Raw genomic sequence first — 237,149 nt, forward strand, 5'->3', positions numbered from 1 at the left:
AGTGGTGCTTGCATGTGTATTCACCCCCTTTGCTATGAAGCTCTTAAATAAGATCTGGTGCAACCAATTACCTTCAGAAGTTACATAAGTTACATAATTTGTTAAATAAAGTGCACCTGTGTGCAATCTAAGTGTCACATGATCTGTCACATGTTCTGAAAGGCCCCAGAGTCTGCAACACCACTAAGCAAGGGGCACCACCAAGAAAGCAGCACCATGAAGACCAAGGAGCTCTCCATACAGGTCAGGGACAAAGTTGTGGAGAAGTACAGATCATGGTTGGGTTATAAAAAAAATATCTTGAACTTTGAACATCCCATGGAGCACCATTAAATCCATTATAAGAAAATAGAAAAGAATATGGCACCACAACAAACCTGCCAGGAGAGGGCTGCCCACCAAAACTCATGGACCAGGCAAGGAGGGCATTAATCAGAGAGGCAACAAAGAGACCAAAGATAATACTGAAGGAGTTGCAAAGCTCCACAGAGGAGATTGGAGTATCTGTCCATAGGACCACTTTAAGCCATACACTCCACAGCGCTGGGCTTTACGGAAGAGTGGCCAGAAAAAAGCCATTGCTTAAAAAATAAAATAAACAAACATGTTTGTTGTTCACTAAAAGGCATGTACGAGACTCCCCGAACTTATGGAAGAAGGTACTCTGGTTAGATGAGACTAAAATGGAGCTTTCTGGCCATCAAGGAAAACACTATGTCTTGCGCAAACTACCTTCACCCAGAGAACACTATCCCCACAGTGAAGCATGGTGGTGGCAGCATCATGCTGTGGGTGTGTTTTTCATTGGCAGGGACTGGGAAACTGGTCTGAATTGAAGGAATGATGGATGGCGCTAAATACAGGGAAATTCTTGAGGGAAACCTGTTTCAGTCTTCAAGCGATTTCAGACTGGGACGGAGCTTCACCTTCCAGCAGGACAATGACCCTAAGCATACTGCTAAAGCAACACTCGAGTGGTTTAAGGGGAAACATTAATGTCTTGGAATGGCCTAGTCAAAGCCCAGACCTCAATCCAATTGAGAATCTGTGGTATGACTTAAAGCTTGCTGTACACCAGCGGAACCCATCCGACTTGAAGGAGCTGGAGCAGTTTAGCCTTGAAGAATGGGCAAAAATCCCAGTGGCTAGATGTGCCAAGCATACACCAAGAGACTTGCAGCTGTAATTTCAGCAAAAGGTGTCTCTACAAAGTATTGACTTTGGTGGGGTGAATAGTTATGCACACTCAAGTTTTCTGTTTTTTTTTTGTCTTGTTTGTTTCACAAGAAAAAATATCTTGCATCTTCAAAGTGGTAGGCATGTTGTGTAAATCAAATGATACAAACCCCCCAAAAATCAATTTTAATTCCAGGTTGTAAGGCAACAAAACAGGAAAAATGCCAAGGGGGTTGAATAGTTTCAAAAGCCACTGCATCCATTGATTAGCTGGAATGGAATGTTCGTATCCTGTATATTTAACATATAAATTCCACACATAATAAATAACCTCATGCTATAGTACTTGGCACCCTATTCCTTATATAGTGCACTAATTTTAACCAGAGCCTAGATCTCATATTACGGTATTGATAAATGTTTTAATATATATATTTTAAATATTAATGTCCCAAATGTATCATTTCTACAGTTCTTTAATAAAAATGTAATTATATGTCACATTTGTAAAACCTTGCAGTACTACTCTTTTCTCTGAGAGGGAGGCGGATACAATGGGGTCTGAAATTATTGAGAGCCTTGATAAAGTAAATAATGAATGTATAAAATAAATAATTCAAGTAATGAACTATATTGTATGCTTCAAAAAAAATTGAAATTATATTTTATACTAACACAATTTCTCAGAGAAAGAGATTTAGTTTAATAAGTAATCCTTTTTTCGTCAAAAAGGTGGGAGTCAAAATGATTGACATCCCTAAAGATTCTTATAAATAAAGTAGTCAAAAGTTGAGTATTTATTCCCATTTAGTATTTGTTCCTATTCCTAGCATGCAATGACAACATCAGGCTTGTTACTACAAACTTGTTGGATGCATTTGCAGTTAGTTTTGGTTGTGTTTTAGATTATTTTGTGCCCAATAGAAATGAATGGTAAATAATGTATTGAGTCATTTTCAAGTCACTTTTATTATAAATAAGAATAGAACATGTTTCTAAACACTTACCATGATTACGGGTAATCCTTAATGAATCGTGATTAATGATGATTGAGAAAGTTACAGAGGGCCTCCCGGGTGGCGCAGTACTGCAGCGCCAGCTGTGCCATCAGAGTCCCTGGGTTCGCGCCCAGGCTCTGTCGTAACCGGCCGCGACCGGGAGGTCCGTGGGGCGACGCACAATTGGCCTAGCGTCGTCCGGGTTAGGGCTTGGTCGGTAGGGATGTCCTTGTCTCATCGCGCACCAGCGACTCCTGTGGCGGGCCGGGCGCAGTGCACAAGAAGCAGTGCGGCTGGTTGGGTTGTGTATCGGAGGATGCATGACATTCAACCTTCGTCTCTCCCGAGCCCGTACGGGAGTTGTAGCGATGAGACAAGATACTACAACAATTGGATACCACGAAATTGGGGAGAAAAAGGGGTAAAAATTTAAAAAATTAAAAAATAAATAAAAAGAGAAGAAGATCAAACCTCCAAGACATGCTAACCTCTCACCATTAGCAATAACAGGGGAGGTTAGCATGTCTCATTGCTCATCTTTATCAAGGGTGTTAATTATTTCGGACCCCAGTGTATATCTCGTTTTGCAACCAAAATGTATTATTTGTCTCTCTGAAATAAAACTATCTAGTGATAGGTTTCAAACAAACACATTTCTGTAATTTAACAACCCCATGTCATGATAAGATGAGGTAGAAACACACAACTTTTTTTTCTTGAAAAGAAAAAAGCTAATTTACAAACATTTCTGAAAATGGATATACAGTGTTTTGGAATGAAACTGTTCAGTTGAATAGTAGGGTTCCAGGGGATGCTATCTGGGAGAGCTGAGGTTAGAATGTAAATGAGCACATAAACCTCAAACATCTGGAACCCAAGAAAGAGTCTTCAAGCCTTACCAGGCAAGGCTTAACAGCAACGTCTCAAACACTGTATCCTACGTTTGTCAGGTTGCTATTCAATCAGAGAGCACTGTGGGATGTTTTGTAGCATTGAAGGCAATTTTTTAAAATGTAGTTTGAGACTCACTGAGGATTACTGAGAGGATTACTTAGAGTAAAACCTCTAAAACAATAGAACTCACCTGCAAGCAAGCATAATGAAGTATACCCAGGTCGAGGCAGTTCGCTGCCACTGCTCAACGGTGCAGTCATCCCGTGTGTTTAATACAGAGTTTATGAACAGATAAACCACTTAACTTACATTCAACATCACTTCTTATTGTCTGTTGTCTAGCTCAAGTCTAGACTAACCTAGAATTATATTTAGTTATTTGTGTTGAAGAAATATGGATGAACGTGTACATAATGTATTTTATTAATATTAATATATATGTACATATCAAGCAGAGACCCTGGGGGAATAGGAACGGTATAGAAATAAGTTAGGTTTTACTCTGAAGGACTTTTGTTTTGTAATACTCAACACCATGAGGATAACTCCTGTTTGACTCCATGACATGAAAAGTTAGCTGCGTTTAAAACCTAGTACTAATTGAATGTACGTCTGAGATAAACTACCATGTTGGAAATGTTACTGTACCTTTTAAAAAGTTCATGTTTTCTACTTGCTTTGCCCTACTCAACAGCTTTAGCGGTCAATTTGGATTTGCAGTGGATTTGCATTTTTTATTGGCAATTAATCTTGTTTGCTAATGCAGCAAAGTTATGTGGGATGGTCAGGGAAGCGGTAGTAAACTGGAGTGAAAACCTGAAGGAAATCTATTTTCATCTGCATTGTAAAATATATCAAGTGGATTTAGTTGATTATTAACCAAATTTAAATATTTAAAGAATATTGTCTGGCTATAACATCAGCTAACACTGCAACATTTTAGGTTAGTGGATAACACATTTTAGGCTGTTGGCAAACTCTCTATTTCTAAATTGTGTGTGTTTGCGTGCGAGCGTGTGTCTGTGCGTATGTGTGTGTGTGTGTGTGTGCTCGTATGTTTGTGTGTGTGCGTGTATGTATCTGCTTGTGTGCATTGTGCCAGTGTAATAACACTTGGTGTTTTGCTTTACAAAATACTTTTTCATTCCTGTATACATCAGCTCATACGTATCATTATTCTTTGCATAGATATGATGTTAATGTACCTGAATTGTATAGTTCTGAACTAGCAGTTTTATAGAACAAAAGTGTTGTGTTATATGCTTGGGACTCTGTATGATTGGCATGTACAACTGTGCACTCTTTCTTTTTATGATATGTTGAAAAGGAAGAAACCATTCTGTCTGTAATCTCATTGTACTACATTGACCATACATCTCTCAAAGAAAGAAGCAGATGAGACGAAGGGTGCAGATGAGACGAAGGGTACAAATTCAACAGATTATATATTCCTCCCTTTGAATATGGGATACTGTCATCCTAAAGGCGGCCCATCAAACAGAATGCTTATTTAGAGCCCCGGGGATGAATAAGCCTCTGAGGGACATTCATCTATGGGGTTTTTCCACTGTGGACAGACCACACACTGGACCAAGTTCAGAGACACTGGGCTTGGGAGAACAACATCCCGATATATGTCATTCAATTGAATAGTGTGCACTGACAATCTTCAGTAGAAGCGTATCTTTTGTACAGAAAGCCATCCACAGGGTGTTCCGGTCTTATTGGACTGAGTTTTCAACATTGGTTCAAATTCTTTTCACTTTCACTATGTGTCTGTCTGTATGAAGTATGTTTTGCTACATTTATAAATAATCAATAAAATGGTGATGACTGATGCTGAATCTGCATTTACTTTCAGTGGGTTTTACATGTTCTACTCAGTGTACTTAAACCAGCCAACTAATGACGGCTTCAAAGATGTTCTTTAGTTTTGATGAAATATCAAACGTAAATGTTGGTGTTGCGAGTTAGTTGAGGGCTTTAGTGCACTGAGTGTTGTCTTGTGTTCAGTGACTGAGATTTGGACAGATACGGTACCTTCCTGCACAACTACAGGACTTCAGATTGAGATTTGGTGTGAAGATGGGAGGTATCCAAAACTTGCTCCTGGTTATTTGGAAGACTTTATATATTAATATTTCATGCCTCCCAGCTGCCTCAGTAAACAGAAAAACATATCCAGTTAAATGAATAGAGGAGACTTTGTCCCAGCACACACCATATTCCTATACCATAGACTGTAAGTACAGAAAGATTATTAATTCATGACGTGACAAATGCTGACATGTACAGAATGCAAACATAGAGCATTGTAGTTCATGCGCAGATCATATTAGAAAAGGAGATGTTATGTTTGACACAGAAAAAATGCAACATCCACACTTCCCTCCCTCAAGGTTCAAATGTATATCAGGCTTCAAATCTGGAACCTCTATCTCTCTGATCTTTTTATTGCAGTTATGGATCAAATTATGCTGTTAAGAAATGTAAGAGATCAACCCTGTAGATCAGTAGTTCTTTACACACCCTGCCCACCCACGGCCAGTGCTCCCCTGCAAAAACCACTGCATGCAGTAATCCTAACACAGACTGACTGATTGTGGACAACCAAGGGTGTTTGATCATAACTCTGGCTCTTGCTACCCTCCTCTCTGTGGCTTTGCTGTTCTGATCTATCAGAAAACCCCACCCGTTGACAAGAGGTTCAATTAAGGTTATGTTTTATGAAGCCACTGGCTGAAGATGAGAGTGATTCCGTTTTCAGCTAGGGGTATTTTGGAAACCTTGGCTTCAGCCCCAGTGAACAACATCAAGTGTGTAACTTGGGATTTGGGCTTTGGGAGCAAGCTGACCTACTGAATAATGAGAGTTTTATTCTCTTTAAGCCTGAAGTTTGAAGTAGAATGGCCAACTCCGTCCACAAAATGAAATTATTGTCATACCCTGATCGGTTTCACCTGTCTTTGTGCTTGTCTCCACCCCTCTCCAGGTGTCGCCCATCTTTCCCATTATCCCCTGAGCATTCATACCTGTGTTCTCTGTTTGTCTGTTGCCAGTTAGTCTTGTCTTGTCAGGTCTTACCAGCGTTCTTTCCCGTTTTCCTGTTTCTCAAGTATTTGTTTCCTAGTTCTCCCGGTTCTGACCATTTATGCCTGCCCTGACCCCGAGCCTGCCTGCCGTCCTGTACCTGCCTGCCGTCCTGTACCTGCCTGACTCTGACCTGATTACGAACTTATGCCTGTCCATAACCTGCTCTTTGCCCCGTGTTATAATAAATTATTGAGAACTGTACTATCTGCCTCCTATGTCTGCATCTGGGTCATATCCTGAGTATTGATAGTACGAACTGGCCATGACTGACCCAGCAGACTCAGACTAGCTCCACAATGCTGTCTCCCAGTAAGGAACCACCATTGGAAGACACGAGGAGTTACTGCAATGCCTTATGGAGGGACTCCATACCCTGGAAGAACGCCACGACCATGCGTTCGATACATTGCTGGAGCAATTCCACGGATTCCCTACAAGGCAGCAAGCCACACCAGTAATTCCCCGGACTCTCAGCAATCCCGCCACCAGTGGCGCTTCTTCCCAGCCTACGCCAGAGTCCCGCTTCTTCCCAGCCTACGCCAGAGAACCCGGCTTACCTCCGGAGAGCTACGCTGGAGATTCTGGAACTTGCCGGACCATTTCTCTCCCAGTGCTCCCTCTGTCACATGAATTGACGCTGGAGAGGCAAAGCAGGTACAGGGAGTCAAACATTTAATAAAGAACGGACATGGAGCGAGACAGGAACAGCGTCAGCACAAGGGTAACAAAGACAAAAAACAATTAATTCATCAGCAAGGAACAGAGCAGGTGAACTGACAAATATAGGGGAGGTAATAAACAGGTGATGAGTGAGTCCAGGTGAGTCCAGTATCGCTGATGCGCAGGACGACGGAAGGCAGGTGTGCATAATGAATGGAATGAGTGCGTGATGCAGGGCAGTCTGGCACCCTCAAGCCCCAGGGGGGGAAGAGCGGGAGCAGACGTGACACCCTCATCTTCGAGCTGCAGCCTTTGTCGTTCCCCTTGGACCACTCGAGGATAGCGTACCTCATAACGCTGAAGTCCGGGAGGGCACTTGCCTTGGCTACGGCGTTGAGGGAGCAACAGTCCGCCGTCTGCCTCAGTCTGGAGGAGTTTGTGGTGGAAGAATGGAAGGTGTTTGATTCTCCATTGTCTGGGTGAGAGGCTACTCGTAAACTGCTCCAGCTACATCAAGACTCCCATAGTGGGGCAGACTATGCTGTGGATTTCCGCACGTTGGTGGCTGAGAGTGCCTGGAACCCTGAAGCGTTGTTCGACATGTTCCTTCATGGATTATCGAAGGTGATCAAAGATGAGCTTGCAGCCCGGGAGCTGCCCATGGACCTCGACTCCATCATAGCCCTGACCATCTGGATCGATGGGCGGCTACGAGAACGTAAGATAGAGAGGAAATCTGTTCCCTGTCGACCTCGCTCTCCCTCGATTCCCACCTCATCTCTGAGGATTCTTGGAAAACCCCAAAGTAATTTCAGAGAGAATCCAATGTCACCCAAGTGCTTACGGGAATCACGAGGGTGGTCGAATCGCCTCCTTTAGAGCACAAGCTACTGGGAAGGGCTTGATTGTCTCCGGATGAACGTTTACGCAGACTGAACACCAGAAACTGTCTGCATTGTGGGACTACAGTACTCTGGTGAGCCGTACAGGGATTTCCCATTCTCCCATTACTCGCACCCCTCTCCATGCCACACTGTTGTGGGGTGAGAAGGCCTAATCACTCCGGGTGCTCATTGATACTACCTTGGTGTCGGAGCTGGGTATCTCCACTCAACTCTTCTCCATTCACATGGACGTCAGAGCACTGGATGGGTGCTCTATTGGCATACAATTCCGATCAACCTACGAGTATCAGGAAATCACACTGAGTGTATGCAGTTCCTGCTCATAGAATCTCCCATGTACCCGTGGTTTTGGGATATTCATGGCTCCAGAAGCACAATCCCCTGATCAACTGGGCTACTGGTTCTATCGTGGGTTGGAGCCCGTTCTGCCATCCTCATTGTCTTAAGTCGGCCCAGCCTGCCCCGGGACATATTCCTGTAGGCTTGAGAGAAGCCTCGGCTCTCTCCGCCATTCCCGCAGAGTACCTGTACCTCTGGGAAGTCTTCAACAAGGCCCACGCTATGTCTCTCCCTCCGCATCGACCCTAAGACTGCACCATTGACCTTCTCCCGGACACTACACGCCCTCAGGGGCTGCTTTACTCCCTGTCGGGTCCGGAGACCAAGACTATGGAGGAGTACATTGAGAACTTGCTCGCTGCAGGGAGTATTCGTTCATTGGCCTCTCTTGCTGGCGCAGGGTTATTCTTTGTGGAGAAGAAGGACAAAACCCTGCACCCGTGTATCGACTACAGGGGCCTTAATGACATCCCGGTTAAAAACCCTTACCCTCTACCACTCATCTCCTCGGCTTTCTAACCTCTTCAGGGACCGACCATCTTCTCTAAGTTGGACCTTCGGAACGCCTACCATCTGGTTCGTATATGGGAGGGAGATGAGTGGAAAACATCCTTTAACGTGGCTAGCGGGAACTATGAGTACTTAGTTATACCATACGGAATGACCAACACTCCCGCGGTGCTCCAGGCCCTGGTCAACGGTGTGCTCCGGGACATGCTGAACCGGTTCGTGTTTGTCTACCCTGACGACATCCTTGTCTTTTCCCGTTCAGCTCAAGAACACGTCCTCCACATCCGAGACCAGTTTTTCGTTAAAGCTGAGAAGTGTGAATTCCATTGCTCCACCAACTCCTTCCTAGGATACGTCATCGCTGCAGGACATATACAGATAGATCCAGACAAGGTGAGAGCAGTTGTGGATTGGCCTGAACCCACATCCAGAGTGCAGCTGCAACGTTTCCTGGGGTTTGCTCATTTCCGGGGTTACAGCATCCTGGCTTCCCCCCCTCAGCACTCACCTCTCCCAAGATTCCCTTCACGTGGTTAATAATAAATTATTGAGAACTGTACTATCCTCCTCCAGTGTCTGCCATCTGGGTCATATCCTGAGTCGTGATAACCATACCATAAAACAAATTATTGGTAATTTCTACTCTTTTACATAATAAGTGGTATTTTACAATTAAAGTGCTTTCAGAAAGTGTTATTTTACATTCTGAATTCAAAATGGATTACAAATATTGTTTTTGCCACCCATTTACACACAATACCCCATAATTACAAAGTGAGTTTTTTGTGCAAATTCATTGAAAATGAAATACAGATATATCTCATTTACATACAGTTGAAGTCAGAAGTTTACATACACTTAGGTTGGAGTCATTAAAACTAGTTTTTCAACCACTCCACAAATTTCTTGTTAACAAACTATAGTTTTGACAAGTCGGTTAGGACATCTACTTTGTGCATGACACAATTAATTTTTAAAACAATTGTTTACAGACAGATTAGTGGGTCACAAGTTTACATACATTAAGTTGACTGTGCCTTTAAACAGCTTGGAAAATTCCAGAAAATTATGTCATGATTTTAGAAGCTTCTGATAGGCTAATTGACATCATTTGTCAATTGTCAATTGGCGGTGTACCTGTGGATGTATTTCAAGACCTACCTTCAAACTTAGTGCCTCTTTGCTTGACATCATGGGAAAATCAAAATAAATCAGCCATGACCTCAGAAAAGAAATTGTAGATCTCCACAAGTCTGGTTCATCCTTGGGAGCAATTTCCAAACGCCTGAAGGTACCTCGTTCATCTGTACAAACAATAGTACGCAAGTATAAACATCATGGGACCACGCAGCCGTCCTACCGCTCAGGAAGGAGACGCGTTCTGTCTCCTAGAGATGAATGTACTTTAGTGTGAAAAGTGCAAATCATCCCAGAACAACAGCTAAGGACCTTGTGAAGATGCTGGAGGAAACGGGTAAAATGAGTCCTATATCGACCAAACCTGAAAGGCCGCTCAGCAAGGAAGAAGCCACTGTTCCAAAACCGCCATAAAAAAGCCAGACTACGGTTTGCAACTGCACATGGGGACAAAGATTGTACTTTTTGGAGAAATGTCCTCTGGTCTGACGAAACAAAAATAGAACTGTTTGGCCGTTATGACCATCGTTATGTTTGGAGGAAAAAGGGGGTAGGCTTGCAAGCCAAAGAACACCATCCCATTCATGAAGCACGAGGTGGCAGAATCATGTTGTGGGGGTGCTTGCTGCAGGAGGGACTGGTGCACTTAACAAAATAGATGGCATACTTCCAAAGTTGTGGCAAAATGGCTTAAGGACAACAAAGTCAAGCTATTGGAGTGGCCATCACAAAGTCCTGCCCTCAATCCTATAGAACATTTGTGGGCAGAACTGAAAAAGCGTGTGCGAACAAGGAGGCCTACAAACCTGACTCAGTTACAGCAGCTCTATCAGGAGGAATGGGCCAAAATTCACCCAACTTAATGTGGGAAGCTTGTGGAAGGCTACCTGAAACCTTTGACCCAAGTTAACCAATTAAAAGGCAATGCTACCAAACACTAATTGAGTGTATGTAAACTTCTGACCCACTGGGAATGTGATGAAAGAAATAAAAGCTGAAATAAATAATTCTCTCTACTATTATTCTGACATTTCACATTCTTACAATAAAGTGGTGATCCAAACTGACCTAAGACAGGGAATTTTTACTAGGTTTAAATGTCAGGAATTGTGAAAAACTGAGTTGAAATGTATTTGGCTAAGGTGTACGTAAACTTGTGACTTCAACTGTAAGTTTTCACACCAAATCAAAACTTTGTGAAAGCACCATTGCCAACAATTACAGCTGTGAGTTTTTGGGGTAAGTTTCTAAGGGCTTTGCACACCTGGAATGTAAAGTATTTGCCAATAATTTGTTAAATTCTCCAAGTTCTGTCAAGTTTATGCTGATCATTGCTAGACAGCCATTTTCAAGTCTTGCCATATATTTTCAAGTGGATTTAAGTCAAACTGTAACTAGGCCACTCAGGAACATTCAATGTCATCTTGGTAAGCAACTCCAGTGTAGATTTAGTCTTGTGTTTTTTGTTCTTATCCTGCTGAAAGGTGAATTTGTCTCTCAGTGTGTCACGCCCTGGCCTTAGTATTCTGTGTTTTCGGTATTATTTTGGTTAGGCCAGGGTGTGACATGGGGATTTATGTGGTTTGTTTTGTCTGGGGTTGTTTGTAGTTATGGGATTGTGGTTAAAGTAGTACTCTAGGTAAGTATATGGTTGCCTAGAGTGGTTCTCAATCAGAGGCAGGTGTTTATCGTTGTCTCTGATTGGGAACCATATTTAGGCAGCCATATTCTTTAGGTCTTTTGTGGGTGATTGTTCCTGTCTCTGTGTTTGTTGTCACCAGATAAGGCTCAGTCATTTGTTTTTTTCTTTTCACTTGTTTTGGAAGAGAAGAGAACGAGCGCCATTCTCCTTGCGGAGATGGTGCTAAATACATCAACACGGTCGGTCCCTGGGATTGGGCTGGCTAACACGATTAGGTTTGCTTGGAAGGAAAAGGAGATGGAGCCTTTAGGACGGGAATCTTTTGGAAGGATAATATTGATGGGGATTCTAAAGCTGACGGTGAAGGACGTGTTTTGTTTCCAAGGCAACTCGTTGGAGGGAGCATACGACGTGGCACTATATACAGAGGCAAAACACGATGATATCCTGAGAAGGGCAAGAGCAGTGGGAGGTGAGAGGCCGATGTGCCACTACGAAATAACAAGCTTGGCGAAGAATAATTTTAGGGTTGTAACTGTCAACATTTACAACCCTTACGTTAAGGACGAAGAGGTGAGGGCTTTTCTGGGGAGATATATGGATAACGTCTCCTCAGCAAGGCACCTCAAAGACTCCCTTGGGTTTTGGAATGGGAGGAGAGGTTTCCAGGCCCTCCTCAGAGAGGACCCAAAGGGACATGGTGGCTACCTCCATCCTCCTGCTATGTTCTCCCTAGGGGCTGACAGGGGGACGTTGTTTTATGCACGTCAGCCCCCATTTTGCAGACGCTGTATGGCCTACGGTCACATATTCGCCTCATGCAGTACAAGAAAATGCAGATTTTGTGCATCTGAGGATCATGAGGCGAGGGATTGTGACAAGCCTAAGACGTGCCATGGGTGTGGCTCGTCAGCACACCTGTGGCGGGGGTGCCCGGCCCGTCAGCGGTCATATGCGTCTGCGGCTGGGGGGGGGAGCAGGGGCGGGGGATGGGGGAAGAAGAGGAGGGGAAGGAAGCACGCCTCATGATCAGAGTACAGGTCCAGAGGGGAAGGCCACAAGGAAGGAGGAGGAGCAAGAAGCGGCGGAAGGAAGAGAGAAGGAAACGGAAGGCACGGGAGTAGGAGAACCAGGAAAAGCGGCGGAAGAAGGCAACCGAGTGGAGGAGCATGAGAGAGAAGAAAGCGATGGAGGAGTGGTAGAGAAGGAGACGGTGGAAGAGCAAGTGGACTGGGGGGAATGTGCCCTGGTGGAAGAGATGAGGGGTATGGTGGAGGAGCTGGCGGGGGGGGGGGTTGGTATCTCTCCACTGCCGTCATCACCAAAGAAGAGAATGAAGAGGAGGGAGCGATTGGCCGACAGTGAGAGGGAGGGGATGGCCAAGAGAGTGATGGGGGTGGGAGAAACCTCTGGGTTGCTGCTGGTTTCCACAGGCTCTCAATATCTGTTGGGTGGGGACACACCTAACAGGACTCAGGACTGGGTACAGGAGGAGGTGGGGAGTTTTTTGTTTGGGGACTCAGCCTCCCCGAATTTTTTCCAATCCAGCTGCAGCACTGGGGAGGGGGAGGATTGTGGGGGTAGACCCAGGGTGCAGGGCACCCCGGAGCCAAACACTATTCCTGCATCCTGGGTTGGTGAGATGGAGGAAGAGGAGGGGATGTTGGGAGTACAGATGGTGTTATCACCGGTAAATATGGAGCAGGGGAGCATCGGGTGAGTCTCCTGTTTTTGTTTTTTTCTGTCTGGGTTTAGAATTTGAGTGTATTACATGTTTTTATTTTATTCTTTCATGGGGTCTGATTTTACTTTTGTTAGTTTAAATGTAAGGGGTTTAAGGGATTGTGTTAAGAGGAGGGCGGTTTTTAGTTATTTGGAGGGTGTGGGGTTTGATTTTTGTTTTTTACAGGAGGTTCACCTGAGGGATGGAGGGGATGTTAATAGGTTTAAGAGGGAGTGGGACAAGGGGGAGTCGGTTTGGGGTGTTGGGGGGGTGCACTCATCGGGGGTAGGGATTTTGTGTGGGCACAGGGAGGTTAAAGTGGAGGATTCTTTTGTGGTAATGCAGGGGAGGGTTATAGGGGTGGATGTCACGATAAGGGATTGTAATTTTAGATTAGTGGTGGTGTATGGACCACAGGTGGTGGCAGACAGGAGGGAGATGGTGGACTGTCTGACGCCCCTGTGTGTCACAAATAGGAAATTAGTGATAGGGGGGGATTTTAATACAGATTTAGGAAGAGGGGGGGATAGCAGTGCAGGCGCCATTGCCAGGCTAATGGCTTGCCATGGTCTGGTAGATGGTGGTCTGCACACTACTCCGAAAATGGACGGTCCTACATGGCGCAACTCCAGGGGGGTTGAGCGGAGGCTCGACTATATTTTTGTACCCAGGTCTTTGGGTAAGTTGTCTGGGCGGCTGTTGCCTGTTTCCTTTTCGGATCACGACGGGGTGCTCCTGCAGGTGGGGTCGCCAGTCTGCCTCTTTGGTAGGGGGTACTGGAAGCTAGATCGGGATGTGCTGGAGGAGCAGGCTTTTGTTGACAGGTTTTATGGTTTCTTTTGGAGGCTTGAGGGTCTCCGGTCCATGTGCGAGGGGGTGTTAGAGTGGTGGGAATTAGTTAAGGTGAGGATTAGGGCTTTTATAATAGGGTATTGCAAGAGGAAAAAAAGGGAGGAGAGGAGGGAGGTGGATCGTATCCAAAGGTTAATTGAACTCGAGTACGAGGCAGGCAACCTCGGCGGGTCATTTGACTGGGAGAGATCCGCAACCCTAAAGGCGCAGCTCAGGGAGTTGCAGGAGCGGAAGGCTCGAGCTTTCCTGGAGCGTGCGCATAGTGGCTTTCTAGAACACAATGAGACATGTTCTGCTATGTTCTTTAAGTCGGTTAGGGCCAGACAGAGTAGGAAGGTAATGCATGGCGTTAGGGAAGAAAATGGTAGTATAGTTAGAGAACCAGAGGATATGGTCAGGGTGACAACTGATCATTTCCAAGGTTTATTTAAGGAAAGGGAAATAGATGTAGAGCAGGGAAATGTGTTTTTAGAACACTTGTCCAGGCGGTTGCCGGAGGACATTAGAGAAGTGATGGAGGCCCAGATCTCACTAGAAGAGGTTGAGAGCGCTCTTAGGAGGATGGGAAAAGGGAAGGTGCCTGGGATAGATGGGCTGCCGGCTGAGTTTTATCTCAAGTTTTGGGGTATACTTGGACCAGTGGTCCTCGAAGTCTTGAAGGCCATCCTTGAGACGGGGGTCCCGGGGGGATCAATGGCTGTTGGTGTGCTGTCACTTTTATATAAGAAGGGGGAAGTAACAGACCTTGGCAACTGGCGGCCGTTGACCATGCTGTGTGTAGATTACAAGCTACTTGCAAAGGTTTTAGCAGACCGGTTGCGCACAGCCCTTCCCTACGTCGTCCATGAGGATCAGACGTGCGGGGTAGAGGGCCGCTCTATTAGATGGAACCTACAGTTAATCAGGGACTCCATCGCTTGGGTTGAAGATAGAGGACTGCCTTTAATGGTAGCAGCGCTAGATCAGGCGAAAGCCTTTGATCGCGTGAATAGATCATTTTTATTCAGAGTGTTAGGTCGATTAGGATTTGGGGAGAAGTTCATAGGATGGATTCGTACATTATATGTCGGAGCGGGGTGCCGAGTTAGTGTAAATAGTCACTTGGGTGACGTTTTTGACCTCTCGTCTGGGGTCAGGCAGGGGTGCCCACTCTCGGCTCTCCTCTTCGTTCTGTACATGGAGCCTCTGGGGGCTGCCATTAGGGCAGACACAGGGGTGGAAGGCTTGTTGATCCCTGGAAGTGGTGGGCTGCGTGTTAAGATGACGCAGTACGCCGACGACACTTCCTTGCTGCTGTGCAAGGACTCGTGCCTGACAAGGTCCCTTGCCATCTTTGGGGATTTCACCCGAGCGTCGGGAGCAGTTCTGAACCATGCAAAGTCTTCCGTCAAGTTTTTCGGAAGATGGCGCGGTAGAACGGATGTGCCCGGGGGGTTATCTCTCTGTGAGGGGGTCCTGAGGATTCTCGGGGTCCATTTTGAGACCTCCGGCTCAGCGGCGCTAAACTGGAACATGCGTATCGCAGTGGTACAGAGGAAGCTAGCAATGTGGAAGGCTAGGTATTTGTCTTTTATGGGCAAAGTCCTGGTTCTAAAGGTGGATGTGTTGCCGTCTCTTTTGTATTTGGCGTACATCTACCCATTGCCGGCTAGTCTGAGGAGGCCTCTAGTGAGGCTTGTGTTTCAGTTCATGTGGAGTGGCAGGTGCGAGTGGGTCGCCAGGGCACGCATGCTTTGTCCCATCGGGGAGGGAGGTAGGGGGGTACCACATTTCCCCCTCAAGCTGGACGCAATTTTTGTTTCTTTCTTGTTAACGGAGCTTGCTCATCCAGTGATACACCCGTCCGGTTACCTCCTGCGGGTGTTCTTCTCGTATCAGGCGAGAAGCGTAATGGTGTGGTCTAACACGGGTCCTCGGGCGGAACAGCTGCCGTGGCACTTTGGTCATGCGGCCAAGTGGCTGCGTGAGCACCCTGAGGTTGAAGTTGCCCGAGTGGGTTTAGATCACAGGCACCTGTACGAGGAGGTCAGAAAGGCAGGGAGTCCGGCGCCTGTAGTGGGCATCTCGGAAGTGGTCTGGGAGGGAGTGCAGGCGCGGGGCGGGGTCTGGACAACAGGCTCAAGGACCTGAATTGGTTGAGCCTCCATAAGTGCTTGCCGGTACGTTCCATCATGTACCGGTATAGTTTGGTGCAATCCCCCACCTGTCCAAGATCTTCTTGTGGCAGGGAGGAGACTGTGCGCCATGTCTTTTGGGACTGTGCCTTTGCCGGAGTAGTATGGGCTAGGGCACGGGTGTTGTTAGGTTTGGTAAGGGGGGATTTTGTATTGACGTGGGCCAGGTTAGAGAGAGGTGTAGGGAGAGCGAGAGGGACGGATAGGGACAGGTTTCTGCTCTGGCTTCTCATGAGTCTCTTTAAACGGGGGCTGTGGGAAGCCAGGCAGAACAGGCAGGTGAAGACAGGGAGAGATTGGGGGGTGGAAGGGATAGTGAGGAGGGTGGAAGGAGATTTGAGGGGGAGGATGAAGAGGGAGGAGAGGAAGTGGGGGCAGCATGCTGCCCGGGAGAGGTGGAAGGGGGGTTTAGGGCTGGGTGTCATTTAGATTTGTAAGGGGATAGATTAGGGACGGGGAGATAGGGAAAGGTAGTTTGTAGGATGACGGGGAGGGAAGATGCTCCCCTGAGGTTTTGTTTGGGGTTTTTGTTTTGTTTAAATTAAAATACCACTATTTGAGTTTGTATGGAAATTATGAGTTGTACAGAATGAATGGTATTGATGATAATAAATTATTTTTATAAAAAAAAAAAAAAAAATAGGACTGTTTCGGTTTTTCACGTTTATTGTTTTGTATTATGTTTGAGTTGTTCTTTATTAAAGAACATGAACACCAACTATGCTGCATTTTGGTCCGATCCTTGCTACACCTCCTCTTCAGAGGAGGAGGAAGAAGAGAACCGTTACAGTGTCTGTTGGAAGGCAGACTGAACCAGGTTTCCTCTAGGATTTTGCCTGTGCTTATAGCTGTATTACATTTATTTTTATTCTCAAAAACTCCCTAGTCCTTGCCGATGTCAAACATACCCATAGCATGATGCAGCCACAACCATGCTTGAAAATGTGAAGACTGGTACTCAGTGATGTGTTGTTGGATTTGCCCCAAAAATAACGCTTTGTATTCTGGACAAAAAGATAATTTCTTTGCCACATTTTTTGCAGTTTTTTTGAGTGGCGCAGCGGTCTGAGGCACTGCATCTTAGTGCTAAAGGCGTCACTACAGACCGTGGTTCGATTCCAGGCTGTATCACAACCGGCCGTGATTGGGAGTCCCATAGGGCGGCGGAACAATTGGCTCAGTTTCGTCCAGTTTAGGGTTTGGCCGGGTTAGGCCATCATTGTAATTAAGAATTTGTTCTTAACTGACTTGCCTAGTTAAATAAAGTAAAAAAACACAAAAAATTAAAAAGTGCCTTGTAAACAGGATGCATGTTTTGGAATATGTTTCATTCTTTACAGGCTTCCTTTTCACTTTGTCATTTAGGTTTGTATTGTGGAGTAACTACAATGTTGATCCATCTTCAGTTTTCTCATATCACAACCATTCCACTCTGTAATTGTTTTAAAATCACAATTGGCCTCATGTTTCCTTCCTTTCCGGCAACTGAGTTTGGAAGGACTACTCTGTATTTGTAGTGACTGGGTGTATTCATTTGTTTTGGGGCTCCCGAGTGGTGCAGTGGTTCTAAGGCACTGCATCTCAGTGTAAGAGGTGTCACTAGAGACACCCTGGTTTGTATCCAGGCTGTATCACAACCGGCCATGATTGGAAGTCCCACGGGGCGGCGCACAACTGGCCCAGCATCGTCCGGGTTTGGTCGGTATAAGCAGTCTGTGTAAAAATAATTTGTTCTTAACTGATTTGCCTAGTTACATAAAGGTTAACAAATAAACATTTGATACATCATCCAAAGTGTAATTTATAACTTCACCTGAAAGGGTGAAGGGATATTCAGCGTCTGCTTTTTACACCAATAGGTGCCCTTCTTTGCGAAGCATTGAAATACCTCCCTGGTCCTTGTGGTTGAATCTGTGCTTGAAATTCAGTGCTCGTTTGTGGGACCTGACAGATAATTGTATGTGTGGGGTACAGAGATGGGGTAGTCATTCATAAATCATGCTAACCACTATTATTGAACAAGGAATGAGTCCATGCAACTTATGAGATTTGATAAGCACATTTTTATTCATTAACTTATTTAGGCTTGCCATAGCAAAGAGGTTGGATACTCATTGACTCAAGACATTTCAACTTGTATTTGTTACTATTTTCAAACATTTTCTACAAACAAAATTCCACTTTGTAACGGTTTTCTGTATGAGAAGGAGAGTCGGACCAAAATGCAGCGTGTAGATTTCGATCCATGTTTTAATAAACAAACGTAAAACACGAATCAATACAAACACTACAAAAATAGAGAAGGTAACGAAAACCTAAACAGCCTATCTGGTGAAAACACACAGACAGGAACAATCACCCACAAACACACAGTGAAACCCAGGCTACCTAAATATGGTTCCCAATCAGAGACAATGACGAACACCTGCCTCTGATTGAGAACCATATCAGGCCGAACATAGAACTAGACAAACTAGACATGTAACATAGAATGCACACCCTGACCAACCACAACATAGAAATATACAAAGTAAACTATGGTCAGGGTGTGACAGTACCCCCCCCCCCCCAAGGTGCGGACTCCGGCCGCAAAACCTGAACCTATAGGGGAGGGTCTGGGTGGGCATCTGTCCGCGGTGGCGGCTCTGGCGCTGGACGTGGACCCCACTCCATAATCGTTTTAGTCCACCTCCTTAGCGTCCCTAGATAGGTTACCCTCCTTAATGACCGCTCGGGACAGAGGGACAGCTCGGGACTGATGGGTAGCTCAGCACTGAGAGGAAGCCCAGGCAGATAGTTGGATCTAGCAGATCCTGGTCGACTGGCAGATCTGGAAGAGTCTGGTCGACTGGCAGATCTGGAAGAGTCTGGTCGACTGGCAGATCTGGAAGAGTCTGGTCGACTGGCAGATCTGGAAGAGTCTGGTCGACTGGCAGATCTGGAAGAGTCTGGTCGACTGGCAGCTCTTGCTGCTCCATGCTGACTGGCTGCCCCATGCTGACTGGCAGCTCTGGCAGCTCCCTGCAGACTGACAGCTCCTTGCAGACTGACAGCTCCTTGCAGACTGACAGCTCCTTGCAGACTGACAGCTCCTTGCAGACTGACAGCTCCTTGCAGACTGACAGCTCCTTGCAGACTGACAGCTCCTTGCAGACTGACAGCTCCTTGCAGACTGACAGCTCCTTGCAGACTGACAGTTCCGAACAGGCGGGAGACTCCGGCAGCGCTGTAGAGGCTGACAGCGCTAAACAGGCGGGAGACTCCAACAGCGCTGAAAAGGAGGAAGGCTCTGGCAGCGCTGGACAGGCGAGACGCACTGTAGGCCTGATGCGTGGTGCTGGCACTGGTGGTACTGGGCCGAGGATACGCACAGGAAGCCTGGTGCGGGGAGCTGCTACCGGAGGGCTGGGGTGTGGAGGTGGTACTGGAAAAACCGGACCGTGCAGGCGCACTGGAGCTCTTGAGCACCGAGCCTGCCCAACCTTACCTGGTTGAATGCTCACGGTCGCCCTGCCAGTGCGGTGAGGTGGAATAGCCTGCACTGGGCTATGCAGGCGAACCGGAGACACCGAGCGCAAGGCTGGTGCCATGTAAGCCGGCCCAAGGAGACGCACTGGGGACCAGCTGCGTAGAGCCGGCTTCATGGCATTAGGCTCGACGCTATATCTAGCCCGGCCGACACGCGGAGCTGGAATATACTGCACCGGGCTATGCACCCGCACTGGAGACACCGTGCGCACCACTGCATAACACGGTGCCTGTCCGGTCTCTCTAGCCCCCCGGTAAGCACAGGGAGTCTGCCCAGGTCTCCTACCTGGCGTAGCCAGACTCCCTGTTAGCTCCCCCCCCAATAATTTTTTGGGGCTGCCTCTCGGGCTTCCATCCGCGTCGCCGTGCTGCCTTCTCATACCAGCGCCTCTCTGCTTTCACCGCCTCCATTCTACGATAACCTTCCTCGCACTGCTCCAGCGAATCCCAGGCGGGCTCCGGCACTCTCCCTGGGTCGGCCGCCCACCTGTCGATCTCCGCCCAAGTAGTATAGTCCATACTCCTGCTGTCCATAACGTCCTCCCATGTCCATTCCTCTTTACGCTGCTGTTGCTGCCTGTTGACACGCTGCTTGGTCCGTTGGTGGTGGGTGATTCTGTAACGGTTTTCTGTATGAGAAGGAGAGTCGGACCAAAATGCAGCGTGTAGATTTCGATCCATGTTTTAATAAACAAACGTAAAACACGAATCACTACAAAAATAAAGAACGTAACGAAAACCTAAACAGCCTATCTGGTGAAAACACATAGACAGGAACAAACACACAGTGAAACCCAGGCTACCTAAATATGGTTCCCAATCAGAGACAATGACGAACACCTGCCTCTGATTGAGAACCATATCAGGCCGAACATAGAACTAGACAAACTAGACATGTAACATAGAATGCCCACTCAGATCACACCCTGACCAACCACAACATAGAAATATACAAAGTAAACTATGGTCAGGGTGTGACACACTTTGACATTATGGGGTATTGTGTGTAGATCAGTGACACAAAATCTCAATTTAATCCATTTTACATTAAGGATGTAACACAACAAAATGTGGAAAAAGTAAAGGGGCTTGAATACTTTCTCTTACTATTTGTCACTTATGTTAAAATTGCATTTGAATCCATAGCAACTGATTAGACCCACCATGTCATTACAAATGTATAATGATTAACTGGAGAAGTAGCAACCCTGACTAAATTAACTAGCTGTGGTGCCACCAATATTACTTTCATGTGGTGAAGGGTATAGCTCAGTATAGCTGTGTCTGCCTGAAATATATCCATTCTATGAAAATGGGATTGAAATAACAGTTGTTAAAGATGTCTTTGTTTTTCAAATCAACTCAGACAGAGTAACACGGACCCACCCAAACAGGAGAGATGTATGTTCTCTCGACAAAGCTCACTTTTGCACACATTGTCAAGGATTTGCTATACAGTAACTGTAGTTTTCACACCATGTAAAGCAGGTATATTGCATTCTCCAAGAGGTAATCCCCCATGATGGATTACTGCTGCTGGAAAATCCCTCTCAATGTTCACTTAATAAATTCAGGAAGACAATAGGTGATTTATCACTCAGGAAATCCTGATATTGCCCCTAACAGCTCCAAAGAAAACAAGCACACACTTGCTTATTAAAACTGTGCCCAAGGGGCTGACTGGAGTTTACTTTCAGCATTTCCCTCATTTCAGCAGTCTATAAGTCTGAGAGCAACACAGAGAGAATTTTGATTAATTTTTCCTTTCCTCTCCCCTTTGTATACAAGGTCTCAAGTCATTGTCTGAAAGGAGAGGGGATAGGAAAGGAGAGATCATGCAGATGGAGATTGAGAAGAGGAATGGAGAATGCAAAGCAGAGAGAGGTTGGGGGGCAGAAAGAGAGAGAACAGAAGGTACACTACATGACCAAAAGTGTGTGGACACCTGCTCATCTAACATTAAGTCCCCCCTTTGCTACTATAACAGCCTCCACTCTTCTGGGAATGCTTTCCACTAGATGTTGGAATATTGCTGAGGGGACTTGCTTCCATTCAACAACAATAGCATTAGTGAAGTTGGGCACTGATGTTAGGCAATTAGGCTTGGCTCGCAGTCGGCGTTCCAATTCATCCTAAAGGTGTTCAATGGGGTTGAGGTCAGGGCTCTGTCATGACTTGTCTTTAACGTTAATCTGAAGACTGTTATTTATCTAATTAGCTACATTAATCATGTAACAATTTGCTCATTAGGATCTGGGGCACCATGAGAGCGGTTCTTTAAAGAGTTACCATCTCCCGAATAAAACTCTAAAAGGTCTATAAGCAGTCAACTTATCAATCATAACCTCGTATCATATCATCATTCTGAACAGTCGTAACCTTGCATCTGCAAAAACCTGAGCCTTACTTTTGAATCAGTACTTCACATATTGGTTTAATTATTTATTTACTAGCTAATTAAATGGAAACACAGGATAAACATACACACTCTGCACTAGTTATTGACTGGAGACTTAATATGTTAAAAACAGTCCCTAGCGAAATGACAACAACATGGTTGCTTGTTACAAAAGAGATGGAGAGGGGGGAGAAAGGGACGGACACACTTAACATTGGTACATTCAGAAACTACTCTTACTTACAGTAACCGTATACTTTGCACACGAACCGCTGCCCGTTTTGAGTAAGAAATCATGAATGTATTTTATGTGAAATGCCTGGGTTCACCGGGGATCTCTCTCGGTGGACAGGGCAAACTAGGAAAGGGAGTTGGGCCTTTTCGCGGCACGCTTATAAGGCTCTGATTGTCCGAAATGGTTCCGACGCGTCTTCTACTGTTGTCTTCTACTGTTGTCCTTCTCTGTAGTTGTCCGGTATCCGGTGACTTGTCGTGTAGTCCTGAACCGAACTACAGAGTTGACTTTCCTTCTATTCACTCTTGAAGATGCTTCTTTGAAGATAGGCTAGCCAGCTGTGCGGATGGTTCCCCAGTGGGGGGATGAGAGTAAAGTAATACAATGGTTTGAGCAGAGTAATAGAATGGTCCTATCTAAATTAGCCTTCGAAGATACTTTACTTTGGAAAGCTAATCAGCAGTACCAGTGATTGTCCGGGAGGTGAGTTTATCGTCTCTACCTCGTGTTGATATTCAAAGTTCAAGCCACTTTAAATGTGCAGCTGCAGCTTCACGTCTTTCTGGCCTGTTAATTTCTTAACCCATCATTTATACCGTTTGTTAGAAAGGGGCGGTTCCGTCAGGCTGACCCACTCTCTGACCTCACTGGGGGGCGTGACTTGTCACTGTGCAAAGCTATGTTCTTTCACACTGATCTCAACAAACCATTTCTGTATGGACCTGGCTTTGTGCACGGGGGCATTGTCATGCTGAAACAGGAAAGGGCCTTCCCCAAACTGTTGCCACAAAGTTGGAGGCACAGAATCGTCTAGAATGTCATTGTATGCTGTAGCGTTAAGATTTCCCTTCACTGGAACTAATAGGCCTAGCCCAACCCATGAAAAACAGCCCCAGACCATAATTTATCCTCCACCAAATGTTACACTTGGCACTATGCATTGGGGCAGGTTGTGTTCTCCCGGCATCCGCCAAACTCATATTCATCCGTCGGACTGCCAGATGGTGAAGCGTGATTCATCACTCCAGAGATTGCGTTTCCACTGCTCCAGAGTCCAATGGCGGTGAGCTTTACCCCACTCTAGCTGACGCTTGGCATTGCGCATGGTGATCTTAAGCTTGTGTGCGGCTGCTCACCCATTTCATGAAGCGCTTGGCAAACTTTGCTTCCTGAGGCAGTTTGGAACTCGGTAGTGAGTGTTGCAACCATAGACAGACGATTTTCATGCACTACGCGCTTCAGCCCTCGGCGGTCCCTTTCTGTGAGCTTGTGTGGGCTAACACTTCATGTCTGAGCTGTTGTTGCTCCTAGACTTTTCCACTTCACAATAACAACACTTACACTTCCTATGACAGTGCCATGTTGAAAGTCACTGAGCTCTTCAGTAAGGCCATTCTACTGCCAAAGTTTGTCTATGGAGATTGCATGGCTGCGTGCTCGATTTTATACACCTGTCAGTAACTGGTGTGGCTGAAATAGCCGAATCCACTCATTTGAATGGGGTGTCCACATAGTTTTGTATATATTGTGTACGTGTCAGGAGGACAGATGGCTAAGTAATAAAAGAGGAGGAGAATGAGATGGGCTGCTCAGTGTGCTGCTCAGTGTGCTGCTCAGTGTGCTGCTCAGTGTGCTGCTCAGTGTGTGGACTGACCTTGAAAAGACAGGAAAAGCATTGCTGATACAAGTGGCATAGCCTTGGAGTATTGAGATGAAATGATTCATATTGTGTGCTCAATAGATGTATTTGAGATGATTACTGGGCCATTGTACAGTACTGCGCACAATGATACATAACACACAAACACTATTCAGTCTTTGTCCTCTCTCCCATATTAGAATGCATCCTGATCCGACACTAAAACACAGGGTTGGATGGGCTGGTAAACAGTCTGGATGCTATGCTTTCACATGTCCCAGTCACCCGTGGTGAATTGACTTAATGAACAAGTCAAGAGATTTTTGTTTTTGTTCTGTCAGTAATTGTGTTGAATATAAATTTGATAGAAAGGGTACTGGTCGAGTGATTGTTTGACCTTTAACTAATTGTTTCAAATCAATCATACTCTCAAAATCTCCAATAATGGTACTAAAGATTTCCAGTCTACAAGAGGCAATCTACACAATTATCTTGTCTGTTTGTACCTGCAAAGGGCAATATGCATCATAAATTCTTGTTTTGTCAGCCACAGAAAACATAATGTAGTTGGTTATTGAGAGTTTTGAACCTGCCCATATCTTTCCCCCAACAAAACACTGACTGCCCTTACATTGAATTGAAGCAGAAGAGTTGTTTGTTACGTTCTCCTTCCCTCTGGTCAGCATGTAGGGTGCCACTCTATTCAAATCAATATTCTCTAACCCTATGGCCCCACTTCCTCCCTAGGGACTTCTTTCTCTGTTGGATCCAGACACACAAAAAACAGGGTTATGTAGGGGCTGGAAGTCCCGTTCATCCCATTTTCTGCTCACCCGCCCCCTGTTTCTGCATGTTATGATATTGTCTCTTTTCAAAATGTCATAAGACCATTGTATGGCATGGTGCACTTGAAACATGACATTTCAACATGAGATTGGTTCCCTGGAGGATCCAGTGACTGGATGAGCAGTTTGACTTTTCTTGTTTTTCCCATCTTACGTTCTCTTCATATATCTTTAATGGAAGTTGAAATAAAAAAAAACACATGACAGTAAAAGAGCATTTGAGTCTTAGTTATTATTTAATGATTCTGAATTGTTCTTGATATCTTAGTATAGATTAGCATGAGTCAATGTATGTAACTTATCCCACTGCATAATGTCCAGAGATTTGTCCATAGGGATTTATAGCAGTGTTTTTAATGATCGCCATAAAACACCAATCACAAGAGCCCATGAGGGGTTACACTGCCTGCCCTATAGGAGGCTATGTGTGTGGGTGCTCGTGCATGCGTGCTTGTGTTTGTGTGTGCGTGTGTGTGTAGCAAGTATAAAGCTGTGATTAATTTCTCTCTGTAATCATATTCTAATTTCCAACTGAGATGGGAATGGTCCCTGAAAGAGTCCCAGTGGAAATCATGCTAGGCAGCAGTGCGCTTGCAATTGCTCTGCACTCGGAGAAACAGTGATTAATAATCGATCGAACAGAGGGAGAGAGGTGTGTGTGGAGGAGGGTGCTGAGGAGGGATGATAGGAATGCACAGAGTCATACACACAATGTCTATGACATGGAAAATCCATTGCCTGTACACACTCATTTCGCTACACCCGCAATAACATCAGCTAAATATGTGTATACGACCAATACAATTTGATTTGATTAGATTTCTTTCTATGTGGCAATTTTTTTCTTCAAATCTGTACCTGACGAATATTGTGTTACTGTTATTGTGTTTGTTTATTTGGCTCACTGTATTATGATCTCTACATAAACAAAATTGGTCAGCTCTTTAGCAACGATTACAAAGTTGTTCATCTGAAAACTTTAATATTGACAATTCTACAGAGAAAATGTCCTTTAACACTCTGTACAGCGTATACACTCAGTGGGACACAAAATTACAGTTAGAGAGCATTATACCATACTTATATCTAGTATACATTTTTAACATGGTCACATAAGTGATAATGCCTGATAAGCTAGTGTTAGGAGGATATATTGTCATGAGTGTTGTTAGGCCTGAGACAAAACCATGCAAATATATCCTCCAAACACCGCCTTCGAAGGCATTATCACTTTTATATAACGGGTTACCAACATATTCAAATGATGATTGATATATTTTACATTTATTCATACTAATTCATCCTTCCACGAGATATACAACGTTGAATGCATGTACTTGGGGAAATTTGGATGATAGATTTTTTATGTTTAACAGTCTGTCTTCAGGGAAATTCGTTCTGCTTTAATAGGTTTAATATTTGTATAAAGAGAACTTCTCAAAAGATAAGGTACTTACAGAGAATGGTTTAGAAAAGGATTGTTCACAATATTACATAGCGGTTCAAGTAGCACTTTGCAAGCTAAGAACAATCTTTAAGTGTTTATGCTGGAATACAAAATGAGCAGTGGGTAGTGGAAAATAAGCTCCTGAAGTGGTAATCAATAAAATGCATAACAGGCATTCAATTTTTAACATTATTTATTGAAATTATGTTCAAACATACTACTGTTTTTTTTGTGTTCTGCCTTGGATCCCTCACAATTGCTGAGAGAGGGAAATGACAGGAATGAACTAAAACATTCACAGAGAATGGTTTCCATTCAATCTCAGTTCTGTGTCATTGATTGTTATGGAAGAGCAATCAGCCAAATAATGTTCCTCTGTTCTTCAGCCTGCTTTGCTAGGGAAGTCCCCAGTGCCATTGGACGGGACAGGAAATGAGATTGTCGAGCAGAAATAAAACCACAGAAACCACAATGAGTTTAGGGGATCTGACAAAAGTCAGTGTACCAAATCTACCAACTCTGATTTATTATGTTTGTAGTGCTGTCCATCTGCCAAGAGACAGATAGATACACCGAGTAAGAATGATCATCATGAGAATAATTCAGCGAGAGAGAAGCAGTCAGTAGAGCTTTTAATAGAGCTGCTTCTCTCTCCATGTTGATAAATAATTCACAGCAGTCAGCAAATTCGGATTTAACAGATGATATTTACCTTTTTGGAGTTTGAAGAGGGAGGATATAGACAGACTTAGACAGGGGAGAATGTGGTGGACATTGCTATGCAGGAGAGAGAACATGAGTGTCAATACTTTTGAAGGGATTGAGCAAATAATCTTTATCAGGGGGACAGAAGAGCACTCAATCATAAATGTTTAACTGTTAACCTCCCATCTATTATGCAGGTCTCTGACCACATCTGCACTGCAGGACCAGGCCAAAAAGACAGCTGTTAACCTGAGGAACAGCAAGGTAAAAACAGGGTAAACTATTGGGCACGTGTGGTCTGGTAAATTTTTCTCTGTAGAGATAATGCCCTTATTAATTTCTAAACAGATGTAAAATGTTCCCTTTTTGAATAATTTAATAGAGTGTGTTTGGTCTGCTCTATATCAAATTAGCATACCCCCTGAGTCTCTTCCCTATTTCACACCTGGTAGGACTTTATTTAACTAATTATGTGACTTCTGAAGGTAATTGGTTGCACCAGACCTTATTAAGGAGCTTCATGGCAAAGGGGGTGAATTCATATGCACGCACCACTTTTCCATTTGTAATTTATTTTCATTTTTTTAAACAAGTTATTTTTAATTTCACTTCACAAATTTGGACTATTTTGTGTATATCCATTACATGAAATCCAAATAAAAATCTATTTAAATTACAGGTTTTAATGCAATGAAATAGGAGGAATGCAAAGGGGGGTGACTACTTTTGCAAGGCACTGTAGGTGCTGCTGTAGGCCCTCCTTGGTTGGGGACAGAAGCACCAGATCATCAGCAAACAGTACACATTGGATTTCAGATTCTTGTAGTGTTGAGGACGGGTGCTGCAGACTGTTCTAGTGCCATCACCAATTTGTTGATATATATGTTGAAGAGGGTGGGGCTCAAGCTGCATCCCTGTCTCACCCCACGGCCCTGTGGAAAGAAATGTGTGTACTTTCTGTTGCCAATGTTAACCGCACACTTGTTTGTGTACATGGATTTTATAATGTCGTATGTTTTCCCCCCAACACCTCTTTCCATCAATTTGTATACCAAAACCTCATGCCAAATTGAGTCAAAAGCTTTTTTGAAATCAACAAAGCATGAAAAGACTTTGCCTTTGTTTTGTTTTGTTTGTTTGTCAGTAAGGGTATTCAGGGTAAATACATGATTTGTCGTCTGTAATTTGGTAAAAAGCCAATTTGACATTTGCTCTGTACATTGTTTTCACTGAGGAAGTGTATGAGTCTGATGTTAATGATAATGCAGAGGATTTTCACATATCCCACTGTAGTTATTGGGGTCAAATTTGTCTCCACTTTTGTGGATTGGGTGGCCAGTCCATGGTTCCAAATGTTTGGGAAGATGCCAGAGCTGAGGATGATGTTAAAGAGTTTAAGTATAGCAAATTGGAATTTGTTATCTGTATATTTTATAATTTCATTTCAGATACCATCGACACCACAGGCCCTTTTGTATTGGAGGGTTTGTATTTTGTCCTGTAGTTCATTCAATGTAATTTAAGAATCCTGTGGGTTAAGGTAGTCTGTAGTAGATTCTAAAATGTGTATTTCATCATGTATATGTTGTTTGCTGTTAATTCTTTGTTAAAGAGCCAAACATATTGGAGAAGTGGTTTATCCATACATATCTGTTTTGGATAGATAACTCTTCGTGTTGTTGTTTGTTTAGTGCGTTCCGATTTTCCCAGAAGTGGTTTGATAATCATTACGCGCACCTGGCTTTCATCATTACGCATACCTGCACTTCATCATCAAGCACACCTGTTCTCCATTACCTCACTCATTACCTCCCCTTTATCTGGCACTCCCTTAGATTCGTTCCCCAGGCAGTATTATTTCTGTTTGTTCATGTCTAGACACTACACTACTCCTGTTGTTATGTTAAACTTACCACATGCTTCTCGACTCCCAGCGTCTACGTTACAGAATACTGCCTCAACAAATGGAAGCAGCAGGAAATCAAGACTTCGCCCAGATGGTTGACAAACAGGGATAACTACTTTGTAAACACCACGACCAGCTGGCTCAACTGGGGACGGCCATGGAAGAGGTTCTTCACAGTCTTCAACGTCTCAAACATGCCCGAGAGTCGTTGCCTTCCACTAGTGGAGGATACTCTTCCACCAGTTGACCCAGCGAGCCAGCACATTAGTCCATTTAGCAGTCCACCCAGGTCAGAGATGCCCGTTTGTCCCTCCCGCATAAATATGATGGATCCGCATCTAAATGCCATGGCTTCCCACTCCAGTGCTCCCTCTATTTTGCACACCAGATGGGAGCTCCCACCACTGATAGGTCCAAGGTTGCCACGGGTATTTCTCTGCTGACTGGACGGGTTGGTGTGGGCTACGGCTGTCTGGGAGAGAGGAGAGAAGTAGCTGGTTTCCTATGAGGGGTTCATAGCTCTGTTCAGAATAATTTCTGATCATCCACCGGAGGGCAGGGTGAGCGCCAACTCCAACTACGGCAGGATGACCAGACCGCTGCCGAGTACTGCTCACCTTCCGGACAGTAGCAGCATCCAGCGGATGAAATAAACCTCTCCAATCTACTTCGGGAGCATCGGTACCTACATCACTTCTCTCCCTAGTATGAACCTATGGAGGTAGGGGTCACACACCTCCCCACGGCGGAGAGATGCAGATGGAGACAGCTGGGGCTCTATTGTGGTCAAGGAGGGCATCAGCTCCAGCAGTGTCCAGTATATCCCAACTGGGTATCCATGAAAGCAGAGGGATGGTCACGTGATCTTCCACCACCTGGGACACGTGTGAGTATCCCATCTTCATCAGTTTCTGCCTTTCAGTGTCAATCACACTAGCTGACTGTCCCTCGTCCTGTTTCTACAGCACTAGTGAATTCAGGTGCTGCGTGGTACTTTATTGACCAGACCCTTGCCGATTCTCTGAACATCCCCTCATACCTGCTCTCCTCTCCGTTTTCTGATGCAAGCCCTTGACAATCGGCCACTAGGATCCGGAACCATCACACACATCACCACACCACTCACCCGCACTGTGGAATCCTGTAATCAGGAAAACATCCCCTTCTTCATCACCAGTTCATAAGATCATCCTCTGCCTCCCATGGTTCCAACGCATAACCCCACCTTCTCATGGTCGAGGATGAGGATCACGGACTTGGTCACCCGAATGCCACCCGAATGCCGGAGGACCTGTTTTCCTGTTCCCTGTCATGTTGTAGCCCCTGTGGTCTGGGATGTAGATGTGGACATTTGCCAGACTCTGAAGAGGGAACACGCTCCCACTACCTGTCCTTCTAAGCGCATTTATGTTCCCATGGTGATAAGGGAGTGCCTGTTGACCTGGGCACACACAGCTGTCGTTGTTGGACATCCTGGGATCATCCGTACAATCACTCTCGGAGAAATATTGGTGCCCCACCTTGGCGCAGGATGTTAGATGTTACTTGCTACGTTAACTCTTGTTCTGTGTGTGCCCAAACTAAGTCTCCCCATACACGCTCCAGCAGGGAAACTCCTTCCCCTTCCCATGCCTCAGTGTCCCTGGTCTCATCTATCCATTGACTTTGTCATTGATATCCCCTCTGACGGTTCACCACCATTTTGGTGGTTGTTGATAGATTTTCTAAATCCATGTCATTTTATTCCTCTCTCTTGTCTCCCTACAGCTTTCCAGGTCGCGATGGCACTATTCCAGCAGGTCTTCTGGCATTATGACCTTACGGAGAACATCGTCTCCGACCGTGTGCCCCAATTCACACCACGGGTATGGAGAGCCTTTATGGAAAAGCTTGGGGTCACGTCAGCCTCACTGCTGGGTATAGGCCTCAGTCCAACGGGCAGGTGGGGAGGGTGAACCAGGAGCTGGAGAGGTTCCTGAGGAGTCACTGCTAGGACTGGCAGGGAGAGTGGGCCCGATTCCTTCCATGGGCAGAGTACGCCCAGAATTCATTATGTCACTCCTCCACCGGGCTGACTCCCTTCCAGTGTGTCCTGGGTTTTCAGCCGGCTCTGGCTCCGTGGTCCCCGGGCCAGACCGATGCTCCTGCGGTTTATGAGTGGTTCAAGCGCGCAGAAGTGTGGAGCGTGGCTCAGGTCAGACTCCAGCGCATTGTCCACCGTCAGAGCAGTGAGACTCCAGTGTTCTATCCTGAGGATTGCATCTGGCTCTCTAATGGGAACCTCTCACTCCGTTTGTGGGGCCGTTTGAGGTTCTCCGGTGGGTCAATGAGGTGACTTATAGGTTACAGCTTCCCAGTGATTACCGTATCTCACCTTCTTTTCATGGCTCCCTTCTCAGGCCGGCGGTTCCTGTTCCCCTGGCTGATGCAGTCCCCCATGACACCCATCTGCCCCCCCCCTTTGACGTAGATGGGACCCCCGCCTATGCCGTCAGAGCCCTACTGGACTCCCGACGTCATGGTGGACCTGGTGGACTGGGAGGGTACGGCCCAGAGGAGTTGTGTTGCGGTGGACAACATTCTGGCTCCCAACATCATCAGTGATTTCCATCTTTGCCGCCCAGACTGACCTACTCCTCGTTCTCGGGGCCGTCCCTCTGGCCAGCGTCGTCTTGCGTACTGTCATGTCTACTCCCGCTCCTCACCTCCAGCGTTCATGTCGCCGGTTTCCTAACCACCGGTCCTGGGAATTGACATTACGCGCACCTGGCATTCATCATTATGCACACCTGCACTTCATCAAGCACATCTGTTCTCCATTACTTCCCCTTTTCCTGGCACTTCCTTAGGTTCCTTCCCCAGGCAGTATTGTTTCTGTTTGTTCATGTCTAGACGCTACTCCTACGTTGTATCATTCCATGTTCGCTGTTATATTAAACTTACCACCTGCTTCTCAACTCCCAGCGTCTACGTTACATGGGTAGGTTTCTCAATTTTCTTTCTTAGGATTTTACATTCTTTAAACCATTTTTCAATGCTGTTAATTTTCTTAGGTTGTTTGCTTGAAATGTTTAGATTTGATAGGGAAGCTGAGAGGTCAAATGCTTTCCTACTGACAAGTTTCACTATTACAAAACCTTCACTATTACAGTGAAATGTTTTGTCCAGGATGTTGTCAAAAGGGGATTGAATTTGTTGCCTAATTGTTTTTTTGGGTAGTTTTCTACACTATTTTCCTTCCATCTATAACATTGCATAATATTATGCATTTCCTTTGGTTTTGATGCCTGATTGAGTATTGCTCCGTTCAAGCAGTCTGTGATCTGGTAGGGGTGTCAGTGGGCTGACTGAACGCTCAGAGAGACTAAAGTAATCTATGGAACTACTGCCAAGGATGAGCTGTAGGTGCACCTACCATAAGAGCCCACTTGAAGCCTACCATTGACTGTGTACAGTGCTGCAGGAGTTGTAACCCACTTTTGTTGGTTGTTTTGTCATAGTTGTGTCTAGGGTGGCATATTTGGGATAGAATGCTGTCACCTCCAGGAGTTTGTCCCCCTGTGTGCTGAGAGTGTCAGGTTCTTGTCCAGTTCTGGCATTTATGTCACCTCAGACAAGTACATGTCCCTGGGCCTGAAAATGGTTGATCCCTCCCTCTAGGAGGGAGAAGCGGTCATCCTTAAAGGATTATATTTGGGGGGATATACAATGCATTTGGAAAGTATTCAGACCCCTTGACTTTTTCACATTTTGTTAAGTTACAGCATTTATTTTTTATCAATTTTAGATTGTTTTTCCCCCCTCACCAAACTACACACAATACCCAATAATGACAAAGCAAAAACAAGTTTTTAGAAATTGTTGCAAAATTATTTCAAATAACAAGTATTACGTTTCCATAAGAATTCAGACCCTTCACTCAGTACTTTGTTGAAGAACCTTTGGCAGCGATTACAGCCTCGAGTCTCCTTAGGTTGACGCTACAAGCTTGGTGCTCCTGTATTCGGGGAGTTTCTCCCATTATTCTCTGCAGATCCTTTCAAGCTCTGTCAGGTTGGATGGGGAGCGTCACTGCACAGCTATTTTCAGGTCGTTCCAGAGATGTTCGATCAGGTTCAAGTCCGGGCTCTTGCTGGGCCACTCAAGGACATTCAGAGACTTGTTCTGAAGCCACTCCTGCATTGTCTTGGCTCTGTGCTTAGGGTCGTTTTCCTGTCGGGTCTGCTCTATATCAAATTAGCATACCCCTGAGTCTCTTCCCTGTTTCACACCTGGTAGTTTGGTGGATGGGACTACCAGCACTCTGTAACCTAGAGGGCAACCAGTGGATCCGTCTCCTCCAAACCATATATTTTGTAGGTTGACAATGTCTGTATTTCCAATTTATTTGATGACGTCTAGGTTCCTGCTCTTTAGTTCAAAGGCAGATGACCTCAGACTTTGTATTTTCCAGGGTGAGATAGGAAAAGATTTGTGTTCCATAGTGTTTTTGCGTGGTTTAGGCTCAGACCATTACAGTAGGTGTGAGCAGAGCATGTTGAGCATCTGATACAGACCTCTTAGGTCGCAGGATGAGACTTGGGTGGGTGTATTAATGGGGGTTGGAGCTGTTGCTCTGCTCATTGCCTGTGTATATGTGCAGCTGTCATGTTGAGGTCCCCGCTGCAGGGGCGGGAGGCATGTTAGTGGCAATCATTTACAACTAATCCAACACAATTCATAACATTCATCGACCCTATTAAAAACCATAGGCTTTTCATTGCCTTGCCCTGTTTGTTGGAATTGTTTATCTGAACATTCTAATTCAAAAGTCACCCATGTAGCCAGCTGAGCACAAGCTCAGCAAGAAGCGTGAAGTATGAAAAATTAGAATTTCCACCCCAAAATGTCATAGGAATACAACAGATAAAGGGGTGGTTACCAAAATCATAAGAAGAAAAACAATCTCTAATGAATACAGTACATCTGGAAAGACTCTGAAAACCATTAATCATACGCAAACATATTCATGAGAACAATAAATTATTCTCTTAAATCTAATCCAGGAGTTACCAAACATTTTAACTCGGAGTTACCAAACATTTTAACTCCAGCATTAGGGAACATCGTGGGTACGCTCTATTTCTATGGGCACAAGCGGTGTTCGTAACACCTACTGTTCACACCCTTCTTGTTTTGCAGGTTTAAAGCTTATTTCCTGGACTTCTACACATTTTACACCACTTTTCAAAAGTATGTTTCAAGCCGGACTGAGTTCCTTCAACAAACAAAAAATGCACGCCCCACAGTTTGGTAACCACTGGTCTAATCTATATCACACGCATATAGCGCCATCCTGTGGATCTGTACGGTAAAATTAAAAAGCAGAGGAACGTTTTTTAGTTTACAATTGCCATTTATATGCCAAATCAAAATTGTAGCTAACCTATGCTGGTTTTATAGAGCAACATTCTGAGGCTTAGGCTTTAGGTCTTTACACCAGATCACATTTCAAGTAGCCTACATTTGATATAAACCTTGCAGCATCAAGAGAAAACAAAATTCTGAAATACATAGAATTACCCACATCAACACTTAATTGATTAGCCTAATAATTAAAAATAATTATGACAGAGTTTGTTAGCAGGACAATAACTTCAGGTAGGTCTGCCCTACACTGTAATTCAAGAGCGATTTCAACGTGTCATGTATTTTCCACTTTTGACAGCTGTTCTTGTAATATTTTAGATGAACAAAATAACAAAACCGTTGGTACGGTACTTTTCTTCTGATCCAGGAAGTGACCTCACGACGTCCTCGATGATTTTCTGGGGTAGAAACAAGCCGACGAGGAGGTCGTTCCAACAAAGAAGTTTGCAGGAAAAAGGTGGTCCCACTCAAGAACACCGTTTTATGAAGCGAACGACCGAGCGCTTCTATCTGTTTTTTTTTGCCACGGTGTTGTTGCTTTACGCGCAAAATGAAGCCATCAACTTGTTGCAATTTACTTGAAACGTTATCAGGGCCATCATCTGGATTCAACTTTGAAAAATCCGAACCAAAAAAAAACTGAGACAACAGCTGAGAGTGGGGTGAGGAGGAGGTTGGCTTTGGCAAGTTGTGGACTTCTGCCTTGTAACTCCCGCTGTCGTATGTTGCTAGCTAACTTGCTAATTAGCTAACTTTGATATAAGGTAAGATTTTACGTTGTTTTGATGCTTCAGAGTATATAATACGATTAAATCTACTCAAACAAGGTATAACGTTTCATATATTTTTACATATACATATATAATTTTTGTAACATTCGATCAAGATAAATGGCTTGGAACTTCACTATCTTTATCTGGCAAATTGTTTCAAATCCCAACCATAAACATTCAAACAACTTTTAGGCCTATACTTTTAGTTCATGATACAGAGGAATGCTAGGCTACTATCGGCATTTAGGTTTGTTACAATCATCATGGCCGACAAAAGGCATTTTGCTGGTTACATCCACCAAATGATACACTGTGCAGTTTATGACAACATTGTATAATTTTGTAATTTGTGGATACATTATATATTTGATACATGGCGGCTGTTGCCAATACCGCTATTTTCCTCGTTTACAAGGTACGATGTATCCAGGCCTAAAGCGTAAATGGATATGGATCTGGGGGGGGGGGGGGTTGGTGGGATGGGTGAACCGTTATTTAGCGGTATGTCAACACATGCCGATTTTTTAAATTTATTTTTATAGATCTTGGTAGGCCCGATTCTAGAACGTTTACCAGACAGCCCAGTGTTGATTCTACTAACATAATTCTTGATTTTATTTTGTGTAGTCAACGGTTGTCAGTTTAGGTAGAACTTGATACATTGCCACAGCAAATAGGCCTAAATGCAATGTTTAGTCAAATCAGTCAATGGCTCTAATCTTTCAGGATGCACATTTATTTTTTTGCTGTTGAACTTGGTATTGGACAATGATTTATTTCAAATGTATAATTGTTTACTCTGTATTCTTTCTTTCAGAATTGCCCCATTTCATCAGTCTACTACAGTGTGGTGAGGTCTGTTTTCTGAGTGGTCTGCCACAGTGATTGGTTCAGTGGGCCACTGCAGCATTTCCTCAAGAACATTGGCTGCTTCCTGTGGCTTGATGCTTTTCAGTGCTTGGATGTTGCGTGGGCGATGAGGATGTCCTGCTGGTCCCAGTGGGACAGGATTGTGATGTGATGGGGTGCAGGACGAGCAAGGTCCTCCCTGAGCCACCTGGAGATGTCCAGCTAGACTTGGTCAAAAAGGTGGATCCCCTCCAGACCGACATCTACAAACATTTTATCCGAGGCGACGGCAGTGGGAGTAAAATGAGAGGGGAGAAAACAGGCTCTCCTCCGCCCCAGGCAGCATTCTCAGCCGCCCAGGCACCCACAAATACAGGCCAACCAGAGGCCTCTGACCCACGCAGAAACAAGGTAGCCAAGTACAGAGCAAAGTTTGACCCACGGGTCACAGCCAAATATGACATTAAGGCGCTGATAGGCCGAGGTAGCTTCAGCCGGGTGGTGCGAGTGGAGCATAAGAGCACGCGGCAGCCCTACGCCATCAAGATGATAGAGACGCGCTACAGAGAGGGACGTGAGGTATGTGAGTCAGAGCTGTGTGTCCTGCGGCGTGTACGCCACACCAACATTATCCAGCTGATGGAGGTGTTTGAGACAGCTGAGCGAGTATACATGGTGATGGAGCTGGCTACAGGGGGAGAGCTTTTTGACCGTATCATCGCCCGTGGCTCTTTCACAGAGCGTGATGCTACACGTGTCCTACAGATGGTACTGGACGGGGTCAAGTATCTACATACACTTGGCATCACCCACCGTGACCTCAAGCCTGAGAACCTGCTCTACTATCACCCCGGTGCAGACTCTAAGATTATGGTCACTGACTTTGGGCTGGCAAGCACTCGTAAGAAGGGTGATGAGTGCTTGATGAAGACCACTTGTGGGACACCAGAGTACATTGCCCCAGAGATCCTGGTACGAAAGCCATACACCAATGCTGTGGATATGTGGGCTCTAGGGGTCATCTCCTACATTCTGCTGAGTGGAACCATGCCTTTTGAGGATGACAACCGCATGCGCCTCTACCGTCAGATCCTCAAGGGGAAGTACAGCTTTTCTGGGGAGGTAAGCACCTATGACGTTACACCCTCTTTGTCCATTTCTTTTCTGTTTATTACTAATTTGTTGTCCTCTCTACTTCTCAATACTTCTACAATCCCCTATCGAGCATTCCTCCTTTGACGTGTTGATAACATTATATGATATACCAGACAGTACATACACTGACACACACCACATATTAGTGAGTGGTGAAGAGGGTACCAATACCAGTCGATGTACTGGTACATACATGGCCATTAGAAGGTATTCACACCCTGGCTGTGATAGGAGAAAATTGAGGATGGATCAACATTGTAGTTACTCCCCAATACATACTTAATTGACTGAGTGAAAAGGAAGCCTGTACAAAAGAAAACATATTTCAAAACATGCATCCTGTTTGCAATAAGGCACTAAAGTGAAACTGCAAAAAATGTGGCAAAGAAATGAACTTTGCCCCCAACATAACGCTTTGTATTCAGGACAAACACAACACATCACTGAGTACCACTCTTCATATTTTCAAGCATGGTGGTGGCTGCATCATGTTATGGGTATGCTTGTCATCTGCAAGGACTAGGGAGTTTTTTGTAGGATAAGAAGAAACAGAATAGAGCTAAGCACAGGCAAAATCCTAGAGGAAAACCTGGTTTAGTCTGCTTTCCAACAGACACTGGGAGACAAATTCACCTTTCAGCAGGACAATAACCTAAAACACAAGGCTGGAGTTGCTTACCAAGACAACATTGATTGTTCCTGGGGGCCTAGTTAAAGTTTTGGCAAAACTATCTATGGCAAAACTTGAAAATGGCTGTCTAGCAATGATCAGCATCCAACTTGACAGAGCTTGAATCATTTTTAAAAAATGGTGCAAATGGAAATGTACAATCCAGGTGTGCAAAGCTCTTAGAGACACATTACTCAAAGACTCACAGCTATAATCACTGTATTGACTCAGGGGTGTGAATACTTACAGTACAAGTCAAAAGTTTGGACACGCCTACTCATTCAAGGGTTTTTCTTTATTTTTTACTATTTTCTGCATTGTAGAATAATAGTGCAGACATCAAAACTATGAAATAACACATTTGGAATCATGTAGTAACCAAAAAAAGTGTTAAACAAATGAAAATATATTTGAAATTCTTCGAAGTAGCCACCCTTTGCCTTGATGATGGCTTTGCACACTCTTGGCATTCTCTCAACCAGTTTCATGAGGATTGCTTTTCCAACAGTCTTGAAGGAGTTCCCACATATGCTGAGCACTTGCTGGCTGCTTTTCCTTCACTGCGGTTCAACTCATCCCAAACCATTTCAATTGTGTTGAGGTCAGGTGATTGTGGAGGCCAGGTCATCTAATGCAGCACTCCATCCCTCTCCTTATTGGTCAAATAGCCCTTACACGCCATCACACCTCCTCCGTGCTTCATGGTGGGAACCACACATACAGAGATCATCCGTTCACCTACTCTGCGTCTCAAAGACACGGCGGTTGGAACCAAAAATCTCAAATTTGAACTCCGGTCTAATGTCAATTGCTCGTGTTTCTTGGCCCAAGCAGGTCTCTTCTTCTTCTTGGTGTCCTTTTAGTAGTGGTTTCTTTGCAGAAATTCGACCATGAAGGCCTGATTCACGCACCCTCCTCTGAACAGTTCATGTTGAGATGTGTTTGTTACTTGAACTCTGTGAAGCATTTATTTGGGCTGCAATCTGAGGTGCAGTTGGGATCGTTCGGGACGCTAGCGTCCCACCTCGCCAACAGCCAGTGAAATTGCAGGGCGCCAAATTCAAAACAACAAATCTCATGATTAAAATTCCTCAACCATACAAGTATTTTACACCATTTTAAAGATACACTTCTCGTTAATCCAACCACAGTGTCTGATTTCAAAAAGGCTTTTCAGCGAAAGCAGAACATATCAGGTCAGCAACTAGTCACAGAAAGCATTCAGCCATTTTCCAACCAAAGAGAGGTACAATTAATCACTAACCTTTGACGATCTTCATCAGATGACACTCCCAGGACTCAATGTTACACAATACATGTATGTTTTGTTCGATCAAGTTCATATTTATATCCAAAAACCTCAGTTTACATTGGTGCCATGTTCAGAAATGCCTCCAAAACATCCAGAGAAATTGCAGAGAGCCACATCAAATAACAGAAATACTCATCATAAACTTTGATGAAAGATACAGGTTTTACATAGAATTAAATATAAACTTGTTCTTAATGCAACCGCTGTGTCAGATTTCAAAAAAGCTTTACGGCAAAAGTACAATATTCAATAATCTGAGGACAGAGTTCAGCCACATATGCAAGCCATACAGTTACCCGCCAAATTGTGGAGTTAACAAAAGTCATAAATAGCATTATAAATCTTCACTTACCTTTGCTGATCTTTGTCGGAATGCACTCCCAGGACTCCCACTTCCACAAGAACTGTTCGTTTTGTTTGATTACATCCATATTTATGACCAAATACCTGTTTTGTTTGTGCGTTTAGTTCACTATTCCAAAGGCACAATGCGCACGCGCAAAATCCAGACAGTCAAAAGAGTTCCATTACAGTTTGTAGAAACATGTCAAACGATGTTTACAATCAATCCTTAGGTCTTTTTATAATAAATCTTCAATAATATTCCAACCGGACAATAGTGTATTCATTACAGAGGAAAAAGAAGGCACGGCGTGCCCGTGTGACCGCGCAGTAAACAACTGATTGGCCTCAGCCTAGTCCACTTGTTGAAACAGCTCTTATTCGACCACCTTCCACAATAGAAGCCTCAAACAACTTTGTAACGACTGTTGACATCTGCTGGAAGCCTTGGGAAGTGCAATCTGGCCCCATAGACACAGCATATTGGATAGGCAATCACTTAAATGAAACTACAAACCTCAGATTTCCCACTTCCTGGTTGGATTTGTCTCAGGTTTTTGCCTGCCATATGAGTTATATTATACTCACAGACATCATTCAAACAGTTTTTAGAAACTTCAGTGTGTTTATATCCAATACCACTAATAATATGCATATATTAGCATCTAGGACAGAGTAGCAGGCAGTTTACTCTGGGCACCTTATTCATCCAAGCTACTCAATACTGCCCCCCTGTCACCAAGAAGTTAACTCTAATGAACTTATCTTCTGCAGCAGAGGTAACTCTGGGTCTTCCTTTCATGTCACGGTCCTCATGAGAGCCAGTTTCATCATAGCCCTTGATGGTTTTTGCGACTGCACTTGAAGAAACTTTAGACGTTCTTGATTTTCCGCATTGTATGACCTTCATGTTTTAAAGTAATGATGGACTGTCGTTTCTGTTTGCTTATTTGAGCTGTTCTTGCCATAATATTAGCCCTATTAGGACTTAGCCCTATTTGCTAAGAACATCTTCTGTATACCACCCCTACCTTGTCACAACACAACTGATTGACTCAAACGCATTAATTTGGGATAGGGGGCAGAATTTTCACCTTTGGATGAATAGAGTGAACTGCCTCTTACTCTGTCCCAGATGCTAATATATGCATATTGTTATTAGTAGTATTTGATAGAAAACACTCTGAAGTTTCTACAACTGTTTGAATGATGTCTGTAAGTATAACATAACTCATGGCAGGCGAAAACCTGAGGAAAATCCAATCAGGAAGTGGAACATCTGAGGTTTGTAGTTTTTCAAAGCTTGGCCTACGCATTGAGATATGGATGAGGTTGCACTTCCTAGGGCTTCCACTAGATGTCAACCGTCTTTTGAAACTTGAATGAGGATTCTACTATAAAGGAGGGGCTCATGAGACCTGTTTGAGTCAGTGGTCTGGCATAGTGTCTCGGTCTCATGACGCGTGCTCCCGACAGAGTTACCTCGTGTTCCAGTGCTTTTTCTGAAGACAAAGGAATTCTCCGGTTGGAACATTATTGATGTTTTATGTTCAACATCCTAACGATTGATTCCATACATCGTTTGACATGTTTCTAAAGGACTGTAACGGAACTTTTCGAGTTTGTCTGGATGAAATGCTCGCGCCTCATGAAGATGGATTACTGGGCTGAACACGCTTACAACAAGTGGCTATTTGGACATAAATGATGGAACTTTAGTCATTTACTGTCGAACTGGGATTCCTGGGAGTGCCTTCTGATGAAGATCGTCAAAGGTAAGTGAATATTTATGGTGTTTCTAACTTTGTTGATTCCAAAATGGCGGCTATCCCTCTGTCTGTTTTGGGTTCTGAGCGGCGTTCTCAGATTATGCTTTTTCTGTGAAGTTTTTTTGAAATCTGACACAGCGGTTGCATTAAGGAGAAGTCTATCTTTAATTCTGTGAATAACACTAGTATCTTTTTATCAATGATTATTATTAGTATTTCTGCAAAATCACCAGATGTTTTGGAATCAAAACATTACTTGCACGTAAGGCGCCAATGTAAACTGAGATTTTTGGATATAAATATGCACATTATCGAACAAAACATACATGATGTCCTATGAGTGTCATCAGATGAAGATCATCAAAGGTTAGTGATTAATTTCATCTATATTTCTGCTTTTTGTGACTCCTATCTTTGGCTGGAAAAATGGCTGTTTTTCGACTTGGCGGTGATCTAACATAATCATGTTGTGCTTTAGCTGTAAAGCATTTTTTAAATCGTACACGATGGGTAGATTAACAAGATGTTTGTCTTTCATTTGCTGTATTGGACTTGTTAATGTGTGATTTCAAAAAAATATTTTTGAATTTCGCGCACTGCCTTTTCAGCGGAATGTTGTCGAGGTGTTCCGCTAGCGGAACCCCTGCGCAAGAAAGGTTAAGAAGGAAAGAAATTCCATAAATGAACTTTTAACAAGGTACACCTTGAAATGCATTCCAGGTGACTGACTACCTTATGAAGCTGGTCGAGAGAATGCCAAGAGTGTGCAAAGCTGTCATCAAGGCAAAGAGTGGCTACTTTGAAGAATCTCAAATATAAAATATATTTTAGTTTAACACTTTTTTGGTTACTAAATGATTCCAAATGTGTTATTTCATAGTTTTGATGTCTTCATTATTCTACAATGTAGAAAATAGTAAAAAATAAAGTAAATCACTGATAATGAGTAGGCGTGTCAACTTTTGGCTGGTACTGTATGTAAATGAGATCTCTATTTAATTTTCAGTAGATTTACAAACATTTCTAAAAACATGTTTTCAATTTGCCATTATGAGTACTGTTTGTAGATTGGCAAGAATAAAATATATTTAAACCATTTGAATTCAGGCTGTAACGCAACAAAATTTGGAATAAGTCAAGGAGTATGAATACTTTCTGAAGGCACTGTAGATTTTAAAACAAATATTTGAGTAGATTGTTTTGGAGTAGGGGACATTATGGTAATTATCAGAAATGCCTTCAGCATCATGTCGGTTTGGGGATGTAACATCTTTGAGCTGTATATGTGTCATGTATATTAAGCTCATATGAGATTTATCTGTGGGTCTAAAAATATGTATATTGGATGTCTGCTGGGTGATTGGAAATGCAGCAGTTTACAGTTCAGGAGGTGTAACATCTAGGGCTGTGGGGGTAATGACATTTTCTTAGCTGGTTGTCATGCAAAAGACTGCCGGTCTTCTGGTAATTAACAAACACGTTTAGCATCTCCAGGCCCCCACGCATACAAGCTGCTGATGTGAGCCTTTAGAACATCTACATTTTAAAAAAGTAGAATAAATCAATTGAATATACACCATCACAATAAATCCATTTATTTTAGTCTGGTCTAAAGAAACATGATATGACAAAAATGTATTTCAGAAGAACATTTGCCCTAATGTATGTTATCTGGCTATGCGCCATGCTGTAGGCTACTTCATTTTGCAGACAATATATGCTTTAAGTCCCACACCATTATAGTAAGAAGTGTATATAACTAAAATGGATGGGATATTTTTTCCAATTCCGGAGCGAGTGCGCTTATGAAGTGACTATGTTGAGCGTAAAAGTGATAATTTGAAACGGGTCCTATATGTTAACTCTAAATCTGTTTGGCAACTTTGGTTGTGAATGGTACAAAACTTACAATGTCTTATAAATCAAAATATATGGGCTGCATGATGCTAGGCTATTGATTTGAGAAAGTAAAAAAAATTACTCTGTTCCTTGCTTCAGGCTGCACACGCTAATCTCATCAAGTGATCGATCATATTTTCACCCATCAGACTATTCTCAATTTAATCTGTCTTTACTAATATGTAAAATTTATTTCAATTTATAGTGGTCCATTATCAAATGGGCAGGGGAAAAAAGATGTCTGTGTGCACTCGAATAGCGAATGGAGGCCACTTACCCACAGGTTAGTTTTTCACTGATGCCGGGGTAGGCTACTGGATTATTTCACTCCACACATTAACCACTATTTGAGGAGCATGCAGCCTCTCACTACGTGAAAGATGACATTCTTCCCAAACTCTCTATACCATGAGCTCTACAACCCTGTTCCTGCAACTACCTGATGCTTCATTTGGGAAACCAAGTGAAGTCTGTTCGGGCACATCAATAGTAACATGTTTTCACAACGAAACATTTAATTAACTGTTGACAGCCCCTCTCACTGCATGCTCGAGAAAGGAATGAAGGAGAGAGGGGAGGAGATGGAAACGTACCGTGGTGAGAGATTCTGTAGCTAAAGGTAATGTCAGCCTATTAATTATAAAAATGTAAAAGCAATCCCTATTACTAGGCTATTCAAAATCAAATACAAATACACTAATTGTAATTATGTACCAAAGACATCTTAAATTCGTTATTTTTTTGTGTTTTTTCTGCAATGTATAATATGCGCTAGGCTATGCATTGTATAGACACAATCATTATTTTAAATTCAGTTTTTTGGGGGGGGTGTGGGCTCATATATAGACATGCGTAAGCTCTAATATGCATATTCATATGCTGTAATATGCATATGGGTGTTTTTTAATTAATCCTCACCTTAAAGTGTTGTGTTGGGCTTTGAAACATCCACAAAGATCATGTTTTCTACTGTTTCAACCAATTGTTGAACTTTCTTGTGTTAAAGAAGCAGCGGCTTGGTTGGTTGTGTATTGGAGGACGCATGACTTTCAACCTTCGTCTCTCCCGAGCCCGTACGGGAGTTGTAGCGATGAGACAAGATAGTAGCTACTACAACAATTGGATACTACGAAATTGGGGAGAAAAAGGGGTAAAATTCAAAAATAATAAAAATAAAATTGATCAGTCACATTTGATGATAAGTGTTTGATGTGATTTTTGATTGAATTTGCATTGACGTCATACTGGTTAGAGGGACAATAGAGTCCCGAGTACCAGGCCATTAGCTTCCTGATGATTGTTACTGAGTTGAGTACTACCAACGCATGTCCAGAGTGCATTACCGTGACTCAACGGTCACTTGGAATATTACTGCGGTCGTGTAGCAGTAATATGGTCACTGCAACAGCCCTATTAACATCTGACTGGGGTAGAAACAAGTGTACAGTAGGGCACTTGAGGGCACTTAGTGACTCTGCTGTAGTAAAGAAAGATTCCTCACAGTTGGAAATTCAAGCAGAGAATCAAAACCAAAGTTACACTTCTTTTAGTTTAAGAAAATATATTAATTTAGTTCTGGATGCTTTGCAGACAGTTGCTTATGTGTTAGGTTTAATTTTAATAAAAAACATGTGTCTGTGTTTCTCGACTGGGCGTAATGCTCATGTCATCTCTGAACTTACAACACGACCCCCCCTACGTGACTTTGTGACGTAGCTTAAGGCTGGAGTTCCTGGAAGCAACCACAGTATGCTTGATGTGTGCGTGCGTTGGGGCCTTTCTTATACTCTGAATCAGACAGGCTCAGCTTCTCAGTGTGGGTAACATACATGGTTGTAGCTATTCTTCCTTTATAAAGGCCTAATGTTTATGCTGTAGTCTGAGGGCAAATCACCCCCTGTCCTTTATCATTGGACAGCACTTTGAACGAGCGAAAGACATGCCTGGCCATGTCTTTTTCCTTGGATCCTAGGGTTCAGAAATTGTACTCAATATCTCGTTGCCGTATGTTACACTACAAAAAAAGAATCGGCCTTTAAGTTCACATTGTGAAGTTACTACTGTGCTATTAACATGTAGCCTGTAGGTTTACAGAGCATTACAGTACAGCAATATTAAACTGTAGCTGCTTTACACTCTGCTGCCCCCTTGTGTGCATTGTTCATTATGGCCATGCCCCCAAATTGCCCTTTTCTTAACCAGTGTGCTAGAGAAATTGACCCCCTCTGCTAATTAATTACTTTGATTCGACCCTCCCCCCCGTGCATAGAAATGTGCAGTTTCTCAACATTTAAACATTTTTCTTTCTCCCTGCTCAGCCATGGCCCAGTGTGTCCAACCTGGCAAAGGACTTCATCGACCGTGTGCTGACTGTTGACCCCAGTGAGAGGTTAACAGCAGGCCAGGCTCTGAAGCACCCCTGGATCGTCAGCATGGCCGCGTCATCCTCCATGAAGAACCTGCAGCGCTCTATCTCCCAAAACCTCCTGAAGAGGGCCTCATCACGCTGTCACAGCACCAAGTCTGCCCAGTCCACACGCTCCAGCCGCTCCACCAAGTCCAACAAGGCTCGTCGTGCTCGGGAGAAAGAGCTGCGTGAGCTCAACCGCCGCTACCAACAACAATACAATGGTTGAGTAATAGTTATGTGGGTTGCAATGTTGAAACTCATAATGTTGTGTGTCTCATTGAGACCACAAGCAGGGACTTACCAGCAGCTGCCTGGAACAGCAATTCAGCTCCTAGGCCATAGTGCCACTGGGGCAGCAAGAAAAACATCCTCATATTTCACCCTTTTTTCCTAGATTCCTATTCCCTAATGTTTCTTTCCTGTCCTTGTGTCTCTCACATTTATTTATTGTTGATTATATTGTTTCTGTGGAAATGGTCACTTGAAGCTGCCCATCCTAAATGGATCTGTTGAACAACATTCTAGGAATTAAGTTTTAGGAAGGGGTGTTAAAATGCTGTTCCTGCACTCGTTCTTGATTATTTGCTGTGAATTCATGGTACAAGAACAGTGGGTCACTTGCTTTGGTGGAGATACTTTTGGTCATGTAGTGTATGTGGACACCTGCTCGTCGAACATCTCATTCCAAAATCATGTGCATTAATATGGAGTTGGTCCCCCTTTTCGGCTATAAACCCTCTTCTGGGTAGGCTTTCCACTAGATCCATTCAGCTACAAGGGCATTAGTGAGGTCGGGTACTGTCGGCGTTCCAATTAATCTGAAAGGTGTTCGATGGGGTTGAGGTCAGGACTTTGTGCAGGCCAGTCAAATTCTTCCACACCGATCTCGACAAACCATTTCTGTATGGACCTCGCTTTGTGCACGGGGGCATTGTCATGCTGAAACAGGAAAGGGCCTTCCCCAAACTGTTGTCACAAAGTTGGAGGCACCGAATCGTCTAGAATGGCATTGTATGCTGTAGCGTTAAGATTTCCCTTCACTGGAACTAAGAGGCCTAGCCCGAACCATGAAAAACATCCCAGACCATTATTTCTCCTCCACCAAACTTTACAGTTGGCACTATGCATTGGGGCAGCTAGTGTTCTCCTGGCATCCACCAAACCCAGATTTGTCCGTTAGACTGCGAGATGGTGAAGCGTGATTCATCACTCCAGAGAATGTGGTTCCACTACTCCAGGGTCCAATTGCGGCGAGCTTTACACCACTCCAGCCAACGCTTGGCATTGCGCATGATGATCTTAGGCTTGTTGGGCTGCTCGGCCATGGAAACCCATTTCATGAAGCTTCTGACTAACAGTTCTTGTGCTGACGTTGCTTCCAGAGGTAGTTTGGAACTCTAGTGAGTGTTGCAACTGAGGACGGACGATTTTTACGCACTATGCGGTCCCGTTCTGTAAGCTTGTGTGGCCTACCACTTCGCAGCTGAGCCGTTGTTGCTTCTAGAAGTTTTCACTTCACAATAGCAGCACATACAGTTGACCGGGGCAGCTCTAGCAGAGCAGAAATTTGATGTACTGACTTGTTGGAAAGGTGGCATCTTATGACAGTGCCACATTGAAAGTAATTTAGCGCTTCAGTACGGGCCATTCTACTCCCAATGTTTGTGTATGGAGATTATGTCTGTGTGCTTGATTATATACACCTGTCAGCAATGGGTGTGGCTGAAATGGCCGAATCGACAAATTTTGAAGGGATGTCCACATACTTCTGGTCATGTAGTGAATATATCCTGAGATACTAAATATTTTTTTTTATACTTTGTGCTAAAACACAAGTATGTCAGAAGCAAGGTTTCCATCCAATTGACTACAGATTTTCTTGTGAATATTAAAAAAAGAAGAAGAATTAAAAACAATCAGAGAATTAAAACCCACCAGAGATGTGTTTCCGGGAAATTAACTTGTTGCGGATGAAAGGCTTTGCTTGATGATGTAGTGTTTATAAAAATAACTTCATTCCCAAATTAAAAAAATATAAGTTAAATGGGTTTCCATCGCATTTTCAACTCGGATTGTTTTGCCACAAAAAGAAATGCGTTATATAGCAGATATGCCCACTCTGGTACTGACCCTGGCACTCTAGCCAACAGCTCTCAGATACAGTGCAGGTAAAGCCTACATGATGAGATTATTATGGCCATCATGTCACCAGAATAAGACCCTCAATATTTATTGGAAAGGAGATTCAAGCTCATCACCTTGCACTTTCACCACCCTGTGAAGTTCATCATAATTTATTTCATCTGTAGCATAATAAACTGCATGGTTTCCCGAGTTGTAGTGGGAGGACCATACATGTCATCACTTGACTCCAAGTTTACTTCCACCTACATTTCTCTGATAATTAATTTTACTGACACAAAAATATCCCACCTTGTGTAGCACATATTGTTTTGTCGACATTTGGAAAGTTTACTGAAAAATGTGCTGTTTCCATCAGGCCAGTCGTGACTTAAAAATAAAAAAAAAGCAGGTTGGATGGAAACCTGGTTAATGAAGGCCAAAATAAACATTTATTTATTTAATTTTGGTTTAGAAGTCTAGTATATCCAATATTATTGTATTCTGACCAGTTGCTTTCATGATTTGAAAATTAAGTATTTTTCTAACCAGGATTCAGTTTTTATAACCTGTTAATGTAGGAGTTGTTTCTATTCATTTTGGGATTCTTTTTTAACTGTGATCTTGAAAGACTATGGGAGGTTGACTGGAAACTCTAAATAAGGAAAGATGAGCCAGCGCTTTTGCATAGTTGTCATTGTGGGGACTGGGGACTTGTTCAGATCGAGGCCTGTCCTGTCTCTGCACTTTCCTGGTCCTGCTACACAGTCTGAGATGGACAGCCCTATTGTAATGAAGGATACACGTCAAGGGATGTGTAATTTAACAAATTGATGGAGAATAGATCGCTAACTGATGGAGAACTGGTTGATGGCTCAGCATTCATTTAGTTTGTTATATCAAATGTCTTTCCAATTTGTTCTGATTAGTTTAGACATGTCATGTTTTTATTGTATTTTTTCCCATAATTGTCATTGGCCAAACCGTATAGTTAGTAGGTTGACACCATTTGTAATATTGTGGATGCTTTGCCAGTCAGAGCTCACAGACTATTGGGAGAGACCAATTTAAATCTGGCACTTGTTCTCTATTGTCAAGTCTTTTAAAAATCAAGAATAATTGCCATAAAATCTGGAGTGTTGTGATGAAGTATTTTACATTGTTCTTTCAAATAATTATCTTCAATACTTCCACGATTTATTTTTGGCGTACTTTGTTATAGCCTGTGAATGCACTTATTTTAATTAAATTTGAGGGATGGATCAAGAACCTGATCACATTTAACTGATTGTTTCAGTTTCTAGCACTTCATTTTGAGGGGTCATTCAAGTGTTTTGAAGGGCTTCAAAAGCAATTCTGTGTTAAAAAAATAATAATAATAATAATAATTATACCTCTTAGTTATTGTGTTGACAGGATGTAGGTTTTATGTCTTCATTAAAACTGCTCTTGTTAGATACTTTTGTGTTTACCTTTTTGTACTCCCCAACCAGAACAACCATTATAAGCAATTGGTATGATGTGGTCATATGTACGTTTAAGTAATTTGTGGTGAGAAGCGCTGGTATTTTGAGGTACATTTTTTTTTAAAAGATACTGGAAATTCAACAGAGCCGTATCAGCTGACCTCAGTCTCTCTTTTGGAATTTCTATAATGTTACATTATTCTCTATCTACACTGTCGGTCCTACTGCTGTTATTTGTTTTGTAAATCGTTGCACACAGTCAAGTGCAGTGGTGTCCCCCGTCCCCCCTCTCCACATAGTTCACGTGGTCACCTGTTGACGTAATGGTAACTCAATTTTAATAGCATCTCTTCGTCACATGAAGTGCCTGACATTTGCATTGTTGTCATTTATGTGCATGTTTCTGTAAGTAGACACTTTTTTGTGTTCAAAGTTCAGACCCCTTGACTTTTTATGTTACAGCCTTTTTCTAAAATGGATTAAATACATTTCTTCCCTCATCACTCTACACACAATACCCCATAATGACAAAGTGAAACGTTTTTATTTTTTATGTTTGCAAATGTATGAAAAGTAAAAAACAGATTACTTATGAAAATAAGTTTTCAGAACCTTTGCTATGAGACATGAAGTTGAGCTCAGGAGCATTCTTTTTTCATTCATCATCCTTGATGTTTCTACAACTTGATTAGAGTCCATCTGTGGTAAATTCAATTGATTAGACATGATTTGCAAAGGCACACACCTGTCTACATAAGGTCCCACAATTAACAGTGCATGTCAGAGTAAAAACCAAGCCCTGAGATCGAAGGAATTGTCCGTAAAGCTCAGAGACAGGATTGTGTCGAGGCGTAGATCTGGGGAAGAGTACCAAAAAATGTCTGCAGCATTGAAGGTCCCCAAGAACACAGTGGCCTCCATCATTCTTAAATGGAGGAAGTTTGGAACCACCAAGACTCTTCCTAGAGCTGGCCACCTGGCCAAACGGAGCAATATGGAGAGAAGGGCCTTGGTCAGGGAGGTGACCAAGAACCTGATGGTCACTGACAGAGCTCCAGAGTTCCTCTGTGGAGATGGGAAAACCTTCCAGAAGGACAAACCATATCTGCAGCACTCCACCAATCAGGCCTTTATGGTAGAGTGGCCAGACGGAAGCCACTCCTCAGTAAAAGGCACATGACAGCCTGCTTGGAGTTTGCCAAAAGGCACCTAAAAGACTCGCAGACCATGAGAAACAAGATTCTCTGGTCTGATGAAACCAAGATGGAACTCTTTGGCCTGAATACCAAGCGTCAAGTCTGGAGGAAACCTGGCACCATCCCTACAGTGAAGCATGGTGGCAGCATCATGCTGTGGAGATGTTTTTCAGCGGCAGACTAGTCAGGATTGAGGGAAAGATGAACGGAGCAAAGGACAGAGAGAGCCTTGATGAAAACCTGTTCCAGAGTGCTCAGGATCTCATACTGGGGCTAAGGTTAACCTTCCAACAGGACAACGACCCTAAGCATACAGCCAAGACAACGCAAGATTCGGAACAAGTCTCTGAATGTCCTTGAGTGGCCCAGCCAGAGCCTGGACTTGAACCCGATTGAACATCTTTGTAGAGACCTGAAAATAGCTGTGCAGCAATGTTCCCCATCCAACCTAACAAGGCTCTGCAGATAAGAATTCGAGAAACTCCCCAAATACAAGTGTGCCAAGCGTGTAGCGTCATACTCAAGGCTGTAATTGCTGCCAAAGGTGCTTCAACAAAATAACGGGTCTGAATAGTTATGTAAATGTAATACTTGTTTTTTTTTAAGTTTGGCTTTGTCATTATGGGGTACTGTATGTAGATGAAGAAAAAACAATTTAATCCATTTTAGAATAAGGCTGTAATGTAAGAAAATGTGAAAAAAGTCTAGGGGTCTGAATACTTTCCGAATGCACTGTACATCTATCTATCTGTAACATGCATTTCCACCCCACAGAACTAATAATGCCATGGTTTCAGTCACTTGTTGATTTGGTTTTTGGAACATCACTGTCTTACATTATTTATTTTTTAAAGTTTGGTTTTAATGCACATTTGAGATTCTAAATTCCCTGTACATCACAAAAACACAATTGCTGGACCAAAAGAGAAATAAATAAAACATTGAAATGAAGCAAAGGTTTAAAAATAAAACACATAATTGTAAAGTGTGCAATGTGTGCCAGGTCAATGAGTAAGTAAATAGTATTTGCAAGCGATTTTGCAGAATGTGAAAATTTTCCTAAAGCGTTTCCTTTCACATTTTCTATATGTACTATACATGTATAAATGTTGTTGACCGTTTTCTGAAGTAGCCAATTCAACACTGTCTTCTGAGTACAATTGTTTTTATGATTTTGAATATTCTTGTTCATGTGTGTGTTTAAATGAGTGATAACAACATATGGATTATTCTACATTAACTAATGGTGAACTGGTTCAATGAGTCATGTTTTACGCAAATGTGCCAAATAAACTCGAACCTGACTACCTTTTTGAATAGTAATTTAAATCAGTTTTCAGCAATGATCAGTCTTCGTGATAGTTTCTTGCAACAATCTAAGCAAGTATCAGCCATATGTTCATACCAAAGTGAAGAAACGCACCCTTATTCACACCGAGTGTGTCTCATGCTTTGTCAGATTTCCCTGTGTTTTCATCGATTCGGTCTCATTGTGGTCTCCCATGTGTGAGCCCTATAGATATTTTGTTTGGCAGTCCTAGTAAAACATTCCACAAATATGACTAAAAGGGGTTTGCTGCAATGTAAGATTGATGGTGATCTATCATGTTTCATCATAGGTAGGTATTATGTGGTTAATTAAATTAGCTAAGAAGTTTAAAGACTTTACAACAAGGAGCAGCATTGCTATTACTGGCTGATTTCAGATTGGGTAACCCTAAGAAATCCTCCACTCCATCATGTCAACACTATGGCTCGAACGATCAATGCATTTAAAAATCCAAGCCTCTGAAATTGTGCTTTTATCTCGTTTACCAGTTGATGTGTGCAATGTGTTTACTTGATAGACTAGTGTTGATGACTAGTTTAAATGTAGCCAATAAGTAATTTAGTGGTCCCGGGTGGCAGGTAGTCTAGTGGTTAGAGCGGTGGGCCAGTAACCATAAAGGTTGCTACATCGAATCCCCGAGTTGACAAGGTAAAAATATGTCATTCTGCCCCTGAACAAGGCAGTTAACTCACTGTTGCTAGGCTGTCATTGAAAATAAGAATTTGTTCTTAACTGACATACCTAGTTAAATAAATGCTGAAGGCAAAGATTCCCAGTTAATGTGATGCTCGGCATTTGATGACAGGGTGGCTAGAGTAGGGGAACAGAAGAGTCATTGTCTGTTCTTTTGAGTTTTGTCTTTGCCTGATAAAGTGAATTTAGGATATATCATTTATCCTGTACGAGCGTATGTGCCGAATACGTTAAGATGTTACAGGTGTCAAGCTTATGGGCATGTGGCAGCAGTGTGTAGGAGGGAGGGTCCAAGGTGTGAGAAATGTGCAAAAGGGCATGAGACAAAGGAATGTGTAGAATTGGGGAAAGTAGTGGAATGTGTTAATTGTAGGGGTGCCCATAGAGCTGGGGATCAGAAATGTCCCGTGCGAGAGAGGCAGGTTGAGGTTTCCAAGGTTAGAGTAGAGCAGAAGTTGTCATATGCAGAGGCAATGAAGAAAGTAGAGGAAGATGGGTTAAAGGGGAGGAGTGCTGAGAGTAGTAGAGGTATACCAGTACAGAGGGATAGGCCAAAAAGTGAAATAAGTTTCAGTAAGATTGGAATTTTTGCATTTATAGCAATGGTTATTAATGGTACTGCAGGGATGGATCGGAAGTCTCAGGAAATTGAGGTTGTGGTGGCAGATGCAGAGATGTATTTGGGTGTGCAGGACTTGACAGCAGGAGAGTTACAGGATGTGTTGAGTGGTGATGTCCAATCCCTTTAGGGTGATGGCATGAGGTAGGAATAAATACATTTAATTAGTGGAGTAGGGGGGTGTTCATTTATTTGATATAGTTTTGAAATTAGTGAGTATAGTATTAGATGGTAGTGTATTTATTTAGTAAGTTATTATATTTCAAGTAAAGTATAAGGGGGTTTGGGAATGCAACAAATTGGATGCCAACCGCCGTTAAACCTCATGAGAAGAAGTGCAATCTGCATCCCATCCAGCAGGCAGGGCTAGATAGCTCATGTCGTAGCCTGGCGTAGAGGCGTCTCTGTTGCTGCTGAATGATGATGGTTAGCTATCTGAACGTCAGTGTTCTGCTGCTGTGAAGTTATTGCTTTTGTTTGAGACCAAGCCAGCTACCAATCTCATACAATATTATATCAAATGATTCAGGCTGGCAAATTAAAAGTGAGTATATATGTCAACCAGGTAAATGATAACGTTAGCTAAGCTAACTGCGTTTCACGCGACGAGAGAAACTCATATGTTGACACTGTCGGCTAGATAACTAGTTATCTAGCTATCTAATAGCGGGCTAGCCAGCCAGTGGAATGTATTTTATAAAAATGCTTAATTGGTTAGTTAGTTAGTTGACTGGCAATCGTGAGCTTTACAGCGTCGCTCCGCAAACAGCGTATTGTTGGGAACTTCAGTGCGTTTTAGCAAACGCAGCTCTGGTGTGGTAGCGGTAAGCTATGTAGAAAATATAATCACACCATCTCATTTAGCAGACACTTTTATTAAAAACGACTTAGTCATACGTGCATACATTTTATGGATGGTCCCGGGAATCAAGCCCACAGATTCAGTATTTTTTTGCAACGGAGGAACAATTTTCTGTAGCCTACTTCAAGAACACAAACTCTTGCGTCTTTTACAGCAAAGAAAGACCGGGCTAGGAGGGAGAGAGATGGGAAGGTCACAGCCAGGCATATCGGCCACCAGGTACAGTCAGAACCGTGCATCGGTAATCAAAAATATTTAGTCTATCGCAATGCTGTATTTCGCAATTTCTGGTGCTATCAATGAGTATGCTGAGTTATTCTACACACAAGACCGAATAAAAAAATTCATTGAGGTAATAAAGCTGTATACAAACATGGTCTATTTGTTGCTTTCTTGAGTAATGCAACTCTAAAATACAGGTGTTTCAGCCTAGCTCAGTACTTTCTGTAGTGGTGGGGCAGCCAGCGGAAAATACGGAGCGTAAGGGTGGTAATGTTCTCTAGTTGCGCCGTGATTGGCTCAGTGTTCCCACTCATGGGGACACTGTCAGTGCAAAATCTATGAGGAGAGCTAAAAAATTCAAGCCCCTTGGATGCTGCCAAATAGTTACATTAGAAGTGCCCATCCAAGAAGGTTCAAGGTAATTGGCCAAAGATAAAATTAAGTCAAATCATATCTACATTAGCTTTGATTGTCAACATCATGCTTTCAAAATATTAGCTAGCAAGCTAGCAGTCATTATCATGAATCAAGTCGACAATCTACTGACATCCATTACAATCATTGTCATATGAAAAATAATTAAGAGGAATTATAAATTAAACGTATCGGTGCTCATCAGCCATTGGACATAAACATTACACAAGTTGGAAATTGCAAATTCAACAATGAGTAGTTTGGAAGGAATCAGTGGCTAACTGCAAGCATTGCAAAGCAATCACTAGCCTGCTATTCAGTGGAGTGGGTGTGGCCCCAAGTCTCAGTTTAAGGGTCTCGTTTACAAGTTTAAAAGGATAAACATTCAACATTGGCCATGCTGTCAATCCAGCATGCCGTGCTCAAAACAACTGGAAACCACGAACTGGGAAATCTGATTTTAGTGAGTTCAAAACAACTGGGAACTCAAGAGAAAAAAAAAGAGCTCCGACTGGGAAAATACGTTTTGAACGGTCATCCAACTAGGAATTGCAAGTCAGGAACTCTGGCCTCTTTCTAGAGCTCCGACCTGAAGATCACTGACGTCATCATGATTCAACCTTGTTTTTTTCAGTTCCCAGTTGTTTTGAAAGCACCATAAGTCTAGAGAATGCCGACTTTGACCAAGTCTGATGGCAGAATTTGCCCACGGCGGACCACCACGCCACCTTCCTGTTCAAGTGAGCACATCACAACAAGGTGAGTCCAAAAATGCCTTGTATGCTGCTGCATAAATTATGTAATATGCCCAGGAGATATATATACTGTCTGTAGCTAAGAAAGCAATACTAAGTGTATGTTGTGTAGTAAGCTGTTAGTAGCTCGTGCATCACCCTAATAATTTGGTCACATATAGCCTGTTTTAGAGAAATGTAATAATTGAATAGTGTAAGAGCTTTCATTGTCTGCTTATATGCCCCTTTATTTATGCTAGGTTCTGAGTTGGTGTACAGGGAGAATATTGTAAGAACTGCCCATGTTATGAATTCTGTTGCTGTACATTTCAAATGTGCTGAACAACCTAGCTCGCTTATTGTCTTAATTTAAATGACGGATTTCCTCTTATCCGCTCCTCAACAGCCAGCCAGGGTTTCATTAAATAAGCTAAAGGCAATACTATTTATTGCACAATTAGGCTTAATAAAAATTTATTTGGCTATGTTCAACTTCAATTTACTGGCACTATGAAGAATAGCAGCCATACTCATTGTTAGACTAATATATACTTTTGGTGAATTTACGAGGCATTGCTAGATACAGATTGCAAAAATAAAGCCTATGCGCACCGGTTCTGTCTCTGCCTGCCCCGATTTTCTCCCTCGCAGGCTCCTCTCTCTCTTCGCTGTGAAAAAAACGCTAGTGTGTGTTTTGGTCTTTGGTCTGTTGTTTAGAATAGCTCAGCCTACTAATTGATGGCCCCTACTTTAGTGACATTGCAAGCCAAGAAATTGCAAAATACAACATTGCGATAATCTACATCTTTTGATAACCGATGCACAGTTCTGTCTGCCGACATGCCCACCTACAGTATGCTTGGCTGTGCCTTCCCATTTCAATTTAAGGAGCTTTATTGGCATGGGAAACATATGTTTATGTTGCCAAAACAAGTTTAATGGATAATAAACAAAAGTGAAATAAACAATATAAATGAACATTAAACATTACACTCACAAATGTTTCAAAGGAATAGAGACATTTCAAATGTTACATTATGTCTGTATACAGTGTTGTAACGATGCGCAAATAGTTATTAACGTAATTTTGGTTGTCACAGTGTACTCTCTGTTTAGGGCCAAATAGCATTCTAGTTTGCTCAGTTTGTTTTGTGTATCTCACTCGCTAGCTTGCTCTTTCTTTGCTGTGAAAGACGCAAGAGTTTGTTTTCTTTAAGTAGTCTACTGAGAATAGTTTCCACCGCTATCTTGACATCCAGAAATGGGAGTCGACACCTGGAGTCGACGTGCAAGGAATAGAGGAATCTATTCGTTTGGAGTAGACTCCCTACCACTAATCACAGGACCTGTGAGTTTGCAGAAAAACAGCAGGTTTTTAGGGATAATGTGTGCCCGAACAACCAGAAAAAACAATGAAGTCCAAAAACACCACAAAATATCGTCATAATATATGCACAAACTCTACCAAACTTTTTCGGCTGGGAAGCATGCTAACTCCTCACCTGATAAAAGAACATGAAATCACGCTTCTGCTTAATAGCCTACTGAGGCATGGAATGCAATAGTTCGAACATGTCGACTGTAAGGAAGTGCTATTTCTTATGCAGGTGACCAGCCTACTGCTATTACATTGCTATAACTGAGACAACGTATTTTCACAGTAAAACATGTTAGGTCCCATACAGGATAGCTCCCACACCCACACACACAGCACACACACATTACACACACTAACTGCCGAGGACACACAGATAAGACATACACCCACACATTGGGAGGAAGAGACAGCCTTGACTTGCAGAAACCAGCGCACACACCAAATCTCCTTTCTAGCCGAACATTGTGTGACTGAGGACGGCAGCACAAGACTCAGAGGGATGACGGACGGCCCAACAGGGCCAATCCAAGAAGACTACACCTCAGCCTGAACCAACCCGAAGACCCGATCTTCTAGAATCAACCTACTTTCTGTACTGTATATAACATACATGCACTCTGTTATCTGGGCTTCTTTTCTGCTGGTTCCTTAAGAACCGAATGAAATGGGCCCGTATACGTTGTACCAGATATCTTTACTCATAATTAAACTGTCACTTGTCATACAATAGACCACCTTGTCTGAATCGATCCTTGACCGGCTCACCCTCCTACATATCCCATTATCAACACGACCATGTCCTTTTGTGTATAACATTACATTTGTAGGCTACACCAGACAACGGCATTCATCACCGATCAAGGAGTGCAAAGCAGCAGCTGAGTACTGAGCAGCAGCTGAGTGCTGAGCAGCAGCTACGGCAAAAATATCCTGCACATGCACAGAAATCTTTATCTTTAGCCAGGCAAATTGAGTTTCCAGAAAATACGGAACCGCAGCCAATCCATTTATAGTCTTGTTTATATATTTGTTTTTATTTATATTAGTTTCATTTGAGTTTTCAGATCCATTTTACTTGTATTTATTAAACGTTTTTATATTATTTAGTTTCAGTTTTCGTGTTAGGAACAGAAAGTAGCCTATGCGTGGGAGGCTAGGAGACATTTGTGTTGTATATGTTTTGGGATGTAACATCTAACAACTTGAAAACATGACTCTTGTCCCAGTTCATTTGCAAAATAGAGTTTTGACCCACATGGTAATGATTCATCTTTATTTTTGCGGACAATTGTTCTAATAGGGGGATGACGTGCCCAGAGGTTTGATGTTGATTTCTCATGTCGGCTCGTGTTAACACAAGTGGCTCTAGTCTAATCTGATTTAATGGACCACACACACCACACCGACTGTTGATCTGCCGTTTGTTCGGCACGGTGTATTTTAGGAACCACTCGCTGGTGGACGTCTGACTAATTACATTTGGCACTCAGTTCAGATGTGCTAAGTACTCTCGGGACGGCTAATGCTACCAGTGTGTCCAAGCCTTTACAGCCCTATTTTTAACCCAGCAGACTGTTCCCAGCCGGAGCCTGAACTAGTTGTTTGGGTCTCAGAAAGGCCCATCTGATGTGCACAATGGGAGGGAGAGAGCTGTCCATATATTCCAAGAAAAGGCTGCCTTGGTGGTATAATGTCTCTGTCTTTGGAGTGGTCGTGGCTGAAGGGTCTATACCTCAGGACACCGAAGGGAAATTAAACCCCACCTGTCCAGGGTCTGGGATTTAGAGGGTGGGGTTTTAAGGCTCCTGACAAAATGATGAGGGATTTTTTTTCCCTTGGGGCATTACCCCAGATTTCTGGTTTCCTTGCAAGAGTAGAAGTCCAATATGTCAAAGAGCGTTACCCATGCTTAGAGGTCCCTTTAACCACCCCATTCCGATTTTATGGTGCTTGTAACTACTGAAATTACATTGTACAATAGTTTACCCTTCCAAAACTAGGCTAAATAGAATCTAAGTATACTGAAAAAAAATGCAACATGCAACAATTTCAAAGATTTTACTGAGTTACAGTTCATATAAGGAAATCAGTCAATTGAAATAAATAAAGCCCTAATCTATGGATATCACATGACTGGGCAGGAGCCCGGCTTTTCTTGTTTTAACTGATCCACATACTTTACGCTTGTCATATGGACTGTCCCCATATCCCACGTGTGTGTCAAGTCGTATAGCTGCCCCCCGGTCATGTTTTTCTGTGTTTGATCACCCCCCTGGTAAACTCACCATGTTCTTGTCCCTTACTTGAAACTGTTCGATATCACATGTTCACTCACCAATCTGCTCCCATACACACAGACTCCTTTCAATCAGAGGTAAATTGGTGCTTATTTTATCTCTGCTACACAGTAGCTTTAGTTTGGTCAGTGTGCTTTTGTTTCAGTGCTCTGTTCCTTCAATGTGTTTTGATGTTTAGCAGGGATCATATATCATGCAGCACCTACCTCCTAACCAGAAGTGGGGCAGCTCCAGAGCACTGTTTGTGCTCGGGGGTTGGTAGAAACTCCTCTCAGGAACTGGGTTGGAATGAGAGTGCTGTGTCATGGCACATTGGAGCCCCCTCCACCCCAGAGCCCTAAATAGTCATCCTCCTCCCACCACCTAGTCTGCATCTGTAGTGCAGGAATCACTCACCACCACAATGACCATGCTGCACTACAAACCAAGACCAGTACCACTAACTGCCATCAATTTAAACATGATGTAATTGAAAGGGAACATTTTAAAATGAACTTGATGGAAGGGGAGTGCACTTAAAATCACAGTACTCTCCGTGTGATGCGAGTTGATGAACCATTTCATAGTTTTCAGTGATGTTTTATTCTATTGACATTAATCAGACTAAAGTTATCTCCACAGGTTGACCTCCTGGATCCATTTAGAGGTGGTAATAATTATGAGTAGACAGTGGCGGTATCATAATCTGTTGGAGTGACTGTAGGAGAATAGAGTGTAATATAATTACACTTCATAGTGGAGACATCAGCAGCTCTGTCAGTGTCACTGAAGACTTACTGCAATAGGGCCATTTCACATGATTAGATCAGTGGTGCTTGTTAGTCACCCACCACCATCTCCTATATCTTGTCTCTGAATATTGTAATGGTCTGGTCACCGAGTGCTGTTTCATTTGGAACCCAATCAAGTTCAATGAACTCATGTATTCTTCATGATAAACTAAATTCAGTAGCTCGTTAACATGCAGATTATTTTAAATGAGAACAAAAGAGGTTACTTCACTGAATGCAGAATAGAGAGATTTCACATCACTTTGGACTATGAATTTCTCTCAATATTGCGCACGCACTACCAATGTATGACTGAATGTTTGTTTTTCACTTCTGGCTTTTTCAGCAACGATTGTTCTTGACGTTTTCCTCTCTTGTCATCCCTGCCTGTCAGCACCGGACCCTGGGGAACCCTGCAACAATGACACCCGCTGGACCCAGAAGTGTCAGTCGTCCCGGCCGCTGCACCGGACTAGCCTGTCTCTGGCCTTGGGCTTCTGGCACGCCACGGGCCGCCACTCCAGCCGAAGACTAATGAGAGCCATCCCCCGACACGTGGCCCAGATACTGCAAGCTGATGTCCTTTGGCAATTGGGACACACCGGTGAGGACAGACAGCACTGTGTCTGTCTGGTTAATAACAGGTTGTGTGTAAACAGTTGAATGGGTGTGTTTGTAGTTGTTTACATTACCGTGTCTTGTGTACATGTTGTAGTTTGTGTACATTTATTTGCTGGTTGATTCTAGCTGTCCGTATTCTCTGTGTAGGTTCCGGAGAGAAGGTGGCTGTTTTTGACACAGGACTCATCGAAAAACATCCACATTGATCCAACTGGACCAATGAAAAGACACTTGATGATGGTAGGATCATGGGTACTAAGTGAACCCTGTCCTCTCCTTGTGCTTTAGTAATGTGATCTGTTTCTGTGCTGTGGCCATTGACACTAAGTTTGGCCTCGTCCTTCTCTCTCCAGGGCTGGGACATGGTACTTTTGTGGCAGGGGTCATTGCCAGCATGCGAGAGTGCCAGGGCTTTGCCCCTGACTCTGAGCTTCAGAGTGTTCACCCAACAATCAGGTCTCCTACACCTCTTGGTTCCTGGATGCCTTTAACTATGCCATTCAGAAGAAGATTGATGTCTTAAACCTCAGCGTTGTTGATAAGGTGAATAATAAAGAATCCCAAAAGCATTTAGTTTCTTTTGCTGAAAATGTGTGTTTGTGTGTGCCAGGTTTGGGAGCTGACTGCTAACAGAGTGATCATGGTCTCTGCCATTGGGAATGCTGGACCAATATATGGGTGTGTTCTGACACCGAGAGGAGGTGTGGTGGTCAAAAGGGCGTAGCATTGATTATTACAAGATACAGATTTGTTTAAAGGAAAGCCAAGATGAAAATGTATGTAAAATAATAATTACAATTCCATATGTATCCTAGTACCCTGAACAATCCAGCAGATCAGATGGATGTGATTGGGGTCGGTGGGATAGATTTTGAGGACAACGTTGCCAGGTTCTCCTCACGGGGGATGACTACATGGGTACGTCTCAATCCCAGCATAACCCTGAATAACCTCTCAAATGTCTATCTCGGTGTACTCTTACCTTTCACAGTAATAGTAAACTGAACTCTGTTTCTCAGCCTACCTGTTATCAGTTCAACACTAGACATCTAACCCTGTGATCTGCAGCCCCCGTCTCTGACACTGAGATAGAGGAATTGGATGTGTTCAGACCGTATGGCAGCATATGGCACTCCAAAACCTTTTTTTTCTTCTGTGGGACATATAAATGAGGAATGCAAACATGGTCATATCTCAGTTTACTTACAGTGCTGCCTACTCCTGATCATTCGTTTTTCAAATAATATGAGCAAAAAATATTTTGCTTTGTCTGGGACTCTAAATCAGACAAGATAAAGCGTGCCCATCTATTTAATGAATATGAACTGGGTGGGTTGAGATTATTAAATATAAAAAGCACTAAACCTTAATCTAAACATTTCAAATGAAGCCTAAATGGTTCTCAAGTAGATTACTAAGAAAAGCTCACCCATTGTTTAAAAATTGCCTTTATGCCTTTGTGCAGATTGCCATGTCTCATTTTCGATTAATTGAAAATTAAACCTTTTTCAAACGAGCATTGCAGAGCTGGTTTCAATATCACCCCCCTGAAAGGATAGAACAAATATTACAACAAATGTTTGGTTGAACTCAAATGTGCTGGTTGATCAAAGAGCTGTATTTATGGAAAATATGTTTTAAAAGCTTTCTTAAAAAAAAAAAATGATATTGAAAATTGGAGTAAATAACTCTTTCATGGAGTTATCAGAATTGTAAGGGATGGTCTGCTCAAGATTACAACCAATTGATGACAGCATTACCTGGTAGTGAACTGGTCTGTCCAATATAAAGGATCAGAACTGGCATAAGAATAAAAATATGAAAGTATACCAGTTTAATTTGAGGACCAGGATGTTGACAGCTGTGCCATACAGATTGCAAATTTTTTTTTTTGATGTAGCTATTCCATGATACAGAATGTATGAAACAACGTAAGATTCAATACTTTGTGCTTTTCAGCTAAAATGATTGTACAGAATTCTTGCTACCAACAAAATGTTGAACATTTGGGGCATATCATCACAGCTCTGCAGATTTTGTTGTGAGGATACAGAATCAATAGATGTATGGTCTTGCACTCAGGTAGACTGTTTCTGGTCTATATTGGTAATTGACCCTAGAAATAGCTTTGGGAGATCTGGAGAAACCTGGTCAGTCAAATACCAATATACTAATACTCTATTTCATTTGACTCCCTTTTTTCTCCCCAATTTCGTGATATCCAATTGGTAGTTAGTCTTGTCCCATTGCTGCAGCTCCCGTACAGACTCGGGAGAGGTGAAGGTCGAAAGCCAGGCGTCCTCCGAAACACAACCCTACCAAGCTGCACTGCTTCTTGACACACTGCTCACTTAAGCCAGCCACACCAATGTGTCGGAGGAAACACCGTACATGCGCCTGGCCCGCTAAAAGGAGTCGCTAGAGCGTGATGGAACAAGGACACCCCGGTCGGCCAAACCCTCCCCTAACCCGGATGACGCTGGGCCAATTGTGCACCGCCTCATGGGTCTCCTGGTCACGGCTAGCTGTGACACAGCCTGGGATCGAACCCGGGTCTGCAGTCTAAGTAAAAGTATTTTTCTTCAACTCGTATTTGTGGATACTATTCGATAGATTAAAATATCACAGCATAGTTGAAAGATGTATGAAAATCTGAAGAGGGTGGCCAGCAGAGATCGGTGGGATGGGCTGAGGGAAGCTGTGGATTTGGAGACAAGTGGGAGTGGAGTTAGAATGACGGTCAAAGATAAGTGGAAAATAAGTTTGTTTGCCTGAGGCTGATGCCGCGCAAGTGTTTGTATGCGTGTACACATATGGAGAATGGATTTTTTTTTTTTCAGGGGGGTCTCAATGGTTGTGGGGGGGATCTTGGAGGGCTGGCGGTTGGGATCTTGAGGAAGGTTTTTGACCTTGTGGGAGATTTGTTGACGTGCCCTTAAGCAGGGCGTTGCTTCTGTGGGTCGCTCTGAATGGGAGTCTGTTAGATGACTGAATGTAAATGTTGAGCGGCTTCGCTGCAAGTGTCTTTTTCTCCCATGTTCTCTTTCCCCTATACTCTTTATTCAACATGATTCTCTCTGCCTGCTGTTTTAGGAGCTGCCTGGGGGTATGGCAGAGTGAAGCCTGACATTGTGACCTATGGCTCTGGGGTGAGGGGGTCAGGCATGAAGGATGGCTGCCGCTCTCTCTCAGGAACCAGCGTAGCATCACCTGTGGTGGCAGGCGCTGTGACCCTACTGGTGAGGTGAGTTCTGTCACGAACCGGCTCAAATCCTGTAACAAAAGGGAGACAACATGGAGATAAGGAGTAACAAAATATATATTTATTAAATCAAGTAAAGTACAATATACAATGGTGTGTGTAATCGAGTGTTTTGCATGCATAAAGGTGCCAAAGCAAACAACCAAAAGGCCACCAAGATACACAACAAAATCTGTAAAGGTGTCTGTCTGTATGGAGAGAGTCTTCTCCATGAATGGGGAAGTGGCGTATTTATCCTGGGACACACCGGGCCCAGGTGTTTCCCATGTAGCTGACGACCCTCCCAACTCCGCCCACCGGCATCCTAATAAGGAAACAAAAACAAAGAGAATACGGCAGACAGGGTGGGATGGTCGTCACAATCTCTACCTTAACAGGTGAATTTATGTTCATGTGTGAGAAAAAGTATCTTGTTCCTTGCCTGGCTGTCTACACCTGGCCCCTCCCTCCCTCATGCTCTCCCCCACTCATACGCAATATATTATTCATGGTCAAACTTTGCTTTGAGACGTTGCTGCTTTTTATCTGTGAGCAGAATAACTTCAGAACATACTGTAACAAGAAGTGGCTGCTGCATTACCTACCAGAGGCATTATTAGTGTCCCAGGCCAGCTCATAGCCTGTGGCAAAAATGAGGGGACACGAACAGATATAGGCCAATCAAAAAGGTTCTTTATTTTAAACCAAAAACGATTAACTTTAAACAAAGAAAAAGGAATGAGGTGTGAAATTATCATAATGTAGGGTGTATGTAAAGTGCAGGGTTGCGTGAATCTGTGTGTGTGAATGACTGAGTGAAAACTACGAAGGAACAAACAAAACAGGATCATACCTGGAGGAGCAGAGAGAGAGAGACAAGAGTGGTTAGTGAAGCAGTTTAAATACCCTGAGCCCAGGTGGCTCCAATCACTACCGACCCTCCTCTGCCTGCAGGAGGAACTGCCCCTGCAATGCAGAGGAGGGGCCGTGACATTAGTTTCTACTGAAATGCTGAAATATGGCTAATGGTGAACATTCTTCTATACTCTGCCAGCAGTTTACTCAATTTATTTGGTTCAATAATTACCATTACAACACATCTCAATGGGTTGTCATACATCTTGTCTGTAAACATTATGCTACAGTCTGGTGTATAGGCCTAGTAGCATTACAGCATTTGATTGATAAGTTAGTCTACTTGTCCTGCAGTTTCTGAAGGAGACAGCTTACCCAGCAGCATTTCTTTAAGAGACCATGAACACCTCATTCGCAGTGTTAGTGACAGGCTAAGAGTTATCGGCTGAATTGAAACAATTGTTTTCAGGTTCAAGATGCAGTTACAATTTAACAGAAAGACTGTTTGTATGCAAGTGGTCTTTGGGATAAATGAAATTGATAGATATCCTTCACTTCAAAACAACAAGGACACAGACATTTAACAGAATCAATCTACTTTCCATCCAGGGAAGGAGCTGGCACACTTTCACTTTTATCTCCACTTATGTTTGTCTCTTAAGATCCAGACTGAGTTTAATTCTCACGTCTCAAATGGGTTTATTGTACCTAAATCTCTGTCTGTCTGTTTCTAAAACCTCATCCCTCTCTTTCTCATAGCAAGCTGTTGAGTCCAATGGAAGCTCTGCTTTTTATTCCTCATCTTTATTGATCATTGAAACATAATGCAAAGTTAATGTAATAGTTGTTAACCAAGCTGTGTCCTCCTACAGCACAGTGTTGAACAGAGAGCTGGTGAACCCAGCCAGTATGAAGCAGGCTCTGATCGCCTCAGCACGGAGGCTCTCTGGAGTCAACATGTTTGAACAGGGCCACGGAAAACTGGACCTTATCAGAGCCTACCAGATCCTCAACCGCTACAAACCCCAGGCCAGGTACTGCACACACTCCGCACGCTCATCATACACTTTGTTTTACATAGTATTCACTTTGTTATATGTTCACTCTTTTCAATTCTTGAAAGGTTCTAGCAGTGTCCAGCAGTCCTCTTTCAAAACTCTGACCTGATCCTGTTTGTCTTTAGTCTGTGTCCCTACATGTGGCCTTACTGCTCCCAGCCCATCTACTACGGTGGCATGCCCACCATCGTCAACGTCACCATCCTCAATGGCATGGGTGTGACGGGGAGGATTTTTGACAAGTTACTTTTGTATTGAAGGCTTTAGGTCTCATGTCAAACATAAATAATATAAATTGATCTGACATGCTGTGTTTTTTTTTTGTGTCATCCTCCCGTTTGTTGACATTTTCCTTTCTTGTGCTCTCCAGCCCATCTGGCAGCCTTACCTACCACAGAATGGTGACCACATTGATGTGGCAGTCTCCTATTCGCCAGTCCTCTGGCCCTGGGCTGGAGACCTGGCAGACTCCATCTCTGTCGCCAAGAAATCTGCATCATAGGAGGGGATTGCCCAGGGTCATGTGATGGTGACCGTGTCTTCGCCTGTTGGGAATAATGTAAGTAATAACCAGGATATGTTTTGCGTAGTTACCGTATCTCACCATTGACTTTTTAAATGTTTTGTTATTTCTGTAATCTCACACTGCCATCCTCTAATGTAGATTTATAACCAGAGAGCACAATATTTAGATACTACTGTTAGAGTTAACAAGCTACCTACTAGCAAAGTAACTTGCTGTATCCTGGGTCAATGGTTCAATGTCCTGACCCTCAATGTTATCTAATTCCTCAGTCTGAGGTGGATGGGGAGATGACCTCTATGGTTAAATTGCCAGTCAAGGTGAAGATAGTGCCCACTCCTCCTCGTAGTAAGAGGGTTCTGTGGGACCAGTACCACAACCTGCGCTATCCGCCTGGCTACTTCCCACGAGATAACCTGCGCATTAAGAATGACCCACTGTACTGGTGAGTTCTTTGGGCAACTATTTAGCTCTGTATCACTGTTTAGTTTTAAGAGAGAAGATTAGGCTGTTTGGGGTCATTGCAGTGCAACTCTTAAAACGTGCCTATAGAGGGTGCCATATAAGAGCAAGCCAGACCTTTTTCCCCTTTACAATCATTGTTTTTTTTTGTGATTGGTGTCTTGATATTGGCTTTGTCTGAATAATTTGTAGGAATGGAGAATACATTCCCACCAACTTCAGGGACATGTACCAGCACCTGAGGAGCATGGGTTATTTTGTGGAGGTTCTGGGTGCACCCATCACCTGCTTTGATGCTAGTCAATATGGTGGCTGTCTTTGTCAGTTGATTGTCATCTAACATATTTTAGAGCGGGATATGGGGGAGCAGCACATGAATGAATGGCTTATCATGTTGTCATTGCTTACAGCAAAAGTTCCAGTGCCTCCCATGCACAGCAGAGCTTGTTTTTCTGTATCTGGTCTCGGCCTGACATTTCCTGTGTGTGTTTAGGGACATTGATGATGGTGGACAGTGAAGAGGAGTACTTTCCAGAGGAGATAACCAAGCTGCGGCGAGACATTGATTGTCTCTCATCAAGGGACTGTCTCTCATCGTCTTCAGTGACTGGTACAACATTTCTGTCACGAGGAAAGTCAAGTTCTACGATGAAAACACCAGGTAGGTATTATAACCCCACTTTGTATCTTCTCTGAATCTCTCGTCTTAAAGTCCTCATTAAAACATCAATGGACAGACAGGGCGTCAAGCCTCCACATAGCCTGTGTCAGTAGGGGATGGCGGTAGCTTCGATGTTAGACATCAACAGAGGGTTGCCGGTTCGAATTCCAGTGCTGATGGGGTGTAAAATCAGGCGTGAGAATTAATAAAAATGTTAGACTACCACACTTTGTGATTTAGTAGGACCAGTATGAACATAATAAGAAATCCATCGCAGATCTGACTTGCAAAGACTAGGCTGCCTTATCATATACCCCAGATTTCTCGCTTCAGAGCTGTCTATGGTAACCTCATAAACAATTAATTTAGACGCAGCGTTTATTTGAAACGGGTGTTTATTTGCTGAAATGTGTGCCAATGCCCAGCATATTAGCATAGACATGACATCAGTCAAAACAAGACATGGTATCAATAACGAGACGAGCTGAAATGAGCCATTGAAGATTCCTCCCATGTCATTGTTGCTAGCTATCTGACCATCCAGAATCATAGCAACACACTGCCCCATCAATGCGTGCACATCGTTTTCGTGACGTCAGCTAACCCATCTGTTTTAGAATTGGCCTTTCATTTGTATCCCCTCTCATTGGTTTAATATGTTCTCCTCAGGCAATGGTGGATGCCAGACACAGGGGGCGCCAATGTGCCAGCTCTGAATGATCTGATCTCTGTATGGAGGATGGCCTTCAGTGATGGGCACTATGAGGGAGACTTCACCATGGCAGACCACGACAGTAAGAACACACGCGCTCACACAACCTCATTTACTCGCTGTGTCACTCATTTGTGTGTAAATCTAGAAAATGAATCAAGGTGAGATGGATTAATAAATGTTATATTATTTAGTGTAATGTTTAAACTCATCTGTCTCCTCAGTGTACTATGAATCAGGCTGCAGTATTGCAACGTTTCCAGGACATGGGATTGTGATTGCCAAGACCCTAAAGGATCAAGGTATTGCAAACACCCACTTCCACCTGACAGCTGTTACCATGGAGATGTGCTGTATATTCTTGTGTTTCTCTCCTTTCTCTTGTCTTTCTCACATATTCACCCCCCCTCTTTCTTTTTCTTCCTAAGGGCTGGAGGTCTTGAAGCAGGAGACTGCGATTGTGGAGGGTGTTCCCATACTGGGAATGTACCAAACACTGTCGGATAGCCCTTTACGGAGACTCAAACTGTATAGATGACAGTCACAGACAGAAAGGTAGAGACCCTACCTGCATTTTCAGATATCTAAAACCATATCTGAGAAACTGTCAGTTATTGAAAATGTAATGATTTAAACGTATCTGAAATGATCAGTTGGTATGGTTTTGACTGTTGTGTCCCCCCCAAATAGATTGTTTCTGGCTACTGGATGCTCTCCTGCAGTACACCTCCTACAGCATGACACCTCCCAGTCTCACCAACTCCAAGAGCAGGGTGGCTCCTCCCAAAGGCTCTGACCGCCCCCTGCCAGAGAGACTGGAGGGTAAGACAAAGCCTTCAAACATATCCAGCTCAGCACTTGTTTCAGCTTTACACACTTAGTAGCTATCCTCCTCCAGGGTAATCATCTATATCGGTATTCAAGGGTATTGGAGGCTCACCTGGGAGACCAAAAGCCACGCCCACTCCCTGCCTGCCCTCACCTGTCATGGTCCAAGCCACAGCCTCTTAACGAAACGGCACCCAGGTGTGTGCCGATTCTCTAAACCATGTAACAATGCCCCCTACCCCCTGAAGTGTTATTCCATTGTTCATTTCCATCTCCTGCATTTCCTTTCATTTTCTATCAAACACATGGGGAGATTAGTTTGAATACACTCAACTGTTAATCTCCTCCATATTGATAAGTAACAGTGTCGTAATGTGCATCCATGCCTTTCTTACACAGTAACCTATGGAAGCACCAGAAGCTGCTATCTATTGACATGGACAAAGTGGTGCTGCCCAACAGACCTCAGAAACTACAGACCTCAGGTCCGGCCTCTGTCTCCTGGGGAGAGTGGAGCCTGGGACATCCCTGGAGGTGAGAATACATACCGAGTAGCATTATCACCTGCTCAACAGCACATGTTTCAGAGGTACTGTGTTCTGAGTCTGTTTGTAAAATGCACACAAACTGTTTGAATATCTAAGAGATCTGTTTTTTTTCTAGTTGTTGTCCATTTTGACAAAGCTAATGTGCTGCTTCCTGCCTCCAGAGTTACTAAGTGACCCATGTCATCTCCCCAGGTATAATGCCAGGACGTTACAACCAGGAAGTGGGCCAGACCATCCCCATGTTTGCCTTCCTGGGAGCCATGGTTGTGCTGTCCTTCTTTGTGGTGCAGCTCACCAAATCCAAAAGCAAGCCCAAATGACGGAAACCCAGAGTCAAACGTCCAACTTACTTTCAGCAGCAGCAACAACAACTGGCACCAACAGGCAAGAACCCCACAGTGTGGGGCTGCCTTCCCAACCACCACAGACTATTAAGCCAAAGTACACAAGGCCCTGAACTCTGTAAGACTATGCTGAGATGTTGAGACCGTGTGTGCTTCTGCCTTTGAGTTGGGGCTGTTGGAGAAGATTCATAGGCAGGTTGTTTGACTTTGAAATATGCAGCCTACAAACCCAGTCAATGTTTTCCACAGGATCTTGCCTCCACTCTTCAAAGGGGCTTTTCTTTCCACTGATCAAATGGAGTTTGTTTGAAATGTCTGTCCACTTTTTGTATTTATTGAATCTGCATCGTCCCCCGATTGGCCTCATCTTCCCTGTGTTCTTTTAAAGTCAGATTAATTGGACAATTGATGTACTGATATCCTTATTTAGTACTTCATGTTCAGGCGATTATGTGTTGCTTAATTGGTTGTCTTGTTTGTTTTTATATTTTGTATAATGAGCTCTGGTGAGGCATTCTAATACCCATCATGATTTAACTGTTAATGGAGTAGCATTGGCAAACTTTTCAAATTCATTATGAAGTGTAAGCCTTGGTTCCCTTGTTTATCTTTGTAATGTTTGGCATTCAGAAAATTAACAGTTGGGAAATCTGTGTTAAAGTATGTTGAGGAAAGCTTCGACATGCAAGACCTTAATCTAAATTTACCCGAAGTTTAAGTGTTCGAATGTCGAAGATGACTCACGCCTCATCTATATACTGCCCCATCCCAAATGGCATGTGAATGATAGGCAGCATCTGAATTGATGAAATTATATTGTTTATCTTTCCCATTCATTTGGCATTGAGCCATGTAGCTGGGTGCCTCGATGGATCTACACAAGAGATGGCTATGGACATGGACCCATCTTCACAATAAACCACTTGAGGCCTGAAAGTGGTTTAAGTGTGCTATCAACATATTTATGGCAACTGAAGATCAGTTTTAACAGCATCTGAAATGTAATCTTCAGCTAAAACAAGATGAATGGCCTTGTCATGTTCTGTCAGCATGAGTGAGTGGTTTACAATACCTCTTGGTAAAATAGCTGTCATCCTAAGTGGCTACATTCTTGATCAATGATCAAATATTTTACCTCAAAGTAAGTCATGGTCAAACAGTTTTCTAAGGACATCCTTTGCATTCATGTACTTTGGTGTTTAAAACTCTTTGTCCCACACAGTGTCATTGTTATATATGAAAAGAGTGAATGCACCTGTTGGGATTTTCTACAGAACTGCATTTTTATAAGTGGTTCACATATCAGAATAACCTCGGTAGTGTAATCCCATACCAGAGATGCTAAAACTCCCCATCCCACTATTCTGTCTCAAATTCCATCAGAGCTGTCTGAGGATCAGCTGCCTTGTCGCCCATTCAGTCGCGTCCTTGGTTGTGAAGTAGACTAATTCCATTAAAGGTGATGGGGGCCAGGCGGTCCTGCTAAATCCCCAGCTTGATCCACTTTTAATGGGGGAGAATAGCCTGTGAAAATGTCACTGGTCCCTCTCGGATGACAGCCCACAATGGATGCTAATTACCTGGAGAACATGGGAACTGACCCTGTGATCTGTGGTTGAATGGATTTAAAAAAATCTTGTGGCGTGAAATCACATGCCCTCTTTTCCCTTGGAAAGTTCCCAGCAGCCAGGAAAAGTAGCCAACGATTTCCCCTGCTGACATCTCCGAATATGACAGTCAGCAAATTCATACCTACAGGCTTCACCACCACAGACCTGAAGGGTATTCTATGATTGAAGCTAGATATACTCCGGGTTTTCTAAAGCTAGTTGGCATCAGGTATCTTCACATTCCAGCTCAGGCTTCAGCTGTTCTATGACGAGGGTATTGCTCGTACGATTGCCGCTAACTCTAGCAAGCTTGTAACTGTGCGTGCATGTTGAACGACAAACTCTTCATTGAGACAATGCTGACACCAACACAGGGGCAAGGCAGTGCCACATTTTCATTATTGCCAAAATGAAAAATTATCTTTCAAATTCAGCAGACTATGGTGTGAAAAAGGCTATTAGAAGTGCTGCAGTTTAACCTTGCTTGAGTTAGCGGCAGCTGCATTATTAAAATCCACCTTCGTAGTATTGATGAAGCTTGAACGTGAAGTTAACTGAAGCTTGAGTAGATCTAGCTTCAATCGTAACATACCCCTCTGGTTGGCAGGGACCTTGGCCCTTTTGATGTACTAGGCCATCTGCTCTCCGTACCAGCCTCAGTATCGCTTTGCAGTCATGAGCAGTGCAGTTGCCATACCAAGCGGTGATGCAGCCGGTCAAGATGCTCTCAATGATGCAGCTGTAGAACTTTGAGGATTTGAGGGCCCATCCCAAATATTTTTAGCCTCCTGAGGGGGAAGAGACACGGTCGTGCACTCTTCAAGGGTGTGTGGATCATGTTAAGTCCTTAGTGATGACCATGTTAATTAAGTCCTTGTGATATATATACCCACTTATAAATGCCTCACGTGTTACGTCAATGTTTTTAAACAACCTAAATGTATACTGTATAGCCTGAAGACATGGTTAAAATTATACATTTGATATCATGGATGGTCAGTGCTTGCATCCATAGCTCTATGAATTTGAGACTGGTTACATAGTTAAATAAAGGTGTTATGAAAACTGGAAATTGCATCTGTAAAGGTTTGTGCACTGTTGCGCCTTCTTCACCACACTGTCTGTGCGAGTGGGCCTTTTCAGTTGGTCCGTGATAGGTACGCAGAGGCTCTTAATTTTCAACCTACACTGCTGTCCTGTCGATGTGGATAGGGGGGTGCTCCCTCTGCTGTTTCCTGAAGTCCAAGATCATCACCTTTGTTTTGACATTGAGTGAGGTTGTTCTCCTGACACCACACTCTGAGTGCCCTCACCTCCTCCCTTTAGGCTGTCTCGTTGTTGGTAATCATGCCCACTAATGTTGTGTCGTCTGCAAACTTGATGACTGAGTTGGAGGCGTGCATGTCCACGCAGTCATGGTTGAAGAGGGAGTACAAGAGGGGGCTGAGCACGCACCCTTGTGGGGCCCCAGTGTTGAGGATCAGCGAAGTGGAGATGTTGTTTCTTACCTTCACCACCTGGGGGCGGCCTGTCAAAGTTCAAGACCCAATTGTACAGGGCGGGGTTGAGACCCAGGGCCTCAAGCTTAATGATGAGCTTGGAGGGTATTATGGTGTTTAATGCTGAGCTGTAGTCAATGAACAGCATTCTTACATAGGTATTCCTCTTGTCCAGATGGGATAGGGCAGTGTGATGGCGATTGCATCATCTGTGGACCTGTATGCAAACTGAAGTAGGTCTAGGGTGGCAGGTAAGGTGATATGATCTTTGACGAGTCTGTCAAAGCACTTCATCATGACAGAAGTGAGTGCTATGGGGCCATTTTGTTCAGTTATCTTTGACTTCTTGGGTACAGTGAACAATGTTGGCCATCTTGAAGCATGTGGGGATAGCAGACTGGGATAGGGAGTGATTGAATATGTCCATAAACACACCAACCAGCTGTGAGTGGACCCGGTGTGGTTGTCTGCTGAAATAGCCCATCCGTGACAAGGGCCGATGAGTTGTGCGATCCGAGATGTCATTCTGCACACCACTGTTGTACTGAACCGTTATTTGCCCATTTGTGACCTGCCTGTTAGCTTGCACGGTTCTGGCCATTCTCCTTAGACCTCTCTCATCAACACGCAGTTTTCACCCACAGGACTGCCGCTGACTGGATGTTTGTCGCACCATTCTCAGTAAACCCTAGACACTGTGGTGCGTGAAGAGGCCGGATGTTTCTGAGAAACTGGAACCGCTGATCATACCACACTCAAAGTCGCTCAGGTCACTCGTTTTGCCCATTCTAACATTCAGTTGAACAGTAACTGAATGCCTCGATGACAGTTAGCCTGCTTTATATAGCAAGCCGCGTCCACGTGACTCGCTATCCGTAGCGGCAAACCATTTTCGTGAACGGAATAAACTGGCCAGAGTATCTCTCGATCAAACACACACACAGTTCATTCATACAATTGGACAGAACATATCAGAATTCTTGGACTTCAGCTGAGACCCTCTTCTCTTTCCCCATCCTTCAAGGAAAGTCCCTTATTTACACTTCCTGTTAGGCATGATGCTCTCAAGATGTGTTTCTCAATTTCTCGCATATTGTGTGGTATTACCGAGAGAACACCCCTAGACACTTTCAAATTGGTTGTCCACATCAGACTAATTACTTGTTACCTGTGTGTTTAAATATTGCATCCATCTCACAGAATTCAAATGATTCCTCTACTGCCCTTGCTTTCTCTCCAGGATACATTGGGGCAAGTTGTTTTACTGTTGGCACCAATGCCATGCTGTCAGGTTGCCAAATCAACTACTTAATCCTCCTCATCATAAACTTTGCTCGCTCTTGTTCAACTCTTGTTCAACTGCCCTTTGATTAAATCGGTTTAATTCAATGTTTAAATTTGCTTCATGTGTGGTTTTTACTGAAAGTTGACAGATGGCACTTGTATGGGGGATGTGGTTGTGGGGGGAGAGAGTGGAGGGTGTCGATGGTTTTGGTTGAAGAAACCTGTCCCTCTACCTCCCCTCCTTCTCTTGATAAGTAATACAGTTGAATGTAATTGCTGCATTTTACCTGTGATCCAAAATCAAATAATTGTATAAATTACAAGCTAAGACTAAATGAGATATAATTTGTATTTATGTTGATGGACCCCAGCTACTCTTCCTGAGGTCCAGGAAAAATAAGGCAGTTTATACAATTTTAAAAACATTGCAAATAGGGATGCACAATCTATCGGTGAACATATCGGAATAGGCCGATATTAGCTAAAAATGCCAACATTAGCCTGATGTCTAGTTTAATGATGTGCAAAACCGTTGTCAAAGCTGACGTGCATACCTACGTAACGTAGGTACATGACGTAATGACGCCACGCAAAATATTGCCCACAATGTCTGCTGTGTGGATTGAGCAGTCAACAAGTCGAGCAGTCATTTGAAAGAGTAAGAAATGTTCAACTCAAAGGCGAAGTCCATTAACGCCAAAATAATGGAATTCATTGCTCTTGACAATCAACCGTTCTCTGTTGTGATGATGTTGGCATTCGCGACTGGTCAAGCACCGGTGCACACTACCAAGTGCACTATTTTTCAGATGTAGCCCTACTGGAGTTACACAGTAATAGCGTCACTGCTATTAGCTTCACGAAATACTATGGAATGCCATTTGGGTTTTTGCATGTCAAAAAAGATATGTCAAACAACACAGTTCTTTCTATTACAGAATGTTGTGTGTTCTGAATTTGCATGTGCAAGCCAAACGCCACCACTACTATCAGTAGCACTGTCAAAGCTGCACAAAAAAATTAAATAAATACAAACAAGCAAACACCGGCCACAAACGATGTGTTTACAATACTGCATTGGTAATAAAGCATTATTTGGATGATCGCAACTTCTGGGGTAGCTAGCTTTAGCTTGGGACCTAGCTAGCACCAATCCCACCAGCCTGAAAACAATGACCAGGAGAAACTGCAGTCATTTTCATTAATCTTAGCAATGATTTAGGAATCCTTGTGAGTAAGTATTAGCTTGGTAGCCACTTGTTGTTTGCCTATTGAAATTGAACTTCAGTTCATGAAAATAAATAGAAAGCCAGCTTCTTAACCCTGTTGCCCATAGCTAACTTAATCTAATCTTAGTCTAGTGACGCTCGACCGGAACAGGTAATGTGTTGTGAAGCTAGCAATAATAAGGATTGGGCACAATAGTGGAATTTGCAGTTTGCCTTCAAAATAAAGGTATCTTTTGAAAGTGATGCAGAAGGTTACAATCGGTGGAATCGTGCCATATTTAGACTAGATCATGTTAAACAAGGTTAGAATGTGAAGCAATGAAATGGGGAATCAGTCTACTCAGTGACACCCACAGAACACACTGTGAAGTGTTTATACAAATATTAGTGTTGTAGCTCTTATCGCGGGACTTTGACTGTGTGAAATCCCCTCCCCAGTCAGCCAATTATGTGTATTGACATTCATATTGCACTGTACAGCTTTACCTAAGGATTGGGGATCAATGAAATGGGGGTATCAGTCCACTCAATACCCAATATTTTTTCCCAACGTCCTCCTCAGAATTATCAGACTACAAAACATCTAAGCAGTATTGTTTTTCCTCAGGAATAGTGTTCAACACACATAGGTTGACAATAAATGCGTCCCATTTCACAGTTGTTTCAGAGTCCCGCAATAAGAGCTATGATGCTAATGTTTTCTGGGTGTCGCTGAGTAGACTGATACCCCATGTCATGGATCCACAATCCACAGGCAAGGCTGTACAGGGAAATAAGTATGCCACCAATGCAATTCTAAAGTATAATACACTGCTCAAAAAAATAAAGGGAACACTAAAATAACATATCCTAGATCTGAATGAATGAAATATTCTTATTAAATACTTTTTTCTTTACATAGTTGAATGTGCTGACAACAAAATCACACAAAAATGATCAATGGAAATCAAATTTATCAACCCATGGAGGTCTGGATTTGGAGTCACACTCAAAATTAAAGTGGAAAACCACACTACAGGCTGATCCAACTTTGATGTAATGTTCTTAAAACAAGTCAAAATGAGTCTCAGTAGTGTGTGTGGCCTCCACGTGCCTGTATGAACTCCCTACAACGCCTGGGCATGCTCCTGATGAGGTGGCGGATGGTCTCATGAGGGATGTCCTCCCAGACCTGGACTAAAGCATCCGCCAACTCCTGGACAGTCTGTGGTGCAACGTGGCGTTGGTGGATGGAGCGAGACATGATGTCCCAGATGTGCTCAATTGGATTCCGGTCTGGGGAACGGGCGGGCCAGTCCATAGCATCAATGCCTTCCTCTTGCAGGAACTGGTGACACACTCCAGCCACATGAGGTCTAGCATTGTCTTGCATTAGGAGGAACCCAGGGCCAACCGCACCAACATATGGTCTCACAAGGGGTCTGAGGATCTCATCTCGGTACCTAATAGCAGTCAGGCTACCTCTAGCGAGCACATGGAGGGCTGTGCGGCCCCCCAAAGAAATGCCACCCCACCGCCAAACCAGTCATGCTGGAGGGTGTTGCAGGCAGCAGAATGTTCTCCACGGCGTCTCCAGACTCTGTCACGTCTGTCACATGTGCTCAGTGTGAACCTGCTTTCATCTGTGAAGAGCACAGGGCGCCAGTGGCAAATTTGCCAATCTTGGTGTTCTCTGGCAAATGCCAAACGTCCTGCGTTTGTTGGGCTGTAAGCACAACCCCCACCTGTGGACGTCGGGCCCTCATACCACCCTCATGGAGTCTGTTTCTGACCGTTTGAGCAGACACATGCACATTTGTGGCCTGCTGGAGGTCATTTTGCAGGGCTCTAGCAGTGCTCCTCCTGCTCCTCCTTGCACAACGGCGGAGGTAGCGGTCCTGCTGCTGGGTTGTTGCCCTCCTACTGCCTCCTCCACGTCTCCTGATGTACTGGCCTGTCTCCTGGTAGCGCCTCCATGCTCTGGACACTACGCTGACAGACACAGCAAACCTTCTCGCCACAGCTCGCCATGTGTCATCCTGGATGAGCTGCACTACCTGAGCCACTTGTGTGGGTTGTAGACTCCGTCTCATGCTACCACTAGAGTGAAAGCACCGCCAGCATTCAAAAGTGACCAAAACATCAGCCAGGAAGCATAGGAACTGAGAAGTGGTCTGTGGTCACCACCTGCAGAACCACTCCTTTATTGGTGGTGTCTTGCTAATTGCCTATAATTTCTACCTGTTGTCTATTCCATTTGCACAACAGCATGTGAAATTTATTGTCAATCAGTGTTGCTTCCTAAGTGGACAGTTTGATTTCACAGAAGTGTGATTGACTTGGAGTTACATTGTGTTGTTTAAGTGTTCCCTTTATTTTTTTGAGCAGTGTACATCCAGTGTGTTTTCAGATTTGTCAAATTAACAAATTGTCCTTTGTTGATTTTATATAACATTCCAACCTTGTTTAGCATGATCTATTCAATTATGGCATAATTCTACTATTTGTATTCATTTTCCTCACTGTCAATTACATACTTTTATTTTGAAGGCTAACCGCAAAGTCCACTATTGTGGCTAATCCTTATTGTGGCTAGCTTCACATAGATGGGTCTGACCAAATGAGGGTGATTTTAGATGATGACACCTCGCAATATAGCTAGCTAACTATATCTACTGAAACGGATGTCGTTTTGCTATGTTTCTGGGGAAGAACATTGTTTGCATCCATGAGCTAGCTAGCTTTTTTTTAATGACCAGCACTGGAGGTGAGGGGTCAGAGAATTAAGAGGCAAAGGCCTGAGGCTACAGCCCACTAACAAATGACCAGCCAGGCCACCACACACACCTGCAGTACACTCCCCTCCCCCACCTACTTACACACATTCAAGGAAGATCTAAGTCTGTGTTCACTTATGGGCTAATTCCTAATTAGGAAATGTATGCCTTTCCTACACACTTCTCAATAGTTGGTATTCAGACTTATCTTTTGCGTGGCTCCCTTGCACGCACTGAATACATTTAATTCAACTGCTGAAAACCCTCCCACATGCTGGCCAACATATTTTCTCATGGAGTTTTCATTCAATAGGGGTTTCAGCACAGGAGTTTGAGGAACCTTAACTGGGAAGGATTGGCTTATAGTAATGGCTGGAACTGACTATTTGGAATTGTAATCAAACTTATCAAACACATGGTTTCCATGTCTTTGATACCATTTCATTTATTCCATTCCAGCCATTGTTATGAGTTGTCCTCCCTTCTGCAGCTTCCTGGGGTTTTCAGCACATTTAAATTAAGCCATCCCTTTAAATACAGTGGACCTTTAATTTAGAATTTTGTCAACAGAAAGTAATGGAGAAATCTGACCTTTCCATAGCAGGTAGCTTTGGCCGGGCAGCTTCATCTTGTTGCAGGTTGAGGGACTAACTTACTTCCACTAGCTACTACTAGCTAGCATGACTATAGCCAGTAACCAGGTAGGGCTAGCTAGTCAGCTGAAATTTGTTGAGTTTGTTCTATTGGCATGCTAACTTCATAATAAGTTCTGCATCTTAGCTAATATGATTTTTTATCTTCCTGGCACACACAGGCTAAGACTTTCTTTGTGCTGCCAACCTTGGCTCTAACCACACCCCATAAGGCTCATGAATATTCTGAGGGGGAGTGTACTTCCAGGTATGGACAAAATGAAAAACTAAAATCCCCAAATGTCAAATGTTATTTGTTTTAAGTTATTCCATGTCCAACTTTGAAACAATCAATGAGAGAAATTAGAGAACAAGTTGAGTTACAATTTTCGTTTATCAAATTCAGAAACTAAAAACTAGCCGTTTTCTGTTTTCCACTCTCCTTTTTGACTAGGATATCAAAACAAGAAAAGTACACGGACCTTCCCAACCCAATCCTTGCCCCAGCCTCCTTTTTAGTGCACCTTTATTTATTGAGCAGATTCCTGTGAACACATTGCCTGGCACGAGTCGCAGAGGTTTTTCGGAGAGTTTGGAGCAAGTCTGACAAAGCATGGAAGAGTTGGCGAGGGAAAGCATCAGCTTGCTGGCCAAGCCCACACTCGATACAGATGGCCCAAGACTCGGATCTTTGGGAGCAATTTTCATCATGCTCAAATCTGCGCTTGGTGCGGGACTTCTCAACTTCCCATGGGCTTTCGAGAAAGCCGGTGGAATTCGCTCCGCGGTCGCAGTGGAGATGGTAAGTAACTTTACTGACCCCAGTAACACAATTTACATTATTTGATGCATTCCTGTTATTAAACGTCATTTTAACCACCTCCTAATTTAACACGTAATTTAAACAAATGTAAACGATATATATAGACCTACTCCAAACCTATTGATTTAGTATTGTCATTTACTGTGTAGAACGAACCATCTAGAATTGGTTGGTGATTCGTTTTGGGAATCAAATCAAGTCAAATTGTATTCGTCACGTGCTTTGTGGACAAATGGTGTGGACGAACAGTGAAATGCCTAGTCTACTTCTTAGCTTTCCCAACAATGCAGAGAGAAATAAAATATAGAAATCATAGAAAAGTAAAACACCTGATATCAAGGAGTAATGATAACTTGGCTATATGCAAGGGGTACCAGCAATGTTCCCTTGTTTTTTTTGGCATTGAGCAAACTTCAGGTTGTGAAGATTCGGTGCAACTTCCAGCACACGTTTACTGTGAATACTGTGGATATACCCCCATTAATTTACTGTTTTAACAGTGTCCAATTAGGCTACTGTGAGAATTAGATTTATAATGTAGGCCTACCATAAAAAACGGTGGAGAAAATGCATCACAACATTTTAACATGGAAATAGGTTATATCATTCAGCCTACAGTAGCAGCCAATATGTGGTGTTCAATGTAGGCCTACATTCCACAAGACTTTTGAAAAAAAACATGCTGGGCTTGACATTATCCTGTTTATCAACTTGTCCTTCAGATAAGAAGGTGACTGAACATTTTATTGTGTTGTTTGATGCAAGAAACCACTTTACAAGATACCATTTATTATTATTCCCATACCATTATTACAGAGAATCAGACAAAATATGCTACCCTCTGCCTATTGACTACTTAGCTTATTCAAGCCTGTTTTAAAATACAACACTGCCCCTTTAAGACATTAAAAAAGCTCTTTACTTGACTGCTTTTTAAGGATGTATAGACATGTACAGGTTTGTGCTCTTGTAGGAAGAAATCACTCCCTCATTGCTGATTATACATAAGCTATAACTGGGCTAATGACTCACTAACTAGCAAAGAATATGAACAAATGTGCACACGTGGCTACATGCAGCTCTCGCTTTGATCTCAAAAGCAACCGCTCATGCTGTAAAACAGTCCAGTTCAAAGTGAATGGTACATATCCATATATGGCAATGGTCTATTTGCATATAGGCCTACTTCAGGTTATGCCGCACCAGTCTGTGTAGAGCACATATGTCAGAGTCAAGGCCCGCGGGCCACATCCGGCCCGCAAGAAGGTTTTTTACGGCCCCTGGGATGATCTTGATTTATTATTAGAACCGGCCCGCAGCAAGCCGGCAGCCCGCAGATCTTTTACACGCACCAATACTACATTTCCCACAATGCAAAGGTGACGCACCGAGCAGTAGGCTGCTTCATTTCAATATTTATTGGCACAGCAGTCGTCAGCATCACAGTAAAATTAACTTTCAGATACCCATCAAAAATGGCAAAACGGAAGGTGGATACTGAGAACCGGGGGTTTCAAACAAGGTGGGAGTCGGAGTATATGTTCACGAAGGTAGCTGGAAAACCTGTGTGTCTTCTGTGTGGAGAAAGTGTGGCGGTACTGAAAGAGTATAATCTGAGACGACATTATGAAACGAAACACGCGGACACACACGCGGACGCAACTGTCAAGGCCAGTTTTATTTTGGCAGAAGAGATCGCTAAATCAGCCCGGCCATTTACGGAGGGGGATTTCATCAAAAACTGCATGATTAAAGTTTGTGACGAAGTTTGCCCAGAAAAAAGGCAACTCTTTTTAAATGTGAGTCTGAGCAGAAACACCATTGCCGAGAGAGTAGACCAGTTGTCCATCAATCTAAAAGAGCAGCTTGTGAAAAAGGGAAAAGATTTTATTGCATATTCCTTGGCTGTGGATGAGAGCACCGACATTTCTGACATTGCCCAGTTGTCAATTTTCATCCGCGGAGTGGACTCCAACCTAAGCGTGACAGAGGAGTTTTTGGCTTTACGTCCTATGCATGGCACAACTACGGGGCATGATTTGTATGAAGAGGTGTCAAGATGTGTAAATGAGATGGAGCTGCCTTGGGAAAAACTCGTGGGTTTGACAACCGACGGAGCACCTGCGATGTGTGGACACAGGAGCGGACTGGTGGCGAAGATACGGGAAAAGATGCAAGAGGAAAACGCGACAGGTGAGCTGACAGCTTATCATTGTATCATACACCAGGAAGCGTTGTGCGGTAAAGCCTTGAAAATGGAGCATGTAATGAGCATCATCACGCGCACAGTTAACTTTATCAGAGCCAAAGGTTTGAATCACCGCCAGTTCAAGGCATTTCTGACGGAGTTAGAAACGGAGCATGGTGATTTGCCTTATCACACAGAGGTGCGATGGCTAAGCCAGGGAAAGGTGCTTCAAAGATGTTTCGAGCTTCGTGAAGAGATTTGTCTGTTCTTGGACAGCAAAGGGAAAGACACAACACAACTCCGAGACGAAATGTTTCTGTGTGAAATGGCTTTTCTGTGTGACATTACGAGTCATCTGAATGCAATAAACTTGCAGCTGCAGGGTCGGGATCGTGTCATCTCTGATATGTACAGTACAGTGAAGGCATTTAAAACCAAACTGACTCTGTGGGAGACGCAGATGCGGAAAGAAAATTTGAGCCACTTTCCCAGCTGCCAGACCATGAAAGAGAAGCTCTCTACCAGTGCGTTCCAGAGCACACAGTTGGCTGATAAAATAGGTATGCTTGCCGCTGACTTTCGACGCCGATTTGCTGACTTTGAAGCACAAAAAAGCAGGTTGGAACTGCTCGGTAACCCATTTGCTGTTGACGTGGAAAGCTCACCACCAAACCTCCAAATGGAGTTGATTGACCTCCAATGCAATGATGCACTGAGGGCAAAATATGCGGCAGTGGGTGCTGCGGAGTTCGCCCGTTTCCTCCCCGGCACAATGCCCCAGCTGCGCATCCAGGCTGCTCAAACGTTGTCTATGTTTGGCAGCACATACCTGTGTGAACAACTGTTTTCTTTGATGAACCTGAACAAAACATCACACAGAAGTCGACTTACTGCTGAACACCTCCACTCAATTCTGAGGATTTCTTCAGCTCAGAGCCTTACCCCGAACATTGATGAACTTGTGGAAAAGATGGGACACCACCAAGTATCACCCTCAACCTCAAACAAGTGAACATTACTGTGCAATCACATATTTAGAGTTTTTACTCAGTTCAAGTTTAAAAGTTAAAATTTAATATTTGTTTTCACTGCATGTTACTTCTCCTTAAACAAAGTGTTGTTTTTGATTAATAGATTTTTGCACTTTATTTTTTTGTATTTCAATCCAATTATATTTTAAAAATATTTCAGTTGAGTGGATGATAGAAAATTGCTATTATTGTTTTTTCTTTGAAGTAAATTTAGCCCACTTTTGCTAAAATAGAAAATATAGTCTACTGATGGTGCCTTGAATACCGGTTTCTTTCATTTAATGTTCATGTTATGGGGATATTTATATAAAGGAAATTTGTCTTTTGTGTCTGTTGAAAATTAAAGATTACTGACAGAGCCATAAGAAAATATTGCTTTATTTATCTGATCATATTGTAATATATTTGTTAGGTTTTCAGTAGGTTCAATTAGGTTCACTAGACTATATGCGTCATTTAAAAATTTTTCAATGAACATTCGAACAGTCCGGCCCTCGTCTTGTAGCTGATTTTTTTATTTGGCCCTCCGTCCATTTGACTTTGACACCCCTGGTGTAGAGTATGGGCCTGAGTCATGCCTGTCAATGCAAAATAATCCTATTCCGATGGGCTCTGCCTACAACAAAATCTCTTGCATAGTTTTGCATACTAAGTCTTGCATAGTTTGTTTTGTTTCAGTATGTTGCATTGAAAGTGGCTAATATTGCATTGATTTGATCACAATTTCAACAGTAAAGGGAAACGTTGATAGTGTTAACTAACGGGGAAAACTCTAGAAAGTTGAGTGAAGTTCAGTCTTGTGATTCTCTGCACGGGCTACGCCCCCAGACACATGCGTAGCTTAGAGGGAATATTGGGGACCACAACCTAGTCGATGTGCAGGGGTAAAAGGTAATTGAGGTATATATGTACATATAACTAGGAATAAATTGACAGATCGATAGTTAACAGTAGCAGCAGTGTATGTGATGAGTCAAAAAAGTTAGTGAAAAAAGGGTCAACGCAGTCCGGAGAGCTATTTACTTAACTATTATTATTTATTTTTTAACCCCTTTTTCTCCCCAATTTCGAGGTATCCAATTGTTAGTAGTTACTGTCTTGTCTCATCACTACAACTCCCGTACGGGCTCGGGAGAGACTAAGGTTGAGAGCCATGCGTCCTCCGAAACACACCCCAACCAAGCCGCACTGCTTCTTAACACAGCGCGCATCCAACCCGGAAGCCAGCCGCACCAATGTGTTGGAGGAAACACCGTACACCTAGCGACCTGGTCAGCGTGCACTGCGCCCGGCCCGCCACAGGAGTCGCTAGTGCACGATGAGACAAGGATATCCCTACTGGCCAAACCCTCCCTAACCCGGACGACGCTAGGCCAATTATGCATCGCCCCATGGGCCTCCCAGTTGCGGCCGGCTGCGACAGAGCCTGGGCTCGTCGCCAGATTCTCTGGTGGCAAAGCTAGCACTACGAAGCAGTGCCTTAGACCACTCGGGAGGCTTTTGCTTAACTATTTAACTAACTTTTTAGCAATCTTTTGGCTTGGGGGTAGAAGCTGTTCAGGGTCCTGTTGGTTCCAGACTTGGTGCATTGGTACCACTTGCCGTGCAGAAGCAGAGGGAGTAGTCTACAACTTGGGTAGCTGGAGTCTTTGACAATTTTTAGGGCCTTCCTCGTCAATGTGAATTAAGGGCGTGCTCGGCCCTTCGTTTCCTGTGGTCCACGATCAGCTCCTTTGTCTTGCTGATGTTGAGGTTGTTGTCCTGGCACCACACTGCCAGTTCCCTGCCCTCCTCCCTATAGGCTGTCTCATCATTGTCGGGGATCAGGCCTGCCACCGTAGTGTCCTCGAGGAGGTGTTAACATGCCAAGAGCCGGATAGCTTGCGTAATTGATTAATTTTGGGTAGCCTACATATTCTTAATCAAATAATAGCATCAATGTTGACAATTTCAATTTTTTTCATTTTGTATATAATCAATATAAAGCACCGCAGTCAAGCACATCATTCTCAGCAGTTGTACACACTAAATTCAGCTTTCTATGAAATTCCCTCTGGTTATCCCTTCCCCTCATCCATGTTATCCTTTATTAGCCTGGCTGACATGAATCACGAAGACTTCGAGTTTGGTGTCAGCCAGACCAATCCGTTATAGACCTACTCTCTTATTATTTGCTCAATCTCATCTCTCTTCTCCTACTCAACAACCTCTTGATTGTATCGTCATCTCTCCTCTGCCCCAGGTGTCCCTGGTGTTCCTCATCAGTGGCCTGGTAATCCTGGGCTACTCCTCCTCCATCAGTGGTCAGAACACGTACCAGGCCGTGGTGAAGGATGTGTGTGGGCCTGCCATCGGGCAGCTCTGTGAGGTCGTGTTCGTCTTCAACCTCTTCATGATCTCTGTGGCCTTCCTGGTCATAGTGTCGGACCAGCTGGAGAAACGTGAGTATCTTCATGCTTCTCCCCTCTGCATGACTCCCTAACTAACTCTTACTGGGTTATGTTACCGTTTTCATAATAAAGTAATTCCTTCCTGAACTATTTCTTCTGGAGCCTTTGAAATCATCATATTTTCCTGTCCCCACTTCTCATGTAATGATGATCATTGGAAATAGGTTAATGATATAGATTTTCAACTTCATATACAGTATCTGATACATGTTTCTTTATGTAATTCATGTGTTTGTCTTGCAGTATGCATCTCCCTTTATGAGTTGATCACTGGATTGCCCGAGACAGATATGCCATACCACTGGTACACACACCCACATTTCGCCCTCATCCTCCTGTGTGTCTTCCTCATCCTCCCTCTCTCCATCCCTAAAGAGATCAGTATTCAGAAGTACATCAGGTGGGTGAGTCATTTATGGGCAGTGTACTACAGCATTGCAAAGATTTGAGCCCAGGCTACTTGGTGCAGAACATTGCAACATTTGTGTGGCTGTTACTGCCATATTCAATCTCATGTTTTGCTCAACCCTTTCCCTCTTTTTGAAGTGTTTTAGGTACTCTGGCGGCTACATACCTAACAGTGGCCATCATTGTGAAATATCACACAAGAGAGAGCAGTGATGTGCATATATCCCCCTTGTACACAAGTGGGTGAGTGCTTGTAATCCCAATTCATATTAGTTTGACCTTTGAGCAATTTCTGTCCTTGTTACATAGTCTGAGTGACGTGAACAATATTGATATGATTTTATGATGGCCTTTAGCATAGGCCTATGTGATGGCCTTTAGCATAGGCCTATGTGATGGCCTTTAGCATAGGCCTATGTGATGGCCTTTAGCATAGGCCTATGTGATGGCCTTTAGCATAGGCCTATGTGATGGCCTTTAGCATAGGCCTATGTGATGGCCTTTAGCATAGGCCTATGGGATGGCCTTTAGCATAGGCCTATGGGATGGCCTTTAGCATAGGCCTATGGGATGGCCTTTAGCATAGGCCTATGGGATGGCCTTTAGCATAGGCCTATGGGATGGCCTTTAGCATAGGCCTATGGGATGGCCTTTAGCATAGGCCTATGGGATGGCCTTTAGCATAGGCCTATGGGATGGCCTTTAGCATAGGCCTATGGGATGGCCTTTAGCATAGGCCTATGGGATGGCCTTTAGCATAGGCCTATGTGATGGCCTTTAGCATAGGCCTATGTGATGGCCTTTAGCATAGGCCTATGTGATGGCCTTTAGCATAGGCCTATGGGATGGCCTTTAGCATAGGCCTATGGGATGGCCTTTAGCATAGGCCTATGTGATGGCCTTTAGCATAGGCCTATGTGATGGCCTTCAGCATAGGCCTATGTGATGGCCTTCAGCATAGGCCTATCATAAAATCATATCGATATAGTCTGAAAATGCTGTCAAGTTAAATGTAACCTGTGAAGAAGTCTGTGAGATCAGGATCTAAGATGCCCTTTTAATATTAGGAGCATTTAGTCCTTGTTCCGTTGTTAAAGTTATTTTCATTTTGAGCTACATTTTGACTGTCTGGGAGTGGAGTCTGAGCCCTCAGCCCACACATTGTAATGTGTCGGTGTGATTGACAGAAACTGTAAAAGACTGAAATTGCCTCAGGTCAGATTAGGTCTTGTTGAAAAGGCCCTTTTGAGAGCCACTCTGAAGTGTTCTTGTCGTCTCTCTGTAGAATAAGCTCTTGGGCTTCGATGTTCAGCGTTATCCCGACCATCTGCTTTGGCTTTCAGGTGAGTACGGCTTCAAACATGTTTGGTTTTCAAAGTGGTCACTTGTGAGGTTAGATTTGTTTTCTTTATGAAGCCAATGGTTAAAAGTCTGGCATTTACCCCAAATTCTGGTCAATTGAGGAGCTGTCTATTGAGGAGTGGTCAGTCATCACAGTCCAACAGAGCCTCAGGCTATCTGGCAGAGGAGAGCTGTTTCTCTGTTCAATATTTTAACTTGGGTAAGATTGGAGGAAAATTGGAAAATATTACTCATTTTCAGAGATATTGTTTAATCTTCTGAGTAACCAAGGAAACACAGGGGGATTGTCAGAAATGTAATAAAAGGGAAGTGGGGAGAGAGGCAGACAAAGCCCAGCTCCCTGAGCCCCTGCACCCCCGGGCTGATTGATTACTGAGCTGGTGAAAAAAAGAGGAAGGATGGAAATCCTGAAGGAATGTGGATGGAGGAATGTTGAGTAAAATTTGACCGAGAAAACCTGGAAGAACCTTGCTAGTGTAATGTATATAGTTGAATTGTCAGCTTGTGACAAAGGATCTGACGTTCTATGATTGGGAGCATTAAGAGCTGTGGAGCCCCATGCTATACATAGTCTCAATGTAAGGGCCAGAGCTAACTGGCCACCAGAATGATTCAGAGGACTCAAGCCCGTCACAGGTCTATGTAGTCATGTTTCTCTGAGCTTTGCGTTCTGAGCCAGCCATGTTCTATTCTGTATCATTCTGTGCTCCAGTGTCACGAGGCCTGCATAGCCATCTACAGCAGCATGGAGAACAAAAGCCTGTCCCATTGGGTGTTCATATCTGTGGTGTCCATGTTCTTCTGCCTGGTCATTTACTCCCTAACTGGTGAGACTCATCCCTTCAATACTCCGGCTCATAGCACCAAGTGATTGTAGTGAACACAGTGACTATACTATTGTAGACTCTTAGAAAAAAAGGTTCCAAAGTGGTTCTTTGGCTGTCCCCACAGGAGAACCCTTTTAGGTTTCAGGTAGAACCCTTTAAGGTTTCCTCTGTGGAAAGGGTTCTACATGGAACCTAAAAGGGTTCTCCTATGGGGACAGCTGAAGAACCTTTAAGGTAAAGTTGGTGTTTGAATGTTTCCCCTCTCTTTCTGGTTCAGGTGTTTACGGATACCTGACATTTGGCAAGGATGTTGCAGCAGATATTCTGATGTCATACACAGGGGACGATGTCCTCATGATCATTGCAAGACTGCTCTTTGGGATCTCTATCATCACCATCTTCCCCATCATCCTCCTGCTAGGAAGGTAACAATAATGGGCATTACATAGAAATATCATTCATTGGCCATTTAAATCAGAACATTTTAAGGCGAAATAAAGAACTTGTTAGTAAATTTGTCTGTTAGACACAGTGAGTCTCATTGCAGTGTCTCTAATGTTCTGCAATCAGGTCCGTGATTCAGGACCCACTGCTGAGTTTCCGTCGGCGCTTCCACGTTGTGACCGAGTCGTATGAGAACTGTAGCCGCGTGGGGCTGACTATAGCCTGGATCACCGTCACCCTGCTCATTGCCATGTTCATCCCAGACATCAGCAAGGTTATCAGTATCATTGGGGGAATCAGCGCATTTTTCATTTTCATCTTCCCAGGTGGGAAAATTATCCCCCTTTCACTCCTTCACTCTCTCCCACACAGTTGTATGTGAATCAAACCAGCAGAGATAATGTATGTTTGCTTTATCTGCTTGTGTGCAGGGCTATGTCTAGTATTTGCCATGCAGTCAGAGCAAGTATCTTTCAAAACACGGTGAGTTTAAACCTATCATGGTCACTCATTCAAACCATTCATCCATCCAAATCTTTCTTTTCATTGACACCATGTTCTCCTTTATTTTCTCACTCCCCCTCCCCCATTCCCTCTCAGAGTGGTCCTAACAACATGGGGGATGATCACTCTGATCTGTGGGGCCTTCATCTTTGGACAGAGCACCACCATCGCCATCATACAACTCCTCAAAAAGATCTAACCCTAACTGGTATATGTCTTCATTGTGTGAGAGTTGTTGACTGGGTAGGAATAGGGGAGTTTTCTATTCTTATTCTTCTTACTTTTGTATTATTTCATTTGCACAATGTGTTCTGCTCACTGTCTGATACACTGAAGGAAATCAGAAGTTTACATAGTAGGTTAAAAAAAAGTATTTTCAGCCATAATGAAAGGATGGCCATAGAGTGAACATGACATATGGGGCTGGGGGAGAAAGTGAGTTATTTTGACTTTTTGTTAATGTGTGTGTGGTGTTTGCTTTGATATCTTGAATGAACATAAATGGTGTATTCTCACATAGGTTGCTGTCTCAAGTTACGATTCTGACTTGTGTACAATAAGTTGATGATTTTCATTGTATTGACATGTTTATCAGAAGTAAAATGTTTTATAGGAAATATGCACTGGCATTTGTTTTTCATTAGTCTTCATACTACATGTTGTGTGCATGCTTTCCCAGAAATGTAAAGCAATGAAGCAACAGATTCATGGTTTATTTCCATTTTATTGAGTTTTATCATTCTACATTATCTAGAATTTCAACAGTTTTAAGACTAAATATGGTACTTGCATCCCTGCAATAAGTCTCTACACTCAGAGAGAAAGCCATTTTACTGAAACATACATAAGTATAAGAATTAGCATTTCTCTAAACACTGCCATAAAAGTGAATGTTCATTCTGTATGCCATTTTCTATTCATATATATATTTGTTTTGTCTGTCCTTTTTTATAGGAATACTATAAAAGACAAATAAGAAATCCACAAAACCCAGTGAAAGTAGCATGGCTAAATACTACATTAAATAAGTTACTGGACATTCATTTTAACATGCACTCAAGAGATGGGGGGGAAAAATATTTGGTTGCACAGTTTAGGGAACAGCCAGGAATGTTACAGAAATAGAATTGGCATTTTCTGACTGGCTCTGACCTGTTCATACAGAACCCAACGGAAGCTACAGATAGAAAACCTTTCCAGTAGAATTTCCCCACATAAGTCTATGTCAACAAGGGAGCCATGCTCTTGCTCTGTAATACTGATGCTGAGGCTAATATGAAGCCCAAGGCGTGCTATTTATTAATATCACGGGTGTATTAACACGGAGAAGTCAAGGGTTCTCTCAAAGAAAAGTGCAATGTGGCTTAGCACCAGAGATGGAACTGAACATGTGCGATTTTCATTTCAGTGGTGGTCCTAGTTATGATCAAAGCCAAGTAAATAAAGTTGTCTTTTTACAGTGAACAAGGACAGTCTTAGTTATTACTTACATGTAATTATCTGAGATGATAATCTTATCCTGGGGAGTGAGGGTTTGATATCCCCCAATCGGTTAAGGACAAGCTTGCCACCAGCATGTGCTTACAGGACAAACTAAGAAATTAAATGGAGAAGTGGGTGAAAGATTCCACCCTCTAAAGGTAGATCAAGATGAGTGATTCATACATTATTGTTTATAGATAAAACACTTTTATTGAGAATTTGTAATACACTCATACTTTATATGTAATCGCTATATCTCATTAATTTACATTGTGCTTTTCGACTGGGTCTGTTGGATCATGTTGATTTCAGGTTGTTGGAGTTGGACAAACTGGTCATGCTCCTAGATGTGCACAAGAGGTTCTTCAACTGGGTTGGTGGGTGAACATTCTTTCTGATATATTTTCTGTTACTATCATTTGCTTGATATGTTAAACATCTCCTTTTTGCTCAATTGCAATGAACATTGTGATTGTAATATATGGCTGTGCGTTAGAGGTTTAAAATCAAATTACTCTGCGTTTGGGAAGGCCATGGCTGCGGATCTGACTTTTCCCAGATCTTTATTCCCTCGACTAAAGGTCCTAAAGATTCTGTGCATGTGTGGATCATGTCCTGCTCATGTGTTTATTCTCTACTTTATGCACAGTCTCTGTAGGCTATGGTATAGGTAACACCATCTGCTCTAAAATTTGCTCACTGTACATCGTTCAAAACAACACTATAACTCAAAATCTAAATGCACATCCCCATGAAACTGATTGCGATCAAATGGTTGGTATGCAGATGCTGCATGGACTTGACAAATTATCATCAGTGAGAAATGTGAAGGTAAGGAGCCCACAAAAACCACAAGTTTCGCTGCTTTTGTTGTAACCGCTTCTTCTGAAGAATTTTGCACTTTACCACTAAAGACGTCAATACAAATATAATTATAATAGAATATGTTTTCATATAATTTTACTAGACTTTAACAGCTAATATATCCATTGCTGATTCATACAAGTACTCTTTAACAAAACGGAAAAAAACTAACCTTCACAGCTTGATAGAGATGAATGTTGAGGGCTCTATTACTCTGTCATTAGCAGCAGCAGCAGGTTCATGTCTTTTAGTCAAAATTGATGACATGCACTAGAGCCTCAAAAGCAGGTTAACTGTTCACCTCATTTCTACAATGACTTGAGGGTGAACGATACAATGAACAAATGCATTGGATGGCGGTAATCTCGCTTTAATGCACTGTTTAATATTCACTGCAATTGATGCCTTCCATTTTGTCTCAATATCAAACAGACACTGTGTAAACATGTACTTACAAAAGAGAGAAAGAGGGATTGTGGGGGTGAGAGTGAGGTAAAGGGGGTATGTGGGGTATGTGGGAGCTAAGGATGGGGGTGTTGTGGACTTAGGCGATGCGTCCCCACCCCCATCAGTCTCTGCTCAGGCTGCACCAGGCCGCTGCAGGGAGAGAGAGCGAGGGAGTTCAGTTAGACAAGCAGCTCAGGAATAGATAAATAATTTACAACACTTTCACACTCAGGTCTAGTGTTTCTCTGCTCAATGTGATAAAACGATGATACACTGCATAATATAATTCAAATTGAATGTCATATATTTTCAGGTTTGCCTGAGGTAAGTCTATGACATGCATTTATACCAATAACAATAAGTAAATATAATAAATATCAGGGTATGTGTTTTCCCAGACTGCTCTACTTCAAACAGTTCTCTCCACCAGTAGGTTCCATCGCTATCAGGGCTCCCCATCCCAGATATACGTCACTATGCCAGCATTACGCAGGGGATTGTGCTCTATGCCAGCTCTCTCTCAGGAGACTAACCTGGCACAGCAACAGTGGACACAGCCTCAGGCTGGCACAGAGTGTCAACTTTAACATGTTGAAAGGCCTTGAAGGATGCAGCCTGGAGGTGCCTGAGGACAGAGGTGGGGGGCATAAGATCACATATAAACACAGACTCACACACCCATGCATGCAGATACACACACGCTCACTCCTTCAGTTCTCCTACGCCCCATAGATGATAGAGAACTTGAAAGATAGAGGCTCGTTACAGCCTCGGCACATCCCCCAAAAAATAATAAGTAATTATACTTATTGTATGTCAGCTTTATTCAGTGGCTATAGCTGTAGATAGGTTCCAGCCGCGAGCTCTGTACCTCTGGAGTCTGCTTAACCAAAGTCTGATTCCAGATGTTAGCTTTGTATGAACATTTAAACAAAAACACTAAGCAATGACGGCTCTTCTGTAATCATCTACCCAATTGTGTAAAAAAAAATACACATATCTCATATGAGAACTGTGCTTACAAAATAGTAGACACCAACATGTCAAATTATTGTGCATAGTCCCCCCGGGTGGCGCAGTGGTTAAGGGCGCTGTACTGCAGCGCCAGCTGTGCCACCAGAGACTCTGGGTTCGCGCCCAGGCTCTGTCGTAACCGGCTGCGACCGGGAGGTCTGTGGGGCAACGCACAATTGGCCCAGCGTCATCCGGGTTAGGGAGGGCTTGGCCGGATATCCTTGACTCATCGCGCACCAGCGACTCCTGTGGCGGGCCGGGCGCAGTGTGTGCTAACCAAGGTTGCTAGGTGCACGGTGTTTCCTCCGACACATTGGTGCGGCTGGCTTCCGGGTTGGATGCGCGCTGTGTTAAGAAGCAGTACGGCTTGGTTGGGTTGTGTATCGGAGGATGCATGACTTTCAACCTTCGTCTCTCCTGAGCCTGTACGGGAGTTGTAGCGATGAGACAAGATAGTAGCTACTAAACAATTGGATACCACGAAATTGGGGAGAAAAATTGGTAAAATTCAACAACCAAAAAAAAGAAAATTATTGTGCATTATTGATTCCATATTTTCTGGAAATTGTACCTATGGGGATTATAAGAAGACCAAGGGGTGAAGGGTCAGGAGATGTGGGGGAGGGAGGGATGACTCCATGGGTGAGATGTCAAATGAGACACAATTCTAGAACTTACTTTTTCCACTCCTCCTCTCCATCCCAGAACTCATACACCACGAAGGAGAGCCCATCTGGCAGCCGCACTGCAGTCACACTGAGGAAGAAAGGAATACGAAAAGAGAGAGAGAGTAAGACACTGGCAAGTCAATAATGGGCAGATGACATTGGAGAACTATAAAATACTTTAATAAAAACAGTGAATTGCCAATAAGCTTACGCAGACAGATGTCAGAGAGGGATGTGTGGTAGTTGAGCACAGAAACACTTTCACGCCACATAAACCATAATAATAGACACCCATAGTCAACCATTATAGTAGAAGCCCAAAGTTACTTGACTTCAGCTCCACTCACTCCCACGCATAAATCCTCCACTGGAGGGCAGTAGTGGTTCAGACGGCTGACCTGTGTCTCAGGGGTTTAGTAGAGTAGAAGAGTTCTACTGTATGAGCTGGGTTTTCTGTTTCCTTCCATCACAGTGGAGCTCGCAACTGGAGAGACTCCTGACACATCTTATTGACCTGCTGAATGCTTCTATTACAGCTGACAGCTCTCTGTCTGAGGTTACATCTAGATCAGACCACTGCGTTGTTTTATTTGACGGGCCGCTGCTGTGCGAGGCTCCACATTCACATTCTTCAACCAAAAAAAAAACCCATGTCCAAGTCAATGTGTGTCCATCTAAAAGAAAGATGCGCACAAGGGGAGGGTGTTTGAGTGTGTGTCTGTGCATCCACACCTGTGCTTCCTTCCCATAACTTTGTCAATGTTTGTGTGTTTGTCTGTGGGTTGTTTGTGTGTATGTGTAAATTCAAGGACTTAAAAAGGAGGACATATTCTTATGCCATCATTTGCAGGATGTATTAGTACCATGTAGAAGCACTTATAGGAACCAATAGTAGAGACATGAGGGAGGAAAATACAGTTTCAGACTTAAATAGTGGTAATGTGAGAATGAGAGAGAGAAAGAAAACAGTCTATTCACAGTACAGAGTCAGAGCCCAATTCCTCAGTGATCAATTATTCACCATCCCTAAGTGTATTATGATGAGACTACAAAATGCTGATGACAGTAGCCAGCCTATTTTCTGGACTTGGCTCCAGGGAGTCGCTCTGAAACCGACTGTAGAGGAACTTGTACTTTTGAACTGAGTCTTACACACCCTGGGCATGAGAATCTGCTGCTACATTGATAGGAAAGAAGATACATTTGTGCTACAGGCAGCAGCAGTGCTCTAAAGCATACTGGAGGTTGTGCAGTAGGCTGCCGTACATTACCTCAGCTCAGAGCAAGACCAACTGAGAGGCTCTGTCCAGGTTTCTCTAATCTGCTCAGCCCTATTTTCCATTTCATTGTCCCTTGTCACATGGAGATTCCTCCTGGTTGATGATGGTTGTGGAGAGGCAGAGGACAACAGCGTGTTAAACAGGTTTATCCAGTCTGATTGCCTCTTCAGTCCCCAGCACATCCTTTCTCTGCCAGAGGCTCCCTCAACCATCCATAACCTGTACACACCAGCACTCAGAGGCGCTTTGTCTCTCCCTATCTGCAATGTTGACTTATTTGTCCATTATTTTCTAATATCTAATCATGCTCCCTCTGAGTTTCCTCCCCGAGCCTTCCTGCCATTATACTTTGAGATGAGATTAGTACCTTGCGGAGCATTGTGACAAAATAAGCATTGCAGATGTAGGATCTTAATTTGATCACCCTGTTGCAGGAGTACTTTACTTTTAAAACTTGTAGTGTATTTGAGTTTTGAAAAGGCTTCTGTCAGGGCATCTGTCTCACAATATTAAGCTGTATATTGAAGATTGGTAAAGTACTTGAGCATGGTCAGTAGATAACAGTGGCAATCAGTGCTGTTTATGATGAGGGAGGACCATTTGTTTTTCATGAGCATGACCTTTTTTCTATTACAGCATGTTGGATGACTGTCATGCATATTCCATTCACCCAGTTCAATGTAACATCGATAGGTTTAGGCTACGTCATGACACTACAATTTTCCCTATACCCATCACGAGGTTGCTACAACCTAGCCTAAGAATGAAGTTTACAACGTAAGTGCACACAGGTCGAGAGAAAATGTTGATGATGGACAGTGACACATTCAATATTGCCTTGCACACTCTTGCCTGCATCTAGCTTATCTAGGGTGTAATCATTCATCAGTTGCAAACAAGAGTTTATATTGGACAAATGCACCTTTTCCCTTCGTTTGTGGACTTCAATGAACAACACATCATCTGTTTGTGACCAGGCAACAAAAAAAACTCTAGCCAAACCATGTCATAACCGCTACACACAGCCTACATATTATCTAAAGTAACTTCCTAGTCAACATAGCTAATAGAACTAATGTGTTAGTAAACCCGCTACAATCATGCAGTAACGTTACAGTGTATAGGCAGTAAGCTGCTACACCGGCAATAAATTAATAAATCCAAAAGCTTACCTTGACTTGGAAGAGTTCCAGTGTTGTGTTGGATAGTCACAGCCATCTAGCTAACATAGCATCCCTCTGTTTAAGCTGGGTATTTGAGTAACTATACTAGCCAGCTGCATTTGCTATCTAAGTAAGTGAAACTGAAAGTGAGAAAAAAATTACACTCTCTCTCTCTCTTGCTTCTCCTTTATTTTTGAATAAACTCATTTATTCAACTATTGTCTTTGAGTCAACTACTCACCACATTGTATGCACTGCTGTGCTAGCTAGCTGTGCTTATGCTTTCAGTACTAGATTCATTCTCTGATCCTTTGATTGGGTGGACAACATGTCAGTTCATGCTGCAAGAGCTCTGAAAGGTTGGAGGACGTCCTCCGGAAGTTGTCATAATTACTGTGTAAGTCTATGGAAGGGGGTGAGAACCAAGAGCCTCCTAGGTTTTGTATTGAATTCAATGTACCAAGAGGAGGAAGGAAGCTTGCTGTCCTCTGGCTAAACCATGGTGCTACCCGACAGAGTGCTGTTGAGACTACCTTCATTGCAAAACAGTGTGTTTTAGTCAATTATTTGGTGACGTGAATATATTTAGTATAGTTTAATCTAAAAAGGATAACTTTTTCAATGTTGTACTTAAAAAAAAATGAAATTCACTGAGGAGGTTGGTCCTCCCATTCCTCCCCTGAAGAGCCTCCACTGGTAGATAACCAGTTAGGTTGTGAATACATCAGCCAGGTAGAAAAACACGCACAGTGGACAAATGGTAATGAAAGGTATTGTGTGAGATGGACAATGAAAGATACACAGATAAAGTTAAATAGGTGGACTCACTGGAAGCAGTCTCTTTCAGCAGAGACATTCTTCAGGTACTGCTTCAGGGCCTCACAGAATTCTCCCAGCTGCTTCTGGGATACCGTCATCTCCTGACGAATCAGGTACAGAGACTGGACAGAAAGAAAGAAAGACAGACAGAAGTGAAAAGTGAGGGGTTGAGAAAAAGAGGGAGATAAAAGCAGAAAAATAGGTAAGGAAATCCATTTGATCATGTGATGGGGGCTCCTGGTTTAGCATGTGAGTGGAGAAGAGGTTTGTGGACGAGGCTTGTACGCATTAGTTAAATTTGCCACATTTTTACTTTGCATTCCACTTTCTTACATATCAGATTTGATTGATGAGTTCGTAAGTTACCTTTTTGATTCAAATGTCACACGATCTGAGGCGCAGAAGACCTGTAACTAACGTTTCAACCGTGATGGCAAACGTGAATGGTAATGGCTCCGACTCCAGTCCAACAGTTACGGATTATCATGTGGTCACACTCCACACAGATCGTCAGAACCTCCATACGGTTCTGGTCTCAGAAATTACAGCTACCATTGCCACCCAGCTCAAAACTGCCATTGATGCTGCTCTGGGACCCGCTTCTCCACCGTCCTGGATGGTGTCCGAGCCACTGCAGATGAACGACTTGGCGGCTTTGAACATGACCTGTGTGACTACAGTGACCGCATAGTAGCCCTCGAGAAAATGGTCACCCGTCTGAGCTCCGAAAACCAAAAGCTGATTGACAAGACTGATGACCTGGAATCCCTTTCTCACCATTGCAATCTTTGGGTTATTGGTATACCAGAGAAACTTGAAGGAGGGGACTCAGTTAAGTTCATGTCAGACTTCTTTGTGGAGGTGCTGGTCCTGCCATAGTTCCATCACCCCCAAAGCTGAACAGAGCCCATTGGCCCCTCCCCAGTGGGCGGAGACAACAAGCTACAGCTTGACTCCCACGAGGATGCCCAGCGTCGGTTCGACAGTCACTTCTGAGCCGTTCCTTGGATCTATGACCTACTCTTTTGCCAGTTAGCATGCATAACCTAGCCTACCCTCCAAGTCGAAGGTATGTTTTGATTTTTATGGCACGGACATTTCCCCCCAGTGCCATTCATTTTCTACTCTGCAGAAACACTATTGAACCCTAATATAAATGACTAATACTGTCATGTGTGGTTGTTATTTATGCAACACGTTTGGGAGGTCCTTTTTATTTGTCTAGATGGCTAGCGTAGCAATGCATAGCTACAATTCCAGGCTTTTGCAGAGCTTTCCTAGATTTTTAATATAGATACTTACTGAAGGTCTTTTCACCACTTTATTACACCCCATTGATCATTTGTACATGTACAGACACTCTGCCCCTTTTCTTTTTTGTAAAAGGGCAACATACTGCGGGACACTTATTTGGCCATCCTTACGAGACATTGCACATGTTGCACTGATTGAAGACTCCCCGAGTCAGGACAGTTTTGTTTTACTGTTATGTGGTTTTCTGACCTTGTTTTGGTCAGTTCTGTTGACCTACTTTACCATTTTGTGAATTTCTTTTCAAATGTGTTTCCCTACTCGTGCTATGGAGCCTCTCCGCGTTAGGAAAGGAAGGGTTTCTGTTTATATGTACCGAAGCTGCGCAAACGTCAATCTGCTGTCTCTATTCGCTGGGGAAGGAGACTTCGGATTTGGGTAGGAGGGGGAGTGACCTTTTTTGGTCCTTTCAATTTAAAAAAAAAAAGATGAGCTTTTTTCATCAGTTTTCTCTGTTATTTTTTCAAATACTTGGTTTGTTTTCACAACTTTTTCCTTTCAATATTTTAGATGGCTAACAACGCTAATAATAGTAATATTGAAATAGGTAGGCCTAATCCAAGAACATTTTTATCCTTGAATACCAAGACAATGAATAATCCTGTCAAGAGTTTTCTCCCATTTGAAAAAGCTAAAAGGTATTTTTTTACAAGTGACCCATTTATGCATTAAAGATCATTCAAGGCTACAAAACTCCAGGTTCAGTCAGGTTTTCCACTCAGACTTTAACTCCAAAGCCAGAGGTGTTGCAATTTTGGTTAGTAAAATAATACATTTCTCTACTACTAATGTTATTTCAGGCAGTATTGGGAGATATTTAATCATAACTGGCACCATTTGACAAACACCTGTAGTAGTGGTCAATGTATATGCTCCAAATTTTGATGATGTTGAATTTGCAATGGGTTGCTTGGGAAAATCTCTTCTCTGACCACCCATCTTTTGATATTTGGCGTGGATCTGAATTGTGTTATTAGAGTAGCTTTAGACCGCTCCAACCCCAAAACTATGTCTCCTTCTGCTATGTCAAAGTCCTTCTCAGATTTTATGGTCCAGAATGGGTGTAGGTTTCAGAATCCCCAGGCAAGAGATTATTCTTTCTTTTCACATGTACGCCATTTTTTTTCTCATATTGACTATTTCTTTATTGATCATAAGTTACACCCAAATGTCACCTCTTCTGAATATTTATCCATTGTAATTTCTGACCATAGACCTCTGGCCCTCGACATAGTCCTGTCAGGACAAACTTCGGTTCTCTTCTCCTGTCTGATGCAGACTTCTGTAACGTTATCTCCACTTCTATTGATCATTTTCTCTTTTCCAATCAGACAAGCTCAACCTCTCATTCTCTCTTATGGGAATCACTTAAGGCCTATCTTAGAGGAGAAAACATTTCTTATTCTTCTCATTTAAACAAAACTCGGAAAGTTAAACTAGAACATCTCATTAAAGTCATCCTTGACTTAGACCATCGATATGCCCTGACGCTATCCCCAGAGCTATATAAGCAACGCTTGAACTTACAATCAGGAATTCAATCTCTTGTTCACCGCAGATGCAGAACGATTACTATTGCATTCACGTGATATCTTCTATGGACATGGCAACAGAGCAAGTTGTCTGCTTGCACACCAATTAAAACGCTGCGCTACTACCCGTCTGATTCACCAAATTAAAGATTCCTCTCATAACTTGATTTCTGACCTTACGGGGATAAATGACACCTTCAAATCTTTCTACACCTCCCTGTATACGTCTAAATTTCCATCAGATACTGCCAATATGACTACATTTTTGGGTGAACTGGAGACTCCCACAGTTGAGGCTGAAACTGCAGATGACCAATATTCTCCTCTCAGCCTTGAGGAAGTTATTCAGTCTATCAAGCCTATGCAGAGCAGCAAAGCTTCAGGAACGGATGGGTTTCCAACTGAGTTCTTTAAGAAATTCCATACCAAGTTAGCCCCTTTACTTTTATCTATGTATAACGAGTCACTTGAACGTGGCTCACTGCCACCTACCCTAACACAGGCTTCAATAGCGCTTCTCCTTAAGAAGGGGAAAGACCCTGTTCTTCCTGTTCTTCATTTAGGCTCCTAAGCCTCTGTCACGTTCTGACCTTTATTTCCTTTGTTTTGTATTCATTATTTAGTATGGTGAGGGCGTGAGTTGGGGTGTGCTGTCTATGTTTGATTTTCTATGATTTGGGGATTTCTATGTTTCGGCCTAGTATGGTTCTCAATCAGAGGCAGGTGTCATTAGTTGTCTCTGATTGAGAATCATACTTAGGTAGCCTGGGTTGCACTGTTTGTTTGTGGGTGATTGTCTATGTTGATTGCTTGTTTCAGCACAGTTCGCATTAGCTTCACTGTTGTTATTTAGTTTATTGTTTTGTATAGTGTTTCAGTGTTCAGTGTTTTTTTTTATTAAAATTCATGATGAGCACATACCACGCCGCTTTTTGGTCCTCCGATCCATCTCGACTCTCCTCTTCAGATGAAGAGGAGGACGACCGTGCCTCCTTAATGTGGATGTAAAGGTGCTTGAGAAGGTGAAAGCGAGGCGTCTGGAAGTAGTCTTACCAGGACTCATATCACAGGAACAAACCGTTTTTTATAAAGGACAGATATTCATTTTTTAAATATTCGGACACTGTTTTACATAATTTATTCAAAACAAATGTTTAACACCCCTGAGGTGGCAATCTCCCTAGATGCAGAGAAGGCATTCGACAGAATTGAATGATAGTACCTATTTGCTTTCTTTAAAAAAATGGATTTGGGGACAAATTTAGCTCATGGATCCATCTCGTCGGTACCAATGACACCCGTACAGATTATTTTGCCCTGGAACGTGGGACACGCCAAGGCTGCCCATCGTCCTCTTAGTTATTTGCTGTCGCCATTGAGCCCCTTTCAGTAGCTTCACGGGCATCCTCCTCTTTCCAATATGTAATACAGGAAGCAGTTGAACATAGGTTATCATTATATGCAGATGATTTGTTTCTCTTTGTAAGTAACCCTGTAACCTGTTTAGCTTCTATCCTTTCTATTCTGGAGAACTTTGGCTCTTTCTCCGGTTACAAGCTGAATCTCCAGAACAGTGAGTGCTTTCAAATCAATCCAGCAGCGCTGCAGCTTTTCAGCTTAGCCACTCTGGTTTCAAATACCTTGGAGTGAACGTAACTCGTTCATTACATGCTCTTTTTTCTGCAAACTTTGCTCCCTTCCTTACGCAAATGAAATCTGATTTTCAGAGATGGGGTAGCTTACCACTATCACTTATAGGAAGGATTAATGCTGTAAAAAGGATTTACCCAAATTCCGTTATCTATTTCAAATGAAGTTTTATTTTTATTTTTTTTACCACATTTAGTTACCACATTTATCTGGGGAGGAAAGGTACCCAGAGTCAGGAGATCTTTACTTCAGCGATGCAAGTTTAGTGGAGGGCTTGCACTACCCAACTTTTTACACTCTTACTGGGCAGCCTACTTTCAGAAATTGCTATTCTGGTTACATGCTCCAGATACCCCATGCTGCCACCTAGAGGCACATTCTTGTATTTCTGCTTCTCTTCATGCTTTTTACTCTGCTCTTCTCTCCCAGCATCCCCCTCTCGCTATACTGGCAATCCTGCAGTACTTTCCACACTTAAGATTTGGTACCAGTTTCGACGGCATTTTAAATTCTCATCTGCGTCTACTATTGATAAGAATCACTTATTCCCCGCTTCCCTAATAGATCATATATTTTCTTGTCCAGTGAGAGAAAGCATTAAGTCCTTCCAAGACTTTTCGTAAATAGATTTTTCTAGTTATCCCAAACTGGTCTCTAAATACTCTTTGTCTCCATCTCACTTTTTCCGTTACCTTCAAATAAAGGCATTGTGTCTCCTCCCAATTTTCTGGCTTCCCTGCTCCACCCCCTTGCCAACCCTGTGATGGTATATTGACTCGATTACCGCGACAGAAAGCAGTAATTTCTCAGATCTATCTGTGTATTATGTCATTGGACAAACACTTCACCAACAAAACTAAATCTGCTTGGGAATGGGAAATGGGTGTTGAATTTACACAGGAGTGGTGGGATGAGACGATTGATAGAGTACGCTCCACTACATCTCGTGCTCGTCTTGGTCTCAAACAATTTAAGGTTTTACATAAAGTGTATTTTTCCAAATCCAGATTGTCTGAAATATATCCAAATGTAAATGATGAGTGTGATAGATGTCATGTCTCACCATGACATCTGTCACAGGGAATCGAGGTGGGTGGACTGAGGTAGGGCGGAGAGGTAGGGAAGGGACTTGGGTTTTTGGGGGTGGATGTGTTGCGTGGAGGGAGGAAGAGAGGGTTGTTGGAATATGGTAAAATCTTTGATGTACATTTTGTAAAATTTGAATTAAAAAAAATATATATAAATAATACAATGTGATGGGAATGGTCTATGGCAGGGATCATCAACTAGATTCAGTTGTGGGGCCGATTCTTTCTTGAGCGGATGGTCGGGGGGCCGGAACATAATTACTAATTAGTAGTAGACTGCAATTTGACAGCAAGAAGCCCAAACATATAATATTTGACTAAAACATAGTAATTTCAAACCTTGCTTCCATGTTTATACAATCACATCTCTCTATTATGAGTGGGAATACTTGGGAACAGATTTCCTAAATGTAAATAATTTGGAACTGATTTTCTGGTGTTTTTACAGTATTTCCCATCTAAAAATGAAAATAAATTATATTATTATTATTTTTTCGCTCAGCCAAAAAAAGAAAACAGTGACCCAAATTCATCCCACGAGCCACAAGTTGGGGAACCCTGCTCTATGGAGTGCTTGCAGTGTTCTGTATATCCATGGTGTAGACCCTTTTTCAGTACACGACACGCTGACGTCACGCACGGATGCGTGCGACTCTTGGCGGCAGTAAGAAAGCCATCGCCATCTGCGAAAACCACTTTTTGGGGTATTCATATGCATAAAATTATGTTTTGATTCTTGCTTGAACAGTCGCTAAGATAACATTTGGTTGTGATCTTTGCAAAATAACTGTTTTGGATGCAGCAGTTGTTAGTTAGAACCAAGCCTTAACCCTATATCCTAATTTTGCATAACCCTAATCCTAATCTTGGCATAACCCTAACTCTAGCTTCATGTCCACTTCCCTGTTCAACCCTCAACCACAACCCTAACCTTAACTTCATGTCAACATCCCCGTTCAACCCTAATCCTAGCCTCAACCACAACCCTAACTCCTTCGCCAACTCCTGTCATTAAATCATGTTCTTTCTGTTTAAAAAAGTATAATTCATATAATATGCTGTATGTATTTATGTCACTGATTCGGTGATTGCTACACAATACATTCATTTAAATTATGCCTAACATTATTCTGATATGTGACATTGGGACTGTGACAACGCAATCAAACTGTTTAAATCTACAGTCCAACATGTGGTGCTTCAGCAGGTGGGAAAGATAAAAACTAATTGAATCCATTAGAAACTCCTGTCTGACAGGACCATTCCAAACTACAGTTATCATCCCCTCTGGACCAGAGCAATAAATGGGTCAAAAACTGATAATAAACTCAAAACTCAATCAGAAACAGTAAATGACCCGTCTTACCTCAAACCAGAGCAATATTATTACATTTCCTCTTCCATTCCAGATGGAGAATAAATCAACCATTACCAAGACACATGCAGCATTTACCAGGCTGCCTAAAATAAGGGCTAGGCCCATCATGCTAAATTCAAGTTGATTCAATTGTGTGCCTTTCATTTGTCGTCTAGGCTGGTTTTAACAAGACAGCGTGTGGCACAGACAAAAACACAAACAAAACTAGAAATCCTTGTAACTGTGTATCTCAGCATGAGTTTCTATAAAATAGTAATTGTCTGTGGGGAGATCATCATTACTGGATGTGAAAATGGGAACATTTCACAAATGGTTATGGACTCTATAAGCTAGTTTGATAGGAAATATTTTGACCACCACTGCAATAAAGATACAAGAGGCCTTATCAATGGCAGTATTAAAATCCATCCATTCATCCCCCTTCTCTCTCTTTATTACCTACATTATTTATTGTGTGTTCCCCCCTCTCTCTCTCTCTCTCTCTCTCTGTCTGTCTGTCTGTCTGTCTGTCTGTCTGTCTGTCTGTCTGTCTGTCTGTCTGTCTGTCTGTCTGTCTGTCTGTCTGTGGGTTTGTGTGGGATTGTACAAGGGTTTGTGTGTGTGTGTATGGCTCAGGGCAATATCTATATGTAGGCATATATGTGCACACGAACATATGCAGGCATACATGGTATAATGAAGGCAGTAAGGAATCCATTGAATATATCATGAGATAATAGTGCATGGCTGTGTATATGAGGGGGAGTGTGAAAGAGAGAGAGTTTGAATGTATGTACAGGGGAATCACAGAATTGCACCGTTAACATGGAAACTGGAGAATACCCCCCCCCTTTATTTAACTAGGCAAGTCAGTTAAGAACAAATTCTTATTTGCAATGACGGCCTACCCCGGCCAAACCCGGATGACGCTGGGCCAATTGTGCGCAGCCCTATGGGTATCCCAATCACGGCCGGATGTGATACAGCCTGGATTCGAATCAGGGACTGTAGTGACGGCTCTTGCACTGAGATGCTGTGCCTTAGACCGCTGCGCCACTTGGGATTCAGCCGTTGGCCGATTTTCCTTCTTTTCACTCTGTCAACTAGGGTAGTATTGTGGAGTAACTACAATGTTATTAATCCATCCTCAGTTTTCTCCTATCACAGCTATTCAACTCTGTAACTGTTTTTTCTAAAGTCACCATTGGCCTCATGGTAAAATACCAGAGCGGTTTCCTTCCTCTCCGGCAACTGAGTTAGGAAGGACACCTGTATCTTTGTATTGGAAAGGGGTGAATTGATAAACCATCCAAAGTATAATCAATAACTTAACTTTTTTTTACCCATCTACCAATAGCTGCTCTTCTTTGCGAGATGTTGGAAAACCTCCCTGGTCTTTGTGGTTTAATCTGTATTTGAAATTCACTGCTCGACTGAGGAGTACAGAGATGAGGCAGTCATTCAAAAATCATGTAATACACAATTATTGCAGTTTTACATTATGGGGTATTGTGTGTAGGCCAGTGACAAAAAACAAAACTAAATGTAATCCATTTTAAATTCAGGCTGTAACTCAACTAAATGTGGAAAAAGTCAAGGGGTGTGAATACTTTCTGAATGTTATGCATGGGAATAAATGGGAACAGATTTCCAAAATTAAAATCACTTCGAGCTGATTTCCTGGTGTTTTTACAGTTTTTTATGTCCATTAATGAAAGAAAAATAAACATAAGAAGAAAAACATCTTGGAGGGCCAAATAAAACCATCCGCGGGCCAAATTCGGCCCATATGCTGCCAGTTGGGGATCCTTGTCCTAGAGAGACAAATCTCTTTCTGCAGTGGTGCATCCCTTCGCATCATAACACCCTCCAAATGAGCAATGCTGCATGTCTTTCTCCAATGATTCTCTCTCCTTGTGCCTTTCTCCCCATCCCTCATGGCACAGTGGTTGTATCGACAAGGGCCAGTGATTTCAGGTCTGCCAATATAAAATAAAGCTGTGTGTGGTCTAGGAGACTATTAACAACTGTGAAAATGCATTCGAAACCCTTAAAGAAACTGCTGACACAATAGATACACTGTGGTATGATGTACAAGAGCAATGATGCGTTCACACTGACTTTCTCCCGATGGAGACAGTGCATGTTTGAGCACTGGTCACTCCCACAAGGCTACAGTGAGCAATAACTACTGTTCAGTCCCTCTAACGCTCCGATTCCTCACCACATAGCTGTTGAGTTTCACATTATGGAACAAACAATTGGAGAGTGGATGAAAATATTTACTACCCAGGCTGCACCCAGGGTGAAAAAGGTCAGTCAGAAGTACCACTGTGGTCAGTGCTATACACAGTATCCACTGTACTGGCTGAAGTTAGGTCAGATAACTCAGGTCTGCAGCACTGCTCTGTCCCAGGTACAGTATATCACTCTGAACTGGATAATGGAAGGAGAAATACAGTGTGGTCTTTCAGGTAAAGCAGACTGGACTTTTGTTTTCGTCACAGTCAATCCAGATAAATCAGTGTCAATAATGGGGTTGCTGCATACCGAGTGCTTCTTGAGGGCATGCACCACACCCCCATTTTAAGTAAATAAAATAAAAAATAAAAATATTTTCCAACATTGCCACCCCCTCTAGGCAAACATGTACAAAACGTTGCAATTTCTAAGCAGGAAATCAATATGTAAAATGGAAATGCTTGACTATTGAAAATCACAATACAGCAAGAAAACAGAAGCCTGAGCATCATTAGCTGTGGCACAATACATTGGAAGCATGTAATTAAATAGAGACTAAGGGATATCAAAGAGCTAATAATCAGACCCTAGTCTCATTTCTACACTACTGTTCAAACGTTTGGGGTCACTTATAAATGTCCTTGTTCTTTAAAGAAAAGCTATTTTTTTGTCCATTAAAATAACATCAAATTGATCAGAAGGCCAGCTTCCCGGAGTCGCCTCTTCACATGTCAATGTTGAGACTGGTGTTTTGCAGGTACTATTTAATTAAGCTGCCAGCTGCCACTAGACCCTCTAATGTACTTGTCCTCTTGTTCAGTTATGCACTGGGGCCTCCCACTCCTCTTTCTATTCTGGTTAGAGACAGTTTGTGCTGTTTTGTGAAGGGAGTAGTACACAGCGTTGTACCAGATCTTCAGGTTCTTGGCAATTTCTCACATGGAATAGCCTTAATTTCTCAGAACAAGAATAGACTGACGGATTTCAGAAGAAAGTTATTTGTTTCTGGCCATTTTAAGCCTGTAATCAAACCCACAAATTCTGATGCTCCAGATACTCAACTAGTCTAAAGAAGGACAGTTTTATTGCTTCTTTAATCAGAACAACAGTTTTCAGCTATGCTAACATAATTGCAAAAGGGTTTACTAATGATCAATTAGCCTTTTAAAATGATAAACTTGGATTAGCTAACACAACGTGCCATTTGAACATAGGAGTGATGGCTGATGATAATGGGCCTCTGCACACCTATGTAGATATTCCATTAAAAGTCAGCCGTTTCCAGCTACATTAGTCATTTACAACATTAACAATGTCTACACTGTATTTCTGATCAATTTGATGTTATTTTAATGGGCCAAAAATGTGCTTTTCTTTCAAAAACAAGGAAATGTCTAAGTGACCACAAACTTTTGAACGGTAGTGTATGTGTGACCTGGGTGCTGGAGAGGAGGGGGAAATTACTGGAACGATTCAGGCATTTGCATTAAGGAACACTGCATAATACACATACAGCAATGGTACCGCATTAATATCAAAATGCCATACAAAATGCTTTATAAGAGCAATTACAAGCAAGGATACTCAGTAAGCTGTTTCAAGGCATTTCAAATGTGGATGGTGAACTCTGGCACCTCTACTGTGCATGTTGTTGTAGAAAACATGACTTTAGATTCAATCTTTCTATTCTTGATTGTATGCTGAGTGAATCACTTGCAGTAGTGCGCACAGCACTAAGAAAACCCTGCTGAGAGTATGGTGGGTCAAAAGGTTCAATCTTCATTCCCACTTTAAGAATACCCGTCGGGCCTACTAATGTGCCCCTATTGAGCTTTGGGCACACAAACGCAAATGCAGCCCCACACCAATCAGACTGGCCCAGCTGACAGGTGAAGCTTGCTCTAATCCTATTTGTGAGAGCAAATGATAGCTCTAGACGCTGACAATGATTAATGGGAGAAAAGGAATGATTCAATTTGCTTGGATCCCTCAAGCATCAATAAGGCAGAAGTCAATCAGAGGCAGGATCCGGGCGGCTTGATTCAGATTCAGAGCAGGTGCTGCCAGTGGACTGCTGCAGTAGGACCCTAGGAGTGAGCAAGGGAACTGCACTGATGCGCAGATAAAGACACCAGTCCCTGTATTATTCCTCAGATCCATCAGACCTCTGATTGTCCCTGTGTGAACTGCCATCTCTCCATCTTTCTCATACTGACAGTTCTACAGGCCACTGCATCCACATCTCATACAGGCATGCTGACGGAGGGATATATATTTCAAGAACCAGATGGAGAAACTTTTGCCTAATCAGTAAAAAATAATAATGAAAGGGTCATAGGAGCATAATACCATTTGGGCATTTGGAGAGTATGCTTGTTGCAGACTACACAAACTGTATAGCGACATATGAGTATTTTCTTTTTTGGTTAAGCATGTTTCGGATTGAAAGATAAATAACTTAACTATACTGTAGGAAACTGTTCAAACTGTTTAACAATTGTTAATATGGGGCGGCAGGGTAGCCCAGTGGTTAGAGAGTTGGACTAGTAACCGAAAGGTTGCAAGTTCAAATCCCTGAGCTGACAAGGTACAAATCTGTCGTTCTGCCCTTGAACAGGCAGTTAACCCACTGTTCCTAGGCCATCATTGAAAATAATAATTTGTTCTTAACTGACTTGCCTAGTTAAATAAAGGTACAAAAATAAAAAAATATATGGAAGCATGAGGCCACAACAATATGAACAGAATATATGCTTCCCCTGAGGTTTCAGGGTCAAATAACCACCCATGGGAGGCACTTAAAATACATAATTTGAACTCAAGCACTGAGTCTGACCACTTTGATAAGAAAAGATAGATAACATGCACTCATGCTTTTCATGCAGGAGATAAGTAATCTTCTTGGCTGCTTTCTGCTTGAAAGGAGGTGGATATGAGATGCCAATGATTCTCTGTGCAAGCTGGGAGCTTCAGAATGGAGCTCCCAGCTTGGGGGTCGTGAGGGGTAGCTAGGGGTGGAGCAGCAAACCCCCCACAGTGCCACAGCCAAACCGTGCCCCCCTACCAGGCTCTCAGGCATAAATATGCTACTTACTGCGCTGGCTGTGCCATCAGTGTCTGTTAGCCTCTGATGCAGGTCAAACCAAACTGTCTGCAACAAGAACCAAAACACAAGAACCACAAGTGGATTAGTGTTAAGCCTAAACTGCACTGGAACAGTGGAACAGAGGCACCCTACTCTGCACTGCACACACCCAGGTGGGCAGTTTTTTTTCCAACTCACATTTCTTATTTGCAACTGTACAGACACGATGCATGTTTCTTTTAATCCGACTCAAGACTTGCCTTGATACTGTTCTGATGACAATTGATCACTAAACTGAATGAATATCAGTGTTGGGGAAGTTACTCTGAAAACATAGTTTACCAAGCTACCAATGACTTCACACTGAAATAAGTTAAGCTACACTACAGCTACCCTTAATAATAATACAGTTTACTTAACTAAGCTTACTTTGAAAAAGTAGTTAACTACATCCAAACTACTTAGTGAAAAATTATCATATCTATATCTAAAATGTCATTGACTACAAATTGCAAGGACAAATTACTCTGGAGTCAGATGTTAACAGAATGTGTAATTTAGCCTATAAAACACAAAAAGTTACAATTGGGCACACAAAAAGTGTTTCAAGGAAGAATTAGGCAGGTCTAATGCCGAAAAATAAAGGAAATTCTTCTTTACTTCATCTATATTTTATTTTTTCAAAAAAAGTAGTGTGTAGTTCCAGTAGTTAACTACTAGTTGAGAAGTTAATAAAACCTGAAGTAACTAAGGTGGTCATGAATTATACTTTTATTGCTGCTTTATTACCCATTTATTACAGTTAACAATGCAGTTCCCTTCAAACTGTCAAACTATCCCCCTATTTGTTTCTAGAACAGATATTTTATGTAATGAAGGAAATGCTTGCTTTCTATTTGAGCAGAAATCTGTCTTGAATACTGTGAGACGCTATATCGCTTAGCTAGCTAATATACTCACAGATCTGTAGATGAAAATGTTACACTGCAGAGAGGGTAGCTATCACATAGTATAATGTGGAACGGCCTTAGATAACATTTCATATAGAATCACAGAGATTTTAATCAGAGATGAGCATCTCTGACTGCAGGAAAATGTCAAGCCCAGAAAAACCCATCACTGTATTACAGAGCTATATTTACAATCACATATTAAAGGAAAATAACACCCCAAAACGATATTTTGGTATTTGTTTCATTAGTCCATTGATAACATAGTGCCAAAATGTTTTGAATGTCAGCAATCAAGTTTTCAAAATGTATAACTTTCAAAATACGGAAAGACAGCATCCTACCGGCTGTATTTCTGTATTTAGAAAGTTATATATCTTGAAAACTTGATGACATACAAAACATTTTGGGACTATATCAACAACAGACTAATGAAACAAAAACCAAAATATTGTTTTTGGGTTCAGTTGCACACACTGAATGCCCTGATTTCTATAGGTATGTCTGATCTAGTCATTGTATATCATCTGCAGGATGATTTTAACCAGAGGTGACCTCAAGCCAATCCCAGATGTGTGAAGGATCCTTGTCATCAGAGCTCTTGTTGTCTGTAGAATGCTGTAGAGTGCTCGCCTGCTGGTGCAGGAAGCATCATTTCCTTTCCCCGTTGTGTCATTATAAATGCCTCAATCACCGAGTAAGTTATGGACTGTAACTATTGAAAACTCATGTAAAATTCACATTCTGTGGTGTTTCTCATCTATCCGATGGGAGTGGAGTGAAACACTGTATTGTATAGCAGTTTCCATCCGACAAATGTCTTCCTGAGTGTACATTGGTGCATAATGATGAACAGACAACGCAGATGTGTCTGAATGTGGGTTGAGACCCTGGATTATCTTTCATACAGCACCAGATACTGTACAGATGAAGGATCTTAATTTGAGCCAGTCTGCTATATTACAGTATAAAAATAATCCTGCAGCAACAGGAAGTGTGAATTATGATGAGGATTATAATTAAGGCTACAATATGTAATGACCCGACCAAATTCACATAGACATGTGAGTTATAGACCTGCCATTCTCGATGAAAGCAAGTTTAAGAAGCGGCAGATCTGTTCTATGTGCTCTATTTCTATGCATCTCGTTCTTAAGTTTCTTTTTTGTATCTTTTACTTCCGGTTTTATACACCAGCTTCAAAAAGGTGAAAATACAATATTTTTGGTTATTGAAAATATACTACAAGTTTGTATTTTCCTGCTGTGCAGGAGAATTCTCAGCATCAAAATAGTGATCAAATTAGGATCCTTCATCTGTAGCAATATGAGGGCTGCTGGAGCAAGAAAGTATGCTGGTGCTCCAGTTGCCACGGTGATTGAGGCATTTATAATGACACAACGGGGAAAGGAAATGATGCTTCCTGCACCAGCAGGCGAGCACTCTACAGCATTCCACAGCATTCTACAGACAACAAGAGCTCTGATGACAAGGATCCTTCACACATCTGGGATGGGCTTGAGGTCACCTCTGGTTAATAAAATCATCCTGCTGAAAATATACAATGACTAAATCAGACATAACTATAGCAATCAGGGCATTCAGTGTGTGCAAATAAGTCACATTGTATGGGACTAACAAATTTAAAGCATATGCCTGGTTTGAAGGAGAAATCCAGAAAAGTACATTCAGGACTAGAATCACAGACAGAGATAGCATGGACATAGCTGAGGGGACTACTACTTTGATCTCGCAGAAGACAATTCAATTTGTGCAATGCATGTTAGTCATAACGGCTTCCAGTGTACAAGATTCTCACTCTGTTCGAAACCCTTTTGTGATACATTTTTTCCACATCCATAAATTTGTACAGCCCCTCTCCCATAACATGGATAATAAGCACTTGTGGCAAACAGCGCAGCCCGCTGCGAATACATCTTTTCTGTGAGGGAACGTTTGTCTGATTCCACCAAATCCATCCCACCAGACGTGCGGTACAGTTGACTGTTCCAGGTTCGTTCCTTGCCCTGTGACACAGAAGGTCTGCCTAGGAAGACCTAAAAATCCTCCCTTTAGGAATCTTCACTGGGATCTGACAGTGCCTTCCTTGTTCTCTCAGGGGCGCTTCATCGAGCATGGAATAAAACTGTTCAGCTATTCTTAGCTGCTGCAATAAGAACTTGCCTGCCTGCCAGATACAACAGAATAATTAACTGGAGACTCCATTAGTCTACCATGCTCACTGCATACAAGACATGGGCAACGGAGAGAGACAAAAGAGCGGAGCTAGTGAGAGAGGAGAGAGAATGAGAGAGAGAGAGAGAGAGAGAGAGAGAGAGAGAGAGAGAGAGAGAGAGAGAGAGAGAGAGAGAGACAGATAAAGCCTGAGGGAATGAGTGAGGGAAGACAGCGTGGAGAAGGGGAGAGGGCATGAGGGAGAAGAAGAGTGCAAGGGAGAGAGGGAGGGATGAGTGAAAGAAATAGCAAGACATATTGCAATAGTTTGGATGTCAGGGCTCTATAATTGCTTTCTTTGTCTCTTTCTTTCGCTCTCCCTCGCTCTCTTCTCTCATCCCTTCCCTTCCCACCATCATCCTATTGCGGATTGGGGGGGGGGGGGGGGGGCGCATTTTACATTCATAAACCATGTCGAGGGCCGTTCTAAAAGGTTGTCACTTAACCACATTGCAAACATTAAGCCTAAATCTAACCTTAAATTAATACTTTTCATGGATTTTTTACAATATAGACAATTTGGACTTTATGGCCCTTGACCTTTTTTTTTTTAAACGTTTTTTTTTTATATCTTCTTTGGTCAAGTTAATTACCTCATTAGCTAGCTAGCAACCTGATAACTTTACCAGTAGTATATCCAAACATTTGGGGGCACAGTAAGAATGGAAAAGGGATAGCTTCTTCAGGAGATCAATGGTCATAGTAATGAACAAATGAATGACTGATCACTTGCATGTTGTAGTCACAAACTTGACACTCTTAAAAAGGCAGTGTACAATTTTCAATGTAATGCATCTCAAAATTGTGCTTTTACATAATGTAGAAACCTAATATTGCACAAATGTCTTTGTAATTTCAATGATAGGTATTTTTACAAATGTATTTACAGAGTTACAAATGAGTTTTGAGGGCACAACATGTGCTTCAGAAGTAGCTAGAATTCATATAGGCCTGGGCTGTTCAAGTGCTGGTGGGTAATAGATGGCGCCAACAGACATGGCAGCTCTGTTTCTAGCTCCTAAGCAACTATGTAGTATTTAATTTTTTGTGTGTGTTATTTCTTACATTATTAGCCCAGAACGTTTTTTGTGTTATTACATACAGCCGGAAACAACTTTTTGGATATCAGAGCGGTGGTAACTCACCAGCATTACGACCATGAATAAGTTTTTCCCAAATTGGATTATTTGTTCGCACCCCCCAGAACAATTGAACTTGTCCCAGAATCTGCTCCAAGACGCCGCCGGTGGAGAAGAGGTATTCGGAGTGGACTTCTAATCCGACGTGGCGTGCACACCATCCACCGCTTCCGAGTATATTACTTGCTAATGTTCAGTCTCTGGACAATAAAGTAGACAAGCTCAGGGCGAGGGTCCACATCCAGACAGAGATCAGGGACTAACATACTCTGTTTCACGGAATCATGGCTCTCTCCAGATATACTGTCACCTGTCCAGATAGCCAGCTGGGTTCTCAGTACATCGTGCAGGCAAGAATAAAAAACTCTCGGGGAAAAATAAGGGCGGTGGTGTATGTTTCATGATTAACAACTCATGGTGTGATTCTGATAACGGTCATAAACTCAAGTCCTTTTGTTCACCCGACCTAGAATACCTTACAATCAAATGCCGACTGTAATACCTCCAAAGAGAATTCTCATTGGTTATAGTCACAGCTGTGTATATTCCCCCTCAAGCCGATACCATGACGGCCCTCAAGGAACTACACTGCAGTTTATGCAAACCACATATCCTGAGGATTTTAACAAAGCAAATTTGAAGAAAACACTACTGAAGTTCTGTTAACACATTGACTGTAGTACTAATGCTGGGGAAAAACTCGACCAGTGCTATTCTCTCTTCCGGGATACCTACAAGGCCCTCCCCCGCCCTCCCTTTGGAAAATCAGATCAAGACTCCATTTTTCTCATCCATTCCTATAGGCAGAAACTCAAAAAGGAAGTACCCATGCTAAGGTCTATTCAATGCCGGTCTGACTAATCGGAATCCATGCTTCAAGATTGTTTTGATCACGCAGACTGGGATATGTTCTGGGTAGCCTCGGAGAATAACATTGATGTATACATGGACACGGTGACTGAGTTCATCAGGAAGTGTATAGGGGATGTTGTTTCAACTGTGACTATTAAAACCTACCCAAACCAGAAACCGTGGATTGATGGCAGCATTCGCGTGAAACTGAAAGTGTGAACCACTGCTTTTAACCAGGGCAAGGTGACCGGAAACATGACCGAATACAAACAGTGTAGCTATTCCCTCCGCAAGGCAATCAAACAAGCTAAGCGTCAGTATAGAGATAAAGTAGAGTCGCAATTCAACGGCTCAGACACAAGAGGTATGTGGCAGGGTCTACAGTCAATCACGGATTACAAAAAGAAAACCAGCCCCGTCACGGACCAGGATGTCTTGCTCCCAGGCAGACTAAATAACTTTTTTTGCCAGCAACCAAAACATGCGGACTCTCCTTCACTGCAGCCTACGTGAGTAAAACATTTAAACGTGTTAACCCTCGCAAGGCTGCAGGCCCAGACGGCATCCCCAGCCGCGTCCTCAGAGCATGCGCAGACCAGCTGGCTGGTGTGTTTACGGACATATTCAATCAATCCTTATCCCAGTCTGCTGTTCCCACCTGCTTCAAGAGGGCCACCATTGTTCCTGTTCCCAAGAAAGCTAAGGTAACTGAGCTAAACGACTACCGCCCTGTAGCACTCACTTCCGTCATCATGAAGTGCTTTGAGAGACTAGTCAAGGATCATATCACCTCCACCCTACCTGACACCCTAGACCCACTCCAATTTGCTTACCGCCCAAATAGGTCCACAGACGATGCAATCTCAACCATACTGCACACTGCCCTAACCCATCTGGACAAGAGGAATTCCTATGTGAGAATGCTGTTCATCGACTACAGTTCAGCATTTAACACCATAGTACCCTCCAAACTCGTCATCAAGCTCGAGACCCTGGGTCTCGATCCCGCCCTGTGCAACTGGGTACTGGACTTCCTGACGGGCCGCCCCCAGGTGGTGAGGGTAGGTAACAACATCTCCACCCCGCTGATCCTCAACACTGGGGCCCCACAAGGGTGCGTTCTGAGCCCTCTCCTGTACTCCCTGTTCACCCACGACTGTGTGGCCATGCACGCCTCCAACTCAATCATCAAGTTTGCGGACAACACTACAGTGGTAGGCTTGATTACCAACAACGACGAGAAGGCCTACAGGGAGGAGGTGAGGGCCCTCGGAGTGTGGTGTCAGGAAAATAACCTCACACTCAACGTCAACAAAACTAAGGAGATGATTGTGGACTTCAGGAAACCGCAGAGGGAGCACCCCCCTATCCACATCGATGGGACAGTAGTGGAGAGGGTAGTAAGTTTTAAGTTCCTCGGCGTACACATCACAGACAAACTGAATTGGTCCACCCACACAGACAGCATCGTGAAGAAGGCGCAGCAGCGCCTCTTCAACCTCAGGAGGCTGAAGAAATTTGGCTTGTCACCAAAAGCACTCACAAACTTCTACAGATGCACAATCGAGAGCATCCTGTCGGGCTGTATCACTGCCTGGTACGGCAACTGCTCCGCCCACAACCGTAAGGCTCTCCAGAGGGTAGTGAGGTCTGCACAACGCATCACCGGGGGCAAACTACCTGTCCTCCAGGACACCTACACCACCCGATGTCACAGGAAGGCCTTAAAGATCATCAAGGACAACAACCACCCGAGCCACTGCCTGTTCACCCCGCTATCATCCAGAAGGCGAGGTCAGTACAGGTGCATCAAAGCAGGGACCGAGAGACTGAAAAACAGCTTCTATATCAAGGCCATCAGACTGTTAAACAGCCACCACTAACATTGAGTGGCTGCTGCCAACACACTGACACTGACTCAACTCCAGCCACTTTAATAATGGGAATTGATGGAAATTGATGTGAAATATATCACTAGCCACTTTAAACAATGCAACTTAATATAATGTTTACATACCCTACATTACTCATCTCATATGTATATACTGTACTCTATATCATCTACTGCATCTTTATGTAATACATGTATCACTAGCCACTTTAAACTATGCCACTTTGTTTACATACCCTACATTACTCATCGCATATGTATATACTGTACTCGATACCATCTACTGCATCTTGCCTATGCCGTTCTGTACCATCACTCATTCATATATCTTTATGTACATATTCTTTATCCCTTTACACTTGTGTGTTTAAGGTAGTAGTTTTGGAATTGTTAGGTTAGATTACTCGTTGGTTATTACTGCATTGTCGGAACTAGAAGCACAAGCATTTCGCTACACTCACATTAACATCTGCTAACCATGTGTACGTGACAAATACATTTGATTTGATTTGATTTTTTATTTGGTAGCATTACCTTTAAATTGTTTAACTTGGGTCAAACGTTTCGGGTAGCCTTCCTCAAGCTTCCCACAATAAGTTGGGTGAATAGGGCTATCTTCTATATACCACCGCTACCTTGTCACAACACAACTGATTGGCTCAAACTCATTAAGAAGGAAACAAAAAAACGTTTAACAAGGAACAACTGTTAATTGAAATGCATTCCATGAAGCTGGTTGAGAGAATGCCAAGAGGGTGCAAATCTGTCATTAAGGCAAAGAGTGGCCACTTTGAAGAATCTCAAATAAAAAATATGTTTTGATTTGTTTAACACTTTTTTGGTTACAAATGATTCCATATGTGTTATTTCATAGTTTTGATGTCTTCATTATTTTTCTACAATGTAATGGAATGAGTAGGTGTGTCCAAACTTTTGACTGGTACTGTAATAATACAATTACATTTATATTTACATTAAAAACCAAAGTCTATGAGAATTCCAGTCCTTTTAATAAATGTTATACCCCTTGATCTTCAATAATATTGTTTTGCCTGAGCAGAACCCCAAATCTAAGGACTTATTAGCCGGAACAACTCTGTTGTTTATGATTTTGTTGTCTTGGAGGACTGATTGGGCTCATTGATTCGAGATGAAAAATAAATGCTGCGCTCATGGAATGGCATGCTTTGAGTGCTACTGAAAAGTGCTATTTCCATGTGAAAATGAACGTCATATGCTGCATTTGCTATTGGTCTCTTGTTCACCTGTTTGTTGATGACACTTTGATATCTTGGTAATATACAGCTGTTTGAAGGGCAAATCCACAGATGAAACAATAACAAAATGGACGACCCGCTTCTGTTTTGGTAAATGCTGAGGCCTGGAGAAACGTAACCACGCTCAGATTGATAGACAGAGCTATGGATGCAAGGACGGACCATCCATGATATCAAAATGATTGTTTTAACTATGCTATAGGCTATCCAATGTACAATGTTTACAAACATTGGGGGAAAACAAGCTTATATTTTGGGTTCTCATGGAGTGTAACAGTTGAACTGAGCTCATGAGGCATTTATAAGTCATATTCTTCAAAGATGCTGATAATATATATATATATATATCCATTGATTCTTGAAGAATATATATATATATATATAATTTAGAAGTCCAAAAAATGGATGTAGCAACTACAGATTGCCCCTTTAAGTCTGTCAAAACTGCGAGTTTGAGCAATTGTCCATAGGCCATGCTCATGCTCAAACTCGCACGCTTAAAAAAAAAAAATAATTCAACATGTATTAGATTGAGCAATAAAAGCCCCACTTTTATTCCATAGGCTGGGATCCGCACTATGCAGCTGTTGCAAGAGCGCATTTTCACTGGCTGTCCACTGGTTTCAAAAACAATGATTGACAGGAAGCTTAAACTTCTTGAATTCAACCAATATTGTGTTCAAATACACATTTAGATTTGTGAACAACAACCACAATACGTAAAGGCGTAAATAGCTAAATGAGACACATTAATGAGCTATGGAGATATCCATAATAAGTGATATCCGTATCGCCGTAGAATACACCACTGCTGTCATCCTTACCTCCATGCGTTTATTCAAATTGGATAATCTTTGGATGCCGACAGCAGTTGCACCATTGGAAGACATAGCTTGGACTGTAGCCTACAAAAGCCTATTCCTGCTCTTTTCCCGCAATCCATCAAACACATTTGGTGTGTCATCATAGTGGTCTCTGACTTCTGGTCAGACTTGCTCAGGTGGAACAAACTTAAATTTGTGCCTTTTTCAATGCTGATTTGAATGTCATTGAGAAAACAGAGAAGTGTCAAAGATTTTTTTTCACAAACATCCTTTCTGAATTTAAAAGTAATAGTCGAAGTAATCATCTAGTTTTTCAAAAGTATCTGTAATCTGATTACAATAATTGGTTTTGCTGGTAATGTAATGGATTACAGTTTTTTGTAATCCCTTACATAATCCGTTACTCTCCAACCCTGATCTGCTAAATATGTGTATGTGACCAATAAAATTGGATTTGATTTGATTTGACGTGAGGGCCGAAAAACTGGGACCTGGGTGAGTGCAAAAACAACAGGGAGAATCAAAAAACAGAAGTGTTCAGTAAGGACCGAAATGTAACATTTTTTCTGGCACTCCAAAATGTGATGTTGTGCTAGCTTTTTAAAGTAGGGAGCACTGGGCCTCCCGAGTGGCACAGCGTTCTAAGACACTGCATGGCAGTGCTTGAAGCGTCACTACAGACCCGGGTTCGATCCCGGGCTGTGTCACAGCTGGGTGCGACTGGGAGACCCATGAGGCAGCGCACAATTGTCCCAGCGTCGTCCGGGTTAGAGGAGGGTTTGGCCGGCCAGGATGTCCTTGTCCCATCGCGCTATAGCGACTCCTTGTGGCGGGCCGGGCACATGCACATGCACGGTAGCCAGCTGTACAGTGGACACTGAAACATTGGTGCGGCTGGGTTAAGCCAGCAGTGTGTCAAGTAGGGAGCACCAGTGCTAGAGATGTTTTAATGTTGAGCCCTGCCTGGGAGGTGCAGCACAGATTGGATGTGTTGTTGGAGATGCGCTAGAGATTGGTTCTATCATGGACGGCCCGCCCATTAGGCATGATTAGGCAGCCTCTTAGGGCAGCAGATTGACGAGGGTAGCATTTAACAAGCTAAATTGACCAAGACGCACCTCCAACATCACATATCACCTCACATAATTCTGCCCAAAACAATGAAAACATTATTCACCCAGTGGCATATGGGCTATTAAGGTGAGTGGTGATGCTGCCCCATGATAAGCAGTGTCCACTTTGCCAAAGGCAGGGGCGCGATACATTTATCTTGTCAATGCCCAGCGCACATCTCCATGGTAATGTTGGAGAGACGCAGAGCTGCGATGCTCCACCAACGCCCAGTCAAAGTCATCTAACATAAATCATGTAGCAGCCTATACAGTAGATATACTATATAGCCTCTGTGGCCTTTTCTGTAGCCTACAGGACGACCAAATTTATGATAACGTCATGAGACACTTTTTTACATCATGAGTGTTTCTGATTAAATAGCCTAAATGGCATCCTATCAAATAAAAATGTGCTTCAATGTGAATTATGAATTAACATGTTGACAAACACACCACATCCAATAAACAGGACAGGTCAAAGTAAAATGGACAATAGCCAATGGAATGACATTAGGCTACTCACGACAGCTGTCCAGGAGTTTCAATCAGTCAAATCAAATCAAAGTTTATTTGTCACGTGCGCGAATACAACAGGTGTAGTAGACCTTACAATGAAATGCTTACTTACAGGCTCTAACCAATAGTGCAAAAAAGGTGTTAGGTGAACAATAGGTAAGTAAATAAATAAAACAAAAGTAAAAAGACAGGCCATATACAGTAGCGAGGCTTTAAAAGTAGCGAGGCTACATACAGACACCGGTTAGTCAGGCTGATTGAGGTAGTATGTACATGAATGTATAGTTAAAGTGACTATGCATATATGATAAACAGAGACTAGCAGCAGCGTAAAAGAGGGGTTGGGGGGGCACACAATGTAGATAGCACGGGTAACCATTTGATTACCTGTTCAGGAGTCTTATGGCTTGGGGGCAAAAACTGTTGAGAAGCCTTTTTGTCCTAGACATGGCACTCGCACTCACTTGGTACCGCTTGTAGTAGAGAGAACTGGCTATGACTGGGGTGGGCTAAATTGTCATGATAATCAGTGATTTCAAGTTTATAGTCATCAATTTCTGAGCTGATCATGCCGAAGTTGAAAATACAAATTGCATTTTCTAAGATAACACAACATGGACAAATTTCAAAGATTTTACTGAGTTACAGTTCATATAAGGAAATCAGTCAAATTAAATACATTCATTAGGCCTTAATCTATGGATTAAAAACAAAGGTAGGGACATGGATAAGTAACCAGTCGGTATCTGGTGTGACCACCATTTGCCTCATGCAGCGAGACACATCTTCTACATAGAGTTGATCAGGCTCTTGATTGTGGCGTGTGGAATGTTGTCCATCTCTTATTCGCTAGCTATGCAAAATTGCTGGATATTGGTGAGAACTGGAACACGCTGTTGTACATGTCGATGCAGAGCATCCCAAACATGCTCAATGGGTGACATGTCTGTTGAGTATGCAGGCCATAGAAGATCTGGGACATTTTCCAGGAATTGTGTACAGATCCTTGCGACATGGGGCCGTGCATTACCATGCTGAAACATGAGGTGATGGCGGCAGGTGAATGGCACGACAATGGGCCTCAGGATCTTGTCACAGTATCTCTGTGCATACACGCTGTCTGCCATCTGCCCGATACAGTTGAAACCGGGATTCATCGTGACAGTGGCCAATGAAGGTGAGCATTTGCCCACTGTCGGTTACGATGCCAAACTGCAGTCAGGCCAAGACCCTTGTGCGGACGACGAGCACACAGATGAGCTTCCCTGAGATGGTTTCTGACAGTTTGTGCAGAAATTATTTGGTTGTGCATACCCACAGTTTCATCAGCTGTCTGTCTGGCTGGTCTCAGACAGGTGAAGAAGCAGGGTTGTGGAGGTCCTGGGCTGGCTTGGTTACACATGGTCTGTGGCTGTGAGGCCTGTTGGACGTACTGTCAAATTTTCTCAAACGATGTATGGTAGAGAAATTAATATTACATGATCTGGCAACAGCTCTGGTGGACATTCCTGCAGTCAGCATTCCAATTGTACGCTCCCGCAAAACTTGCAATATTGTCATTGTGTTGTGTGACAAAACTGCACATTTTAGAGTGGCCTGTTATTGTTCCCAGCACAAGGTGCACCTGTGTAATGACCATGCTGTTTAATCAGCTTCTTGATAATCCACACCTGTTAGGTGGATGGATTATCATGGCAAAGGAGAAATGCTCACTAACAGGGATGTAAACAAAATTGTGCACACAATTTGATAGAAATAAGCTTTTTATGCGAATGGAACATTTCTGGAATATTTTATTTCAGCTCATGAAACATAGGACCAACACTTTATATGTTGCATTTGTATTTTTGTTTAGTGTCATTTTTGTATTTTATTACAATACTTTTTTTGAGCAGGATGGGTGTTCTTACCTTGTTCTCAAGGCGTCCAATTAGCTCAGCTAGTCGGTTGATCTGTGCCTCCAGCGTCTCTTTCCTTACCTCCACCACCCCTGATAGAACAGAATCAACACACTCCCAGCATTCAACACTTGAAGCCAACACATTCTCAGCATTCAACACATTTTATGGTACAGATCTTTTCCTCCAGAGAATATTTGAGGCAATTAAAGAGTTCCAACCAGGTCTGATAAATAGGGAATAAAATGTGTTAATCAGGAAAAATCATGACTATTCAAGGTTTGACATTGAAATATATAGCTTGTGCCTCAGCAGAGAAGAGGCCTTTATTGCTTTTCAGCTCTGTGTAGAAAGCAATAACACATTCTATCCTAAAGTACTTGGCTCTTGCGATTAGCTTTGCCTTTGTGAGTCACCCTGGATAATAGTGTGTGCAGTAAAGGTCCAGCCAGGACGATAATGACAATAGAATGAAACACACTGAGAGGCCCTGTGTTAAGAGGCCTCAGTGAGGCAGAAATTAATAGGAAGGCCAATAATATTAATCATTCCATTCTTCTCCCCTCTATGTGATGCAACATAACCAATTAATGGTAGAAAAGTGCTTTCTGCTCTTTAAAATCATCACCTCTCAAGGTGCCAAGCCAATTAGAGGATGCCACTTCCAGCTGTGTTGATGAGAACAGAAGCACAGAGCTTAGAGGGGCTGTGGCATTTTGGAACCTACCAGTCATAACCATAGAGACGTTTGAAGCATGCACATAGCAGGCACATTTGGTCAGTTGGGGCTGAATGGCTGTCCATGCTGTTTGAGCATGCTCTCTGTCATACACAGGAGAGCAGTCATTATTCCTGACTGGCCATGCTAACAACAGACAGCCATCTCCATGTGCAGCTGCCTTAGCATACTGTCCAACATATGGCAGTCGCAGATGTTCGCAGGAACATTTTTGCAGGAACAGTTTCGCAGGAACATTTTCATTCCACACACTGGTGCCTGCACACTCACACACACAAGCACAAGTACACCCTTGTCAAAATACATGGAGGAGTGTGGCTTGCCTCAGGTAACATTGAACAATGAACAATGGCTCATTTAAAAACAACATTTCTCCCATAGTGTCACATAGTCCTGCAAGGAGGCAGTTCCACAAATCTGATCAGCATGAATGTTTAAATTTAGAACATTCACTGGCAAGGTATTCCCTGATCAATGAAGAGAGAGCACAGACAGATTCTGCAACAAGAATGTTTAGTCTGCCATTATAAAAAAGAGGGATATTGCAATATAGCAGGAACAACTGTAGGAAAAAAATATATTCATATTTATAAATATATTTGATAAATGTGTGAGGGAAAGTCAGGAAAGAACGAGTGAGTCTAAGAGTGAGAGACAGAGAGAGGGGGAGGGGGCACAGGGAAGTATTGATCAATATTTTCTTCCTGATAAATAAATGACAGGCCAGACCAAGCTGGCCCCAATCAAGGCCCTATTTCCAGCCGCTGACAGCTGTAATACTGGCTTTTATTGCCCAAACTGTCAGGTTTATGAGTGTCTGTGGGAAATGTTTAACTGGTGTCAGGCTTTAAGTAATGGACTCAAAATTGCCCCTTTCTATAGACAGTTTCTATGGTTTCCATGTCATTCTAATGTAATTCTATAAAGCCTGTTAATAAATCAGAGCAGTTTGGACTGGAAGTCATTTGTGAGGCCATAGCCAGCAGCTCTAACTCTGCTTTTCAGTGGAACCACTCTCTAATTGAAATGAGGAATGGATTCAGTGGAAAAGGGATTATTTATCCCCATTGAAAAGTTCGTTTTCAGCACTTGGTCTACTCCCAAACCATTGTACACCACAATACATAATGCTTATCTACTGCATCCATGATGCATACTGATTGTGCACTCGTGGTTTATTCTGTAATTGCTCTGAATGCTGTACGTTATGCAAGCTGCTTTAAATTGATATATTCCAGAATTATCTTTGAGACAGAAGCATGAAACAGCTGAAATGTCATTGTGGTTCTGAATGAATGAAGGAATCTACAAATGAGGGTGTCTGGCATATGCACACTGGTTTTGGTAGACTGATATTGCTACTCAAACCCATAGGCCTACATGTTCTGCTTTACAGCAGCTCACTGCAGAACCAACTCTAACTGAAGTGATGGCTACATGCAGAGTATAATGTATTTGACTTTTTGATCTGCATATCTGTGTCATTGTTACAGCCGCCCCTCCCTCCCTCCCTCCCTCCCTCCCTCATCCTCTCTGTGGGAGAGCTGGAGCCGCTAGTCACATCTCCATGTTCCTGTAGATGATTGATTGAGAATGTAGAAAATGGGAAATAAAACACTCTGCCTGAAGAGAACAGTGCTTTTGATTTCCATTCTGCTTGATTAATTCTACCAGGCTTGTCTCCAAGCTAATCACAAATGCAAATGACAAATGTATGTCAGAATTCATTCAGTATTTTCTTTTTTTTTTTACATTGCATTTGGTTCAGGTGACACATGTCTACATTCTGCTTAAACGTGATGTGTTTTAAGGGGAGAGAGAGGGTGTTTGGTGTTCTTAGGGGAGATAGATGGAGACAGAAGGTAAAGTACATCACTTAAATGAATCAGCAGATTGTAGAAGGGGCTGGATAATTGACTCCAATCCATACAAAACTTCTTCAGTGAGAGACTACATACTGTAGGCCTATGCCAGTGTACAGTATGTTGTGTGTGACACAGGCATAGAGGCCTCACCTGTAGCAGTGTTGATGTTCCTTGGGGCAGCATCCTTGGCAGCACTGACTCTGTTGTTAGGAGGGTAGTCAGGCACTGGGTTCTCATAACATTTCTCTGGAACCTGTTGACTGACCTTAGAAGGGTACCTATACAGAGGGAGTGAAAGACAGACAAACAAAGGGAGATACCTAGTCAGTTGTACAACTGAATGCATCTTCCACATTTAACCCTCTGAATCAGAAAGGTGCGGGGGGATGCCATAATCAACATCCATGTCTTTCGGCACCTGGGGAACAGTGGGTTAACTGCCTTGCTCAGGGGCAGAACGACAAATGTTTACCTTGTCAGATCGGGGATTCAATCCTGCAACCTTTAGATTACTGGCCCAATGCTCTAACCACTAGGCTACCGGCTGCCCCAGAGAGGGATGAGAGATGAACGAGAGAGAGGATGAGGGTGGATCACAGTAGCCAGAGAAGGCACATTGCTAGGAACCTGAGTGATTTTCATTTGGGGTACTTCCAGGCTAAATTTCACACACATAATGACATGACACAGCAGTGGTGTCCTCCTCACTCCACAACTCACCCTGACTGACTACAGTGCTGCTCGTCAATAGCGTCCACAGCACTCTCCACCGAGTTCAGCAGAGAATGGATCTGATTGGCTGATTCCTTCAACAGGAAGCGGGTAACAAATTGCTCCACATTGGTCCCTCGTTCATACACCTGGCGAGAGGAGAGATAGATAGAGGCGTAGGGGGGAGGAGAGAAGCCTTAGCACCCTTCTGCCCATCTGAACACATATCAAATATGTCCCTCTCTGCATGTCTTTCACTGCCTCTGAAAGCTTCCTTCCTGCAGAGTGCTTTTAGAACAACATTTCCCCCCCAAGGTTGAAGACAGGCACTTTCTCTAAGCTTAAGAGAAAAAATGAAATATAGGCAGTAGTCAGCTAGGATGCAGCCTTGGCCGTACTCATCTATAGTCAGTTTAATTTCACTGGTTGAAATAGACAATATTCTTCCTGCTTTGCCATTGTGGGGAAATGGTTTGTGCTGTCAAACAAGCTTTATGTTCTTTTGGATAAACTTAATTGTCAGCTCTTGTAAGCAGACACACAATGAGATTTCTAAGATAATTAGAACACGTTGTTACATCAGCCTTATAATTAATTATCACAGAAAAACGTAAACAGGCCAAGAAAATAGAAAGTGAATATCGAATTCCATTATCTCAGCCAATGTCAGCTGTAGGTTCAGAAACAATTTGCATACTGGTCTGATAAGAACAAATGAGATAATGTGCTGAGACTTTTCTATGACTTTGTATTGGCATTTCTGGTGATTGCATACCAAAGAATGAACATTAATCCAAGTCTCATCATTGCTTGATAATATGAAATATAGCCTACTGTGTGACTAGAGAATCTGATACTTTAGAAGAGTTATAACTTTGTTCTCAAATTGCACACTATGGACATTGCTGAGCTGGTAGAGTAAAGATGCAGACAGAATGGAATCTGGGGTTGGTGCCGTGGCCATGTTTCATCAGCATCAGATTTTGTTTCTCAAGGTTGTAGAGTTCAGGTTATAGTGTGACAGCAAGAAGGAGGAGGTTTAAGAGTGTGGTCATTCCTTCACCATCCTCTATCTCTGCCCCGGTCTCTGCCTCTGTCCAGTATCTGACCCAGTCTCTGCCTCTGACCCTGTCTCTGACACTGGCTCTGACAATGGCTTTGGCTCTGGCTTTGACCCTGTCTCTGACCCTTCCTCTGCCTCTGCCTCTGACCCAGCCTCTGACCCTGCCTCTGACCCTGTCTCTGACACTGGCTCTGACACTGGCTCTGACACTGGCTCTGGCTCTGACCCTGTCTCTGACCCTGTCTCTGACACTGGCTTTGACCCTGTCTCTGACACTGGCTCTGACCCTGTCTCTGACCCTGTCTCTGACACTGGCTCTGACCCTGTCTCTGACACTGTCTCTGGCTCTGACCCTGTCTCTGACACTGGCTCTGACCCAGTCTCTGCCTCTGACCCTGTCTCTGACACTGGCTCTGACACTGGCTCTGACCCTGTCTCTTACACTGGCTCTGACCCTGTCCCTGACACTGGCTCTGACCCTGTCTCTGACACTGGCTCTGACCCTGTCTCTGACACTGGCTCTGATCCTGTCTGACACTGGCTCTGTCACTGGCTCTGGCTCTGGCTCTGACCCTGTCTCTGACCCTGTCTCTGACACTGGCTCTGACCCTGTCTGACACTGGCTCTGACACTGGCTCTGACTCTGACCCTGTCTCTGACCCTTCCTCTGCCTCTGACCCTGCCTCTGACCCTGCCTCTGCAGAGAGGAGATGATGGATTCTATAAAGGACTATACTGCAGTCTGCACCAAAGTAATACTTTGAGAATTAATATAGTAGACCATACAGCAATCAAGCATGGCAGTATTTTCATTAAAAAACATCAAAACAGTGATACAATGTTGTTTACAAATACAGGGTGTACATTAGGGACAGTATCAGCAAGAGGTAATGGTTTATGCAATGGATTGAAAATATATTGCATGCACAGCTATGTAGACACTGGTCATAGTGCTGGAGATAATGAAAATTAGGTTGAAAAGTGGTGTAATTGCCCTTTAAGATTGTTTGCACAAACAGAGACTATTTGATTGATCTTAGTATACAAATTAGCTTCAGATCATTTGAAATTACGTCAGTCATGTTTTGTGTGCATATGACACACAAGTAGAGCAACATATGATACACGAAGCTTGCGGTTGGCCTTTTGTACTGCACTAATGGTCCGCCCGCTGAACGGTCCTCCAGGGGAGACAGACAGAGAGGTCTATTAGTAGTGTGATAGTAACACAGGCAGGGTGAATACTACAGTGTTGGCTTACAGGTCCATATTCTATTACGCTGAGGTCGCCAGGATAGGGTGTGTGCGCAGAGTGCAGCCCGTTAAAAGGGTGTGGGTTCAAAGCCCTGCATCATTGAAAAGTTAGAGGATTCCCAGCTCTAGTAGAGGGGTTGAGGAAAAGTACATGAATTTGGAAAACGGATTATCAAATGGCTGAGCCAGAGAAATAGCCACAACCTCGAAATGCATGTGAATAGAGCTCATTTCCCAAAATCTGTCATTCAATTCAGAGCCATCCATATTAAATGGCGACTGAATACGGTATATCTTGTCTCAGATGTACCTGTAATATGAGTGACAATTCAGAGGTGGGAAAACCAGAAAAGGTGTTTCGTTAACTAATGGGCTTGTTAAATATCAAATATTAGTGTCCTGAGCAGCAGGTAGCACCTAATGCAAAGCCCTTTCAGCCACAGATCATATCACTGTAGGTCATTACCACAGGAGGTTGGTGGCACCATAATTCAGGAGGATGGGCTCGTGGTAATGGCTGGAGCGGAATAAGTGGAATGGTATCAAAAACATCAGACACATGGTTTCCTTGTGTTTAACGCCATTCCATTTGCTCTGTTCCAGACATTATTATGAACCGTCCTCCCCTCAGCAGCCTCCACTGGTCATTACACAGCGAGAGAGAAAGCATTAATAGATAACATCAAGCCTGGCTGCTGTGGGCTGACTACAGAATACGAGTGATAGAGGTCTAATTGCTGCTCTGTGTGTGTGAGCTGAAGGGCCTGATGATAAAGAGGACTATGATCTCTTCATTAACAAGGTCTACCTTCAGGGACAGACACACACAGGAAGGGTCTCAGACAGAGGCATTGTGTGATAAAGGCTTTCAGCAGTCAGAAAACGAGACATAATGAGGGTTGAATGCAGTGTGAGACAGAGAGATACCTGAATTGAGTTGAGTGATATCTGCCACTTCTATCCCTCTCAGAGTAGGCTCCTATAAGATTATGAAAAATCTAGACATACAGTAACCTAATATTTTTATGACTTCTAAGATGACGGTGCCTGATGATTCCTTATTGATAATGTGTGAGCCTTTGCTTCCTCAAATACTTTATTATAAAGCAATCATACACAAGAGGGCGTGCTAAACTACTATTTTAGCACGGATGTGCTGCGGTCGTAGGTACGAAGAGGAGCGGACTACCGTAGATCAGCGCAGCTGTGCTAAAAAAGTTGTTTTGCAGGCCCTTTGGTGTATAATTGCTTTTCTACAAGGGGTTACCAATTACATAAAAAACTTTATTTTGATAAATGTATTCATAGGCTACTATTTCATCCCTTAACAAAAATATAGGCCTAGTCCCGACACATCTATTGTTGCTAGCCAAGCGGCTGGCCAATCATCCTATCGGTCAGGTTGCCATGCTGGCTGGCAACGCTCTTATCCTTTGCATCCAAGCTAGCCTACTAAGGCTAACAATCACTTCATTCACCTTGGGGCGGCAGGTAGCCTAGTGGTTAGAGCATTGGGCCAGTAACCGAAAGGTTGCTTAATTGAATCCCGGAGCTGACAAGGTAAAAATCTGTCATTCTGCCCCTGAACACTGAACCACTGTTCTGAGGCCGTCATTGTAAATAAGAATTTGTTCTTAACTGACTTGCCTAATAAAGGTTAAAAAAACAACACAAAAAAACTGTAGCTGGTAAGACAGCAAACTAGCTGCATTTCATTTGGTTTGACCTGCTTTTTTATTTACATTTCTTTCTTTGTACACATCCATAAAAATTATGCTGATTCATGACTTCGACTGGCTGAGAAAATACGTCTGCCTGGTCCTGACACGTTAATTCTCAATAGGACAGTGGAGATCAAATGTCAATATTGAAACAATGTTGCAAACGTCGAGAGACAGACAGCAACATTTGTACAAACCCTGTTGTTGCATACCATATGTTAGGCTAGAAGCAAGGATAAATAATGTCTTGATGCTTTTTTGCAGTGGAGATGAAGTTAATGGATTGGCTGGCCGGGCTGATGGGACAGTGGATGTGCAGGGATTTCTCAGATGGAACGGAAAACAAGATGCCCATTTTTGCGACATAGGTTTAACCATGCTAAACAGGTTTTTTAGTATGGCTTAGAACACATCTCAACCAATCACAAGGCAGATAACCCACTGTTCCTAGTGGGTAAGAATTTGTTCTTAACTGACTTGCCTAGTTAAAAAGGTTAAATAAAAGTTCAAATTAAAAAAATGCTTGTTTAGATCAACCTGTTTTGAATTAAATATAATTTATGCATATCCAAATGGTGTTGCTAAGAAACATATTGACTGCTGTTGCTAGGATACTAATAATTGGTTCAAGTCAGCCAACAGCCACTTTAGAGTGTGTAGCTTTGAATGTTTATATTTTAAAATAGATAAAAACATGAGTTATCTTGGCATATTTGTTTTCAAACAGATCACACCTTTGTGGGCAGGATTGCATTCCAGCTGGACAACAGAGACAGTGACACCGAGGAATGCTTAACTGTAGAATAACAATAATTCCACTTGAGCCTACTATAATGCCCATTTCCTGTCTATAAGGATAATGTTACACTGTCAATTCCATAAAAACCACAGTTCACATAGTTCACAAATATCAAATAATATTTCATGACAACCTGACGTCTGTTGTGTATGTACTTAATCATTGTAATACATCATTATCATACCCTGGAATTGACAGAGGTACGGGATATAGGAAGTTAGACAAACATGAAGTTTGACTTGTCACGCAAGTTTGACTTGTATTACCTCAACTGTATTATAAGAGACAGTTCACGGTGTTACACTGTCACTAGCACATTAGAGTGGCTGAAGAAAGGTTTGGGATTTTCTTTTTAAACTCATCCCCTGCATGATGGAGTCTGAACAGTGACAGCCAGGTAAAGGCGCTGTGCTGCCTGCATCAGTAGAACTCCTTTGGTCCTGCTCCAGACCCAGTTAGACAGAGCGTCAGAGAAAATGAAAGAAAATATTGAATCTCAATCGCATTAGTGAGGCTTGAAAGCAGTCAGAACATGAGGCAGTTTTTCAGTCATGGATACAGCCATTCAGCGGCTGCAATGTTGCAGAGACTTTACAAGACCGGGATTAGATCTACTGCTGGAGAAAATTAATGGAGGAGACAAGGAGCCTCCCCTCAAAGGAGCCAATGATTGAGCTGTATCTCTTCCATTGTGTGTGTGTGTGTGTGTGTGTATAAGGTAAATCAGGGGAATCCATACACGGTGAAATGAAGTCTCCACTTTTCTTTGTCCTCTGTGCACATTCCATGGCTGTGTGAGTTTCTTGAGCCTCAGATAGTTCAGAATGCTGAGAGAAACCTTACGGAAGCTTGTATCATCCCGTTCTACTCTACAGTAGAAGGGGATGATACTGCTGTGCAGCAGTTCTACCAGAAAGGACATTTCTTACAATGTCACCCCTTCAGCGAAGATAACAACCTGCTAAGGTCCACCTTCATGTTCTATGGTTAGCGGATTCAATTATTTAAGATGGTTCTACAAATAAACTGAAAGTCTATTAGCTGATTAATCTGCCAGAAATTATATACAACTTTTAAGCAATGTAGATATTGGTATTCCAAGATTGTCTCTCTAGGAGAGAGTCATATAGATTGAATGCAAAGTGTAAATTTCCAAATTAAGTCTTCAATAAGAAAAGGTTCAACCATTGACTGTCAATATGGGAAAATTACATACTGTAAAGGTGTGGATTAAAGAAGGAAGACCAGCGATTCACCAGAGAGATATTTCAATGATGTACAACTCAGGCCTAGAAAAACCATTTAGGTACACCAGAGGCTCTCTTGACAATGTCTCCACATCCATACCATGAGACTGGAGAGGTTGTGACGTGGTAAGCTTGGACCCAGGTGCAGAGAAGAGACCAGACGAGGAATCAGTGGTTAAGGATAAAGAACCCAAACTGACACTCAAACTGCGATAGTCCAGTGGACGAGTTCGGCAGTGTGCTGTGAGCATACTCTGCCCAGACGAGGAACTTGCTCCAGTTGCTGGCCTGGGTGGAGACGAAAGAGCGGAGGAACATCTTCAGCTCCTGGTTGGCCCGCTATGTTTGCCCATTCTGCTGTGGGTGGAATCCTGAGGAGAGACTCACCGAGGCCCCCAAAAGGGAGCTGAAGGCTTTCCAATACCGTGTGACGAAATGGGGCCCAAGATCCAAGACAATGTCCTGGGGAAGTCTGTGTAGTTAAAAGACATTCTCCTTCGCTGAGGGCAACTTGGGTAAGTTAATGAAATGGGCTACCTTGGAGAACCGATCAACGACCACCAGGATAGTGGTAAGCCCTTGGAATGGTGGTAACCCTGTGATAAAGTCTACGGACAGGTGGGACCAGGGCCGGCTGGGGATGGCCAGAGGTTGGAGCTACCCAGCCGGTCGCTGTCTTGAGGACTTGCTTTGGGCACAGAGGGAACAGGCCGCAACAAAGGATCCCACATCCTCAATCATGTTGGGCCACCAGAATTTCCACCCCAGTATCCGATAGACCCCAGGATGCCCAGTTAATTTAGAGGGGTGTCCCCATTGTAGTACTCGGGAACGGGCTGATCGTAGAACGTAAAGTCTGTTAGTAAGTCCACTGCCGGTGTCAGGTTCTCAGGTCTGAGCTTGTTAGACCGTGGACTCAATACTCCATATCAGAGGGGCCAGCATGCGGGAGCCGGGGATGATGGTCTCGGATTCCCTCTCCTCGTTAGAGACATCGTGTTGGCGGGACAGGGCATCTGCTTTCTGATTCTTGGATCCCGGGTGATAGGCTAGTGTGAAATCGAACCTGTTAAAAAATAGAGCTCACCTAGCTTGTCGAGTGTTCAACCTCTTGGCTTCTTGAATGGAGACCAAGTTCTTATGGTCTGTCAAGAGCACGAAAGGATGAGATGTCCCACCCCTCAAGAGCCCACTTAACTGCCACTCCCGGTTGCCTACATCATAGTTGTGTTCCGCTGGCGAGAACCATTTGGAGAGAAAGGCGCATGGGTGCAGTTTCTTGTTCTCCTCGTTCCGCTGTGAAAGCATGCCCCTGCTCCAGTGTCCGAGGCGTTCACCTCTACCACAAAGGGATGAGTAGGATCAGGATGAACGAGGATGGGTCAATGAGGTGAAACGTCCCTTGAGCTCCATGAATGCCCTGTCAGCCTCGGGAGTCCAGCAAAATAGAGTCTGGGACTTGCAGAGTTGGACCCTGAGGCGCTGCCACCTCACCAAAGTTGCGTATAAAATGCCTGTAAAAATTGGCAAACCCGAGGAACGGCTGGACCTGCTTGAGTGAGGTGGGACGGGGCCAGTCGGTGACTGCCTCAACCTTTACGGGGCCTACTTGGATACCTGAGGTAGAGATAATGTGACCCAGGGACGAAACTTGGAAAACTTGGAACTCACACTTCTCTATCTTGACATATGGCTCTGTGGGTGGGTTACAACATTCTTGATCTGGGTGATCTCTGCTGGGTCCATGTTTGGGAAGAAGCTTGCTGTGACATGGTATGGTTGGACCCAGGTGCAGAGAAGAGACCAGGCGAGGAATCAGTGGTTCAGGATGAACATAATACTTTACTTAGAAACGGTAGCTACACAGTACACCTGAAAAAAGTATCCAAAACTCACTCAGGAAACAAGCGCACACAGTAAGCAATTCAAGCTTCTGCAAAGGACAACAGAAAACACACCTCTTTTAACAGGGAAATCATAAAGACTAAATTGGACAGGCCTGAGTGTCGTTAATGTCTCTAGGACGGTCTCTGCCACCCTCTGGTGACAGGTGGAAGCATGACAGAGGTAACTGGATTCTGATGAATACACACAACCAGTACAGCACTGTTCAAGCATGACTTAAATACATCAATATCCACCTGTCAGTCAAGCCACAGTAAAAACAGTGAAAGCAGTAGTAGTAAAAGTAGTAGTAAAAACAGAAGGGAGACAGAAAATGGGAGTTGTGCAGTTATCTCTGTGTGAAGTTGACACTGATAGCTTAGCAGACATGTCTTAACGGAATCCTTGGGATGTCCCACCTCTGACGTCACCCCATTAAAGTTTACATTTAAAATGGTTAAGGTAAGGGTTAATGTTAGGGTTAGGTAAGAGTTATGGTTAGGGTAGGGGTTAATGTTAGAGTTAGGGTTTAGGGTAGAGACGTTCCAAGGATCCCAGATAGTGCTAGCCATAGTTTAGCAGGTGCAGAGTGATCTCCAGCAGGGTGTACCTAGGGCTGTTGAGGTGACCGTATTACCGCCAAACCGGCAGTCCCGAGTCATGAAGGCAGACACATTACAAATGACCGTTTAGTCACGGTTATTACGCTTCTCCAAGCTCTGATGCTGCTGCTGGTCATTAGTAGCTTACCAAACTTGTTAACTGCCTGGTACTAAGCACTCTAGTGTCCCTCTAATCACTCTGACATCAATGCAAATGTATTCAAAAATCTAATCAAACACTTCATGACAGCCCATGAGCTCATGTTGCGCAACATTTCCATAGGCTGTGCAATTGTGGGGGAAAACAGAGTGATGGCCGCTAATAAAAAGAGGAGGATCCCATAAGCTTTCTATAGGCTAGGCCTACTAAATTTGTTTCTCCACTTCCTAATAGTAAAAACATTGCTTATATTTACAACAGGAGTATAGCCTACCTGGCTGGCATGAAAATAAACCATAGGGAAAAGTGTCCTCCTTTCGATATTTAAGTGCATAGATGACATGTATTTTTTCCCGCTACCGCTGGTTCAATACAGGTGCATGATAATGGTCTATTCTAAATCCATACAAATTTCACACATATATTATTTAGTAAATGCAAAGACAAGATTAAACCAAGAATAGTCTGATGGGTGACAATATTAGCCTATCACTTATTAGACTTATTAGACTCCTGAACAGGTAATCAAATGGCTACCCGGACTATTTGCATTATGTGCCCCCTCCCAAACCCTCTTTTTACGCTGCTGCTACTCTCTGTTTATCATATAGGCATAGTCCCTTTAACTATACATCCATGTACATACTTCCTCAATTGGGCCGACCAACCAGTGCTCCCACACATTGGCTAACCGGGCTATCTGCATTGTGTCCCACCCACCACCCGCCAACCCCTCTTTTACGCTACTGCTACTCTCTGTTCATCATATATGCATAGTCACTTTAACCATATCTACATGTACATACTACCTCAATCAGCCTGACTAACCGGTGTCTGTATGTAGCCTCGCTACTTTTATAGCCTCGCTACTGTATATAGCCTGTCTTTTTACAGTTGTTTAATTTCTGTACCTACCTATTGTTCACCTAATACCTTTTTTGCACTATTGGTTAGAGCCTGTAAGTAAGCATTTCACTGTAAGGTCTACTACACCTGTTGTATTCGGTGCACGTGACAACTAAACTTTGATTAGATTTTTATATATTATCACTTGTGAATGATGCCCAGCATAAGAAACAACGCCTTTTTTTTTACGACTTGTTTGAATCATAGTCGCACACCTCATGCAGCCTAGCCCATAGGCCTCTATGTTTTAATAGGGTTTGTATCACACCTCATGTAGCCTAGCCCATAGGCCTATATGTTTTAATAAGGTTTGTATCACACCTCATGTAGCCTAGCCCATAGGCCTATATGTTTTAATAAGTTTTGTATCACAGCTAAAGTGGACAAATAACTTCCTAAAATTAAGCACATGAATCTACTTTACAAGGGGTGTAGAGCCTAACTGGCATATATAAACAGTGTGTGAGTTGATAATTTGTGAATGATAATTTTCACCATAAAAATGCACCTTTATAATTAAAGTGAATTGAACATTCAAGCTTATAGCCTACTACCATGTGCACATTGCTGCACTTATAATGTGAAGAAATGGCCTAATAATTTATCAACATTTTAAGCCAAAGGTTCTGATCTGTTGCGTCAGCCACATTGCATAAAAAAAGTTGTATTAATTTGGGATCTATCGCATCCCACATCTGTCCCAGACTGGAATATTTATTTCTCACACAGAATAGAGTAGGTCGACTTTTGTACTATGGGGGATAGTAGACATGGGCTAGTGCTTTTAGTGTTCTTTAGGCCTACTCATCTTGTTGGCCGATGAAAAGTAAATGTGGACAGTTCATCCAATATTTTCAATATGCACCTCGAAATTGGATAAGGACGCCTGATCTGTCTGTCTTAACTTGTAGCCTGTGAGAAAGACCTAATCACATGACTTAGAGCCATGTGTGAGTGAGACACACTTCGGATTGCACAGCACACTCAGGGAGAAGGGCACAACGCAGCACTCCGGGCCGCAAAAGGCATGAATTTTTCAGGGTGCATTAAGGCTACAACGGGGATGCCGCCTTGAACTTCAAGTCATTATCAAGTGCATGTCAAACTGTGAATGAGAGACTGATGAAGTGTGTACAGGCTATGTACAAAACAAAGCAAAGCTCATAACTTTCAAGCGATGTCACGGAATTATAAGCCAATCTTGTCTGCTAAATTAACTAGTGTCGCCCACAGCCATTTGGCATATCCACATCAGGATCTAACATAAGAACTCAGATTATGCTATTATTTTCTTCTGAAATAGACTACATTTTCTTCAAATCATGCTTCTTTAGACCTGTCTAAAATAAATTATGTATTTATTGTGAAGGTGTAGGCTATATTACATGCATTTATTAGACTTTTTAAAGAGGCTTGTAAGCCAAAGAGGCTTGTAGGCTAAATGAGTTTATGTTAATTAATGGTCAATTACCGTGAGAATGACAGTTATTTGTTTGACCATCACTGGCTGACGAAATTTCGAGACCGCCGCGGCCCTAGGTGTATTCTTCTCCACACCATCATGTCAGCAGGAAGGTAATGACAAACAACGCAGCCAAATACCACCAAATGAGCCCCGTCTAGCGCCTAATTATAATCGCTGCTCACTGCCATTTTCCAGGCAATTTTAATCAGGAAGGGTGATTTGGAGAAGGCCTGCGATTATGAAATGATGACAAAGCTTTTGTTTGGACGGTGGAGAAGGCTGGACAATAAATACTTTTCAACAAGGGCTTTTTTCTATCGACTTTGATTAAGACATGATTCAGCACGGCTGTATCCCTGTGCCTACTGTACTCCTTGCTACAGAGGAAGGGTTCCTGAGGAGTCATACTGTAAATTGTCTAAATGCTTCTCATTGCTCTAGCTCATTTGATATATATGTATATGTTTTTACCATTTTTCTCCCCAATTTCATGGTATCCAATAGCTACTATCTTGTCTCATCGCTACAACTCCCATATGGGCTCAGGAAAGACGAAGGTTGAAAGTCATGCGTCCTCCGATACACAACCCAACCAAACCGCACTGCTTCGTAACACAGCGCTCATCAGACCCGGAAGCCAGCTGCACCAATGTGTCGGAGGAAACACAGTGCACCTGGCAACCTTGGTTAGCGTGCACTGCGCCCGGCCCGCCACAGGAGTCACTGGTGTGCGATGAGACAAGGATATCCCTACTGGCCAAACCCTCCCTAACCCGCTGCAGTACAGCGCCCTTAACCACTGCGCCACCCGGGAGGCCCTCTTTTGATTTAATTTAATAATGCAGAAGGACTGCATTCAGTAAAACCACTGAACTGACAACCTGCCTCTTCAAAAAAGAGTAATGAGACAATATTATATGATTGCATGAAAGGAGGTCTCCACTGCAGTGCGGTAAGAAAAGAAAGAAAGTCCATAGCCAAACTCCTCCGAAAGTCTGTTTCAATTCACATTGCTTCTGGGATATAACTGTCCACACTTCAGACAACTAACTACGAGTCTGCAGCACGGCAAACACGCTCCTGGAGCATCACTGAAGACAAAATGGGTGGAGAGAGAGAGGGAGGCTGTGGAGTTCGTCTCGCTGACAGGCGCCTGGAGCCACACAGAAAACCCCCAGAGAGGTTTACTGTAGAGCAGGAGGCTCCCAGGCTTAACGAAAGACCACATTCCCTCTATTAGCCAGGGATGGGCCAGGCCCACATAGTGCTGCTGCTCCACCATATATATCTTCATCATCCACACCCCAGACCCTGCTGCTGCCCAAACCATATCTCTCTCCCACACTCTCCCATGCTACCTACATATCTCTGCTTCACACTCCCAACCTCCCTACACCCCCCACCTCCACTCTTCCAACCTCCATGTACCCCTCACCATCACTCTCCCAACCCCCCTCTCTTCCAGCCTCCCTACGCCCCTCAATCACAGTCTTCCATCCTCCCTACACACCTATACCCCTCTCTTCCATCCTTCCAACACCCTCTACCTCTCTCTCCTATCCTTCCTACACCCCTCTACCCTATTGTCCCATCCTCCACACCTCTCTATTGTCCCATCCTCCACACCTCTCTACCCTATTGTCCCATCCTCCACACCTCTCTACCCTATTGTCCCATGCATGTTGATACTTCAAGACAAGCTACTACAGCACTCTCTTAATGGATAAGGGAGACTCAAGCTCAAAATAAACGTGAGAACAACGAGTTATATAGAGACAGAGAGAGAATGCTTGAAAGCCTGACCTATTTCAAACTGACAAGATGTAATTATAAACAGTGTTTGACTTGGGCAGGAGTTTACCGGAGCTGAGTACCAGCACCTAAAATGTTCTACTGTTTGAGTTCCTGTTCCTCTTATAGAATATTAGCTCTAAAGTATTGTGGCACTCCTGCACCTAAATGGAAACAGTACCGGCACCCAAAATGAGTACCGGCAACTATTTCAGTCCAAGTCAAGCACTGATTATAAACACACAAAGTGACAGGCAGAAGCATGTCATATTATCTTACTTCCCTCCTCTCTCTGGTGAAGAAAAGAGTTGAGACAAGAGCAAAGATTCTTCTAATCTCAACATTCAATTCACTGGTACTATTAATCAGGCACTAACAATTCAGTCATCATTATGTTGGGCTGTAATTGGACTGAATGAAAGTTAAAGATATTATCGGGGGAGGATCTGATCATAAGTGAGTTTGAAAAGCAGTTGGATTGGCTGGCTGGTCTAGTACCTGATGGGCATTGCTGATACTGCATTGATGCATATGTATAGAAATTAGAATCAAGTAGATTCAAACAAAAAATGATAGCTTCTAGGGTGTCATGTGTTAGCAGAACCACAGCCCAACCACAACACAACCACAACAGAAGGTGAAGAGTAAGATGAAAACAAAGCAAATCAACCTTCCAGATAGAGGGGACGATGCAGTCTCTAGAGGTCCCTGACCTCAATGAATTATAGATTACAGGATTCAATCTTTTTTAGTTTCTATTCCCAAAAGTAAATGGGGTCTCTCTCTGTCTCTCTCTCTCTCTCTCTCTCTCTCTCTCTCTCTCTCTCTCTCTCTCTCTCTCTCTCTCTCTCTCTCTCTCTCTCTCTCGGGTAGGGGGATATGATAGAAACTGCTGCTGCAGTGAGAGAGAGAGAGGAGATAGAATAACTGTGGTGCCCCTAACCAAATACATTACAGCCCAGAGGTTTAGTCCTGGGCTGGAGAGGGAATTCAAACAGAATTCTTTATTAAGGTTGCTGATGTGATTCTGTGTTATCCGTGTATGGTTTTATTTTTACATTAACACTGGATACACTATATCAATAAGGTCAAAAAAACATATGCAGGACTGAAGAAAGCAAAGTTATAAAACCTGACCTCTGCATCCAACTTTAAAGAGAACTCTACTTGAAATCGGCACATAACTAATGAATGCTGTGCAGCTGTTGCTAAATTTGGCGTGACACACTGTAGTAAGGTTTGTAAATAAAACAATATACAATGAACTTGATAAATGATAAATAAATCAAACTTCGTCTTTGATTTCCTGTGTCCTATCTCCCCATGCTCTGTGATCAGACAGAACAAGATGGATGACTACATGCATCTTGAGGAAAGGTAGAATGTTATCCATTTGGCTTTCATCAATTCTGTCAGGGAAGTTAGGAGTAGGAGAAATTATATAAAGATGGCAAATTGAGACACATACATCTGAGACAAATACAGTGTGTCTGATCCATATCCATGTTCAGCCACGTTGCAGAGAAAAATGGAATATTACAGATAGTCTGGTCCCATTGATAGGATAGTCTCGAGCGATTGTACAATCGAGTGATTGTACGTACTCCAATAGAACGGAGTGCAGAGGTGGCATATTTGCTTGCCAACATAGTCTCATCAGGATGCCAGCACGTTTGCCTCTCTTGCGCCGTCACTTCCTCTTCGATTCCCAGGGATTAGGGCCTGGTCCGGAGTAAGCAGAATAGAGCTGTCGACTCATTGAAGTAGAAATTGTGATCCAAATCGAGGTTAGTGATAGCTGCTCTGATGTCCAGAAGCTGTTTTCGGTCATAGGAAATGATGGCGATGACATTATGTACAAAAAAGTTAAGACCGGCGTAAAACAAAAACGCAAAAGAGCAGAAAGGGTCAGGAGCCTGTAAAACGGCTGCGATCCACTGCAGCGCCGTCTGACCAGCATGAAATTCATATTGACTGTTGCCACTGACTACTACAGTATAGAAGCTATGTTTGGTTCTAATAAACTTGACATTCTATCTAAAGGTGCTTTAGACTGCCATCGTACCATCACACCTTAAACAAATCTGTTTCTACAGACCTTATGGATACATTCCACTCCATTTTGGATCAAAATATGGTCCATCTATACCCAGACTCTATACCCAGACGAAACCAATTAGCAACCATTGAATTTGAATATTACATTCAGCATCTGATATGACTTTGAGCTCTTGGCATGGAGAATTACATGAAACCATATCTAGTATTCCTGTATCATCAGTGAACAACACATGAATGATTCTGCAAGGAGAACGTTGAGGGTCTGAGAGTGCCATCAAACATGCACTGTAATGTACAGTACATCTCGCTGGTTTTTCAATACATTGCCTAGACCGGACGGCAGCCTCGGGTACGGCGAGGGATGGAGGGGTGTGGTGTGCAATCACTAATGTTAAGGAAGTCATTTTTGCTGGCGTGAGTTAGAATACCTCATGATAAGCTGCAGACCACACTATAGTATTTACCAAGAGAGTTTTCAAAGGCTGATATGGCGGACTGAAGATGGCGGTGCAGAATGCCTCGTGAATGCCTCGTGAATGCCTCGTGAATGCCTTGTGAATGCATCGTGAATGCCTCGTGAATGCCTATTGAAAAAGTTTAGAAATATATGTCCCTAAAACAGACCAAATAATAGTACTTTTAAGCTCATCTGCTCACTCGTGGGCAACAACATCCAAACTGGATAATAACTCACAACAACTTGTAAGGCTAGATCATTTCATAGACAAACACTACCAATGCAGTCAAAATAAAAACATGGTGGAGACTCTTCTACTGACACGAATGACCTACTTTCACCACCATGTATGATAAGCGTGGAAACCAAACTGCTAAAATCTATAAATGATCAATTAGGCGACCTTGAGTTAGTCCGTAAAGATACACAAGAGACGAAGGCGAACCTTGAAATGAGTGATGAGAAAGCTGCGACACTGGAAAAATAAACTAAAAACCTGAAGGGCACAGTCAATGTCATCGAAGCTTAATGAACTTAAAAGAGAGAACAAGTTGTTAAGAGAATGCCTACTGATATACAGACTAGATCAATGCGCAAAAATCTGGTGCTTACCGGAATTAAAGAGGATGAAGGTGAAGATCCAGAGAGTTCATGGTTAAAGTGCTGCAGATCCCAGGCGACACCGTCGACCAAATTAAACTTGAACGCTTACATTTTATTGGACAGAGAGGACAGCGATAAGAGTTCCCAATTGTTGCAAAATTTGCATCCTTTAAAGATAAAATAATGGTTCAAAGCCTGGACAAAAGACTTGCTTGCTTTAAAACAGTCACAAACCATTTTCAAAGGAAATCGTAGAAAGATGCAAAGTACTTGTATCTACTTTTAAAAAACAATAGACTAAAAGGTAGACGTGTAGCTCTTGTAGTCGACAAGCTATACATTGATAACCAACTGTTCCGAGACACCAACACTACTCCATGGCTATTCTAGACAAAATCCAACACTATTAATGATAGGGACTGTAATAAAAAATAAAAAATAATAAAGAATCTATAAATACACTATATTATTGAAGTTAGGAAATGTTATAAAATAATTGCTATTCTATTTTTTATGTATAGTATTTATAAATAGACAAAAGATAGGACAATTCATTAAATAATAAATCCCCAATTACAAGGGACTGGAACACAAAAGTACCCAAAGCTCGAAATTAGGCAGGAATCAACAAGCGCAAATAAAAACACGACATAAAATGCACAGTATGTGGGTATGTATGGGTGTATATGTGAGGGGAGTGTGGGTGTGTAGGAAGATGGAGTGCCTGTGTTTTGTGTGATTGAGTTAAGTGAGTGAGTAAGGAAAATGGCTGCAAATGCCGGAGACCATGTGTGTCTGCGAGTAGGACTTGTGACAGAGTGTGAGTCTTTACTTTTGTGCAGATATGGGATTTACATTTTAAAATATAGCTTGTTCATTTTTTTCCTATCATGATGGAACGGTGCCAACCCTATATCCTAGACACCCACCTGAGCGACCCACCCACTAAGGAAGAGTCCTTATCTGTTTTCTAGGTCTTCTGCAAGTAGCCTACGTAGCCATGACAGAAAGGTGAACGTGGTGTAGGTCGATCTATGGGTGGAAGGAGAGAGAGGGGCAGAGGTGTTAGTTTGGGAGTGGTGGCGTGAGCGAGTGTATGAATCTTTGAGGTTTTTGGCTAGAAAGTCCAAGCTGCTTGATAAGGACTCCATGAAAGTGCTTTCAATGCCATTTTGACTATGCTAGTACTTCCTGTTTTGGGGGCTTATCTAAACTTATGAAGGGGAAGCTCCAGATAGCCCAGAATAAGTTGATCAGGATAGTATTGAAGGTGAGTCCACATACTCACATTGGCAGGAGCTGCTTTCAGGAACTTAACTGGCTTCCTGTTGAGGCTATGGTGTACCAGATTAGACTAGGTTTGGTTTACAGGAGTATTTATGGTCCTGCGCCCAGATATCTAAGTGATTACTTTTCTCATGTTAGGGATGCACATAATCACTGCACCAGATCAGGTGTTGCTGATGTGTGCTTATACAGGTTCAGGAGTAATGCTGGGAAAGGTACTTTCTTGTATACTGGAGCCTCAGAATAGAATGAGTTGCCTCTGCCTATAAAAACAACGTCCTCTCTGGACAGCTTTAAAAATAAAGTAAAAATATGTTTGATGTCCTCTGTGCCCATATGAATAACCCCTATGATGTGACTGGAATGATGAGATAGATGTTCTTCTATGTTTTAGTTTTATTATTTCATTGCCATACTGTGTTCGATCTTGTCTAGCCATCTTGTCTCAAGCGGACCACAAAGGAAATAAGTCCCAGACTTTATTGTGTGTTATACTCGATGATTTTATTAATGTGCAAGTATGGCTTTTAAGTTTTATGTGTGCTTGTTTTTTTAAAATGGCCGAATTAACAAACTAAACTAAACTAAATCCCACGTCTGTTGACAAAAATGTAGAATTCCTTTTGCCAGCCCTTGTTATATGTAACAATCTTTCGTAGAAGTGCTCACATTATTAAGCATATTATTCGTCAGTTGTGGGAATAAATTAAGATATGCAAATGTTTCAATATATATATATTTTTAAGTAACTAGATGCAGTGCAACCATGGCGAAGGCGCTCAAAATAATGTTGGTGGCAAATCTGGTTCTGTACTGTAGGTGGCACCATGTACTCTTTTTAAAGGATGGGCCCTATCTTTTAAAGGTGGCACCATGTGCTCTTTTTAAAGGATGGGTCCTATTTTTTAAAGATGGCACCATGTGCTCTTTTTAAAGGATGGGCCCTATCTTTTAAAGGTGGCACCATGTGCTCTTTTTAAAGGATGGGTCCTATCTTTTAAAGGTGGCACCATGTGCTCTTTTTAAAGGATGGGCCCTATCTTTTAAAGGTGGCACCATGTGCTCTTTTTAAAGGATGGGTCCTATCTTTTAAAGGTGGCACCATGTGCTCTTTTTAAAGGATGGGTCCTATCTTTTAAAGGTGGCACCATGTGCTCTTTTTAAAGGATGGGCCCTATCTTTTAAAGGTGGCACCATGTGCTCTTTTTAAAGGATGGGTCCTATCTTTTAAAGGTGGCACCATGTGCTCTTTTTAAAGGATGGGTCCTATTTTTTAAAGGTGGCACCATGTGCTCTTTTTAAAGGATGGGTCCTAGCATTTAAAGGTGGCACCATGTGCTAGGAACCCTAGGAACCAAGTGTTCCAGGATGGTCAGCCAGTCACTGAGATGACGACCCAACTTGGGATGGGGGGGGGGGGGGGGTTAGCGGGTGGAATATTGTAGGGCATTTAGAGGTTTACTAAGTCACAGCTACAGTATGCTTAACCGTGCAAATATCATAGTACAGCTACAGTATATAGACACTCAGTTATCATGGTACTTTTTAGTGGTTAGTTTACAAACATATATTATGGTAAGTATAATCGAAACATGTATCTCATTATGGTAAATGGTGAAATAAGTATAGCTAGTTATAATTGTAATGGCTTAGCAGATAATAAGAAGAGACAAATAAGTATTTGCCTGGCTAAAAGAGAAGGAATAGAATATCTATTGTTTAGGAAAGACAAAGTTGCATGGGAAAATGACTGGGGAGGGGCAAAATATATTTCTGCCATGGGCAAAGAAACTCTAAAGGGGTGATGATATTAATTAACAATTATTTTAATCCGAATATGCAAACTGTTCAAACAGATATAGAAGGAAAGTGGATCCTTTTAAATATGCTATTGGACCATAAACAGATTTGGCTCATTAATCTATATGGCCAAAAAAATGATGATCCACGCTTCTTTGAAAATATATACATGAATATAATAATTTATCGAGCTTACAGGCAATACATGACTCAATTATTATGGTGGTAGTTTAAAATACGGTTTTAAAATACCTCAATGGACCGTAAAGGAAATCACACTACAAACGATCACCCTCATGCACTTAAGGAAATTACTAATATTATGGATATATTCAAATTAGTGGATATATGAAGGCTTAAATAACCTGACCTAGTGAGATATACATGGTGGAATCTCAATCAAGCTAGTTGTCTTGACTACATTCTTATGTAATTTTCACTGCACCAAAAGTTAAAAGAGTGTTGATAGGGGACAGAATGTGGTCGGATCATCCAATAATTGGTAAACACATTACACTTACAGAATTTCAGCGAGGGCGAAGATATTGGAAATTTTATCAAAGCCTACTGGATGACAACTTGTTTTTAACCAAGACCTACATAACATACAGTGCCTTGCGAAAGTATTCGGCCCCCTTGAACTTTGCGACCTTTTGCCACATTTCAGGCTTCAAACATAAAGATATAAAACTGTATTTTTTTGTGAAGAATCAACAAAAAGTGGGACACAATCATGAAGTGGAACGACATTTATTGGATATTTCAAACTTTTTTAACAAATCAAAAACTGAAAAATTGGGCGTGCAAAATTATTCAGCCCCTTTACTTTCAGTGCAGCAAACTCTCTCCAGAAGTTCAGTGAGGATCTCTGAATGATCCAATGTTGACCTAAATGACTAATGATGATAAATACAATCCACCTGTGTGTAATCAAGTCTCCGTATAAATGCACCTGCACTGTGATAGTCTCAGAGGTCCGTTAAAAGCACAGAGAGCATCATGAAGAACAAGGAACACACCAGGCAGGTCCGAGATACTGTTGTGAAGAAGTTTAAAGCCGGATTTGGATACAAAACGATTTCCCAAGCTTTAAACATCCCAAGGAGCACTGTGCAAGCGATAATATTGAAATGGAAGGAGTATCAGACCACTGCAAATCTACCAAGACCTGGCTGTCCCTCTAAACTTTCAGCTCATACAAGGAGAAGACTGATCAGAGATGCAGCCAAGAGGCCCATGATCACTCTGGATGAACTGCAGAGATCTACAGCTGAGGTGGGAGACTCTGTCCATAGGACAACAATCAGTCGTATATTGCACAAATCTGGCCTTTATGGAAGAGTGGCAAGAAGAAAGCCATTTCTTAAAGATATCCATAAAAAGTGTCGTTTAAAGTTTGCCACAAGCCACCTGGGAGACACACCAAACATGTGGAAGAAGGTGCTCTGGTCAGATGAAACCAAAATTGAACTTGTTGGCAACAATGCAAAACGTTATGTTTGGCATAAAAGCAACACAGCTCATAACCCTGAACACACCATCCCCACTGTCAAACATGGTGGTGGCAGCATCATGGTTTGGGCCTGCTTTTCTTCAGCAGGGACAGGGAAGAAGGTTAAAATTGATGGGAAGATGGATGGAGCAGGACCATTCTGGAAGAAAACCTGATGGAGTCTGCAAAAGACCTGCGACTGGGACGGAGATTTGTCTTCCAACAAGACAATGATCCAAAACATAAAGCAAAATCTACAATGGAATGGTTCAAAAATAAACATATCCAGGTGTTAGAATGGCCAAGTCAAAGTCCAGACCTGAATCCAATCGAGAATCTGTGGAAAGAACTGAAAACTGCTGTTCACAAATGCTCTCCATCCAACCTCACTGAGCTCGAGCTGTTTTGCAAGGAGGAATGGGAAAAAAATTCAGTCTCTCGATGTGCAAAACTGATAGAGACATACCCCAAGCGACTTACAGCTGTAATCGCAGCAAAAGGTGGCGCTACAAAGTATTAACTTAAGGGGGCTGAATAATTTTGCACGCCCAATTTTTCAGTTTTTGATTTGTTAAAAAAGTTTGAAATATCCAATAAATGTCGTTCCACTTCATGATTGTGTCCCACTTGTTGTTGATTCTTCACAAAAAAATACAGTTTTATATCTTTATGTTTGAAGCCTGAAATGTGGCAAAAGGTCGCAAAGTTCAAGGGGGCCGAATACTTTCGCAAGGCACTGTATCACCCGACCTCAACCAAATTGAGATGGTTCGGGATCAGTTGGACCGCAGAGTGAAGGAAAAACAGCCAACAAGTGCTCAACATATTTGGGAACTCCTTGAACTGTTGGAAAAGCGTTCCAGGTGAAGCTGGTTGTGAGAATGCCAAGAGTGTATATTTTGATTTGCTTAACACTATTTTTGGTTCTACATGATTCCATGTGTTATTTCCTAGTTTTGATGTCTTCACTATTATTCTACAATGTAGAAAATAGTAAAGATAAACAACAACCCTGGAATGAGTAGGTTTGTCCAACCTTTGACTGGTACTGTATATTTACAAAAACAAATACATATGCCAGAAGCCACAATCTATCTGCAATATTAATGTTGTGTTCATCTATATTTTTTCATAGCTGTCTATTTACCACCACAAACCAATGTTGGCTATAAGAGTGCACTCAATGAGCTGTATAGGGCCATAAGCAAACAAGAAAATGCACAACCATTGATGGCGCTTCTCGTGAGTAGTGGTTTTAATGCAGGGAAATGTAATTCCGTTTTACCTCATTTTTACCAAATGTCATCCGTGCAACTAGAGGCGAAAAAACTCTTGATCACCTTTATTCCACACACAGAAACGCATACAAGGCTCTCCTTCGCCCTCCCTTTGGCAAATCTGTACTAGTGATACACTCAATACAGAAGTGGTCAATGAAGCCAATCCTATGCTACAGAACTTTAAAAAATATATTTTTATTTTTTATTTCACCTTTATTTAACCAGGTAGGCTAATTGAGAACAAGTTCTCATTTGCAACTGCAACCTGGCCAAGATAAAGCAAAGCAGTGTGACACAGACAACAACACAGAGTTACACATGGAGTAAACAATAAACAATCCAATAACACAAACAAGTCAATGACACAGTAGAAAAAAGAAAGTCTATATAGAGTGTGTGCAAAAGGCATGAGGAGGTTGGCAATAAATAGGCCATAAGAGCGAATAATTACAATTTAGTAGATTAACACTGGAGTAATAAATGAGCAGATGATGATGTGCAAGTAGAGATACTGGTGTGTAAAAGAGCAGAAAAGTAAATAAAATAAAAACAGTATGGGGATGAGTTAGGTAGATTGGGTGGGCTATTTACAGATGGACTATGTACAGCTGCAGTGATCAGTTAGCTGCTCAGATAGTTTATGTTTAAAGTTGTTGAAGGAAATAAAAGTCTCCAACTTTTGCAATTCGTTCCAGTCACTGGCAGCAGAGAACTGGAAGGAAAGGCGGCCAAATTAGGTGTTTGCTTTGGGGATGATCAGTGAGATATACCTGCTGGAACGTATGCTACGGGTGGGTGTTGTTATCGTGAACTGAGATAAGGCGGAGCTTTACCTAGCATAGACTTATAGATGACCTGGAGCCAGTGGGTCTGGCGACGAATATGTAGCGAGGGCCAGACGACTAGAGCATACAGGTCGCAGTGGTGGGTGGTATAAGGTGATTTGGTAACAAAACGGATGGCACTGTAATAGACTGCATCTAGTTTGCTAAGTAGAGTGTTGGAAGCTATTTTGTAGGATCGGTAGGATAGTCAGTTTTACTAGGGTAAGTTTGGCGGCGTGAGTGAAGGAGGCTTTGTTGCGAAATAGAAAGCCGATTCTAGATTTGATTTTGGATTGGAGATGTTTAATATGAGTCTGGAAGGTGAGTTTACAGTCAGAGTAGCCAGACACCTAGGTATTTATAGTTGTCCATATATTCCCAGGTCGGAACCGTCCAGGGTGGTGATGCTAGTCGGGCGCGGACAGCGAACGGTTGAAAATAATGCATTTGGTTTTACTAGCGTTTAAGAGCAGTTGGAGGCCACAGAAGGAGTGTTGTATGGCATTGAAGCTCGTTTGGAGGTTAGTTAGCAGTGTCCAAGGAAAGGCCAGAAGTATACAGAATGGTATTGTCAGCGTCGGCCCGAGAATTGAACCCTGTGGTACCCCTTAGAGACTGCCAGAGGTCCGGACAACATGCCCTCCGATTTGACACACTGAACTCTGTCTGCAAAGTAGTTGGTGAACCAGGCGAGGCAGTCATTAGAAAAACCAAGGCTATTGAGTCTGTCGATAAGAATACGGTGATTGACAGAGGAAGACGGCTGCACTGTACTGTCTTTTATCGATGGCGGTTATGATATCGTTTAGTACCTTGAGCGTGGCTGAGGTGCACCCGTGACAGGCTCGGAAGCCGGATTGCACAGCGGAGAAGGTACGGTGGGATTTGAAATGATCAGTGATCTGTTTATTAACTTGGCTTTCGAAAACTTTAGATAGGCAGGGCAGGATGGATATAGGTCTGTAACAGTTTGGGTCTAGGGTGTCACCCCCTTTGAAGAGGGGGATGACCGCGGCAGCTTTCCAATCTTTAGGGATCTCGGACGATACGAAAGAGAGGTTGAACAGGCTGGGTAATAGGGGTTGCAACAATGGAGGCGGATAGTTTTAGAAAAATAGAGTCCAGATTGTCTAGCCCAGCTGATTTGTACGGGTCCAGGTTTTGCAGCTCTTTCAGAACATCTGCTGTCTGGATATGAGTGAAGGAGAGCTGGGGAGACTTGGGCGAGTAGCTGCGGGGGGGGGGGGGGGGGGGGGGGGCTGTAGGCCGGGGTTGGAGTAGCCAGGAGGAAGGCATGGCCAGCCGCTGAGTAATGCTTATTGAAATGTTCAATTATCATGGATTTATCAGTGGTGTTACCTAGCCTAGCCAGTGGGCAGTTGGGAGGAGGTGCTCTTTTCTCCATGGACTTTACAGTGTCCCAAAACTTTTTGGAGTTAGAGCTACAGGATGTGAATTTCTGCTTGAAAAAGCTAGCCTTAGCTTTCCTGACTGACTGCGTGTATTGGTTCCTGACTTCCCTGAACAGTTGCATATCATGGGGACTATTCGATGCTATGGCAGTCCGCCACAGGATGTTTTTGTGCTGGTCAAGGGCAGTCAGGTCTGGAGTGAACCAAGGGCTATATCTGTTCTTAGTTCTGCATTTATTGAACGGGGCATGCTTATCTATGATGGTGAGGAAATTACTTTTAAAGAAAGTCCAGGCATCCTCGACTGACGGGATGTGGTCAATATCCTTCCAGGATACCCGGGCCAGGTCGATTAGAAAGGCCTGCTCGCAGAAGTGTTTTAGGGACCGCAGACCCATAGCGGATACAGGCCATGAGTGAAAACAGCGGAGGTGTATTTGGAGGGCAAGTTGGTCAGGATAATGTCTATGAGGGTGCCCATGTTTACAGATTTAGGGTTGTACCTGGTGGGTTCCTTGATGATTTGTGTGAGATTGAGGGCATCTGGCTTAGATTGTAGGACTGCCGGGGTGTTAAGCATATCCCAGTTTAGGGGGCGATCAATTCACAAATGGTGTCTAGGGCACAGCTGGGAGCGGAGGGGGGTCGATAGGAGGCGGCTACAGTGAGAGACTTATTTCTGGAGAGGCTAATTTTTTAAATTAGAAGTTCAAACTATTTGGGTATAGACCTGGAAAGTATGTCAGAACTTTGCAGGCTCTCTCTGCAGTAGATTGCAACTCCTCCCCCTTTGGCAGTTCTATCTTGACGGAAAATGTTGTAGCTGGGTATGGAAATCTCAGATCTGTTGGTGGCCTTCCTAAGCCAGGATTCAGACACGGCAAGGACATCAGTGTTGGCGGAGTGTGCTAAAGCAGTGAGTAAAACAAACTTAGGGAGGAGGCGTCTGATGTTGACATGCATGAAACCAAGTTTTTTTTTATCACAGAATCAACAAATGAGGGTGCCTGGGGACACGCGGGGCCTGGGTTTAACTCCACATCACCCGAGGAACAGAGGAGGAGTAGGATGAGGGTATGGCTAAAGGCTATCAAAACTGGTCGCCTTGAGCGCTGGGGACAAAGAATAAAAGGAGCAGATTTCTGGACGTGGTAGAATAGATTCAGGGCATAATGTGCAGACAGGGGTATGGTGGGGTGTGGGTACAGCACCCCACCTAGGCACCCCAGGCACAGAGTGATGATAAGAGAGGTTGTATCTCTGGATAAGCTGGTTATAATGGGTGAGGTCACCCCACCGCATGTGTGGGGAGGTGGGACAAAGGAGATATCAGAGGTATAATGAGTGGAACTAGGGGCTCCATTGTAAACTAAAACAATGATAACTAACCTAAACAACAGTATACAAGGCATATCGACATATGAGAGAGACATACAGCGAGGCATAAAGTAATCACAGATGTTGATTTGGAGAGCTAGCTAAGACAACAACAACAGCTAATCAGCTAAAACAACAACAGGTAAAATGGCGATGAATGGTCAGAGGGTCGGTTAACTACACACAGAGCCTGAGTTCGCGGCTGGGGCCGGCAGATTAAAAAAACAAAACAAAAAAACAGAATGGAGTACCATGATTAATGATCAGTCCAGCAGGCATCAGCTATGTAGCCAAGTGATCATAGGGTCCAGTGAACAGCAATATATGAACCAGGGAAGCCGCGTAGTAGTCGTTACTACGCTAGCACGCGGGCGACACGGCGTTTAAAATTAGTAGCCCGGGGCTAGTAGAAGCGTCTGCTCCGATGTCCGATGGAGGCCGGTTGAAGGCACAGCGGATGGACTATTCGTCGGCAGACCTGTCGTGGTGGTGTGGCGGGCGCCGTGTCGACTAAGGATCCAAACCAGGTGGCGAAAGAGGTATTGTAGTTGTAATAATTTAGTTTTCTATCCGGGAGATGCGCCTGGCTCACGACTAACTGGTGCTAGCTTCAGGGCAGGGGCGTTAGCCACTATATCCACTCGGTAGCAGCGGTGATCCGGTTCCAAGGTCCAGAGCTTACAGCAAAGATCCGGTGGAGTAGTGTGTTCTAGCCGTGTTTGGGTGGAGTCCGGGTGAACAACTGAGTAGGCCGGGAGGTGGGCCTCAGGGATAGCTTCGGTACTGGGTAACTCGGTGGGTGCTAGCTAGCTATGAAGATCAGGAGAATGGTCCAGGGATTACGGCAGGAATCCGGCGTTGTAGTGGAGAGACAGTCCGTTACTGGTAGGCTATCCAGGCTAAAAAAATAATACTTTTTAATTAAAAAAATATTTTTAAAAAGGGCTGGTAGTGCAGAAGGTAAAGGCCGCTAGAAGTGGCTAACAATGGCTAAATAGCTTGTAGCTAATTAGCTGGTTAGCTTCTGATTGCTTTGTGGTTCTTGCTATAAGGTCTAAAAATGACAAATAATAGCGATTCCTTATCACATTGGGTGAGGCAGGTTACCGGAAGGTATAATTGAACTAAAATGGATTAGAGATTGAAAATAAAATTGAAATATATACAAAAAATACGAAAAAAAATACAAAAGTACACGAGAGGACGAACAAAACACCTCTGCACTGCTACGCCATCTTGGAATACCAACTGTTTCACTAGCACAGATTGGAATTTGTTCCGGGATTCATCCGATAACATTGAGGAATTTACCACATCAGTCACCGGCTTCATTAATAAGTGCATCAACGACGTCGTCTTTTACAGTGACCGTATGTACATATCCCAACCAGAAGCCATGGATTACAAACAACATCTGCACTGAGCTAAAGTCTAGAGTTGAGACTTGCAAGCGGGACACTAACCCGGACATTTATGAGAAATCCGGCTACGACCTCTAACGAGCTATCAGACAGGCAAAGCGTCAATACAGGACTAAGATCGGATCCTACTACGCCGGCTCTGATGCGAGACACATTACTCATGCATGCATTATTTGTCTCTCTGAGGTACATCTCATACCCTCTAACTAGACCAAACACCTCCATTGAGTGGAGAAGAGAAATGAGACTGTGGGGTAGGGAAAAGGGACATAGTGTGCCATGTGTTATCACAATGGAAGCAACAATGACTGCATACGATTGGCGGTACCACCTATCAGAATAGTAAAGGGAGCAACAAAAGCTTCTGTATTCTGTACATAAAATAAATAAGCCGACAGTATACCTCACTAAGCAGTAACCTGTCATCTGCAGACTTATATTCAAATCTAACACACACCACTAACCCTGTTATATATATAGAATTTCAAAAGAGCTCCCCAATTAGATTATTCAGACGTAGACAGATATGTGAGAGCCCTGTGTGCCACAGCCGCAGCACGAGCATGTTCCTGAGGAAAAAGAAGGAATGAGAGAGAGCTTCATCTGGATGTGCCCTCCCCTGAGAAACACAGCAACCATGCCTTGAAGGCTGGCTTCTTCACTCCTTCCCCCTCTTTCTGCGCCCTCTTTGACTTTCCACAAAAAACAATATATTAACTGGGTGGAACTTTATTACTCAGAGAGGCAGGCTAACAATGCAAAAGATATCCCTTTAGACAGACCACACACTGGGATGTTTGATGACAAACAGATGTTATTGTGACAGTTGGTTGCATGACACACCCATCAAATTATTTACACATCCTCATAAAATTATCAACGCTGACTGTTGAAATACATCCCTGAAACAGAACAAACAGAGGCACAGTAGGGATCAATCCCTTGGCTTTCCCCTCCAACAGCTCTGGTTTACAGCAAAGGAGGTGAGGGCTTCTTGATTAGGTGCCTTCTCTGTTACCGTGGTAACCCAGTAACCCTAGTCACCAGGTTTGATTAGGCTAGAGGTATGGATATTAAGTGCCACTAGATTTCACACCGGGCCATGGTTAATATAACTTCACTGCTACACAGACAAAGATGCTGTGACTTCAGCAGTAAACAGAAAATAAGCAATGAGCTATTGAGAATCTCATTTTCAGGAAACCTTATTCACCTTTATTCATGTCCTCATCTCAGAAAAAGTAGCTGGATGAAACCTTGGTCCTGTACAAAACAAAAACAGAAGCACTTAAGAGGACTTATCTCTGGGTTTGGACTGTGTGTCAGCATTGAAAACACATTGAAGATACTCTGTCCATCTGTCCCTACTGAAGAAAGGATGGAACATGATCAAACCGATACAGCATCAGCAACAGTGCCTTCAGAAAGTATTCACAGCCCTTGACTTTTCCACATTTTATTGTGTTACAACCTGAATTTAAAATGCATTACATTTAGATTTGTTTGTCACTGGCCTACACACTATATCCTATAATGTCAAAGTGGAATTATGTTTTCAACACTACAATAAGTATTCAACCTCTTTGTTATGGCAATCCTAAATAAGTCCAGGAATGAAAATGTGCTTAACAAGTCACATAATAGGTTGCATGGACTCACTATGTGTGTAATAATAGTGTTTAACATAATTTTTGAATGACTACCTCATTTCTGTATCCCACACCTTACAAATGGTCTCCCAGATGAAGCAGGGAATTTCAAACACAGATTCAACCAGATTCGATACTCCCTGACGAAGGGCACAGAGCCGAAACGGGTCAGAGTTTTAAAAACTTATCTGTAAAAATACAAATAAAAAGCATTTTAATTAATTATATGAAGAGGTCCTTGGTCCTCCTTTCTTTTTGATGACCAATTTATCCCTTTTATCAAAGAGCATCTTCTATCTACCAAAATCTACTATTGTGTACATTAGCAGCGCTTCCCTTCCTTCTATTTTTCTAAATGTCTAAAAACATGTTTTTACTTTGTCATTATGGGGTATTGTGTGTAGATGGGTGACCATAGATGGATTAGACTGTAACAGGAGGGCTTCTTAAAGAAAAACAAACAGGTCTGTGAGAGCCGCAATTCTTACTGGTTGGTAGGTGATCACATACTTATGTCATGCAATAAAATGCAAATTAATTACTTAAAAATCATACAATGTGATTTTTGGGATTTTTGTTTTAGATTCCGTCTCTCACAGTTGAAGTGTACCCATGATAAAAATTACAGACCTCTACATGTAAGTAGGAAAACCTGCAAAATCGGCAGTGTATCAAATACAAATCAAATCAAATCAAATTTTATTTGTCACATACACATGGTTAGCAGATGTTAATGCGAGTGTAGCGAAATGCTTGTGCTTCTAGTTCCGACAATGCAGTAATAACAAGTAATCTAACTAACAATTCCAAACTACTGTCTTGTACACAGTGTAAGGGGATAAAGAATATGTACATAAGGATATATGAATGAGTGATGGTACAGAGCAGCATAGGCAAGATACAGTAGATGGTATCGGGTACAGTATGTACAAATGAGATGAGTATGTAAACAAAGTGGCATAGTATAGTATAAAGTGGCTAGTGATACATGTATTACATAAGGATACCGTCGATGATATAGAGTACAGTATATACGTATGCGTATGAGATGAATAATGTAGGGTAAGTAACATTTATATAAGGTAGCATTGTTTAAAGTGGCTAGTGATATATTTACATCATTTCCCATCAATTCCCATTATTAAAGTGGCTGGAGTTGAGTCAGTGTCAGTGTGTTGGCAGCAGCCACTCAGTGTTAGTGGTGGCTGTTTAACAGTCTGATGGCCTTGAGATAGAAGCTGTTTTTCAGTCTCTCGGTCCCAGCTTTGATGCACCTGTACTGACCTCGCCTTCTGGATGATAGCGGGGTGAACAGGCAGTGGCTCGGGTGGTTGATGTCCTTGATGATCTTTATGGCCTTCCTGTGACATCGGGTGGTGTAGGTGTCCTGGAGGGCAGGTAGTTTGCCCCCGGTGATGCGTTGTGCAGACCTCACTACCCTCTGGAGAGCCTTACGGTTGAGGGCGGTGCAGTTGCCAAATACTTGTTCTCCCCACTGTATATATCATATATATATCGTATATATATATATATATATATATATATATATATATATATATATATCGTAGACTACTAAATATAATTTCCAGCGACACACTGACTTATGATGAAAATGAAGCCATAGGCCACTCACAGTGATGGCTGGTGTGCCCGCCGTGCCAATAGCCTCTCTCAAGATGAGCTACTTTGAAAAACAGTGCTCCTATTAGTATAAAATAAGGAGCTTTTGAGATTTGTTTTTACATTTTGTTTCTACAGACAGATTAGTCTTCTTTTTCAGCAGTAGACATTTGCTTTCCAAACTGTACGTTTTTCCCGCAATTGTTTTTTGAAATCTGCAAAAGGCAAACCGACAGCTACAACCATCCATAGAAATATAATCCATAGATGGCAGTTCCCATTCAAGTCAGGACTGGCATCCATTGCTAGTGTACCCATGAGTTTAACAGTCAAATTGCCAGGGTAAGAGGTTACAAAAGCCTATGTATTATATGTCTATTGCCACAGTGCAACAAGCTGTATATTTGACACGCATGCTGCCCAAACTGCAGTCTTCCTGGCTGTAGGCATACCGGTAACTGCCCTAATAAAGGAAACACTTGAGTGAACGAAGGATACAAAGTATGTGTTATGGTGTGCGGTGCATTTTCCTGGCCAAGGCGCATTGAAGCTGTCCTGGCAGATCGTGGTGGCCCAACACTTTATGTTGGTGTTTTCTTTATTTTAGCAGACACTGTACCTGTATGTGCGTGTGTATAATTTTTTTAAATGATTGATCAGAAATCTAAAAAAAATATTAATCAGTTACCCAATCAAGGCAGGGCCCCCCAGTTACCAACGTGGGCCCCCTACCTCCTCCCCCCATCTGATGATCAGCAGAGCTGCAGCAGCAGGCTGTCTACACTCATTGAGAGTCTACACTCCTGAGTCCTCCTGTGGTTGGCGGTTGCAGTAAAGAAATACAAAATATATACTACATATATAATATATACTGTATATATAACATACAGTGCATTCGGAAAGTATTCTGACCACGTGACTTTTTCTACATTTTGTTACGTTACAATCTTATTCTAAAATGTATTAAATATTTTTTTCCCCTCATCAATCTAAACACAATACCCCATAATGACAAAGCAAAAACAGGTATTTAGAAACTTTTATATAAAAAATATAAAACTGAAATATCAGATTTACATAAGTATTCAGACCCTTTACTCAGTACTTTGTTGAAGCACTTTTGGCAGCGATTACAGCCTCAAGTCTTCTTGGGTATGACACTACAAGCTTGGCACACATGTATTTGGGGAGTTTCTTCTATTCTTCTCTGCAGATCCTCTCAAGCTCTGTCAGGTTGGATGGGGAGTGTCGCTGCACAGCTATTTTTTCTGGTCTCTCCAGAGATTTTCGATCGGGTTCCGGGCTCTGGCTGGGCCATTCAAGGACATTCAGAGACTTGTCCTGAAGCCAATCTTGCTTTGTCTTGGCTGTGTGCTTAGGGTCATTGTCCTGTTGGAATGCGAACCCTCACCCCAGTCTGAGGTCCTGAGCTCTCTGGAGCAGGTTTTCATCAAGGATCTCTTTGTACTGTGCTCCAATCATCTTTGCTGAAAAACATCCCCGCAACATGATGCTGGAACCACCATGCTTCACCGTAGGGATTCAGGCCAATCTTGGGTTCATCAGACCAGAGAATCTTGTTTCTCATGGTCTGAGAGTCCTGTAGGTGCCTTTTGTCATGTGTCTTTTACTGAGGAGTGGCTTCTGCCACTCTACCAAAAAGGCTTGATTGGTGGAGTGCTGCAGAGATGGTTTTCCTTCTGCAAGGTTCTTCCATCTCCACAGAGGAACTCTGGAGCTCTGTTAGAGTGACCATCAGGTTCTTGGTCACCTTCCTGACCAAAGCCCTTCTCCCACGATTGCTCAGTTTTGCCAGACAGCAAGCACTAGGAAGAGTCTTGGTGGTTTTGGTATCAAACTTCCATTTAAGAATGATGGAGGCCACTGTGTTCTTGGGGACATTCAATGCTGCAGAAATGTTTTAGTGCCTTTCTCCAGATCTGTGCCTTGACATAATTCTGTCTCTGAGCTCTATGGACAATTCCTTCGACCTCATGGCTTGGTTTTTGCTCTGACATCCACCGTCAACTGTAGGAACTTATAAAGACAGGTGTGTGCCTTTTCAAATCATGTCCAATCAATTGAATTTACCACAGGTGGACTCCAACAATTTGTAGGAACACCTCAAGCATGATCAATCGAAACAGGATGCACCTGAGCTCAATTTAATGTCTCGTAGCAAAGGGAATACTTATGTAAATAAGGTATTTCTTTGTTTTGTTTATAAATTTGCAAAAATGTCTAAAAACCTGTTTTCCCTTTGTCATTACAGGGTATTGTGTGTAGATTGATGAGGATTTTCTTTAATCCATTTTAGAATAAGGCTGTAACGTAACAAAATGTGGACAAAGTGAAGGAGTCTGAATACTTACTGTATACAGTATTTAGTTCCTTACTACATTTTCTTTGTAAAAATAAAATATATATATTGTTTTGCTTCCTCTTGGGTGCAGCAGGGATGGAGGAGGGGTGGAGAGGAGAACAGAGAGAAAATGAAAGTGGTGCACACGACAAAGAAAGAAAGGACAGAAAATTAAAAAAACGGAAAACAACAGGCCAGCGTAAGAAATGTCACATTGGAAAAGTTGCAAACTTGGAAGGTCACTTAGCAAAATAAACAACTTGTCCTGAGTGGATTCAGAAAAAAGTGTGTGTGTGTGTGTGTGTGTGTGTGAGCGTGATTCCAGGCTTGAATAAATAAGAGGATAATGAGAGTAGCTCATTAAACAGTGTGCGCAGGACGAAAAGCAGATGAGATGTGTTTAATGAATTCTCATGTTCTCCCTTACTCCTATCCTCCCCCCATGGGAGTGTCCATTAGTAATTTCCACCTGCTAAAGAGCCAATTAAAAACGTTCTGGAAACATTTCAGACTTCCTTATGAGCATAACTTCTTTTAATGTACAGTAGTTGGAATATTCAACACACATGTCCTGTACACTTGTGTATTTATTTGGGTATATATTTATATGTTTGTTTGGTTATTTTGAAATAGGCTAACTGACTGTTATGTGGAAATGGAAGCTTTCCCCCCCAAAGGACTTACGGGATTCCAGTCCCTGCCATCCAGATAATCACAGTGAGTCCTGGTGGTCCAGTGCTGGGTCAGTATGTCAGCTGCAGGGTGAGAAATGACTGATCCCTGTTAGGGAGTCAGCTGCCAATCTTCTCTTAATGACAGCCCCTGACTGACCCACAGCCTGCTCTTAGGGGGATACAGACAGACCCAAAACAAAATCACCGCATGGCAGTTTGGCTGTACAGGTATGAGTGCAATCATTGTGACCAGCCTGTCATCAGAAGCAACTCAGCCCAGCAGATAGAATCCCATACCGTGTCTGCTTCACACACTGCTAATGACATGTTCGCAGGCAGCTATGGAAGATCAAGAAGCTAGCAGGGACACAGGTATACCAGCTAAATTTGGGTATGGCACACTGCTTCACTGACATTTCCTTCTGTCTCTGTGGAATGGATTACACCAACAACAATAAAGATTTGCATGCAATACCCAAGATATTCAGGAGTTTTACAAATTAATGTAGCTCTTAACCACCTGAGTAATCCCGCAGCTTAACAAAGATGAGGCGTTAACGCTAGCACTACCAGAGGGAGGCAGAGATGTAAATCACTCACATAGACACCCAAATTATTCTTAATTGCCAAAGCTTTGCGTGAAAGTTCAGGATGCATTATTTCATGCTCCTGTTTATTAATTACTTAATAATCACTTTTGAGAATTGGTCTGCATATTTAATTTCCATCCTAAAAAGGGGTTACAACTGTCCCTCTAGTTGACACAGACTTTCACAGGATGAATATTTCATGAAGTGAATGGAAATATCACATTTACATGACTTATTAGTGGTGTGTCCCCTGACACATGAAAGATAGACTCACAGTCTATCTCAAAAACAGATAAGTTATCAATAGCTTCTTCTGTAAACCAGTCAGGTCCTCAAACAAACATCACATGGAGTTGAGCCTGGGTTGTTAGATTATCCAAAATGAAATAGACATCAATCTCCTGGGCTTTATTTTCCAGCTAGGCGAAAGAGAACACCTGACACACTCACCAGGGGAAATGCCATAATGGACATGATTGCAATCAAACTCAAGGGATGCGCAACTCAATACTGTGTTCAAAGTTCAAAGGTAGAAAGCAGAACAGCAGGCAGGAGGATTGTCCTGCACACCATAAGGCAGTGATTTTAAGCATGAAAGCAGCATTCTTTAATGCTCCCTCTTTCCCTGGGAGAATTTCACAATCCGTACAGAGGGAAACTTTACATTTTAAACTTTAGTCATTTAGCAAACGCTCTTATCCAGAGCGATGTACAATTAGTGCATTCATCTTAATAAACAACACATCACAATCGTATCAAGTACATTTATCAGCGCTAGTAGGAAAATAACTCTCACAGGGGGCAACGCGAGGGGATTTTAATATACTCTTCAAGAGGTTTCAGACATAATGAGACCTTCCACCTGTAAAAGGTTTCAACAGCCGCCCTGTAAACACACTTCACGTTAAAGGAGACGTTTAATGTTTAAGATTAAACATCAGAGCATAGCAGCAGAGTCAGTGCTGCAAGAGAAGAGAGAACAGGAACAAATACTGTGAGAGAAGGAGAAATAACAAAAGAAGAGAACGAGAAGAGATTGGTGATGGAGAAAAGGGTGGAGGAGGACATGACAGTGATGGAAAAAATAGCTTTTCTAAATCATTGAAGGTGTTCTTGTTTGTAGTCATTCAGCTATGTTTAAACAGAAATGGTTTTCTTCCAAAGCGCCATCTCTGTCTTCCCCAAGGTCCTGAGGAGGCCACTGCATGACAGCCAACCATGTGAACACAGCAGCACCAGTAGCTGCAGCCCTGCCTAGCGGAGCACCGTAAAAAGGACTCTCAATATTTAAAGAGTGAACTCCTAGATAGTGTACGTCTAGATAGTTTACAACAGCCCTTCAGCCAACTCTTTAAGGACTCTAAACTGCAGTACTTATAAAAAGCTTGGTTCCGTCAAGTACCAGGACTGTAAACTGCACAGGATGCCGATATTCAGCCTGGAGAAAGAGAGCAATGGTGAGGGCTGAGATAGACTGATAAATAAAACAACAGTTGTTCAACACAGTCGTTCAACGCACTTCCGGGGTTGTCTCCGTACTGTTGTACTGTTTCTTGCCACTTGGCTAGCTGCCAAACCTTGTCGCTTTTTACTCTTAATAACTATATAATCAAGTTTACTAAGGTCTTAGTTTTGTCCTACCACAACTTTTAAAATTAAATTTACTCACCCCGTACGCTTTATCTGTACATAGATCTGCAGGACCTCCTCCGGCCGCAAAAAAAATAAAAAGCTAAGTAGCATTATTGCTTCTCATTCCAGTCCCTGAACTCTTAATATGCAGGTGAACTATCGCCTTATGGTGAAGATAGCAGAGTTGCAAGCTCAGCTTCAGACACAATCGTTAGGCAAGGGAAATTTAAGTGTAGGAAAGGATCATACAACGTCTGTGCGAACAGTAAATACAGGGAGTAGTGTTAATCCCTCTGTACAGCCCCTGCAGCCGGACAATTTTCTTGTGGCTTCTGGAAAGAAATGCATTTGGCATGCTTAACCGGTGTCACTCATTCAGCCGATAGAAACTTTCAACTGGTTTCCCCCACTAAGCAATGAGTCAGAGTCAGAGCCCAAGCCTTTTCAGGTCTCTCCTCCACCCGTTATAGGATCTGGGCCGCCAGAGCCTCCCACCATTAGCTCTGATAAATTGAAAACCCTAGTCATTGGCGACTCCATTACCCGCAGTATTAGACTTAAAAGAATCATCCAATAATCATACATTGTTTACCAGGGGGCAGGGCTACCGACGTAAAGGCTCATCTTTAGATGGTGTAGGCTGAGACTAAAAGTAGTGAATGTAGATGGTATAGGGATATTGTTCTCCACGTCGGCACCAGCGATGTTCGGATGAAACAGTCAGAGGTCACCAAGCACAACATAACTTCAGTGTGTAACCTAGCTAGAAAGATGTGTTGGCATCGAGGAATTGTCTCTGGCCCCCTCCCAGTTAGGGGGAGTGATGAGCTCTACAGCAGACTCAAACAACTCAATCGCTGGTTGAAAACTGTTTTCTGCCCCTCCCAAAATATATAATTTGTAGATGACTGGCCCTCTTTCTGGGACTCCCCAACAAAGAGGACCAAGCGTTGCCTGCTGAAAAGTGAAGGACTCCATCCAAGCTGGAGGGGTGCTGTCATCTTATCATCAACATAGACTGGGCTCTAACTCCTCTAGCTCCACAATGAGATAGGATGCAGGTCAAGTAGCAGGCTGTTAAGCAGCCTGCCAGCTTAGGGGAGTCTGCCACTAGCACAGTCAGTGTAGTCAGCTCAGCTTTCCCCATTTAGACTGTGTCTGTTCCTCGATGTAGGTCAGGCAAAACTAAACATGGCGGAGTTCACTTTAGCAATCTCACTGGAATAAAGACCTCCTCCATTCCTGTCATTATTGAAAAAGATTGTGATTATATCTCAAATCTCAAAATAGGAATACTTAATGTTAGATCCCTCACTTCCAAGGCAGTCATGGTCAATTAACTAATCACTGATCACAACCTTGATGTGATTGGCCTGACTGAAACATGGCTCAAGCCAGATTAATTTACTGTGTTAAATGAGGCCTCTCCTCCTGGTTACAATAGAGACCATATCCCCTGCGCATCCCGCAAAGACAGAGGTTTTGCTAATATTTATGACAGCAAATTTAAAAAACAGTCTTCGTCTTTTGAGCTTCTAGTCATTAAATCTATGCAGTTTACTTGATCACTTTTTATAGCTACTGTTTACAGGCCTCCTTGGCCGTATAACAGTGTTCCTCACTGAGTTCCCTGAATTCCTATCGGACCAAGGCAGATAGTCATGGCAGATAATATTCCATTTTTTGGTGACTTCAATTTTCACATGGAAAAGTCCACAGACCAACTCCAAAAGGTTTTCGGAATCATCATCGACTCAGGGGGTTTTGTCCAACATGTATCCAGACCTACAGTACCAGTCAAAAGTTTGGACACACCTACTCATTTCAGGGGTTTTCTTTATTTTTACTATTTTCTACATTGTAGAATAATAGTGAAGACATCAAAAGTATGAAATTACACATATGGAATCATGTAGTAACCAAAAAATTGTTAAACAAATCCAAATATATTTTATATTTGAGATTCTTCAAGGTAGCAACCCTTTGCCTTGGTTTGTCTCCCTGCATTTGCACCAAAATATTGGGGAAGAGGACAAATTCTCCCTGGAGATCATTCTTGAAAAGCGCCAATTTCTTCTGAAAAGCCCGGACTGCTGTTATCATGTCTCACACTGTGTTGTCCCGTCCCTGCAGATTAACATTCAGTTGATTAAGGTGCCCTCTCCTCATCTTCTGAAAACTCAGAAAACTGAGTTGCCTTGTAACTATTTTGCTCTCATAAGAAAGCTTTGATTTCCACCTGAATGGCCCAAAAATGTTCCAGAACCCTTTGCTGAGTCATCTGACATTGTTGTGCCGTAGTAAGTAATCCAAACTGGCATTGGCCTCTGTCAGAATGCCTTGTAGCAGGCGGTGTTGTAGGGATGATGTTGCTCTCAAAAAGTTGAGAGGTTTCATCATTGTTGTCATGACCTCAGAATACTATTTTCACAGACTGGCACACAGGACAAATGAATGGATGATGCAGTGATATGTCAGGTCAGGGTGGTCCTCTTTCAAACGTGCAACCAGTCTTCTCCCTCTTCCCATCATGGCTGGAGCTCCATCTGTGATGACTTCAGATCTATCCCCCTTTTGTCAGCATCCCTTTGATGGCCTCATGGTTATCCTCTCCTCGCGTGTGTGCTTCTAGATGTGTTAAGCCCAATAGCTCCTCACAGAATTCCTTGTTTCGTTATAAAATCTGACAAACACCAGAAGCTGGGCATTATCAGTGTTATCTGTTGATTCATCGACAGCTAATGAAATACATGTTGCATTCTGAATAGCCTCATCATGTCACACCCTGATCTGTTTCACTTGGCGTGATTGTCTCCACCCCACCCAGGTGTCGCTTATTATCCCTGCTGTATATATCGCTGTGTTTCCTGTCTCTCTGTGCCAGTTCGTCTTGTATGCTTTTCAAGTCTACCAGCGGTTTTCCCGTACTCCTGCTTCTATTCTCTTTTGCTAGTACTCCCGTTTTTTTTTTACCCTTGCCTATTTTCTGGACTCCGTACCCGCCTGCCTGCCTGACCATTCTGCCTGCCCTGACCTCGAGCCTGCCTGCCACTCTGTAACTCCTGGACTCTGAACTGGTTTTGACCTTTTGCCTGTCCACGACCATTCTCTTGCCTACCCCTTTAAGATTGTTTAATAAATATCAAGACTCAAACCATTTGCTTTCCATATCTGCATCTGGGTCTTGCCTTGTGTCCTTATACATCAAGTTGTGAAGTTAAATCTTCAGCTAATATTTCAGCTCTCCTCATTGCTGTGGAATCTGACAGTGGGATCTGTTTGATATTTTCCCTGAGCTCATCTTTTTTTAACCCTCAAGCAAGGTGTCAGCAACTTCACACATGCATTCTTTTACCATCTCAGCGGCTGAATTTTTTGGGGGTGTTTTCCCAAAACCCAAGCTATCCTCAGTGAACACTCCATTGCACGTTGTTAGGCTGTCAGAGAATTGACAAGGACTTTGGTGGACTTATCATATTGGGATTTGAGATGGTTAATCTTGTTTGTTCTCACCTCTGTGTTCAGGGGATACGTCTGATAGAATTTACTGTGCCTGGTGTTATAATGGCGCTTAACATTGCCTGCTTTCACGAGAGCTACAGACTCATTGCATATCAGGCACATTTGTTTTCTGCTAGTTGCGGGGAGAATGAACTAATACTGTTCTGTACACTCGTCTTTGAATATATGGTTTTCAGAGTATTTAAAAACAATGTAACAAGCCATATTAACAAAGATACTGGTAACTAAGCTTCTTCTATCTGTGATATTTACATTTGAACCGCGGTCAAATCGTTCTGTTCCTTTCTGCCTGCATGTCCCAAGGTTCCGCTGAAGCTATTTGGATGCATGTGTAAGACGCGGCTTCTTGTATTTGCATATAACCACGCGATTAGATTAGATGGGGCACTAGTAGAGGCGGTCGCTGCTTAGAGAGAGAGAGCGAGAACGAGAGTTTGCTGAGTTAAAGCGGCTGCTGCATCCGGTTGATTCTTTTTTTTTTAAAGATGTCTGAAAAATGATCTATTGCATAACAGTTGAGTTTGGCTGTCCTGGACCTTAGTGCCGCTTTTGACACAATCAATCACCACATTCTTTCGGACAAGTTCTTGCCTGGTTTAGATCTTATCTGTCGGAAACATATCAGTTTGTCTCTGTGGATGGTTTGTCCTCTGACAAATCAATTGTATGTTTCCGTGTTCCTCATGGTTCTGTTTTAGATCACGATTGTTTCCACTACCTCTTGGTGATGTCATTTGGAAACACAATGTCAACTTTCACTGCTATGCAGGTGACACACCGCTAGCTGTACATTTCGATGAAAAATGGTGAAGCTCAAAAGTTGCGTACCCTGGAAGATGTTGTTTCAGACATAAGGAAGTGGATGGCGGCACATTTTTTACTTTTAAACTCAAAACAGATCTGCTGTCTGATCTGACAATGAATATTGATGGTTGTATGGTCCTCTCAAATAAAACTGTGAAGGACCTCGGCATTACTCTGGACCCTGATCTCTCTTTTTATGAACATTTCAAGACTATTTCAAGGACAGCTTTTTTCCATCTACGTAACATTGCAAAAAACCTTTTGTCCAGAAATGATGCAGAAAAGTTAATCCATGCTTTTTTAAACTTAAAGATTAGACTACTGCAATGCTCTACTCTCCGGCTACTCGGATAAAGCACTTAATCAACTTCAGTTAGTGCTAAATACGGCTTCTAGAATATTGACTAGAACTAAAAAGGGGATCATATTACTCCAGTGCTAGCCTACAGTGACTTCCTGTTAAGGCTAAGTCTGATTTCAAGGTTGTACTGCTAACCTATAAAGTATTACATGGACTTGCTCCTACCTATCGCTCCGATTTGGGCCTGCCGTACATACCTACACGTACGCTATGATCACAAGACGCAGGCCTCCAAATTGTCCCTAAACTTTCTTAGCAAACAGCTGGAGGCAGGGGTTTCTCCTATAGAACTCCATTGTTATGGAATAGTCTGCCTATCCATGTGAAAGACGCATACCTGGTATCAATCTTTAAGTCTTTACATGAGACTATGGAGATCTCTTCAGTAGGTCCTATGATTGAGTGTAGTCTGGCCCAGGGATGTGAAGGTGAACGGCAAGGAATGGGACTGACGAACCGCCCTTGCTGTCTCTGCCTGGCCGGCTCCCCTCTCTCCACGGGGATTCTCTGCCTCTGACCCTATTACGGGGGCTGAGTCACTGACTTACTAGTGCTCTTCCATGCCGTCCCTAGGAGGGGTGCGTCACGATGTCTCAGGCTTTTTTTTCTATGCTCGACTTGAGTAGGTTGAGTCACTGCGGTGATCTTGCTGTCCAGTTTTGTGCCCGCTCGGGATAATGTGTTAGAGGAGATCTTTAAAGTCTATACTCAGCCTTGTCTCAGGGTAGCAAGTTGGTGGTCTGTTGATATCCCTCTAATGGTGTGTGGGCTGTGCTTTAGTAAAGTGGGTGGGGTTACATCATCATATCGTCAGACAGGGCCACAGTGCCCCCCCCTCCCCCCTCCCCCCTCTGTCTCAGCCTCCAGTATCTATGCTGCAATAGTCTATGTGATGGGGGGCTTAGGTCAGTCTGTCCTATCTGGTGAAATGTTCCTGTCTTATCTGGTGTCCTGTGTGAACCTAAGCGCTCTCGCCCTAGGACCATGCCTCAGGACTACCTGGCCTGATGACTTCTGGCAGTTCCCAGTCCACTTGGTTGTGCTACTGATCCAGTTTCTGCTGTTTTACCTGTGGCTATGGAACCTTGACCTGTTCACGTGCTACCTTGTCCCGGACCTGCTGTTTTTGACCATCTCTCGTTCTACCGCACCTGCTGTCTTGACCTCTGAATGCTTGAGTATAAAATGCCAACTGAAATGTACTCCTGAAGTTCTGACCTATTGCACCCTATACAACCACTGTGATTATTATTTGACCCTGCTGGTCATCTATGATCATTTGAACACCTTGAAGAACGATCTGGCCTTAATGGCCATGTACTCTTATGATCTTAACCCGGCACAGCCAGAAGAAGAGGACTGGCCACCCCTTAAAAGTTTCTTCCTAGGTTCCTGCCTTTCTAAGGAGTTTTTCCTAGTGACCGTGCTACTACATTTGCATTGCTTTCTGATTGGGTTTTTAGGCTGGGTTTCTGTATAAGCACTTTGTGACATCTGCCCATGTAAAAAGGGCTTTATAAATATATTTGATTAGAATGGGGAGAGGTAACTAGCTGATTGCTATGTGTTGCAGGATGCTCTACCATCATCAAGTTGAACCCAGACGCAACGCTAATGAGAAGCCAGGCACAAACATAATATGGAGGTGAAGCTCTGAAACAACAGGCTATAGAGACATTATCTGAGTGGCTGCCACATTAACACATTAGCGCATCACACACATCTACTGTAATCCCCAGTCCTATCTGCAGCAAATGGGCGTTACATTAGAGTACTGGTGGATAGAGGAGCTTTCAGCCCCTTTTTGCTAGGAATTGTCTATAAGAAAGAACATCCTCAGCAAAGCTAGGCTCAGCTCCAATGCAATGGTTTCTGGTGGTGGATGCATTGAGTCCCCACCTTGCAATGTAAACCACATTGAACACTAGGGCTGGTACAATTACTGCATAACCGTGTAACCAATGTTTATGGATGAAGACCTTCATGAAAATAAAATATTTATATTTTTTGGTGTGTGGAAAGAATGACTGACTGAAGATGGGGTGGCCTGGCATTCGTGCGGTTGAGTCTGTTTCTACCAGTGGAGACTCCTTAGAGGAAGAAAGGGAGGTGAATTTCATTAAAAATGTACATAATGAAACATTAAAAAAGTTATCCTTTTTAGATAAAAAATATATACTAAATATATTTACGCCACCAAATAATTTATTAAAACAAACTGTTTTGCAATGAACCTCTACAGTAGCCTCAGCAGCACTTTGTAGGGTCATCTTTATTACTCAAAATACTCTGTGCACAAATGTTGTAAACTTTCATTCATAGCCTCGGTTGTAGCAACCTCATGATGGGTATAGGGAAAAAGTGAGTATCATGTAGTAGCCTAAACCTATCGACGTTACATTCAGTTGAGTGAATGGAATATGAATGCCAGTCATCCAATAGGCTGTAATATAAAATATGGCCATGTTCAGAAAAAAAATATATTGATCCTGCCACATCTTGAATGACACCCGAACGCCACTGGTTTCTACGATAACATGGATTCTTAACAACATGATGCAACTGTGTTGCAAACAAGTCTTCGGTTATCTGGGCTGCCATAGAAATCTATTTATATGGCAACACATGCAGTCAGGAGAGGAGGGGAGGAGAACATGTGTCTTACATTGTAAAAAAATGTTTTTTTTTGCTGTTGCTATTCCAACGGTTATTACTGTGACCACAGTCATTTCGCTGAGCAATAACCATCATTCAAAATTCCATGACTAGCACAGCCCTGAAAACAAATGCAAATTATTAATACATACAGTAGTACAGACAGGACAAACTAGCACACACACATCTAATAGCACCTAGTAGTGTAGTGTACCGAGATGAGACTCACCTTCTTGGTGAAGTCCATGGCTCTGAGGATGGACAGGTTGAGAGTCTCCAGGGAGGCCAGTACACCCTCATAGTCACCCATGTGTTTGGCAAAGTAGTCTGGAAGGACAGGGAAGACGACAGTGGTAAGAGGGGGAAACACACACACACAGGCACGCACAAACACACACACACACACACACACACACACACACACACACACACACACACACACACACACACACACACACACACACACACACACACACACACACACACACACACACACACACACACGCACAAACACACAAACACAGGCACTTCATGTGACTTATGGGATAACGGACTAGCTACGTGATTAATCAATGCAGATATTCTACTGGGATGGTTGGGATGAAAAACTATTCATGGCATATTGACTTCACAGATTAACAATCTGGTCATACGTTCACATATCCAATACATCCAAAGACACAAACAAACACCATGTAAAGCTCACAGACACACACAGACACACAGACACACACACACACACACACACACACACACACACACACACACACACACACACACACACACACACACACACACACACACACACACAGATTCATCTGTTAAAACTTACCACAGAGTTCCTTAGTGTCAACATTACTAACACACCACAGGTTAGAGCAGCATAGGGAGAGAGAGAGAGCGGGAAGAGGCAGTGGGAGAATGGGGTAAGAAACAGAGGAAAGGCTGGCATGCGACACAACATGGATCTACAGTATAACCCTCTATATCTTCTCCATCAGGAGGGACCAGCAGGTTACAAGACCGGAACTTGAATCAGAAGCATATCTGTGCCCATGAATTCAGCTTCAGGTCACTAAATCGTTATTAATTTTGAATCTTATTCTTTGGCATGAAACTGCTTCATATCACTGATGACGAACTACAATCTGGCGGAACCAGATTGATGAGGAGCAGGAATAAGGTGAACAGTTCATCTTTTCTTGCTGTAGTCCGGTCAGCTGATAAAATAGATTGGCATTAAATAGCAAAAGCTTACATTGTAATTTAACATTCTAAACAGGCCAATCAATTACCCCACCACAGCAACTGGTTATACTGTTGAGTAATGGGGGGGCAGGTAGCCTAGTGGTTAGAGAGTTGGGCCAGTAACCGTACAGGTTGCTAGATCGAATCCCCTAGCTGACAAGGTCAAAAATCCATCGTTCTGCCCCTGAACAAGGCAGTTAACCCACTGTTCCTAGGCCGTCATTGTAAATAAGAATTTGTTCTTAACTGTCTTGCCTAGTTAAATAAAATAAAAAAGTAATGGTGAAGGAAATGTTCTGATAATATCTAAAGATGTGTTTGATAAAGTCCTGATTAAAGAGAAATTTAGGGGAAGCATAAAGTTATTTCAATTGATATTCTAATGAGAGAAAGCATTTAGTGTCGGAAAATAACAAGGTTGATATCATGGACAGCCAAGGGTAAAAGAAAGAGTGGCAGGAGATAAGAGGAGAGACCACAGGTAACACAGGAACTGGACGACTGTCCTTAGTCTCTGCAATTCTTTCATCAATCTCTATCTCTTTTCCTGATGCTTCATTTCTCTCTTCATCATTCTCCTTTTCTATTTTTTTGAATCTAAAGGTGTCATCAACAAAGGCCTGTCAGCTGAAGGTTACACCAGTTCCACATCAAAAGACCTTCAAAAAGTGGATGTGATATTTACGAGTATAGATAAATTGTATACTTTGGCAAACACACACACAAACGCACACACACACGCACGCACGGTCACATACGTAGAAACACACACGCACATACACACGCACATACACACGGCAGTTTTATTTATTGTAGCTCAGACTTGTGAAATTTCCTCCTCAATGTAACAAACTTTATTTGAACAGTCCAGATGATTTACATACTAGATCAAAATACACACAGGCAGAGTTGGCCTACTGTATAGTGCAGGTTAAAGTTTCAGTCATTAATCTTGTTCTGGTGGCAGCTCTGCAGAGTGGTCACTACATGGCACAGTCACAAAGTCATCAAATCTGATTTTAAACCTAACCCTAACATTTAACCTAACCTTAACCACACTGCTAACACTGATGCTTAACCCTAAACTTAAATTAAGACCAAAAAGCTAATTTTAGTTTAGCCAATTGTGTCTTTGCAGCGGGCTCATCGAAGGGGAAATCGCTCAGTTCTGCCCCCAAGACAAGACTCATGACAAAAAAAATCAACTTGCCTGTATAGCACTTCACAGCACAAACACACATTCCTATAGGATACGCCTGTCACGTTCTGACCTTTATTTCCGTTGTTTTGTATTTATTTAGTATGGTCAGGGCGTGAGTTGGGTGGGCAGTCTATGTTTGTTTTTCTATGTTTTGGGGCATTTCTATGTTTTCGGCCTAGTATGGTTCTCAATCAGAGGCAGGTGTCATTAGTTGTCTCTGATTGAGAATCATACTTAGGTAGCCTGGGTTGCACTGTTTGTTTGTGGGTGATTGTCTATGTTGATGGCTTGTTTCAGCACAGTCCATATGATTAGCTTCACGGTTGTTATTTTGTTTACTGGTTTTGTATAGTTTTCAGTGTTCACTACTTTCTTTATTAAAGATTGACCATGGACACTTACCATGCCGCGTATTGGTCCTCAGATCCTTTTCGCCTCTCCTCTTCAGATGAAGAGGAGGACGACCGTGACAACGCCCATTTGCTGACATATGCAGACACACGCACACACTTCTTTTGCAGCCCTATATGTCAGTGAACAGGCTACTAGCATGAATAGAGGGGAATAGAGGTTCTGGGATAGACCTGCAATGGATAAAAGTAGACCGAAACTAGAGGATAACTTCGGTAAAAAAAATGCAATAGTTTCATATAGCTTCAATGGTATCTCCACACTGAGGTCCAGACCCATTGTGTTCCGGTCTGTAGCTCTGCTCTGCTGTTGAAGTGTGATGTGATGCACTGTCTCACCTGGTGTTATCAGAGTCAATTGTGTGAAACAGATTCTCCAGTTCTTCCTCATTCAGCGTCCCGTCGGAGAAGAACGCCTGGAACTCGTCCAGAGATAGCTTCCCATCATCTGCAGGCAGGAGAGGAGCAGATGAGAGGAAAGGAGGAGACATCAATCAGGTTAACAGCTGCCCTTAGCCATGCTGCCATTAGCCATGCAACTACACATACCATGATCACTGTCATTACACCCTGGGCTCCTTGTGACTATCATATACACACAGTGATCAATAAACATCCTCTTTAGCATTATATCATTATCACCATTATCATCACTAACAATGTCAAAATCAGCATAATGATCGTCATAACAATAATCATCATCATCATCTTCATCATCCGCATCACAATCTATCAAAATCTCCCTGCAGTCTTCGGGCTCAATGCTTAACCATTATTGATTATGGTAAAGAATTTATACAATGATTTGGGCATTTGCGCGCTGTAAGATCAATGAAGTGAAAACCACTTGCAGAGCTTTCGATATAGCTTTTATCTCAGAATGACTCTAGAGTGAAGTACAGTTGAAGTCGGAAGTTTACATACTGTACACTTAGGTTGGAGTCATTAAAACTCGTTTTTCAACCACTCCACACATTTCTTGTTGAAAAACTATAGTTTTGGCATGTCGGTTAGGACATCTACTTTGTGCATGACACAAGTAAGTTTTCCAACAATTGTTTACAGACAGATTATTTCAGTTATAATTCACTGTATCACAATTCCAGTGGGTCAGAAGTTTACATACACTAAGTTGACTGTGCTTTTAAACAGCTTGGAAAATTCCAGAAAATTATGTCATGGCTTTAGAAGCTTCTGATAGCCTAATTGACATAATTTGAGTCAATTGGAGGTCTACCTGTGGATGTATTTCAAGTCCTACCTTCAATCTCAGTGCCTCTTTAATTGACATCATGGGAAAATCAAAAGAAATCAGCCAAGACCTCAGAAAAAAATTGGAGACCTCCACAAGTCTGGTTCATCCTTGAGAGCAATTCCCAAACGCCTGAAGGTACCACGTTCATCTGTACAAACAATAGTACGCAAGTATAAACACCATGGGACCACACAGCCGTCATACCGCTCAGGAAGGAGACGCGTTCTGTCTCATAGAGATGAACGTACTTTGGTGTTAAAATCAATCCCAGAACAACAGCAAAGGACCTTGTGAAGATGCTGGAGGAAACAGGTACAAAAGTATCTATATCCACAGTAAAACGAGTCCCATATTGACATAACCTGAAAGGCCGCTCAGCAAGGAAGAAGCCATTGCTCCAAAACCACCATAAAAAAGCCAGACTACAGTTTGCAATTGTACATGGGGACAAAGATTGTACTTTTTGGAGAAATCTCCTCTGGTCTGATGAAACAAAAATAGAACTGTTTGGCCAAAATGACCATCGTCATGTTTGGAGAGGGGGAGGCTTGCAATCCAAAGAACACCATCCCAACCGTGAAGCACAGGGGTGGCAGCATCATGTTGTTGGGGTGCTTTGCTGCAGGAGGGCCACAAAATAGATGGCATCATAAGGTGGGAAAATTATGTGGCTATATTGAAGCAACATCTCAAGACATCAGTCAGGAAGTTAAAGCTTGGTCGCAAATGGGTCTTCCAAATGGACAATGACTCCAAAGTTGTGGCAAAATGGCTTAAGGACAACAAAGTCAAGGTATTGGAGTGGCCATCACAAAGCTCCGACCTCATTCCTACAGAAAATGTGTGGACAGAACTGAAAAAGCGAGTGCGAGCAAGGAGGCCTACAAACCTGACTCAGTTACACCAGCTCTGTCAGGAGGCCATAATTCACCCAACTTATTGTGGGAAGCTTGTGGAAGGCTACCCAAACAAAATGTTTGACCCAAGTTAAACAATGTAAAGCCAATGCTACCAAATACTAATTGAGTGTATGTAAACTTCTGACCCACTGGGAATGTGATGAAAGAAATAAAAGCTGAAATAAATCATCCTCTCTGCTATTATTCTGACATTTCACATTCTTAAAATTAAGTGGTGATCCTAACTGACCTAAGACAGGGAATTTTTACGAGGATTACGTGTCAGGAATTGTGAAAAACTGAGTTTGTATGTATTTGGCTAAGATGTATGTACATTTCTGACTTCAACTGTAGATGGCTGCTACAGGCAGCTGGAGGTGGGAGAGAGTCTGCTGCAGACTCCAACTGAAACAGGGCCACCCTTGATCCACTGAGGCCCTTGACCCAGGAACAGAATTAGAAACAGACCTAAGCCTCAGTACCAAACTTAGTACCCAGCCCCACCCTTAGCCCCTGACTCCAAGCCCAGTCCCAGCCAGGAGGACTCCAGTCAGCTTTAAAGAACTACAGGAGCTTGTGGAGCCGTGCTGGGCCCTGGCTCACCATGTGAATGGGAAGGAAATTAAATATTCATACCACTATGTTTGCCCTTGAAGCTGTTCAACTGGACTTTGGCTATTGGACAAAGTGTGGGCTCTAAACTCCAGTGTATGAAAATGACTGCAGCGCAAGCCTAAAAATAACGAGTTGCTATAGTTATTGCCACCGACCAGAACTATTGAGACTTCTTTAGGATTAGTGGACTGTCCAATTTAGAGTAGATATTACGGTGAAAGAATACCATGCTACTGTTTGAGGAGAGTGGACAGTTTTGAACATGAACAAATTAGGAACATTTGGGCAGTCTTGATACAACATATTGAACAGAAATACAATGGTTCATTAGATCAGTCAAAAACTTTTCACATACACTGCTGCTGTCTACTGGCAAAAATCTAAATTGTACCTGGGCTGGAATAATACATTATGGCCTTTCTCTTGCATTTCAAAGATGATGGAAGGTTTTCTTTGCATTATATTTTACCAGATCTAATGTGTTATATTCTACTACATTCATTTCACATTTCCACAAACTTCAAAAGTGTTTCCTTTCAAATGGTACCAATAATATGCATATCCTTGCTTCAGGGCCTGAGCTACAGGCAGTTAGATTTGGGTATGTCATTTTAGGCGAAAATTTAAAAAAAGGGCCGATCCTTAAGAGGGGTTAAAGATAACATATTTTGAATCCGGTCCTTTGAATTGAAATGACAACTGGCTGCAGAAGCACATCCCCCCCCCCCCCCTCCATCCCTCTCTTTCTATTTCAGTCCTCCTCTTTATCCTATTGATATCCCAGCCCTGTTCATTCTCTTCTCTCTACCTTTATCATTGCTCTTTCTGTCACCCCTCCTTTCTCTCTTCTCTCCATTGTCACTGTCATTTTGTCTCTTGTTTGCTTTTGAGAGACACGCATAGGCACACAAAAGCTGAGTGAACTGCTGGAATAGAGGAGGAAGGATAGAGAGCAGAGCCATCTCTCTACTGAACACAGGCTCATCTCCAAACTTAAAGGGTTCTTTGGCAGTCCCCATAGGAGAACCCTTTGAAGAACCTTTTTAGGTTCCAGGCAGAACACTTTTGGGTTCCATGTAAAACCCTTTCCACAGAGGGCTCTACATGGAACCCGAAAGGGTTTACCTGAAACCAAAAAGGGTTCTACCAGGAACCAAAAAGGGTTCTCCTATGGGGACAGCTGAAGAACCCTTTGGATCTCTTTTTTTCTAAGAGGGTACCCCTCCTTTGTGTCCCCTTGTCTTACTCCATTTTCTGCGAGGGGTAGAGCCTCAGAACAGCACAACTGTACCACTAGTTAATTAAACACTGACCTACTTTACCACATTACTCGCCACTAAGGAATACCATTGCATGAAAAAGCATGCCAGCCCAACCCAGCCATCCTCTACTCTAAATTACAGTTTGCTGAAGCTCAGTGTGTACTGTGGGATAAGGGCTGGATAGGTTCTGATGTGAGCAGATCACAGGTTCCAGCACTACCTCCATTCACCAACAGGGAAGAGAACATTCTCTGTGTTCCAGGTTAATGGGTGGACTATCACTCATATCTTAGAATCAGGATCTGATAATAACAGACTGCAAATGCCAAGCTTGCATGAAAAGCTCTGCTCAGATGGCCACCATTTTCAGATTACATTATTAAGAGCCCAGATAAGAGGGAACATTCAAAGCAATGAAAAGACCTCAAAGTCAGTGGTGTTGTTTTGTGATAAAAATTGATTGAAAGTGTGTGCATGTGGGGAGGGATCTGAAGTGAGGACATATAGGGGTACATCAGACAGATGGGAACAGTTCTGGTAATATGTCTGAGTGGGCAGACGGGAATGGGGACGACGCTATACAGACCTTGCTGCTACGGACAAAAGGGATGCAATTAGGACATTTAACTTCCAGCAGGGCTCTCACATCCTGCACGCTTCTAAGAAGAAGAAGAAACATACACTATGTATTTCATGTATATCCTTAATCATTGTTTTTTGGGGCGCAGGGCTGCCTGGTTGTCATGGCAACCAGAAAAAGTGAGCTGACCCTCCTTGGGATGTTTCAATCTCACTCTGTGCACATCTCTCTCCTCTTTCCTCACCACTCGGGCTCCCGGGTGGCGTAGTGGTCTAAGGCACTGCATCTCAGTGCTAGAGGCATCACTGCAGATACCCTGGTTCGATTCCAGGCTGTATCACAACCGGCTGTAATTGGGAGTTCCACAGGCCGGTGCACAATTGGCCCAGTGTTGTCCGGGTTTGGCCGTAGGCTGTCATAGTAAATAAGAATTTGTCTTAACTGACTTGCCTAGTTAAATAAAAATTCCTCTATTCCCCATCCTCCTCATTTCAAATGATCCACATAAAGGGTATAGAGATAGTGACCCATCTTTTCTCTTTTTTATCTCCTGGACTGGGCCTTTTTACAGTTATTATCTCCTGTCTGAGGTGGTCCATGTCAGGGATCCATCCATTCAGAACAGGAGAGTAGCCCCCTACCAAGCGAGACTAGCCCACACAGAGGAATATCTTCCCGTGATGGATTGAGGGGAGTTTCATTAAAGAACAAGTTGTGGTTGTGAGTGTCTGAAAGTGATAATGTGTCTGTGTGTGTGTGTGAGTGAGAAAGAGAGAGAGAGAGAGTGTGAATGTCTGAAAATGATAACACACACACCAGTGGAGGCTGCTGAGGGGAGGACAGCTCATAATAATGGCTGTAGCGGAGCGAATGAAATAGCATCAAAAACATGGTAACCACCAACCTCCTGTGACACACGCACACACACAGGATCGGCCCCACACACAGCCAGAGCCTGTTCCAGAGACAGAGGCCTGTTTTGGCTGATAAATGAGGAACACAAGTGGCTCACACAAGGCTGTCAGCTATCCTTATCTCCCTCCATCCATCAGCACAGCCAGACCTGCCCTATCTGCCAGGATAAAGGAACACACCCAACTCCTCACACACCAGCTGCATACCAACAGATGTTACCACATAAATGAATAGACTTTAGCCTAGGTGTGAAGCATACAGCAACATACTGTATCATTAGTGATTACATTAAGTACAGAGCTTGATAGAGACAGATATTGAGTAATCTATAAATCCCGTGTCTCCTCAATGAGTGTCTGTCATCTGTCATGATGAGAGTGGGGTTCAACCCTCATTAATGGGGTTCTATCCTCATTAAACATTATGATCCCCAGCCTCACTGACAGGATCAATTAATGAACAATAGCCCAACGTGATTAAGATTTAATCGACTCCTACGACTCATCCCTCAGAACATGGCCACAGAGACAGAGGCCTGGTGAGGCTTGATGTTCAGGACTGGAGAACACAGAGATATTTAGTCGTATCTATATTGGGGAACAGCCCTGACTTAAAATGAACATGAGCCCAGGCAATAGCAGCTCAGCACAGACTGTGAACACAGCACTCCCAACCAATCTGCTCAAAATACACTCACTAAGAAGTCAAACTATTTTTATTGCAACATACAGTTGAAGTCGGAAGTTTACATACACTTACAGTGGGGCAAAAAAGTATTTAGTCAGCCGCCAATTGTGCAAGTTCTCCCACTTAAAAAGATGAGAGAGGCCTGTAATTTTCATCATAGGTACACTTCAACTATGACAGACAAAATGAGAAAAGAAAATCCAGAAAATCACATTGTAGAATTTTTAATGAATTTATTTGCAAATTATGGTGGAAAATATGTATTTGGTCAATAACAAAAGTTTATCTCAATACTTTGTTATATACCCTTTGTTGGCAATGACAGAGGTCAAACGTTTTCTGTAAGTCTTCACAAGGTTTTCACACACTGTTGCTGGTATTTGGGCCCATTCCTCCATGCAGATCTCCTCTAGAGCAGTGATGTTTTGGGGCTGTTGCTGGGTAACACGGACTTTCATTTCCCTCCAAAGATTTTCTATGGGGTTGAGATCTGGAGACTGGCTAGGCCACTCTAGGACCTTGAAATGCTTCTTACGAAGCCACTCCTTCATGCTGAAAGACCCAGCCACGTTTCATCTTCAATGCCCTTGCTGATGGAAGGAGGTTTTCACTAAAAATCTCACAATACATGGCCCCATTCATTCTTTCCTTTACACGGATCAGTCGTCCTGGTCCCTTTGCAGAAAAACAGCCCCAAAGCATGATGTTTCCACCCCCATGCTTCACAGTAGGTATGGTATTCTTTGGATGCAACTCAGCATTCTTTGTCCTCCAAACACGACGAGTTGAGTTTTTACCAAAAAGTTATATTTTGGTTTCATCTGACCATATGACATTCTCCCAATCTTCTTCTGGATCACCCAAATGCTCTCTAGCAAACTTCAGACGGGCCTGGACATGTACTGGCTTAAGCAGGGGGACACGTCTGGCACTGCAGGATTTGAGTCCCTGGCGGCGTAGTGTGTTACTGATGGTAGGCTTTTTTACTTTGGTCCCAGCTCTCTGCAGGTCATTCACTAGGTCCCTCCGTGTGGTTCTGGGATTTTTGCTCAACGTTCTTGTGATCATTTTGACCCCACGGGGTGAGATCTTGCGTGGAGCCCCAGATCGAGGGAGATTATCAGTGGTCTTGTATGTCTTCCATTTCCTAATAATTGCTCCCACAGTTGATTTCTTCAAACCAAGCTGCTTGCCTATTGCAGATGCAGTCTTCCCAGCCTGGTGCAGGTCTACAATTTTGTTTCTGGTGTCCTTTGACAGCTCTTTTGTCTTGGCCATAGTGGAGTTTGGAGTGTGACTGTTTGAGGTTGTGGACAGGTGTCTTTTATACTGATAACAAGTTCAAACAGGTGCCATTAATACAGGTAACGAGTGGAGGACAGAGGAGCCTCTTAAAGAAGAAGTTACAGGTCTGTGAGAGCCAGAAATCTTGCTTGTTTTTAGGTGACCAAATACTTATTTTCCACCATAATTTGCAAATAAATTCATTAAAAATCCTACAATGTGATTTTCTGTATTTTTTTTTCTCATTTTGTCTGTCATAGTTGAAGTGTACCTATGATGAAAATTACAGGCCTCTCTCATCTTTTTAAGTGGGAGAACTTGCACAATTGGTGTCTGACTAAATACTTTTTTGCCCCACTGTAGGTTGGAGTCATTAACCACTCCACAAAATTCTTGTTAACAAACTATAGTTTTGGCAAGTCGGTGAGGACATCTACTTTATGTATGACATAACTCATTTTTCCAACAATTGTTTACAGACAGATTATTTCACTTATAATTCACTGCATCACAATTCCAGTGGGTCAGAAGTTTACATACACTAAGTTGACTGTGCCTTTAAACAGCCTGGAAAATTCCAGAAAATGACATCTTCTGATAGGCTAATTGACATAATTTGAATCAATTGGAGGTGTACCTGTGCATATTTCAAGGCCTACCTTAAAACTCAGTGCCTCTTTGCTTGACATCATGGGAAAATCTAAAGAAATCATCCAATACCTCAGACAAAAATTGTAGACCTCCACGAGTCTGGTTCATCCTTGGGAGCAATTTCCAAATGCCTTCAGGTACCATGTTCATCTGTACAAACAATAGTACGCAAGTATAAACACCATGGGACCAAGCATTCGTCATACCACTCAGGAAGGAGACGCATTCTGTCTCCTAGAGATAAACGTACTTTGGTGCGAAAAGTGCAAATCAATCCCAGAACAACAACAAAGGATCTTGTGAAGATGCTGGAGGAAACAGGTACACAAGTATCTACATCCACAGTAAAACAAGTCCTATATCAACAAAACCTGAAAGGCCGCTCAGCAAGGAAGAAGCCACTATTCCAAACCACCATAAAAAAGCCAGACTACAGTTTGCAACTGCACATGGGGACAAAGATCGTACTTTTTGGAGAAATGTCCTCTGGTCTGATGAAACAAAATTAGAACTGTTTGGCCATAATGACCATTGTTATGTTTGGAGGAAAAAGGGGGAGGCTTGCAAGCTGAAGAACACCATCCCAACTGTGAAGCACGGGGGTGGCAGTATCATGTTGTGGGGGTGCTTTGCTGCAGGAGGTACTGGTGCACTTCACAAAATAGATAGCATCATGAGAAGAAAAATTATGTGGATATATTGAAGCAACATCTCAAGACATCAGTCAGGAAGTCAAAGCTTGGTCACAAATGGGTCTTCCAAATGGACAATGACCCCAAACATACTTCCAAAGTTGTGGCAAAATGGCTTAAGGACAACAAAGTCAAGGTGTTGGAGTGGCCATCAGAAAGCCTTGACTGGGAATGTGATGAAAGAAAGAAAGAATTCTCTATACTATTATTCTGACATTTCACATTCTTAAAATAAACTGGTGATCCTAACTGACCTAAGACAGGGACGTTTTACTGGGATTAAAAGTCAGGAATTGTGAGTTTAAATGTATTTGGTTAATGTGTATATAAAACTTTCAACTTCAACTGTATCTATTTTAATACAGACCTATCTCAAAACATCAGCTGCTCCGCTTGCTCCATTGCTCAGGCACTAATGCACACACACACACACACACACACACACACACACACACACACACACACACACACACACACACACACACACACACACACACACACACACACACACACACACACACACACACACACACACAATTATGTGATATCACACAGAGTTCTGAGACTCAAACACACACACACTCACACACACACAAACACACACACACACACACAATTATGTGATATCACACAGAGTTCTGAGACTCAGACACACACACACAAAAAACACACAAACGCACACACACACAATTCTGTGATATCACACACACACACACACAAACACACACACACACACACACACACACACACACACACACACACACACACACACACACACACACACACAGACAAACACAAAGAAAGGCAGCAGGGTTAATTACCAGGCATCTAAATGTCATTTGGACAGGGACCCTACTGAGCCCTGGCTCAGAGAAGCACATTGCATCCAGCCATGTCATGTGATTTACACCTTCATGGCCGCAGCTCATTAGTGAGAGCACAGAAAGGGCATTAACAGAAAGACAAAGAAAGATTACCTTCAGGATGGATTCCCTACTATTCTCCAACTCTTGTAGTAAGAGACAAAGATAAACTCACTCACATAAAACACACACACGAGCTAAAACACACACACAAGACGAGATGGTTTGGGATGAATTAGACCGCAGAGTGAAGGAAAAGCAGCCAACAAGTGCTCAGAATGTGTGGGAACTCCTTCAAGAACTGCTGGAAAAGCATTCCAGGTGAAGCTGGTTGAGCGAATGCCAAGAGTGTGCAAAGCTGTCATCAAGGCAAAGGGTGTTTACTTTGAAGAATCTCACATATAAAATATGTTTAAATTTGTTTATAAATTTTTTGGTTATTACATGATTCCATATGTGTTTTTCATAGTTTTGATGTCTTCACTATTATTCTACAATGTGAAAATAGTAAAAAATAATGAAAAACCCTGGAATTACTAGGTGTGTCTACATTTTTGACTGGTACTACACTACTGTTCAAAAGTTTGGGGTCACTTAGAAATGTCCTTGTCTTTGAAAGAAAAGCACATTTTTGTCCATTAAAATAACATCAAATTGATCCGAAATACAGTGTAGACATTGCTAATGTTGTAAATGACTATTGTAGCTTGAAACGGCTGATTATTAATGGAATATCTACATAGGCTTACTGTGCTAATTAAAGAAGCAATAAACCTGGCCTTCTTTAGACTAGTTGAGTATCTGGAGCATCAGCATTTGTGGGTTTGATTACAGGCTCAAAATGGCCAGAAACAAAGAACTTTCTTCTGAAACTCATCAGTCTATCCTTGTTCTGCGAAATGAAGGGTATTTCATGCGAGAAATAGGCAAGAAACTGAAGAACTCGTACAACGCTGTGAACTACTCCCTTCACAGAACAGTGCAAACGGTCTCTAACCAGAATAGAAAGAGGAGTGGGAGGCCCCAGTGCACAACTGAGGAAGAGGACAAGTATATTAACAACGGCTCAACTGTGAAGTGGTAGGCCACACAAGCTCATAGAACGGGACCGCTGAGTGTTGAAGAGTGTAGCGCGTAAAAAATAATCTGCCCTCAGTTCACTCCTGAATTACAAACTGCCCCTGGGAGCAACTTCAACACAAGAACTGTTTGTCGTAAGCTTCATGAAATTGGTTTCCATGGCCGAGCAGCCACACACAAGCCTAAGATCACCATGCACAATGCCAAGAGTCAGCTGGAGTGGTTTAAAGCTCACAATTCTGGAGTCATGAATCACTCTTCACCATCTGGCAGTTGACAAATCTGGATGTGGTGGATGCCAGGGGAACGCTACCTGCCCAATGGATAGAGCCAACGGTAAAGTTTGGTGGAGGAGGTATAATGGTCGGAGGCTGTTTTTCATGGTTCAGGCTAGGCCCCTTAGTTTCAGTGAAGGGAAATCTTAATGCTATAGCATACAATGACATTCTAGACAATTCTGTATTTCCAACTTTGTGGCAACAGTTTGGGGAATACCCTTTCCTGTTTCAGCGTGCACAAAGCTAGGTCCATACAGAAATGGTTTGTCGAGATCGGTGTGGGAGAACTTGACTGGCCTGCACAGAGCCTTGACCTCAACCCCATCAAACACCTATGGGATGAATTGGAACACTGATTGCGAGCCAGGCCTAATCGCCCCACATCTGTACCCGACCTCACTAATGCTTTTGTGGATGAATGGAACCAAGTCCCCGTAGCAATGTTACAACATCTAGTGGAAAGCCTTCCCAGAAGAGTGGAGGCTGTTATAGCTGTGGAGTGGAGGCTGATTTTGGAATGAGATGGTCGACGGGCATGTGTCCACATACTGCTGTACATATCGTTCTTACTATATCTGTTGGTGTATATACAGTGCCTTCAGAAAGTATTCACACCATTTGACTTTTTCATAATTGTGTTGCATTACAGCCTGAATTTAAAATGGATTACATTTTTTTATGTTGGTTACTGGCCTACACACAATACCCCAGGTCTAAACCCTACCTCCGCCCATCTCCCTGTGTGCCTGCTGCCTCTTGGGCTTCCGTGTCCCCTCGTATCGTCGCCGTTCCTCTTTTGCTGCTTCCGCCTGCTTCCATGGCAGGGTCTTATCCCCTGCCATTACCTCCTTAAAGGTCCAGGATGTCCTCCACTCACTTTTCTCAGGATCCCTGCTTCTCTTGAACACGCTGCTTGGTCCGTTGGTGGTGGGATCTTCTGTCACGTTCGTCATAATGATGAGACCAAGGCGCAGCGTGAGCATAGTTCCACATAATTTTAATGAACTTAAACTCACCTAACAAAACAACAAACAACCAAACGAAACGTGAAGCTACTGGTGTGCACTAAGGCAACTACACATAGACAAGATCCCACAACACAAATTAGGAAAAGGGCTACCTAAATATGATCGATTAACAGCTGTCTCTGATTGGGATCCATATCAGGCCAACATAGACATACAAAACTCCTAGACATACAAAACCCCTAGACATACAAAAACTAGAGTACCCACTCTAGTCACACCCTGACCTAACCAAAATATATAGAAAAACAGAGATATCTAAGGTCAGGGCGTGACAATTACAAATGATTAACAAATAAAAATGTATTGAGTCAATAACTATTCAACCCCTTTGTTATGGCAAGCCTAAACAAGTTCAGGAGTAAAAATGTGCTTAACAAGCCACACAATATGTTGCATGGACTCACTCTGTGTGCAATAAATGTGTTTCACATGATTTTTTTAACAACTACCTCAATACACCCAGTCACTACAAATATACAGGTGCCCTTCCTAACTCAGTTGCCAAAGAGGAAGGAAACTGCTCAGGAATTTCACCATGAGGCCAATGGTAATTTTTAAAACAGTTACGGAGTTGAATGGTTTTGATAGGCGAAACCTGGGGATGGATCAACATCATTGAAGTAATACTTGTGATGTGTGTGTGACAAAGCAATTAACTATTTTTTTCCTGAATACAAAGTGTTATGTTTAGGGCAAATACAATACAATACATTGCTAAGTACCCCTCTCCATACTTTCAAACATAGTGGTGGCTGCATCATGTTATGGGTATGCTAGTAATCATTAAGGGCTGGGAGTTTTTCAGGATAAAAAAAGGAGCGGAATGGAGCTTAGCACAGGCAAAATCCTACAGGAAGACCTGGCTGTCCACTTTCCACCAGACACTGGAAGAGAATTCACCTTTCAGCAGGACAATAACCTAAAACACAATGTCAAATTTACACTGGAGTTGCTTACCAAGAAGGCAGTGAATGTTTATGAGTGGCGAGTTACAGTTTTGACTTAAATCTACTGGAAAATCTATGGCAAGACCTTAAAATGGTTGTCTATAAATGATTAACAACCAATTTCACAGAGCTTGAAGAATGAGAGTGAGTGAGAGTAATGAGAATGAGAGTAATGTGGAAACCTCTTTGAGACTTACGCAGAAAGACTCACAGCTGTAATCGCTGCCAAAGATGCTTCTACAAAGTATTGACTCAGGGGTGTGAATACTTATGGAAATGAGATACAGTATTTCTGTATTTAATGTTCAATCAAAAATAAAATAGCAAAACATTCTAAAAACATGTTTTCACTTTGTCATTATGGGGTATTGTGTGTAGATTCATTTAATCAATTTTGAATTCAGGCTGTAACACAACAAAATGTGGAATAAGTCAAGGGGTATGAATACTTTCTGAAGGCTCTGTATGCATAGATTGCATTTGGATTACTGATACAGTGTTATTTGGGGTTTTAACTGGATTCTTTCTGATATTCTCTATTATTTATTACTTGTGTACTTGTTTGACATTTTACTGCACTAGGAGCTAGTAACACAAGCATTTCGCTGCACCGCGATAACATCTGCTAAACTGTGTACTGTATGCCACCAATAAACTTGATTTGATACCTCGCCAAGAATAAACAGAGATAATATTGTCACCCTGGCCACTTACCAGGCCTGTCAATCATGTTACTTCTAAACAAATCCTCCTTAATATCATCCTCCTATGTTAACCCTTTGTGAAGAGTCACCAACCTCTGTGCTCTAAAATAAACGTGAAGAACAGAGAGAAAGAGCTGATGATGACGACATTGTAATGTAATACAGAAAATCCCCATCAATTGGATGAGTCACTATTATGTAGGTGGATTGAAATTATCCAAACATTATTTTGAATATAATAATAATAAACTACATTAGTCAATCTGACTCCATTATCATGTGAATGCTATTGGCCCAGAATGGTATCCAGAGGGAATATAGCCAGCCTTGCGTCACCACTCGGAATACTATAAAATGCACGTGTCTAGGTTTACCGTTATGCAATTATTAAGAGGCTGAGGAACAAGGAGTTAATATTTTGCAATCAATGTCTTAGCATTCAATTATTCAGTTAACCTCAGAGATGCACAGCTAGATACCAAGCATATATCCTATGTGCCTTTTGGAAAGTATTCAGACCACTTGACTTTTTCAACATTTTCTTAAGTTACATCCTTATTTTAAAGTGGATTAAATAAAATAAAATCCTCTGCAATCTACACACAATACCCCATAATGACAAAGCAAAAATGTCACACCCTGATCTGGTTCACCTGTCCTTGTGATTGTTTCCACCCCCTCCAGGTGTTGCTTACTATCCCCGGTGTATACAGTTGAAGTCGGAAGTTTACAGACACTTAGGTTGGACTCATAAAAACTCGTTTTTCAACCACTCCACAAATTTCTTGTTAACTAACTATAGTTTTGGCAAGTCGGTTAGGACATCTACAAGTAATTTTTCCAACAGTTATTACCAGACAGATTATTTAACTTATAATTCACTGTATCACAATTCCAGTGGGTCAGAAGTTTACATACACTAAGTTGACTGTGCCTTTAAACAGCTTGGAAAATTCCAGAAAATGATGTCATGGCTTTAGAAGCTTCTGATAGACTAATTGACATCATTTGAGTCAATTGGAGGTGTACCTGTGGATGTATTTCAAGGCCTACCTTCAAACTCAGTGCCTCTTTGCTTGACATCATGGGAAAATCAAATATTGTAGACCTCCACAATCTGGTTCATCCTTGAGAGCAATTTCCAAATGCCTGAAGGTACAACGTTCATCTGTACAAACAATAGTACGCAAGTATAAACACCATGGGATCACGCAGCCGTCATACCGCTCAGGAACGAGACGCGTTCTGTCTCATAGAGATGAGCGTACATTGGTGCGAAAAGTGCAAATAAATCCCAGAACAACAGCAAAGGACCTTGTGAAGATGCTGGAGGAAACGGGTATAAAAGTATCTATATCTACAGTAAAACGAGTCCTATATCGACATAACCTGAAAGGTCGCTCAGCAAGGAAGAAGCCACTGCTACAAAACTGCCATAAAAAAGACTACGGTTTGTAACTGCACATGGGGACAAAGATCGCACTTTTTGGAAAAATGTCCTCTGGTCTGATGAAACAAAAATAGAACTGTTTGGCCATAATAACCATCGTTATGTTTGGAGGAAAAAGGGGGCAGCTTGCAAGCTGAAGAACACCATGTGGGGGTGCTTTGCTGCAGGAGGGACTGGTGCACTTCACAAAATAGATGGCATTATGAGGCAGGAAAATTATGTGGATATATTGAAGCAACATCTCAAGACAAGTTAAAGCTTGGTCGCAAATGGGTCTTCCAAATGGACAATGACCCCAAGCATACTTCCAAAGTTGTGGCAAAATGGCTTAAGGACAACCAAGTCAAGGTATTGGAGTGGCCATTACAAAGTCCTGACCTCAATCCTATGGAACATTTGTGGGCAGAACTGAAAAAGCGTGTGCGAGCAAAGAGGCCTACAAACCTGACTCAGTTACACCAGCTCTGTCAGGAGGGATGGGCCAAAATTCACCCAACTTATTGTGGGAAGCTTGTGAAAGGCTAGTGGTTAGAGTGTTGGACTAGTAACCGGAAGGTTGCAAGTTCAAACCCCCGAGCTGACAAGGTACAAATCTGTCGTTCTGCCCCTGAACAGGCAGTTAACCCACTGTTCCTAGGCCTTCATTGAAAATAAGAATTTGTTCTTAACTGACTTGCCTAGTAAAATAAAAATACAAATTATTCTGACATTTCACATTCTTAAAATAAAGTGGTGATCCTAACTGACCTAAGACTGGGAATTTTTACGAGGATTAAATGTCAGGAATTGTGAAAAACTGAGTTGAAATGTATTTGGCTAAGGTGTATATAAACTTCCAACTTCAACTGCATCTATTTTAATACCGACCTATCTCAAAACATCACTAATCATTGAAAATTATAAATTACCTAATGGATCATGATAATTTTTAAGTTTTGAAAGGGAGGGCCCGCCTATTCCCTTCAAGCCCGCCTATCCCCTTGTACTGTTTTTGGACTCAAATCTGGTTTCTGACTGTCTGCCCTGACTTCGAGACTACCAATCGTCTGATACAGTTTGGACTCTGACCTGATATATGAACTCTCGCCTGTCCCCAACCTGCCTTGTTATAATAAATGTGTCTGCATTTGGGTCTCGCCTTGTGCCCTTATGGAAAAAGGTTTTTAGAAATATTTGCAAATTGATAAAAAAATTATAATAATTGAAATACCTTATTTACATACTGTAAGTATTCAGACCCTTTGCTTTGAGACTTTAAATTGAGCTCAGGTGCATCCTGTTTCCATTGACCATCCGTGACATGTTTCTACAACTTGATTGGAGTCCACCTGTGGTACATTCAATTGATTGGTCATGATTTGAAAAGGCACAAACCTGTATATATAAGGTCCCACAGTTGACAGTGCATGTCAGAGCAAAAACCAAGCCATGAGGTCAAAGGAATTCTCCGTAGAGCTCCGAGACAGGATTGCGTTGATGCACAGATCTGGGGAAGGGTACTAAAAAATGTCTGCAGCATTGAAGGTTCCCAAGAACACAGTGGCCTCCATCATTCTTAAATGGATGATGTTTGGAACCACCAAGACTCTTCATAGAGCTTGCCGTCTGGCCCAAAAAGTTCTAGAGTTCCTCTATGGAGATGGGAGAACCTTCCAGAAGGACAACCATCTCTGTAGCACTCCACCAATCAGGCCTTTATGGTAGTGGCCAGACGGAAGCCACTCCTCAGTAAAAGGCACATGACAGCCCGCTTGGAGTTTGACAAAAGGCACCTAAAGACTCACAGGCCATGAGAAACAAGATTCTCTGGTCTGATGAAAGCAAGATTGAACTCTGTGACCTGAATGCTAAGCGTCACGCCTGGTGGAAACTTGGCACCATCCCTACAGTGAAGGATGGTGGTGGCAGCATCATGCTGTGGGGATGTTTTTCAGCGGCAGGGATTGGGAAACTAGTCAGGATCGAGGGAAAGATGAACGGAGCAAAGTACTGAGAGATCCTTGATGAAAACCTGTTCCAGAACATTCAGGACCTCAGACTGGGGTGAAGGTTCACCTTCCAATAGGACAACAACCCTAAGCATGCAGACAACGCAGGAGTGGCTTTGGGACAAGTCTCTGAATGTGCTTGAGTGGCCCAGCTAGAGCACGGATTTGAACCCTATCAAACATCTCCCTAGAGACCTGAAAATAGCTTTGCAGCAACGCTCCCCATCCAACTTGACAGAGCTTGAAAGGATCTGCAGAGAAGAATGGGAGAAACTCCCCAAATAGAGGTGTGCCAAGCTTGTAGCATCATACCTGAGAGGACTCGATGCTGTAATCACTGCTAAAGGTGCTTCAACAAAGTACTGAGTAAAGGGTACTTATGTAAATGTTATATTTAAGTTATATTTTTTATAAATTAGCAAAAATGTCTAAAAACCTGTTTTTGCATTGTCATTATAGGTTGTTGTTTAGATTGATTAGGTGAAAATGTATTTAATACATTTTGGAATAAGGCTGTAACATAACAAAATGTGGAAAAAGTCAAGGGACTGAATTGCTTTGTGAATAACATTTAACATTAAACATTTCACCAAATAAAATATATATTACTGTGAAGTAATCCGATTTATTGCAGTTACTCAATAAGAATACAATTACCAAATGGTACATACCTGAAATCTTCACAATAAAAATAATACAGAATATCCTAACTCTTAACAGCATAGAAAATTTGCATGGAGATCAGGAGATCGGTTTACCAATGACTGCATGATCGACGTTTAAACGCAAACTCCTTGTATCTCCAATCGTCTAATTAACATAACTTTGCATGGCCCAAAAACACAAAAACAAAGGCATGAAAACAACACACATTCTCTAATATAATCAAATCAAAAACTCAAATCAAATCACCACACCTTAACACTGTATAATAAGAGCACACCCCTGTATTGCTCCTCTTTGAACTATGCGCCGTCCGACAAACAGAATAACAGATTCTCTGTAACAATAAATCCATAGCACTTAGAGTACAATGAAACATATCAAAATTCATAGCTCTTCATGAACTCTTGTAACAATCCAAACATGACAATTAAATCAAACCAGTAACATTAATTTAGTTGATTCAAGTTTCATCAGTCATCACCTCTCCTGGCTTCAGTGACCCTAGGACTTCTGTGAGAAAACACTCTTCATCGAGATAGCCACAGATAAGGTGTGTTTGATCCCTGTGGTAGCCCACAGATGGTCGGCCATCCAAACAATGTCATAAATCGTGATTGTGATATCGTGATATCCTTATTTTAAAGTGGATTAAATAAAATAAAATCCTCTGCAATCTACACACAATACCCCATAATGACAAAGCAAAAATGTCACACCCTGATCTGGTTCACCTGTCCTTGTGATTGTTTCCACCCCCTCCAGGTGTTGCTTACTATCCCCGGTGTATACAGTTGAAGTCGGAAGTTTACAGACACTTAGGTTGGACTCATAAAAACTCGTTTTTCAACCACTCCACAAATTTCTTGTTAACTAACTATAGTTTTGGCAAGTCGGTTAGGACATCTACAAGTAATTTTTCCAACAGTTATTACCAGACAGATTATTTAACTTATAATTCACTGTATCACAATTCCAGTGGGTCAGAAGTTTACATACACTAAGTTGACTGTGCCTTTAAACAGCTTGGAAAATTCCAGAAAATGATGTCATGGCTTTAGAAGCTTCTGATAGACTAATTGACATCATTTGAGTCAATTGGAGGTGTACCTGTGGATGTATTTCAAGGCCTACCTTCAAACTCAGTGCCTCTTTGCTTGACATCATGGGAAAATCAAATATTGTAGACCTCCACAATCTGGTTCATCCTTGAGAGCAATTTCCAAATGCCTGAAGGTACAACGTTCATCTGTACAAACAATAGTACGCAAGTATAAACACCATGGGATCACGCAGCCGTCATACCGCTCAGGAACGAGACGCGTTCTGTCTCATAGAGATGAGCGTACATTGGTGCGAAAAGTGCAAATAAATCCCAGAACAACAGCAAAGGACCTTGTGAAGATGCTGGAGGAAACGGGTATAAAAGTATCTATATCTACAGTAAAACGAGTCCTATATCGACATAACCTGAAAGGTCGCTCAGCAAGGAAGAAGCCACTGCTACAAAACTGCCATAAAAAAGACTACGGTTTGTAACTGCACATGGGGACAAAGATCGCACTTTTTGGAAAAATGTCCTCTGGTCTGATGAAACAAAAATAGAACTGTTTGGCCATAATAACCATCGTTATGTTTGGAGGAAAAAGGGGGCAGCTTGCAAGCTGAAGAACACCATGTGGGGGTGCTTTGCTGCAGGAGGGACTGGTGCACTTCACAAAATAGATGGCATTATGAGGCAGGAAAATTATGTGGATATATTGAAGCAACATCTCAAGACAAGTTAAAGCTTGGTCGCAAATGGGTCTTCCAAATGGACAATGACCCCAAGCATACTTCCAAAGTTGTGGCAAAATGGCTTAAGGACAACCAAGTCAAGGTATTGGAGTGGCCATTACAAAGTCCTGACCTCAATCCTATGGAACATTTGTGGGCAGAACTGAAAAAGCGTGTGCGAGCAAAGAGGCCTACAAACCTGACTCAGTTACACCAGCTCTGTCAGGAGGGATGGGCCAAAATTCACCCAACTTATTGTGGGAAGCTTGTGAAAGGCTAGTGGTTAGAGTGTTGGACTAGTAACCGGAAGGTTGCAAGTTCAAACCCCCGAGCTGACAAGGTACAAATCTGTCGTTCTGCCCCTGAACAGGCAGTTAACCCACTGTTCCTAGGCCTTCATTGAAAATAAGAATTTGTTCTTAACTGACTTGCCTAGTAAAATAAAAATACAAATTATTCTGACATTTCACATTCTTAAAATAAAGTGGTGATCCTAACTGACCTAAGACTGGGAATTTTTACGAGGATTAAATGTCAGGAATTGTGAAAAACTGAGTTGAAATGTATTTGGCTAAGGTGTATATAAACTTCCAACTTCAACTGCATCTATTTTAATACCGACCTATCTCAAAACATCACTAATCATTGAAAATTATAAATTACCTAATGGATCATGATAATTTTTAAGTTTTGAAAGGGAGGGCCCGCCTATTCCCTTCAAGCCCGCCTATCCCCTTGTACTGTTTTTGGACTCAAATCTGGTTTCTGACTGTCTGCCCTGACTTCGAGACTACCAATCGTCTGATACAGTTTGGACTCTGACCTGATATATGAACTCTCGCCTGTCCCCAACCTGCCTTGTTATAATAAATGTGTCTGCATTTGGGTCTCGCCTTGTGCCCTTATGGAAAAAGGTTTTTAGAAATATTTGCAAATTGATAAAAAAATTATAATAATTGAAATACCTTATTTACATACTGTAAGTATTCAGACCCTTTGCTTTGAGACTTTAAATTGAGCTCAGGTGCATCCTGTTTCCATTGACCATCCGTGACATGTTTCTACAACTTGATTGGAGTCCACCTGTGGTACATTCAATTGATTGGTCATGATTTGAAAAGGCACAAACCTGTATATATAAGGTCCCACAGTTGACAGTGCATGTCAGAGCAAAAACCAAGCCATGAGGTCAAAGGAATTCTCCGTAGAGCTCCGAGACAGGATTGCGTTGATGCACAGATCTGGGGAAGGGTACTAAAAAATGTCTGCAGCATTGAAGGTTCCCAAGAACACAGTGGCCTCCATCATTCTTAAATGGATGATGTTTGGAACCACCAAGACTCTTCATAGAGCTTGCCGTCTGGCCCAAAAAGTTCTAGAGTTCCTCTATGGAGATGGGAGAACCTTCCAGAAGGACAACCATCTCTGTAGCACTCCACCAATCAGGCCTTTATGGTAGTGGCCAGACGGAAGCCACTCCTCAGTAAAAGGCACATGACAGCCCGCTTGGAGTTTGACAAAAGGCACCTAAAGACTCACAGGCCATGAGAAACAAGATTCTCTGGTCTGATGAAAGCAAGATTGAACTCTGTGACCTGAATGCTAAGCGTCACGCCTGGTGGAAACTTGGCACCATCCCTACAGTGAAGGATGGTGGTGGCAGCATCATGCTGTGGGGATGTTTTTCAGCGGCAGGGATTGGGAAACTAGTCAGGATCGAGGGAAAGATGAACGGAGCAAAGTACTGAGAGATCCTTGATGAAAACCTGTTCCAGAACATTCAGGACCTCAGACTGGGGTGAAGGTTCACCTTCCAATAGGACAACAACCCTAAGCATGCAGACAACGCAGGAGTGGCTTTGGGACAAGTCTCTGAATGTGCTTGAGTGGCCCAGCTAGAGCACGGATTTGAACCCTATCAAACATCTCCCTAGAGACCTGAAAATAGCTTTGCAGCAACGCTCCCCATCCAACTTGACAGAGCTTGAAAGGATCTGCAGAGAAGAATGGGAGAAACTCCCCAAATAGAGGTGTGCCAAGCTTGTAGCATCATACCTGAGAGGACTCGATGCTGTAATCACTGCTAAAGGTGCTTCAACAAAGTACTGAGTAAAGGGTACTTATGTAAATGTTATATTTAAGTTATATTTTTTATAAATTAGCAAAAATGTCTAAAAACCTGTTTTTGCATTGTCATTATAGGTTGTTGTTTAGATTGATTAGGTGAAAATGTATTTAATACATTTTGGAATAAGGCTGTAACATAACAAAATGTGGAAAAAGTCAAGGGACTGAATTGCTTTGTGAATAACATTTAACATTAAACATTTCACCAAATAAAATATATATTACTGTGAAGTAATCCGATTTATTGCAGTTACTCAATAAGAATACAATTACCAAATGGTACATACCTGAAATCTTCACAATAAAAATAATACAGAATATCCTAACTCTTAACAGCATAGAAAATTTGCATGGAGATCAGGAGATCGGTTTACCAATGACTGCATGATCGACGTTTAAACGCAAACTCCTTGTATCTCCAATCGTCTAATTAACATAACTTTGCATGGCCCAAAAACACAAAAACAAAGGCATGAAAACAACACACATTCTCTAATATAATCAAATCAAAAACTCAAATCAAATCACCACACCTTAACACTGTATAATAAGAGCACACCCCTGTATTGCTCCTCTTTGAACTATGCGCCGTCCGACAAACAGAATAACAGATTCTCTGTAACAATAAATCCATAGCACTTAGAGTACAATGAAACATATCAAAATTCATAGCTCTTCATGAACTCTTGTAACAATCCAAACATGACAATTAAATCAAACCAGTAACATTAATTTAGTTGATTCAAGTTTCATCAGTCATCACCTCTCCTGGCTTCAGTGACCCTAGGACTTCTGTGAGAAAACACTCTTCATCGAGATAGCCACAGATAAGGTGTGTTTGATCCCTGTGGTAGCCCACAGATGGTCGGCCATCCAAACAATGTCATAAATCGTGATTGTGATATCGTGATATCCTTATTTTAAAGTGGATTAAATAAAATAAAATCCTCTGCAATCTACACACAATACCCCATAATGACAAAGCAAAAATGTCACACCCTGATCTGGTTCACCTGTCCTTGTGATTGTTTCCACCCCCTCCAGGTGTTGCTTACTATCCCCGGTGTATACAGTTGAAGTCGGAAGTTTACAGACACTTAGGTTGGACTCATAAAAACTCGTTTTTCAACCACTCCACAAATTTCTTGTTAACTAACTATAGTTTTGGCAAGTCGGTTAGGACATCTACAAGTAATTTTTCCAACAGTTATTACCAGACAGATTATTTAACTTATAATTCACTGTATCACAATTCCAGTGGGTCAGAAGTTTACATACACTAAGTTGACTGTGCCTTTAAACAGCTTGGAAAATTCCAGAAAATGATGTCATGGCTTTAGAAGCTTCTGATAGACTAATTGACATCATTTGAGTCAATTGGAGGTGTACCTGTGGATGTATTTCAAGGCCTACCTTCAAACTCAGTGCCTCTTTGCTTGACATCATGGGAAAATCAAATATTGTAGACCTCCACAATCTGGTTCATCCTTGAGAGCAATTTCCAAATGCCTGAAGGTACAACGTTCATCTGTACAAACAATAGTACGCAAGTATAAACACCATGGGATCACGCAGCCGTCATACCGCTCAGGAACGAGACGCGTTCTGTCTCATAGAGATGAGCGTACATTGGTGCGAAAAGTGCAAATAAATCCCAGAACAACAGCAAAGGACCTTGTGAAGATGCTGGAGGAAACGGGTATAAAAGTATCTATATCTACAGTAAAACGAGTCCTATATCGACATAACCTGAAAGGTCGCTCAGCAAGGAAGAAGCCACTGCTACAAAACTGCCATAAAAAAGACTACGGTTTGTAACTGCACATGGGGACAAAGATCGCACTTTTTGGAAAAATGTCCTCTGGTCTGATGAAACAAAAATAGAACTGTTTGGCCATAATAACCATCGTTATGTTTGGAGGAAAAAGGGGGCAGCTTGCAAGCTGAAGAACACCATGTGGGGGTGCTTTGCTGCAGGAGGGACTGGTGCACTTCACAAAATAGATGGCATTATGAGGCAGGAAAATTATGTGGATATATTGAAGCAACATCTCAAGACAAGTTAAAGCTTGGTCGCAAATGGGTCTTCCAAATGGACAATGACCCCAAGCATACTTCCAAAGTTGTGGCAAAATGGCTTAAGGACAACCAAGTCAAGGTATTGGAGTGGCCATTACAAAGTCCTGACCTCAATCCTATGGAACATTTGTGGGCAGAACTGAAAAAGCGTGTGCGAGCAAAGAGGCCTACAAACCTGACTCAGTTACACCAGCTCTGTCAGGAGGGATGGGCCAAAATTCACCCAACTTATTGTGGGAAGCTTGTGAAAGGCTAGTGGTTAGAGTGTTGGACTAGTAACCGGAAGGTTGCAAGTTCAAACCCCCGAGCTGACAAGGTACAAATCTGTCGTTCTGCCCCTGAACAGGCAGTTAACCCACTGTTCCTAGGCCTTCATTGAAAATAAGAATTTGTTCTTAACTGACTTGCCTAGTAAAATAAAAATACAAATTATTCTGACATTTCACATTCTTAAAATAAAGTGGTGATCCTAACTGACCTAAGACTGGGAATTTTTACGAGGATTAAATGTCAGGAATTGTGAAAAACTGAGTTGAAATGTATTTGGCTAAGGTGTATATAAACTTCCAACTTCAACTGCATCTATTTTAATACCGACCTATCTCAAAACATCACTAATCATTGAAAATTATAAATTACCTAATGGATCATGATAATTTTTAAGTTTTGAAAGGGAGGGCCCGCCTATTCCCTTCAAGCCCGCCTATCCCCTTGTACTGTTTTTGGACTCAAATCTGGTTTCTGACTGTCTGCCCTGACTTCGAGACTACCAATCGTCTGATACAGTTTGGACTCTGACCTGATATATGAACTCTCGCCTGTCCCCAACCTGCCTTGTTATAATAAATGTGTCTGCATTTGGGTCTCGCCTTGTGCCCTTATGGAAAAAGGTTTTTAGAAATATTTGCAAATTGATAAAAAAATTATAATAATTGAAATACCTTATTTACATACTGTAAGTATTCAGACCCTTTGCTTTGAGACTTTAAATTGAGCTCAGGTGCATCCTGTTTCCATTGACCATCCGTGACATGTTTCTACAACTTGATTGGAGTCCACCTGTGGTACATTCAATTGATTGGTCATGATTTGAAAAGGCACAAACCTGTATATATAAGGTCCCACAGTTGACAGTGCATGTCAGAGCAAAAACCAAGCCATGAGGTCAAAGGAATTCTCCGTAGAGCTCCGAGACAGGATTGCGTTGATGCACAGATCTGGGGAAGGGTACTAAAAAATGTCTGCAGCATTGAAGGTTCCCAAGAACACAGTGGCCTCCATCATTCTTAAATGGATGATGTTTGGAACCACCAAGACTCTTCATAGAGCTTGCCGTCTGGCCCAAAAAGTTCTAGAGTTCCTCTATGGAGATGGGAGAACCTTCCAGAAGGACAACCATCTCTGTAGCACTCCACCAATCAGGCCTTTATGGTAGTGGCCAGACGGAAGCCACTCCTCAGTAAAAGGCACATGACAGCCCGCTTGGAGTTTGACAAAAGGCACCTAAAGACTCACAGGCCATGAGAAACAAGATTCTCTGGTCTGATGAAAGCAAGATTGAACTCTGTGACCTGAATGCTAAGCGTCACGCCTGGTGGAAACTTGGCACCATCCCTACAGTGAAGGATGGTGGTGGCAGCATCATGCTGTGGGGATGTTTTTCAGCGGCAGGGATTGGGAAACTAGTCAGGATCGAGGGAAAGATGAACGGAGCAAAGTACTGAGAGATCCTTGATGAAAACCTGTTCCAGAACATTCAGGACCTCAGACTGGGGTGAAGGTTCACCTTCCAATAGGACAACAACCCTAAGCATGCAGACAACGCAGGAGTGGCTTTGGGACAAGTCTCTGAATGTGCTTGAGTGGCCCAGCTAGAGCACGGATTTGAACCCTATCAAACATCTCCCTAGAGACCTGAAAATAGCTTTGCAGCAACGCTCCCCATCCAACTTGACAGAGCTTGAAAGGATCTGCAGAGAAGAATGGGAGAAACTCCCCAAATAGAGGTGTGCCAAGCTTGTAGCATCATACCTGAGAGGACTCGATGCTGTAATCACTGCTAAAGGTGCTTCAACAAAGTACTGAGTAAAGGGTACTTATGTAAATGTTATATTTAAGTTATATTTTTTATAAATTAGCAAAAATGTCTAAAAACCTGTTTTTGCATTGTCATTATAGGTTGTTGTTTAGATTGATTAGGTGAAAATGTATTTAATACATTTTGGAATAAGGCTGTAACATAACAAAATGTGGAAAAAGTCAAGGGACTGAATTGCTTTGTGAATAACATTTAACATTAAACATTTCACCAAATAAAATATATATTACTGTGAAGTAATCCGATTTATTGCAGTTACTCAATAAGAATACAATTACCAAATGGTACATACCTGAAATCTTCACAATAAAAATAATACAGAATATCCTAACTCTTAACAGCATAGAAAATTTGCATGGAGATCAGGAGATCGGTTTACCAATGACTGCATGATCGACGTTTAAACGCAAACTCCTTGTATCTCCAATCGTCTAATTAACATAACTTTGCATGGCCCAAAAACACAAAAACAAAGGCATGAAAACAACACACATTCTCTAATATAATCAAATCAAAAACTCAAATCAAATCACCACACCTTAACACTGTATAATAAGAGCACACCCCTGTATTGCTCCTCTTTGAACTATGCGCCGTCCGACAAACAGAATAACAGATTCTCTGTAACAATAAATCCATAGCACTTAGAGTACAATGAAACATATCAAAATTCATAGCTCTTCATGAACTCTTGTAACAATCCAAACATGACAATTAAATCAAACCAGTAACATTAATTTAGTTGATTCAAGTTTCATCAGTCATCACCTCTCCTGGCTTCAGTGACCCTAGGACTTCTGTGAGAAAACACTCTTCATCGAGATAGCCACAGATAAGGTGTGTTTGATCCCTGTGGTAGCCCACAGATGGTCGGCCATCCAAACAATGTCATAAATCGTGATTGTGATATCGTGATATCCTTATTTTAAAGTGGATTAAATAAAATAAAATCCTCTGCAATCTACACACAATACCCCATAATGACAAAGCAAAAATGTCACACCCTGATCTGGTTCACCTGTCCTTGTGATTGTTTCCACCCCCTCCAGGTGTTGCTTACTATCCCCGGTGTATACAGTTGAAGTCGGAAGTTTACAGACACTTAGGTTGGACTCATAAAAACTCGTTTTTCAACCACTCCACAAATTTCTTGTTAACTAACTATAGTTTTGGCAAGTCGGTTAGGACATCTACAAGTAATTTTTCCAACAGTTATTACCAGACAGATTATTTAACTTATAATTCACTGTATCACAATTCCAGTGGGTCAGAAGTTTACATACACTAAGTTGACTGTGCCTTTAAACAGCTTGGAAAATTCCAGAAAATGATGTCATGGCTTTAGAAGCTTCTGATAGACTAATTGACATCATTTGAGTCAATTGGAGGTGTACCTGTGGATGTATTTCAAGGCCTACCTTCAAACTCAGTGCCTCTTTGCTTGACATCATGGGAAAATCAAATATTGTAGACCTCCACAATCTGGTTCATCCTTGAGAGCAATTTCCAAATGCCTGAAGGTACAACGTTCATCTGTACAAACAATAGTACGCAAGTATAAACACCATGGGATCACGCAGCCGTCATACCGCTCAGGAACGAGACGCGTTCTGTCTCATAGAGATGAGCGTACATTGGTGCGAAAAGTGCAAATAAATCCCAGAACAACAGCAAAGGACCTTGTGAAGATGCTGGAGGAAACGGGTATAAAAGTATCTATATCTACAGTAAAACGAGTCCTATATCGACATAACCTGAAAGGTCGCTCAGCAAGGAAGAAGCCACTGCTACAAAACTGCCATAAAAAAGACTACGGTTTGTAACTGCACATGGGGACAAAGATCGCACTTTTTGGAAAAATGTCCTCTGGTCTGATGAAACAAAAATAGAACTGTTTGGCCATAATAACCATCGTTATGTTTGGAGGAAAAAGGGGGCAGCTTGCAAGCTGAAGAACACCATGTGGGGGTGCTTTGCTGCAGGAGGGACTGGTGCACTTCACAAAATAGATGGCATTATGAGGCAGGAAAATTATGTGGATATATTGAAGCAACATCTCAAGACAAGTTAAAGCTTGGTCGCAAATGGGTCTTCCAAATGGACAATGACCCCAAGCATACTTCCAAAGTTGTGGCAAAATGGCTTAAGGACAACCAAGTCAAGGTATTGGAGTGGCCATTACAAAGTCCTGACCTCAATCCTATGGAACATTTGTGGGCAGAACTGAAAAAGCGTGTGCGAGCAAAGAGGCCTACAAACCTGACTCAGTTACACCAGCTCTGTCAGGAGGGATGGGCCAAAATTCACCCAACTTATTGTGGGAAGCTTGTGAAAGGCTAGTGGTTAGAGTGTTGGACTAGTAACCAGAAGGTTGCAAGTTCAAACCCCCGAGCTGACAAGGTACAAATCTGTCGTTCTGCCCCTGAACAGGCAGTTAACCCACTGTTCCTAGGCCTTCATTGAAAATAAGAATTTGTTCTTAACTGACTTGCCTAGTAAAATAAAAATACAAATTATTCTGACATTTCACATTCTTAAAATAAAGTGGTGATCCTAACTGACCTAAGACTGGGAATTTTTACGAGGATTAAATGTCAGGAATTGTGAAAAACTGAGTTGAAATGTATTTGGCTAAGGTGTATATAAACTTCCAACTTCAACTGCATCTATTTTAATACCGACCTATCTCAAAACATCACTAATCATTGAAAATTATAAATTACCTAATGGATCATGATAATTTTTAAGTTTTGAAAGGGAGGGCCCGCCTATTCCCTTCAAGCCCGCCTATCCCCTTGTACTGTTTTTGGACTCAAATCTGGTTTCTGACTGTCTGCCCTGACTTCGAGACTACCAATCGTCTGATACAGTTTGGACTCTGACCTGATATATGAACTCTCGCCTGTCCCCAACCTGCCTTGTTATAATAAATGTGTCTGCATTTGGGTCTCGCCTTGTGCCCTTATGGAAAAAGGTTTTTAGAAATATTTGCAAATTGATAAAAAAATTATAATAATTGAAATACCTTATTTACATACTGTAAGTATTCAGACCCTTTGCTTTGAGACTTTAAATTGAGCTCAGGTGCATCCTGTTTCCATTGACCATCCGTGACATGTTTCTACAACTTGATTGGAGTCCACCTGTGGTACATTCAATTGATTGGTCATGATTTGAAAAGGCACAAACCTGTATATATAAGGTCCCACAGTTGACAGTGCATGTCAGAGCAAAAACCAAGCCATGAGGTCAAAGGAATTCTCCGTAGAGCTCCGAGACAGGATTGCGTTGATGCACAGATCTGGGGAAGGGTACTAAAAAATGTCTGCAGCATTGAAGGTTCCCAAGAACACAGTGGCCTCCATCATTCTTAAATGGATGATGTTTGGAACCACCAAGACTCTTCATAGAGCTTGCCGTCTGGCCCAAAAAGTTCTAGAGTTCCTCTATGGAGATGGGAGAACCTTCCAGAAGGACAACCATCTCTGTAGCACTCCACCAATCAGGCCTTTATGGTAGTGGCCAGACGGAAGCCACTCCTCAGTAAAAGGCACATGACAGCCCGCTTGGAGTTTGACAAAAGGCACCTAAAGACTCACAGGCCATGAGAAACAAGATTCTCTGGTCTGATGAAAGCAAGATTGAACTCTGTGACCTGAATGCTAAGCGTCACGCCTGGTGGAAACTTGGCACCATCCCTACAGTGAAGGATGGTGGTGGCAGCATCATGCTGTGGGGATGTTTTTCAGCGGCAGGGATTGGGAAACTAGTCAGGATCGAGGGAAAGATGAACGGAGCAAAGTACTGAGAGATCCTTGATGAAAACCTGTTCCAGAACATTCAGGACCTCAGACTGGGGTGAAGGTTCACCTTCCAATAGGACAACAACCCTAAGCATGCAGACAACGCAGGAGTGGCTTTGGGACAAGTCTCTGAATGTGCTTGAGTGGCCCAGCTAGAGCACGGATTTGAACCCTATCAAACATCTCCCTAGAGACCTGAAAATAGCTTTGCAGCAACGCTCCCCATCCAACTTGACAGAGCTTGAAAGGATCTGCAGAGAAGAATGGGAGAAACTCCCCAAATAGAGGTGTGCCAAGCTTGTAGCATCATACCTGAGAGGACTCGATGCTGTAATCACTGCTAAAGGTGCTTCAACAAAGTACTGAGTAAAGGGTACTTATGTAAATGTTATATTTAAGTTATATTTTTTATAAATTAGCAAAAATGTCTAAAAACCTGTTTTTGCATTGTCATTATAGGTTGTTGTTTAGATTGATTAGGTGAAAATGTATTTAATACATTTTGGAATAAGGCTGTAACATAACAAAATGTGGAAAAAGTCAAGGGACTGAATTGCTTTGTGAATAACATTTAACATTAAACATTTCACCAAATAAAATATATATTACTGTGAAGTAATCCGATTTATTGCAGTTACTCAATAAGAATACAATTACCAAATGGTACATACCTGAAATCTTCACAATAAAAATAATACAGAATATCCTAACTCTTAACAGCATAGAAAATTTGCATGGAGATCAGGAGATCGGTTTACCAATGACTGCATGATCGACGTTTAAACGCAAACTCCTTGTATCTCCAATCGTCTAATTAACATAACTTTGCATGGCCCAAAAACACAAAAACAAAGGCATGAAAACAACACACATTCTCTAATATAATCAAATCAAAAACTCAAATCAAATCACCACACCTTAACACTGTATAATAAGAGCACACCCCTGTATTGCTCCTCTTTGAACTATGCGCCGTCCGACAAACAGAATAACAGATTCTCTGTAACAATAAATCCATAGCACTTAGAGTACAATGAAACATATCAAAATTCATAGCTCTTCATGAACTCTTGTAACAATCCAAACATGACAATTAAATCAAACCAGTAACATTAATTTAGTTGATTCAAGTTTCATCAGTCATCACCTCTCCTGGCTTCAGTGACCCTAGGACTTCTGTGAGAAAACACTCTTCATCGAGATAGCCACAGATAAGGTGTGTTTGATCCCTGTGGTAGCCCACAGATGGTCGGCCATCCAAACAATGTCATAAATCGTGATTGAGTCATCATACTGTGCTCCCACTCCAGCTAGTTGCTAGTCACAACTATCACCTTCTCTCATTCTTCCTCTACAGCATTACCAAGAGGCTGATTCTAATCTCCACTTTCAGTCTAACTCAGCCACCATGTCGCCTGTCTCTGCCATCCTGCTACCTGACACAACCCTGGTCGATTTGGGTTGTGTAATCTATGCCAGGACACACAGTGCAGTGCTGTGATCCTGTCGTATTGAGTTGTTTGTTTGTTCTGGTTAGTAAGAAGGTCAGTGAGGCTGTCTGTCTGTTTATAAAAGGCTTTGAGCAGAAAGGTCACATCAATGATTAATTCCCACACCTCACAGGATACTGGGTGGACAACTGGGATATATCACCTAATTTGAGTATGATGGTAAAATCATTCACAAAATAATAATACCACCAATAAGCACTTATTTTGTTGGTATGCATTGTTCTTATTAATAGACAGTGTGCATTCCCTGTTTGTGTGTACTGCACAGTATGAATCTGTACATACTACAGCATGAATCTGAGACTGTGAATACTGCATGAACGAACTGGTGTTCAGCTCCTCAGTCCCCCTGCAGCAACAACCAAATGGTTTTAACAAAAGTTTGACTAAATCTCCTTATTTTATAAGTTCTCCCCTGCTGGCAGTCCTCACTCTACTCCAGTTACATAAGCACAGAATGAAATGGATAATTGTGATCCTTGCTGTGGGCCATCGCTGAAGAGGAGTTTGGAGAGTGTGGTATCTGCCCACAGCCTCCCCCAGGCTTACATGGCTCCACTACTGCCACTGTTCCAATGACAGTACTGCCAGTAGGTTTGCATATGATAGTGGTGCCAGACAGGCAACGTAAATATATCCCACCTGCACCTCTCACTGCAGGAGTCAGAGGAAGACATTCTGAGATCCCCGGTGAGACACAGGCCTTTTACTGTGATAGGAAAATGTCCTCAAGCTGCTATAAAGGTTATCTTGAGTAAAACAAGCTTATATTTTGGGTTCTGATGGGGTACGGCAGATGAACTAAGCTCAGAAGGCATGTGTAAGTTATATATTTTCAAGATGGGTACCTATCATTCATTTAGAAGTAAATTATTGCCCCTATAATTTGATCGCTCTGTTGTCACAGACAATTTTCCTGTGCGGCAGGAAATGCACATTTTAGTATATTCAAGGTTAAAAAAGACTTATAAAGTATGTAATAACCACTTTAAAAGGTCAGACTTGATTTATACTAACAAAAAATGTATCAACCCCTACAAAAATGCCCATGTCCATAATCCATATAATAATTCACATTTCCTGTTACTGCAGTATTATTGTCCTGCTGAGAAAAACTGTTCAAATTAAGATACTACACCTGCATGTATGACAGGGCAGTTTGTATTGAAGTCAGACAGCAGCTCACCATGGTATTCCAGGTGATACACTCTACCCCAGTCTCTAGTGTCTCCATAGTGCCCGTGTTAGTGTCATAGTGTCTCCAGCTGACACTATAGACAGTCACTATAGATAGCCTGACTAGACAGGTGTCAGTAACTTTCTCCAGTCTGTCTGCAGTGAATGCAGGAGACAACACAGCTGGAAAGAAGTGTTACCTTTAAAGGCCCATTGCAGTCCAAATGATTTTTTTCATATTGTGCTTTGTATCATATTTTGTAACAGCTGATGAATCTAACACTGTAAAAATTTGATCAATGTTATTTCCTGACAGTTGCTGGTTGAAAATACAATATACACCAGACCTTCAGCTTGCCTGGTGACATCACCAGGTGGTAAATTAGTTAATAGACCAATAACAAAGAGAGTTCCAAACCTCACTGACAGTAACAGCTAGTTTTCAGTGTTCCCCTCCCCACTCAGACCAGTCCCAGACAGTCATAGCAAGATTTTTTAAAGATTTGAATGGCAAACTATTAAAGGTACTTAATTGTTACCCAGTAATGATTTGATATTGATATAACAATGTCTGCATTGGGCCTTTAACGTTAACGTAATGTAACACTGCAATTAGAATAAGTCTTTAATTGTATTATTAGCATAGAGAGCTTACAAACATATGAAAACTAGCCAATGTTGAGTCATATTTGTGGATTGTTTTGTCTACATGCCACAAAGTCTTTTGTGGTTGTAGGTGGTTAGAATAGATACTTCAGAGTACCATTCAGATATGTTCTCATAGAATAGGTACTTCGGCGATTGTCTGTATTCCCGCCCTAGGTTTACATAATTTCTAGTCCGACTAGTAATTTGTGTCTAAGATTTGCTCTTATTCAGTAGGGATCGATAGTCTCAGAGTTTAACCATTTCCAGCCGTGTAGCCAATGCTCCACCTGGTATAGTCTTGTCCTTTGGAAGAGTTGTAGTTTAAACCACTTCACACACCAGCGTCACCCGGCATGTTTTGGTCTCAGAAATTCAACCATTTTCAACCTTATCTTACACCGGGGTTTGCGTGGTCTGGTGTGAATTTCATCAGGAATGGGTTTTATACGTTTCAGTATAACAGGGCAGTTCCACGACGTGGACATAATGTCTATGCTCACGTAGGCGTGGTCACTGAGTAGTTAATCTTTATATGAAAAACCCATACTCTGATTTAGAAGATTAACATCACATTACATATTTTCACAATAGTTTCATGTTTAATCACATACTTTTCCCAATATTTAGATGTAAACCTGACAGCTGGGAAATGTACACTTTAAGAGATATCCTTATGTGTGTTTCCTGTCCTTCATGAGATCACCAAATGAAACACACTCAACATCACTGTCCCTTATGTGTACACGGATCATTCCCACATTCTCAAAAGTGGAAAGATGGTTTAATTTAGGAGTTTGGCCAAGTGAAGTCCTTTTGTCTCTCTCTGTGCTCTCTGCCTCTCTTTCTGCATGACCAGGGGGAGAGAGTCTCTCTCTGCCAGAAATGTATGACCGGAGATAACAAAACCTGGGTTTAGAAGAGAGAGTGAGGGGGGGGGGGGGGGGGGGGGGGGGGGTTATCTCAGTGCTAAGCTTTTCAGCACCTTAAAAGGTTCAGGTCAAGAAAAAATCTTCAAGGGGCATCTTAACTTTGAAGCCTTTGATTCTAAAATCCACAAGATCAAGACATTTACTGAAAAAAATCATACTCTCTTACAGTCTGTCTCCTAGCTCCAATCAATGCCTACAGTGGCGTAAAACAGTTTCACGGGGCCCACTTGCAAGGTTTGAGCATGGCCCCACCCTCAACCCCACCTCCAAAATGAGGGGTGGGGGGGGGGGGGGGGGGTTGCCATGGTGTAGAGAGGAAAATGTATAGTAATCTCATGCTGTTTTACACATTTTGCTATAAGGTTGAGTACAAATGTTGCTGTTTTAGATCTTGGAGATTCTTGAAAGACGGAACAATCTAAAAAAAAAAAAAAAAAAAAAAAAAATTTGGTCTTATGTTATTCACAAAATAAATATATACAAAATGTTATATACATTTTGATAGATCAAAGCAGAGGTGTGGGCTCGAGTTACAAATATGATGACATGCAACTCGACTTTGACTTTAACACCAATGACTCGTGACTTGACTTGATACCCTTCCCAAGACCAAATATAAAAAATGATGCTATTAAAAAAAGTGTGCAGCGCATCAACTCTTCATTTAACGGATTACAGTTTGAATCAGACAGCAGCCAATCAAATTGTGCCAGCTTAGAAAAAGTTGTGTGAATTCAGATGCAGCCTTTGGAAAGATGATACCCCAAATTATTATTTTCGGATATAAAGACGACACCGTATCAACAAAAAACGGATTGCAACTTGCAAAACATGCGGGAAGAAAATTACAGACGGAGGCGCAACAGCTTCCAACTTTGTTCAACATTTGAAGCTACACAAAGAATGGTAAGTCTTGGCTAATATAGCCGACAGCTATATATTTTATTACTTTATTAGTGTATAATTTAGGCTAACGTAACGTTAAATCCATGAGCCTCCACACAGTCAGTCAGTGCGGGAACGTGATCATTGCACCCAAGATTGAGCTACAACTGGCTAGGCAGTTGGTAGCCTAAATCCTGCCTGATGTTACTGCTGTTCCTGAAACCATTGACATACGTTAGCCTACTGTAACCACACAGAGAGAGCGTGTGCATCGCCTACATCGACGATTCCGCCGCATAGCCATCCTTGATAGTCAATCCCTATTGGGGGCAGGGAAGGGGGGGGGGGGTCTTTCTCATGGCTACCCATGTATTTCCATGGAAATATAACATTTATTTGGAAAGTAATAAATATATGGATATTTTTAAAAGCATTCATGATTTGCGTAAATGTAATATACTAACTATTACTCTTGTTAAAAATATGAAATATATTACAATTTTGGACAGTTTTGGTATTACATTTGGTGAAGAAAACATGACTTGTTTAGGACTCGAAACTCAAAGTTTAGGGCTTGAGACTTGACTTGATACTTGTCGGTCTTGAGTTGAGACTTGACTCGGACTTGCCTGTCTTGATTTGGGACTTGACTTGAGACCTGAGTGTTAAGACTTGAGAATTACTTGTGACTTGTAAAACAATGACTTGGTCCCACCGCTGGATCAAAGTGTAAGCTATCACACGATGTGTGAATATTTCTGAAGGCACTGTATAACATTCATTATTACCCAATGAAATATTCTACATTCTGAAAACGTGGTCGGCACTGACATAGCCCCCTTGTATTTCCCTATAAACAATGGCTTGACTTAGTTTTGATATTACCCTAATGAAGTTTAGAAACATTTGTGTAGGTTTGGTGTGGTGTGGCTATTAGCCTATTATGTTACAGGCCTATCATATGAAGGCAGTGCGCACCGGTGCTCCAACTGACTCTGACAGTTGAATTTGAGGTGAGTAAGAAGGCCTACCAGGCCTACCAGTTACTTCTATAATCTAACAAATTCAGGGTTGGGTAGGCTACTTTCTAAATGTAATCCATTACAGTAACTAGTTACCTGTCCAAAATTGTAAACAGTAACGTAACCCAAACTCAGTAACGTAATCAGATTACATTCAGTTACTTTTAGATTACTTTCCCATTAAGAGGCATTAGAAGAAGACAAAAATGTGCAGTACGTCAAAAGTTTGGACACACCTACTCATTCAATGGTTTTCTTAATTTTTTTACTATTTTCTCCATTGTAGAATAATAGTGACGACATCAAAACTATGAAATAACACATATGGAATCATGTAGTAACCAAAAAGGTGTTAAACAAATCAAAATATGTTTTATATTTGACATTCTTCAAAGTGGCCAAGCTTTGCCTTGATGACAGCTTTGCACACTCTTTGCATTCTCTGAACCAGCTTCATGAGGTAGTCACCTGGAATGCATTTCAATTAACGGGTGTGCCTTGTTAAAAGTTAATTTGTCAAATTTCTTTCCTTCTTAATGCATTTGAGCCAGTCAGTTGTGTTGTGACAAGGTAGGGGTGGTATACAGAAGATAGCCCTATATGATAAAAGACCAAGTTCATATTATGGCAAGCTCAAATAAGCAAAGAGAAATGACAGTCCATCAAGACATGAAGGTCCGTCAAACTTTGAAAGTTTCTTCAAGTGCAATCGCAAAAAGCATAAAGCACTGATGAAACTGGCTCTCATGAGGACTGCCACAGGAAAGGAAGACCCAGAGTTACCTCTGCTGCAGAGAATAAGTTCATTAGAGTTACCAGCCTAAATGCTTCAAGGAGTTCAAGTAACAGACACATGTCAACATCAACTGTTCAGAGATGACTGCATGAATCAGGACTTTTTTGCTGCAAGGGAAACCACTACTAAAGGACACCAATAATAATAAGAGACATGCTTGGGCCAAGAAACACAACCAATGGACATTAGACCAGTGGAAATCTGTCTGATGAGTCCAAATTTGAGATTTTTGGTTCCAACCACTGTGTCTTTGTGAGATGCAGATGATTTCCGCATGTGTGATTCCTACCGTGAAGCATGGAGGAGGATGAGTGATGGTGTTGGTGCTTTGCCGGTGACACTCTCTGTGATTTAATTAGAATTCAAGGCACACTTAATCAGCATGGCTACCACAGCATTCTGCAGCAATACGTCATCCCATCTGATTTGCGCTTAGTGGGACATATCATTTGTTTTTCAACAGGACAATGACCCAAAACACACCTCCAGTCTGTGTAAGGGCTATTTGACCAAAACCCTGCTTCATTAAAAAAATGGTTTTATTGTCATAGTGCTCAAATGTCTGACAGCTGAACTGTGCGGTGCACAATTATTGTTTTAGGAAAGTAAAAACCGATAAAACAATACACTAAGAAAATGATCTAGCTATCTAGAACCTAAAATGGTTCTTCGGCTGTCCCCATATGAGAACCATTTGAATAACCCTTTTTGGTTCCAAGGAAAACCCTTTACATAGAGGGTTCTACATGGAACCCAAAAGAGTTCTACCTAAAACCCAAAAGGGTTCTGCTATGCGGACAGCCAAAAAACGTTTTGGAACCCTTTTTTCTAAGAGTGTAGGCTATAATGTTTTGCATGATACACACCGCTCATCACCAGGCCAATACCATCTCTAAGGTGAAGCATGGTGGTGGCAACATCATGCTGTGGGAATGTTTTTCAGTGGCAGGGACTGGGAGACTAGTCAAGATTGAGGGAAAGATGAAAGGGGCAAAGTACAGAGAGATCCTTGATGAAAACCTGCTCCAGAGCACTCAGGACTTGAGACTGGGGTGAAAGTTCACCTTCCAACAGAACAAAACCCTAAGCACATAGCCAAGACAACTCAGAAGGGGCTTTGGAACAAGTCTCTGAATGTCCTTGAGTGGCACAGCCAGAGCCCGGACTTGAACCCGATTGAACATCTTTGGAAAGAACTGAAAAAAATGTCTACCTGACAGAGCTTGAGAGTATCTGAAGAGAAGAATGGGAGAAACTCCCCAAATACAGGCGAGCCATGCTTGTAGCGTCATACCCAAGGAGACTCAGGGCTGTAATCGCTGCCAAAGGTGCTTCAGCAAATTACTGAGTAAAGGGTCTAAATACTTACGTAAATGTGACATAATATTTTTATTCCATTGTCATAATAAGGCTGTAATGTAACAAAATGTGGAAAAAGTGAAGGGGTCTGAATACTTTCTGAAGGTGCTGTATGTGTTACATCTGCTATCCAACGCATCAGATTACACACACACTACCGTTCAAAAGTTTGGGATCACTTAGACATTTCCTTGTTTTGAAAGAAAAGCACATTTTTTGTCCATTAAAATAACATCAAATTGATCCGAAATACAGTGTAGACATTGTTAATGTTGTAAATGACTATTTTAGCTGGAAACAGCTGATGTATTATGGAATACCTACATAGGTGTACAGAGGCCCATTATCAGCAACTATCACTCCTGTATTCCAATGGCACGTTGTGTTAGCTCATCCAAGTTTATAATTTTAAAAGGCTAATTGATCATTAGAAAACCCTTTTGCAATTATGTTAGCACAGCTGAAAACTATTGTTCTGATTAAAGAAGTAATAAAACTGGCCTTCTTTAGACTAGTTGAGAATCTGGAGCATTAGAATTTGTGGGTTCGATTACAGGCTCAAAATGGCCAGAAACAAAGACCTTTCTTCGAAAACTCATCAGTCTATTCTTGTTCTGAGAAATGAAGGCTATTCCATGCGAGAAATTGCCAAGATACTGAAGATCTCGTACCATGCCGTGTACTACTCCCTTCACAGAACAGCGCAAACTGTCTCTAACCTGAATAGAAAGAGGAGTGGGAGGCCCCGGTGCACAACTGAGCAAGAGCACAAGTACATTAGAGTGTCTACAAATGCCTCACAAGTCCTCAACTGGCGGCTTCGTTAAATAGTACCCACAAAACACCAGTCTCAACGTCAACAGTGAAGAGGCGACTGCGGGATGCTGGCCTTCTAGGCAGAGTTGCAAAGAAAAAGCCGTATCTCAGACTGGCCAATAAAAATACAAGATTAAAAAGAACACAGACACTGGACAGAGGAAGATTGGACAAAAAATGTTATGGACCGACGAATCTAAGTTTGAGGTGTTCGGATCACAAAGAAGAACAGTCGTGAGATGCAGAAAACATGTAAATATGCTGGAGGAGTGCTTGACGCTATCTGTCAAGCATGGTGAAGGCAATGTGATAGTCTGGGAGAGCTTTGGTGGGGGTAAAGTGGGAGATTTGTACAGGGTAAAAGGGATCTTGAAGAAGGAATGCTATCACTCCATTTTGCAATGCCATGCCATACCCTGTGAATGGCGCTTAATTGGAGACAATTTCCTTCTACAACAGGACAATGGCGTAAAGCACAGCTCCAAACTATGCAAGAGCTATTTAGGGAAGAAGCAGTCAACTGGTATTCTGTCTATAATGGAGTGGCCAGCACAGTCACCGGATCTCAACCCTATTGAGCTGTTGTGGGAGCAGCTTGACCGCATGGTACGTAAGAAGTGCCCATGAAGCCAATCCAACTTGTGGGAGGTGCTTCAGGAAGAATGGGGTGAAATCTCTTCAGATTACCTCAACAAATTGACAACTAGAATGCCAAAGGTCTGCAAGGCTGTAATTTCTGCAAATGGAGGATTCTTTGACGAAAGCAAGGTTTGAAGGACACAATTATTATTTCAATTAAAAATCATTATTTATAACCTTGTCAACGGCTTGACTATATTTCCTGTTCAACTAATTTCATGTATGTTTTCATGAAAAACAAGGACATTTCTAAGTGACCCCAAACTTCAGGGGAAATCCAGAATATCAAAAGCGTTACTTAAACACAAGCCACATGCAGAGATGCTCGAGGACTGCCCACATGCAGTAACGCCTCGAACTGCGGTACACAATCACACACTATTGAGGCAGACACCTTTGGAGGAAAGTCAGAAACACACCCTCTATTTGCTCAGTACCATTGTCACCCAAACAATTCTGATTACATTATTTGATACCTCTACATTCAAAAACAGCATCACTCCGTCGCTTTTTCTGGGAGAAATGATCAAAAAACATTATTGGCATAATTCTTTATGAACTTTTGGCCAAACCTAATTAATCTGGATAGAGTACTGAGGAGAGAGGGTGGGGTGGGCGGGGGGGAACATAACAATTGAAAATGGGAACAAACCCAAAGCTCTTTGCTTGAGGCCCAAAAAGTGTTTTAATTAGCCAAGGACTCCTGGGATTAGGTAGTGCGACAGATCTGCAGTTGCCAAAACCCTTTTCAAACACTTTTGTATTCGTATTTGTATGTATAAATGGTCCCCATTAGCTGCTGCCAAAGCAGCAGCTCCTCTTCCTGGGGTCCAGCAAAATTAAGGCAGTTAATAAAATTTTAAAATCATTACAATACATTCACAGATTTCACAACACACTGTGTGCCTTCAGGCCCCTACTCCAACCACTTCCACATATCTACAGTACTAAATCCATATGTATGTATAGTACGCATAAACCCTCCTGGAACGCTTCAAAAGAAAAACAAGTGACCCTCCCCTATACCCCAAATAATAATTAAAACAAAGTGGATAGCAGAGAACATGTCTACTGTTTACCCTCACTTTTTGGACAGACCAGAGCCATTCCTCCTGTAAGCATGGCAACGCCTGGCAACACAGGAATTTTGATAGCACACAGGGCTGTGGGCGAGAAGGTTGTGCATTTGCAGAACACCGTGGACAAGAGTAGGGGTGGAACGATCTCCTTTAAAGTAAAAGTATTGCAAGAATCTATCATCGTATTTGCAGGTCGGAGAAAAATATTGCCTTTTAAAAACATTTCATGCAATTCTATGTCATTTTACATATTAACAGAATCCTTTTTAGTACCACACAAATGACTGAAATTACAGGCTAAGAATGGACAGAGAGATAGGTGTTATGTGTTCATCTCATCATATTTCTCCATTGCCAAATCAATGTTTCTTGTTTGAAACTGTCCCTGTTGCAAATAATTAGGAATCTGAGCATGGCACTTTCAAAAGTTAGGCCTACCTTGCCACCCCAGACAGAGTACTGTAGGCCTATCGGCGCAGAGCAATGTAAGCTTTAGTCTCTGTCTACTCTTCTTCCATGGCTTAACCCTAAACGCTGTCTGGGTTTAAACATCTTCTATTGGACAGAAAGTGAATAGCTTAATCAATTGATAGTGACAGAATTCGACTACTTCACAAGCACATTTCTTGTCTTCTCGGCTATAGAAGGTTGTAGCTCAGCCTCTGAATTTCAAAGAAACAAGTCACGTCTTTTCAGGGTATTTTAAAGCTTGTTTCTAAGTATAAAGCATCGCGGACCAAAGCTCTGTTATTGATCACTCTACATAATCAGATCGGTTTAATTTTCTTCAAAATCTTAAGATAACAAGAGGTAGGCCTGTGCTTTTTGCCATTTGAGTTTTGATTTTAACTTAACAGCCCTTCGCTAACACGGAGGTCGGCAATTTAAAGAGTGCAAGGTGGGTGGAGGAACTGACTGACACATCTATATATAGCTATAGCAGCCCATAGCCAAATTTTGTCTGTAAAACAGGCACCTTTTATTTCTTAACCATTTACTGCAGTGGGCTAAATCAGGATCACACAGAGTGTGTGTTAAACAAAGCTGCTTTGAAACCAAAGTATACACCTCACACACATGGTTATGAGCAAAAAAAAAACAGAAAGAAATGTACCATTTCAGATATAGAGTTGAAATGTATTACATTTTGAGTTTGCATCCCAATAATACACTTTATATACATCACAGGAGGCTGAAATGTAACAAAACCGTTTGACATAGAAACACCAGATTTTCTGAAGTTTAAAAAGAATAATGTTTATTAATTATGAAATTATGAAAAATAGGAATAACATTCCACCCATGAGGCCGCTAGTCATTTGACTACAGAAAAGGCCTATATAGGAATAAATAGTCTCCAACAAAAAGCTCTCTTGTTGTTAGTAAAGTCTAATTAAACTGAAGACGGTTTAAATACATTTTGACTACTATCAACACCATGAGCTGTCAATTTCAAATTGATTGTGCCGTGGCTGCTGCTTCAAGTTTCAGCACCACAATGTTGTCATGACTTGCCTGCTCGGGTCAGGTTAAGGTGGACCACAATCCTACAGAGAGATCTCTCACACCCACCAGAGAGGAAGAGATCGAGAGGTATAGAGATGGGGGAGTTTTATGACACCTCACATCCATTGTAAATCGGAGGCAGCAGACAATTAATTTGTCCTCTCACTATGGAGAACTGGCCTCAGAACATTATTAACATGCAATAAATGGATTTTGGGATAATAGGTTTTGTCAGCCACAATGGTGGTAATGACGATAGATGGAATATGAAAATGAATGTCGTTTTTGTTATGTTATTAATAGTTAAAGGATGACGTTATAACGAAAACATTGTAAATTTAGAGTTTTCCTAGTATATGCTGGATGTTTGCATATTGTACGATTGTGTGGAAAATGTTCAGATCAAAGAGAATGTTTTTGTAAAGACGAAATGTGAAGTTAGTTGTCTAAATTGGATCTGAGTAAAATCCAGACCTTGCCTCGTAACTTGGTACACCCAGAGAATTGCCCTAAAAGCGGAAACGCCCACTTCTGACCCGAGGGTATAAAACATGTGAGTTAAGAATTTACATTCAGACTATGTGACCTGAGCTGCAGCCAAGGTCTGAGTAGTCAGCAACCCCAAAACACAACACGAGGTTGAAGACAAGGGAAGAGAGAGTTAAACCTGTAACCAGAGAAGTGTGTTTACCGAGAAGCCAAAACTGTCCACGCAGAGACTCCCATCGGAGAACTTCAACACGTAATTACATCATTATATTCTGACCCATAAGAGCGGCAGTTGAGGGCAAGGGTTAAAATAAGCATAACTGACAAATGCACCAAAAGTGTATTTTTCTCTCGTACGCTCTCCTTTTCTTTTCTTTTGAAATCCCCATTTTGTGTTGGCCCACGAGGGAGCTGTTTCGTTGTACTAAGTTCTAATCAATAGCCTAGGCTGTGTGTTTGTGTATGTGTATCTTATATTATAATTTTAGCTTGTTAGTAAATAAATAATCAACTCAATTGGTGTGGTACGGACTTATTTGGTGAGACTCGGGTTTGTGCAGATTCCCGGATTATGCGACGTTCAGAACGAGACTGTCAAGGTAACTGATTAATTAGCGACTGTTGAAATATTTATATTCTGATATTCTTTGAGTTAATTTGGGAAATAGAAACTCAATAAAGCTAAAACTTTCCCATGGTGCCCCAGGTTAATGAGTTAATAATTATCTGATTTATTTAATCACGTAATTATAAACCGTTAATCATTCGATGAGCAACAGTCGTCACATTAATCAATACAATGTCACAACAATGTAAGTTACTCGAATCTGTCTTATTGTGAGGTCAATAATACATAATTGACGAGAAACATATTGTTTTTAATAAAATAGATTACAGTAGTAGCAAGCTATCAAAGTTGACCTCCGGTCCACCTTCTCATCTTTGCGCTCTCCTTCTCAAACTGAACAGAACATAGGCTATAGGCTAGTCCACGTGCATTGTTTGGACTTGGCCTAATCCAAATATATATTTTCGGAAGAAGCCTTTTAACTTAACATTTTAACCTCATCCCAAAACCTTAACCCTTACCTTAACTATTCGGAATGAGTGCTTAAACTTAACTATTAACTATTAAATTAGAAATGTGATGTTTGTAGAGTAGCAGGAGCAACAAAAACACTTCCAAATTTGACGTTTGGAGCAACTTCAACATTTGACATTTGAAGAATGTGGATGAACGTTTAATTTTGCAGTGAGACTGTGAGAGCTTGTTGGGAGAGATGGTCTATTCTGTATCATTTGGATTCAGGTACTGTAGTTGAGCACTTTTGGTTATTAAATACAGATGGCACAGTTTTGAGTGAGGATATCAGTAATTATGAGACTGCTGAAATACACAGCAAGGACTAGTGGTATAACTGAATGTATCTGTACTTAATAAAATAAGAAAATTGTAATGAGAGCAACCAGTTCGGAGTTAATTAGACCTCCTATCCTACCCTCCCTGTACTCTCCTGCAGAGAACATGTCCTGTACTAGCTAGCATGCCGGCCTGTAGGGAGTGACTAATGCACTTGTGTGTCGCTTCAGTAAAGCTTAACTTAAAAAAACATTTTCAAAGTAATGTGTTACAGGCTCCTGCTGGCAGGAGGGCACTGTAGTTTCCCCAAACTGTTTTTTATATATATTAAAGCTGGTGTTTCTTGTTGGCCTGGTCTGGTCTGGGGAATAGAATAGCCTATCTGAGGCTTAAAGTTAGTGAGCAGGTTCTATCATGCTGGTGTTGATGCTGAATAAACCATGAGCACCTTTCTCTTCCAGTCTCCTCTTGCTCTTCTCCCCAGCCCTCTCCTCTCCCTGGCCTGGCTGCAGGTTAAAAAAATAAATTAGCAAGGTTGGGACAGGCTGACAAACTCTGGGGGGCAGTGTCACACCCTGGTCGAAGTATTTTGTGTTTATCTTTATTTATTTGGTCAGGCCAGGGTGTGGCATGGGTTTTTGTATGGGGATTGTAGCTAGTAGGGTATTCTAGCTAAGTCTATGGCTGTCTGAAGTGGTTCTCAATCAGAGGCAGGTGTTTATCGTTGTCTCTGATTGGGAACCATATTTAGGCAGCCATATTCTTTGAGTTTGTCGTGGGTGATTGTCCTTAGTGTTAGTTTGCACCAGTTTAGGCTGTTTCGGTTTTCATTACGTTTATTATTTTGTAGTGTTTGTATTTTGATTCGTGGTTTACGTTTGTTTAATAAACATGGATCGCAATCTACACGCCGCATTTTGGTCCGACTCTCCTTCTCATATAGAAAACCGTTACAGAATCACCCACCACAAAGGGACCAAGCAGCGTGTCAACAGGCAGGAACAGCCCAAAGTGGAGTACAGTATGGACTATACTTCTTGGGAGGAGATAGACAGGTGGGCGGTCGACCCAGGGAGAGTGCCGGAGCCCGCCTGGGATTCGATGGAGCAGTGCGCGGAAGGATATAGGAGAATGGAGTTTGCGAAGCAAGCAAGGCGGCGCGGACGGAGGCCCCAGAGTCAGCCCCAAAAATTTCTTGGGGGGGGGCTCAGGGAGAGTGTGGCAGAATCAGGAGCCAGACCTGAGCCAACTCTCCCTGTTTATCGTGAGGAGCCAAGGAGGAGACCAGAACCAGAGCCGGTGTTGGAGGTGAGCGAAACAGAGACTGTGAAGGAGTTAATGGGGAAATTGGAGGAGAGAGAAATGAGGGAGTTGCTGTGTTGGTGTTTTAAACATGGAATTCGCCCGACGGAGCGTGTCGGGGATTTGATGGCACCTGGGTCAGCGCTCCATACTCGTCCTGAGGTGCGTGTTAGTCGGCTGGTGAAGATGGTGCCAGTCTCACGTACCAGGCCTCCTGTGCACCTCCCTAGCCTTGCACGTCCTGTGCCAGCACCGCTCTCAAGATCTCCAGTACGCCTTCACGGTCTAACCCATCCTGTGCCACCTCCACACCCCAGCCCTCCGGTAGCAGCTCCCCGCACCAGGCTTCCCGTGCGTGTCCTCGGCCCAGTACCACCAGTGCCAGCACCACGCATCAGGCCTACAGTGCGCCTCGCCTGTCCAGCGCTGTCGGAGCCCTCCTCCTCTCCAGCGCTGTCGGAGTCTCCCGCCTGTTTAGCGCTGTTAGAGCCTTCCTTCTCTACAGCGCTGCCGGAGTCTCCCGCCTGTTCAGAACTGCCAGTCAGCATAGAGCTGCCAGTCAGCATAGAGCTGCCAGTTAGCATAGAGCTGCCAGTTAGCATAGAGCTGCCAGTTAGCATAGAGCTGCCAGTTAGCAAGGAGCTGCCAGTCTGCAAGGAGCTGCCAGTCTGCAAGGAGCTGCCAGTCTGCAAGGAGCTGCCAGTCTGCAAGGAGCTGCCAGTCTGCAAGGAACCGCCAGAGCTGCCTGTCTGCAGGATGCCGCCAAAGCTGCCAGTCTGCAAGGAGCCGCCAGAGCTGCCAGTCTGCAAGGAGCCGCCAGAGCTGCCAGTCTGCAAGGAGCCGCCAGAGCTGCCAGTCTGCAAGGAGCCGCCAGAGCTGCCAGTCTGCAAGGAGCCGCCAGAGCTGCCAGTCTGCAAGGAGCCGCCAGAGCTGCCAGTCAGCATGGAGCAGCCAGGGCCGCCAGTCAGCATGGAGCAGCCAGGGCCGCCAGTCAGCATGGAGCAGCCAGGGCCGCCAGTCAACATGGAGCAGCCAGTCAGCATGGAGCAGCCAGTCAGCATGGAGCAGCCAGAGCTGCCAGTCAGCATGGAGCAGCCAGTCAGCATGGAGCAGCCAGAGCTGCCAGTCAGCATGGAGCAGCCAGTCAGCATGGAGCAGCCAGAGCTGCCAGTCATCATGGAGCAGCCAGTCAGCATGGAGCAGCCAGAGCTGCCAGTCGACCAGACTCTCCCAGATCTGCCAGTCGACCAGACTCTCCCAGATCTGCCAGTCGACCAGACTCTCCCAGATCTGCCAGTCGACCAGACTCTCCCAGATCTGCCAGTCGACCAGACTCTCCCAGATCTGCCAGTCGACCAGACTCTCCCAGATCTGCCAGTCGACCAGACTCTCCCAGATCTGCCAGTCGACCAGACTCTTCCAGATCTGCCAGTCGACCAGACTCTTCCAGATCTGCCAGTCAGCCAGGATCTGCCAGCCAGCCAGGATCTGGTAGATTCATCAACCTGCCTGAGCTTCCTCTCACTCCTGAGCTTCCTCTCACTCCTGAGCTTCCCCTCAGTCCCGAGCTGCCTCAGTCCCGAGCTGCCCCTCAGTCCCGAGCTGCTCCTCAGTCCAGTGGGGTTCTGGGTGAGGACTACTAGGCCATGGTCGGCGGCGAGGGTGGACTATCCAGGGACGCGAGGAGAGGGGACTAAGACATTGATTGAGTGGAGTCCACGTCCCGCGCCGGAGCCGCCACCATGGACAGACGCCCACCCGGACCCTCCCTATTGTTTTGAGGTGCGTTCGGGAGTCCGCACCTTAGGGGGGGGGTTCTGTCACACCCTGGTCGAAGTATTTTGTGTTTATCTTTATTTATTTGGTCAGGCCAGGGTGTGGCATGGGTTTTTGTATGGGGATTGTAGCTAGTAGGGTGTTCTAGCTAAGTCTATGGCTGTCTGAAGTGGTTCTCAATCAGAGGCAGGTGTTTATCGTTGTCTCTGATTGGGAACCATATTTAGGCAGCCATATTCTTTGAGTTTGTCGTGGGTGATTGTCCTTAGTGTTAGTTTGCACCAGTTTAGGCTGTTTCGGTTTTCATTACGTTTATTATTTTGTAGTGTTTGTATTTTGATTCGTGGTTTACGTTTGTTTAATAAACATGGATCGCAATCTACACGCCGCATTTTGGTCCGACTCTCCTTCTCATATAGAAAACCGTTACAGGCAGTTAGAGGAACACATGTTTACAAGTGTTTGTCAACCAATCACCATTACCACGCCATTACCCTTACCCTAGCCCAACACTAAAATCCCTGTGTACGCATTTGTAGAGAATCTTGGATAAAGAAACGTCCCTAAATGCCTGTTGTCTCCTTATCACCGTGAGTGACAATAATTACTTCAAGCTAAATGAGTCAGAAATCTATGGAGCATCAAAAACAATAATTAAACCCAAAAAGAAAGGAACAAGGGCACCAGGCATCAGACAGACACGTGTCTGACAGGTATTCACACAGGGATGATGAAAAAACACAAGGGAAAGTCACTTAGAGAAAGAGAGTGACAGAGAGAGAGAGAGTGAGAGAGAGAGAGAGAGAGAGTGTGTGAGTGTGTGAGTGAGTGAGTGTGTGTGAGTGAGTGAGTGAGTGAGTGAGTGAGTGAGTGTGTGTGTGTTTGTGTGTTTGTGTGTGTGTGTGTGTGTGTGTGTGTGTGTGTGTGTGTGTGTATCTTCATGTATACAGTACACAATATGGTAATTCTGAGAGAGAGAGAAAAGTGAGAGGAACAGACAGAGTGAGTAAGGGAGCAAGAGAGAGGCAAATAGACAGAGAGAGAAAGAGGAAAATGGATGAGGTGGAAATGCATGGGTGTGTGTGTGTACGTACACTGTCCTTTCCTGACATTGGCGACTGCCCTGGTTCAAATGATGTTCCAACTTTGAGTAGAATGTCAGAAATGCCAAGGCAGAGGCCCCTGAATAATAGATGATGCTGAACAGAGGACAGGACAGGGCGAAGAGGAGAGTAGCAGCAGCAGTTATATCTGTTCATGCCTCATCAGCTTCCAGCTGCCCCGTGAAGCTCCCCAGCCTCTGTCCTGACTCCTGTCCTGACTCCTGTCCTGACTCCTGTCCTATCTGTGGCCAGGGAAAGTCAGGGAAAACCAGGGAAAGCCAGCGCTGTGATGGGGGCAAAAGGGATCAGCCTACCCAGCAGTGAGGTGACACATATGGAGAAGAATTTCAAAGTCACCTCTGTTAGCACGCTGTGCAGGGTCCATTACAGCTGAGATAGACGATAGAGGACTTAGTCTATGGGCCCATATCTATCAGTAGGCAGGAAATAGAACAACTGCCGTTATCTAAGCAACACGGTCAACACTCCTGAGAGCTCACCACAGGCATAAGACACAAAATACTGGAATAAGAGGGGAACAAAAAGAGCATTATAGCAGAGAAGGAAATGTTGGATTAGCGGGTCAGACTCATGTTTACCTCTGTTGGGTTGTGAAAGGGACTTTCCCTGCAGTGTACCCACAGAGAGAAGGAGAAGAAAATAGGGCAAGCTGAAACCTTTATGCGAATCCTCCCCGCAAGGCTTCTCTCCCCTCTCCAATGTATTTTCCTTCTCACTCTCTCTCTTCCCTTCTCTCACCCATTCTCTTCATTTTCCCCTCTCCATCTTTATCCTCTCTCTCACCATCGCTCTCTCATTACAATGTCCGTCGCCAGGCACTTTGAGGCAGACCACTTGCCTCCACTCCGTCAGCAAAGTGATCTGCCTCACAGATCTGTCCAGGCGAGAGGAGACAAAATGCTGAGAGGCAAAACACAACAACACACAGTTATACTAGCCAATGACTAGTCATGTTCACCCTGTCAGTATGTAGCAAACATTCCACTCAAACTGAAACCTAAGGCAACACCAGGATTTAACCTCTCAGAAAGATAATTACTTCAACAATAAATCTAGTGACTCAAATCAAATTGTATTTGTAACATGCTGTTACACATGTTGGGCATTCTAAGTTCCTTTTTCTATGTTTTTGCATTTCTTTGTTTTGGCCGGGTATGGTTCTCAATCAGGGACAGCTGTCTGTCGTCATCTCTGATTGGGAACCATACTTAGGTAGATTTTTCCCACATAGTTTTTGTGGGTAGTTATTTTCTGTTTAGTGTTTACTGCACCTGACAGGACTGTTTTGTTTATTTCTCTTTGTTATTTTGTTATAGTGTTCAGTTACAATAAAAAGTAATGAACACTTACCACGCTGCTCTTTGGTCCGATTCCTCTTCTTTAGACGACGACTCCCGTTACACATGCGCCGAATGAAACAAGTGTACATTTTACGCTAGTCACTTCAATAATGTTAACATACTGCTTTACTCATCTCATACAGTTGAAATCAGAAGTTTACATACACTTAGGTTGTAGTCATTAAAATTCATTTTTCAACCACTCCACAAATTTCTTGTTAACAAACTATAGTTTTGGCAAGTCGGATAGGATATCTACTTTGTGCATGACACAAGTCATTTTTCCAACAATTGTTTACAGACAGATTATTTCACTTATAATTCACTGTATCACAATTCCAGTGGGTCAGAAGTTTACATACACTAAGTTGACTGTGCCTTTTAACAGCTTGGAAAATTCCAGAAAATTGTTACGGCTTTAGAAACTTCTGATAGGCTAATTGACATCATTTGAGTAAATTGGAGGTGTACCTGTGGATGTATTTCAAGGCCTACCTTCAAACTCAGTGCCTCTTTGCTTGACATCATGGGAAAATAAAAATAAATCAGCCAAGACCTCAGAATAACAATTGTAGACCTCCACAAGTCTGGTTCATCCTTGGGAGCAATTTCCAAACGCCTGAAGGTACCACGTCCATCTGTACAAACAATAATATGCAAGTATAAACACCATGGGACCACGCAGCCGTCATATCGCTCAGGAAGGAGATGAACGTACATTAGTGCGAAAAGTGCAAATCAATCCCAGAACAACAGCAAAGGACCTTGTGAAGATGCTGGAGGAAACAGGTACAAAAGTATCTTTATCCACAGTAAAACGAGTCCAATATCGACATAACCTGAAAGGTCGCACAGCAAGGAAGAAGCCACTGCTCCAAAACCGGCATAAAAAAGTTGGTTTGCAACTGCACATGGGGACAAAGATTGTATTTTTTTGAGAAATGTCCTCTGGTCTGATAAAACAAAAATAGAACTGTTTGGCCATAATGACCATCGGTATGTTTGGAGGGAAAAGGTGGAGGCTTGCAAGCCGAAGAACCCCTTCCCAACTGTGTAGCACGGGGTTGGCAGCATCATGTTGTGAGGGTGCTTTGCTGCAGGAGGGACTGGTGCACTTCACAAAATAGATGGCATCACGAGAAGAAAAATTACATGGATATATTGAAGCAACATCTCAAGACATCAGTCAAGAAGTTAAAGCTTGGTCGCAAATGGGTCTTCCAAATGGACAATGACCCCAAGCATACTTCCAAAGTTGTGGCAAAATGGCTTAAGGACAACAAAGTCAAGGTATTGGAGTGGCCATCACAAAGCCCTGACCTCAATCCTATAGAAAATTTGAAAAAGTGTGTGCGAACTGAAAAAGCGTGTGCGAGCAAGGAAGCCTACAAGCCTGACTCAATTACACCCGCTCTGTCAGGAGGAATGGGCCAAAATTCACCCAATTTATTGTGGGAATCTTGTGGAATGCTACCCGAAACGTTTGACCCAAGTTAAACAATTTAAAGACAATGCTACCAAATACTAATTGAGTGTATGTAAACCTCTAACCCACTGGGAATGTGATGAAAGAAATAAAAGCTGAAATAAATCATTATCTCTGCTATTATTCTGACATTTCATATTCTTAAAATAAAGTGGTGATCCTAACTGACCTTTTACTATGATTAAATGTCAGGAATTGTGAAAAACTGAGTTGAAACTTCCGACTTCAACTGTATGTACAGTATATACTTTATTCTATTCTACTGTAGTTTAGTCAATGCCACTCCGACATTGCTCGTCCTATATTTCTTAATTCTATTCTTTTACTTTTCGATTTGTGTGTATTGTTGTGAATTGTTAGATACTACTGCACTGTTGGAGCTAGGAACACAAGCATTTCGCTACTCGTGCAATAACATCTGCTAAATATGTGTATGTGACCAATAAAAATGTCATTTTTTCAGTGTAATGCTTATTTATGTGCCCTTTCCCATCAATGCAGTTAAAAAGTATGAAAATGAACAAATAGATCAAAATAAAATAGTAACACAATAAAATAACACAATAAATAACAATAACAAGGCTACATACAGGTTATATACAAGGAGTACTTGTACTGAGTCAGTGTACTGGGGTACGAGGTAGTTGGGGTGATTGATTGAGGTAATATGTACTTGGTTAGGTGATTGATTGAAGTACTGTACTATGCACATGTAGGTACAGTAAGGGGTGAAAAGCAGAAAGTCCGGGTAGCCATTTAAATAACTGTTCAAAAGTCTTATGGCTTTGGGGTAGAAGCTGTTCAGGAGCCTTTTGGTCCCAGACCTGGTGCTCTGGTACAGCTTGCCGTGCTGTAGCAGAGAGAACAGACTGTGACTTGGGTGGCCTTCCTCTGACACTGCCTGGTATAGAAGCCCTGAGGGAGAAGGGGCATTGTCGTGCCCTCTTTACAGCCATGTTGGTGTGTTTGACCATGATAGGTCCTTAGTGATATGGATACAGGAACTTGAAGCTCTCATCCGTCTCCACTACAGCCCTGTCGATGTGAATGGGGTTATAATATGCCCTCCATTTTCTGTAGTCCACGATCAGCTCCTTTGTCTTGCTGACATTGAGGGAGAGGCTTTTTTGGCTGTCTTAGGCACGGGGACTATGGTGGTCTGCTTGAAACAAATGGATATTATAGACTGGGTCAGGGAGAGGTTGAAAATGTGTGAAGAAACCTGCTAGCTGGTCAGTGCATACTCTGTGAATGCGTCCTGGTAATCAGTCTGGCCTTGTGAATGTTTACCTGTTTAAAGGTCTTACTCACAAAGGCTGAAATCTGCAAATATTTCCTCATTGTGCTTCAATAAAATAACATTTCTGAAAACTTGTACCCTGAGCAGTCATGAAAGTTGCATATTATACAATAGGCAGTGGATAACTCACTGCAAGCCAGTTCCAAAAACGGAGTAATAGATCCACAATGACCAAGGCAAGGTAATCACTAATCAGGTACACATGCTTACACTCTCATACAAACTAGCAGTGCTCCAAAATGAAAAAATACTATAGTGTACTATGGTATAATTACTATAGTATTCACTGTTGTGTTTTAGTATATTGTAGTATTTATAGTTTACTATAGTATATATATAATTTAAAAATAAAATAGGAATTACTGTAGTATTTTTGCAGACTGTATTATACTATAATATTTACTGTGTAGTGTTTTTTTGCAGATATTACTGTAGTATTTACTATAGCGTTTTGGCTTTATTATCTTTGACATAGCAGTGGGGGCTTTCTCCTTGAGGAAACCTACTGGACAAACTACTCAAAGAGCAAATTTTCCATCATCTGTAGGTAGGTAGGTAGGTACTACAGTTTACAACAGAATTCTACAGTAAGTACTGTAGTAGTCTATAGCAAACTGTAGTATTTTTTCATGTGTGCTGTTACAGCTACCTCCTTTAATGCTGGATGGGAAACATCCCCCCACCCCACCCCACCCCACCTCCCGCCCCCACAACCTCCCTGAGCAGTTTCGGGAGTGGAGCATATCATGGCATTGGGAGTGGGAGAAAGAAGACAATTACATTTCCATTACCACGCACTTGTCTATAATTACTGATACCTCTCTTTCTCTCAGGAAAGAGTTTCATTACAGGACGTCTGTATTTAAAGGGCTGTGATGCGGTCCTCTCTACGACGGTGGGCCCAGCAGCATAACACAGCAGGATCAGAACCTCTAATCAGGGCCTGTTAGGCGCTGTCGCCTGGAGGCAGCAATGATAAAAGCTCCTGGGCCAAAGGAGCATGTTAGCTCAGCTATAAAACACAAACTGCTAATTGTGTTATCAACGCTAGGAGACATATAGGCTTATTTAGCAGGTGCCCTTTTGGAAGTGGGCAGAGAGGGAGAGGCAATAAACCTTGACCCTAGTCGATCCATACATGGATCCCATTGTGAAGACCAGAGCAGATCTTGGAGCGATGTTGGACCCCTGACATTTATCTCCCTTATCCCCTATTTATCTCCATCTCTTTCTCTCTCTCTTGCTACTCTCTCTCTCTTCTCTCTCTCTCTCAGCCTCTCTATCCCTCTCGCACAGTGTGTTTAGCATCGCTCTTTCATTGAAACAGCCACAGAAAATTTCCCAGGAGAGGAGGGTAAAAATACCACAAACTGAGCTTGTTCCATACATCAAATGACAAGGATTCTCTTTAACTAGGAGCTAATAACATATTTGTAGTGTATCTACTGTGTCTCTAAGAAACATACACACAGAATAGATAACTAAAAAAATATAGCAGTGAAATTACAATTGCTATTCCACAAGGTAGTTAGAGATACAGTGCAACCACACAGATCAGAAAATAAAATGGCCATCTGGTTGGTATACAAACGTATCCTTCTAAGTTGTCTCCTTTTCTTCTATCCTGTCAAAGGCTCCAAGACACGACAGCAGGACAAACAAGTGCCAGAGGGAATGAGGGAATGAGGGAAGCTCTGGAACCGCACAACACTGTGCTAGCCTGGAAATTAAACAATGTACTAACAATCCACAAGACTGACCAGAGTAGCTGCCTCACTGAGAGGACAACATGATAACAAATATGTTAAACAAACCAAAACACACTTACCATCCTTATCAGCTCTCCGGAAAATCTGTTAAGACAAAACATAAGCTCTGCATTAGTGAAGGGACAAGCCACGTGAACAGTGTAAAAACATGAAACATGTTCAAACATGGTGCAAAAGGTGAATAGCTAGGTAAGAGTAAGTGAAAACCCAGTGTAATCTTGTTTAAAAAGCATAACCACATTATGCACTCGTGTGTAATAGCACGATTCAGACTCCAATCCTTAGTTTGTCACTGGGAAAGCAGTAATCACACCAGTTCAGAACACCAATAAATGATCTGTAAATCCTTGTTATATCTGGTGGTGGACATATATTCATGTGTTTCTTTCTATGCTTTTGAAAGTGGTAAGTGCATTTCATGCATGAACGAGGTTAAAAGGGGAACTCCACTTTACTTCTTGAAAGTCCAATATCTTGAAAACTTGACTGCTGATATGCAAACCATTTTGGGAGTTTCCTTTTAACAGTATAAACAACTGTGTATAGGTGTTTGTATTTTGGGCCATTATTGATATCTATTTTCTTCACCAGACTGATGAGCACTTGTTTTAATAAAACAAATCGGGGGTAAGAAATTGTCCATTGGACATTGGGAAAAGCTCATCAGATGAGATATAAAACCATTGAGGGAAAGACAATGGGCACTGACTCAGAGACCACGCCATACATCACAATGGCTTTCATTATTATGTGGTTGCAGATGATTGACGGGAGAGGTAAAGAAATACAGGTACATATCCTCCAGAAAGACCCTTTCTCAAAAAGGGCCCATTAAAATATGAAATATCATACTAAATGTAAACCACAATTAAAGCAACAGAAGTGGGGCATGACTAATGATAAAAGTGACAGAGGTATGTGTGTATAACATTTGCCATTCTGGTGTTAAGGGACTTGTCTGATAATCCATTTGTCAGGCCTTACAGCATAGCGCCACATAATGTAGGTGAACCAATTTCACTGCTTTTCAGATTAAAAACATACAGTGAGCTCCAGAAGTACTAGGATAGTGACAATGTTTTGGTTGTTTTAGGTCTGAACTCTAGCACATTGGATTTTAAATGATACAATGACTATGAGGTTAAATTGCAGACTGTCAGCTTTAATTTGAGGGTATGTTCATCCATATGGTGAAAAGTTTAGAAATTACAGTACTTTTGTACATAGTCCCCCCATTTTTGGGAACAAAATATATTGGGACAAATTCACTTATATGTATATTAAAGTAGTTAACCAGCAGGGCTACCACAGCATTCTCCAGCGATACGCCATCCCATCTGGTTTGCGCTTAGTGGGACATATCATTTGTTTTTCAACAGGACAATGACCCAAAACACACCTCCAGGCTGTGTAAGGGCTATTTGAACAAAAAGTACAGTGATTGAGTGCTGCATCAGATGACCTGGCCTCCACAATCACCCAACCTCAACCTAATATAGATGCTTTGGGATGAGTTGGACCGCAGAGTGAAGGAAAAAAGCAACCAACAAGTGCTCAGCATATGTGTGAACTCCTTCAAGACTGTTGGAAAAGCATTCCAGGTGAAGCTGGTTGAGAGAATGCCAAGAGTGTGCAAATCTGTCATCAAGACAAAGGGTGGCTACTTTGAAGAATCTCAAATATAAAATATATTTAGATTTGTTTAACACTTTTTTGGTTACTACATGATTCCATATCTGATATTTAATAGTTTTGATGTCTTCACTATTATTCTACAATGTAGAAAATAGTAAACAAAAATAAAGAAAAACCTTTGAATAAGTAGGTGTGTCTGGTGGTATGTCTTGTAGAGTATGCATTGGTGTCCGAGCTGTGTGCTAGTAGTTTAAACAGAAAGCTCGGTACACACTTCTTACAAAAACAAGTAGTGATGAGTCAATCTCTCTTCCACTTTGAGCCATGAGAGATTGACATGCATGTCATTAATGTTAGCTCCCCATGTACTTTTAAGGGCCGGTCGTGCTGCCCTGTTTTGAGCCAGTTGTAATTTTCATAAGTCCCTCTTTGTGGCACCTGACCACACGAATGAACAGTAGACCAGGTGCGACAAAACTAGGGCCGGACCTGTCTTGTTGATAGTGTTGTTAAGAAGGTAGACCAGCGCTTTAATATGGACACACTTCTCCCCATCTTAGCTACTGTTGTATCAATATATTTTGACCATGACAGTTTACAATCCAGGATTACTCCAAGCAGTTTAGTCATCTCAATTTGCTCAACATCCACATGATTCATTACAAGATTTAGTTGAGGTTTAGGGTTTAGTGAATGATTTGTCACAAATACAATGCTTTAAGTTTTTGAAATATCTATGAAAAACTTATTCTGTAACTAACTGCAGCTCTTTGTTAAGTGTTGCAGTCATTTCAGTTGCTGTGTCATGGGGATGGTGTCATGGGGATGTCATGGTGTCATGGGGATGGATGGCGACTTGAATGGAGACTTGAATAGCATGCAAGGCAGAAGGAAGAATTAAGAAGCAGGTAATAATGAGAGGCTGAGAAACAAGAAGGAAGAAAATGTGTGAGAAAGGGAGAGGCACGGAATGGTGGGAACAGGTAGAGACAGAGAGACAGAGAGACAGAGAGACAGAGAGAGAGAGAGAGAGAGAGGGAGGAGGCAGGATTCTTCCTGCATATTTTTGCCTCATTACAAATGGATGGATCTATGCCTCTGCTGTGTGGAGGAGGGGTGTAGAGGAGAGAAGAGAGGAGAAAAACAAGGCTATAAAAATACAGTGCAAAGAACAGCCACTGTGAAGTTTGTCTTCTAATTCTATGGGTTTTCAATACTCACACACCTTTAGACAATGGTCTTGGAATCCTATTTAATGGCAGATATGCACACACCAGGCAATAAATAATATTATTGAGTACCATATTTCACCCGTAATCTCTCTCTCTCTGCCTCACACACACACACGCACGCACACACACACACACACACACACCACACACACACACACACACACACACACACACACACACACATACACACACTATGTTTTACTATCGTTGTGGGGACCTACAGTTTATTTCCATTCAAAATCCTATTTTTGTTAACCCCTAACCGTAACCCTTAACCTAACCCTTACCCTTACTTTTAATCCTAACCTTTACCCCTAACATTAACCCCTAACTTTAAACCTAACCCTAATTCTAACCCTAACCCTAATTCTAACCCCAACATCTAAACCTAAAATAGTCTGTCTTTGTGGGGACCTGGAAAATGTCCCTACAAGGGAGATTTTTTTATTGTTTTACTATCCCCCCCCCCCCCAACACACACACACACACACACAAACACACTAGGATACTTCTACCCCTCTGGTCTTCATTTCAGAATTCTAATGAGTTTCCATGCACCACTTCTTCATCACCTAGCTTATCTGGGTCTGGGTCTAAAAGTGAACTAGTTTCTCTGACTCTCAGATTAGTTTTACCTCTAAATGCAATATGTAGATCCATAGAAGAAGGAGCATCAGGCACACATAATTATGAAGCAATGATGAATAATCCTATGGCAACACTTTGACCTACTAAATGAATACTGCTGAGACCAGCTTCAGCCGCCTACCCCTAGCGTAATTGCTGGATACTATCAGTCATATATTAATCTATAGCTCTGTATAAGATGATTTATTATGACAACATTTAAAGGACTGTACTGTATATGCATGCTGTGGCATCAAAGGACATCAGTAAGACTACCATGTAACAAACTGCACACATCTAGGAGCATTTACACCAATTGATACCAATTTGGAGCATGGAGAATATTATATCTAGGATGTATAGCCTATACGCACCATCCAAATCCAATATGGGGTGCACTTAATTACAGGTAGACTAAGCGATATGGGGTACATGCAGAAAGTAAACAGCATAATGGGTCAATTTCCGCAACAACTAAATTCTCCGCTGTTTATGTCCTGAACCCACGCTGTAACAGCATGAAATGAACCCGTGCGCAGATAATGTGTGTCAGAGTCTTGCATTTCACGCATCTCAATGGGCACATTCGACAATGCAGCCGCCTAGGCAAGGCGGACTAATCTACAAGTCACATTGCATCATAAATAACAACTCAATATAATTTGTAGATCAGGCAATCGGTCACACATGATACATAACGGTTTTGATGCTCTCGAACACGGCCAATATTTGAGGTGCTGCTCGTGGCAAAGTAGTTTCGCTGAGTCTACCTTTAAGGCCATCTCCATAAAAACTCTGAGTAGCCTATATGATTTGGTTATGGTGCTTAGAATTCATCCACCGTTTAAGGAAAACACGGATCAGATAGCCTACAGATTACAGAAAAACTTTATTTTCAAGTAATATAAAGTGAATACGTGTATAATCAGAGAGGCTATGTAACGAATTTAGCACAACATTGGGGATGATCTTTACGCGTAATTGTGCACTGAATTAAAATGGGACTTTCTTCCACCTCTGCCACCATACCAATTAATAATTTGCAGGTAACATATCTGATAATCCTACAGGTAAGTAAGCGATACCTACATCCAATATTACAGAGATGCCTTTCCGTGGCTCTGGTGCGAAGAACTGCTCTTGGGCAACCGCTGCCTCCTCCTTCGCGTATTCCCGGGTAGAGATGCTTTTGTTGTCGCTCATCTTGGTGACTATCCAGCGGACGAGCCCGTCAATTCCACCGGGCTGGGCGCCGCTGTTTCCAGACTGTGCAGCCGTCGCTGACTCGCTTTCCTCGGCGACGGGTTTTGGTTGTTCTTTGCTGTCCTGAGCCCGGAGTTTCGGTTGTTCTTTTTGGAGCAGTTTGTGGACACCGTCCCTGCAGTAGCGCGCTGCTTGCTCACACATCCTTTTGCCGCGGAGCGTTCATGTTGAGCGTTATGGGGGCAATCCCTCCCTCTCCTCTTACATCATCATCGACCCTCCGAACGTCCCAGAAAACATACAATATGACTTTCAGAGGGTTACGGATTGTCTATTGGTGCCTTGGCAATTTTCTATCAGCACCTTGTCTGATATACTTCCATAAATATATTATAATGTATTGTATATGTAAAAGTTATTGTAAATACATTAAAGTAACAAAGTGTTGAGAGACATTGTACAAGGTGGATTTAAGCACCTTGAATTAAATTATGGAGTAGTATACCACACTGGGCACACTGATTGAATCAACGTTGTTTCCACGTCATTTCAATTAAATTACATTGAATCAACGTGGAATAGATGTTGATTTGATGTCATTTTAACACTCTAACTCTAACATTCTTCAGCATTCCACTTAAATAAAGTAAGAACACTTTTGCTTTCAGATGAGATGTGGAAAATGTTCACTTTCATTGAAAGATCAAGTCACTAGTACTTTTCCATTAGAATAGAGGGATTGAGTGGCTTGGTTGAATGGGGTGATGTCACCCTGTTCAGTAAGCCATTGACTGTGCCCCCTGTTGCATTCATAATCTCTGCTAGATGAAACACTTCTATGATGATGATCAGAGACGTTGGGCTTTGTCATAGAGCGCAGAACGCCCCACCTACATGTTTCATCTGAGCCTCTCTCAATTTTGAGGAAAGTCCCTCATTACTACTGTGTGATGTGTGCTACTATAAAGGCCCATGCAGGATAACCTTTGTGAATCGAATGGCTCTCTGGTCCTGCCCTTTTCAGCGAGGTGGTTATAGTTTATATTAGCCCAACCTACCCAGAGTATTAGCATCATTTGGAGGAATAATCTGCCATTAGAAAGATGAAAATATAATTATTGCCATTTTTATCTAGCGAAAAACTCTGCATATGGTAATCGTCCACAGCAGTTATTGAGGAAGAACCCATTCTGAGAGGACATCTTGCCTAGGGGACTAGAAGTGCTTCCATCCACCTCCAGTCTTTGACAAAGGAAGGCCTGAAGCAGAGCACAGCCAGTCAGACCTGGTTGGGTTCAATAGGACTTCGGTTACTTGAGCCTCATCAGTCCCATGCTTCGCCACATGGATCAGGAAAACAAGCCCATTACAGACAGCCCAGCATAGACAGGCTTCTCGTGTGGTAGATCCCAGATGGATGTGATGCCCCTTAGCACAGGGCTATGAGCTTTCCATATAGAGGAGAAATGAGAACTCTTTCACTAGAGAATCTATCTGTCTGCTCTGATTACAGTTCAACTACATCACAACTGCTACTCAGTTTCAAACTGACATTCACAATCACAACACATGCCATTTCTGTCAGAACTGTTCATCCTCTTCTGGTCACTGTCTTCTCTTAAGACCATACCAGATAGGGGTATTAGGAGCAATCTGACCATATAACAAGCCCCAGTGTTTCCACTACAGATGTAGGATCTTAATTTGAGCCAGTTTTCTACAGCAGGAAAATAACCCTGCAGCAACAGGAAATGTGAATTATTATGTGGATTATAATTAATGTGGAAATTATAAACATTAGAAGCCTTTTTAAACCTCAAATACACTACTTTTGCATTTTGCAGGAAAACTAACAGCAATAAAAAAGTGATCAAATTAATAACTTCTTAAGGCTAAGGGGCAGTATTTTGACGTCCAGATGAAATGTATGCCCAAAATAAACCTTCTGTTACCCAGGCCCAGACGCTAGGATATGCATATAACACTCTAAGGGTTCTAAAACTGTTAAAATAATGTCTGTGAGTATAACAGAACTGATTTGGCAGGCGAAACCCCAAGGACAAATCATCCAAGGAAAAAAATAATTAAGGTCATAGGATTTTTCAATGGGACTGTAAATAGGGAAACCTGCTTTTTTAGGAACCTGCTTGCAGTTCCTATGGCTTCCACTAGATGTCAACTGTCTTTAGAAAATGGTCGATGTTTTTATTTTGAGAAATTAAGAAGTAGTGCTGTTCTTTGTACGTGTCACTCTGAAGGTCCCTAGTCTTTTGTTGCACGTGAACAGGAGCACGCTCCATGTTATTTTTCTTCGGTATTGGAAACAGATTATCCCGTCTTAAATTTTATCGATTATTTACATTTTAGCATACCTGAGGTTGGATTAAAATCAAATCAAATTTTATTTGTCACATACACATGGTTAGCAGATGTTAATGCAAGTGTAGCGAAATGCTTGTGCTTCTAGTTCCGACAATGCAGTAATAACCAACAAGTAATCAAACTAACAATTCCAAACTACTGCCTTATACACACAAGTGTAGGGGGATAAAGAATATATACATAAAGATATATGAATGAGTGATGGTACAGAGCGGCATAGGCAAGATACAGTAGATGGTATCGAGTACAGAGTACAGTATATACATATGAGATGAGTATGTAAACAAAGTGGCATAGTTAAAGTGGCTAGTGATACATGTATTACATAAAGATGCAGTAGATGATAGAGTACAGTATATACGTATACATATGAGATGAATAATGTAGGGTATGTAAACATTATGTTAGGTAGCATTGTTTAAAGTGGCTAGTGATATATTTTATATCATTTCCCATCAATTCCCATTATTAAAGTGGCTGGAGTTGAGTCAGTGTGTTGGCAGCAGTCACTCAATGTTAGTGGTGGCTGTTTAACAGTCTGATGGCCTTGAGATAGAAGCTGTTTTTCAGTCTCTCGGTCCCAGCTTTGATGCACCTGTACTGACCTTGCCTTCTGGATGATAGCGGGGTGAACAGGCAGTGGCTCGGGTGGTTGTTGTCCTTGATGATCTTTATGGCCTTCCTGTAACATCGGGTGGTGTAGGTGTCCTGGAGGGCAGGTAGTTTGCCCCCGGTGATGCGTTGTGCAGACCTCACTACCCTCTGGAGAGCCTTACGGTTGTGGGCGGAGCAGTTGCCGTACCAGGCGGTGATACAGCCCGCCAGGATGCTCTCGATTGTGCATCTGTAGAAGTTTGTGAGTGCTTTTGGTGACAAGCCAAATTTCTTCAGCCTCCTGAGGTTGAAGAGGCGCTGCTGCGCCTTCTTCACGATGCTGTCTGTGTGGGTGGACCAATTCAGTTTGTCTGTGATGTGTATGCCGAGGAACTTAAAACTTTCTACCCTCTCCACTACTGTTCCATCGATGTGGATAGGCGGGTGTTCCCTCTGCTGTTTCCTGAAGTCCACAATCATCTCCTTAGTTTTGTTGACGTTGAGTGTGAGGTTATTTTCCTGACACCACACTCCGAGGGCCCTCACCTCCTCCCTGTAGGCCGTCTCGTCGTTGTTGGTAATCAAGCCTACCACTGTTGTGTCGTTCGCAAACTTGATGATTAAGTTGGAGGCGTGCGTGGCCACGCAGTCGTGGGTGAACAGGGAGTACAGGAGAGGGCTCAGAACGCACCCTTGTGGGGCCCCAGTGTTGAGGATCAGCGGGGTGGAGATGTGGTTGCCTACCCTCACCACCTGGGGGCGGCCCGTCAGGAAGTCCAGTACCCAGTTGCACAGGGCGGGGTCGAGACCCAGGGTCTCGAGCTTGATGACGAGCTTGGAGGGTACTATGGTGTTAAATGCCGAGCTGTAGTCGATGAACAGCATTCTCACATAGGTATTCCTCTTGTCCAGATGGGTTAGGGCAGTGTGCAGTGTGGTTGAGATTGCATCGTCTGTGGACCTATTTGGGCGGTAAGCAAATTGGAGTGGGTCTAGGGTGTCAGGTAGGGTGGAGGTGATATGGTCCTTGACTAGTCTCTCAAAGCACTTCATGATGACGGAAGTGAGTGCTACGGGGCGGTAGTCGTTTAGCTCAGTTACCTTAGCTTTCTTGGGAACAGGAACAATGGTGGCCCTCTTGAAGCATGTGGGAACAGCAGACTGGGATAGGGATTGATTGAAAATGTCCGTAAACACACCAGCCAGCTGGTCTGCGCATGCTCTGAGGGCGCGGCTGGGGATGCCGTCTGGGCCTGCAACCTTGCGAGGGTTAACACGTTTAAATGTTTTACATGTTTTACTCACCTCGGCTGCAGTGAAGGTGAGGCCGCATGTTTTTGGTTTGCAGGCCGTGTCAGTGGCACTGTATTGTCCTCAAAGCGGGCAAAAAAGTTATTTAGTCTGCCTGGGAGCAAGACATCCTGATCCGTGACGGGGCTGGTTTTCTTTTTGTAATCCGTGATTGACTGTAGACCCTGCCACATACCTCTTGTGTCTGAGCCGTTGAATTGAGATTCTACTTTGTCTCTATACTGACGCTTAGCTTGTTTGATTGCCTTGTGGAGGGAATAGCTACACTGTTTGTATTCGGTCATGTTACCTGTCACCTTGCCCTGATTAAAAGCAGTTGTTCGCGCTTTCAGTTTCACGCGAATGCTGCCATCAATCCACGGTTTCTGGTTTGGGAATGTTTTGATCGTTGCTATGGGAACGACTTCTTCAACGCACGTTCTAATGAACTCGCACACCGAATCAGCGTATTCGTCAATGTTGTTGTCTGACGCAATACGAAACATATCCCAGTCCACGTGATGGAAGCAGTCTTGGAATGTGGAATCAGATTGGTCGGACCAGCGTTGGACAGACCTCAGCGTGGGAGCTTCTTGTTTTAGTTTCTGTCTGTAGGCAGGGATCAACAAAATGGAGTCGTGGTCAGCTTTTCCGAAAGGAGGGCGGGGCAGGGCCTTATATGCGTCGCTGAAGTTAGAATAGCAGTGATCCAAGGTTTTGCCAGCCCTGGTTGCGCAATCGATATGCTGATACAATATAGGGAGTCTTGTTTTCAGATTAGCCTTGTTAAAATCCCCAGCTACAATGAATGCAGCCTCAGGATGTATGGATTCCAGTTTGCAAAGAGTTAAATAAAGTTCGTTCAGAGCCATCTGCTTGGGGGGGAATATATACGGCTGTGATTATAATCAAAGAGAATTCCCTTGGTAGATAATGCGGTCGACATTTGATTGTGAGGAATTCTAAATCAGGTGAACAGAAGGACTTGAGTTCCTGTATGTTTTTGTGACTACACCACGTCTCGTTAGCCATAAGGCATACGCCCCCGCCCCTCTTCTTACTAGAAAGATGTTTGTTTCTGTCGGCGCGATGCGTGGAGAAACCAGCTGGCTGTACCGACTCCGATAGCGTCTCTCCAGTGAGCCATGTTTCCGTGAAGCAAAGAACGTTACAGTCTCTGATGTCCCTCTGGAATGCTACCCTTGCTCGGATTTCATCAACCTTGTTGTCAAGAGACTGGACATTGGCGAGAAGTATACTGGGGAGTGGTGCACGATGTGCCCGTCTCCGGAGTCTGACCAGAAGACCGCTTCGTTTCCCTCTTTTACGAAGTCGTTTTTTTTGAGGGCATGCTTCCCCAGGAGATTCTTGTTGTCGAACGACTGTGGGTAGGTGACTTTTGGTGAATTTTTAAAAGGACATTCTACTCCAAAATGCAAGAAAATTAAAAGATGTTCTCTTTCTTTGAAACTCATCTGAAAATCAAGGACAGTTTCATTTTATCTCTTGATCTCAATGGCATCACCAGTGAATTCTATATTAACCCCAAAAATGATTTAGGTAGCGTAACGTTACTGTATTTTAGCTGACAATTATTATATACATCTATTAATAGGTTGGCTAAACATGATTAAAAGCAAGCTAGTTAGCTTGGACGTTTCTCTAACAATCTGATGTGAATCTGGGGGAGATATGTAACTTGTCACTCTGATCTTAAAAAGGTATCTTGGCAGAAAATAATAATATACTCTATATAAAGGGGAAGCACTGACAAGCCCATGAAATAAACCCACAGCGTAGCCTACTGTATGCAATGGCTGGGAGGGAAGGAGACATTGGGAAGTGGTAATGCCATCCATCCCTATTGAGTTGATAGTACTGTGGGCTGTTCTGTGTATATAGGCTAGTCCTGGCAGGGGGACTGGTCACACTGCAGCAAAGAAACAACGGATTCAACTGATCCTGTGAAAAATTATAAGAACAATTAGAATTCTGTGATTAGGAAAAAGTTAGAATGTAAGTATCATGAGTATTCATCCCCCTTGTATTTCTTCACAATTTATTGTGTTACAAAGTGGGATTAAAATTGATTTAATTGTCAATGATCTACACAACCTTTTTTGTACTACCAAAGTGGAAGAATTATTATAATTATTTTTAAAGATCACTGATATACCTTCATAAAATAAGTATTCCCTCCTGAGTGAATACATGTTAGAAACACCTTTGGCAGCAATTACAGCTGTGAGTCTTCTTGGGTAAATCTCTAAGAGTTTTGCACATCTGGATTATGCAATATTTGCCCATTGAAATTGAAATTATCCTTCACGCTCTGTCAAGGTGTTGGGGATCACTGGTTAGACAGTGCCTTGTTGGATGCATGTTTTCTGTATATTTCTATTCTTCTTTTCACTCTGTCAATTAGGACATTATTGTGGAGTCACTCCAATGTTGTTTATACAACCTCATCCATCACAACCATTTAAAGTAATCAATGGCCTCATGGTCACATTTCTGAGCAGTTTCCTTTCTGTCCTGGGTGGTTTAATACAGTACATCATTCACAGCATAATTATTAACTTGACCATGCTTAAAGAGATATTCAATGTCTGATTTGTTAGTGGTACCCATCGACCAGTCCATGCCTTTCTTTATGAGGTTTTCGAAAAGCTTCCTGGTCTTTGTAGTTGAATTTGTGCCTGAAATTCAATACAACCCCTATTATTTCACACAGAGTAAGTCCATGTAACTTATTATGTGATTTGTTAAGCCAAATTGTACTCTTGAACTGAATTAGGATTTCCTAAAGAAAGAGGGTGAATATTACTACAGCTATATTTGAGTTATTACATTTTGGGGAATTTGTAAAACTGTGTAGAATTTTCTTTTCACTTTCACATTATGGAGTATTTTGTGTAGATCAATGACACAAAAATCATAATTAAATCTATTTCAATAACAGTTTGTAACATCACAAAATCCAAGGGGGGTGAATACTTACGATACCCAATATACATGTGTGCCTGTGCAAGACCCTCCCACTCCCTCATTAAAGTAACTGTCAAGTGAAAATCTCACTTACAAAATGTATATTCTGCTAACTGATACCCAAATAATGTTGTTGACTCATCCTATACTCAAATTTGTGGACAAAGCATAAATTGTAGGGAAAAAAACACCTAAACTCAGTGGAGGGTCCTCAGAGGAGTAAGGGTAGGACCGTCCTCCTCAGTGAATTTCATAAAATAAAATGTTTAAAACATTAAAAAAGGTATCATTTTTTAGATAAAACTATACTACATATATTCACGCCACATAATATTTGATTAAAACACTGTTTTGCAATGAAGGTCTACAGTAGCCATGGTGTAGCCAGAGAACAGCTAGCGTCTGTCCTCCTCTGGGTACATTGACTTCAATACAAAACCTAGTAGGCTCATGGTTCTCACCCCCTTCCATAGACTTACACAGTAATTATGACAACTTCCAGAGGACATCCTCCAATCTATAAGAGCTCTTGCAGCATGAACTGACATGTTGTCCACCCAATCAAAGGATCAGAGAATGAATCTAGTTCTGAAAGCATACGCTACAGCTAGCTAGCACTGCAGGGCATAAAATATGGTGAGTAGTTGACTCAAAGAGAGAGAAATACAATAGTTGAACAGTTCTGAACAAATTAATTTCTTCCAACATGAAGGAGAAGCAAGAGAGAGATAGCAAATGCAGCTAGCTAGTTTAGCCTACTCAAATACACTGCTTAAAGAGAGGGATGCTATGCTAGCTAGCTGGCTATGACTATCCAACACAACACTAACTCTTCCATGTCAAGGTAAGCTTTTGGTTTTGCTAAGTGGTTTTGGTTTTTGAAAGTGCTAAACTGCTTACTGACTGTGCACTGTAACTTTACTGCATGACTGTAGCGGTTTTACTAACACGTTAGTTGTATTAGCTATGTTGACTATGACGTTACTTTAGCTAATATGGTGACAACGATGTAGACTGTGTGTAGTGGTTATGATATGGTTTGGCTTGGAAAGGTTTTTTCACCTGGTCACATATAGCTGATGTGTTGTGCATTGAAGTCCACAAGTGATGGGAAAGGGTGTG

The 237,149-nt window shown here is 42.5% G+C and overlaps 3 protein-coding genes, 1 non-coding gene and 1 pseudogene across 4 annotated transcripts; 3 read left to right on the forward strand and 2 right to left on the reverse strand.

Annotated features, from left to right (window-relative positions):
- The first annotated feature begins 34,575 nt into the window (after positions 1–34,575).
- LOC139371479 (serine/threonine-protein kinase H1 homolog) lies at positions 34,576–47,307 on the forward strand. Its single transcript, XM_071111930.1, has 3 exons — positions 34,576–34,979; positions 35,806–36,959; positions 45,303–47,307. Exons 2-3 carry the CDS (start codon positions 36,009–36,011, stop codon positions 45,618–45,620), a joined length of 1,269 nt encoding a protein of 422 aa, XP_070968031.1. The 5' UTR covers positions 34,576–34,979; positions 35,806–36,008; the 3' UTR covers positions 45,621–47,307.
- Positions 47,308–52,802: 5,495 nt separating this feature from the next.
- On the forward strand, positions 52,803–69,793 carry LOC139377843 (membrane-bound transcription factor site-1 protease-like; annotated as a pseudogene).
- A 9,051-nt stretch (positions 69,794–78,844) lies between these two features.
- Positions 78,845–88,860, forward strand: LOC139381976 (solute carrier family 38 member 8a). The gene is made up of 10 exons (XM_071125874.1): positions 78,845–79,161; positions 84,644–84,842; positions 85,095–85,251; positions 85,398–85,502; positions 86,545–86,602; positions 87,334–87,448; positions 87,726–87,873; positions 88,019–88,218; positions 88,324–88,375; positions 88,493–88,860. Exons 1-10 carry the CDS (start codon positions 78,973–78,975, stop codon positions 88,593–88,595), a joined length of 1,326 nt encoding a protein of 441 aa, XP_070981975.1. The 5' UTR covers positions 78,845–78,972; the 3' UTR covers positions 88,596–88,860.
- Positions 88,861–89,100: 240 nt separating this feature from the next.
- Positions 89,101–228,977, reverse strand: LOC139381983 (N-terminal EF-hand calcium-binding protein 2-like). Its single transcript, XM_071125881.1, has 13 exons — positions 228,660–228,977; positions 224,136–224,160; positions 170,380–170,488; positions 168,014–168,039; positions 167,411–167,508; positions 124,416–124,555; positions 123,846–123,973; positions 121,104–121,183; positions 108,407–108,463; positions 96,143–96,255; positions 92,882–92,959; positions 91,723–91,814; positions 89,101–91,339 (listed from the first exon to the last, which is right to left on the reverse strand). Exons 1-13 carry the CDS (start codon positions 228,975–228,977, stop codon positions 91,311–91,313), a joined length of 1,293 nt encoding a protein of 430 aa, XP_070981982.1. The 3' UTR covers positions 89,101–91,310.
- LOC139383585 (U7 small nuclear RNA) lies at positions 222,787–222,842 on the reverse strand. The gene has a single exon (XR_011628751.1). It is a non-coding gene; the product is annotated as a U7 small nuclear RNA (small nuclear RNA).
- Positions 228,978–237,149: the final 8,172 nt, after the last annotated feature.

This window comes from Oncorhynchus clarkii, chromosome 2 (genome assembly GCF_045791955.1).
Source record: "Oncorhynchus clarkii lewisi isolate Uvic-CL-2024 chromosome 2, UVic_Ocla_1.0, whole genome shotgun sequence".
NCBI lineage: Eukaryota > Metazoa > Chordata > Actinopteri > Salmoniformes > Salmonidae > Oncorhynchus > Oncorhynchus clarkii.

Bases quoted from the DNA above. Each gene is read 5' to 3' on its own strand.
- LOC139381983 (XM_071125881.1), bottom strand. From the start codon at position 228,977: ATGTGTGAGCAAGCAGCGCGCTACTGCAGGGACGGTGTCCACAAACTG. The intron at 123,974-124,415 runs GTGAGTTGTGGA...CCCTCTGTATAG, and splicing joins CAGCACTGTAGTCAGTCAGG to GTACCCTTCTAAGGTCAGTC. The intron at 121,184-123,845 runs GTGAGGCCTCTA...CTGTTCTATCAG, and splicing joins GAACATCAACACTGCTACAG to GGGTGGTGGAGGTAAGGAAA.
- LOC139371479 (XM_071111930.1), top strand. From the start codon at position 36,009: ATGGGGTGCAGGACGAGCAAGGTCCTCCCTGAGCCACCTGGAGATGTC. The intron at 36,960-45,302 runs GTAAGCACCTAT...CTCCCTGCTCAG, and splicing joins AGTACAGCTTTTCTGGGGAG to CCATGGCCCAGTGTGTCCAA.
- LOC139381976 (XM_071125874.1), top strand. From the start codon at position 78,973: ATGGAAGAGTTGGCGAGGGAAAGCATCAGCTTGCTGGCCAAGCCCACA. The intron at 85,503-86,544 runs GTGAGTGCTTGT...GTCTCTCTGTAG, and splicing joins TCCCCCTTGTACACAAGTGG to AATAAGCTCTTGGGCTTCGA. The intron at 87,874-88,018 runs GTAACAATAATG...TTCTGCAATCAG, and splicing joins ATCATCCTCCTGCTAGGAAG to GTCCGTGATTCAGGACCCAC.